This window comes from Meriones unguiculatus (genome assembly GCF_030254825.1).
Source record: "Meriones unguiculatus strain TT.TT164.6M chromosome 13 unlocalized genomic scaffold, Bangor_MerUng_6.1 Chr13_unordered_Scaffold_28, whole genome shotgun sequence".
Taxonomy (NCBI): domain Eukaryota; kingdom Metazoa; phylum Chordata; class Mammalia; order Rodentia; family Muridae; genus Meriones; species Meriones unguiculatus.
In genome coordinates, this window is record NW_026843644.1 from 10,284,759 (window position 1) to 10,573,116 (window position 288,358).

At 38.6% G+C, this 288,358-nt stretch overlaps 2 protein-coding genes across 2 annotated transcripts; both read right to left on the minus strand.

Moving 5' to 3' along the window:
* Positions 1–10,916: 10,916 nt before the first annotated feature.
* LOC132650600 (zinc finger protein 431-like) lies at positions 10,917–192,956 on the minus strand. The gene is made up of 5 exons (XM_060375949.1): positions 192,948–192,956; positions 191,757–191,883; positions 191,491–191,548; positions 188,179–189,117; positions 10,917–12,014 (listed from the first exon to the last, which is right to left on the minus strand). The coding sequence occupies exons 1-5, from the start codon at positions 192,954–192,956 to the stop codon at positions 10,937–10,939; spliced, it is 2,211 nt and encodes a 736-aa protein (XP_060231932.1). The 3' UTR covers positions 10,917–10,936.
* A 38,987-nt stretch (positions 192,957–231,943) lies between these two features.
* On the minus strand, positions 231,944–235,222 carry LOC132650692 (zinc finger protein 431-like; the record flags this gene model as incomplete). The annotated part of the gene is made up of 3 exons (XM_060376032.1): positions 231,944–233,582; positions 234,857–234,917; positions 235,108–235,222. Coding segments are annotated over 3 exons (1,815 nt in total), but the record flags the coding sequence as incomplete, so codon positions are not given.
* Between the last annotated feature and the right edge of the window lie 53,136 nt (positions 235,223–288,358).

Consider the following 288,358-nt stretch of genomic DNA (forward strand, 5'->3'; position numbering starts at 1 on the left):
TTTTAAAAACATTTTATCTTCCTCTCTCAGTTTATTTTATTTTCACTTTTTATATTTTAAATTTTTGAAATAGGGTTTCTCTGTGTAGTCTTGGTTTTCCCATAACTCAGATCTGCTGGCTTCTGCCTCCCAAATTCTGGAACTAGAGGTGTTGGCCATCACCATCAGGATTAAATCTGTTTCTTAATGATATTTTACATACTAGTTAAAAGTTAGTTTTCCAGCATAGGGGCTGCTATAACAAAGTATCACAAATGTGGAGGCTTAAGACAACAGGTGGTTATTCTTGCATAATTTTGGGGGGTTTCTCTGAAATTTACTTGTCAGGAGGTAACTGCCTTTGAGGGCTTCTAGGGAAGAATATTCATCTCTTCTAGTTTCTGGTGGTCCCCATTGTTCTACCATTTATGGCACCATAATTCTAATTTTGTCCTCTCTTCATGTGGTTTTCTTTGTTTAAATATTTTTCATTTTTTTATAAAAACAATTTCTTTGTTCAGCCTGGTGGTACATGTCTATAATCCCAGCTATTTGGGGGACAGATGCTGGAAGATACCAAGTCCAAGGCTTTTGTGAGTTACAGAATGAGTTCAAGGCCTGAATGGGAAACTTAATCTCAAACAAAAAATAAAATGTAGAAAAATGTCTGTGGTCAAAGCTCAGTATAGTGAAGCAGCTGCCTAGTGAGGCCCCAGGTTCAATTCTCAATCCTGGGTGTTGGGGAGTATTAGGAGGCCTTGGTTTGCCTTGTTATTTACTTTTCTTTCTTCTTTTCCTCCCTTCTTCCCTTCTTTTTTCCCTGTACTAGGGACTGTACCTTGAAAACGCAATTTTTTCTCTCTTTCCGCTCCTTCTCTTGCTCCCTCTCTTTCCTTCCCCCCTCTTACTTCCCTACCAGACTGAGCTACATGCCCAGCCTTGTTTTTTTTTTTTCTATAGCCAAAGACTGTTATAATGGCTAACTCGAACTGTCGGGTTGACTCACGTGAGAGGAAAGAACCTTAAATAAAATTTGGCTTCCATCAGATTGCCATGGGGGCAATTGCTAATTGATGTAGGAGGGCACAGTCCATTGTGGAAGTACCACCTGCAGGTGGATGGTACCATTCCTGCAGGTGGGCCTGGGCTGTATAAAAAAGGTAATTGAGCAAGCCAATGAGTATTGTTCCTTCATGGTTTCTGCCTCAGTCCCTGCTTTGAGTTTTTGCCATGTCTTCCCTCGATGGATTATAAACCAGATAAACCCTTTCCAAAGTTGCTCTGATCAGTGTTTATCACAGCAACAGAGAAACAAACCAGGACAATGGTTAAACCATAGAAAAACAGGGAATAAAGTTCCATAAGTAAAGCAGGTTTTAGTTTCATGAGGTTTACATTCTACCTTAGGGAAGGAAAGCACAGAACTTAATCTAATATTCAGTATTTCCAAAAAATGGAATAATTTTTCTCTGTATTCTGTAAGTAAAATTAGTAGAAATAGGTATCATGTCCGCCAGAATTAGCTTTCAGAAAGCTGTAAACACTGTGTTTTAGTGTTGAAGTCTAGGGAATCACTGCTAAAGACTTTCAAATCCTTGTCATTCCTTTTCAGCTACATGTACTAATCAGGTAACACCTTGGGAAAATGCGGCTTTACTGGAAAAAAAAGTTAATTGCAGACTGGTGGCCTAGTCTCCTCTCTTTCTTTCTTAGCAAGTTGTATGACCTGTTCACTGTTTACTTGTGATAATGAGCTTTGAAGCTTTTGAAGGCATTGTTAAAGGACTCAAAGGCATTGTATGAGTAGTTAATAATGGTTGAGAAGTAAGCCTCACCTGGGGCATTTCTGTCCTTCTAAGCAGTCAAGATTACACACTCTGGTTTTTCTAGAATTCTTGCCTTGTTGTTCTTTTATTTTCACATGGACCTTTAACAGTTTAAAAGAATTAGGAATTCATAATCTTTGGAGATGAATATAAATTTCACTATGCTTTTTTTACATTATTGTTTATTATCATGTATTACAATTTATTCAAATTGTACTGTGTCTGTGTCCCCATCCCTCATATCTATCCGATCACACCCTCCTTCCCTCTTCTGCCCCTAAGCCCCTCCCCTAGTCTTCTGATAGGCAATATCCTACTCCCCTTCTATTTGACCCTAGCCTTTCACGATGTTTTATACAAGTATTCCTCCTATTGTTGCACACATATTTTTACAGTAAGCTATCCTTCTCTCTAACATCTATCATCCATTTATCATCTATATCATATATCTATTATACACACACACACAAGGTTGTGAAAATGTTATTTCTTCCATAAATATGTTTCAAAAATTGATCCAAAAGAGTGATTTAAAGTCAAAAGTTTGAAGGAAATGAAATGCATGTGTCACTTTGTCTGTTATGGCCTAAGCCTTGGAATGTTGACATCACTGTGGTTTCTCCCTCTGACTACTACAGAATGTTTACACTTCAGTGGTTTGTATACAGACTGCTGTAGCCATTTTTGGTTAGCACCAGCAAAGAAAAAAATAATTTCATGCTCAATGAGAGTTTCTCTATTCCAGGCTCCACTGTGAAGGTATTTTTAAATGACTGTTATTATTCTCTTGATAGACTAGTGGTTTCGAGAAGTGTTCAGTCTTGATTTCTCTAGAACATGTGAACTAATTCTTAACAGTTCCTTCATGACAACTACTCCTGTTAGAAATAGTCAATACCATTACCCCAAAGAAACACAGTTATCATGTCAAAGAGGTATGCTCTGAGATATACAAGAGAATGATATCTATGTATCTTCAATACTATCTGCCTAAGTTATGAGAGATTATATTCTGTTTCATCTAGTTGTTTTACCCACTATGTCAACAAAGATTTGTTGGAAACTGGTCAGATTTCAGCCCAAAGTCCAACAACATTCTGGGTTTAAACATTTATTTGTCACTATTTTAACACTGATTCAGCTAGATAGGAATGACTTTCTGGACATAAGCATTTAATTTCAAGTTCATCATAAAACTGAGTTGACAATATTTTATAAAATACCTTTACATTATTGCCTGGTGTGTTTGATGACAACCATTGCCAATGCTTCTCTTTGACTCTTCTATTCACAGGTATCTTTAATCCTCCCCAAGTAAAAACTGTGGCTTCTCAGTACCTATTCCTTGAATGGTGTAACATGATTTAGGCATAGTAATATTCACTTAACAAAATATGTACTTTAAATATTCAAACTGTATGTGCAGGGACAGCAAAGAGACCAGCAAAATAGTAGCCACTCCATTATTACAGGGAATGATTTTATTATTGGGTCAGAGAGGAAAAATGTTCAGAGGCACCTGGAAGAGTTCAGAGCAGAGAGTAAAAGAAGCAGACTTGATATGACCGAGGCTGTCTAGAAGAGAATAGAGATTATTAGGAGAAAAGTAGAGATAGCTTACACCGAGACAAACTGTGATTTCATAAATGCATAGGCTGAACCTAGGTCCCTATACACATATGTAGCAGATGTGCAGGATACTCAACATGTGGGTCCCCTAACAATTAGACTGAGAGCTTTCTTTGACTCTGTTTCTTGCCCTTAGTTTCTTTTCCCCAAGCGGTGATGTCTTGCCTGTCATTAGTGAGACAAGATGCTCTTAGTACTGCCTGATGTGATGTGTCAGCATGGGTTGGTACATTTAGGGTGTCTCTCAGAAGAGAAAAAAAAAGGGAGAGGGAAGAATGATTTGGGGACTGTGAGGAAAGAAGGGAGGGGTGTATGGTGAAGATATAAATTTAGTAAGTTAATTAGTGGAAAAAGACAGGGTATTTCTAGAATATTTAGAAGATTTGGATAGTGCAAGGAGAGATTAGGATGTTTGGGAAGGGACAGGAATCTAAATGTGTGTTTTGAGATGTGTAACAAGAACATTTACTTCCCCTTCAGGTAACCTGGAGGCCACCATGGGTGTTGGTATTCTGATAGGAGCCACAGGGCAATAGAGATCCTCAGGTCCCTTTTGTTGGAACAAGGAGAATGATTACTTTGATGAACAAAAAGTATTTCACAAATTTTTGCTGAATGCTGTTTTTTATGTTTTTTTTTCTTATTTGGTTCTAATAACCCAAATTCCTTTGATAATGCATGTTGAGCAGGTCTAAACTGGCATTTTTGAATATTTGCACTCCCTGGGACTGAACTAATTTCAACTGTTAGGAAGGCCTGATTACTTTCATCACATCTATTCATGTCCTTTTAAATAGTAATGGGTTTAGTTATGACATGCCATTATATAGATATCCTTCTGATGTGTTTTTGTTTCCAATATTCAAATGTCATTTTTTTATAATTTTTATTTTTTATATTAATTACATGTTGTTTATTTGTATCCCAGCTGTAGTCCCCTTCCTCATTCCCTCTCAATCCCTCCCTCCCTCATCTTCTCCCTGCCCCTCTCCAAGTTGACCAATTGGGGAGGTCTTTCTCCCCTTCCCTCTGACCATAGCTTATCAGTTATCACCAGGACTAACTGAAAGTATTCCTCTGTGGCCTAGCAAGGCTGCTCCTCCCTCGGGTTTTGGGGGTAGGTCAAAGAGTTTGCCACTGAGTTCATGTCAGAGACAGTCCCTGTTCCTCTTACTAGGGTACCCACTGGTATGCTGAGCTGCCATAGTCTATGTCTGAGCAGGGGTTCTAGGTTATATCCATGCATGGTCCTTGGTTGGAAAATCAGTTTCAGAAAAGACCCCTGTGGCCAGATATATTTGGTACTTGTGGAGCTCCCATCCTCTCCTAGTCTTACTAACTCCCCCTTCTTTCATATGATTCCCAATACTCTGCCCAAAGTTTGGTTATGGATTCTGATGTCCCTCAAAGGATGAATCGATACAGAAACTGTGTTACATTTACACAATGGAATACTACAGCAATTAAAAACAAGGCAATCATGAAATTTGCAGGCAAATGGTGAAATATAGAAAAGATCTTCCTGAGTGAGGTGTCCCAGCAGCAGAAAGACACACACGGTATATACTCACTTATACATAGGTACTAGACCTATAAAATGGGATAAACATACTAAAATCTGTACACATAAAGAAGCTAAACAAGAAGAGGTTCTGGAGTAAGATGAGTCCTCACTTTGCAAGACAAATGGGATGGACATTGGAAGTAGGAGAAAACAAGAAACAGGACAGGAGCCTACCAGAGAGGACCTTGGAAAGACTACCTAGCAGCATATCACAGCAGATGCTGAGACTCATAACTAAATGTCATAATTTTAATATCACTATTATTCAGTAAAATATCTTAATGAGGAACTTTACAGTCTGGTGGAATTTTGTTATCTTAATTAGAACTGTATAATGACATGTGTTAATGAAATAAAACACTTTGCAAGAGCTAAAAATTTTTAATGTTACCAAAACACAATCATTTTAAAGACAGGCATTCTTATTTTGAATAATTTGTCCATGGTTATTATATGTTCAATGTATACTACATATTTTATTATAAAATTGACAGAATATCTCTTCAGTCAAAATTCTTTGTGTCTCCAGGATTAACATATAAAATTTACTATATATTAATAAGCATGTGTAGTCCTCTCCACTCTTCAAAACTTTCTGACTTCTTTGTGCTTGAAACTTTCTGACTATATCTCAGTACAGTGCAGTCATCTTTAAAATCGGCTGTGATTTTTACATGTGTTTTACTCTAAGGTTCACAGACTTAATGATTTTGAATGCTGCTTTTTTCACATGGACCTTTAACAGTTTAAAAGAATTAGGAATTCATAATCTTTGGAGATGAATATAAATTTCACAATGCTTTTTTACATTACTGTTTATTATTATCATTTATTATAATTTATTCAAATTGTACTGTGGCTGTGTCCCCCTCCCTCATCTCCATCTGCTCACATCCTCCTTCCCTCTTCTGCGCCTAAGCCCCTCCCCTAGTCCACTGATAGGCAAGGTCCTACTCCCCTTCTATTTGACCGTAGCCTATCACAATGTTTTATACAAGCATGCCTCCTATTGTTGCACACATATTATTACAGTTATCTAGCCATCCATCTCACATCTATCATCTGTCTATCTATCATCTTTGTCATATATCTATTACACACACATACACACATATTGTTGTGAAAATCTGTTATTTCTTTCAAAGAAACGTGGTTCAAAAATTGTTCAAAAACAATGTTTTAAATCAAAACTAATCCAATCAAAAATGGGGACAGAGCTAAACATAGAATTTTCTGTAGAGGAATATCTCAGAGAAACACTTAAAAATGCTCAATGCCCTTAGTTATCAGAGAGATGCAAATCAAAATGACCCTGAGATTTCACCTTACACCCATCAGAATGGCTAAGATCAAAAGCTCAAAAGACTATTCAGGATTGTGGTACCCTCAGCTACAGACCAAGATAAGGGCATATGAGACCACATCTCAAGAAAGAGAAAAAAAGAGTGAACTAGTGGGCAGTGATGAACAGAGAAAGTAGCAGAAGATTTGATGGACTCGACATAGGGTTAGCAGGAGCTGCAGCAGGTTGATGGGTGCAGCAGCTTGACAGGCACAGTGAGAGGTCTTAGGCACATTAGTAGTCTCCAGTGCAGGGCGAGCTCATGCTGTGTCCACCCATCCATATCTCTCTGTCTGTCATTCTCAATTTTTAAGTAGATTTAATTTATCTGTGTGCATGTGGGTATACATGCCTGTCAAAGGCCAGAAGAGGGTAAGAGATGCCCAAGAGCTAGAGGTGGTTGTGAGCCACCTGATACAGGTTCTGGGAAGCCTAAAACAGTCGTCTGCAAGAGCAGTATGTGTCTTAATTACTGAGCCATATCTTCAGTCCAGTTCTCTGGGTTTTGATGGGACAAGCAGTTGGAAACATGAAGCCCAAGTTTGTCTGGAACTCATCATCCTCCCTCAGCTTCTTGTCCTCCAATTACAAGTCTGCACCTTCATGCCTGCCAGTCTTTTTCTTGAATGGTTTCAGGTACTCATTTTGTGTTCCAGGCCACAGACTGCAGATAACAGTGAAACTGACTTTAGCTCTGTGTCCCTGAGGGCATACAGAGTGTTTCCTCTGTTGTTAGAGCGAAGCTAGGGTAGAACTGCCACCCTGCTAGGGATTTAAGAATCATGCTGGGACTGTTTTGTCTAGTGTTGATCTGTGGATCCCAGGTTTCTATAGATCTGAGGTTGGAGCTCTGTGCCTCAGTACCCAAGTGGTAATCAGCAGCAGGTGAGTGCAGCAGTCATGCATGCAGCAGGACGCTAGATCCTGGAGCCTGTGGGAACCCAGAAACTTTTCCTAAACTGCTGTCCTGAGTTTGGAACTGATGTTTCCCCCACCCTATGGTTACCTCCCAACAGGGTGACCCAGTCTGTCCTGTTTTCGGGTCCACAGTTCAGTCTAGGATGTTGAGTAGAACACACAGGAGCAGGTAAGTGGCTCTATGCTGCTGACTGGGCATCTGAAGGAACCCAAAAACTTTTCATGAGAAGTTGTTGGGGGAGTGTGGGGGAATTCCACTGGATGCCCTGAGGTTGGACTTGATGTTTCTTTCACCATGGGGTTTCCTCCCAACAGGAAACCTGGTCCCTGGTGCTTTGGTGCCCACAGTTCTGTGTGGGAGAGTGATTTGGGCAGACAAGCAGCTCTCTGGCCTGAGCACCTTCTAGAGCCCAGACCTTTTTCAGGGATTTTCTGGGTGACCTGAGGTCTGGCCTGATTGCTTCCTACTCCATGGGGTTTTTTCTAGCCTGGAAATCCCAATCTCTGGTGTTGTGGGGCCCACAGTACATTCTGGGATGGTGACCAGAGCACACAGTCATGTGGCTCTGGGCTGGTGACCTATTGCCTGCAGGGACCCAGGAACTCTTCCATGGTTTATCTGGGTGGCCTGAGAAAAGAAGCGATTACTTTCCACTCCATGGGGTTTGTTCTTAACTTGGAAACACAATTGCTGTTGTTTTAGGGCTCAGAGTTTGGTCTGTTGCTTGCTGTGTAGTCACTGCTCTACTGCTCTGCAGAAACTGTCCTCTTGGTACCACCATCTTTGATTCTCCTTTCTTTTATTAAACATTTTTTTTATTTTTTCTTTTCTTTTTTATTTTAATAATTACAGTTTATTCACTCTGTATCCCAGATGTAGCCCCTCCACCATCCCCTCTCAATCTCACCCTCCCTCCCTCTTCTTCTCCTATGTATCTCACCCAGTCCAGTGATAGGGGAGGACTTCCTCCCCTTCCATCTGACTATAGTCAATCAGGTCTCATCAGGACTGGCTTCTTTGTCTTTCTCTGTGGACTGGAAGGATAGTTCCCCACTCAGGTGGAGCTGATCCAAGAACTAGCCCACAAGTTCATGTCAGAGATGGTCCCTAGTACTATTATTGGGAACCCTCTTGGATACAGAGACACATTGGACTATTTCTGTGTAGGGGTTCTAATTTTTCTCCATGCATGGTCCTTGTTTAGCGTATCAGTCTCAAAAAGACTCCTGTGCCCAGACCTTTTGATTCTGTTGTTCTCTTTGTGGAGCTCCTGTTCCATCCAGATATTTCTATCTCCCCCTTCTTTCATAACATTCCCTGCACTCTGAAAATGTTTAGCTCTGAATCTCAGCATATGTTTCGATACCCTGCTGGGTAGAGTCTTTCAGAGGACCTCTGTGATAGGTTCCTGTTATTTCTCAGACAATTAGGAATAGTCATACCTCAAGATCCAGCCATACCACGCCTAGGCATATATCCAAAAAATGCTCAAGTATACAACTAGGATATTTGCTCAACCATGTTCATGGCAGCTTTACTTGTAATAGCCAGAAGCTGGAAACAAGCCAGTTGTCCCTCAGTTGAGGAATGGATAAAGAAATTGTGGTACATTTACACAATGGAATACTACTCAGCAGTTAAAAACAAAGAAATCATGAAATTTGCTGGCAAATGGTGAGATCTAGAAATTATCATCCTTAGTAAGGTATCTCAGAAGCAAAAAGACACACATGGTACATACTCACATATAAGTGGATATTAGACATATAATATAGGATGCTCATACTAAAATCTGTAGACCTAGGGAAGGTAATCAAGAAGGAAGACCATGGTAAGATGCTTACTCTTTTCTTTCTTTATATCTTTTTTTTTTTTTTGAGCAAGGGCATTTACCCAGACTGAACTCAAATTTTTGCTCTCTGGTTTTGTTTTTCTAATTCTTTTTTCTTTTATTAATTATTTTTAATTTTTTCACAGTTTATTCATTATATATCCTGACTGAAGGCCCCTCCCTCAACTCCTACTGGTCACATCCTTTCTCTTCCCTCTATCCCACTCAAAAGATGAGTTTCCCTCCTCTGCCATCCACCCATGTCTTATCACAGTACTACTCAGCTATTAAAACAAGGAAGTAATATTTCTGTTTTTATTACTTCTCCATAGGCCACTCTGCTCAGGTCAGAAGACTCCATATCCTGAAGCTTGCCTGCAACTTTACTGTGAAATTAACACTAAGCATAACTCATTTTACAGAGTCCCACTCACAAGACAATGTTTAATTGACCATCTCACATCCAGAAACATGTGAAATATGAAATGCTATGAAGTCTGAAACATTTGATCACAAGCACTTCAAAGAACTTGGTTCTCCTTCTGTCTAGAGGAACCACCTCAGGAAATAAGTTCAAATTGAATTCCAGAAAACAGAGGCTATATACCCCTTGGGAAATGATTGGGATGCTCCATGGAGAGGTGTATATAATCATTCAAAACTAGGTACTTCAAGAATGCTTGATTTGCATTAGATAGCACATTCCTATCATATGAACAAGAGCATAGATCCTAATCATCCTATATTTAAAAGGAGGAGAGAGTTAGCAGGGATCAGTGTCAAAAGCCATCTATTAAATTTGTCTAGTAGCATCTATGTCTAAAGACACTCCCCAGTTGAAGTCAGACAGAAAACTCACCCTTACATTGTTACACAACTAGGCCAGCAGCAGGGTCATACATGGAAGAGAAAGCCTCCTCGTTCACATCTCAAAATTCAGTCTGGGTTGTGATGGTTTTCAATAGAACCCCTGGAACAATATATACGTATACACAAAGAAACTTCTACAGGCTACCACTGTTATATTACTCTCAGAGAACTTCCTGGCTGGTGTTAGTTCACCATTCCCTACATATTCATCCACTGGACTGAACTTTTCTTGTCTAAAGTGAGGCAATTGAAAACAGTAAATGTTGAGAATCAGATTTATCAATAAGTCTTCCCTAAACACATTTTATAATACTTTTGCATGTAATTGATATTCACCATTCATTGTATTCTTTTTAAAAATAATTTTATTTGCTTTAAATTCCAATTGTAGTCCCACTCCCTTCTCTCCCCCATTACTACCCTCCATTCCTATTGCCCCCATTCCCTTTCCCCGTCCCCTTCACAAAAGGGAAGTCATTTCCATTGAGCTAGTTTTTCAGTTCTGTTGGATCTCAGTAGACCAAAGAACACAAAGGCCTTTCTATATTGCTTATAGTCAAAGAATTCCTCTCCAGTAAGGATACTTTTATGATGATGATGACTCTAGATTTGTGCAAGGCTTCACCATTTTAACACATTCAAAAGTTCTCTCCAGTATGAATCCTTTCATGATGATGAAGATTATAAAAATACGGAATGGTTTCACCATGTTAAAAGCACTGTCCATTAGGATTTCTTTCATGAGTGTGAGGATGATTCTGAAGTGCAAAAGTTTTTTCACATTGGTTAAAGTCAGATAGCTTTTTTCCAGTATGTTTTCTTTTATGTATTAGGCGATGTTATGTGCAAAGGCTTTGCCACACAGTTAATTTATATGGTTTCCCTCCAGAATGTGTTGTTGTCTTAGGAGATGACTGTTATATGCAAAGGTTTTATCACACTATCCTCACCAGGCTTCTCTCCACTGTGCGTTTTTTCATGTTTCCGGAGACAGCTGTGCAAAGGCTTTATCATATTGGGTATATTCATAAGGTTTCTTTCCAGTATGTGTTCTTTTATGGCTTATGAGATTATTGTTGCGTGCAAAGGCTTTACCACACTCATTAAATTCATAAGGTTTCTCTCCATTGTGTGTTCTTGTATGGCTTATGAGATGACTGTTTTGTGCAAAGGCTTTACAACACTGGTTACATGTATAAGGTTTCTCTCCAGTGTGTGTTCTTTTATGCCGTATGAGAGTACTGTTATGTGCGAAGGCTTTACCACACTGATTACATTCATGAGGTTTCTCTCCAGTGTGTGTTCTTTTATGACTTAAGAGATGATTGTTTTGTGCAAAGGCTTTACCACACTGGTTACATTCATAAGGTTTCTCTCCAGTGTGTGTTCTTTTATGCCGTATGAGAGTACTGTTTTCTGCAAAGGCTTTACCACAGTGGTTACATTCATAAGGTTTCTCTCCAGTGTGTGTTCTTTTATGGCTTATGAGATGACTGTTTTCTGCAAAGGCTTTACCACACTGGTTACATTCATAAGGTTTCTCTCCAGTGTGTGTTCTTTTATGGCTTAAGAGATGACTGTTTTCTGCAAAGGCTTTACCACACAGGTTACATTCATAAGGTTTCTCTCCAGTGTGTGTTCTTTCATGGCTTATGAGATGACTGTTTTTTGCAAAAGCTTTACCACACTGGTTACACTCATAAGGTTTCTCTCCAGTGTGTGTTCTTTTATGGCTTATGAGATTACTGTTTTGTGAAAAGGCTTTGCCACACTCATTACATTCATATGGTTTCTCTCCAGTGTGTGTTCTTTTGTGGCTTATGAGATTACTGTTTTGTGAAAAGGCTTTGCCACACTCATTACATTCATATGGTTTCTCTCCAGTGTGTGTTCTTTTATGCCGTATGAGCTGACTGTTTTTTGTAAAGGCTTTACCACATTGATTACATTTGTAAGGCTTCTCTCCAGTGTGTGTTCTTTCATGGCTTTTGAGACCAGTGGTATGGTGGAAGGATTTACCACATAGAGTGCATTTAAAAGGTTTCTCTCCAGTACGACTGCTTTCATGCCTGCAAAGATAATTGGCACATGTGAAATATTGACCACAGTCATTTCATTACACTAATAAATATATTTATCTATATGAATCAATTTTATAATTTGGTCTAATGATAAAGAAGAATCAAATCTTAAAGTTTTATCATTTTATTTACATTCATGGCATTCCCCTTCATTATGGGTATTTTTGAAGATCTCTGTGATGGTAAGAGCATTTATTATGTGGTTCACTTTTATAGCATCATTTTTCTATAGGAGGTTTTCTCGTGTATATGAAGAGTATTATAAGGATTCAGAGTTTTACCAAAGCAATCCCATTCACAAATTTTTGTACGGTATGAATGACACTTCATTTACAAAGTGAGCCAGGACAAGCAGAAGAAGTTCCAAATTTCTAGTATTCATAGGTATTTTCAGCAGTATGATTTTGCTGATGAATTCTCAGTGAAGTTGCAAAACCAATTAACTGTTACCTTTTATCACATTCAGAAAATCTACTCAAAGTGAGGACTTCTACAAAATTAATTATTCTTGGAGAAACACAGGTACACTGCTTCTTTCAATATCTCTATGCTCATGTGTCTTATAAACATTGTGACATATGATATACCAATTTAAATTACAAGAATAATAAAAGATTCCCACATTGAATTAACACGTTTTTTTTTGTTCATCATAGACATGTCATATAGGGATTAAGGTTTCTCCACAATTATATTCTTGACTCTCATAAGCTGCTCCTTTCACTAAACTTTACAGTGTTACTACATGAATATGTGTAACACTGGTTGTACTATGAAATATCTGCTCATTAGAAGGTTTTGAAACATAGTGATCACCTATTCAATGTGTATACCTCTTACAATATCTGAGTAGATAGAATGAGACTAAACAGATTGGCAGTTTAACTCAGTAGCTGTAATGTCTATATGATTTCAATGGTATTTTCTGTTACAACATTATTTTGTTTTCTTCTATCTTAGGGGAGTGCCTTGCAAATACAAATCAGATACCTGACATTGAGGTACGTGGAATTGTGAGATTTTAATGATCATCAGTACACTTAAAACAGTGCTCTTTTTACACTGTTGCTTTTCTTTAAAACCTCCAGGACACAGCCAGGTGTGCTGGTATATTCCTTTAATCCCAGCTTTTGTGGAGGCAGAAGCAGGCAGATCTGTGTGATTTTGAGATCACATTGTTCTAACAAGCAAGTCTAAGTCAAGCCACAGTACACAGAAAAAAAAAACTATTTCAAAAACAGAAAATAAAAAGCAGCCAACAAACAAACAAACAAACAAAAAACAAACTTCCAGGACACATTAAAATTTCTTAAGATTCATATCTATATCAGTGTGCAAATAAAGTTACCTTTTATTACTTGTAGAACTTTGAAAATGTTCTTCAATGGTATGGTCTTCCCAATTGTAGCCTAAAATAGAGTACCAGAAAATATATATGACTGGAAATATCATATTATTATTAAAGCAAAACTTAAATCACTATCTTCTATGACCCTTAGAACCATGCCTGATTTATTCACCTCATTCCTCCTCATTCTCAATTGGAATCATAGAACAGGATCAATAACAAAGTAAGACTTGTCTCCTTATTTTAAAAGTGAAAGAAAATTTGCTGTCTTACCTATCGCAGTGAGGTTTTTACAGGTCTCTAACATCACATCATTGTAGAGTTGTTTCTGTGATGGTTCCAGCAAAGCCCACTCTTCTTGGCTGAATTTCACATGCACATCATTGAAGGTCACTGAATTCTAAAATATGCCATGCATTTGTACAACAGAAAGGGTAGCAACAATATAAATTTATACTTCATTGGCAATAGAATCATATAATTCTAGTGCTGCTTCCATTTATTTTCTGACACAGAAGTGCTAGTGTTAGATAGTTGGGTGCTGTGCATCAGGTGAACAAGGGGAGAAGAAAAAGCTTAAAGTTTAGATTGTAAGGAAAACCAAAGGCATGCTTTGGAAACCTTTCTAAAGGCGTTTCATTAGTTTGTAAAGCATGAATATGAATTAGACATTAGTTGGGTTCTTGAGTGATGTATGAATCATCTTTAGTTACTTGGGCAAGTAGGTCAGGACCCTGTCATGAGACAGGTGGAAGGAAAAAACACAGTCATCATATCTTATCTAGCAACAAATGAGATGTGGCTATCAGGTGACAGTGAACAGATGGGTGGTGTCAGTCAAAAGACAACATGGCACTGGATATCATGTTTTGACCAGGGATCAGAGATTTGGCATACCAGTATATGAAAATGGGGGCTCATATATTTGTGGAAGGGAAATTGTACTACAGTGAATAGATGGATAAAAATAATGTGAGTGGCAAGCAACAATAATCATAGCTGATAACATCATATTTCTGAGTTCCCAGACAAAAGAAAAGGCATAGAACACATGATTATTCTTTGATCATTGTTTTGTATATTTTCCTTTCTAAATCATGTATAGTCTATAGTTTAAAATGAAGATTAAAACTTTTCTATTAAAAAATAAGTGTGAATGTTATCACTAAGTCATTTTAGAGGAAAACAGAATAACAAAGTTTAACTGTGTCATATCTGAATAGAATAGAGGTTTGTAATAGTCATGGCAATTAATGTGGACAAAGACAAACAGAGAGAAGAGAGCAAAATAGAAAGAGAGAGACAGAGACACACAGAGAGAAATTAACAGATGAACAGTACTAAGTACACACCAGAGAAATTTATGAACAGTGTCTAACTACAAAAAAAATTATGGACAAGCTGGTATAGTCTGTCATGCCTTTAATTCCATCACTCAGGAGGCAGACACAGGTATATCTTATTGAATTGGATGCCAGCATGATCTATACAAAGAGTTCTAGGACAGCCAGAACTATATAGTAAGACAGAGTCTCCCTTTAATTCAATAAAACAAACATAAAAGATGGAAAGAACTGAGAGGTGTTTACTGAAGCTTCTACAAGAAATTATACATTCACTCCAGTTGTATATTCAATTTCCAGAAATCTACAATGCCCTAGCTTAAACTGTAACTTTAATAAGATCTACTAAAAGGAATGCATGTTTAAATAGCTAAAAATACAAAGATGACAATATTAGCAATGTAAATGATGATATATGTAAGCAACATAAGGCAGGAGAGATGGCTCAGCAGTGAGGAGCTCTTGCTGCTCTTGCAAATAATTGGTCTGAAATGTCAGTGTTTAACTGGGACCCACTATTATCAATTGCTATAAGTTCATGAGTTCTGAACACATCTTTGGACTATTGTGACGATCAGGCACACAAGAGGTTCATATTCATGACTACAATCAAAATACTCATATTCATTTAAAATTAAAAACAGATTCCAGATTGCAGGGCTGATTGCATACTGATCAGCGGGGTAACAGAGACTGCACAGTGACAAATAGTTGGAACAGTTGGTCCCTAAACAATATTGACTGTGTTTACCAGGTGATAAGAAAGCCAATGATGAGAAAAACAATTGGGTTCAACCTCAGAGCACCCAGCTAATCCCTGGAAAATTTCCTGGGCTGTTTTGGCAGGAATAAGGTTTTCAAGGAAATAGACCCAAGAAGTGTGTCCTGATCACCTTCCCAGTCTGAACTGTGTGCCCCAGAGCACCAGAGACTGGGAGTCCCACTCTCAAGAAAAACCCACAGGGAAGGAAGCAAGTGGGACTGACTGAATGCCATCCAGTATATCCATGGAAAAGGTCCTGTAGACTTGCAGGTGCACAGCAGCCAGCCCTGAGTGGGACTTCAGCCGCCAGACCCACGTAACCAACTCTCCATCACAGACAGAACTGTGTACCCCAGGGCACTAAAGGATGGGTTTCCCTGTAGAAAGAAAACCCCACAGGGAGGTAAACAGCAGGTCCCAGCTTAGAGCACTCAGCTGACCCGCCCACCACCACTACCAACACCACCACCATGACCACATATGGGAATATTATCAGAAAATTTTTCCAGGTTTCTGTCCAGTCACCTGCTTGGAGCCACCATTCGCAAGCACCTATGCACTCTACACCCCCCCAACACTACAGACTGGGTCTTCCTGTTGGGAGAAAGCCCAAAGGTGGGGGAAATATCTGGCCCTACCTCAGGACACCTAGCTCCAGAAAAGTTTCAGTTATCCACAGGCTCCAGACTCTAGCCTCCTGCTGCACACATGAGAGTGGTGCACACCTGCCACTGATTACCACTTGGGTACTGGGGCACAGAGCTCCAAACTCAGACCTACAGAATCCTGGGTTCCCTGAGATCAACTGCTCCAAGGGACAACCAGTCATCCCTAACTAAACTGACCAAACCATGGGGCACTCAGGTTACAGTAGCAGCTCACTAAATTTACAGAAAGAAACCCAGCAGCAGGGCAGCTGTCTCCAGAATTTCTCTGGGTGAGAGGATAGCCCCCTTTACTAACAAAGGCCAAAATTATTGCTCAGGTCTGTATGTCTGAGGTGAGCTGTGGAAATTATTAAAAAACACCTGCCATTCAGTGACCATACCCAAAAAGCTGAGGAGACCTCCTTTGGAAAAAATCATCTTCCTGCCAAGGGGATTCGACCCACCACAGGATTCCAGGAAGTACCAGAAACAAACACCCAACACCTAAGATAGCCCAATGGGTAGAGGCCAGCGTAAAAGCTCAACCATCAAAATATAGAACAATATGGCATATCCAGAACCCAGTTATTCAGGAACAAGCAACCTTGGATACCCCAGCATAAAGACAATTTCAGGCCAATCTCCCTTATGAACATTGATGCAAAAATACTCAACAAAATACTTTGCAAACCCAATACAAGAACACATCAAAGATATCATCCACTACAACCAAGTAGGCTTCATGCCAGCTATACAGGGGTGGCTCAATATATGGAAATCCATTGATATGATCCACCACATTAACAAATTGAAAGAAAAATAAACACATGATAATCTCCTTAGTTGCTGAAAAAGCATTTGAAAAAATCCAGCATCAATTCATGTTTAAAGTATTGGAGAGATCAGGGATACAGGGCACATACCCAAACATAGTAAAGGCAATATACAGCAAGCCTATAGCCAACATCAAGCTAAACGGAAAGAAACTTAAAGCAATCCCACTGAATTCAGGGACAAGGCAAGGCTGCCCACTCTCTCCATATCATTTCAACATAGTTCTCGAAGTCCTTGCTAGAGCAGTAAGACAATTAAAGAAGATCAAGGGGATACAAATGGGAAAGGAAGAAGTCAAAATATCCCTATTTGCAGATGATATGATAGTATACCTGAGTGACCCCAAAAATTCTGCCATGGAGCTCCTAAAGCTGACAAACACTTTCAGCAAAGTGGCTGGATACAAAATCAACTCAAAAAATAAGTAGTCCACCTATATACAAAAGACAAAAATGCAGAGAAAGAAATAAGGTAAACAACACAATTCACAATAGTAAAAAAGAACATAAAGTACCTTGGTGTGACCCTAACCAAGCAAGTCAAAGACTTGTATGAAAAAATTTCAAGTCTCTGAAGAAAGAAATAGAAGAAGATATCAGAAGATGGAAAGATTTCTCATGCTCATGGCTTGGCATGATTAACATAGTGAAAATGGTCCTCGTACAAAACGCAATCTACAGATTTAATGCAATTCCCATCAAATTACCAACACAATTCTTTACAGAACTTAAAAGAAAAATTCCAAACTTCATATGGCATAACAAGAAACCCAGAATTGCTAAAACAATCTTCCATAATAAAAGATCTTCTGGAGGTATATCCATCCCTGATTTCAAACTGTACTATAGAGCAACAGTAATAAAAACTGCATGGTACTTGCATAGACACCAACTAGTGGATCAATGGAATCGGATAGAAGTCCCAGAAATACACCCACACACTATGGACTCTTGATTTTTGACAAAGATGCCAAAACCATACAATGGAAAAAAGATAGCATCTTCAACAAATGGTGCTGGTCTAACTAGATGTCTACATGTAGGAAAATGCAAATAGATCCATATTTATCACTCTGCACAAAACTAAAGTTCAGGTGGATCAAAGACTTCAGTATAAAACCAGACATACTAACCCTGTTAGAAGAAAAAGTGGGGAAGAGCCTTGAACTCATTGGAACAGGAGACAACTTCCTGAACAGAACTTCAACAGTACAGGCTCTAAGAGCAACAATAAATAAATGGGACCTCATGAAACTGAAAAACTTCTATAAGTCAAAGAAAACTATTGTCAAAACAAAATGACTGCCTGCAGATTGGGAAAGGATCTTCACCAACCCTATATCTGACAGAGGGTTAATATCCAGTATTTATAAAGATTTCAAGAAGTTAAACACCAACAAATCAAGTAACCCAAGTTAAAAAATGGGGAACAGAGCTAAACAGAGAATTCTCAATAGAGGAATTTAGAATGGCAGAGAAACACTTAAAGAAATGTTCAACATTCTTAGTCATCAGGGAAATGCAAATCAAAACCACCCTGAGATTTCACTTTACACCCATCAAAATGACTAAGACAAATAACTCAAGTGACAACTCATGCTGGATAGGATTTGGAGAAAGGGGAACCCTCCTTCATTGCTGGTGGGAATGTAAACTTATACAACCACTTTACAAATCAACCTGGCACTTTCTCAGACAATTAGGAATAGCGCCTCCTCAAGATCCAGCTATACCACTCCTAAGCATATATCCAAAATGCACTCAAGAATACACCAAGGACATCTGCTCAACTATGTTTGTAATACCCTTATTTGTAATAGCCAGAAGCTGGAAACAGCACAGATGGCCCTCAGTTGAGGAATGGATACAGAAATTGTGGTATATCTATACGATGGAAGATTACTCAATGAAAAAATGAAAGCAATGAAAAACAAGGAAAACATGACATTTGCAGGTAAATAGTGGGAAATGGAAAAGATCATTCTGAGTGAGCTATCCCAGAAGCAGAAAGTCTCACAGGGTATATACTCACTCATAACTGGATATAGGATATAAAATATAGGATAAAAATACTAAAATCTGTACAACTAAGGAAGTTAATCAGGAAGGAGTATGCTGGCTAAGATGCTCAAACCCCATGCAGAAAGGCAAAGAGAGTGGACATCAGATGAGGGAAATACAGGGACAGGACAGGAGCCTACCACAGAGGGCCTTTGAAAGGCTCTACCATGCAGGGTGTCAAGGCATATGCTGAGACTCATAGCCAAACATTGAGCAGAGTACAGAGAATCTTATGGAAGAACTGGGAGATAGTAAACCTGGGGAGGACAGGAGCTCCACAAGGACAGTAACAATTCCAAAAATTCTGGGCACAGGGGTCTCTTTTGAAACTGATACTCCAGCGAAGAACCACTCATGGAGATGGCCTGAAACCCCTGCACAAAAGGTAGCCTATGGAAGTTCAGTATCCAAGTGGGCTTCATAGTAATGGGGACAGGGACTGTCTCTGACAGGACCTCATTGCCCTGCTCTTTGATCACCTCCCATTGAGAGGGGATCAGCCTTACCAGGCCACAGAAGAAGACAATGCAGCCACTCTTAATGAGACCTGATAGACTAGGATCAGAATGAAGGGGAGGAGGACCTCCTTTATCAGTGGACTGGAAAAGGGATAGGGGTGGGAAAGATGGAGGGTGGGATTGGGAGGGGAGGAAGGAAGAGGTACAGGGGGGATATGAAGTGAATAAACCATTATTAATAAAAAATTTAAAAAGAACACAATAAAATGTTGAAAGATTTTTTTAAAAACTATGCTGTTACGCATACTTTCAAACTTTGAAAATATTGCCTGATATCAGTTATTGCTCCTAAATAAAAATAAATAAATAAATAAATAAATAAATAAATAAATAGAAATGAGGAAGGGTACTTCATACTCATCAATGGAAAATTCCACCAAGATGGCATCTGTTTTCTGAGCAACAATGTCTTCAATACAAGGACACCCACATTTGTAAAAGAAATGTTAATAAAGCTTAAAGAATATATCAATCACCATTCATTAATAGTGGGAGATGTCAACATGTCACTATCATCAAGGGACAGAGCAATGGAACAGAACTTAAACTGAGAGATAATGACACTAATGGATTTCATGAATCAAATGGACCTAACAGATATCTAGAGAATTTTTTAACCCAAACAGAAAAGAATATATCTTCTTTCAGCACCTCACAGACCCTTCTCCAATACTGACCATACAATAGGTCACAAACCAGGCCTCAAAAGATACAACAAGATTGAAATAATGTCTTGTATTCTATCAGACCATGAAGGACTAAAGATGGACCTCAACAATAACAGAAATAATAAAAAGACTACACACACGTGGGAACTGAACAACTCCCTACTCAATGAAATCTAGGTCAGGGGAGAAATAAAGAAGGAACTTCTTACATTTCAATGAAAATGAATGCACATCATACCCAAACTCATGGGATGCAATGAGAGCAGTCCTAAGAGGACTTTTAATAGCACTAAAGGCCTTCATAAGCTATTGGAGGCATCCCATACAAGCAACTTAATGGCACACCTGAAAGCCCTAAAAAAAAAAAAAGAAGAAGAAGCAAACACACCGAACAGGAGTAGACCACTATGAATAACCAAACTCAGGGCTGAAATCAATAAATTAGAAACAAAGAGAATAATTCAAAGAATCAGCAAAACCAAGAGAAAATCAAATACATAGACAAACTCTTAGCCAAACTAAGTAAATGGCAGAAAGACACTATCCAAATCAACAAAGTCTGAAAGGAAGAGAGAGAGATAACAGATACTGAGAAAATCCAAAGAACTATAAGCTCTTATGTCAAAAGCCTATATGCCACAAAATTTGAAAAATCTAAATGAAATATAAAATTCTTTTGTTAGATTCCACTTACCAAAGTTGAATCAAAATCAGGTAAAGATATTAAATAGTCTTATACTGCCTAAAAAAATAGAAGCAGCCATCAATATCCTTCCAACCAAAAAAAAAAAGCCAAGTGCGAGATGATTTCAGAGCAGAATTCTACAAGAGCTTCAATGAAGAGTGAAAACTGATATTCTTCAAATTATTCCACAAAATATTGTGTCCATTTCTATTTTGTGGAATAATTTGAAGAAAGACCACAGTCACCTTGATAAATCCTCAAAGACCCCCAAAAAGAAAGAGATCTTCAGACCAATCTCTTTTATGAACAATGATGCAAAAATACTCAATAAATTAACTGTAAACCAAATCCAAGAACATACCAAAAATATCATCCAACATGACCAAGTAGGCTTCATCCCAGGCATGCAGGGATGGTTCAATATATGGAATCTTAATCCATCATATAAACAAATTGGAAAAAAAAAGCACCAGATGATTTCCTTAGAAACCAAAAAAGCATTTGACAATGTCCAACAGTTATTCTTGTTTAAAGTCTTGGAGAGACTGGGGACAAAGGCACAGATCTAAAAATAGTAAAGACAATATACAGCAATCCTATAGCTAACATCAAACTAAATGGAAAGAAAGTTAAATCAATTCCACTGAACTCAGGGACAAGACAAGGCCACACACTCTCTCCAAATCTCTTCAGTACAGTACTCAAAGTCCTATCTAGGGCAATAAGACAACTAAAGGAGATCAAGGGGATACAAATTGATAAGGAAGAAGTCAAAGTATTGCTATTCACATATATGACAGTATATAAAAGTGACCCCAAATATTTTACTGTAGGGAACTCCTACAGTTGAGTAACACTTTATCAAAGTGGTTGGATATAAAGTTAACTAAAAAAAATTCAGTAGCACTCCTGTATGCAAAAGACAAATGGACTGAGAAAGAATTAGGAGAACAACAACCTTCACAATAGGCAGGAAAAAAAAACCCATAATGTATCTTGGACTTCTCCTCAACAAGCAAGTGAAAAACCTGCATGAAAAAAAAAAAAACTTTAAGCCTCTGAAGAAAGAAATTGAAAATGATACCAGAAAATAGAAATATCTCTCATGCTCATGGATCAGTAAGGTCAACATAGTAAAAATTGCCATCGTACCAAAAACAATCTACAGATTCAATGATATTCCTATCAAAATATCAAAACAATTCAATAAGGAACTTGAAAGAACAATTCTCAGCTTCATATGAAAAAATAAAAAAGCCAGAATAGCTAAAACAATCCTGTACAATAGGAGATCTTCAGTAGGTATCACCATTCTTCATCTCAAGCACTATTATAAATCAATAGTAATAAAAATTGCATGGTACTCTAATAAAAACAATCAGTGGATCAATGGAATTGAAGTGAAGACCCATAAATAAACCCACACACCTATGGCCACTTGATTTTTGAAAAAGAACCCAAAACCATGCAATGGAAAAAGGACAGCATCTTCAACAAATGGTGCTGGTCAAACCTGAAGTTTACATGTGGAAAAATGAAAATAGATCCATATTTATCACCCTGCACTAAACTGCAGTCCAAGTTGTTCAAAGACCTCAACATAAAACCAGATACACTAAATCTGTTATGAAAAAAAGTGGGAAAGATCCTCAACCTCATTGGCATAGAAGGTAACTTCCTCAACAGAACACCAAGAACACTTGCTCTAAGATCAAGAATTAATGAATAGGATCTCATGAAACAAAAAGCTTCTATGAAGCAAAGAAGTCTTTCAATAGAACAAAATGACAGCCTACAGCCTGACAAAAGATCTTCACCAACCCTTCATACAACAGAGAGGGCTAATAAACAAGATATATAAAGAGTTCAAGAAATTAAACTCTAAAAATTCAAATAATCCACTTTAAAACTGGGGTACAGAACTAAACAGAGAGTTCTCCACAGAGGAATATCAAATGGTGGACATTAAATGCTCAATATTTGTAGTCATAATGGAAATGCAAATGACATTCCATCTTAAACCCATCATGACTAAGGTCAAAACCTGAAGTGACAGCAAGCTAGTGAGAATGTGGAGAACGAGGAATACTCCTCCATTGCTGGTGGGAGTGCAAATTTATACAACCACTTTAGAAATCAATCTGATGCTTTCTCAGACAATTGGAAATAGTGTTACTTCAAGACCCAGCTCTACCATTCCTGGGCATATATCAAAAAGATGCTCCACCATTCAACAAAGATATTTGCTCAACTATGTTCATAGCATCTATGTTCATAATAGTCAGAATAGTGAACTGGCTACATGTCTCTCCAATGAACCATTGTTTTACAGAAATTGTGGTACATTTACACAGTGGAATGCTACTCGGGTATTTAAAAAAGAAAAAAGGAAACCATCATTTCAGAAATGATTATCCTAAGTGAGTTATTCCAAAATCAGAAAGACATGTACGGTACATACTCATTTGTAAGTGGATAATGGCCATAATATAGGATAAACATACTACAATCTGCAGACCTAAAGGAGGTAAATAAAAAGGAGGACCCTATGGAGGATGGTCAATTCTTATTAAAAAGGGCAAATAGAATCGACACCAGAAGTGACAGAGGAGAGGGAATAGCATGAGATGAGAGCCTAACATATATATATTCTCTGAAAGACTCTACTCAGCAGGGGTTCAAAGCAGATGCTAAGACTCACAGCCAAACTTTGGGTAGAGCACAGGAAATCATAGGAAAGAGTGGGGAGATAGAATGTAGAAAGACCCAGAGCTGGCAGGACCTCCATAAGAAGAACCAACAAGGACAACAAATCTGGGCCCATGGGACTTGGAGAGACTGATGTACCCACCAAAGACCATTCATGAAGAGGACCCAGACTGCTGCTCAAATGATGCTGATAGGGAGCTCGGTCTCCATGTAGGTTCCATAATAAGGGGAGAAGGTGCTGGCTCTGACATGGACTTTGTTGTCTGCTATTGGATCACTTCCCCTTGGTGGTGGGTGCATTGCTATGCCACAGAGGAAGAGGATGCAAGCAGTCCTAGTGAGACTTGGTAGGTTGGGTTCAGATGGTAGGCGAGGAGGGCTCCCTGTATCTGAGATATAGGAAATGGGATAAGGGGGAAAGAAGAATGTAGGGTGAGACTAGGAAGAGACAAGGGAGAGGATTACAATTGGGATGTTAAGTGGATAAATTATTTTTAATTTATTTTATTTATTTATTACAACGTGTTCACTTTGTATCCTTACCATAGCCCCCTCCCTCATCTCCTCCCAGTCCTACCCACACTTCTTCTCATGCTATGTCCTTTATCTAGTCTCCTAATTGGGGAGGAACTCCTTCCCTTCTAGCTTATCAGGTCTCATCAAGGATGGCTGCATCATCTTCCTCTGTGGCCTTGAAAGGTTGTACCACCCAGAAGGAGGTTATCAAAGACTCAAGTTCATGTCAGAGAATAAATTATAAAAAATTTTAAATTAAAAATAAATTAAATGTGAATAAAGCAAACATATAAACTTTAAAAACAAATACAAAAGATAAGAAGAGTGTCACACACCTACAATTCAATGACTCAGAAAGCTCAGATAGTGTTAGTGTCATGAAAAAATGCCATCCTAAGAAATTGAATATACTCGCTGCCAAATTTCAAATGCAATATGTGGATGAAGATCAGCACAAAAACCTATGCTTACATATTCAAAACAAAATACCTAAAACCCTATATTCCAGGCTCATCAGCCAATGATGGTGATGTTGATGCCAGGCATGTTGGCCTAAATTTAAGCCCAACACTCGACTGGAGTTAGAGTTGTAAGTTTAAAACCATCCTGGTGTACATACAAGCTTTCAGGACAGGCAGGGCTACACAGAAACGTTTTCTTCAATGTCAAAAACAGAAACATCATTGTCTCTGGGAGCCTTCTGATTCAATCAAATAATTCTGACCAAATTTACTAAAGGATTATCGTCATCTGATGATGAAAATATAGTCTAATTTCAATGATCCTAAAATTCTGAAATAGCTCATACACTGTTCAAATGTCTAAAGTCTCCTTTAACACACAAGAAAATCTCTTGGCTGCTACATCTTGAAACATCAGAAACAACTTACATCATTCCAAAATATGCACAGAATACCCCTTCCCATTCCAATATAGAGCAATGTGTACATAGTTGGGGAAGACTGGACCAAGGAAAGAAGATTAGCAAGGAAAATAACAAATCCTGTTGCTGTTTCAAAAGGTTTAGACGGTCCTATCCCGGCAATGTCTCATACATCTCCAAGTTTGGTTACTCCGACTCCCTACAGGCAGGACTCTATAGTAAGTGTCTCATAACTTAGGTATCTCGACATATTGTAGTGTCAAGATGCAACTCAGACTTCACCCTCCCTGCTTCATGCAAATGAACCTTTACAGTATCTTCATTGGGGATCTGACTCTCCAAAACACACTTGACTGGCACAATGCTGAACTGAAACCACAAAGAAAGACTCTATTACTGTAAATTTTGCATCTTTATTGTTTCCAGAACCAGCAGAACATGGGTGAGCCAGTCAAGTTGGATTCTAAATCTGGATGGACAAATTGGGATGGACTGTGCCACAGTTGGACCACATTTGGAACAGCTTTTATATGAAATTCCTTCCTGGCACTAGGAATCACTTTGCTTACTCCTTCCATTAATAGAAGAATTAGCCAGAGGGAGTATTACTCTATGGACACCATCATAGGCTTCAAATCAAGAGCTAGAACCATCTCTTGGATAATCTCCCTGAAAATTCCTGCCTCTCTTTCAGCACGTGACTGCCACCTGAAACTACCTACTTCTGCTTTTCTCTACAAACCAAAGAATTTACATTTATTTCTGCTCTACTTGTCTCTTTCTTTGACTGTGGTCCTGAACATCTCACTAATAACCATTCAACAGATTCAATATTCCATCTAAGACATCCAGCCCACTATTTTTAACTTCTGCCTTACTCAATTCCAAGGCATGGGCAGAATAAGTATGATTTGCAACTAAAATATCACACAAATGACCTCTAGTTTAATTTTTCATGAGGTCTATTTTTCACTGAAATCCTTTGACATGGACTTCTGCTGTCTGCAATAATCTCATCATTCTATCTTCTAGGTCCTACCAGAAAATCTAATGAAGCTTTGTATAAAACTTTCTAATGCTTTTACCATCTTAAATCTTGATGTTTTGCACTTTCCTTAAAAAGAAAACATTCCAAGGTTCTGTCCAGCAACAAAATCATACTGTGCATATAATTTTTGTTCTAATTTGCTACTTTGTTGCTGTGACTAAATCCCCTAACCAAAAGCCACTCAGGTCAATAATGGGATTTCTTGTTTAGTTTGGTACTGTCAGATCATAGTCCACTGTTTTGGGAGCTCAGCATAGAAAATTAAGCTTGAAGAAAATTAAGACAAAAGCCATGGGTAAATGTTTCCTAGGTTGGTTTCTTGCTTCATCACTGTCTCATGCTCAGGTAGTTGTCTTATGCAGCTCAGGCTCACTTGCTTAGGGATATTGCATCTCTCAGTGGAAGAGCCTTCCCACATCAATCATCTATCATCACAATCTCTCACAGATATAGCAAACAACTTCAATGATGAGGGCATGCCATTTATTGAGGCTCCCTCAGATAACTGCAGGCTTTGAAATGTTGACAACTGAAGTTAATAAGGACAAAGAAACAACAATATAGGAGAAAGTTTTAAAAACCCCAAAACAGTGTGTTAATTTTATCAGTCACTTAAGTCTCACAACAGTGTGATGCAGCCATGATCATTCAGGCCTTTACAGCCATTGAAGCAGGACATTCTCCCCAAGCATGGTTGGATACCATAAAAAGCTAAAATGATACGCTCAGGATGCGAGGCTAAGCACTGCACTCAGGGTCAGCCGCTTTGGACCCAGAGAAGAGCATGTCTGATTGCATGCGGGTTGATGCCCCAGGTCCCGCCTCTGAGAAAAAGGTATCGGACGGTCTGATGCTCTTTGGGTGGATGACACCTAAATGAACATCTGTACAAAGTCCCAATTTATTTCTAATATCAGAGATCAGACCTCTACTCTTGCCTGATGCGTCTAAAACAAAAAGGGGGAACTGTAGAGAGCTGCGGAATGCTATGCCTTAAAGATGGAGCTGGTTTCCGCCTTCCACCTTCCCGATGGTGAGTGCTCTCTGTCACGAACAACTCCACATTTGGCTAAGGCCGAGGATCTGGCTTGCTTCTATGTATGTGGACCTATCTGCATTGCCCCCGTGGCACGCCTGGGTTGGCTACCCAGAGGCTATTTAAGCTGTGGGCTGGCTTTCCCCGGGGTCCGAGGATTGTTCAATGTTCCTGAATAAACTGCATTGAAAAAAAAAAAAAAAAAGAAGCAAAAACCAAGACATTGATGATTGCAACAACTTGAAAACACAGATATACCAAGAAATGAGAAGAGGCAAGCCTTTAAGATCAAGAAGAGAAAAGTAAAACTGTTTCTCTAAATCAAGTCTCCAAATCAACAAAAACTAAGGAATTATAGCTAATATAATAAATTTTCAGAAGGCAAAAATATGTAAAGGTATATGACTTTCAAGAGAAACAACATAGTTAGATTATAACTGATTAAATCACACAATATACCTAGCATCCTTGCCAAAAGCAAACACAAAGATAGGCCTATAAATATAACATAGTCCTATAAGCAAATACAATAGGATTATATTCAAAATCAAAATAAAAGAAATCGCTGGACATTACTCAACTTGTGCAATCTGGTTATTTCCTTTGGCAACAATAAAATATGTATTGGAGGTGGAGGGCTATTCCAATTGAAGAGCTTCCATTAAAGCATACAAATATTTCAATATTAGATAAATGATTTTGCCTACTAAAATTATCTCATATTCTTATGATAAATCAAAAGATATCTGTTAGAATCACTTGGAATCCATATTATTTTCTATGACTGGATATATGTCTGCATCAGTGTAAGAAAATGGACACTTCTCAAGCCAAGTGGAAGGAAGCAGAATTTTAAAGAAACTGTGTTTGTTTTATATGCTTAAACATCTTTTTTGCACTAATTGCTTTAACAATCAATATCATGTTCATGTAGTTTGTTTTAATATCTTTTTCTTGTTCTCTCAGCTATGTGTGTATATTCAATATGTGCTGTGGTATGTGGTATGAATAAATTCCATATAGAAATCCAGGCAAAACATAATCAAAAAATTGGAGGAAACCAATAATTTCCTTAAATAAAGCCATGAAACAACAAACATTTGAGGGATATGAGGCTTTGCAGGATTAGGGTGAAGTCTGACATCTCTGGATAGCCACTTATTTACATTCAGTCTGTGATGGTGAACTCTGTTTTCTCAGTGAAGGGCCTAAAAATCTGCCTCCTGATCTATATGACCCTGGGTCATATAAAGAGCCTAACATAGCCCTCAGGGTAGATTATTAGGCAAACCCTTTCCTGTGAAGACAACTGCTTGAACAAGCATCTGGGAATTCCTAGAAATGGATTACCCTGCTAAGGATCTTTGTCTTCAGCAGTGACTTTCAACTATACTCAGAGATTTTTTTCCCCACATATAGGATAATTGAGTACTGTGTTCTCCTTCTTGTGATAGAACTATTCTACTGCATGGAAAATGAGGCATGGTAGCACTATATGTAAGTCAAGTATCCTTAAACCCTAGACCCCAGCAAATCAGACATTTATCCTCAAAATCCTTCCCTCTGCACAAGGTTTATAAGTCCCTGACTTCAAATAAACAAGTTGTGGGTGCATGCATGCTGGCTGGTTGTATGCTACCTGATACAAGCAGACTTCCATCATTGTCCCTGAGATTCATCATTCATCTCTCTCTGGGCCTGCTCAGTGACCCACTGGGCCTAGGCCTCACTGGATCTGGATCTCACCAGTCAACCAAGTCAACCAAGCATGGACTTTCACCTGCACATCTGAGGTGAAAGTCTTCAGAGCAAGGCACAGCAGCCTAACTGAGAATAGTAAGACTTTGCTATTATCATAGGCTCTGGAACACCAGAATTTCCACTACCACTGGTGATTTCATTGTAACAGTCAATAGAAAATTCTTTCCTCACTCCAGCCTAGTGAACATGGGTGTTGCCCTAAAGTGGTCTAGCTGCCCTTGAGAGAAATGGAACCACCATTCTCCATCTAGAATCTGATCTCCAGGCCTGTCCCGAATGGAGAATGACAGAATGAAACACGTTCTGGAAATATGGAAATAAAAGTAATAAAGAAAGCACAAACAAGCTGGCCATGGTGGTGCACACCATTGATCCCAGAACTTGTGTAGGCAGAGGCAGATAGATCTCTGTGACATTGAGGCGGGCCTGGTCTAAAAACAAAGTCCAAGAGAGCCAATGCTACACAGAGAATTCCAGCCTCAAAAAACCAAAAGAAAATTATTTAAAAAAATAACCAAACAAACAACAACAAAAAAAGAAAGTTAGGGAATCCTGGAAATGAAAAATTTAAAGACTATAACAAGGAACTACAGAGGCAAGGTTCACACTCAAAACAGAGATCAAGAGAAATATATATGCAGTGAAAACAAATAGAAGAAATGGAAGACAGGTGTGTGTATACACTCCTTTAATACCAGAACTCAGGGAGGCAGAAACCAATGGACTGTTGGGAGTTCAAGGCCAGCCTGGTCTACAAAGTGACAGCAAAGGCTATAAAAAGCAAAGCTGTCTGAAAATAAAATAAAACAACAGTAAAAAGAACAGAAAAAAGACTAAATAGATACATGTGTCAAAGAAAATGTTAAATCTAAAAGTTCTCTATCACAAAACATCCAGGAACTCTGGGATATTATGAAAAGACAAAACATGCTAATGATCTGATTAGCAGAAGAAGGATAAGATCAAAGGTCCAGAAGATATTTTCAGCAAAATCATACAAAAAAAATTGATAAAACAGGGTCAAATGAAAGGGGAGGAGGTCCTTCCCTATCAGTGGACTTGGAAAGGGGCAGGAAGGAGACCAGGGAGGGAGTGTGGGGTTGGGGAGGGAATGAGGGAGCGGGATACAATGGGGACACAGAGTTAACAAAATGTAACTAAAAAGAAAAAAAAAGAAAATGCCTATCAAGGCACAAAGAGCATACAAAACACCAAAGAGACAAGAAAAGAAAGTCCTCTTACCAGAATAATCAAAACTTTAAACATACAGCACAAGGAAAGAATATGAAAAGATGCAACAGAAAAAATAAAAAATAAAACAGACCACACTAACCAAACAATCAAACTACAAAACAGAACAAAACAAAAAACAAAAAACAAACAAACAAAACCAAAAAACAACCAAGAATTAAATAAAGGCAGATCTTTGAAATTAATTTTGTGTTCTCAGTAAAGATGCTGGAAGTTGAAGGGCTTAGACAGTGTGCTTCTGACTCTTAAAATAGTACAGAAGTGAAGACAAATTACTAACCATGCCCAGAAACTTTCAATCAGCAAATGGAGAAAATAAGATGTTTCATGATAAAGTCAAATTTAAACAATATGTATGTATAAATATAGCCCAACACAGGGTGCTAAAACCACCACCACCACCACCACCAAAATACCAGGATTTACCATCACTGTTTGTTGATATCTCTTAACACCATTGACCCAAATTCACCAATAAAAAGACACGGGCTCACAAAATGGATGAAAAAAACAGAATCCAACCTTCTTCTAAACACATCAAACACAGCTTCACATCAAGATAGATATTATCTCATGGTAAAGTGTTGGAAAAGATATTCCAAATAAATAGACTAGAGTATCAAGCTCATATAGCAATTTTAATATCTAACAAACAGACTTCAAAAACAACTAAACAAAAATATGGCAAAGGACATGATATATTAAAATAAAACATCCAGCAATATAACATATCAATACTTAACATCTATGTCCCAAACACAAGAGTACCCAACTTATAAAAGAAACCCTTCTGTTGCTTGCTGATAGGGGAAGGCTTCAATATATGACTCTCACCAAAATGAACAGAGAAATGCTCCAGTTAACTAACATCAAAAAACTAAATATACCCAAATGATGTTTACAGAACATCCACACAAGCAGAAAAGATTATTCCCTCTTCTCATCAACTCATATACTATTCTCCAAAATTGATATACTTGAACAGTGGAAGTCTCAAAATATATAAGAAACTTGCAATAAGTTTTTGAAATGAATACATAACATATCAAAACTCATAGTCCACAATCGAAGTGTTGACCAGAAGACAATTCATAGCACTTACATTCAGAAAAAAATCAGAAAGATCTCTTAGTAGCAACTTAACAGCACACATAAATACTGTAGAACAAAAAGAAGTAAACATAACTAAAAGGAGTAGATAGTGAGAAACTGTTGAACTGTGTCTTCACTGGTTAAACTGAATGTTTCCACAGGAAAAGAATGGTGGATCCTATCAAAATTGATAATGATTAAATTTGAATAGTAGAGACCTCCTGAATAAGCAGTGGTAACTGTTTCTCAGGCAGCTTGGTCATTGAGTCCACACAAACTTATAAAGACTAGTGTTTTCTTTTTAAATAAAAAGGATACTTTTTTTTGTTTCATATTAAAAACAGTTAAGACGTTTAAAAGTTTTAAGTAAATTCAAAGGTATAAACTTGTTTGAGTTGGAATAATTTGGAGTGAATATAAAATTTTTGAGCAGTGTGGTGATAGACAGTGCCTTTAATCCCAGCAGAGACAAGCAGTTATCTATTAATTAGTTGTTTTCTAAATTCAGGTGTTAAAATGACAGGGTGTTGGTGGTTCATAGCCTTAATCCCAGCATTTGGGAGGTACATGCCTTTTACATACCACCTGGGAGGCAGAGGCAGGCACATAGGATTTACGTTGATTCCACTTAAAAGCTACTTGTAAAAGACAGGCTGAAAATCAAAGTAAATGTCCTTTGTTATCTAGAAATAAATACAGTTGAAGGTATATTTGTAAACTTTCAAAGATTTTTTTAAACTTATATGGAGAGATTATACTTTTTCTATTTCCAAAAACCATTTTGTCCTATAAAAGATATAACTGCCTGAAAAGGAACTATCCTCACCCCAGAATTAGGTATGGGGCAGGGTTTTGATGTAATTTTTTCAGGAGAATAAAAACATCCAAATAAAGAATATAGAGTCCACTGGAAACATGGAACTTCTAAAGAAAAAGGACAAATCACCAAAAGATTATGCCCAAAGAAAAGGAGTAAACTGGCCAAGTGGTATCACCCACCTTCATGTTGTCTCCTCTGCCTTCTACAGACATAAGTGCAAATTGTTGTTATATGCTTGTTAAAGGACAACACGAAATCTCTATCTCATATCAGAAAAGCCACCTGGTAAGAAACAGAGGAAAACAGAAAAATAAGTGACAATTCTATTGCCACTAATCTCATAATCTTCTGGCATGATGTGACTTCTATACTTAGCACAAACTTCAACAGTCAAGAATGCACAGTATTTGTGAAAGAATGAGGGGATAAGAGAAAAAGCCAAAAGCATAAGCCTAAAATATAACCAAGTTTACATGAAAAGGCCTAAAGAAACTCTAACATGAAAAAATGTGCACTGGATCAGAGATACCTTTGATTTTTTTTAATTTAATACAAATTAAATAAACACAGATTTCACAACTCCTACAAGACAAACTCAAAGTGACACCTAAACTGCTATATTTATGACCCTCCTTCTACTACTAATCTCCTTTCCAGAGAGTCCTTTTTCTCTGGAAGTCTCTTGGAAAATGGAGACGATAATAAAGATGGGTTATGGCTTGCAGTCCCTCATGTTCCCTTGTGGGTTCAAGCATAGCCCTGCCCTCACCAACACTCACACACAAAACAATGTTGGAGAATAATTTAATATCTGTTTCTTGCTGCTCGGATTATGTCACAAGATGTGGAATCTTCCCTTCCCACTTACCTAAATCCAGGCACACCTGAAACTGACAAAATTTTGCATCTCAGAAAATCCATTTGAACCCAGGAATTGAATTTCCTTGAATCACACCATTGTGCCCGGTGGTAGTTGAAAGGTAAAAAATATTTTTTTTTAAGAGTAAGCAAGTATTGCTTAATGATGACCACCACCACTTTTTTTTTTTTACTAGTTTCAAAACTATTTGTAAAATTTGTTACACAAAACCATGTGTGGAATATAACATGAGGTATTGAGATTTTCAGTTTTCCAATCTATCTATCTAATGCACAGCAAAAGCAATGCCTGGGTGTGCACACTAGATAGAGATACTATAAGCACCACAACATTCTACTGTCTATCCACAGGGTCCCCTCCTCCTTGGACAGTCAACACTCAAGAAGGGTCAGAGGACAAGGATCTCTGCTGAAGTCACCACATGGAGAACAACAGAAACAGAATTTGAACCACAGCCCATCTTGGTCAAAGCAGATCAGGCTGTCATAGCTCAAAAGACCTGCTCTGCCTGGCCTGGGAACAATGACCCCTCACTCACCATGGCATGGGCTCTGGTCTCATTCACAGCTCCCTACAGCTACATCAGAGGACAATCCCAGAACAAACTCATAAGCTACCTCCCACTGTTGTTCCTGACTGCTAGGCCCATGCAGACTCCCTCATTAGCTTGGACAATACAGCTGAGTCTCAGGAGAGTAATAACTCTTCTACCAGTGGATCAAAGATTAAATAATGCAGATATCAGAGGCATTCTAGCTTTGCCCCAACCCCTATGGGCACACAGAACCCTAGTGTTGTTATAAATTAAGAATGAAAAATGCCAATTGTTCAATTTTACCAAAACAAACCCAGGAGCCATATACTTGGGTGAAAACTTGCTAGTTCAGAAAGGCAGAGAAAGCACCCAGCTGACCATCCTACTCACCTCACTGCTAAGAGGGAAGAGCCCCAAAAGCTCACCAGTTCAGATGACAGTTCAGGGGGGATAGGCCAAAACAAACAAAAAACAAACAAAAACACCCAAGGCCAAAGGCTTTCTAGCTCAAATCTCAAAAAGCCCAAAAGCTACCAAGCTAAAACTCCTTCTACTTTTACACTCTGTCATAAATACATTTCAGCTGAAAGTTCCTCTTACTCTTTAATCCATGTCAGCTGGTTTCTTGCTTTGCTTCTTGACCTAGGGTTAACATTATTAAATCCTGTGCACAGAGAGCTTTTGAATTAAAGGTATATTCTAGGGCTGACAGAACTACACCATAATCACCTGTTTTTGATAAACAGAAAGTTCTTGGAATTAAGGTTTGTGTTAGGGCTCAACCACACCAAACAAAGCACAGGCTTTTACAGTTCACAGTCTAAGGGATCACACTGGGATCAAATATCCTGCAACACTCTCATCTTGGAAATGTTTTAAAATACAATCTTCCATTCTCCCAGGGCACCTGTTCATCTTCCAAGATACAGGTCATTTATGTTGCACATCCCATTACAAAATCAGTGTCCAGTGCAGTCATCTCTACCTCATAGTTGGGAAGTCCTTCAGCCAAACTTCAGTCAAAGCCAAACAGTAACAACCATTAAAGAAACAAATGGCCATGAATTTGAAAACAAGGAGTAGTTAATGGGAGCTAAATGAAAATGATAAATAAAACAAAAAGGATGTGGCAGTTCCTAAGTATGTTGGAGTAGAAAGTTTATTATAGATAGATGAGAGAACATACTCAGACACAGGAACATCTGGGACAGTCTAGAGTTGACATGACCATGTGAGATGAGAGGAGAGAGGAAAGTGGAGAGCCAGAACAAAAGGCCAGGAGGGTAAATGATAAATGAAAAAGACCAGGTAACCAAAATGGTTGGAATACAGGAGGAAGGACAGCTGGGAGAAGGGCGGCTCAACTCCTGGGCTAGAGATCTGTGTTTGACACTCATACCTTGTAACAGGTAAGGACTGAGGGATGCTGAGAGAACTTGACAACCACGTCTGCTTTGATTGTTAAGTAGCCACCTATACCATAAAAAGCTAAAATGATACGCTCAGGATGCGAGGCTAAGCACTGCACTCAGGGTCAGCCGCTTTGGACCCAGAGAAGAGCATGTCTGATTGCATGCGGGTTGATGCCCCAGGTCCCGCCTCTGAGAAAAAGGTCTGATGCTCTTTGGGTGGATGACACCTAAATGAACATCTGTACAAAGTCCCAATTTATTTCTAATATCAGAGATCAGACCTCTACTCTTGCCTGATGCGTCTAAAACAAAAAGGGGGAACTGTAGAGAGCTGCGGAATGCTATGCCTTAAAGATGGAGCTGGTTTCCGCCTTCCACCTTCCCGATGGTGAGTGCTCTCTGTCACGAACAACTCCACATTTGGCTAAGGCCGAGGATCTGGCTTGCTTCCATGTATGTGGACCTATCTGCATTGCCCCCGTGGCACGCCTGGGTTGGCTACCCAGAGGCTATTTAAGCTGTGGGCTGGCTTTCCCCAGGGTCCGAGGATTGTACAATGTTCCTGAATAAACTGCATTGAAAAAAAATAAATAAATAAAGTTAGATTCCAAGTAAAGAAAAAAAAAAAAAAAAAAGAATTCATCCCAGCATTTGAGACATAAGAGTAAAGAGGAATGAGGAGGTTGAAATGATTTCATTAAAATCTCAAAAATTATTTTTAAAGGTTGAAAATGACTTTATAGTCCAATATTCTTCAGGGAATTCTAATATGTATTAGAGCACACCAAGTATTACTCACAACTTTTCTCTCAGGTTGTGCATTTTCAGATGGGGGGGAGGAAACATGCCTGTTAGTCACTACCACAGCAGTTTATCCAGAACTTCTGTGTTGTTTGAACTCGTGCAACTATAGAATTTTGCTTTCCAGAAACAAATTCAGCAACTAATCTATATTCTTGATTCCCTTTGTGTATTACTCCCCCAAATGTACAGTTTTCACTTTTATTGACCATCTAAAATTGATTACCTGACTCATTGCCATCTTCCCTCCTCCCCCACCCTTTCTGTGTTGTGACTACACACTCTTCAAAGTAGGTCAGTGAACTCAATTCTTACACAGTTCCCTCTTTATTTGTAATTGCTCACCTCCAAAAATTCAGGGTGTTCAGTGGACACTCATTCACTGGTCTCTTTTACTTCACACTCACAAGTCAGGGCCCACCTAAAAAAACTGCAGGACTATGTTCTAGGCAGTGGGCAGTAGGGGCAGCATTCCATGTTCAAAGACAGTCTCAGTTACATAACATGTGAAAGGTAGATCTACAGGAGACATTACTTTAAACATAAATATCAAAGCACTAAAGAAAAAGGAATGAAATTCTTAATGACTAGGGATTATCAGAGAATATTAACTAATAAGAGACTAGAGCAGTGATGCATCAACAAAATAAAATTTAATCATACCAACAACTGACTTTTTAAAGATTTATTTATTTAGTATGTATACAGTGTTCTGCATGCATGTACACTTGCACACCAGAAGAGAGCACCAGATCTCATTATAGATGGTTGTGAGCCACCATGTGGTTGTTGGGATTTGAACTTGTGACCTCTGAAATTCCAGCCAGTGCTCTTAATCTCTTAGTTGAAAAATACACATAGGTATACTGACTTTGAAAAACACAGGCCATTCTCTTGTACAGGGAAAGCCATTAATAAGATACTGTTTAAGGATGTCCCTGTGTACCATATTAGCTGATGAGACCTGTAATCTGACAGACACAGCTTTAACCAATAGCCTGTGTCTCAAAGTTGAACTGACAGAACTGTGTTAATGAGGATTGTACATATGGGCATAGGACAGTCCCTTAAATCAAAATTCAATATTCACTGGATCAAGCTACCTGACCCAAACTGTACACCCACCAATCTGGTCTGTTTTCATTCTCATTCATGAATTAATAAATACACATTGGAAAACTACAAATTAAAAAACCTCATCCTGCCACATTCCTAGATAATCCTGGTGAGCAAACATGTATCCCCAGATCCTAATCTCTAACAGGCCTGGTTAGCATACTACTTATCTGTGGAGTGTTTTACAGGCAGGCTTCCCTCAGCTAAATTCTAATTGGTGCCACTAGTTTCTCAGCAATAGGAAATCTTTTATATCATCAGTTCTACTCTTCTATATCACAGTTTAATATTGGAGTGCTCTCTGACACATGACATACAATTGACAACCCCCACAAAATCCAAATGGATTTTTTGAACTGAAAGAACCAGACCTGACACCCCTCAAGGTCACCAGGAACTAGGCCTAAAAATCATCACCCAAATGTCACCAGACTACTGACTCTACCGCAAGGTCACCAGGAGAGATGATGAATGTGCCCCTATCTGGAAAGGGTGGGAGAGAACCCAGTTTTCTGTGATCTCTGAATCTTTGGATAAGGACAAGACAGGTAGCTCCTGCAGCACTGATTCACTGATGTCCTACTTCCAGTTTTTCTGCTGCATGAGTAGTGTTATTTGTTGTCTGGCCCTCTGTTTTCTGCTGTGCAAGCAGTGGGTTGTGGCTGTTTGTGTCTTTTTGTTTGACTGTATTGTCTGTTGCTGCCAGCTGCCTTTTTTTATTAATTGGGACTGACTGAGTATATGTAACAGAATCCTTCCTCTACCCCCCTTGACTTGATTCTTTCCCATTTCAGGAGGCTTGAGCCATGCTCCACAGGCTTCAGTGACAGTGGCAAGAAGGCACCAAGGGATGGATAAGGTATACGGAGCCCCAGTTTTGGCACCTCTGCAAATGTCCTCTGGTCTCTGGTCTGTCAGAACTTAGCCTCTGCTCTGGCCTCTGGTCTGGAAAAGGTTGGCTGCTGCTATGGTCTCTGGTTTGGTAGAGATTGGCTGCTGCTTTGGCCTCTGATCTGGTAGAGATCAAAAGATATGTTGCTGCTCTATTCTATGGTCTGTCTGAATGCGGTCACCATTCCAAACTCTGGTGTACTTGGGTGGAGCCTGATTTGGTGGTAGACCACCACTAATGGAACAGGATAGATGGTCGGTAGAGTGACAGGCCACTGTTCTGAGTTTTGGTATTTTCTTCTTCCATTCTCTTTGTGCACATTGTACCTGGTACATTCTTTTCTTGTGTTGTTCTTTTGTGGTTTTGTTTGTTTTTGATGGTCTCAGTAGGCCAGTGACCAAACAGCTGTGTTTCTTTGTGACTTTGCCTGCCCCATGTTTCCAGCACTACAAGTAGGGGCACCTCTGGTCACTAGTAGGAGCACACATTTCTACATGGTTGGCTGGGAAGGCTCAGTTGCAGAGGGGTCTGTGTGCAGAAAATCTTGCTGGGCTGGACCTCTTTGCCTCCTTGCTTCCTCTCTGAGGAAAGTTGGTGACCTGAGGTTAGCTCTGGCTTGGAATAATGATTTGCCAAATATGCTCACAGCCAAAATGTATTGTGGTTATTACTATTATTATTTGGTTAGGGTTCCCTGTAGCCCAGCCTGGCCTGAAATTAAACAGCTATAAGATGACCTTGAATTTATGATCCTTCTTCTCCACCTCTTAACAACTGAGCTACCCCCCAATTCCTCAAGCTTCTTGTATTGAACCACAGGTGGCTTCCACAAGGAAATGGACCAAACCCAAAAGGAGAAGGCTTGGTTTCATTGAGCTCTTGGGTCTGTGCCAGTGTACTGGAACTGTGCCAAGAATGCCCACCTGCACACCTTGGTACAAGGTTTATTGGCCTGACTGCACTTATGAAATTGTCACCTCAGAACTAAGCCAATTCTTTTCCTTTTTATTTTTAGATTTATTTTTTTAAACAGTGTGCTGCCTGCATGTGTAATAGCAGGCCAGAAGAGGGCACCAGATTTCATTATAGATGGTCATGAGCCACCATGTGGTTGCTGGGAATTGAACTCAAGACCTTTGGAAAAGCAGTCATTGCTTTTTAACCTCTGAGCTATCTCTCCAACCCAGCCAATTCTTTTTTAGGTGAGGTCTCAGACTGGCAACTACAAGAATTTTGTTAGAAAATCTTAGAAAGCACATGTATGATTGTGGTTTCCTTAGGTGGGGATGTAATACCAGGAACACAAAACCCTCAGAGACCACCAGGAGATGAATTGATGCAAGAGCAAGAGAGCTTTATTACAAGAGTGACTGAACTTGGGGCCCAAGTCTCACTGACACAGCAGTAGAGAACTAGGACCTTGAGCCCTGAGTGAGCAGGGTTTTTAAAGGGAAAGACTCTAAGCAGGTGGGTTTCCATAACAGCAAGCAGGAGGATACATGTTTCCATGAGAGAAATCAGGAAGGTTCATGCCTTGATGTCACAGAATTGGGTAGAAGCCATAAGGGAGAGGTGACCATTTACATGATCACAATTCCCCGGGAGATTGTCTCAATTTTTTACTAAACATTTATTCTGTCATATTTCCTGGAGGCCGTTGCTTGGAGAGCTAACTTTGTATTCTGTCAGGTGCACATTCTGTGATATTTCCTGGTACCTGAGTTCAGCTCCTGGTCAAGATGGCGCCTTATTTCAAAATGGAGTCACACATGCTAACTTAAACTCCTCAGGGAACTTCTGTCAATGTGCTCTTCAAAGAGCAAAAGGACTTAAGTGGAGGGTGCAGTAGAGGGTGGGGAGATGGATAGATGAGGAATTCACCATGTCTGGGTATCTACCCCTCCCCCCAGAAAATAAGTTAATTTACTTAATCACTAGTGCAAGAAAAAAATAGCTAGAATGTATTAGTTCAAGGTCTAAAAGTAAGGCTGGAGGGGTCCTTTTGGCAATGCTTTTGCAGAATTGCATTCATTCACTTGCAATATTTGTAAATTCACACTGAGCAATGAAGGAAAGGAATGGGAGGAAAGTGAAGGGGAGGAGAGAGTAGGGGAATGGAGGGAGCGGGAAGGAACATGTTCAAAATCTTCCTGGCAAGAAAACGAAAAGGAAAAAAAATCCTGCTTAATGAATTTCCACCTTTTGTGTGTCCAGGAATTCTTAAGTTGTGTTTATGTGTACATCCTTTCATCATATTTACATATATGATGAAAAAGCTTGCTGAATAATGGTGTTTCAATGTCTTCCTTACATTTCAACTGAACTATTTTTGGGCCCTAAATCTAGACCCAATTCTTCTCAATATTTGGAGGTTTTGCTTGTTTTGAATGTGTTGTTTTATTTTCCTAGTTAATAGTGTGTCCACAGTCCATTACACCAGGGTCATCATACTTGGGTCTCTAGAAAAGTAATGAAAAACAATAAACAGTACTTATAATGTTAGTGACTAAAATGAAAGTAACTGAATGCATTGTACAATGATCTCAGATGATCTTTTCACACAGGTCATTTTATGATGAAATCTTCTCATGAGGAACAAAATGCCTGTTAAGCTTAGGGTTTGTTTACAGCATGCTCTTAAAAACAAAGTTCAAGATGCATCCTGAAGTCATAACATCTAATGATGTACAGAGAGGACACGATCAGCTTTGTGGATATGGTCTCCTAGGGATAAGTATGGCAGGATGCAAAGCCCAGGACATTTTCTGAGGACCTGACCTCTCATAAAACCTAATGAAAACATAGACTCTTTGCAGAAAATGAACATGTACATAAAACCAATTATGTATAAAACATGTATACAGCGAATGTCAGGAGAAGGACCAGGATAAAACTAACAGAAAATAAGTAGCACTGTTGTTGTACCTGTAATTTCTACTTATCTGAAAGGCAGAGACAGGAAGACTGTTAATCCCTGTATTTAAGGCAGAGCATCTGCATAAAGAAAAGCAATGCTTTGCTTCTTCTGTTCCTTTTTTTCCTCTTCCTCTTCCTCTTCTTTCTTTACCTCATATATGTGAAGGAAATGTTCTACCCCCAAGCTGTATTTCTAGCTTCTGTACAAAACAGACAGATAGACATAGTCTTTGCATATGATAAAGCCAGATGCTAAAACTCACTAAAGCTTAAAGAAAGTAACTTGTTATGGGGTAAATGAAAGAGAACACAGAGAAGGCAACAGACATAGAGGCTGTCCTACTAACAGCAGAAACAGAGGAAAGATAAAAAATATTTTAGGAGAAGTTTATTACAGATGGCATAATGGCTGGCATTAAGAAATAAAGTGCTCTGTGCTCCCATCCTCTAGGTGGGAATTCTGTACTACTATCAGATTATGAAAACTTTGTTAATAACATTTACTGTTTAAAATGTTATTTGTCCTTCTGCAGATAGTTACTGTTTGTGAATTAGGTATTCAGTACTGTGCTAAGTCCTGAACACACGAAAATGAATCATACAAACACCATTTTTTCTCTATAAGCTTACAGTCTTGTGGGGGAATCCACCATAAACAAACCTATAGACCATGCATAGAAATGCGTACATCACTATAAATTGCACTGTGAAACCTAAAGAAAAGCAATAGGTACCTAACACCCCAAAAGGGATAAAGAATATACATATTCAAAGGCCTCGAGGTGAGAAAGTTTTAGTTCAGTAGGGGAAATCAAAGAAGGTGAATTTGTTTGAAATATACTAGGGAAGAAGAAAGGAACAATAATAATGATGATAATTAAAGAGGAAGCCAGAGGGACTGAAGAGATGGCCTAGTGATGAAAAATACTTTCTGTGGGGCTGTAGAGATGGTTCAGAGGTTAAGAGCTCTGGATGCTCCTCCAGAGGTCATGAGTTCAACTCCCAGCAACCACATGGTGGCTTGCAACCATCTATAATAAAATATAGTGCCCTCTTTCGGCATGCAGGTGTACATGCAAACACAACATTGTATACATAATAAATAAAAATCTTAAAACTAAACCAAACAAAACATTCTCTGCTTTTTTTTTTTTTTTGCCAAGTTCCTAGCATGTCCATGGTGGCTGTCAATCTTCTATAATTCCTGTTTTAGGGAATTTGATGACATATGACTTCCTGAGATATAAGACACACATGTGGTACACTTATATTCATACAAGTAAAATACTCTTAACACTGATCTATGCAAAATTTAAAAATACCCCCCCTTCAAAAAAGAAGATCAGCAGGCATAGTGGCACCCACCAGATCTGTGTGTTTGAGGCCATCCTTGTCTACAGAGTGAGTCCAGACCAGCCAAAGCTAAACAGGAAACCCTGTCTTGAAAAGCAAAACAACAACAAAATAAAGCAAAACAATACAAAAATAAACAAGATCATAAAGCAAGTGTGTTGACACATGCCTGTAAATGGAGCATTAGGAAGTTCAGGAATGAAGGTCAACCTGGACTATATGAAACTCTGTCTAATAACAAAACAGCAGCAACAACAAAACAGCACAAGAATCTGAGTGCCTGGGATGCTTTGGGACATTCAAATATTTTATCTTAATTCCTGGCTACATAGGAAGCTATTGAGGAGTGTAGTTGTTTGAATGATATGTTTGAAAATCTGGTCCCCATTTGGAGGAACTGTTTTGTAAAAATTAGGAAGTGTGATTTTGTTGAAGAGGTGTGTCACTGTGGTTGGGCTTTGAGGTTTTAAAATCCCACACGATTCTCAGTTAGCTCTTTGCCTCATACTTGTAGATCAGGATGTAGGCTCACAGCCACTGTTCTCTCTGGTGCTCTGCCTGCCATTCCTGTCTGCTACCATGGTCCCTGCCATGATATTCATGGACTTAACATCTGAAACTCTAAGTACCCAAACAACTGTTTCTTCTATTAGCTGCTTTGGTCATGATATCTTAGCATAGTGATAGAAAAGTAATTAAGACAAGTGGTTTGAAAATAGGATAGAATTGATTTGGTGTACACTTATCTCAAAGATCTTTTTGTCCTGTAAAATTAATAGTAAGATTTCAAAAATTTAAGCATACACACACTTTTATGCACTACCTGGGGATGGGTCCATATGGTCTTGTTCTTGATTCCCAGAATAATTTAAAGGGGAAACTTACACAATGTTCTGAGCCCTTGATGTCCTGCAGATGAAGTAGGAGGATATCCTCAAATGCCTTGCCACAGGAACCCAGTTATGTGGCACCAACCTTGACTTTCAGATGGAGCAATGCATCTACAAAAGAAAGAGTGATGGTATCTACATCATAAATCTGAAGAGGACCTGTTGCTTGCAGCTCAGGCTATTGTTGCCATTGAGAACCTTGCTGATGTCAGTGTCATCTCCTCCAGGGACCCTGGTGAGCAAGCTATGCTGAAGTTTGCCACTACTCCAATTGCTGCCCCTTTCACACCTGGAACATTCACTAACTAGATGCAAGCAGCTTTCAGGGAGCCATGGCTTCTAGTGGTAACTGATCCCAGGGCTGAAACCAGCCCCTCACAGAGGCTGCTTAGGTCAACCTGCCCACCATTGCTCAGTGCAACACAGATTCTCTTCTGCTCTATGTGGACATTGCCATCCATGCAACAACAAGGGAGTTCACTCAGTGGGCCAGATGTGGTGGATGTTGGCCCAGGAAGTACTGCTCATACATGGCACTATCTCCCATGAGCAGTCATGGGAGGTTATGCTTGATCTTTACTTCTACATAGACTCAGAGGAGACTGAGAAAGAGTAGCAGGCTGCTGCTGAGAAGGCCATGAGCAAGGAGGAATTCCAAGGTGAATGGACTGTGCCAGTTCCTGAGTTCACTGTCGCTCATCCCAAGGTGGCAGACTGGTCTGAGGGTAAGCAGGTGCCCTCTGTACCCACCCAGCAGTTACCTACTGAAGACTGGAGTACCCAGCCAGCCACTCATGACTGGTCAGTTCTCCCACAGCACAGGGTACTGAGTGGGTTGGAGCCACCACTGAATGGTCCTGAGCAACTCTGCAGACACCTGAGCAAAGGGAAAATAGGTGGAAGGAAAATCAAGTTCCTAAAAGCTAAACACACACACACACACATTTTACAAACAATAATTTTGAATATTGGGTGTAATGATGCACTTTCAGGAGGTTGGGGCATAAGGATTTTAGCTTGGGGTATATAGTGAGATTATCTCAACAATGATGACAACACAACAGCAACCAGAGATCGTTTTGAAGCTGGGGTGTGTAGCTCAGTGGTAAATCATGTACTAAGCATGCACAAGGTAGTTCTAGGCCCCATTGTCAGCTCCAAAATACCAACAACAAAAGCAGAGTATCAGGGCTCAGAGGTTAAAACGTCTGGCTGGTCTTCTAGTGGTCCTGAGTTCAATTCCTAGCAACCACATGGTGGTTCACAACCACATATACTGGGTTATGATGCCCTCTTCTGGCATGCAGGTGTATATGCAGGTAGAGCACTCATAAAAGAAAAACAATAACAACAACAACAAAAAAAACAACCCAGGCTGGAGAGATGTCTCCGAGGTTAAGAATACAAGCCAGTCTTTTAGAGGTCCTGTGTTCAATTCACAGCAACCATATGATGGCTCCCAACCATCTATAATGAGACCTGGTGCTCTCTTCTGCGGTGTATGTAGAATAAACAAATAAATCTAAGAAAAACCCAAATTTTGAAATCCTTAACTTTTGAACAAGGGGTCTTTCACTTTCGTTTTGCACTGTTGCCAAGGCCTCTTTACCAAACATGCAAATAAGTAAGAGCAACCTGCTAAGCTACACAGTACCTATTTATACTGTAGCCACTAGAGTCATGGGTACTTCAGAAAAATATGTCAAGACTAAAAGGCCTAGGACACAGTCCATCAACCATCTCTGAATTTCTCTTTCCTGCATCCAAAACATAGTTTAACCTGAAAATGGTGTGCTTTGTACACAAACATTTTTTTTTCTCAAGACAGGACTTTTCTGTGTAGCCTTGTCTGTCTTGGCTTTGTAGACCAGGCTGGCCTTTGTAGACCTACCTGCTTCTGCCACTCTGAGTGCTGGACTCGCAGGTATGCGCCACTGCACCTGGCTTGCAGATTTAATTTTAAGACAGGCTCAATAGACTGCTTTTTGTCTTTAGGTTTTCTATGTAAGGGCTTGGAATGTAGCTCAGTTGGTAAAGTCTTGCGTTGCATCCACAAAACCTTGCATTTGTTACACAGCTGTAATCCCAATAAGAAGGTGCAATCAGGAGGATCAGAAGTTCAACGTCATCTTTGTGTACTTGGCAAGTTTGAGACTAGCCTGATATACGTAAAACCTGATCTTAAAAAATAAGTTTTACATATATAAAACCATCTTTTACATACATGGAAGACACAAACAAGGAAACAGGTGAGGAAGCTATTATAAAGTATCAAGATTAGAGATGACAATGATATGAGGGTGATGTGGACATGTTGGAAGTAGGACCAACAGGACTGAATGACGAATATGGGGCTGAGAGAAAGGCCAGTATCAAGGGTAGCAGTCATTAAGATTCTTTCTTAGGCAACTGAATGGTCTGAGATGTGGTGATGTATAAGGGAAATTTCCAACACATCTCTCAGTCTCCTTTGTTATGGGTTGGAGAAGCAATCTGAAGGGACCCTGGTTGTGTCTGCTGGATATATAGTCAAATCCAACTCTCAGACTGCCTGCCTGAACTGTAGTGGCTAACCACAAGAATCACTTGCAATGACTGTACAATGAAACCACTTGCCCCTCTGTAGCCCACTGGGGGAGGACCAGGGTGAGAAATCCTCCCACTAGCAATCAGCTCCATTTTGTCTTCTAAGATAAAAAAGGCTCTAGTCTCTCCTGTGTAGCTTCATCGCTATGCTGTATAGCCTTCCTCCCTTGTGGCTCCCAGCCTTCAGAAAAACAAATCTGAACTTGCTTTGTTCTTGCCCTTGTTAGTGAAAGGTGATGGTATCTATCTTAGGAGGTGGGATGGCCTTCAGCCAACCTCAGCAATCAGGCTCCCCTGTCCAGGCTTATCAGTTTCAGCAGCCTGGCAGTTTTGGGGTGAGAAATCAAAGTAGAGTTTTAGTGGATGCTAATGTGTTCATGTGTAGATAGGAACACACAGTACTTTTAGGCCTTTACCTTAGGTCATGGGAAAACTTTATTTACAAAACAGCAATTTACATATCCACTAGTCTATTTAAGACCTTAATAGAATAAGTATACTCAGGAAGGTAATGCTCAATTCTTGGTTTGAAAAACAACTTTGATAAAGAAAAAGAAAGTAATCAAAATAAACTTGCAGGTTGGGGTGTAGTTTAGTATTAGTAGGAAGAACAATGATTACCTTGGGTTAATGTCAAAATTTGCAAATATAATTTAAATAATATGCATTTAAAGAGTAAATGGGGGCTGGGAAGATGGCTTAGTGTTTAAGAGAACTTGATTCTCATCCAAAGAACTAAGTTCAGTTCCTAGCGTCCATGCTGGGTAGATCACAATTGCCTCTAACTCCAGCTCTGGGGACTCTGACACCCTCTTTTGGTCATCACAAGCAGACCCATACATATGTACACACACACAGTTACACACACACACACACACACACACACACACACAGAAAATAAACATAGATCTTAAAGAAAAGGTAAAATGAAAATCCTACCATTACAAAGTCAATCCAAAATGGATCAAAGGCCCAAATATAAGAGCTATAATTATGCGTAGCTTACATAGAAGTGGATCTTCATGATGTTAAATTCAATATTAATTCTTAGATATAAAAATAATATAAAACCAATAAAAGTTTGGACTTCATCAAAGTAAAATATTTTTGTCAACCAAAGGGCAATATCAAGAAGATAACATGACAGTCTACAGGAAGAACAACTGCAGAGTTTATATTTGATAGAAATCTTGTTTTTAGAGTAAACAAACACACACAAAACACAAACATGGCTGGGTTAGGGGTATGGCTCAATACAACAGAGCCTACCTAGCATGGGAGAAACCAAGGTTTAGAGCCTCAGCAGAGTAGGGTAAGGGTGTGGTTAAGCAAAAGACCTGACTAGACATTTCTCCAAGGAAGATTTAGAAATGGCAGACATACACCGGAAAAAAAATGGTGAACACTGTGAGTCATTAAAGAAATATAAATCAGAAGGACAGTAAGACATCTCCTCAGCTAGACCTGGTGGTCAATTCCATGTTGTTAACCTCAGTATTGGGGGTGAAAGTTAGGCAGGAGGATCCAGAGTTTAAGAGCAAACTAGGAAAAAAAGAGTAAACTAGGTTACAGATTAGTTAGGTCTCTAGTGAGACTCTGTCTTAAAAGCATCAGCAAAGGTTAATAATTCATACTTATTTGGCCAGGCAGTTGTGGGGCACTCCATTAATTCCAGCACTCACTCAGGAGTATGAGGTAGACAAATCTCTGGGTTTGAGGCCAGCCTGGTCTACAGAGTGAGTGACAGGGCACTCCATTAATCCCAGCACTCACTCAGGAGTATGAGGCAGATAGATCTCTGGGTTTGAGGCCAGCCTGGTCTACAGAGTGAGTGCCAGGGCTACACAGAGAAACCCTGTCTTAAAAAGCAAGCAAACAAAAACTAAACCAAAATAACAAAAACCCAAACAAACAAAAAGTAATCCATACCTCTTAAAATACTTATAATATTAAAAAAAAAAAAACAAGAAAGCAAGTGTTGACAAAGATATAAAGTTTGAAATAAAGTTAGAATCTTTGTTCAGTGCTGGTATGTAAAATCATTACCATATGTAATTCACCACTGTCCAGCAGTGCTACTCGAAAGGATATACCAAGAGAATTCCAAATTGGTACTCAGAGACATTATTTTTCTTTTAAGATTTATTTTCCATATGTGAGTGCTCTATCTGCATGTACACCTGCATGCCAGAAGAGGGCATCAGATTCTAGTATAGATGGTTATGATCTACCATGTGGGTGCTGAGAATTGAACTCAGGACCTCTGGAAGAGCAACCTGTGCTCTTAACCACTGAGACATCTCTTTAGCTCACATATTTTCTATACATGGTCATGGTGATAGACAGAAAGAATACCCCAAACTATCAGTGGATAAGCAAAGCGTTGTTGTGTACATACAGTAGAGGGTTATGCAGTAGTAAGGGAAAATGCAGTACTGATGCTCTGATGTAGTACAAGGCAATACTAATGATACAGCAGGGATAAAACTAGGAAACAAGCCAGGTGCTGCTGTGATGGCTCATGCCTTTAATCCAAGCAATCAGGAGGCAGAGGCAGGCAGATCTCTGTGAGTTCAAGGTTGGTCTTGTCTACAAAGACAGTTCCAGGACATCCAAGGCTACACAGAGAAACCCTCTCTCAAAATATCAACTAACCAACTTGAAAAGCAAAAACCGAAATCCTAGGAAACAATATTCCAGACAAGATTAATTCAAGTTATAGGACACAGGCACACCCATAGAATCAGAAAATGAGTGGTTATTGCCAGGGCCTAGAGAGAGAAATGGTAGTGTATATTTAATGGATTTAGGGTGTGTGGAGAAAATGGTTTGAAACAAGACAGCTGTATTCATTGTCCAATGGTGAGATATATTAAATGCCACTGGAGTGTATATTTACTTTTATGATATATAAATTTATTCCAAGTATAAAAAGATTGTTTATTTTATGTGTATTGATTTTGCATGTTCATGTGCCACATGCATGCCTTTTTCTGGAGGAGATCAGGGGAGGATACCATGTACCTGGTGTTATGGTTTTGAATTGTCAAGCAAATGCTTGGAGTAGAATCTAGTCTTCTGGATGTGGTCTTCTGGATGAGCAAAATAGTGCTCTGAACTGCATAGTCATCACTTCAGTCCCTTACCCCAAATTTCAAAAAAAAAAAAAAATAGGTAAAACTGAAAGAAAAAAAAACCCGACAATAATAATTTTAAAAAATCAGACACAGTCATGTGGTGTCCCTCCCCTTCTGGTAGCTTCAGAGAACACAAGTGCAGTTACAGGGGGCCAATCCTGACTTCATAAGGAAGCTCTTTCTAACTTGGCTGTTAAGCCTTGGAACAGGCTGTCTCTGGAGGAAGTGAGATTCTCTTTACTGAAAAGGTGGAGGAAGAGCTCCCAAGGACATGATTTGGGAAAATGTCTATATGAGGTGTGGTTGGCTGTTTTGTTTGCTTTAATTATTTTGAAAAACAACCTACTCTTTTTTTTTAACAACCTACTCTTCATCACTTCAGTTATGGTGACTCCTCTGTCTGACTAGCAGCCATTTACAAAGGAGGCCCTGAGTTAAAGTACCCCTCAGTTTCAATTCTTACAGCATGGCCCAGCCCAACCCACTCAGACCCCTGCTGGAAAAGTCTGCCCTGTCACTGGGAATATAGCTTAACGGTAGAAGGCTTTCCTACACTGTATGAGACCATAAGTTCAATTACCAGCATGGAATCGGGAAGGGAAACGCTGGCCCATAAAAGAGAACTAGTCAATCAGAGCAACTGAGGTGATGACCCTTTGGACTCTTTGAGTTCACAGCTCTAGTCACTAGCTTCCTGCTAGTCATTGGCAGAAGGTGTATGTGTTGCACTAAGCTCATTGGCATCTACTACATACAATATATTAAGGATCAAACCCCTCAATGAATGATATCCTCACAAAGATAATTTCAAAACCACAGGTTCTAAAAGCTTCAGTCTTAATTTGGGTACATATTCTACTACTAAAACTTCATGATCATTAAGAAAAAGTGACAAAGTAAACTCATCCAACTGTTGTGCCAGCCAAATTTGAAAACATAACTAGTGGATATTTTGGGAACAGAGACTATCTCTGACATGAACTGATTGGCCCGCTCTTTGATCACCTCCCCTTGAGCGGGGAGCAGCCTTACCAGGCCACAGAGGAAGAAAATGCAGCCAGTCCTTATGAGACCTGATAGACTAGGATCAGAAGGAAGGGGAGGAAAACCAGCCCTATCAGTGGACTGTCGGAGGGGCATGGGCGGAGAAGGGGGAGGGTGGATGGGATTGGGAGAGGAGGAAGGAGGGAGCTACAGGAGGGATACAAAGTGGATAAATTTTAACTAATGAAAATTAAAAAAAAAAAAGAAATAAAAAATAAACTCAATCGACTAGGATGATCTCTAGACTGGACAAAGAGCCCCATGAATTTATCTGATTGCACGTTTGCAATAAAGCAACTTGGAAGTTAATACCTGCTTCAGCTACCAGAACTTTGAGACAAAAAGCAGTGATATTCAGGTGGGCAGGGCTCCCGGAGGAAAGACAGGACCATTTCAGGAGGATCCCTGGGATGCCCTGATGCCCTGCTCCTAGGAGGAACCCAACTCTCTTGGGCACTCAGAGGAAAGCCCAAGGTGAGCGCCCCCAACCCAGGAATCCCAGAAACCATAGGCGCCTCTAAAGATTACACAAGTCTTTTCCTCCCCCCGCCAGCTCGGTGGCATGTTTCTAAAATTCCCATCAGCATAACATAAACAGGGAACGGGCAGCTAAACGCCTCAGCGGTGCAAATTCCAAGCTTCCAGCCGAGGGCGGGGGAATCTCCTCCGTGCTGCCAGTGGCAAGCAGGCAGCAGAGAAGAGCAAACTTTCCAACTGATCCCGCGCCCCTCCACGCCTTTCTCCCCACACTGCAAAAGGGAGAGAGGAGGAAGGAAAGACCCAGCTCCAGGAGAATAAAGAATGGGGGGTGGGGGTTGAAGCAGAGGCCTGGCCTCTAAGGGCTCGGCCTCCGTGGCAAGAATGCGTCGGGCCGCCCACTTCCCAAACAGCGTGTCCAAGCGTCCTCGGAGGAACCCAAAGGCTGAGCCCTCTCGGGTGGGGCGGGGGAGGAGCTTTCGCGAGGCGCAGCGCAGGCACAGTGCGCGCCTCCATTGTCTATCGTGACAGCAGCGCCATTGCTATGGCTACAGCCGCCAAAGGGAAACCGCTGAGGTGGGCAGCGGCGGCCTCGAGGGCGGCGACGGGAATCCGCTTCCCGGGCGCAGTGGCAGCGGTCTTGGCTTGGTTAGCGGACTACTTCATCGTGGAAGGCAGAGACCGGGAGAAGCCAGGTAAGGGTGTGGGGCGGGCGCAGCCTGGGCTCTGCCTCCGCCAACCCGGGCTCCGCCTCCGACCCAACCCTGGCTCCACCCCAGCCCCCGGGCTCCTCTCTCCGCCTGCGGACTCTGCCCCCAGTAGGCTCCGCCTCTGCTACCAGGGCTCCGCCTCTCTCTGTCCCCGGGCTCCCTCCCCCCGGCTCCGCCCCCACCCGCGGGCTCCTCCCCCGCCTCCACCTTTGGGCTCCGCCTTCGCCCCCAGCAGCCATCCAGTGTCCTAGGCAGTGCTGGGCCTGGCATCGCGGCTGGGAGTCGTGGAGGAAAGAGGGTTGGGCCCCAAGGTGGAGGAGCGGTGGGTCCACGGTTGTTGGCCATCGCGGAGCAGCCGAGCCTGGCTGGCTGTGGGCGTGTGTGAGGGACCCGCTAGACCCGCGGTCTAGGGACCCGCGGTCGCGAGGCAAGGCCGGGACTGTGCACTTGGGGGCTGGCGGGCTGGGCGGGTCAGGAGAGCCTGCCCAGGTTCTGCCAAGAGCTTCTGTGGAGGCTGTTGGTACCCGGGACCACGCACTTGGGCCGCAGGGGTTGGGAAGGCAGGAGCACACTTTGAGGATTTCCTAGGGATACACTTGTGCCCTGCATCCTGAAGAAGAGTGATGCTGTGGCCAGGCCTCCTGGAAAGGAAGTGCAGAGTCCTGTGCTACCTCCTGCTTGCCTTGGGGGAGGCTGTGTGGGGGAGCTTGGACATTCCGGTCGAACTAAGGCGGGGTAATTGGAAAGGCCACAGGATACGTGCAGATTCCTAGGAACATTTTTTTCAGGGCCTATGTGCAGGCATTCCAGAATGAAATGACTCTTCCTAAGACAGCCAGCCAACCACTGCAGGTGCTCTTTCTCACTTAGCTTTCACGTGATTTGATTGTTATCTTTATTTGTCAAAGAATTGTTCAGAAGGAACAGTTTGGCAGTTAAATTGCTGTTTATACTTTGATGGATTTGCACAATCAGGAGTATACAGGGTTCAGGCAGGCTTATTTTGCTATTTTTAATCTCTTTGTGTTGTTATGTATAGATAAACAGGATGTAATTACAAGTTTACTGTAGAGCCTGGAAAGCTTTTATGCCAGGGTAATTCTAGTTTCACACTTGCAAGGAATTTTAGCTACCAGCCCTGCAGCCCTTTGTCTCAGGAGGTGCTTAGGTTGTGTTTGGATGATTGTTATTCATTTGTAGCATTAGAGTACTGCTGTTCTACTCATCTCTTTATTGTTTATTTATTCCTACGAATTTGTTTAAGAGAAGGAATCGTTCACATTTTTTCTCACTACTGCCTAATTGAGGTCACTTAAGAGAATCGCTTGCAAGTCGGTGAGATGGCTCAGCAGATAAAGGCTCTTGCTGGGCAAGCCTGGAGACCTGAGTTCGATCCCTGAATTTATGAAAAGGTGGAAGGCAAGAAGTGATTGCACAGAATTGTCTTCTAACCTTCCTATGTGTTCCCTAGTATGCATGCTTCACCGGCATCATGAACACACATACACACACACACACACATACACACACACTAAAAAAAGAAGACATTGTGCTGTATTTAGAGAATATTTTTGCTGCTTCAAAATGTCTTTGTCAGTCTCTTAAAGACTTAGTCTTACCCAGACTGCTAGTGTGGAGAATCAGTTTTGTTTTTAATTTTGTTCAGTATTCAGTTACATTGTTCTTCCCCCTACAACAATTTTATTTAGGTTTTTTTTGAGACAAACTCTCTCTACAGAACCCTGGCTGTCCTGGGTTTGCCTATGTAGAACAGCCTGGCCTTGAACCTACAGAGATCTGCCTTCCTCTGCCTCCCTAGTGCTGGAGTTAAAGACCACGCACAACTTCCCCACAACAATTTTGAAACAATAACAAACTTGAAAAAAGTTCCAAGTATGGCACACAGTTAATTGCTGTTTTACTTTGGACATTTTGAGAGGAAGCTGCTGACTTTATGCCCTGTCACTCTGAGTGGTTTAGTGTCAATTTTATGCAAACAAGAATGTGGTCCTACATAATGACAGTACAGTTATCAAAATAGGAAATTCACGCTGGCATAGTATTCCATTTAATGTGGGTTTTATTGACTATGTTATTACTCACATAAATGTCAAAAGAAGCTGGTACATTTAAGTGTTGCATTGTTCTTTATCTCTTTAGTCTCTTTCAATATGGAACAGTTCCCTCATCTTTTCATGATCTTGTCACTTTGATGACTATGGGTCAGTTATATTTTTTCTTCATTAATTTATTTATTTGTTCATTTTACAGCCCACTTACAACCCTACTCCCTCATCTCTTGCCAGTCCCAACCTCCCAAACACTTTCCCTGTCCCTCCCTCAACCAGCCCACCCAGGCACATCAAGTTACATCAGGATTAATTGCCTCCTCTTTCACTTCGGCAAGACAAGGCAGCCCTACTAGGAAAATGGGATCCAAAGGGAGGCAACAGAGTCCAAGTCAGAGACAGCTCCTGCTCTAGTTGCTAGGGAACTGACTTAAGGACAAGCAGCCCATCAGTTTTATATGTGAAAGAGGCCTAGGGCTAGTCCAGGCATGTTCTTTTGTTGGTGGTCCAGTTTCTATGAGACCCCATGGTCCCAGGTGAGCTGGCTATGTAGGTCTTCTTGTGGTGTCCTACCTCTCCAGCTCCCTCAATCCTTCCTCTAACTCTTCCACAAGATTCCCAGAGTTCTGCCTAATGTTTGTTTGACTGTGGGTCTGTGCAACTGTTTCCATTATTTCCTGGATGAAGCTTCTCAGATGACAGTTATGCTGGTCTCCTCTCTACAAGCATAGCAAAGATATGAATAAATGACGAAGGCCCAGGCTTTGGGGTACACCATTACTTAGGGGATGAAAGAAGAGGAGCAGCAAATGAATTTTGTGAACTTGGAAGAGATATTCAGCTCTCCCTAATACATATTATTTTTCTTGTAGGTGATATGAGCCATAATTTTTGTCTAGTTACATGGTTGTACAGAAGAGATTGTTTTCAAATTAAAACAAAGTTGTTAGATTTCTTTTTTCCTTCTTTTTTTGTGGGGGAGGGAAGGAGTCATCAAGACATGGTATCTCTGGGTGTGTAGTCCAGGCTGTTCTGGAACTCTTCCTCAGACTCACAGAGATCCACCTGCCTTTGCCTCCCAAGCCCTGTGATTAAAGTCTTGCACCACTTTGTTAGCAGTCAGTACTCTTAATCACTGAGTCATCTCCAGCACTCTTTAAATTTTTAACAGATTAAAAATTTAATGTGACTAAATTAATTAATTAATCATGTGACTATGTCTATATTAGTTGAATATAAATAGAATGATGAATGTTTCAAAAGGGTTGTAAGGAGGTAATGGTGTGTATTCCCAGCCTTTCTTTAGCTGAGACTGGAGATTGGCTGGGAGGTGGTGTCTCACCTTTAATCCCAGAATTTGGGAGGTAAGGCAGAGGCATTTGGATCTCTGCATTAAAGGCCAGCCTGGTCTATAGATCTAGTTCCAGAAAAGCCATGAAACATACCCAGAGAAACCCAATCCAAACAAGCAAGCAAGCAAGCAAGCAAAGGACTGGAGATGTAGCAGCCATCTTGGGTAGGAGTAACAGAGAAAAGAGCTGGAAGGATCCTAGATGACTAATGACTGACAGTAGGGTTGCCATAGCAGATCTAGATAGCTGCTCTGTGTTTTGTTTTTCTTTATTTTTATTCTTCATTTTCTTTATTTTAACATATAATAACATTATATGTTTAAAGCACTGTAAATCTGAGTTTTCAGTTTCATGCTGTCAAAACAGGTACAAGGTGACAGGATGGGTTATCAGAATCCAGGGACACAGATAGTGAAGGAATGTTTTTCAGTGTCATGTGTAACCAATTGAGGGCATCATTGAGAGAAGCAGTTATTGAAGAACTTTGTGGTTGAATGTACAGATGATCTACTTATATGCAATGTATAGATAAGGAGGAGACTTTAAAGTCTTCCTCCTTCCTGTGGCCTCCCATTTTTTGCGTATTTATTTTTATTTTTATTTTATTTTTTTTACACTTTATTCACTTTCTATCCCCCGATAAGCCCCTCCTTCCTCCCCTCCCGATCCCACTCTCCCTCCTCTTTCTTCACACATGCCCTTCCCCAAGTCTACTGAAAAGGGAGGTCCTCTTCTCCTTCCTTTTGATCTTAGTCTGTCAGATCACATTAGGAGGGGCTGCATTGCCATTTTCTGTGATCTGGTAAGGCTGATCTTCCCTCAGCAGGAGGTGATTAAAGAGCAGGCAAATCAGTTCGTGTCAGAGGCAGTCCCTCTTCCCATTACTATGTAACCCACTTGGACACTGAACTGCCAAGGGCCACATCTTTGCAGGGGTTCTAGGTTATCTCCATGAATAGTCCTTGGTTGGAGTATGAGTCTCTGGAGAGACCACTGTGTTTAAATTTTCTGGTTCTGTTGCTCTTTTTGTGGGGATCCTGTCCTCCAGATCTTAGTATTTCCCACTTCTTACATAAGATTCCATGCACTCTGCCCAACAGTTGGCCATAAGTCTCAGCGTCTGCTTTGGTAGTCTGCAGGGCAGAGCCTTTCAGAGGCCCTCTGTGGCAGGTTTCTAGGTTGTTTCCTGTTTTCTTCTTCTTCTTATGTACAGCCTCTTTGTCTTTTGTGATGGGGATTGAGCATTTTAGTCAGGGTCATCTCTTAATTAGTATCTTTAGATGTACCGATTTTAGTGGGTTTACCCTATGTTGTATGTATATATGAGTGAGTATATACCGTGTATGTCTTTCTGCCTCTGGGACAGCTCACTCAGGATGATCCTTTCCAATTCCTACCATTTACCTGCAAATTTCATGATTTCCTTATTTTTCATTGTAGAGTAATACTCCATTGTATAGATGTACCACAATTTCTGCATCCATTCTTCAGTTGAGGGGCATCTGGGCTGTTTCCAGCTTCTGGCTATTACAAATAAAGCTGCTACAAACATGGTTGAGTAAATGTCCTTATTGTGTACTTGAGCCTCTTTTGGATATATCTCTAGGGGTAGTATGGCTGGATCTTGAGGAAGCGCTATTCCTAGTTGTCTGAGAAAGCGCCAGCTGGATTTGCAGAGTGGTTGTACAAGTTTACATTCCCACCAGCAGTGGAGGAGGGTTCCTCTTTCTCCACAATCTCTCCAGCATGTGTTGTCACTTGAGTTTTTCATCTTTGCCATTCTGATGGGTGTAAGGTGAAATCTCAGCGTGGTTTTGATTTGCATTTCCCTAATGGCTAATGACGTTGAACATTTCTTTAAGTGTTTCTCTGCCATTCGATATTCCTCTACAGAGAATTCTCTGTTTAACTCTGTTCCCCATTTTTTAATTGGATTACTTGGTTTGCTGTTTTTCAGCTTCTTTATTTCTTTATATATACTGGATATTAGCCCTCTGTTAGAAAAAGGGTTGGTGAAGATTCTTTCCCAAATTGTCTCCTAACATGACCTTGCCTCCCCACTCAACTCTCACTTTTCCTTATAGCTGAACCAACTGCATTGATTGTTGCTGGTACTTGAGGATAGTATGGGATGTTCTGATTGGGCTTTCAGTCATTTACAGGCTGTTACAATGGAAAATGAAGTTATATCTGCCCCTTTTAGTCTTGTCTCTGTTGTTTTATTCCCAGGATTCTGCATGGGCTCTGTTGCCATTCACTCCAGTTCCTCATTGTTCCTGATTCCCATATTTATGTAAATACTGGCAAGCAGGACTAGTTATTTGCAAGACCAGCAAAACCTCTTTACTATTGAGCCAACTCTCACACCCTATGTTGCCTATTTTTGATAAACATTTACTTTGCTGATGCTCTCATCTGTTTTGTTTTGTTTTGTTTTTTTGTAACTGTTTAAACATAGACTTCATTTTAGGAAGATCATATCAATCTTACAATTTAAAGTGAGGCACTTCAAGTTTCTAGAAGATATGTACATAACTAGAGGGAATGAATAGCTCGTGTAGAAACTTGAGCAAAGGGCTGTCAGTTCTTTCTATCTATTGTTTGTTTGATTAATTTTGGCAGAGTATTCTGTGCCCCTGAGTATTCTGGAACTCATTGCATAGACCAGGCTACCATCCAGCTCTATGAGATATACCTGCCTCTGCCTCCTGAGGGTTGTTGGAATTAAAGACATGATAAAATACACCCAGCTTGCCCATTGATTTTATACTTAGAAACTGTTCATACAATTTCTATGAGGTGGGCTAAGCACAGTTGCTCTGTTTACTTGTCTCCCCCTCTTTATATCTGTTAATTAGCATTCATCTTACAAGGCTACATGTTTTTTTAAATTTACTTTTATTAATTACAGTTTATTCACTTTGTATCCCCCTTGTAGCTCCCTCTCACTTCCCCTCCCAATTCCACCCTCCCTCTTCCCCTACCAGTACCCCTCCCCCAATCCACTGATAAAGGAGGTCCCTCTCCCCTTCCCTTTGATCCTAGTCTATAAGGATTCATCAGGATTGGCTACATTGTCTTCCTCTGTGGCCTGATAAAGCTAGGTGTGGGGAATACACCTGTAGGATAAGCACTCAGGAGGCAGAAGCAGGAGGATCATGTTTCCAAAACTTTTTAAGGAATTATTTATTATTTATACAACATTCTGCCTGCACATTAGATCTCAGTATAGATGGTTGTGAGCTACCATGTGGTTGCTGGAAATTGAACTCATGACCTTTGGAAGGATAGCAAGTAGTGCCCTTAAACTCTGAGCCACCTCTTCAGCCTCATCCAAGAACATTAAGGAGGAACTTAAGGTATTAATTTGTTTGTGGTCCTTTCTTTCTTCCGATTTGTTGGTTTATTTATTTATTTATTTATTTTACATTGTTCTGCTGCATGTACCACTGCAAGCCATACGAGGGCATGAGATCTCACTATAGATGGTTGTGAGCCACCATGTGGTTGCTGGGAATTGAACTCAGGACCAAGAGCAGCCAATGCTATTAACATCTGAGCAACCTCTCTAGGCCTGGTCCCACTCTTCTTCATGTTGCTTAAATTTTCTAAAACATAAATGAATGTGTTATGAACATCTGTAGAAAGAGGCATTGTTTTCCAAGGAAGAAAATGAAAAGATGATTAACAAATGTCTTAATGATTCTTTCCTATGGTCACACATAAGTTTGAATGAATACTGTCAAGTTCATCTCAAATGTCACCATATGGTGAATTAAATTTATCATTGTGTTTTCAGGATGATGTTTCTTACTCATGACCACTGGGAGGCTGTATGCTGCCTTAGCTGAGCTAACTGGATGGATGAGTAAATTGCACCTTTTCATGGGGAGGTGGGGAGGCCAGCCTTGAACTTGTGATCCTCCTGTGTCAGCCTTCTGAATGCTGGGGTTCAAAGCTTGGGCCGCTAAGGTGAGAATACTGAAACAGATGGTACATTTATCTGTTTGCAAGGATTATCACCTTTTAAGGTTTCCAAACTTGATATGGTTAATGTATCTCACACATTTAATAATTATTAAAATGTATCCCTCTGCCATATCATGCAACCCCTAACCAACTGTAATTCCAACTTCAGGGGATCCACTGTCCTCTTCTATCCTCCATGGAAACACACACACACACTCTCACACACATGAATATATGTGTTTTAAAAAGTAAGTGTGCAATCGGCATCACAACCAGAAAGCATATTTTGAAGAAATGCAGCTGAGAAGCACCGTGATAATGTTGCCTTGACTGGAAGAATATTTCCTCAAGTGATTCACGCCATTCTTCTTCAGTAGAAGGTGTTCATATGTTCCCTATACAAAACAAAAATAGAATGCTGTGTCTCCCTACAATTCCATGGGACTTCTGTAGTTTCTCCTGCCTTCTTTGACTTCTTTTGTTTTCAACACATTAAGAATTTCCTGTAATGGAGATTTAAAAATTGAAATAAATGAAGATTTAAATCTTTCTTCCAGCCGCCATTTTTTCTGTAAACTCTACTGTGTGCCTTCCTTGTGAAAGGAACCTGGGTAAGTGCCAGCAGGCATGGCTCTGATGTTTGGATTATAATTATCATCATCATCATCATCATCATCATCATCATCATCATCATCATCATTTTGTATTATTTGAGACAGGATTTCTCTGTGTAGCCCTGGCTGTCTTGGACTTGCTTTGTATGCCAGGCAGTCCTCAAACTCACATTAGATCTTCCAGCCTCTAACTCTCCAGTGCTGGGATTAAATGTTTGTACCACCATGCTTGGAAGGACTTTCTTATAGCCCAGTTGAGGTCATACTATGTGACTTACAACATGTCTAGACTTGTGAGTGTGAATTGCTGGGAGGGGGTGTAAGCTCTTGTTTATGGAGACAGGGTTTTTCTGTGTGGCCTTGCATGTTCTGGACTCAGTTTGTAAACCCAGATGACCCAGAACTCACACCTGCCTCTGCTTGTGCCACTGAGGGTCACAGGCGTGACACCACACCTGGCTTTTTTTATAGTTCTTAAAAATGATTATAATCTCTGTCTACCTTCATGATACCAGGCCTGTTTTGACTGGGAAAGTCGGAACTCACTAAAAGAAAGGGGACCAGGAACCCCAGGATTCCTTTTCCAGTGAGCAGGAACTGGTTGGGCTAAGCAGGAGAATTTAAATGGGACACATTTAAAGTGGTATTACATAAATTTAAGCTGGGGCTTTGTGTGCAATAAACTAGCTTTACTTACTAATGGAGTATTTACTTACTAATTGTGTATTTTTTCCTCTCCTAAGAAAAGTAAATCCCATCTATTTGTTTGTTTTTATTTGTATCAGTGTTTTGCCTGAGTGTGTAGATGTGCCTGTGTATCAGATGAATGCCTGGTGCCTGAAGAGGCCAGAAGAGGGAGCTGAATCCCCTGGAACTGGAGTTACAGATAGGGTGAACTATCAGGTGTGAAACAGATCTGGTCCTTTGCAAGAACAAGCACCTTTAACACCCAAGCCATTTCTGCAGGCCCTGAACTATGAAAGGCGTCAATGCTATTGTCCTCAGTGTTGTGGCGTATTGGTAGAAATCCTCTCACGATATTGTCTAGAAGGCGGTCACTGAAATTTCTGGGTTCCTGTGATGCTCTACAGCTAGCGTGACCTTGCCCTTGATGCTATAGGGGTCAGTCTGGAAATTGGCCAAGACACTGCAGAACACCAGCATGCTTGGTGTGAGGAGCCTGGCTTCTCCAAATCAGTCACAAAAGCTCTATCCAAGAAAGTCATAGTGGACACTCTTCAGGGACAGGACCACTGGATGTCCCAGGAAACTGTGGAAAATAGTAGTAGTGTCCTTGTTGAATATGATGATTGCTGAGGCCTGTAAACATAGATTCAGGTCACTCCAAATTCAATGTTCCAGTGTGGAGGCAGTTGCATGAAGGATTTATACTATCAGAACAACCAGAAATGCTTTTCAGTTAGACCTCAGCTATAGGCTTCCAATGCCATCAGGTAAAATTCTTAACTCAGGCCTGGTAGAAGCCTGTGTTACAGTTAGATTCTACAGTTATTCATCAGTCTTAGGACACTAGGTCCAACAAGGAGGCTTGCAAGGAATGGCTAATAGTGACTAAAGATGGCCCAAGATAAATTGTTATTAGGCTCTCGACATACCAACATCTCCACATCACTCTACCTCTGATGGGTCAGTCAGACGCTGTACACACAGTTCCCCTCTGGGAATTCTCATTCCCATGATGAGGTGGGCAGTCACATTCAGGGTGTGCAACTCTGTCAATGGTGGGAGAGACATTCCCACCAAACTCCACACACAAGTCCAATCCAAGAGAAGATGAAGAGTACAGACAGGCGACTGATACCAGCAACCACCTCAGTGGTCCTGCATTAAAGTAATACACACACACACACACAGAGAGAGAGAGAGAGAGAGAGAGAGAGAGAGAGAGAGAGCGAGCAATATTCTTTCTTTCTATCTCCCTTTCTATGCCTCTTTCTCTCTCAAACAGACACACACCCTAAATGAATTATGAACAAAGCCTCAGAGTAACTTACTGGGCGATGCAGACAACTGTGCTGTGGTGGCCAATGAAGACTAAATAGCAGAGGAAGCAGCAGCAGGAGACAATAAAGAGATGGCTTAAAATTCTGGGATTGCCCTTAACAATGGGGCAAGGCTTAGTATTTCAGAAAATGACCTGAAACCACAGTAGTGATAATGGAGATGCACAGAGGTGTGCCAAAGCCATGACCAGAGGAACCAAAAATGAGGGGCAGATCATTTGTTGGGGGAAGTGGGTTCATCTCAATACATACACTTTCATATTTCATAAAGAAATTGTTCAGCTCCAGTTTTCCAGAAATGGGTAGTGTCATCACTAAAATGATCGACTTGTCTATTGTTATCAATAAAAGAGTGAATAATAAACCAGACATACCTGTGGGTGCACAGAGAGAGATACACATGTTCATTCATAGAGAAATACCATAGAAGCATGAACCCAGAAGCCATTATGCATATGTGTGTGTGTGTGTGTATACACATAAAAGCCTTGACAACCCACAATATGTCCTTGAGTTTTTCTGTTGTCATCTGTTGCTGCTCATGGGACCCACAAGTTAGTCTGGTTTGTTGCCTCAACGACACTCCCTTGAAGAAAACTAAGTTTTTCATTTATTATTATTATTATTATTATTATTATTAAAAGACGTAGTGAGTGTTCTTTTTGGAGGAAGGAGACCTTTATTTATGATCCATGGTATAGTTCTTTTATTATTTTGAAGATTTCTTTATTATTTGTACAGTTTTCTGCCTGCACAAAAGAAGAGAACACCAGATTTTACTATAGGTGGTTGTGAGCCGCTGTTTGGGTACTGGGAATTGAATTCAGGACCTTTGGAGGAGCAGCCGGTGCTCCTAAGCTCTGACCCATCTCTCCAGGCCCCGTATTTATTATTTTTTATTGTTATTTATTTATTTTACATCTCTGTCATAGACCCTCACCTCCTCTCCTCTAGGTCCTACCCTCCCTGTTTCCCCTATAACCTCTCACCTGGCTCCTCAGAGAATGAGATCCCTCTCCCCCATACCCACCCACCCACACCAGCATATCATGGTCACATCTGGACTGAGCGCATCCTCTTCCCCTGTGGCCTGTCGAGGTAGCCCAACAGGGTAAAATGATAGAAAAGCTAGCTTGTGGGTCAGGGTGTGTTCATATGTTTGTTGGTCCTGCTGTGTTTACAAGGCCTTGTTTACCTCCTGTCCTTTATCCCCTCTGGCGCTTACACTCAGCACAAAGAATTCCTTGAGCCCTGTGGGGAGGGATTTGCTTGAGATATCTCACTTAGAATGGAATGGTCCAAGGCCTCTCACTGTCTGCGTATCGACTGGACATGGCTCTCTGGATTTGTTACCATCTGCTGTAGGAGGAAGTTTCTGATTATGGATGAGCAAGGCACTGATCTGTGAGTATGGCTGTGCTCCTTTAGCACAACTGTAGCATTTAGATTTCTCTTTAAATCCCTGGCCTGTGAAGACTCAGGCTCCTGGCCACTCAAGCAGTGTTGGATCAAGGTTCCTTCTTATGGTGTGGGCGTCCTGAAACCCAAGCAGATATTAGTTGGTCACTTCCATGACATTTGTGCCACAAGCCCACCAGCAAAAATTTAGGCAGGTTACCATTGGAGAGTGAAGGGTGTATGGCTGGGTTGGTGTGTACTTTTCTCTTCCGGTGGCACGCAGCAATGTTCCAGTATCATGAACAGTAGTCCATAGGGGGTAAGGTTCTAGGTAGGCGCCTGCTGGGATTCTCTGTGTCTAATGACTTGCAGAGGTGTTGTCCTCAGCAACATACTATTACTATCAGGTTGAGGAGAGCATGAGAGGATGGACACAGGTTGGGTGGCCTCAGGCCCTGCTTTGATCTAGCACAGAGTCCTCCCGCGTCTTGACCCCACAGGACTCTGGAGGAGGCCAGCTCTCAAGACACTCCTTTGTGTGTTCTTATTAAATTGAAATATATACATAGTATTAAATCAAGCACATCATTTCTATAAATCTAGTTAGTAAGTGACACATGCATGCCACCAGAGGGCACAGGATCCCTTGAGAGATGGGTCGAGCGCCATCGTGTGGTCACTGGGGATTGAACCCGGCACCCTGGGATATGCATTCTGTGTCACAGAGCCCTGGCAGTTTGGATGACAGGCGTGAGCCACTGAGTCCAGCTTTTCCTTTTTCTTTTGATCGATCCATCCATCCATCCATCCATCCATCCATCCATCCATCCATCTCTTCTACAGCATTCTGCCTGTTCACCAAGAAGAGGGCAGCAGATCTTAATATAGATAGTCTTGAGCCACAACGGGTTGCTGGGAATTGAACTCAGGACCTTTAGAAGAGCAGCCAGTGCTATTAACCTCTGAGACATCTCTCCAGCCTCCAGCTTTTTAAAAAAATCTTTTAAAAATCATTTATTTTCTGTGTGAGCGCGTTTCTTCTTTCCTAGAACAGCCCTGCTTTGACTGGGAGAATCGAAATGACTAAGAAAAGTGGGTAGGTACCCCAGGATTCCTTCTCCAAGGACCAGGGACCGGCTAGACTGTGTCTAATCAGGAGAATTCTAACTGCACATTTTCACTGCACACAAGCAGCTTCTAGCAGCCCAGCACGTTTACTTCTGATACTGGGGGCGTGGCGATGACGTCACGAATCGGCACCAAAGACTTGTGATACTGAAGATGGCGAGGAGCGCAGGGCAGGGACATTTACAGATCCTCGGGAACCAGGGAAAATGCTGTGTGCGCTGTGGCGACGGGAAAGGGCTTTGGGGAATACTTCTGGGTCCTGGCAAAGCAAGGATACAGAGGGTGGCGTGGGAGCAGTGCGCACAGCATTCTGCAAATTGTATTTCCGCGTCTGCGACTCGGTAAACCAGAAGACAGGATGAGACCTGCATATGTGACTACAAACAATCCCAGAAGGCCTTGCCCCGAGGCCCGCCATGTTTGTAGTTCTCACAGAGGCTTGCAGCCTGCACAATGCACTCTGAGATTGTTTGTTGTTCCCTGGCTAAGGAGTGCTCTGCTATAGGAATTCTGCAGGTCCACCGTTCACCTCCATGTCTGGGACATTTCATCAGTAGTTCAGTGCTCTGTCATAAGGATGTTCACTGTCGTACAAGATAAAACAGATAATTTTTCTCTAAGTGACACCTATAATACAACGTGAGTGGCTAGATGTGGGGCTGAAATGCAGAAGATAGATTCAGGACCTGGAAAGCTACTAAGACAGGGGAGATTAGACCAGGACTGTGGAGAATGTTAAGTGGAACGCGAGGACCCACAAGCATACATGCCATGTTTTCAATGTCGTATGTAATGTTGAAAAAGCAGGCACATGAGGAAAACTTTAAGGTTATAATATTCCAAGAACCTGACAGTCAGTGGGAATTCAAAGTTCAAGAGGTAGCAGGGCACCTCTTCGATTTCCTAGTTCTGGAATCATTCTGTATCCTGTTATTTTCAGGTATTTCAGACCGAACAGAAAGCATCTTTTTGGGCTAGAAATGGACTGTAGTTTTCACATCAGATAGGCAATAGCATATAATTTTTGAGGATTCTCTTAGAAATCCCTTACCTAAAACTCAAAAGTTGACTTCTCATGCCTGGTGTTGGAGTTCTTGTTAGATGGAAGGACCATTGTCATCACAGGGACAACGTTTCATTTAAACTAAATTTTCGTTTTATACAACTTATATGGATTATACATATCTTAGGTAGATAGTTACTAGTATGATTCCGTGTTACTTTTTCAGGCATCCTTACTGTTATTTTTACCTTTCTCCCTTTTGTATTTCTCTCATTCTCACCTCCTGATTATTATAACCCCCTCATGTTTTCCCCCTTTCCTCTTTCAAATCACTTAAAATCTTCTACTTTTTGCTGCTCCCACAACAACTCCATTCTCATCTGGGAAATGCTCTTTTTGTCATTCCTTGTTATTTCAATTACTGCCAGATATGGTCTCACATCTGAGTACATACATACTCAGATTAAAGCTAGGAACCTTAGAGGAGAGAATATGTGAAGTTTGTCTGTCTGTGTTCACATTACCTCATATAACATGATTTTTTTTTCTAGTTCCATATCTTTACCTGCAAAATTTTTATACTACTCAATAGCAATTCATTTTAAAATCATGAGCTGAAGAGGTAATATTTAGTTCGTTTTTCAGGCTATAATATAATTATATAATTTTGTGCCTTCTCTTTTCTTCCCTCCAAACTTTCCCATATACCTCTCCTGTTTCTCTCTTAAATTCATGTTTTTTTTTTCGTTAATTGGTATTATACTCTTAACATTAGTTGCTCAGTTTAATAATGTGGCTTCCATGGATGTTTTCAGGGCTGATTGTTTGGTGTTGGATAACTGATTATACGCTCTTTCCTGGGAAGAATATTTATCCCACTCTCAGCCTTTATCAGTTCCCTGTAGATTTTTGCATATGATTGAGGCCAGTGGTTTCTTTCTGGAGCACATTCACATGTCTTATATTTTTCAACTTTCAGGCCATGTTTATGCAGGTATATTGGTAAGTGTTTTTTTTTTTTTTTCTTTATTTGTTATATTGGTAAGTCTTATGGCTGTGGCTTCTGGTGTTATTAGGAGACACAGTACCAGAACCTACTCTGATTTTCTTTTTATAAACTTTTTTCATCAGCTGTGCTGCATGATTTCTGAGGCTTAGATCTGGGAATTGTTTTGTAGATATGTGTGAGTGTTCTCCAGGATTCTGCCTTATGATTGGTTGTGCTTTTCAGTTATGATTGTTGGTGTAAAGAAAAGCTTCTTTCGTCAGTTATGAATTGATGAAACTTTACTTATTTGTGAACTTTACTTATCTGTGTGCATTATTAAAAATATTTAAGTTATGATGTTTATATTCATGAATGGACTTACATGTATTATAGGGATTTTATGTAGATAATTCAGAGAATGGTTGCTTAAAACTCTTTCACAAATATTTACTATTATTTCACCGACTTCCTTCTTTTATATATTTATCCATCTATATATTTAGAGTTCCTCCCACACATTATCCCAGTAAGATCAATTATACCCTGCCATTGTATGTTTTCTTGTTTCTACAGTTATTCCGTGATGAATACTCACATCAGAACATTTGGAGCTAGATCCCCCAGAGTATAGAATGGGAGATATTTGTCTTCTGAATACGGGTTACCTTAATTATAATTTTTCTCTTACATATATTTATGTGTGATATTTTTCTTATTGATTTATCGTGTTAAAGATATTTATGAGTTTCCATTTCTTACCTATTGTGAATAGAATAATAATGAACATGACTGAGCAAGTATTTCTAAGTGGGATATCTAGTCATTTTTACATTTGTAAAGGAAAAGAGAACAGGGTCATGCAGTAGATTTATTTTTATGTTTTACAAAATTCTCTATACTGATATCTGGAATGGCTCAACCTGTTCAAAAGTCCATTCCCTTTGCAGAGATCGACTTTTTTGCCTGTTATGTAGAGAATCTCAATGCCACCCAATTCCCTGTTATACTTCCCAAAATAAAAAAGAGAAGTATTTAGTTCTTGTACTATTTATCTTAGTTACTGTCATGTAATTACATTTGAATATTTATATTGTCTATGAATTGAATTCATAAGTAACATGCATAACATACTAAAATTTTAGCAGCAGCTTCTCTTCTGAAATAAAGTGTCTGTGGTTGTGAGACAAAGTTAGGGGCTCTTATTTTTGTTTAAATATATATTTCAGAAAAAAAGTTTCTGAAAAGTAGGTAAATACTTTATTTTTAGTATACTAATGAGTTTTATTAGAGAAACCAATACATCAAAATGATCAGTTTTTGTATGCTATATTTTTGTTTTTCAAACATCTCAATGAGTTCTTATCAAGTTTTAAGACAATAATGTAGCACTTTGGGAAAACGATGCACCCCAGCAGCCCTTCACTGGAGGCCAAGATGGAAAAGACCTCCACAGACACCATGGCTTTGCCCTTGGTGCTCAGGTAGACTGGGATGAAGGTGACCCAGACAGTGCAAGACACCAGCATGCTAAATGTCAGGAACTTGGCCTCATTGAATGTGTCAGGCAGGTTCCTCACCAGAAGAGCCACAGTGAAGCTGCCTAGGGCCAGGGTCCCTAAATAGGCCAGCACACAGTAGAAAGCAGTAACTGAGCCCTTGTTGCATAAAATGATGATATGATCATATTCAGAGTGTACATCTCTGTCAGTATATGGAGGTGAGGTTCCCAGCCAGACTCCAGAGAGAATGAGTTGGATCAAGACACAGATAGGGATGACAGCATTATAGACACCTGAGACAAACAACCTTCTCATTGTTCTTCCTGGTTTCGTGACCCTAAAGGCCAGAATTATGGTTATAGTTTTTGCCAAAACAGTGGAAATAGCCAAGGTGAACACAAGTGCAAATGTTATTTGTTGCAGTATGCAGGAGGCTGTGTTTGGGTGGCCAATGAAGAAAAAGGAGCAGAGGAAGCAGAGGAGGATGGAGATGAGCAGGATGTAGCTGAGAGTCCGGTTATTGGCCTTAACAATGGCTGAATCTCAGTGTTTGAGAAAGATCCCCAGAACTGCAATTGTGCTGACAGAGAAGCAAAGAGCTGTGCAGGCCAGAGCTATGCCCAGAGGATCCTCAAAAGAAAGGAAGGTCACTGCCTTGGGCAGGCACTGGTTTCTCTCAGGGTTTGGGTACTCTTGACTTGGGCAAGGGATTCACTCCTGTTGATCTGTGTGGAGTAATTAGGTCAACATTTCACCTTATATAAGTATCTATTCATTGCACATTTAATTCATTAAAGTGCTTTCCAATGAGGTGTGTTAACTTGGTGTATTCTGCTTCCTGTTACTGCCAAGGACATGAACTTTTTATAATTTGCATTTCTACAGTTTATCTTGTTTAATTAAAAAATAAGCTTTCTGCTCAATAGCTTATCACTGTTTCTCTAGGATAGCGAGACTCATATTCAGATAAAAGAATACTGTCAAATAAGCCTTCAAATGCTTTTATTATACTTTGAGTTTCTAAGTATGTTTACCTTGTATTTTGATGACATCAATGTATAAAAATGTTTCCATAGTCATGGGTTCTTCTCACTTTTCTTCTTACTCACTGTTTCAGTAGAAATTTGTTAACCCTACTCCTATAATAATTTTTCTAAAGTAACATGGGGATATGTTAGGTCCAATCTCCATGAACTATGGAACAGTTCTGATTTGGTGGTAAATATACAACACTTGCATCAACAAACACCAGCTATAAGCTCAGACCAATTATTACCTATATCAACTGTGGAAGTTGCAAATAAATTTCTATAGTTTCTGACATCCTTTGACTCAGGACAGGACTCTTTCTCTTTCATTATTAATTCCAGAATAATCCTGGGAATTGTTCTAATTTACACTCTCATTCTTCCAGTAATATTCTGAAGATTAAAAAATGACGTACATGTCATAAATACCATGAATCTATAAAAATGTTAAATCAGAAAGGGAGAATGACACAGCCATTTTTCACTGTGCAGATTGTGACAATCATTGTTCTTCTATCTCTAACCTCTGGGTTTTTGTGTGTGTGTGTGTGTGTGAGTGTGTGTGTGTGTGTGTGTGTGTGTGTGTTGCATTACTGGGCACTTTCTGCACTATGATTTAATTTCTGTTTTTTATACAGAAAACTTATGAGTGAGTCTTTTTAAAAATTAGGCATTTTTAAATTAATTATAGTTTACTCACTTTGTATCTTTCCTGTAGCCCCCTTGCTCATTCCCTGCACACCTTCCCACCCTCATCTCTTCCCATGCCCCTCTCCAAGTGTGCTGATAGGAATGTCCTCCTCCCCTTCCCTCTGACTGTAGCCTATCAGATCTCATCAGGACTGGCTGCATTATAAGGGGAACAGGGACTGTCTCTGACATAAACTCAGTGGCTGGCTCTTTGTTCAACTCCCCTGAACAGGGAGCAGCATTACCAAGTCAGAGAGGAAGACACTGCAACCAGTCCTGATGGTACCTGAGTCTTATGAAAATATTAAACTTAACTTTATCTGTCCACTGTTTGCAAATCTTCTTTATGCCCTGGAGATTATTAAGCAGAGGTAACCACATAGAGAAATGAAGCTATTATTTCAGGAGTTTTCTTGGGGTATGTGCCCCTAAACAGTATATTGGTGCAGGATAAACAAAGACAATATGTGAACCCTGAGAGGCCTAGAGATTTAGGTATATATTTAAGATGCTTTTCTTGTAGGCTTAGAGGTCCTGGAAAATGTAGCTTAAAGATAGAAGGTCAAAGAGGGTACAAGCCATATGGAATGAAACTTTGTGAATGAGATAGATTGACTTAAATAAACTTTTTCTACTTTGTAGCATACATGATGATACATATAGTAAAGGAGCTATTTATTTGTATTTGCTATGCATAAAATGATCAGTTAAAGTATTTTCTGTTTCTCTGGACAGTATGAGCATGCTGTAAACAATTCCAACCTAAAAGCATGCTCTCACATATTAAATGTGGTTTTTTTTTTTTTGAAGGAGACATTCTTTAGATTTCTTAAAGTAGAGTTACAGGGCTAATAATGATAATCAAATATGTTCTTTATGTATTTTTAAAGTTGTAACTGAGCTTTTATTCCTGTATAATGAAAATAAAATCAAACACCCATTCTGTACCACTTGTATAATCATTAATCAGTGTTTGTACTGTAAAACTTGCATAAACAAGAAGAGCCTTGTCAACAACTCAGAGCCAAAGAAAGGTCTGAGTTTTAGAAGTCAGCTGCTAGATTTCCCTGAACACTTCAGCTGACTAACTCCCTCTCGTCGCTGAACCTTCATCTGCTCTCTGGAGCACGCTGTAGGCAAAGACCTCTCCTTTCCATGAGCAGGATGGCCCCACAGAAAGGCTCCTGGCACAAGCTCACAGAGAATGAACTGCCAACAATAGAGCATGCATGCAACAGATCTAGGATCTCTGCACATATATAACAGTTGTGCAGCTTGGTCTTTATGGGGACACCTAACAGCAAGACCAAAGCTGTCTCTGACTCTTTGGTCTCCTAATTTGACTGTCTTGTGTAGCCTCAATAACAGAAGTTGTGCTTAATCTTATTGCAACTTTATATGCCAAGGCTTGTTGATATCCATTATTGAGAGTTCTCTTTTTTTGGAAAGAAAGGAAGCAGGGGCACATTTGGTTGGGAGTTGATGTGAGAGGGAGGGCCTGAGAGGAGAGGTGTTAGCAGATGCTGTGATAGTATACAAATTATTTAATAACATAATAAAAAGAAATTATAACATTGTAATTGAAATGAGTGAAAAAGAAACAAACAAAACAATACATATAATTAACCAAAGGAAGAGCTGGTTCTTTCAGAAGATAAAGAAAATTGACAGTGAATTAAGGAAAAAGTAGAGTATTCAAATTAACAGAATCAGAAATTACAGATAAACATTACTACAGAATTCAATGAAATTCACAATATTCTAAGGAAACATTTTTAAAACATACTATATTCTAGTCAGCTGAAAAATAGTCATGATATGGATAAGTTTTAGATTTGCCCAAGCAACTATTATTCAAAGATGAATTCAACAAAAATTCAACAACCTAAATAGACCTAAACAGACCCATCAGGAAATTCAAAAGGCTACAAAAGGCTCCCACCAAAAAAGAAAAGAAGGATAAAAGATCAAGAAATGGAGAATCCAATATGGTGGATACCAGTGTGCCCCATATATGGGGGGCAGAGATTCATATAATCTGAGACCAGTGTATGGACAGGTGATTAGATCCAGAGCATCAACTTTGCTGCTTCTTGTTCTGGACAGGTCATCCAGGCAATGGAGTTAATCTGATCTTGGCCCCCTGGAGTCATCTCATGGATCCAGGAGTAGTAAATTTTGGACCACCTGCCACTTCACATACTCCAGGGAGTTTGGATCCCCATATCCAGGGACTCTGTGCTCTAACAGCCAGACTTCGGATCCCTCCTGCTCCCTGTGGGCCAGCTTCAGGATTACTGGGAGAGCATCCCAGCCACCAAGCCACTGTTCTTCTGGTCATCTCTTGGACACCAGGTGAACAATAGAATTTCAGAGATCCCAGATCCAAGAAGGCAGAGCTCAGATGAATCTAAGTACAGGGAGCACAGTTTGGGGCAGGCCTGAAAGTGGCAGCCCAGCTTTATTCTGAGGAATCCCAGGGATGCCACCTAGGGTACCTTCACCTTGATAATGATGAGCACCAGTACCTGCAACTCAAAATTCAGGGTTCCAGTGCATGCACACTCCTCTCCTTCAATTCACCAGCCCCTACATGTTTACATGTCCATACACTGCCCTGTGCCTTCCCCTTCAAGTTGCTGTCATTCTTTGTATCTCATTCTTTTTATCTTAAAATGCACCCATTCTTGAGCCACTGCACATTTGACAACTTCCTGATAACTACTCTAAACTCCAAAAACAGGAGGATCCAGTCTTTGGTGAAGTTTCCAGGAAGAAACAGGAAAGGCTACAGACTACCAGGTGGCTGAAGGCCAACATAGAAACACAGTCAACAAAAACTGGGACATCCTGGCTCCACCAGAACCCACCCCTGAGAGCAATGGATATTCTAATACAGCTGAATCACAGAAAAAGGACATTAAATCTATGTTTATGCAATTATTATGGACGTATAAAAAGGGAAAGAACACATGTCTCAAAGAAATACAGGGAAATACAAGGCAAACAAAGAAAGGCCATCATAGACAAGAACCACAATTAAATAGGTGAAGTGAATTTTTAAAATTATTCAATTCTTGAAAATGGAATTTGAATCAATAAGGAAACACACACAAAAAATACTGGAGATGGACTACTTAGAGAAGAGAACAAGTACCACATGGATAAGCATCACCCACCAAATATAAGAAATGGAGGAGAGAATCTCAGGCATTGAAGATACAATTGAAGAACCTGGTCTATCTCTCAAAGAAAATGTACAACCAGAACAGTTCAAAGATTCCATGAAAATGTGAAACCCAAGAACAACATGAATAGACTAAATAGATGATTCCAGGCTCCAAGTTGCACAATATATGTTTAATAAAATCATAAAAGAAAATATCTCCAACCTTAAAAAAGAGATAAACTTAAACATACCAGAGGCTTACAGTACCCCAAATAGACTACACCAGAAAAGACTATACTCTTGCCGTAAAATAATCAAAACAATAAATCTACATAATGAATTAAAATATCAAAAGCATCAAAGGAAAAAGATCAAGTGACATATAAAAGCAGATGTATCAGAATCACACCAGACTTTCCAACAGAGGCTATAAAACCCAGAAGGACCTGGGGGATGTCATGCAGATGCAAAGAGACCACAGATGCCAAAGCAGACTACTGTACTACCCAAAACTTACAATCAACACAGATGGAGGAAACAAGATATTCCATGACAAAACTAAATTAAAACAATGCCTATACACTATCCCTGACTTTGAGAAGCTACTAGAAGGAAAACTCCAACACAAAGAGAACAACTACACCCAGGAAACGCACGATATAAAGAACATCAGAACAAAAATCAAAAGAACTTCCTGAACAGAACACCAACAGCACAGGCTCTAAGAGCAACAATCAATAAATGGGACCTCATGAAACTGAAAAGTTTCTGTAAAGCAAAGGACACCATCATCAAAACAAAATGACTGCCTACAGATTGGGAAATAATCTTCACTAACCCTTTATCTGACAGAGAACTAATATCCAGTATATACAAAGAACTAAAGAAGCCGAAAAGCAGCAAACCAAGTAATCCAATTAAAAAATGGGGAACAGAGCTAAACAGAGAATTCTCGACAGAGGAATATCGAATGGCAGAGAAACACTTAAAGAAATGCTCATCCTCATTAGCCATTAGGGAAATGCAAATCAAAACGACCCTGAGATATCACCTTACACACATCAGAATGGCCAAGATGAAAAACTCAAGCGACAACACATGCTGGAGAGGTTGTGGAGAAAGGGGAACCCTCTTCCACTGCTGGTGGGAATGTAAACTGGTACAACCACTCTGGAAAGCTATCTGGCGCTTTCTAAGACAATTAGGAATAGTGCTTCCTCAAGACCCAGCCATACCACTGCTAGGTATATACCCAAAGTTCGTTCAAGTACACAAAAGGGATACTTGCTCAACCATGTTTATAGCAGCTTTATTTGTAATAGCCCGAACCTGGAAACAACACAGATGTCCATCAACGGAGGAATGGGTACAGAAATTGTGGTATTTTTACACAATGGAATACTACTCAGCAATCAAAAAGGAGGAAATCATGAAATTTGCAGGCAAATGGTGGGATCTAGAAAAGATCATTCTGAGTGAAATATCCCAGAAGGAGAAAGACAAACATGGGATATACTCACTTATATAGACATACAAGATATGATAAACATAATGAAATCTATACACCTAAAAAAGATAATCAATTGAGCGGACATGGGGTAAGAGGATCAATCCTCGTTTAGAAAGACAGATGGGATGTGCATTGAACGTATGACAGGAGTCTACTGTGCACATCTGAAAGACTCTAACTAGCAGTGTTTTCAAAGCAAAGACTCATGACCAAACCTTTGGCAGAGTACAGGGAATCATAAGAAAGAAGGGGAGTTAGTCTGATGGGGAAAGGATAGGAGCTCCACAAGGACCAAATATATCTCGACACAGGGTCTTTCCTGAGACTGACATTCAACCAAAGACTATGTATGAATATAACCTAGAACCTCCACTCAGATGTAGCCTGTGGTAGCTCAGTAACCAATTGGTTTCCCAAAGTGAGGGGAACAAGGACTATTTCTAACAGGAACTCAATGACTGGCTCTTTGGCCTCCCCACTCCCGAAGGGAGGAGCAGTCCTGTTAGACCACAGAGGAGGGATTTGCAGCCAGTCCTGAAGATACCTGATAAAACAGGATCAGATGAATGGGGAGGAGGTCCCCACTATCAGTGGACTTGGAAAGGGGCATGGTGGAGATGAGGGAGGGAGGGACTGGGAGGGAATGAGGGATCAGGACACGGCTGGGATACAAAGTTAATAAAATGTAACTGATAAAAAAATAATAATGAAAAGAAAACAAAACCAAAGAAAACAATCCCACAACACACTATCTGCAATAACACCACAATAAAAGGAACTGAAATTCATTGGTGACTAATGTCTATCAACATCAATGGAATCAGCAATCCAATAAAAATAAACATGCTAACAGAATAGTTATGGAAACAAGATCCAACATTCTGCTGCATACAATAAACACACTTCAGCCCCAAATTCACTACCTTGGAGTAAAGTGCTAGAAAAAGGTTTTTCAATTAAATGGAATTGAGAAGCAAGTGGCAGTACCATCTTAATAACTAATAAAATAGTCTTCCAACCAAAATTATTCAAAAGAGAAGTGAAGGATACTTCATCCTCAGCATAGAAAAATCCACCATGAGGACACTATCTTGAACAACTATGCCCCAAATAGAAGGGCACCTGCATTTATAAAAGAAACATTATTAAAACTTCAATCACACATCAGGCCCAACACAGTAATAATGGTAAACTTCATCACCTCACTCTCACCAAGTGGCAGATCATTATCACACAAGTGAAACAATGAAATAATGAAGATTATATAGGTCATGAATCACATACGTAATAGAAGTCCTCAAAAAATTTCACCAAAACACAAATATGCGATCTTCTCTGCAAATCAAGCAACTTTCTCCAAAACTGAACATATATTCAGGCAAAAAACAAGTCTTCACACATACAATAATACTGAAATAATCCCTTGGATCCAATTACGCAACCATGTTTGAAATCTGGACGTCAACAATGACAGAAATAGCAAAATGCCTAGACATACGCATGGAACCTGAACAACTCAATGACAGGTGTTATGGAAGAAATAAAGTAATTAAAGATTTCCTAGAATTCAATGAAAATTAAGGCACAACATACCCAAACTTATGGGACACAACGAAAGCAGTGCTAAGAGGAAAAGTGCCTTCATATAGGAATTTGAGACATCTCTTACAAGCAATCTAATAACAAAACTGAAAGACCTAGAATAAAACAACAAGACATAGACAGGGCCAAGAGGAGTAGAGGGCTGGAAATAATCAAATTCAGTGCTGAAATCAACATACTAGAAATGAAATGATTCAAAGAATCAAAAAATAAAACAAGAGCTGGTTCTTTGAAAATATCAACCAGAGAGAAAAACTCTTAGCCAAAGTAACTAAAAGGCAGAAAGACACTATCCAAATGAACAAAATAAAAAAAGAAAAGGGTGATAGAAGTACAGAAATTGAGGAAATCAAATGAATCATTAGGTTTTACCTCAAAATTCTATACATCAGAAACATTTAATAGCTATATAAAATGGACAATTTTCATGAGAGATTCCACTTACCAAAGTTAAATCAAGATCAGGTAAATAAAATGTCCTGTTTTCCCTAAGGAAATAGAGGAAGTCATCAAAACTCCCCATCCAAAAAAAGCCAAGGGCCAGATGGTTTCAGCTCAGAATTAGACCAGACCTTCAAAGAAGAGTAAATAGAAATACTCTTCAAACTATCCCACAAAATAGAAACAGAGGAACCTTAACAAATTAATTCTATGAAGCCGCAGTCACGTCACAGTCAAGAACCAAGAAATATATGAACTTCAGACCAATTTCCCTCATGAACACTAACACAAAAATACTCAGTAAAATACTCGCAAACTAAATACAAGAACACATAAAAGATATCATCCACCACTATCATATAGGCTTTATCCCAGGCATGCAGGAGTGGTTCAGTTTATAGAATTCCATCAATTTCATCTACCACATAAACAAAGAGAAGGAAAAGAATCACATGATCATTTCCATAGAAGCCAAAAATCCAAAGCCTGTTCATGTATAAAATTTTGGAGAGGTCAGGGACACAAAGCACATACCTTAACATAGTAAAGTCAATATACAGCAACCCTATAGCCAACATTAACCTAAACAGAGAGAAACTGAAATCAATCCCAACTGAGGACTTCTATTAGGTTTTTGATTCATGACTTATGTGAGCTTCATCATTTCACTGAAATCAGGGATAAGGCAAGGCTGCCTGCTCTCTCCATATCTTTTTAACATAGGAATTAAAGTCATGTGTCACTCTGCAAGGAATTTAACCTGTGATAGCATTAGATCTTAGATTATAAAGAATATTTCATTTTCAACATTTCATCATTTGCAATAATACATAAAAATTCTGTTTGTATTATGATTGTCTAAGGATTGGCCTTTTTAATATAATAAATAGTAGATTCTCTTCATTATATTAATGTATTTTCCTTCTGACTATTTATGTTTTTGTAAAAAATTTCATTCTAAAAATAATATAACTGCCTCACTATGCCTCTTCTTTTCATTTCTCTAAACCTTCTCCCGTACCCACCTTATATTTATTCACTCTCAAATACATAGGCTCTTTTCTCATTACATGTGTTTGTGTCTTTGTGTGTGTGTTTGTATATAAAAATGCAACCTTCTCATTCCATATGATGTTATTTATATATGTTATCACACAGATGACCACAACCCTAAACAAGCAGTCATGTTTTCATTTACAAAGACTTGCTTACTTGCTTGTTTTATTGTTGATACTGAAAATGACAACTGTGTTGTAAATGCAGTTCAGTTTCTTGTGCATTCAGAAACCATCAGACATGCAGTTTTCCTGGAGTTACTTTGGGGCAAGAATCATTAGGTTTGTTAATCACTGAAATAAAACTTGATCCTGGACAACTGGAGATCTCATATTTAATAAGGAACACTGCATGAACTGGTACACTGCAAGAGCTGAGATGTCCATTCCATGCACCAAAATGCAGGTTTTAAAAGTAGGGTGCATGAGAATTGCCAATCTAAACTTCACACATTGTGTGGCTTCAGCAATGATTAATAACGGATTAAGGGATGAATGTTAGAGACATAGGGAACACAGTCACTTCTTAACTTTCCCCATCTCAATTCCAAAGCATTTTGAGTAACAGTATTATTTTTCTACCTGTCTGGTTGGAAATGCGCTGCTCTGGACAAAATGCACAAGAAAAACAGCAGACTGGTCTGTTTTTTTGTAGAACTTTCAAGAATCCTGGCACATAGTTCTGTGTACATACAGATTGAGGAGTCTGAAGGCAACACAGAAAAACTGGTCATGATATTAAACATCAGTTTAAAAGAGTTTAGGCTAAATACACATAACCTATGAAAATTGTATTTGTTTATGAGGAACTCTGAGGTTTTAATGTGAGAATGTAGAATGGAGATTTAAACTTACTATGCTTTTCAATACTAAATGTTCAACATCCCTTAATGGTGACCAAATCATGACTCACTACTGCCTATCCTGTGTGAAATGTGTAGGACATCAACATATTCTCTTCTGTGAGGCAGTGAGCCAGAACTCATTTTATTGCATGAATTTTGGAACAGTTGGATTTTAAAACAAGAATCTAATCATTCTTGCCTCCAAGCACACTTGTTTCAGCCTTTATATTTCCAATCTTTTAGTAACGCACATGCCCTCTGATTCAGCTGCAAAAGGAAGTTCAATTTTCTCATGAAAATGGTTTGGCCATTGGTGAATTATAATCTGTAACTGTAAATTTTACTCTTGTCTCCCTATGTTAGGGATTGTTCTATGCCTTTCATTTCAAACGTTGGTGACATCATCAATTGGGACTTTCACCAGTTGTATTCTTCATCACATTTCTAATAAAATTCTAATGCAATTTTAGTTTTTTAGAAATTTTGTAGGACAGGAAATATTTCTATCTTAGACCACTTTTCTGCCTTGGTTTGGATTCAGTTTCTGTCTAATGAATATGTACATATGAACAGGAATATGTTTCTGAACAACTGGATCAGCTGTTAAGAATGCATACAGCTCTTGCACTGAAATATGAGTTCAGTTCCTGACACATATATTAGGCAGCTCATACACATTGTTTACAGAAATGTCTTGTGTCCAAATCCATAATTTATTAATTATATATGCTAGCTCACAACCTTGTAAAATTATTGATATGCTTGAGTATGAATTGTGTGAATGGAAGAATGCTTGATCATGAGCTAGCCTGTATAATTACTATATGTGAAAATTTACATAAGTTTGTGTGCATGTGTGTTTACATATACAAACACACATACATGCCTCTATATGAGCATGAGCTGTCAATCATTCATTCACTGCATTATGAACAAACACAAACATTCAGATTCAATTCATCTAATTCTAGCTAAGGAATTAGCTGATATTATGTGTGCATTTGTATGTATATTACTATGTGTATGTATATATACATATATGTAATTCTGAGATATTGGTTCATTTCTGATTTAAAGTAATCAAACAGAACTAAAGAGATGTTTTAGTAGTTAACATGCTTGCCACAATAAAAAGGAAAATGTGAATTTGATCATGATGAAAGGATGGAAGAAAAGTTGAAAACAGAAAAATAGGAATGTAATCCAAACTTTGGATCATGAAGACAGAGACAGAACCTAGGTACTGCTGTCCACTGAGTTCAGCAAAATCAGAAAGTAAGGGTTTCGTAGAGATAAAAATAAACTTGACAGCAACTGAAGAAGATTACCACAGTTGACTGTGGACTTAAAAAGCACATGTGCTCGTGTGCATGAACACCCACACACAAGCTCACAGTCGCAATAGAGCTAAGAAATTAAAATTTCACAGTTATTTTAAAAGTTCAAAGAATTATTACACAATTATTTTTTTTTATAATTCTTTACAAATAATTCCCTTCATATAAAATACTGAAAACTTTCCAGACCTGTTTGAAGTTGCTCGGCCATTGAATCAGAACTTCATTGATGAAAAAGCTTTGATCTTGTGTGCTCTTGAAGACAAACTCTCCCACTTTAAGTAGTAATGCATTTCGAAAACTATATGCAATAAAGTTTTGTATATTATACAATTCCATAATATTCTTATTCTTGTCGAAGCTTATTTCATCTCCAGCAGCATTTATAAATTTAATTTTCCTCAGAAATGGATGCAGCTGAAGAGAGACATCATATGATATGAGTGGCCCACATAGATTACTGACTGACTTTAAAGAGAAGTTCATTTTCCCTCTCTCTAACATGGCTTTCTTTTTGAAGGTGCTTGGTTTGTTTATTTGTCTTCCCAGTTGTTTAGTGAGATTAAAATTCTTCCCCATAGAAATAATGCAAGAGCTACTGAACACAAGTAGAAATATTGTCTATGAGAGGGAAGATAGTATAGTGTGTAGCATGTCTTTAGTTGGAAAAAGTACTGTGTCTTTCTCCAGCACTAGGAAATAATATTTCCATTTAGAAGATGCAGATTTGAAGAAGATCCAAAGTGATGGCACCAAGTGCACATGGTTAATAAGGCTTCGACTGTAGTGACTTCACAGCAAGTGGGAGGTCATGCTGTGGACTTGAAAATGCCAGTGTCTATGCTTCACAACTGTACAAAAGTTACTAGAAGGAAAACCCCAAACAAAGGAAGTAAACAACACCCAAAGAAACACAGAAAATAAATAATACCACTGTTGCAAAAACAAGAGAAGACAAACACACAAACTCACTGCAATCATGAAAATCAAAATAACAAGCATGAGCAATCATTAATCATTAAATATCACTCAACATCAATGGACTCAATTCCTCAATAAAAAAGACACAGACTAAGAGAATGGATGCTTAAACAGGGCTCATCAATATGATGCATACAAAAAACACATCTTAAAAACAAAGGAGGACATTACCTCAGAGTGAAGGGCTGGAAATAGGTTTTTCAAGGAAACTGGCCCAAGAAGTAAATTGAAAGAAGCCATCCTAATATCTAATAAAATAATCTTTTAACTGAATTTCTTCAAAAGAGATGAGAAAGGACACATATCATAGCAGAATGATACATAAGATAGAAAAATCCACCAAGATGATGTCTCAATTTTGAATATTTTGCTCCAAATACAAGGGCATCTACATTTGTAAAAGTAACATTACTAAAGCTTAAATTATATACTAATACTGCCACAATAATAGAAGGAGACTTCAAAACCCTACACTCACCAAAGGACAGGACACGAAGACAGAAAATAGAGAAACAATTAAACTAACAGATGCAAGATCAAATGGATTTAATGGACATCTACAGAATTTTCACCCAGACAAAAAGAATATACCTTCTTTTCAGCACTTCACATAAGCTTCTCCAAAATTGCCCAATGACTTGGGCAGAAAACAAGCCTCAACAGGTACAAGACAGTTAAAATAAACCTTTTATCTTATCAGACGACCATGGATTAAATCTAGATTTCAATAACAATGGAAACAAGACAGAACCTAAAAAACAAACAAACAAACAAATAAAAACAATGACAACAACAACAACAAACTGAACAAAGTGACCACTGGGTCAGGGAAGAAATCAATTAAAGATTTTCTAGAATTCAATGAAAATGAAGGGACAACATGCCTAAACTTCTGGGACACAATGAAAGCAGTGCTAAGGAGAAGTTTCAATGCATTAAGTGCCTTCTTAAAAAGAATTAACAAATTTTCATAGTAGCAATTTAAAAACACATGTAAAAGCTCTAGAACAGACAGAAGTAAACACACCCAAGAGGAGCTGACAACAGGAAATAAACTCATGAATGAAATCAGTATTATAGAAAAAAATGGAAACAATACAAAGAATCAGTGAAACCAAGAGCTGTTTTTTTTTGAGAACATCAACAAGATAGACATACGTCTAAACAAACTAACAATAAGTCAGAGAGACTGTATCCAAATAAACAAAATCAGAAATGAAAAGGAGGAATAACTCCAAAGAATCATTTGATATTATTTCAAAAGACTGTATTCCACAAGTTTCAAAAATCTAAAGGACATGGAAGATTTTCCTGATAGATTTACCTAACCAAGGTTAAATCAAGATCAGATAAGCAGGTTAAAGAGTGCTATAGCCCATAGGAAAATAGAAACAGTCATCAAAAGTCTCCCAACCAAAAAAAAAAAAAAAATCCCAGAACCAGATGGCATTAGCATGGAATTCTACCAGACTTTCAAAGAGGAGCTCATACCAATACTTCAGAAATTATTGAAAAAATGAAACAGAAGGAACATTGCCAAACTCATGCTATGAATCCACAGTCACACTGGTACCTAATCCACACAAGGATCCAACAAAGAAAGAAAAGTTCAAATCCGTTTTCCTTATGGACTGATGCAAAAATACTCAGTAGGATATTGGTAAAACCAGTCCAAGACCACATCAAATACATCATCCACTATGATCAAAAAGGTATCATCCCAGGAATGCCGGGATGGTTCAACATATTTAAATCCATCACTGTAATTCACTGAAAGAAAAAAAAAATAAACATGTTCATCTCATTAGATGCAAAAAAAAAAAAAAGCCTTTGATGAATTCGTGCACCACTTCATAATAAAAGCCCTGAAAAGATCAGGGATACAAGGCCTGATAATATTACCATAATAGTACCATAATAAAGGTAATATACAACAAGCCGATAGCCAAAATCAAATTAAATGGGGAGAAACTCAAAGCAATTACACTAAAGTCAGGGACAATACAAGGCTGTTCACACTCTTAAATCTTTTCAGCATAGTACTTTAAGTTCTAGATAGAGCAATAAGACAACTAAAAAAGATCAAGGGGCCCAAATTGGAAAGGAAGAAGTCAAAATATCCCTATTCACAGATGATACAGTAGTATACATAAGTGACCCACAAAATTTTTCCAGAGATCTTCTAAAGGTCATAAACCCCTTCAGTAAACTGGCTGCTATAAAATTAACTCATAAAATCAGTATTCTGCTTAACTATAAATGATAAATTGGTTGAAAACAAAATTAGGGACACAACATCCTTCACAATAGCCAGAAATAATATAACATATCTTGGCATAACTGCCCAAGCAACAGAAAGACCTTTATGACAAGAAGTTTACACCTCTGAAAAAAAAACCTGAAAAAGATATCAGAAGATGGAGAGATTGCATGCTCAGGAACCGGTCAAAGATAACAGTAAAAATGGCCATCCTAGTAAAAGCAATCTACAGATTCAATGCAATTACTATCAAAATACCAACCCAATTCTTCACAGACCTTAAAAGAACAATTCTTTCTCCTTCTGGGATATTTCACTCAGAATGATCTTTTCTAGATCCCACCATTTGCCTGCAAATTTCATGATTTCCTCCTTTTTGATTGCTGAGTAGTATTCCATTGTATAAAAATACCACAATTTCTGTACCCATTCCACCGTTGATGGACATCTGGGTTGTTTCCAGGTTCTGGCTATTACAAATAAGCTGCTATAAACATGGTTGAGCAAGTGTCCTTTTTGTGTACTTGAACAAACTTTGGGTATATACCTAGCTGTGGTATAGCTGGGTCTGGAGGAAGCACTATTCCTATTTGTCTTAGAAAGCGCCAGATAGCTTTCCAGAAGGAGAAAGACAAACATGGGATATACTCACTTATATAGACCTATAAGATATGATAAACATAATGATATCTATACACCTAAAAAAGATAATCAATTGAGCGGACATGGGGTAAGATGATCAATCCTCGTTTAGAAAGACAGATGGGATGTGCATTGAACGTATGACAGGAGTCTACTGAGCACATCTGAAAGACTCTAACTAGTGTTTTCAAAGCAAAGACTCATGACCAAACCTTTGGCAGAGTACAGGGAATCATAAGAAAGAAGGGGAGTTAGTCTGATGGGGAAAGGATAGGAGCTCCACAAGGACCAAATATATCTGGGCACAGGGTCTTTTTCTGAGACTGACATTCAACCAAGGACCATGTATGGAAATAACCTAGAACCTCCACTCAGATGTAGCCTGTGGTAGCTCAGTAACCAATTGGTTTCCCAAAGTGAGGGGAACAGGGACTATTTCTAACAGGAACTCAATGACTGGCTCTTTGGTCTCCCCACCCCCGAAGGGAGGAGCAGTCCTGTTAGGCCACAGAGGAGGGTTTGCAGCCAGTCCTGAAGATACCTGATAAAACAGGATCAGATGAATGGGGAGGAGGTCCCCCCATCAGTGGACTTGGAAAGGGGCACGGTGGAGATGAGGGAGGGAGGGAAGGACTGGGAGGGAATGGGGGATCAGGACACGGCTGGGATACAGAATTAATAAAATGTAACTGATAAAAAAATAAAAAATTAAAAAAAAGCACAATTCTCAGTTTCATATCGAACACCAAAACAAAAACAAAGAAACAACAATAACAACAAAAAGAGAATAACTAAAACTTTTTTTGTATAATAAAAGAACTTTTGGAGATATCTCCATCCCTGACTTCAAATTGTACTACAGAGCAATAGTAATAAAATCTTATGGGACAAAATGAAAGCAGTGCTAAGAGGAAATTCATAGCACAAAGTGCTGCCAGAAAGAAGGTTGAGATATCTCATACAAACAACTTAATGAGACACCTAAAATCAATAGGGGAAAGAAAAAGAAGTAGACATACCCAAGAGGAGTAGATGACTAGAAATAATCAAACTCAGAGCTGTAATCAATGAATTAGAAACAGAGAAAACAATTCAAAGAATCAATGAAACCCAGAGCTAGTTCTTTGGGAAAATCAACAAGATAGATAAACCCTTAGGCAAACTAACTAAAAGGCAGAGAGAAAATGTCCAAATCAGCAAAATCAGAAATGATAAAGGGGACATAATGACAGGTACTGATGAAATCCAAACAATCATTAGGTCTACTACAAAAGCTTATATGCCAAAATATTTGGAAATGTAAATGAAATGGAGAATTTTCTTGATAGATTCCATTTACCAAAATTAAATGAAGATTGTGTAAATAGAATAAATAATCCTATATACCCCAAGGAAATATAAGCAGTCTCAAAAGTATCCCTTACAAAAAAGCTCAAGGCCAGAGTGTTTCAGTAAAGAATTTTACAGACATTAAAAGGAGCTAAATCTAGTTTTGTGCAGGGTGATAAGTATGGATCTATTTTCATTTTTATACCTGTAGACATCCAGTTAGGCCAGCACCATTTGTTGAAGAGGCTATCTTTTTTCAATTGTATGGTTTTGGCATCTTTGTCAAAGATCAGGTGTCCATAAGTGTGTGGGTTTATTTGTGGGTCTTCTATTTGGTACCCTTGATCAGCCATTCTGTTTATATGCAAGTACCATGCAGTTTTTATTACTGTTGCTCTATAGTACAGCTTGAAATCAGAGATGGAGATACCTCCAGAAGATCTTTTATTGTAGAGGATTGTTTTAGCAATTCTGTGTTTCTTGTTATTCCATATGAAGTTGAGAATTTTTCTTTCACAAAACTAGAGCCCAAGTGGATCAAAGACCTCAATATAAAACCAGACACACTAAACTTGTTAGAAGAAGAAGTGGGGAAGAGCCTTGAACTCATTGGCACAGGAGACAACTTCCTGAACAGAACAACAACAGCACAGGCTCTAAGACCAACAATGAATAAATGGGACCTCATGAAACTGAACAGCTTCTGTAAAGCAAAGGACACTGTGATCAGAACAAAATGACAACCTACAGATTGGGAAAGGATCTTCACCAACTCTATATCCAACAGAGGGCTAATATCCAGTATATATAAAAAACTAAAGAAGTTAAAATGAAACAAATTAAGTAATCCAATTAAAAAATGGGAAACAGAACTAAACAGAGGATTATCAATAGAGGAATATTGAATGGCAGAGAAACACTTAAAGAAATGTTCAACGTCATTAGCTCTCAGGCAAATGCAAATCAAAACAACCCTGAGATTTTACCTTGCACCCATCAGAATGGCAAAGATCAAAAACTCAAATGACAGCACATTCTGGAGAGGTTGTGGAGAAAGGGGAACCCTCTTACACTGCTGTTGGGAATGTAAACTTTACAACTTCTCTGGACATCAATCTGGTGCTTTCTCATACAATTAGGTATAGCGCTTCCTCAAGATCCAGCTATACCACTTCTAGGCACATATCCAAAAAAGGCTCAAGTACACAATAAGGATATTTACTCAACCACATTTGTAGTTTTATTTGTAATAGCCAGAAGCTGGAAACAACCCAGATGCCCCTGAACTGAAGAATGGATACAGAAATTGTGGTACATCTACACAATGGAATACTACTCAGCAATAAAAAACAAGGAAATCGTGAAATTTGCAGGTAAATGGGGGAACTAGAAAAGATCATCCTGAGTGGGCTATCCCAGAAGCAGAAAGACACACACGGTATATACTGACTCATATAGACATATAATATAGGATAAACCTACTAAAATCTGTACACTTAAAGAAACAAAACAAGAGGGAAAACTCTGGCTAAAATGCTCAATCCCCATTCAGAACGGCAAAGAGAATGGACATCAGAAGAAGGAGAAAACAGGAAACAAGTTAGGAGCCTGCCACAGAGGGCCTCTGAAAGGCTCTGCCCTGCAAACTATCAAAGCAGATGCTGAGACAAATGGCCAACCTTTGAAGAGATTGCAGGAAATTTTATGAAAGAAGTGGGAATTAGTAAGACCTGGAAGGGACAGGAGCTCCACAAGGAGAACAGCAGATCCAAAAAATCTGGGCACATGGGTCTTCCCTGAGACTGATAGTCAAAACAAGTAACATGCAGGGAAATAACCTAGAACCCCTGCACAGATGTAGCCCATGACAGTTCAGTCTCCTTGTGGGTTCCATAGTATTGGGAACAGGGACTGTCCCTGACCCGAACTGATTGGCCTGCTCTTTGATCATCTCCCCCTGAGGGAGGAGCAGCTTTACCAGGCCACAGAAGAAGACAATTCAGCCACTCGTGATGAGACCTAACAGACTAGGATCAGAAGGAAGGAAAAGAAGTCCTCCCCTATCAGTGGACATGGGGAGGGGCCTGCATGGTAAAGGAAGAGGAAGGGAGAGATTGGGAGGGGAGAGGGTGGGAACTACAGGGGGATACAAAGTGAAAAAAGTGTAATTAATAAAAAAAAATGTAGAAAAAGAGCTAACTCCAATTCTCTTCAAACTATTCCACAAAATAGAAGCAGAATGAACATTACCAAACTCATTCTATGAAGGCATGAATGCACAGTCACCTTGATAACTAAACCTCATAAAGACCCAACAAAAAGAGAACTTCAGACCTATCTCTCTTATGAATATTTATGCAGAAATACTCAATATAATACTTGCAAACTGAAACCCAGAACACATAAGAGATATCATAAACCATGACCAAGTAGGCTTCATCCCATGCATGCAGGTTCAATAGACAGAAATCCATTATTGTAATCAATCATATAAACAAACTGAAGGAGAAAAACCACATGATCATCTTCTTAAATGCCAAAAAAGCATTTGACAAAATCCAATACCCATTAATGTTTAACTAAGTCTTAGAGTGGTCAAGAATACAAGGCACATCCCTAAACATAGTAAAGACAAAATACAGCAAGCCTATAGCCAACATCAAACTAAATGGAGAGAAACTTAAACCCTTTTCCATTTTAACTTATACCTTTAATTATAAGATGAAAATGTTTCATTGGCTTGAACACAGTAAGTACTTACTAATAATGTAAGATTCTAAGATTCTGCTGCTTATGAGTGAGGCTTACCTGCCATGGTAGAAGCCAGTCTGTGTTTCTGCCTTCATTAGATCCTATTTCAGGTTTGTTCAATAGCATTTTATGTAGGGCATGGGCCAGTGCATACACTGCACTCCAGATGGAATAGCTGGGCTCAGAAATAGTCATCATGTCATTTATTTTATCCTTAGTCTTTAGGGAAATATTCACTGGACAGGGTTTATGATTTTCACATCGTGAAGCAGGAGGTGAACAATTAAAATTGTCAATCCAGAATTTAGAGAAGTAAACATCTCCTGGGTAATGGGAGGGTATAAGGGCCTCAAGAAAGTGCTTGAAGCCAGGGATAGTTCTCTTCTTTAAAAATGAGAAGCTTCCACTGAATACATGTATCATAACATGTTTGTCATTTATCATAGACTCCAAGTATGTCGAGTGTGGCTTTGCCAAGATCCATACCTTCTTTACGGTTAAAAAGATATGAAAGTCTACACAGAAGAACAGCAAGTCATCTATATCTCCATAGAATAAATTCACATTTACTCGAGTATGTTGTTTCAAGTTCAGCAAACCATAATCAAATTTTATGCTATACTTCCAAATATCTGGGAGTTTTTCTGTAAAAGCCACACAGATTTCTTCGGTTACCATCTTTACTTTCAGGTCAGAGAGAAACTCCCTTCCTCTCTGATGATCAGATAAAATGAGCCCAACCCACTTCCAGCCAAAGTGGAGCAATAAAGAAATCAACCCTTGGGCTAGACCTCTGTCTTTAGTAGACAACTGATAAAGGGATGGGAATGTATCTTTGTCACTAAGCATGGAATCAAATGGTGCATACGAGACCTGAAGAAGCAAAGAAAAAAAGTGGTTCTGAGTTTCAAGTATTTGGAATCATCACCCTGAGTAAGGAAGTGACTTCATTATTCAAATTTAGGGTTAAAGGACTAAATGTTGTTAAGGAGAATGTCTTCTGTGAGATTAGCTTGTCTCTTAATCATTTGGTAGAATACAGTCTTTTAAAATACCATAGTCTCCAAAATTACTAATATGTCTGATGAAGCCAATAAGTAAACAATAAGCTGTTCATTGTCTTTGAAAGGCTTGATAGAGCTCTCTTGTTGCAATGCCAATGCAACAAAGTATCTGATGTAGATAAAGGCTGCAGAAAGCATTAACAGGTACTTTCTAGTCACATAACACCATATTTCCGAGAACCTTCACCATCAGGAAAGCAAATACGGAAAGAGACTAACAAAGTTTTTAGAGACCAGTTTCCTAAGTTAAAATGATGCAGGTTGTGAAGATCTGGGGCCACATTGCCAGGGGTTATTATATCAACCCTGTCGATAGATTTGATAGAGACAAAACTCTGATAGATGTAAATTATTGTCTTTTATTTTTTGTTACATTAGGTTAAAATACATTAACGAATTCTTTAACTGAGGGATAACAATAAGAGTTACTATGTGGGTTTTCTAAATCTTGATTATTGCTGACACTTGTGCTCACCAAGTATTTTCTCTGTTTGTAGTAATGACTGCTGACAGATGCATTTCTTCAGTGTAGCCTGGAAAGAGCCAATTGTGACCATACAGCTAAATGGTTGGTCTCTGTGGGTGCTATTCTGAGATCTACTTTCCTGAATGAGATCATTAATTCCTTGAAATATTTTCATTGGTGATGGCATTAAAGATTTTTCCAAATTTAGTTACATGTCGTGGACTTTTCTTTTCCATATGTCAGATACAACTGTATGAACTTTGAAATGTGTATATGCTAGATTGGATAGTTAGGTATCTTTGCTGTAGAATTTGACTTATGATCAAATGTAAACTGAGTATCCACAGTACATCACCCATTGTTTGGAGATAGAATCATGGATACTTCTAAGTGATCTACTTAGAAATTCTCAGAATTTGCTGTCCGTGCCTTTTACCACACTCTGTCATCTGTTAACTATTGCTTTATCAAAATAATTCGTTCACTGCAATTTGAAATCTGCCTACACTAAATATAATCAACTTCTCTGTTTTCTTTTGTTATTGTTTGTTTGTTTGTTTGTTTGTTTTGACCATGTCTAAGATATGATTGTGCTTAAAAATATGTTTCTAACTTACTTGTGGGACATTGTAGAGCTCTGAAAGTGTTGCAATTGCAGCAGAATATTCTGGCTTGTTTCCTGAAATGATTCCTAGAGCTTTGTGTTGAGTGTTGCACCTGTAGTTAGGGATATACACACTCCTTCCAGAAAGCCACATCAGAGGGCCCTTCAAGGTTTTTTTGTTAGAATTAAAGGCATTGTAGATGTGGAAACCCAAGGTCATATTGGAAAGCAGGTTTGAGTCCTTATTGATCTCTTCAATGGCAAAGTATAAGGTCAACAAATATTGATAGTTTCTCCATTTCAATCTAATCCAGAGGAACAGAATGATGGGTATTGTCAGTACATTTTTTTCCAAAAGTCTTTATCAAGTACAGGAACCTAGAGATCATAGCACTTGACTTTTCCTGTGACATGCAAATCTTGTGTGAGTAAGCCCATGACAACTCAGGAACATCATCAAATGGCTCCCAAACTCTCAGAAGTTTAACTTTTTCTAATATATTTTGGTGTACAGTGTACAGTGTATGCATAACATGTCACTTGTTTGTATCCTATTAGTACTGAATATGTAGGTGCTTATTATGTTTCAGTTCATGGAAACACTGGGTTATGGAAGAGATATTAAGGTGCTCACTAGGAAGCTCACTAGTAAGAGCTTCATATTCTTTTCTTTTGTAAAGACTTAATTTCTTACTCACTTATGAAAATTCTAACAAGTTTATAGGCACTTCTAGTGTTAAAGTGTCTCTCTGTGGTATACACAGATGCCCGGGCATCTCTCTATAGATAGGACCCTTTGAATAAAATATAGCATCAGTTATCAGTTCCCACGGGGTAGCCTTGGAACATGTGTAGCTCTAGTTCATAAGATCCCTTCTGGCATCTTTGGACACCCGGCTCACCTGTGATATTCACAGATATATAAGAAGGTAAGCTCTCAAGTACATGAAATAAAAATAAATAAGCATGTGAAAAATACTTTCATTAGGTCTTGAAAAATGACTGATACATTATGACTAGTTGCTGCTCTTGTGGAGGACCCTGATTCAAGTCACAGTAGCCAGTTTCAGGTTGCAATGATGTGTAACATGATTTCTAGGGTTTCTATGTCCTCCACTGGCCTCTGAAGGGATCATACACACAGTGGCACACACGCAAACATGTAGGCAAAATACTCATAAACATAATGTAAAAATTAATAAGTCCTTACAAAAATTCACAAAGTAGTGAAAAAGTAGTAAAGGAAAGCTTGCAGATTAAATGAATGAGTAGAGTTTCCTGGGTAAGGTAGAGAGAAAAGTAAGTTAAAGTAGCATATAAAAGAGAGGAAAACCCCAAGTACATTAAGAAAGTACAAAAGTGCTCACAATGGGAGAAAGTGGAACTTTGTTGCAGGTAGATGGGTTGAACTGTGTTACACATAGCCTTCAGTGATTGGGCATGGTTTCTCAGAAGCTTGTTTCAAAACCTGTGGTAGATAAAATCTGAGTGACTCATATCCAATCATTAACAGAAATCATTAGCCTGAGGTCCACAGGGTTCTACTGAAAGAAGGATTCTGCCTTCTGACCTGCCATCATCAGGAAGAAATTCCATTTGGTTGTACTACATTAATCTGGGATCTGTGGCTGGATGTTCTGTTAAGAGAGAATCTTTTGGGCAAAAGCAGGCAATTAGCAACAACTGAGAGAAAGAGAATTAGTCTTCCCCAAGGATTATCCCATACTAAATATTGAACTGAATGAATGTATACATATATCAATGAGAACCCCCGGAAAGAGCTTTGTCTGCAAAGACTGGCTATAAAAACTTCATTGATATGGAAAGATTGCAATGTTGCAGTTTGAGAGGCTAATCACCATAGTGTGGGCTACCTACAGCACCCTGATTACCCATTTCTTAGACACCTTTGTGGTTGAGATGATAGTTACATGGATATCTGTATCTGTATTTATATCTGTATCTATATCTATATATCTCCTATAGCTGATGAATAAAATCATTTTAGAATGTAGTAACTCAGCACATTACTGGCTTTTGCCAATCTAAAAGACAAGAAGAGAATCACATAGCCATCTTGGTCCTGTATGATAACTTGCACCTTTTTGATGTCACCGTCTTCTCTGAGGTTTCTAGTGATGTATTGGATTTACAGTTTTCTTTATTTATTGTTACTATGAAAAATGCATGAAGCTGCTTCCGCATTGTATCATGGAATTTCAGATAACCTAAAGAGTGTTCACAGGCTCTCAAATTTATTCAAGAAGAAATTCTCACTCTTTTTTTCATTTGAGCTGATGGCTTATATTTTTCCAATCACATAAAAGCAATACTAAAGAATAAATTATCCATTCAGTTGGTTACATATGTATACTTATTCATTTATATTCGTGTGACATGGACTCCACAAGAAGATCATCAGGGCCAATCAACCAAGGCCCAGAGGGTCCTGTGGATTCTGAAGTACCCACCAATATCAATTCATGGTCTCAACCTAGGTCCTCTACATATAAGTAGCTGATGTGCTTATTAGGCTTCATGTGTGCCCACTAGTTAGTGGAGTGGACATGGACTATATTTTCTACTTGTTGATCACTTTCCCCTGATCAGGCCCTAACAGACCACAGGGGAGTAACACAAACTCAGTAATCATAAGACTATAGGGGCTGGGATGTGTAGGTAGGGGGCAGAAGAGTGAAGGTGAATATAGAAGAGAGAGTAGGAATGGAAGAAGAAGAGGGTGGGACCTATGACCAAGATGTAAATTGAATTAATTAATAAAAATATTCAAGTGAAAAATATGGTACTAAGTTAGATGTTCTCCCTCAAAGCTCTTAGAGAGTTCTGTTGAGTATGGATTTAAGGAATGTAATGAAAACCATTTCTCAGCTCTAGTCAGTAGCTAAGATAGGCAGAAATGGTATTTCCTTTGATCATATTTCAAATGTGGTAACGCTGACAACTGAACCATGAATTGCCACATGCTTCACCCAACAATAAATCCCTGCCCAACCTATGGACATTGTTGAGTTAAAGGCTCTACTCTGCCTGGCCAAGGTAGGTGATGTTTCCAAGTTCCTTCTCCCTAAAAATATATCTCAGGCCTCACAAGTCTGATGTTTGGTGGGTCATGATGCCTTGTGTGGCAGCTGAAGACAAGGTTGTTTTGTGTGGCATCCAAAGACTGTCAACATCTGCTCCCTACAAAGTCTTTAAGAATCCCATGGAGGACCCCAGATTGGGTACCCAGGTATCCAGTAAGTCTCTGTCATTTTGAGTTATATATAAGCCATTTAGATTATACTTACTGCTCAAATTGACCCATCTCAGATCTCTTGTCATGTTCACAGCAGGTTGTCAATATAGAAGTTTATCAGAATTTATGAAATTTTAGGCAGCTCCTCTGAACAATGCTGCAGCTGCATGGTCAGTCCATATCATACATGAAAGTGAGACCTTGTTCTTTCTACAGATACTAGATTTCCTGCTGAAGAAGGCATTACCTTGCTGGCTTCATGCTGAAAATTATAATCTCACAAAATTAGATTTAAATGAAATTCAAACTGATACCTACTAATACCTAACAGTTTAAATTTTATTGTTCTTTCATTTAAAAAAAAAAACTTGCTTGTCAATCATTTCTCCCAGTTATCAAACAAATCTGTCTCCTGGTAAATGCATGGATATGGGAAACAAACACTTTAAAGTTGATGGAAATTTTGAATGTCTAAGAAATGGATTTAAGGTTTATAAATACAAGTTGTAAATGTCTCAGAATGTGGTTTAAAGTGTGTGAAAATGAGACTTAAAGAGTTTAAAATTTCAGAGTTTTAAAATATTAATCAGTGGAGTTTGATATGTTATAAAAACCACCAGGTGAAATCACTGGCTACTCTTCTCATTGTCACAGGATCAAACTTTTTGATGTCCTTTCATTCCTGCTAAAGATATACTTCAATGCTTATCATTGTGCTGAAAGCTTATCTGTCATTACATATTAAGAGAGAGGAAAGGCTGTTGGGTTTTTATCCCACTACCGTCCTTTTTTGGTCACCCAGTGTATCTGTAAAGCATCAGTCTACTCCCAACTGTTTACAGACACTAATTATCTGCTTTTCCTACAGTGAGAATTTCAGTGTAGATTATCGATTGTGGTCATATTAATATATTTAAAACTTTTATATCATTGTGCAAACTTTAAAAACTATGATTTAAACTTCAAGAAATTGAGACTTGATCTACCTATTAAAGATCAAACAGAATCTAGATTAAGACTTCTATCAATTAACAATTCAGTCTTTTCTGTCTTTTGTCTGTCTCTGAGGATGGGCTATTTTCCTGTATGTTGGGATTCCTTCTCTCTCTGGCTGCAGTGGGCTACTGAACTATTGTTTCTCTATGTTGTGAAAGCATTCCTAAGAGTTCTTTACTTTCAGAATAAATTAGACATCCTGGTTTTTGTTTATTTTTTATTCAAGTACTCCATAACAATACAACTACCAGGACCTAAGGTTAGTATGTTTGTTTCCTGCTCAGAGAAGAAATATGTACTGAGGTTTCAAGAAGGTACTTTTCAGCAAAGGACCACCTTAATCCCAAAACTGATGTTCAAATGAACATATGTACCAATTATAGCATCAACTGAAAAACAGGAATATGAAAAATCCTAATGAGTCCTCCACAGTATCATAAATAAACAACAACCTAACTCACAGTTTCTCAGAGAGATAAAATGGCAGATGAATACTTTAGAAAGTAAAGAGATGAACAACAGAAAAGAAGACAGAACCAAGCAATGAATTCAACTGGGCATTGAGAAAAGAATCAGCAGTCTCCACCAGAACTTGTATGAGGGATATAATGAACAGCTGTACACTGGAAAGACTGAGTACCAAAAGAGACAAATCATAAGACAAAACTACGATTGTGGGGAAGGAGAAAGATATATAGAAAGGCTGCAAATGAAAAAAATCATAAAACCCCCAATCTAATCACAGAGCACTGGGTTTCCAGCAGAGCTAACTAAGCAGAAGACAGAATATGGGCACGGATGACATGAATTTCAGAACACCACATTACAGTATCAGTGATAAATAAATAAGTTATAAGTATGACCACAGTGTCTAAACTCTGAGATACTTTAAAGATACTAAAGCCAGAACACATGAATCTGAAAATTCTAAGATTTGTACTGAGGACATAGGGATATTCAAGTTCACTTTAGCAGAAGCTCTCCAAGTCTTTGGAAGGAAACAGATATTCAAACAAAAGGCATTTAGATGGCCAAATAGGCTTGAAAGGGATTGAAACTTATCTTGACATATTAGCATCAATGTGGTGAAAATTCATAAGTCTGACCATGGAATCACACCATGGACCAGATACAAAAGTTGGTGGTTTCTTTCCCGATTTCTTTCTGACTGGAAATATAACAAAGAGAAATGGAAATGTTTGTAGATGCACAATGAAGCTGGAAAATGTGAAACTGTTTTTCATATTGTTCTGTAGCTAGTTCATAATTCCCAACGGAATTACACATGTTTAGCAAGTCATGTGCTATATTGTAGCCAGAACAATCATAGCACATTCAAACATGTACTCACAGAAAGGCGTTTTCTAAAGGAGTTGGTCCTCTGTCAGAAACGTTCTGGACATCTTGGGGTACAACAAGTGGGATGTGAATGGGGATAAATGTACCGAGGATAATGACTGCCTCCATGTAGGTGCTGGGCGTCCAGTAATGATCACAATTGAGCAGAGACATCTCCATTGATGTATATGCAGGTTGCAGGAGGAGGCTGAAGCAGAGCAAAGGAAGGGACATGTCAGGCTCTTCACTAAACAGAGAGAGTCCTCTGCATCCAGGTTGATCCAAGGAGATTATTGGTTGAGGTCCTAGAACAGGCTCAGACCTCAACATGTGAGTGAAGATTTTGAATGCTACAGCTGCTTCCTACTGTTGCTTCAGGTTCTCAGTATGTGCACACTCAATGGTTCTCATGACAGGCCAGTGCACACATTGCAGCAAAGTCCAGACAACTGGGGGCCACAGTACTGAGATATTTCTGTCACTGTAGCCAGACTTGCTCTGAATTTACTGTCTTTTCATTGTTCATTTCTCTCTCATCCATGTACTCTGGGGATTCCATAGTCCTGGAGCTCTGTACCTGGTTCCTCTATGTGGGTGAAAAACATGTTTGGTTCTTTCTTTTGTCCCAAACCTGTATGATTTCATTATGGTCCATAGTGACTTTGGAGTCTGAGACAGAATTATAGGTCATCAAAAAACAACTTGTTTGGTTAGGATTGCTATTGTGAAAGGTAGTTTGAACATCTCATTTCTCCTATTAAGGGATTTTGGGCAGTCACTGGCATGAACTTGGTTGTGTATCTCTTGATCACTTCGCCCAGTTAAGGTGGATTTACGAGGCCACAAAAAAAGAGGGTCCAGACAGTCCTGATGAGACCTAATAAGCTAGAGTCAAGTTGTAGGGAAGAGAACCTCCCCTATCAGTGGACTAAGAGAGGGACAGGGGGGAAGAAAGAAAGAAGGTGGGACAGAGAGATGAGGAAGGGGGATACAGCTGGGTTACAAAGTGAATAAAATGTAATTAATAACAATGATGATGATGCTGATGAAACAAGTCATCAAAACAGAATAGGTGATTTTAACAAAAGCCATAGCTGTATTTCACAAAGCACACACTTAAAATATTCAATTCAGTGCTTTTTTTTTTTAAGAAGAGGAACTGGTAGTATCGGTTTCTATTGTCTGCCATTCAGAAGCACTCCCTTGCAGCTATAATAATAAAGTTGTTAAATAAAGTAAGTATATTACAGCCAAGTACAGATGATGATTTTCTACCTCACCCTTTTACAGTATTATGATTCTTAAGCCTTCGTCTCACAATTTGTGTTCTGCTATTAGTATACTCTTGCACCAGCCATTCCACATTCTCAATAATACACAATGTTGGGGTCTGAAACACCAAAACAATCCAAGAAGTTGCAAAAGTCCATCAAAGCAAGAACTTTATTTGAACTAGGGGGCAAAAACTGACCAGTCAGGGGCAGTAACACAGATTTGGGCACTGACTAATTCTCTAAATATTTATCTTAGTAAATGCTTATGCAATGACAAAATCTTATTGTACTCAGGCTGCTAGGGATTGGACAGATCCTCAGAACAAACTTGAGAGCTGAACTATGACCTTAAAGTGAAATTGTACAACATTTTTATAGGATGGAACCACAAGTCAAGGGGAAGCAGAGCAGGTTGTAGCATTTTCCAATCATATTTTGACACAAGGTTTTGACCAAGAAAATAAACACTGGTGACTCAGACTTATCCAGGAAACCTGGACTTAAGGTTCTCAACTCAGCTTTTGCATTAATATCTCCTTCTGGACACCTGGAACCAAAGTTAAAATTATACAGGAACAAAAGAGGGGGAAAGCTGATCAGAGTGAATTTAAATTATGACAGGAAACATATTCACAACTTCTGTGCTTTAGCTTAGATGATCAGCAACTTCATTCTTTGCATTTTTTCCTGATTAACAGCAAACATGAAACACATGAAAAATCAGGATAGGAGAAGGTTCTGGGGACTGTGAGTATGAAATTAGTTTTGAACATGGCAACAGAAGTCCTGAGATGGCTGGACTCAGGCAAATGTCTCCTAACAACAACAACAAAATAATACTTCATCTATATGGTTTTCTCCTCTCCTGCAATACTATTTTTTATTAGTACAATATATATATATATATAACTGATATAATTATGGTATTATTATATATTATTGTTATTATAATACAGTATATACAGTATAATGCAAATTAAATTTTGATAACTTGCTTTTGAAAAATCCATTCATGAAAACATGGCCATGAATTTCCAAAACAGCAAAATGTTCAAGAGGCTTTGAAGGGAGGAATGTGAAAAAAAAAAAAAAGATGTAATGATTGTGTAATATATAAACAAACAAATGAAATAAAAAATTGACATCTTCTATGTAAAATCTTGCAAAATTTTGGTTAATGGAGTTTTTAAAATATATACAGATTACACACAAAAACATATCTATCTCTCTATTTATCTATCTATCTCTATATATACATATATGTATATATATAATTTCAAACATATATATGTATATATAATTTATATATTATAAATATCATGTAATATATATTTTTATGAATTATTTTTATATAAATTATTATTTTATAGATTATTATTACATTTTTATAAATTACATTATATATATATATATATATATATATATATATATATACACACACACACTGAAATTTCTATGTAGGCACCAGCTCGATTTCTCTATGTTCAGTGTGTTGTATAAGTGTTGTATTCAGCAATAAGGCCTTGCAGTCAATTTGTAGAGAGCAACCTAAAATCTTGACAAAACCTGCATTGTTTGGGCATTGTAATAATACTCCTTTAGCCAAAAACTCAAGTAGATATAATCCATTCCCAGTATTGGAATCTTCATTTGATTACAAGCGAAATCCTGTTGGGACTGTCATATTATTTCATCAAATGATTTTCAGAAATGTATATATTTTAGGAAGCTTCTACTGTATTTTTACTACAGTAACATTCAAATGACATTTAATTTTACCTGTGTTTCCTTATATTACATTCCACATTCCCCTCCCCACTTCCAACTGATTCTTCTTTTCGAGCCCAGCTTCCATCTATAAATATATATTTTATTGCCCTATCCTAGGGAGAGCCATTTGCTTCTTTTTCTTGGATCCTAGTCCCTCATTCTGTTTGAATACTACATGATTTTATGTACTGTAGCATGCTTATTATTCACTTTATAAGTAATGGTAATATGTAAGTAGATACAAACTATATTTGTATTTCTGAACTTGTGTTATTATACTCAGACTGTTTTTTTTCTAGTTTACCTGTAAATACACATTTACTTTGAAATTACATGATTTACTTTTTAAAATTACTGAGTAATATTTTATTGGGTAAAAGTACCACATTTTCTTTATCTAGTCTTCTGTTGATGGGTGTCTGCATTATATCCAATTTCTGGTTATGTTGATTAAAGCAGATATAAAGATGTTGAACAAATGTCTCTGTGGTAGTATGAAGCATCATTTGTCTATATGCCCCAGAGTGGTATAGCTAGTTCTTCATGCAGAACAAATCCCATCCTGGTGAGGAACAAACCCAAGCATATCCTTAGTGGCTAAATGTATTTGTACTCCTATTAGCAGTGTAAGACTATTCTTAGCCATTGTGACTCTTTCTAGACTATATCTCAAACTACTTTTGATTTCAATTTTCTTGATATTTAAGGATAATGAACATATCCTTATGTTCAATGGATGGATAATCAAGACAGAAACTAAATGTGGAAATAAAGAAACTAAGATAAGTCATGAATCAAATGAACCTACAAGATAGCTACAGAACATTTCTCAGAAGCTCATGGATCCTTCTCCAAAATTGAACATATATTCATTCACAAAGCAAGCCTCAGCGGATATAAGAAGATTGAAATAAACTCTGAATCTTATCAGACCTCCGTGGATTAAAGCTGGACTTCAACAACAAGAGAAAAAATAGAAAGCTTACAAAATCTTGGAAATTGAACAACCCTACTGGTTCAGGGAAGAAACAAAGAAAGAAAATAGAGACTTTTTAGTGTTCAATGAAAACGAAGACACAACATACCCAAACTTATGAGACACAATGTCTGCAGTAATAAGAGAAAAGCTTATAGCATTTAGTGCCTTCATAATAAAATTGGAGAGATCCCCTACAAGTAATGTAGCAGCACAGTTGAAAGCTCTCGAACATATGAAAGCGAACTCACCAAGGAAGAGAGGTGGACAGAAAATATTCAAACTCAAGGTTGCAATCAATAAATTGGAAACAAAGAGATTGATACAAAGAATTAATAAAACCAACAACTGGTTCTTTGAGAAAATCAACAGGACAGACAAATTCTTAGCCAAACTAAGTGAAAGGCAAAGGGAGAGTATCCAAATTAACAAAATCAGAAACAAAAAGGGTGACATAACAAAGTATGAGGCAATAAAAAAATCATTAGGTCCTACTTCAAAAGCCTGTATTCCACAAATTTGGATAAGGAAACATGATTTTTTTTTATAGATTTCACATACCAAAACTACATCAAGATCAAAAAACATCTTAAAATGTCCTATAACTGCCATGGAAATAGAAGGTGTTATCAAAATCTCCCACCCCCCCCCAAAAAAAAAACCCCTCAGGTCCAGACAGTTTTAGACAGAATTCTACCAGGCATTCAAAGAAGAGCTAAAGTTGGCAAGATGGCTCAGGGGTTAAGAGCAATGGCTGATCTTCCAGAGGACCTGGGTTCAATTCCCAGCAACCACACGGTGGCTCACACCATCTATAATGGGATCCGATGCCCTCTTCTGGCCTCCACAGGCATAACACTCATATACATAAAAAAAAAAAAAAAAACAAAGAAGAGCTAATATCAACACTCTTCAAAGTATTCTGCAAGATAGAAAGAGACTCAAAATTGCCAAATTCATTCTAAGAAGCCACAGTCACCCTGTTACCTAAGCCACACAGACTCAATAAAGAATGAAAATTTCAGACCAATTTTATGCATGAACATCGATGCAAAAATACTCATTAAAATACTCACAAACTGAACCCAAGAACACATCATATATGTCATCCAACATGAACCAAGTAAGTATCCGAGGGATGCAGGGATGGTTCAATATACAAAACTTCAACATGTAATCCACCATGTAAACAAACTCAAAGAAAAAAAATCACATTAATATCTCATTAGATGCATAAAGAGCCTTTAATAAAAATCCAACATCCCTTCATAATGAAAGTTTTAGAGAGATCAGGGACACAAGGTCTGTATTTAAACTTAATAAAGGCTATATACAGCAAGCTGATTGCAAGCATCAAACTAAATGCAGAAAAACTCAAAAGTGATTTCAGTAAGATCAGGGACAAGAGTAGGATATCTACTCTCTCCATGCCTCTTCAAGATAGTAGTTGAAGTTCTATCTAGAGCAACAAGACAACTAAGGGAGGACAAGGGCATAGAAATAAGCAAGGAAGAAGTCAAAATATTCCTATTTGCAGATGAGATGGTGATGTATGTCAGTGACCTCAAACATGCCACCAGAGAATTTCTACAGCTGATAAACTGCTTCAGCAAAGTTCAGGATACAGGATTAGTTCAAAAACTTCAGTAGTCCTCCTGTACACAAGCGAGAAATGAGCTAAGTATGAAATTAGGGAAACCACAGCATTCACAAGAGAAACAAATACTATAAAGTATCTTGGTATGTCTGCAACCAAACAAGTGAAAGCCTTCTTTGAAAAGGACTTCAAGATATCATAAAATAGAAAGATCTCCCATGCTCTTGGATCCAGAGGATTAACACAGTAAAAATGCCCATCTTACCAAAGGCAATCTACAGATTCAATGCAATCACCATCAAAATGCCAACACAGATCTTTACAGACCTTGAAAGAGCAATTCTAAATTTCATACGGAAGAAAAAATACTCAGAATAGCTTCAACAATCCTATAAAACAATAGAACCTCCGGAGTTATCTCCATCCCTGACTTCAAGCTATACTACAAAGCAATAGAAATAAAAACTGCGTAGTACTGGCATAGAGATAGACTGATTGATCAATGGAATTGAATCAAAGACCCAGAAATAAACATACATACCTTTGGTCAATTGATTTTTGACAGAAGCCAAAACCACACAGTTAAAAGAAAAGACAACATCTTCAACAAATGGTGCTGGTCTGTTTCTCTGCATGTAGAAAAATGAAATACTTCACATTTTTCTCCCTGCAAACAAACCTGAAACCCAAGTAAATCAAAGATCTCACTCTAACAGCAGATCCACTAAATATGTTGGAAGAGAAACTGGGGAAGAGCCTTGAATTCATTGGCACAGGAGACAACTTCCTTAACAGAATATCAACTGCTCAGGCTCTAAGATCAACAATTAATAAATTAATAAATGGGTCAACTAAAGGAGGTCAACTAAAGGAGATCAAGAGCATACAAATCATCAATGGAGAAGTCAAATATTGCTACTTGGGTATTTATAAAGAGTTCATGATTTTGACACTAGCATAAAGCTACACTTATCATTGGAAAGCACTCTGATGAATTAAATGTTCAATTAGTAAATAATAGTGCAAGTTGAAATTTTGATTGTCTTCCTCCCCAGATATCAGCAGGAGTGCATCAACCCTAATCCTAACCTTAACCCTAACCTTAACCCTAACCCTAACCCTGGCCCAAGTCAAGATTACCCAAACCCTGAGAGAAACCACTGCCTGCCCCTGTCAGTGACTCAGTGACTTTCCTGTCATTTGAGGATCCCCTGGGCATGGCTCTTTTATTTGTTTATATAGTAATTCTATATTAAAATTATAAATAAATCATTTTTTCTTTCACTCTCATCCCTTCAAAGCCTCCAGCAAACACTTTTTGTTCTTTTAAAAATTCCTGGCCAATTTTTCATAAATTGTTTTTACATAAGTAACATTTCAAAATTTTGTATTATACTATATATATATTATATTATAGTAACAGTAATGTATAATATTACAATGAAATTATATCAAGCATATTTTATGATAAACTGTATCAAAGAACAGCAGAAAAAGTATAGAAGTAAAGTATTATTCTTTTTAGTTGTTAGGAGATGGTTGCCATCTCAGGGACATCTTCCTTCTTACTGGCAGGGTGAAAATTGAGTTCATGTTTCTAGGCTGCAGAACTCCTAACCTTCTTCTTCAGGTGTTTCATTTTTGTCTGTTAAAAGGTAAAGAATGTAAAGAGGGAATTTGCTGATCATCTAAACTGAGGCACAGAAGTTTTAAATGTTTTGCCTGTCAGGACTTAAATTGATTATGAGCAGCTTTTCCAATCATTTGTTCCTGTAAGGCCAGGAGGGGATGTGACTGCAAAAGCTGAGTCAAGAACTCAGAAACCATGTGTCCTGGATAGGGCTCAGTCACCAATGTTTACTTATTTGATCAAAGTTCTCTGTCAAGGTATGATTGGAAAATGCCACAGCCTTCCCTGCTCCCATTGATTTGTGTTTCCATCCTATAAAAATGCTGTACAATTTCACTTTCATGTCACAGTTCAGCTCCAAAGTCTGTTCTGAGTCCCTAATTGTTCAGTAGTGGCCTGAATGCAGTAAGATTTTTTTCATCTGCTTAAATATTTACTGTGAGGACTATTCAGCGAATCAGTCAATACCCAAATCTGTGACTTTGTCCAGGACTGGTCAGTTTTTGCTGAATAATTCAAATAAATATCATGCTTTCCTGGACTTTGTGATTTTTTGGATCATTTTGGTGTTTCAAAACACAATATTGGATTTATTAAAAAATGTAATTGTGGAGTGGCTGGTACACGAGTGTGCTATTAGCAGAACACAGATTGTGAGATTAATGCTTGTATATCTTAATACTATGAATGGGTGACATAGGAAATGATAATGTGTACTTGACTGTAATATTGTTACTCTTTTAAAAAAACTTTATTGGTGAAAAGAGAAGACAACAGATCAGGGAGTCAAGATAGATACAAGGCTATAGTGCTTTGAATGGCAGACACAAGATACTGACACCACCAGTTGCCAACCTTGAAATATTTTAAGTGCAGTTTTGTGGAATACATTTAATTTTTAAAACTCACCTGTTCAAACTACCTTCACAACAGCAATCCAAAACAAACAAGCTAGTTTTAGATGACCTACAGTTCTGTTTCAGACTATGGGACTCTCCAAAGTCACTGTGGACCATGATGAAATCATACAGGTTGGGGAAGAAAGAAAGAACAAAACATGTTTTTCACTCACATCAAGGATTCAGGTGCATAGCCTCAGGGTTATGGGATCCCCAGAACACAGGTAGGAGAAGAAACTACAACAATGAAAAGCCAGGGAATTTAGAGTGACTCTGCTTAGAGTTAGAGAAATAGCTCAGCACCATGACCCACACTCTAGTGTCTGGACTTTGCTTCAGTTTGTGAGTGGGTTTGTCATGAGAACCATTGGTTTTGCACAGACTAAGAACCTGAAGTAACAGTCGGAAGCAGCTGTAGCATACAAAGACTTCTTGGACAAGGTTGAGGTCTGAGCCTGCTGCATGACATAAGCCAACAATCTTCTTGAATCATCACAGAAGCAGGGCATTGTCTCTCTGTTGTGAAGACACTGACATGTCCTTTCCTTTGCTTTGTCTCTTCGTACTCTTGCATTCTTCATTTACATCAATGGAGGTGATGCACCACAGCTGTTTTGAGTGCTGGCAGCAGCCCAACACCTACATGAAGGCAGACATAATCCTAGGTGCATTTATCCCCATTTACATAACACTAGAAGCACCCTTCACGAATATTTTTTACAGTGACCCAAGGCCACTATGGGAACTCTTTCTGTGAGTACTTGTGTGAATGTGGTATGCGTGTTCTGGCTACAAGATAGTACCTGCTCTTCTGTGCACATGTAATTTATTTGAGAATATTGAAGTAGATACAGAGAAATGTAAAAGTTTCAACCTGCACTCCTTCATTACACATCTACAAACATTTCCACTTCTCTTCCTTATATGTCCAATGGGGAAGAAATCAGAGAGAGAAACCACCAATTTTTGTGTCTAGTGCATTGTGGAATTCCATGCTCAGGTTTATATATTTTTGACACATTGCCTCTAATCTTTCCAGAAAATATTCCACTCTGCTCACCTTTATTTGGGAATCTAAATGTCTTTTGTTTGAACGTTTCCCCAGATTTGGAGATTTTCAACTAAAATGAACTTGAGTATCCCCATGTCCTTAGCACAAATCTGAGCCTCTCCTGTTCTACATGATTTAGTCTCCTTAAAGTGTCTCAGAATTTGGACACTGTGGTCACAGTTATGGCTTATTTATTTCTCACTGATACTTTAATGAAGTGCTATGAAAATCATGTCCTTCATGCCTGATATTCTGATGTCTACTTACAAAACTAAGTGCTGTGACTTGTGGTGTGTTTGGAGTCTTAGTGGTTTTCATTTCCAATGTTAGCATTTGTCCTTCTCCTCCTCTAGAATCTGAATTTTGTCTTAGGAATTATCTTTTTTTGGTACTGAGTGTTTTATTTGTATTCCTTTTTTTTTTGATCCTACTTCCAAGTTCTCCTGTGTACTGTTTATTCTTGTCTCAATTCCAAGTCAAGTTCCATGTTTGATCCCATCGTCCTTTGGGTTATTCACCTCTTTACTTTCTGAAGTATTCACTGGCCACTTTATCGCTTTGAGTATATTTATGTTCATTTGTTGGTTGTGTATGATATTGTAGAGGAGTCATTCAGCTTTTCCATATTTTCTGTTTTCCATTCATGCATTATTTGGCATATTTGTTCACTTGACTAACAATTCTGGCTTAAGATGATACTTTACTGGGAAGTATCTTTGGAAAGGCTCAGTCTATGCACCTCTTTGTGAGCAGGAAAGAAACCTATAAGCCTGTGGTCCTCGAAGCTGTATTGTTATGGAATATGGGAAGAGAAAAATCCCAGGATGCCTGATTTATTTTGCAAGTCAAGTACTCTTAGAAAAGCTTTCACAAGAGGGAGAAACTATAGTTCATTAGCTCCATACAGCAGGAGGTAGAAAGTGTACCAAAACCAGAGAAAGAAAAGAACCCCTCCTCAGAGATAGGCAAAAGACAGAAAGAATGAATTATTAATTGTCAGAAGTCTTAATCTAGAATCTGTTTGACTTGTGTTAGGGGGATAAAGTCTCAATTCCTTGGAGCTTATAATATATTTTTAAAACTTTACTAAAGAAGATGAACACTTCAAATATTTTAATATGAACATGATACAGAATACACACTGTAATCCTCATTGTAAGAAAAGCAAATGTCTGTAAACAGCTGGGTTAGATTCATGCTTTACAGCTATACCTAAATCTTGGAGATCAAAAAAGGATGGTAATGGGCTAAAGTCACAAAAAATGAACAGACATAGCTCTGTCTATATATATAATGACAGATAAGATTTCTGCACAATAAGAAGCACTGTATCTTTAGAACAATGATAGGACATTAAAAAACTAGATTCTATAACTATGAGAACAGGAACCACATCTTTCATCAGGTGGTTTCCATAAGATATCAGAACTCCACTGATTGATATTTTAAAACTCTGACATTTTGAAATCATTAAGTCTCATTTTCTCATATCATAAACCACTGTCTCAGATATTTACAACTTGCATTTAGATATCATAATTCACTGTCTTAAACAGTCGAAATTTATATCAAGTTTAAAGCCTCTGTTTCCCCCTCCAGCCATTTACCAGGAGAATCTGTTAATTAAGCAGTGCTTGAAAAGCAAGTTGTTTTAATTAAAAATTCTAACAAGTAAGTTGATAGATATTAATAACATTATAGCTTTAGTTTGAATTTCATATGTATCTATTTTTGTGTGATTATGTTGTTCAGTGTGATGCCTGTCAGCAAGGCAAACCTGTCTGGCATAATACCTCCTTCAGCAGGTGACCTACTAGCTATAGAAAGAACAAGGCTTGATTGTCACATATAATATGGACTGACCACACATTTGCAGGCTCGTTTTGAAGATCTGCCTAGAGTTTCCTGGTTGCTGTTCAACTTCTGTAGTGACAATTTGCTGTCAACGCCACCAGAAATCTGAGAGGGTTAAATTGAATAAGTAGTATAAACCAAATGGCCTCTGTATCAGTCAAAAAGACTGATACCTGTGCACCCAGTCTAGGTTCCTCCATGGTGTTCAAATACTTTGTGGTGAGAAGATGTTCTTTGAATGTCACCCAAACAACATTAAGACTTCAGCTATCAACAGCTTTCAAGCACCAGATCTGTAAGGTCTCAGAGATGTTTTATGGAAGAAGAACTTGGGAAAACTAACCTATCTTGGGCAGGCACATTAGGGTATTCAACTCAACAGTGTCCAGTCAGGGATATAATGATGAGTGAAGCATATGTCAATTCTTTGTTCAATTGTCAGCATTACTACAGTTCAAATATGATCAAGGCAAAGGCTATTTCTGCCCATAGTATTTGTGAATTGCCTTAGCTTCTGACTGGAAGTGTATATTTTTGTTTACCAGAGGGAGACTTTCTCTTTAGGTTTCTTAAATCTATATTTAGAAGAACTCTCTGAAGGGTTTGGGGAACGACATCTAATTTATTAACCATATTTTATATTAAATAAACTTCACTGATATTTAGTTACTTGTGTAAGGTTTGTCCTTGATTAGACACACAGACACTTTTCTCTCTGTGAGGGCATTATGTTTGTACTGTGCATGATGAAAGGTCTACCCCTGAACATGTTAAAGTATTTGGTCATTTGTAAGGTGTCTGACCATTATCCCGAATATTAATTCTCTTTTACAGTTTTCAACAAGTTCACAGCTTTTAAGATTAGACTTTTGCACTTTTACCCATGGTAAGTTTGAGCCTTAACATTTTGATTTGAAGATTTAGGTGAAGATCTTTTACAACAAAAAAAGAATCTTAAAACATAAATAGAGTTCACAGAAAGAGTAGGAATGTCATTTTCCAGATCCATTTGTAGTGTATCTTACAGAATATTAGTTTCTTATATGACTCAGTTTATCCAAATAGTTAAACATTAACATATTAAGCAAAGACAGAGAGGTTATATTTACATCTTCATGTAAAATTCTGGTATCCTCGATAGACCTTAGGAATTTATAGACCTTTGTTGCAGAAAATTTAAAAAAATGATTGTTGGGCTCTATACTATTTATTATTATTTGCCAGAACACTACCACTGTGATATTATTTAACCCCTTATCACAAATAAGACACATATACCGGTTAGATTTTATAATTGTCTTATTTATCTTGGGCCAGATAGATATTTCACATATGCTGGCTCAATAACCTCACCATTCATCCCCCAGCCCCCATCCAATGCCTTCCAATTTAATCCTCCTCATCTGGTCCACCTTCCATCTATAATCCCATGGTACATACTAGCATTCTACATATTTGCCTTTTCATGTCATAATTAGAGTCATTTCTCAGCCCACATGGTATTTTCTCCACAATAACCCATCATGGCATCCTTCTTCCTCCTCGTTTCCCAACCATCTCTCTCATGATTCTCCTTTCCCAGAAGCCCCAGAATCTTTGTCAGGCCTAACCCATTCTGCCATGCCCAGAATAGGACATTTAATCGAACAATCATGTATGACTTAGGCAGGTTTTCAAAACTAAAATAGGTATAACAGATCTAGAGTTCCAGTAACACACATCAGAACAACCTCCAATAGACCTGATTCATAAAACATAACTTAGTTATTTAACATCCGTTGTTCCTTACCTAGGCATTTCAACAAGCCTCATTTTGAACACATTTAGCAGAGACATCTGTGTGTTTTTAGACACTTATAAACTTAAACATACATCTCTAAGTTAGTCTCTTTTAACCTGAATAGATATTTATGACCTTAGGAATTTATAAATTGCTGTCAAACATTTGATGGTAGTAAGTTCTATTTTCTAGAAACAGAAATTGTATTCCCATAACATATACACTATGTTCTGACACATATGCTGGCTCAATATTTTTCTAAATATGAACTGAATGCACGTCATTCAGCATACACAAGCATGCTGTAGTTTTTTAGCTATTAATCTTTTTTCTTACAATTTTTAACCTGACATTTTGTTGATAATTTTACAGAGTTTTAAACCAAACCCAAGAATTTACAAATCCTGAGTTATAGAATGTATACAAAATATTCTTAGAAATCTTGAAATAAATTTTATATGTAAGCTACAAGGTTTTGTCCATTAATTTATATATTTATTAATTTTATATTCTGATAGAAGCCCTCCCATTATCCTCAAGTACCTCCTTTCACACACTCTTTCCCCCATTTTCCCTTCTCCTCTTCACAGCAGGGGAAGGTTCCACATGGGTATCAACTAGCCCTGGCACGTTAAGTCTCTACAAGACCAGGATCATCTTCTCCCACTGAGGGCAGACAAAGCATCTCAGCTAAGGGACTAGGATCCAAAGTCACATCTCAGGTAGCCAAAGGTTAAAATCATCAATGAAGTTTTTATAGCCAGTCTTTGCAAACATAGCTCTTTCCAGGAGTTATCATTCATACATGTACACATTCGCACAGTTGAATATTTGGTATTGAGTAATTCCTGGGAAAGACTAATCCTCCCTCTGTCAATGGTTGCTAATTTCATGGTTTAGAACAATAGATTCTCTTTACAGCATCTAGCCATAGACCTCAATTTAATATATTGCAACCACATGGAATTTCTACTTGGTGATGGCTGGAATGAAGGCAGAATCTTTCCTTCAGTAGAAACCAGTGGACTTCATGCTAATGATTTCTGTTACTCTGCCTCTATTAGTGCCAGGCAGCCTCTCACCTACCTGGAGTTTGGAAAGAAGGATCTGAAGACCCATCCCCAAACATGGAAGTCTATGAGTGAGACAGTTCAGCCCAACTACCTGCACCAAAATTACATTTCCTCCTATAATGAGTAATTTTTTACTGCCTGATAGGACTTGTGTTTTCCTCCTTTTTTTATGCTAGTTTAACTTCTTTTCCTTCACTGCCTTACCTTACCCAGGAAACTCAAATTAACTATTTAGTCTGAAAACTTATAGAAGCACTTTTCTATAAGTTATTACTTTTTACATTTTTATAAAAAATTTTTGTATTTTTATTTTGTGTTTATGAGTGTTTTGCCTACTTGTTTTTTTTGTGTACCACAGGTATGCTTGGTGTGTGCAGAGGGGAGAGGAGGACCCCTAGAACTGGTGTTAAATGGTATGGTAATCCAAAAAGTGGCTACTATGACTGAATCAGAGTCCTCCACAAGTGTATCAAGTACTCATAACATCTCAGTCATTTCTGAAGTCATTCCCCAAACACTATTTTACACAGGTGTATTTATTTTTATTTCATGTACTTGAGTGCTTGCCTTCTTGTGTGAATACAACATGTGTGCCTGGTGGTCTTAAATTCCAAAAGGGATCTCATGTTCTAGAGCTACAGATGGTTCCAGGACATCCTGTGGGCACTGAGACTGATGCTCTTCTTTGTACAAAAGGGGTCAGTGTGCCTAGATGCCTGGACGTCTATCCATCCTTCAGTGCAACACTTTAACACTATGAGTGCATACAAAGTTGTTACAATTTTTGTGAGTGAGTACGAAAATGAATAATTGCAAAACAAAAGAATATGAAGCTCTTATTCACATTCCTAGTGAACACCTTAGTGACTCTTCCGTATCCCAATGCTTCCATAAAGGAAAACAACATAAGCACCTATATAGTCAGCAGTCACAGGACATAAAAATTGACACTTTATCCACAAAATCTACAGCAAGGAAACCATTATTAGTTATAGTTCAATTTCTGAGAGTTTAGGAGCCATTCCATGGTGTTCCTGATTCATCAGGGGCTTATTCACAAAAGCTGTACATGTCACAGTAAAAGTCAAGGTTTAACACTTCTAGGTTCCTGAATTTGATAAAGAGTTTCTGAAAAAAAATGGACTGACTACACTCATCATTCTGTTCTTCTGTTTAGACCAAAATGGAGAAACTATCTATATTTGCTGACCTTATACTTTGCCATTGGTCAGATCAATAAGGACACACAACTGCTTCCCAATGTGACCTTGGGTTTTCATGTCTACAATGCCTTTAATTCTAACAAAAGAACCTTAGAGGGCCTTTTGATGTTGATGTCTGGAATAAGAGAGTATGTTCCTAACTACAAATGCAAAACACAACACAAAGCTCTAGAAATCATTTCAGGAACCAAGTCAGAATTTTCTGCTGCAATTGGAACACTTTCAGAGCTCTACAAAGTCCCACAAGTAAGTTAGGGAAGTATTTTTTTGTGCACAATCACAGGTCAAACCTGACAAAACAACACAAACAAAAGAAAACAGAGAAGTGTTTTATGTTTAGGATAGGCAGATTTAAAAGAGAAGTGAATATATTACTTTCATATGGCAATGGTTAACAGTAGAAAGAGTGTGGTAAAAATCATGCTCAGTACATTCTGAAAATTTCTAAGCAGATCACTTAGTGGAAACCATGACTCTATTGTCAAACACTGGAAGATGTACTGTGGATACTCAGGCTGCATTTTGTGATAAGTCAAATTGTACAACAAAGATACCTAAGTACCAAAGAAAGCATATAACCATCTCAGAATTCCTGCAGTTGTCAATACTGATGTATGAAAAAAAGAAAGTCTGGGACATGTAACTAAATTTAGAACAATCTTCGAGGTCATCACTGATGAAAATCTGATGTTAAATCAAGGAATTAATGATCTCATGCAGGAAAGTAGATCTCAGAATAGCACCCACAGAGACCAAACACTTAAATAGATTGCCACAATTGACTCTTTCCAGGATACACTGAATAAAGGCATCCATCAGCAGGCATTACTACATGCAAAGAAAATACTCTGTGAGCACAAGGGTCAGGAATAATCAAGATTATAAAACCCATAGTGTAACTCTGATTGTTATCACTCAGTTAAATAATTTGTAAATGTATTTTATCCTAATGTTAAAAAAAAATGAAACACACAATAGTTTACATCTGTTTCAGAGTTTTGTCTCAGTCAAATCTATCATTAGACAGGGATGATGCAATAACCCCTGGCAATGTGATTTCAGATCTTCACAACCTGCACCATTTTAACTTAGGTAAATGAATCTCTAAAAACTTTGTTAGTCTCTTTCTGTATTTGCTTTCCTAAAGCTGATGGTTCTGAGAAATATGGTGTTATGTGACCAGAAAGTACATGGTAATGTTTTCTGCAGTCTTTCACTACATCAGATACTCTGTTTCATTGTATTGCAACAAGGGAGATCTATCAGGTCTTTCAAAGACAGTGAACAGAATATTGTTTACTTCAGATATCTGAGTAATGTTGGAGATCATAGTATTAGGAAAAAAAGACATATTCCATCATGTGATCAGATAGACAAGCTAATCTCAGAGAAGACATCCTCTTCACCAATAAGCAGTTCTTTGATTCTCATATGCAAAGTACGAACTCACTTCCTCCCTCCAGGTGATGATGATTCCAAATACATAAAACTTATAATCACCTTTTTTTTCCCTTTGCTTCTTCAGGTCACATATGGTCCCTTTGATTCCATGCTAAGTGACAAAGATACATTCCCAACCCTTTATCAGATGTCTCCTAAAGACAGAGCTCTAACCCAGGGGTTGATCTCTTTATTGCTCCACTTTGGCTGGAAGTGGCTGGGGGTCATTGTGTCTGATGATGGGAGAGGAAGGGAGTTTCTCTCAGACCTGACAGTAAAGATTGGATCAGAAGATATCTGTGTGGCTTTTACAGAAAAACTGTCTGATAACTCAAAATATAGAATAATATATGATTATGGATTGCTGAACTTGTACCAACATATACAAGTAAATGTGATTTTATTCTATGGTAATATGGATGACTTGGTGATCTCTCTCCCATACATTAAAAAATTTTTAAGAAGAAAGGTGTGGATCATGGCAAAGCAACACCTGACATATTTAGAATCTACATTCAATGACAGGAATTTTTGGATATATGCTTTCAGAGGAAGCTTCTCGTTTTCAAAGAGGAGAAGTATCCCTGGCTTCAAGCACTTTCTTGAGGCACTTACACCCTCCCAGTACCCAGGAGATTCTTACTTCTCTAAATTCTGGGTTAACAATTTTGATTGTTCACCTCTTGGTTTTCTATGTGAAAAATTTAAACCCTGTCCAGCAAATATTTCCCTAAAGACTGTGGATGAAATAAATGATGTGATGACTACTTCTGAGCCCAGCTATTCTATATGGAATGCAGTATATGCAGTGGCCCATGCCCTCCATAAAATGCTGTTGACCAAAACTGAAATGGGACCTATGGATGACAGAAACAAGGGTGAGATTCTACCATGGCAGGTAAGCCTCATTCATAAGCAAGGGAATCACCAGGATCACATATTATTGGTAAGCAATTTATTGTGGTTAACCAAGAAAGCATTTTCTTCTTATAATTAAAAGAATATTTTAAAATGCAAAAGGGTTTGTCATAGTATATCTATATATGTCTACAATTATCTGACATGATTTTGGAACTGAAAGCACAGATTTGAAGACATTAAATTAGAATGTGTTTAAACAAATGTTTCCTAACCTAACATGAAATTCTGAATATAAATATGTGATTAATGTCAAAATATAGCAAGTTCAATAATCAAAATTTATATTTTCTTGGAATATACCCATTGAAATAAGCTTTAGATATAATGACCATATCCAAAGCTGCTATTTCACGTAAAATTCAATCTATATTTAATGACAGAAGACCATAAAATTAATAGCCTGTGCAAGTGACATAAGTAACTGAAAAGTAATGGCTTTTATAATTTCTTCATTCTTAATTACTTAAAATGAAGGAAAAACCAAGACTGTGTTTCTATTATTAAATGTTAGAACACAGTGCTCATAAGCTTAGGCACTATCTCTGTGTATTAGTGGTAGATGGATGTGTTTGGGTTTTAAACCGACAAGATATAAACATGGGATTCATTTATATACATGAGCCTTGATGGTCACATTCAAATAGGGTGCCATGAAGAAGTTTGTTGGACAAGTCAATTGGACTTTAAATCCATTCAAAAATAAATAAAATGAATTCTGAACATAGAGTGCACTGTTTAATTTAGAGTATCATGTAAAACAATAATATTTGGCATAAACACTGACACAGTTTGTGAATATAACTTTCTAGAGATGTGATATTATCTAAGTTAGTATGTCCTGTGTACAAATAACTTAGCACCTAAGCAACCTTTATAACACACATTGTTAATTAGGTAACACAATATCATGTCTCAGTAGCTGAACTGTTTACCCATTGTATTAAGTTAGATATGTAATTGAATCATACTGGAGGATGACTCAGTGTTACATGTACTTGCTGCACATGCAGAGGACCCAAGTGTCGTTGTTAGCACATACATGGCTACTCACAACTTACTAAGGTACAACTGCTCAACTTACTAAGGGACCCACATGAAGATCCAACATCCCATCATTTACATATATGTATTGCACCTAGTTTCATTCCAAGTATAAAGCCCCGGTGGATGTAGGTCACTTTACTCTGTATTCTTGCAGCATTCTAGTCCACTTGGGTTCCTTCTATCCTTCCCAACCACTCTTACATGAGACTCTTCAAGCTCTGTGAGATGCTGGACTGTGAGTCTCAGCATGTGATTCGATTAACTGCTAAGGGTGAGGAGGCTCTTAGAGAAATGTTAAGTTAGGCTCCTGTCCCTAAACATAGCACATATCATTAATGTTGTCAAGGATTGGCTATCTCCCATGGGGTGGGTGTCACATTGGGGCAGGTATTAATTTTTCATTCCATCAGACCTACTGTATCTTTGTCTTTGTCCATCGTGGAGTTAAGATAAATTTTGTTTGGGAGGTTTTCAGGTAAATTGGTATTTCCTTCCCACCACTATAGGTCCTTCCTGGCTAGAAGGGGGCTTTCTACACTCTCAACTCCCACACTGATGGCAGGCTCAGCTAGAGACATCCCCATATCCTCCCTGTAGCCTGTAGCCTGACCCATCTCAACAGTTTGTCTCAATGATTTCCCCAACCTTCTTTCACCCTTTGTCTCCAGGCCCTTAAACCTTGCCTCCCAATTCTCCTCATATCTGCTTTCCCTCATCTCACTCCACACAACCTCTCCTGTCCAATTCCCTCTATATTTCCTCTTTCACTGTCCATTTAATTTCCCCATCTGAGTGAGATTTAAGAAGGTCCTACCTTGAGCCCTTCTTGTTACTTAGTTTCTTTAGGTCCATGATTAGTAGTGTGGTTATTATACGGCTAATATCCACTTATAAGGGAATACATAGCATATGTGTCTTTCTGGCCATGGGTTACCTCACTCAGGATGATCATTCCTATTTCCACCCAATTGCCTACAAATTTCCTGATTTGTTTGATTTTAATAGCTGAGTAGTGTAAATGTACCATATTTTCTTTACCCATTCTTTGGTAGAGGAACACCTATTTGTTCTCAGATTCTTTCTATTACAAATAAAGCTTAATGTATACAGTTGAGCAAATGTCCATTTATGGTGAAGTATCTTTGTTATATGTCCAGGAAGATTATAGATGGTTCTTGAGGTAGAACTGTTCCCAATTTTCTGAGAAAGCACCAGATTGATTTGCAAAATAGTGGTCCAAATTTGTACTCCCATGAAAAATAGAGGAGGGTTATTTTTCTCCACGTCCTTGTCAGCATGTGTTGTCACAGCACCACACTCCCTCCCTCATCTCCTCTTATGTCCCTCCTCAAGCCCACTGATGGGGGGTCATTTTTCCCTTCCCTTTGTCCCTAGCATATCAGGTCTCATCGAGACTGACTGCATTGTCTTCCTCTGTGGCCTGAAGTTCTTTTATTGCACAGAAATGCTGGGTTATTATTATTATTTTTTTATTTTCAATATAATATTGTGAATTGTTCTTTCAAGGTCTGTGATGAATTGTGTTGTTTTTTGGAAAGGAATTATATTAAATATATAGATTGCTTTTGCTAATATGGTCATTTTTGCTATGTTAATTTTACCGAGCCATGAGCATGGGAGCTCTTTCCATCTTTTGATATCTTTTCAGTTTCTTTTTTCAGAGACTTGAAGTTCCTGTAACAGAAGTCTTTCTCTTGCTTGGGGAGAGTTCCACCAAGATATTATTTCTGGCTGTTCTGAAGGATGCTATTTCCCCAATTTTCTTATCAGCCAATTTCTCATTTGTATTCAGGCCACTACTGATCTTTTGAGTTAATTTTAAAGCAACCACTTTTCTGAAGTGGTTTATCAGCTGTATAAGTTTTCTGGTAGAACTTTTGGGGTCACTTATATATAATAGTACATCATCTGTAAATAGGGATGTTTTTACTTCTTCCTTTCCAATTTGGACCCCCTGATCTCTTTTAGTTATATTACTGTTGTAGCTATAACTTCAAGTACTACATTGAAGATACATAGAGAAAGTGGGCAGCCTTGTCTTGTCCCTGATTTTAGTATAATTGCTTTGAATTTTTCCCCATTTAATTTGATTTTGGCTATCTGCTTGCTGTATATTACCTTTATTATGTCTATGTATGGGCCTTGTAACCCTGATCTTTACAGAACTTTTTTCATGAAGTGGTGCTTGATTTTATCAAAGGCATTTTTTTGCATCTAATGAGATAAACATGTTTATTTTTTTCTTCTAGTGAATTACAGAGATGGATTTAAATATGTTGAATCATCCCCACATTCCTGCGATGATGTTTACTTGATCATGGTGGATGATGTATTTGATGTGATCCTGGTTTGGTTTTCTAGTATTTTATTGAGTACTTTTCCATATAAGTCTGTAAGGGAAATGGCTCTGAAATTTTCTTTTTTGTTGGGTCTTTGTGTGGTTTAAGGTATTAGAGTGACTGTAGCCTCATAGAATGAATTTGGCAATATTCCTTCTGTTATATTTTGTGGAATAGTTTCAGGAGTGTTGGAATGAGGTCCTCTTTGGAAGTCTGGTAGAATTCCATGCTACAACCATCTGGCTCTGGGATTTTTTTGTTGGGAGACCTCTGATGACAGCTTTTATTTTCTTAGAGGTTATAGGACTGTTTAAACTGCTTACCTTATCTTAATTTAATGTTGGCAAGTGACATATATCAGGAAAATCTTCCATTTCCTTTTGATTTTCCAAACTTGTAGAATACAGTCTTTTGAAATAAGACCTAATGATTCTTTGGAGTTACACTCCCTTTTCATACTGATTTTGTTTATTGGGATACTATCTCTCTCCCTTTTTGTTAGCTTCTCTAGAGCTTTGTCTATCTTGTTGATGTTCAAAAAAACAGCTCTTGGTTTCACTGATTCTTTGTATTGTTCCCATTTTTTTACTTTGACACTAACTTCAGCTATGAGTTTGATTATTTCCTCCTGTCTACTCCTCTTAGATGTTTACTTCAGTCTGTTCTAGAGCTTTTACATGTACTTTTAAATTGCTGCTATGAGAATTCCGTAATTCTTTTTAGAAAGGCACTTAATGCTATGAACCTTCCTTCTCCTTAGCACTGCTTTCATTGTGTCCCAGAAGTTTAAGTATGTTGTCTCTTCATTTTCACTGAATTCTAGAAGATCTATATTTTCTTTCTTTATTTCTTCCCTGACCCAATGATTACTGAGTCATTCAGTTTCCATTAGTTTTATAGGTTTTCTATTGTTTCCATTGTTATTGAACTCTAGCTTTAATCCATGGTGGTCTGATAAAATACAAGGTGTTATTACAAATTTCTTATACTTGTTGAGGCTTGCTTTCTGACCAAGTTAATGGGCAATCTTGAAGAAGTTTCTGTGATGTGCTGAGAAGATGGTATATCCTTTTTTGTCTGGGTGAAAATTCTGTAGATATCTGTTGAATCCATTTGATTTGATCATTAGTTAGTTTGATTGTTTCTCTATCTAGTTTCTGTTTTCATGATTTGTCCTTTGGTTAGTGTGGTGTTTTGGAGTCTCCCACTATTACTGTGGACATATAAGTGTATTATTTAAGCTTTAGTAATGCTTCTTCTACAAATGTAGGTGACCTTGTATTTGAAGCAAAATATTCAGAATTGAAACATCATCTTGGTGGATTTTTGATATGATATGTATCCTTTTACTATGATATGCATCCTTTCCCATATCTTTTGAGTAAATTCAGTTAAAAGTTTATTTTTATTAGATATCAGGATGGCTTCTTTCAATTTGCTTCTTGGGTCTATTTCCTTGAAAAAGCTATTTCCAGCCCTTCACTCTGAGGTAATGTCCTTTTTTTTTTTTGTTAAGATGTGTTTCTTGTTTGCAGCAGTCCTACTTATGCATCTATTCTGTTAGTCTGTGTTTTTTTTTTTTTTGAGGAATTGAATCCATTAATGTTGAGTGATATTAATAACTAATGTTTGCTAGTGCTGGTAATTTTGATTTTTATGGTTGTAGTGAGTTTCTGTGTTTCTCTCCTTTTGGTTTTGCAAAAATGGTGTTTTTTTATATCTTATTTGTTTTCTTGGGTGTGGTTAACTTTATTTGCTTGGAGTTTTCCTTCTAGTGTACGTTAAAGCTGAGAAGCATAGACATTGGTGTTTTGGGGTCCACAGCACAGCCTCTTACTTGCTGTGGAGTCACTAGAGTCCTAGCACTCAGAAACCATGTGGACTAGGCACCACCATTTTGAATCCTCTTCAAATATCCATCTTTTAAATGGAAATATTTTTTTTCTGGTGCTGGAAAAAGACACAGGACCTTTTTCCAACTAAGGACACATTACACACTATACTATCTTCTCTCTCATAAATGATATTTCTACTTGTGTTTAGTAACTCTAGCATTACTTCAAAGGGGAATAATTTTAATCTTGCTATATAACTGGGGAGACTCCTAAACAAACTAAGCACCTTTAAAAAGAAACCCATATCAGAGAGAGGGAAAATGAATTTCTCTTAAAGGTCAACCAGTAATCTGTGTGGGCCACTCATATAAAATTTTGTCTCTCTTCAGCTGCATCCATTTTTGAGGAAAATTAAAGTGACAAATGCTGCTGGAGATGAAATAAGCTTTGATGAGAACAAGAATGTCATGGAAACATATGATATACAAAACTATATTGCATATAGTAAGCAAAATTCATTAATACTTAAAGTGGGAGAATTTGTCTTCAAGAGTCCACAAGACCAAGGCTTTTTCATCAATGAAGTTCTGATTCAATGGCCAAGCAATTTTAATCAGGTTGGAAAAATTTTCAGCATTTAATATAAAGGGAATTATTTGTAAAGAATTATAAACTTGACTGTGTAATATATATTGTGAAATTTCTTTTTTTATTATTATTATTTTTTATCAGTTACATTTTATTAACTCTGTATCTCAGACGTGTCCCAATCCCTCATTCCCTCCCAGTCCCTCCCTCCCTCCCTCATCTCCACCGTGCCCCTTTCCAAGTCCACTGATGGGGGGACCTCCTCCCCATTCATCTGATCCTGTTTTATCAGGTATCTTCAGGACTGGCTGCAAAGCCCTCCTCTGTGGCCTAACAGGACTGCTCCTCCCTTCGGGGGTGGGGAGACCAAAGAGCCAGTCATTGAGTTCCTGTTGTGAAATTTCAAGCTCTTAGCTCTGTTGTGACTGTGAGTTTGTTTGTGGGTATTCATGCATATGAACACATGTGCTGGTTAAGGCCACAGTTAACTGTGATTATCTTCCTCAGTTGCTGTCCACTTTCTTTTTAAATAGGATATCTTTCTGAAACCCTTACTTTCTGATTTTGCTCTGCTCAGTGGACAGTATTACCTATGTACTCTCTCTGTCTTCATGATCATAAAGCTTGGATTACAGGCATATTTTTTGCACCCAAACTTTCTTTTCCTCCCTTCATCATGATTAAATTCAGACTTTCATGCTTATGTGGCAAGAGCATTATATACTTAGTAATCTCTTTATTTCTGTATGATGACTTTAAATCTGAAATAAACCAGTATTTCAAATATATATAATGTCTACATACACAAATAAGTACACCTACAGACGCACACATAATGTCAGCTAATTCCTTAGCTAGAATTAGATGAATTGAACCTGAATGCTTGTGTTCATTGATGATGCAATGAATGAATGAATGAGTGTTCATGGTTATATATAGGCATGTTTGTGGGTGTTACCACATGTAAACATACACACATGATAACACACACATGGATACAAACTTATCTATATAGTCACATATGTTAATTATACAGGCAAGCTGAAGCTCAATGCATCCTTCCATTCACACAACTCCAACACAAGCATATCAATAGTTTTACAAGATTTTGAGGTAGCATAAACAAGAAATAATTATGGATTTTGATAAAAGACATTTCTGGAACCAATGTATATGAGCTGCCCAATACGTATGTTTGGAACTGAACTCATATTTCTATGCAAGAGCGATGTGCACTCTTAACTGCTGAGCCAGTTATCTACAAGCATAATACTGTTAATATAGACATATTTATGAGACAGAAACTGAATCCAAATCAAGGCAGATGAGATGTCTAAGGAAAGATAGAAATATTTCCTGTCCTACACAATTTCTAAAATATAATGAACTAAAACTGTATTGGTTTAATAGTTATTGTGATTAACTAAGAATGCAATTGGTAAAAATCCTATGTGATGATGTCTCTAACGTTTGAAAGGAAAGGTACAGTATAATTCCTACCACTGGGAGTCATGGGTAAACATCACAGAAATATATTATAATTCACCAATGGCCAAACAATCTTTCATGAGAAAATTGAGCTTCCTTTTTCAGCTGAATCAGAGTGTGTGGGTTTTAATACATGACTGGAAATGTAAAGGTAGAAACAGATGAGGCGAGAGTGTTGGGTTTTCTGTCTGACAATCCAACCCTTCCATAATTCATACAATAAATGAGTTCTGAGTTGCTGCCTCAGAGGCGAGAATATGTGGATGCCTTATACATTTCACATAGGTAAGGCAGAAGTGAGTCACAGTTTGATCACCATAAATGGTTGTTGAACACTTAATAATAGGAAGTGAGCTAACTTCAAATCTCCATTCTACACTCACATATGATAACCTCGGAGTTCCCCTTAAATACATATAATTTACTTTGTATCACAGTCATAAACCCTCCCTCATTCCCTCTCAATCCCACTGTCCCTCCTTCATCTCCTCTTTGCCCCTTTCCAAGTCCACTGATAGGAGAAGTCCTCTTCCACTTCCATCTGACCTTAGCTTTTCAGGTATCTTCAGGACTGGCTGCAATGTCCTCATCTGTCACCTACCAAGGCTGCTCCTCCCTCAGAGGGAAGGGGGAGGTCAAAAAGCCAGTCATTGAGTTCATGTCAGAGATAGTCACTGTTCCCTTTGCTAGGGTAACCCACTTGAATACTTAGCTTGTGATTAATATAAAAAAATAAAAAATTATAAAAAACTTAAACACACACAAAAAATACATACACTTTACATAGAGTATGTACATTTAAGTTGTTTAGCCTAAAGTATTTTAAATTAATGTTCAATATTATGACCAGTTTTTCTGTGTTGCCTTCAGACTCCTCAATCTGTATGTACACAGAGCTGTGGTCCAGGATTCTGGAAAGTTCTACAAGAAGAAAGACCCATTTGCTGTTTTTCTTGTGTATTTTGTCCGGAGTGGCACATTTCCAACCAGACAGGTAGAAAAATAACACCTATCCTCAACTGCTTGGGAATGTAGAAGGGGAAAGTTACAAACTGACTATGGTGTCATAATGCAATGCTGTTCTCCATGTCTCTTTCCCTCATCCCTGAATCCATTAGTAATCACTGCTGATGCCACAAAATGTGTGAAGATTTGAGTGGCAATTCTCTTGCTATTGTGTCATATGAAAACTACTAAAAAAAAAAAACCCTGCCTTTTGGTGCATGACATGGCTATCTCCATGGTATAGGTTCCCCATTAATTGCGAGATCTCCACTGGTCCAGAATTGATTTTTATTTCTGCAATAAACAAACCTAATGATTTTTGCCTGAAGATAACTCCAGGAAAAGTACATGTGTGATTGTTTCTTGAATGCATGAGAAATTGAACTGCATTTACAACACTTACATTTGTCATCTTCAGTATCAACAATAGTAGAAAAAGAAAGTTGATGTAAATAAAAATATGGTTGCCTGTTTAGGGTTATGGTCAAATGTGTGTTAACATAGACAAGTAACTTCATATGGCATGTGCATGTTTTATTTTTAATACAAACAAACACACACACAACTAAACATATAATAAACAAGAGGCCATGAATTTGAGAGAGAATAGATATAAAGTGGCTCAAGAAGATGTTCTTGGCAAAGAACAAGAAGAGGTATACTGAGATAATTATGTTCTTTTTAAAATGAAAATTTTCATAAGAAAGTAAAAAGTCAAAATGAAAATACATTAATATAACGATGAGAATCTACTATTTTTTTATCATATTCATAAAGGCCAACCGTTAGACAACTGGATAGCAAACAAAACATTTTATGATTTATTGAAAACACTAAAATGTTGAAAGATTAAATATTCGTTATATTCTGAGATCTAGTGCTACCATAGGTTAAATTCCTTGCAGTGTGATATATGACTTCACATACTATGTTGAAGAGATATCAAGAGAGCAGGCAGTCGTGCCTCGTGCCTGATATCCCTCCTGGGATAGATTTAAGTTCCTCTCTGTTTAGTTTGATGTTGGCTATAGGCTTGCTGCATATTGTTTTTACTATGTTTAGGTATGTGCCTTCTATTCTTGATCTCTCCTAAATTTTTAACATTAATGGGTGTTGGATTTTGTCAGATGCTTTTTTGGCATGTAGGGAAATGATCATGTCTTTTTTTTTTCTCTTCAGTTTGTTTATGTGGTGGATTACATTGATAGATTTCTGTAGACTGAACCACCCCAGCATGTCTGGGATGAAGCCTATTTGGTTATGGTGGATAATATTTTTGTTGTATTCTTGGATTCAGTTTTCAAGTATTTTACTGAGTAGTTTTGCACCAATGATCATAAGCAATATTGGTCTGAGGTTCATTTCTTTGTAGGATCTTTGTGTGGTTTAGGTATCAATGTGACTGTGGCCTCATACAATGAGGTTGGTGATGTTCCTTCTGTTTCTATTTTGTGGAATAGTTTGAAGAATATTGGTATTTCCTCTTCTTTGAATGTCTGGTAGAATTCTTTGCCGAAACCATCTGGACCTGGGCTTTTTTGATGGGGATTTTTTTATTACAGCGTCTATTATCTTAGGAGAGATAGGACTATTTAATTTATTTACCTGATCTTGATTTAACTTTGGCAAGTGGACTCTATTAAGAAAATTGTGTATTCCATATAGATTTAAAATTTTTGTGACATATAGACTTTTGAGGTAAGACTTTTCTTTTAATTTTCTTGGTATGTGTCCTTACATACATGTTTCATTTTTTATGTTGTTCATTTCGATAGTGTCTTTCTACCTTTTAGTTACTTTAGCTAAGAGGTTGTCTATTTTGTTGATTTTCTCTAAGAACCAGCTCATGGTTTTGTTGATTCTTTGAATCATTTTGTTTTTAGTATATTGATTTCAGCACTGAGGTTGATTATTTAAAGCCATCTACTCCTCTTGGGTGTGTCTGTATCTTTTGTATTTTTTCTGGATCTTTCAGGTGTGTCATTAAATTGCATGTATGAGATGTCTCAAGTTCCTTTATGAAGAACTATGAACTTTCCTCTTAGCACAGCATTCATTTTGTCATAGGAGTTTCGGTATGTTGCACCTTCATTTTCAATTAATTCTTGAACATCTTTAATTTCTTTCTTTATTTCTTCCACGACACACCTGTCATTGAGTAGAGAGTTGGTCACGTTTGATATATGTGCAGGTGTTTTGCTCTTTTTGTCATAGCTGAGGTCCAGCTCTAGAACATGGTAGTGTGATTGGATTCAAGGGTATGTCAGTCTTCTTGTATCTTTTGAGATTTGCTTTGTTCCTGACTTTGTGGTCAGTTTTGGAGAAGGATCCGTGATGTGCAGAGAAAAAAGCATATTTGTTTGTGTCTAGGTGAAAATTTCTGTAGAAATCTCTTAGATCCATTTGATTCATGACCTCTGTAATCTTCACTATCACTATTTAGCTTCTGTTTCAATGATATGTCAATTGGTGAGAGTGTGGTGGTGAAGACTCCCACTATTACTAAGTTGGGACTGATGTGTGATTTCAGCTTGAATGTTTCTTTTACAGTGCAGGTGCCCTTGTATATGGGGCATAGTTTTTCAAGATATTGATGTCCTAATGGTGGATTTTTCTTCGATGAATTTGAAGTATCCTTCCCAATCTTTTTTAATTAATATTTTTTAAAAATCTATTTGATTAGATATTAGGATGCTACTGCCACTTGCTCCTTCAGCCTATTTGATTGGAAAATCTTTTTCTAGCACTTTACTTCAAGTTAGTGTCTATCTTTATGGCTGAAGTGTTTCATGTTTGCAGCAGAATGTTGAATCCTGTTTCTGTAACCATTCTGTTAGAATATGTCTTTTTCTTGTAGTGTTTAGTCTATTGATGTTGGTAGATATTAAAATCCAATGAATGTTAGTTCTTGTTATTGTGGAATTGGTGCTGATGATATGTTTGTGTACTTGTGTTTTCTTGATTTTTTTTGTTGTGATGTCATCTATATCCTGTGCTTCTTGGGTTTAGATTATATCATTGGTTGGTGTTTTCTTTCTAGTAGCTTCTCTAGGTCTGGATGCTGCAAAGATATTGTTTAAATTTAGTTTTGTCATGGAACATCTTGTTTACTCCATTTGTGTTGACTGTAACTTTTGCTGGGTCACTTTTGCTGGCATCTGTGGTCTCCTAGTGTCTGCATGACATCCACTGAGGCCCTTCTGGCTTTCATAGTCTCTTTTGGGAAGTCTGGTGTGATTCTGATCGGTCTGCCTTTATATCTTATTTGGCCTTTTTCCTTGCTGCTTTTATTTTTTTTCATTGGGTAGATTTAGTGTTTTGATTATTATGTTGCACAAGTATTTTCTTGTCTGGTCTAGAATATGTGGTGTTCTGTAAGCTGCTCTTATGTTTAAAGCTATCTCTTTCTTAAGGTTGGTGAAACTTCTATGATTTTATTGAAAATAGCTTCTGCACCTTGGAGCCTGGAATCATCTGTTTATTTTATTGCTATTATTCTTAGGTTTCATCTTTTCACGGTGTCCTGGATGTCTTGAATGTTTTGCATCAGAAACTATACTTTTTCTTTCCTTTGAGAGATTTACCAGTTACTTCAACTACATCTTCAACGCCTGAGATTCTTTCCCCAATTTCTTGTATTCTGTTGGTGATGCTTATCTCTATGGTACTCGATCACTTTTCTAAGTGTTCCATCCCCAGTTTTCTTTGTTTGTGGTTTCTTAATTAATTCTAATTTTCTAAGGTCATGGATAATTGTATTTCCTTCACCTGTTTGATTGTGGTTTCCTGTCTATGATGGCCTCTCTTTTGTTGTATTTGCCTGTATTTCTGGGAGATTAGTTGTTTTCCTCTTCATATGCCACAAATATTTGAATAAGCATAGATTTAAGGTCATTTTCTTGTGTTACAGCTACATTAGTATATACATTGTTTTTTTTTGGGGGGGTTGGTGGAGCCATGGTGTCCTGATTTTTGTTGACTGTTATTTTATGCTAGACTTTTGCCATGTGGTTTTCTGTAGCCTTAGCTGTTTGTTCCTGGAACCTGCACCAAAGACTGGACCAGCCTGTCTTTGGAGTCTAGTATAGTGTTCAGGAAGATGAGGAATGTGCAGTGGCTCAAGAATGGGTGCTGGCAATTCAGATGCCAGTGTCTTCAAGGGCAGTGAACAGGCCATGTAATGAGCAAAAAAAAAAAAAAACAGATGGGGGCATGTGAATTGAAGGTCAGGGAGTGTGCATGCATGGGAGCCCTGATGTTTGGGGTGCAGGTACTGCTACTGGTCATGAACACTGAGCATATGCAGATGCCCCAAAGGGCTCCAGGCCAAGGTGACAACAGTGGGGGCTAATCAGAAGAAAGCTGGGCTGCAGCTTATAGGCCTGCCTAAAACTGTGTTCCTTGTATGCAGATTCCTCTCTGCTCTGCCATATTGGATCTGGGATCCCTGTGTTTCTCTTGTTTCCCTGAGGTCCACAGGTTGACCAAAGGAACTGTGGCTTGGTGGATGGGATGCTGTTCCAGTAATCCTGATGTTGACCTCAGGGGAGCAGGAGGAATCTGAGGTCTGGTTGCTACAGCTGAGAGACCCTGGGGGTCCAAACTCACTGGAGTATGTAGAAGGGCCGACTGCACCATAGTTTGCTACCCCTGGACCTGCTCGATGGTCTTTGAGACTCCGATCCTCTACCCTTCAGTTATGGTGCTTTCTGGTCTCCAACATATTGGAGTCTCCTTTTGTAATCTTTCAGCCTTCCTTAATTTCTTTTTTGGTAAGATGCTTTTGTGAGCGTTGAATTTCCTCATGAGTCTGTTTAGGTCTATTTAGGCTGTTGAATAAAAGTTGAATTCATGTTTGAATCATGGTTGCTTGGGCATAAAACTTACCCATTTCATGTGCATTTTAAGCATTCTGATATATATATATATATATATATATCAGAATATATATATAAATTATAAATATATATAAATATATAAATATATATAAATATAAATATAAATATATATAAATATATATATATTTAAATGTTCCCGTAGAATATTCTGAATTTCTTTGGATTCTATAGCAATGTTTTTCCGTCACTTCTGATTCTACTAATTTGAGTCCTCTATTTCTTTCTTTGATTTACTTGAGACAAGGGTCTGTCACTTTTGTTTATCTTCAGAATGAACCAACTCTTCCTTTAGTTAACACTTGCATTTTCTTTGTTTCTGTTTCATTCATTTCTATTACAATCTTACTATTTCTTTTTAATGGATTATTAATTAATTTGTTTATGTACTACTGCAGCATCTAATCACACTTTTCCTCCTAGTCCCTCTCTGTCACCTCACCTGCCAACCCATGTGCCCTTCCTCTCTTTCTTTTCAGAAAAAAAGAAGCCTCCCTTGGATATAAAACCAGCCTTGCCATATAAATTTGCAATAAGACTATGCACAACTTCTGCTATTGAGACTAAACAAGGCAGTCTAATTATGGAAAAAGAATCCAATGGCAGGCAAAAGAGTCAGAGACAGCTTTGATCTTGCTGATAGGTACCCCCATGAAGACCAATCTGCACAATGGTTACACATGTGCTCTTAGAAGTCCCACATGAGGACCAAGTTGCACAACTACTACATATGTGCAGAGAGCACATATCTGTCCCATGACTACTTTCTTGTAGGCAGTTCATTCTCTGTGAGCCTGTACCAGGAACCTTTCTGTGAGGCCATCCTCAGCATGGAAAAGAGAATTGGAGTATGTTTGCAAGCAGGGTGTTCCACAGAGTATATACTATATGAGGGGTCAGTAAGTGAAGGGAGTGAGTCAGGTGCAGTGGTCAGGGGAATCTCTCAGTTGACATTTAAAATTCAGACATTTCTGTAGCTCTGATTTACTATCAACAAGGTCCTTCTGTATACAAGTTTCACAGTTCAAACGCAGACTAATGATTATACAAGTGGTACAGAGTGGGTGTTTGATTTTTTTTCATTACTTATCCAGGGTTACAAGTTCAGAAACAATTAAAAAAATACAAACAGAAAAGATAGTATTATAAGCCCATGACTCTACTTTAAGAAATCAAAAAAAAAAAATCTCCTGCAAAGAAAACATATTTAATGTATGACAGTTTGCTTTTATACTGGCAGTGTTTGTAGTTTGAGTGCAGTCCAGAAAAACAGAAAATACTTTAACAGGTCTTTGTATGAATAGCAAATACTAATAAATAACTCCTTTTACTATATGCATCATCATCATGCTATAAAGTAGAAAAAGTTTATTTTAGTCAATCTGTCCTATTTACTGAGTTTTATTCCATCAGGAGTGTATCCTCTATGACCTCCTATCTTTAAACTACATTTTCAGAGAGCTCTTAACTTATAATGAAAGGACGTCTTAAATCTATAACTGAATCTCCTGGCCTCTCAGGGTTTGCACAATGCCTTGTTTACTCTGCACCAAAATACTGTTTAGGGGAAGATACCCCAAGAAAACTTCTGAAATAATGGCCTCATATCTAATATGTTTATCTGTGCTTAATGATGTCCCAGACAGAAAGAAGATTTATAAACAGTTTTGGATTTTCATAAAAAGACTCAGACATAAATTTTTGTAGAAAAAAACAAATGGAATCATAGCGCAGAAATCCACTAGTAAGGAAACACACAGAAAAAATATCCAAAAAGTTAGAAGAACAGTGATTTTAACAATCTGCTCAGCTTTGCTGGCATTACACCAAGCAAAGTAAATGACTTTCACCAACTCCAGTGAATATTACTGTGCCATTTTCCCCTTTCTGATGTAATGATTTAAATATTTATAGACCTCTTGTGTGACATATATGGCTTTTTCTAGTCTTCAGAAGATGACCAGAAAAACAAGTGTTGAAATTAGAATAATTCCTAGGATTACGCTGGAATTATAATGAAAAGACAGAGTCCTGTACTGAGTCAAAGAATGCCAAAGAATGTAGAAATGTATTTGCAACTTCTACAGCTGAGATAGGTACTGGTTGATCTGAGCTTAGAGCTGCAATTTCTTGATGCAAGTGTTGTATGCTTACCACCAAATCAGAATTGTTTCATAGGCCATGGATGTGGGCTCTAATTTCTTCACATGGTACCTTGGAAAAATATGTAAAAGCAGGGTAATAAATATCTACTGAAACTGTGACTAACAAGAAAAATGAGAAGAACCCACAATGGTGTAATCAGGAAAGTGCATTTGGATACACTGATGTGATCAAAATACTATACTTAGTAATTTAAATCACTTAATTTAAAAAGCAACTGAAGGGTTGCTTGACAGTTTTACTTTTTCTGAATATGAGTAATATAGATTTCACTTTAATTGCCTTAGACAAACAGTAATAAATTCTTTAAACAAAACTTATTATTAAGTATCAAGGAAAACAAAAGATTGGGATTCATAAAGCGTTCATGATTTTGGCACTATCATGAAGCCGAATATGCCAGGCTATACAAATCATTGAAAAGAACTCTTACCAATTAAATGTGCAATGTGTAAATACATGTGTAAACTGAAATGTTGATTCACTTACTCCGCACAGATCAGCAAGAGTGTAGTGCTTGCCTAAGTCAAGACTACCCAAACCCTGAGAGAAACCAGTGTTTACCCAAGGCAGTGACATTCCTATCCTTTGAGGATCCTCTGGGCATGGCTCTGGCCTGCATAGCTCTGTTCTTCTCTGTAAGCACAGTTATAGTTTTGGGGATCTTCCTTAAACACCGAGAATCAGCCATTGTTAAGGCCAATAACAAGACTCTCAGCTATATCCTGCTCATCTCCATCCTCTTCTGCTTCCTCTGCTCCTTTTTCTTCATTGGACGCCCAAACACTGTCTCCTGCATACTGCAACAAATAACATTTGCACTTGTATTCACGTTGGCTATTTCCACTGTTTTGGCAAAAACTATAACTGTAATTCTGGCCTTTAGGATCGTGAAACCTGGGAGAACAATGAGAAGGTTGTTTGTCTCAGGCATCTATAATGCTGTCATCCCCATCTGTGTCCTGATTCAACTTATTCTCTCTGGAGTCTGGCTGGGAACCTCTCCTCCCTATATTGACACAGATATACACTCTGAACATGCTCATGTCATCATTTTATGCAACAAGGGCTCAGCTACTGCTTTCTACTGTGTGCTGGCATACTTAGGAACCCTGGCCCTAGGGAGCTTCACTGTGGCTTTCCTAGTGAGGAACCTGCCTGACACATTCAATGAGGCCAAGTTCCTGACATTCAGCATGCTGGTGTTCCTTAGTGTCTGGGTCACCTTCATCCCTGTCTACCAGAGCACCAAGGGCAAGGCCATGGTGGCTGTGGAGGTCTTCTCCATCCTGGCCTCCAGTGCAGGGCTGTTGGTGTGCATCTTTTTCCCAAAGTGCTACATTATTTTCCTAAGACCTAATAAAAACTCTTTGAGACATTTGAAAAACAAAAACTAGCAAATAAAAATTGATCATTTTGATGTATTAGTTCTCTAATGAAGCCCATTAGCATACTAAAATTAAATCATTTACCTACTTTAAAGTAACTTTTTCTGAAATGTGTATTGAAAGAAAAATAAGAGCCCCTCACTTTGTCTCTCAATCACAGACATTTATTTCAGAATAGAAGCTGCTGTTAAAAACATATTTTAGTAAGTTATGCATGTTACTTATTAATGTGTGGACAGTATACATATTCAAAATGTAATTATATGATAGTAATTGATATAAATAGTACATGAACTAAATACTTGTTCTCTTTGTTATTTTTGGGAGTTTAAGAAGATTTGGGTTGTATATGAGATTCTTCTACAGAACAGGCATGAAAATCAATCTCTATAAAGGGGTGGGATGTCTATTAAACAGCTTGAACCATCCCAGAAATCAGAGTAGAGAATTTTCTAAACAGAAAAATGAATCTGATGCCTGACCCTGCTCTCTTTTCCTTGACATACATAAAAATGACTTGACATCCCACTCTACAAATACTTGCTCAGTTGCCTTCATTGTGGAAGACCTCCACAGCCACCATGGCCTTGCCCTTGGTGCTCTGCTATTCTGTTCACAATAGGTAGGATATGGAAACTCATAAGTATTTTTAACATGATAAATATCATACATATAAATAGATGTAAGTAAAAAAATATAATTTAGGTAACCCATATCCAGAAGACAAATATCTTTCATTCTCTACTCTGTGGCATCTAGCTCCAAATGTTGGTTTGTGAGTATTCATCATGGAATAACTGTAGAAACAAGAAAGCATGGTAGGGAAGCAATACAATGGCAGGTACAATTGATCCTATTGAAATAAATCAGGGGAGGTACTCTAATTATGAAGGAGGATAAACATAAAAAAGGAAGTGGGTTAAATAACAGTAAATTTTTGAAAGAGTTTTAAGCAATCATACTGTGAATTATCTACATAAAATCACTATAATACATGTAAGTCCATTCATGAATATAAACATGTTACAATCTAGATATTTTTAATAATGCACACAGATGAGTATAGTTCATCACTGACCAAATTTTATGCTACTGGTATATCTAACCTGAATACTACAGTCCATTTCCAGCCTGAAAAGATGCTTTTTGTTCAGTCTGAAATACCTGAAAATAACAGGATACAGAATGAGGAACTAGAAAAATGAAGAGGTGCCTTGCTAACTCCTGAAAGTTGAATTTCCACCAAGTGTCAGGTTCTTGGAACATAACTTTATAGTTGTTCTCAAGTGCTTGCTTGTCAACAATACATAAGACATTGAAGACATGGCATGCATGCTTGTGGATGCTCGTGTTCCACTTAACATTCACCAAAGTCCACCTAAAGAGTAAAGTACACACCAACCCAGCCATACACCCTTCACTATTCAATGGTAACCTGCCTATAAGATTTGCTGGTGTGCTTGTGGCACAAATTTCATGGAAGTGACCAATTAACATCTGGTTGAGTTTCAGGAGGCCCACTCCATGATAAGGAACCTTGATCCAACATGGCTTGGGTGGCCAGGAGCCTGAACCTACACAGACCATGGACATCAGAGAAATGTAAATGCTACAGTTGTGCTAAAGGAGCACAGCCATACTCACAGATCAGTGCCTTGCTTGGCCATCATAGAAAACTTCCTCCTGCAGCAGATGGGAACAAATACAGAGATCCACATCCAGTAGATTCTCAGACAGTGAGGGGCCTTGGACCATTCCACCCTAAATGAAATGTCTCCAGCAATTCCCTACCCCAAGGGCTCAAGAAACTCTGTGTGCAGAGTGTAAGCAACAGAGGGGATGAAGGACACGAGGGTAACAAGGTCTTGTAAACACATCAGGACCAACACACATATGAATTCACCCTGACCCACAAGCTAGCTTTTCTATCACACTCCCTTGTTGGGGCTACCTTGCCATGCCACAGGGGAAGAGGATGCACTGAGTCCTGATGTGACTTGATATGGTGGTGTGGGTGAGTGGGCACAGGGGAGGGGATGATACCCTTCTCTGAGGGGCCAGTTGAGGGGTAATAGGGGAATCAGGGAGAGTAGGACCAGGAGGAGAGGAAGGAGGGGTCTATGACCGGGATGTAAAATGAATCAATAAAAAATAAAATAATAATAAATGGTGGGGCTGGAGAGACGTCACAGAGTTTAAGAGCACAGGCTTCTTGTCCAAAGGTCCTGATTTCGATTTCCAGCACCCACGTGGTGGCTCACAACCATCTATAGCAAGATCTGGAGCCTTTTTCTGGTATGCAGGCAGAATACTCTATAAATAATAAATTTTCAAAGAAAAAGTTCCCCTCCCTCCAAAAAGAACACTCACTACCTCTTTAAATAATAATAATAAAATTTAAAGTTAGTTTTCTCCAAGGGGCCACAAACCAGACTAACCGGTTAGCCCCATGAGCAGCAACACATGGCAACAGAAAAAACTCAAGGGCATATTTGTGAGTTGTCAAGGCTACAATATATATTCAGTTCTTTTGTATGCATATGGCTTCTGGTTTCATGCTTTCATGGTATTTCTGTGTGAGGGAATATCTGTATCTCTGCACCCATGTTTCCCTCATGTTTTTTCTCTCCTCTTTTTATTAATAACATTAGACACCTCAACCGTTTTATTGATTTCTGGAAGATTGGAGCCTGACAATTTCCTCTTTATGAAATCCCAAAGTGTGTGCTTGTGACATAAATCCACCTCCCCAAACTAATGATCTGGCCTACCATTTAGGGTTTTCTGGTTATGGGTTTGGTGCAACTCTGTGCTTCTTTGCTATCACTGCTGTGGTTTTGGGTCAATTCTTGAAGTACTAAGCCTTTCCTGGCCATTGTCAAGAGCAATCCCAGAATTATAAGCCATCTCTTGATTATCTGCTGCTACTGCTTCCTCTATTTATTCTCCATTGGCCACCACAGCACAGTCATCTGCATCACCCAGCAAACCACTCTGAGGCTCTGTTCATGAGTCATTTGGGGTGTATATGTTTGAGAGAGAGAAAAAGAGAGGCAGAGAGATAGTGACAGACAGAAAGACAAAGACAGAGAGAGAATATTGCTATGTGTGTGTGTATTGCTATAATTCAGGAACACTGGGGCGGTTGCTGGTATCAGTCGCCTGTCTGTCTTCTTTATTTGCTCTTGGATTCGACTCTTGTCTGTGGTGTTTAGTGGGAATATCTCCCCTGTGTTGACAGAGTTGCACACCCTGAACCTGACCACCCACCTCATCATAGGAATGAGAATTCCCACAGAAGAAACATGTGGACAGATCTGACTGACCAATCAGAACTGGAGTGAGGTGGAGATGGTGTGTTCAGAGCCTAATAACAATTTGTCTTGGCCATCTTTAGCCCCTATTAGCCATTCTTTGTCAGCTTCTTTGTTGGACCTAGTATCCTAGGACTGATGAATACCTGTAGGGTGGTGCTAACTAGAACACAAGCGTCTGGCAGGCCCAATGTTAAGAATTTCACCTGATGGCATTGGAGTCCATAGCTGAGTTTTCTATGCTTTGCCATAACCTGCTTTTTCTAAGGTCTAACTGAAGAGCATGTATGCCTGTTCTGATAGTATAAATACTTCATGGGACTGCCTCCACATTGGAACCTGGAATTTGGGATGACCCGAATCTATGTTGCTGGTCCATGACAATAGTCATATTTAACAAAGACACAACTTCTGCTTTCTACTATGTCCTGGGATACCCAGCCGTTCCGTCACTGAGGAGTGTTCACTGTGACTTTTTTGGCTAGAGCTTTCCTGACTGATCTACGGAAGCCAGGCTCCTGACACCCAGCATGCTAGTGTTTTGCAGTGTCTTAGCCACTTTCCTGACTGACCCCCCCTAGCAACAGGGGCAAGGTCAAGGTAGCTGCAGTTTTCATGGGAACCCAGAAATGTCGGTGACCGCCTTCTAGACTTACAGTCAATATTGTGAGAGGATTTCTACCAATATGACACAACACTGAGGACAAGATCATGGATGCCTTTCAGAGTTCTGGGGCTACAAAATGGCTCGGGAGTTAAAAGCACTTGTCCTTGCAAAGTACCAGATGTGTTTCCCACCTGGTAGCTCACCCCATCTGTAACTCCAGTTCCAGGGGATTCAGCTCCATCTTCTGGCCTCTTCAGGCACCAGGCATCCACCTGGTACAAACAGGTACACCTGTTCACCTTGGCAAAGCACTCATATATGTAAAAATAAACAAACAAATGGGATTTACAGTTCTTAGGAGAGGACAAAAAAGCAGAAGTGTCCATTAGTAAGTACAGCTAGTTTATTGGCCACACAGCCACAATGTAAATTTATATAATCCCAGTTTAAATGTGTCCAGTTTAAATTCTCCTGCTCAGCCAGGGCCCAGCAAGTCCCTGCTTCCTAAAAAAGAAATCCTGGGATCCCTGCCACACTTTCTTTTAGTGAGTGCCGACTGAGTAAAAAACAGGGCTGCTCTCAGGAAGGCCGACAGAGACTATAAATCATTTTTTAAGATAATAACAAAAAGCCAAGTGTGGTGTCAGACACCTGTGACAATCAGTGGGGCAAGCAGAGGTAGGCAGGTATGTGTGAGTTCCAAGTCATCTGGGTTTGTAAACCATTTCAGAACATGCAAGGCCACACAGAGAAACCCTGTCTTTCAAAAACAGGGGCATGTACCTGCTGTCAGCTCCTCACACTCACATGTCTGGACAACCAGGCTATAAGAAAGTCCTTCCAAGCATTGTGGTGCAGATATTTAATCCCAGCACTGGAGAGGCAGAGGCAGGAAGATCTCTGTGAGTTTGAGGTCAGCCTGGCTACAGAGCAAGTCCGAGACAGGCAGAGCTACACAGAGAAACCCCATCTCAAAAAATCCAAAATGATGATGATGATGATGATGATAATAATAATAATAATAACAATAATAATAATAAACCAAACATCAGAGCCATGTCTGCTGGCATTTTGCCAGGTTCCTTTCACAAGGAAAGCACACAGTAGAGTTTACAGAAAAAAATGGTGGATGAAAGAAAGATTTAAATCTTTATTTATTTAATTTTTAAATTTCTGTTACAAGAAATTCTTAATGTGTTGAAAACAAAAGAAGTCAAAGAAGGCAGGAGAAACTACAGAAGTCCCATGGGGTTGTAGGAAGACACAGCGTTCTATTTTTGTTTTGTATAGGGAACATATGAACACCTTCTACTGAATAAGAATGCTGTGAAACACTTGAGGAAATATTCTGTGAGTCAAGGCCACATTATCACGGTACTTCTCAGCTGCATTTCTTCAAAATATGCTTTTCTGGTTCTGATGCCGATTGCTTACTTACTTTTTAAAAGACACACATGTTCATGTGTGTGTGAGTGTGTGTGTGCTTCCGCGGAGGATAGAAGAGGACAGTGGTTCCCCTGAAGTTGGAATTACAGTTGGTTAGGGGTTGCATGACATGGAAGAGGGATACATTTTAATAATTATTAAATGTGTGAGATACATTAACCATATCAAGTTTGGAAATCTTAAAAGATGATAATCTTTGCAAACAGATAAATGTACCATCTGCTTCAGTATTCTCACTTAAGTGGCCAAAGCTTTGAACTTCAGCATTCAGAAGGCTGACACAGGAGGATCACAAGTTCAAGGCTGGCCTCTCCACCTCCCCATGAAAAGGTGCAATTTACTCATCCATCCAGTTAGCTCAGCTAAGGCAGCATACAGCCTCCCAGTGGACATGAGTAAGAAACATCATCCTGAAAGCACAATGATAAATTTAATTCACCATATGGTGACATTTGAGATGAACTTGACAGTATTCATTCAAACTTATGTGTGCCCATAGTAAAGAATCATTAAGACATTTGTTAATAATCTTCTCATTTTCTTCCTTGAAAAACAATGCTTCCTTCTACAGATGTTCATAACACATTCATTTATATTTTAGAAAATTTATGTAACATGAAGTAAAGAAAAGTGGGACCAGGGCTAGAGAGGTAGCTCAGATGTTAAGAGCATTGGCTGTTCTTGTAAAAGTCCTAAGTTTAATTCCCAGTAACCACATGGTGGTTCACAACCATCTATAGTAAGATCTCATGCCCTCGTATGACTTGCAGTGGTACATGCAGGCAGACCACTGTAAAATAAATAAATAAATAAACCAATAAATCAATAAATTAGAAGAAAGAAAGAAGGAAAGAAAAGATCACGAACAAATTAATACCTTAAATTCCTTCTTAATGTTCTTGGATGAGGCTGAAGTGGTGGCTCCGAGGTTAAGGGCACTACTCGCTATCTTTCCAAAGGTCATGAGTTCAATTTCCAGCAACCGCATGGTGGCTCACCACCATCTATACTGAGATCCAATGTGCAGGCAGAATGTTGTATAAATAATAAATAATTCTTTGAAAAGTTTTGGAAACATGATCCTCCTGCCTCTGCCTCCTGAGTGCTTACCTGCAGGTGTGTTCCCCACACCTAGCCTTTTCAGGCCACAGAGGAAGACAATACAGCCAATCCTGATGAGTCCTTATAGACTAGGATCAAAGGGAATGGGAGGAGGACCTCCTTTATCAGTGGACTTGGGGAAGGTTACTGGTAGGGAAAGAGGGAGGGAGGGTGGGATTGGGAAGGAAGGTAGGAGGGAGCTACAAGGGGGATACAAAGTCAGTAAACTGAAATTAATAAAAATAAAAAATTAAAAAAAAAACCATGTACTGTTGGTGTTCTGTTCAGGAAGTTTTCTCCTGTACCAATGAGTTCTAGGGTAGAAAAAGGTATCGGATGGGTCTGATGCTCTTTGGGTGGATGACACCTAAATGAACATCGGTACAAAGTCCCAATTTATTTCTAATATCAGAGATCAGACCTCTACTCTTGCCTGATGCGTCTAAAACAAAAAGGAGGAACTGTAGAGAGCTGTGTAATGCCGCGCCTTTAAGATGGAGCTGGTTTCCACCTTCCACCTTCCCAATGGTGAGTGCTCTCTATCACGAACAACTCCACATTTGGCTAAGGCCGAGGATCTGGCTTGTTTCCATGTATGTGGACCTATCTGCATTGCCCACGTGGCATGCTGGGGTTGGCTACCCAGAGGCTACTAAATCTGTGGGCTGGCTTTCCCCAGGGTCAGATGATTTTTCAAGGTTCCTGAATAAACTGCATTGAAAAAAAAAGCCACAAATAAATAAATAATAAAGTTCTTAAATTAAAAACAAACAAACAAACAAAAAAACATGTAGCCTTGTAAGATAAATGCTACTTAACAGACATAAAGAGGGGGAGACAAGTAGACAGATCAACTGTGCTTATCCCACCTCAGAGAAATTGTATGAACAGTTCATAAATATAAAAATAATGGGCAAGCTGGGTGTATTTTATCATGCCTTTAATTCCAACAACACTCAGGAGGCAGAGGCTCCACGTAAGGAGACTGGGGGTTAATACTGAAATAAAACTACTTTTGACTTCCTCATCAAGATGCTCAAACTAAGTTTAGGTATACAGAAAGATACAAATATCAGTCTCTGACCCTGAATTCATGTGCCACAGTCTTTTCACCCTCAGTATTCACTTCTGGATAGTAAAATTTATCAATCATTTTGAGTCTATAGTTTCATCACAAAATTTCTTCCTTCCTTTTTTCTCCCTCCAGGCCTTCCCACATACCCCCCCACACACACACACATACTCACCTTCAAATCAAAAGCTTCTTTCTTCATCATTACTTCATGTGTGATATATACATGGATTTTGAAATATAAACTGCTTATTTCTTACAATGCTAACTATATGTATGTTTTCAAGGATGAACAACATTTCTTTATATAAGAAAACTAAATGTTCTAAGTGATTGTATTTAATTTATAGTTAAATATAGAAATGAAAGTAACCAATGATAATCAATTTTTAAAAACTAAGGAAACACCAAAATGAACAAAATAATGGGAATTTATAAACATCTTTCAGTAAAACCTCAGTATTAAGAAACCCAATCCCACAACAAAGTGACAAAGATTGTTAGACAAAACATTTAGACAAAACAATTAGAATTTTTGCTGCATGGTCCTTGGTTGAATGTCAGTCTCAGAAAAGACCCTGTGCCCAGATATATTTGGTCCTTGTGGAGCTCCTCATAACCTAGAACCTCCACTCAGATGTAGCCTGTGGTAGCTCAGTAACCAATTGGTTTCCCAAAGTGAGGGGAACAGGGACTATTTCTAACAGGAACTCGATGACTGGCTCTTTGGTCTCCCCACCCCCGAAGGGAGGAGCAGTCCTGTTAGGCCACAGAGGAGGGCTTTGCAGCCAGTCCTGAAGATACCTGATAAAACAGGATCAGATGAATGGGGAGGAGGTCCCCCCCATCAGTGGACTTGGAAAGGGGCACGGTGGAGATGAGGGAGGGAGGGAGGGAGGGACTGGGAGGGAATGAGGGATCGGGACACGGCTGGGATACAGAGTTAATAAAATGTAACTGATAAAAAAAAATAAAATAAAATAAAAAAAAGAATTTTTGCTGCATTCAAAAAAGTTTAATACATCAATGACAGTGATTTTATTTGTTGTTTTTATTATTTCTTTATTTTTTCAATTATAATGTTATTTCAAGCATAACGTAATTTCATCATTACCCCCCTCATTCCTCCTTTGAAATACTCTCATACACTCCTCATTGCTCTTTTGCAAAATTGTGGTGTCTTTTTTCATTGTCATTACACACACACACATACACACACACACCATTTTTGAACATAGCATTACAAACAATAACAAAGAACTAATATCAGGCTGAAAAAATGCTTGCTTAAAAACTACCCTACGCTCAAGAATAACTGCCAGCACTCACAATTCCTGAATGAAAACTCAGAGGCAGAACTAAGTCCAGAAATTTATACATTGAAATCCCACAATATGTCCTCCAGCATATCAAGCCACTTAAAATCTCCAGCCCCTAGTACTATAGCACAGAATCTCCACTTCCCCCCTCAAAAGACTAGCACATCAGTGTTCTGACTGAGAGAAAAATCCTGCTTCTGGAAATGCCTGTCTTCTCTCTATTAATTCCATGTCAACTGCATCATTTCTGATCTAATTCTAATTCCCCAGCATGCATTGAGGAAAGCAAAGAATAATGAGTTCATATTTTAACTCTTCATTCAACTAAACATTCAAATATAAAATATAAATTGGTAGACTTCTCCATGTATAAGATCTAAAAAGATTAAATCAAGATGAAGTAAATTATTTAAGCAGACACATAACAACCAAGACAGAAAAAAGTAATTTAAATCTTTCAATTAAAAGAAAAAAATAAAAGAAAGCAAGCATAGGTTTAGATTCAGCATGAATTCTACAGAAGTCTCAAAGAACTCACTGCAATACTCCTTAAAGTATTCCACAGAAGGGAAAAGGAAGAAACACTTCTAGATTTTGTTAAGACAACAATATTATCTTGACAACAAAAAAAAATCAACTCCTGAAAAGTAATAACTCAACCTAATACTGTGATAACTAATTAATAACTCATGTTTTTAAGAACTTCTGTATAGGTATACAGTTATCTGAACAAGAGACATACTAACTTACCTAACATATTATGACCAGAAGCCATGATTATAGACTATGTCAATATCTATGTCAAATATTACTTATTCCCATAACACTAACTTACATAGTACACTAAACATTCAGAGTTTATCTTGTATTTTCCAATCATTGACTGAATGAAGAGATCAATTGACTTGCTCAACAATATTCTTGATGCTACCCTATTTGAAGGTGATCTCCAAGGCTTATAAGTGTAAATGAGTCCTAAGTTTATATCGTTTGTTTAAAACCCTCACATTGCATGTATCACCAATACATTGAGATATGTTCCAGGCTAAGTGCACTGTCTGTGTTCTAAAATTTCATAATGGAAGCAGTTTTGGTTTCACCTTCATCTTACTTTATTAATACTAAATAATACTAAATTAAAAATTGAAAGCAAATTACTTTTCAGCTACTGTTGACTCTAGGACAGGGTATTTATTGTCCACAAAGGGATCTTCTTATGGTCTTGTGTCATAAATATAGATTGTAATTTTGGTGAAATGGCTACTTTGGATATGATCCCCTTGTCTATATCTTATGGTGTTGGACATATTCCATGAATTATAAAAATAAATTGTTACTGAACTTGCTATATTTTTGCACTGATTAAACTTAAAACTTACAGAATTTTACCTCACATTAGGAAAACATTTGTTGAAATATATTAAAATTTAATGTCTTCAAATCGGTGCTTTCAGTCCCAAAATCATGTAATTATAGACGTATATGCATATGTTGTAATAGTTCCCTTTTCCATTTTAACTTATACTTTTTATTATAAGATGAAAATGTTTTATTGGCTTGACCACAGTAAATTACTTACCAATAATGTTAGATCCTGGTGCTTCTCTTGCTTATAAGTGAGGCTTACCGGCCATGCTAGAAGTACACCCTTGTTTTTGTCTTGTTTAGATCCCTTTTCAGTTTTCCTCAACAGCATTTTATGGACGGTATAGGCCACTGCATACTCTGCATTTGAGATAGAATAATTGGTCATTACAGCAATTCCTTCTGGGTTAATCTTCATAGAAGTATATGCTAGGTATGGCTTAAAATTTCTACATAGCAAAGCAGGATGCCAGCAATCGGACACACATGGTATATACTCACTCATATAGACAAAAGACAAACCCACCAAAATCTATGCATCTAAAGAAACCAAGCAAGAGAGAGGACCCTAACTAAAATGTTCAATCCCCACCTGAAAGGTAAAGAGGATGGACATAAGAAGAAGAAGAAAATAGGAAACAAACTAGGAACATACCACAGAGGGCCTCTGAAAGCCTCTGCCCTGCAGACTATCAAAGCAGATGCTGAGCCTGGTGGCCAACTGTCGGACAGAGTGAATGGAATTTTATGTAAGAAGTGGGAAATAGTAAGAGCAGGAGAGGACAGGAACTCCACAAGGAGAGCAACAGAACAAGAAAATTTGAACACAGGGAATTACCCAGAGACTCATACTCCAACCAAGGACTATTCATGGAGATAACCTAGAACCCCTGCACAGATGTAGCCCATGGCAGGACAGTGTCCAAGTGGGTTACCTAGTAATGGGAAGAGGGACTGCCTCTGACATAATCTGATTGGCCTGCTCTTTGATCACCTCCCCGAGGGGGAGCAGCCTTACCAGGCCACAGAAAAGGACAATGCAGCCACTTTTGACGAGAACTGATAGACTAAGATCAGAAAGGAGAGGAGAACCTCCTCTATCAGTGGACTTGGGTAGGGGCATACATGCAGAAACGGGAGGGAGGGTGGGATCGGGAGGGGAGGAGGGAGGAGCTTATGGGGGGATACAAAATTAATAAAGTGTAATTAATAAAAAAATAAAAAAGATAAAAAAAAATGTCAACCCAGGATTTATGGAAGTAAGAATCTCCTGGGTACAGGGTGAATCTAGGTGCCTTGAGAAAATGCTTTAAGCAAGGGATGGTTCTTGACTTTGAATAGAGAAGCTTCCTCCAAAAAAGTTCATCAAATCATTCTAATTTGATACAGACTCTAAATATAATGTGCTGCTTTGCCATGTGTCACACTTCCTTCTAGTTGAAAATATGTTATTTGCCAAGTGGAAAAACATAAATTATTAATATCACTATAGAATACCTGTACATTTTCCTGTGTATGTTGGTTGAAGTTCAGCAAATCAACACCAAATAGTACCCACATTTTAATTAACTGAGAGTTTTTCTGTAAAACCCACACAGACATTTGTCTTTCTTTCCTTCCTTTCCTCTTCTTCCTTCTCCTCCACTTCTTACTTTTTCTCTTTGCACAAATGTGTATGGTTCAGCCCAGCAAATGTGGCCAGATCCTTGTGTACTTAGTCCCCAGCACTCTAGCCACTAAGCACAGAGCACCTTAACTACTCAGCCCCCAGCACCCTAAACATTATGTATAGTGTCCTGCCTGCTCGTGCAACTGCAAGACAGCAGAGGGCGCCAGAACACCCTTTACAAGGTCGTGTACAACCTCAGCCCTGGCAGGGGTAAACCCATCTCCCCAGGATGCGCGCAGGCTGAGTGGGCGAGGAGGCTTGTGCCTCTCTCTTCCCGCCATCCCCCTGCCTGCGGGCGGGCGGGCGGTGGACAGGCAACCCCCGCAGCCTCCCAGCGGATGATCAATAATGAGGAGTTCTGGCGAAGAGCTTGAATAGGAAGGATGCTGACCTGGGAAAACCCACAAAGGTACTGGCGCAACTATTGCGGAAGTCCCGCCCCTTCCAGCTTTGATTCCTAATTTGCCCTGCAGGGAGCAGAGACTTCGGGGCTTGGAGGCTCTCAGCCCTCTCCCCCACCTGCCTTTCCACTTCCCGCCATCTCCCAGGCCTCGGACACGGGTACGTAAATACAAAGCTTCTAGTCACAGACCGACCATTATCATTGGTTTCCCACTTGGGAGCGCTCGCTGGTCAGTGAAGTACCAACAGTCCCGAGATGCATGTGGCAAAGGCTCACCAGCCTGAGAACTACAAACATGGCTTCGGAGCAGGGTCTTCTGGGATTGTATCTGAGAACTACAAAAATGGCGTCCGGTACGCGCGATGCCTACCGGGATTGCTTGCAGTCAAGCATCAGCCTCTCTCCCCTTCTCCCCATACACCGTTGCCAGGGTACCGCCTACAAATCCCAGAATACCCCAAGTGCTATACCCACCATCACATGTTGGCGTTTCTAGGCTTAACTCACGGGTGGTTAGGCGAGTAGCCTGGCAGTAGGTCTAGTAAGCCTTTTCACCATGCTGGTGGCCGCTGTGGCATAAAGTCATCCTCAGAGCCCACACAGCCTTTCCCCTGGTCGGGATGTATGTAAATCTCCCTGCCAAACCATACTGACCTTGGCATCACAATTGGTCAGAAACTTTGTGATGTCTTCGCCCCGCCCCCTGTCCCAGAAGTTAACACACACTTAGCTGCTGTTTCTGCTGCTCCTGCTACTACAGTAAAAAAGGCCCAGGCTCTGGTAGCTGGAGAAGGAGTCCTTGGGTCTCCTTTAATTACGTCATTGGGAGTCAGACACAGATAATAATTCTCTTTCAAATATTAAAAAAAATAACTAAATAAAAGATGTATGAGGCGTCACACGCCTCTCGTCCCAGCATTCTTAACAGGCAGTGGGAGGAGCGTCTCTTTGAGTTTTCTCCCCCTCCCCCCACAAATTTCACTATCTGATGAATTGTACCATTTTGTTTGATAGTGATTAATACTATAGTTTTAAAATTACGTAATGAACAGTGGATAAAGCAGTGTCTACTCTTCAAGATGGACCTAGATTCAATCCCTAACACCTACCACTATCTGTGAATCCAGATCCAAGGTATATCACACCCTCACACACACAGGAAGGCTAAGAGATATTTTTCTAAAAATATAAAATAAAATTTCTTAGTCATGAGAATAAAAGCTCTGCTCTGAGAAGGACTGTGAGAAAGGCAGCAATGACTGATTTAACATCTATGCACCCACAGACACACACACTGATAATAATAATCAGAGGTCCCCTCATTCACACACTCAGAAACCTTATAAAAAAGATTAGGATATATGAATCCCTCCCTTAAACAAATCCTTAAATGTCTAAGGTCCTGCCTGGTATGCTTGCACAAGCCTTTAATACAGGCACATAAGAGGCAAACACAGACCAATCTCTGTGACTTGAATGTATGTCTGGTTGACAAAGAGAATCCAGGATAGACAGGCCTACACAATGAATCTCGGTCTTAAAAAACAAAGCAAAAATAAAATTAAAACAAAAAATCTGAGCCAGGCATGTTGGCACATGTCTCTAATCCCATCTCTCCAGGAAACACAAGCATGCTGCTATGTGAGTTCAATGTCACTGGGGTCCACAAAACAAGGCCAGGACATCACGGCTACCAAGAAAATCCTTGTCTAAAAAACAGGTTCCTTTGCACCCCCACGACTAGATATGTCTGAAATCACATAGTGTGCGTAGGCTATGAGAAAGTCTTGCCATGCATGGTGGCACACATCCTTAGTCCCAGCACATTGGTGGCAGATGAAGGTGGGTCTCTGTGAGTTCAAGGTCAGCCTGGTTTAAAAAGAGAGTCCTGGACTGGCAGCAATGCACTGAGACACTATGCCTCAAAATTAAATCACATTAAATTAAATATTAAATTAAAAGAAAAAAATCAAAGCCTGGACTGTTGGCAGATGCCTCTAATACCAGCATTATGACTGGCAGAGGGAGATGGATCTGTGTTAGTTCAAAGCCTGCCTGGTCTAGAAAGCAGGACAGGTCAGTCAAGGCCATACAGAGAATCTCTTTCTCAAAAAACAACATCCTGGGATATAAACAAAAACCTTCTAATAACGGAAAATCATTTCCTTTTTTTACTTTTTAAATTTTTATTTATATTTTTATAAATTACAGTTTATTCACATTGTATCACTGTAGCCCCATCCTTCATCCTCTCCTTTACCCTCCCTCCAAACTTCCTCCCATTCCCACTCCCAAGTCCATTGATAGGGCAGGTCCTCCTCCACTTCCATCTGACCCTAGCCTATCAGGTCTTATCCGAATTGGATGCATTGTCCTGCTCTGTGGCCTGCTCCCCCCTCAGGGGGGAGGTGATCAAAGAGCCAACCACTGAATTCATGTCAAAGACAGTTCCTGTTCACATTACTAGGGAACTCACTGGGCACGGGTTGTAGGGGTTCTAGATTATTTCCATGCATTGTCCTCGGTTGGAGTATCAGTCTCAGAAAAGAGCACTGTACCCAGTATTTTTTCATCTGTTGCTCTCCTTATGGAACTCCTGTCCACTCAAAAGTATTCCTTAATCGTCAGGGAAATGCAAATCAAAATGAACCCGAGATTTTACATTACACCCATTAGAATGGATAAGATCAAAAACTCAAGTGACAACACATGCTGGAGAAGATGTGCAGAAAGGGGAACACTTCTCACTGCTGGTGGGAATGTAAACTTGTACAACCACTTTGAAAATCAATTTGAACTTTCTCAGAAAATTAGGAATAGTGTTACCTCAAAATCCACTATACCACTCCTAGGCATATACTCAAAAGAGGCTCAAGTACACAATGAGGACATTTACTCAACCATGTTTGTAGCTGCTTTATTTGTAATAGCCAGAAGCTTGAAACAACCCAGGTGCCCCTCCATTGAGGAATGGATACAGGAATTGTGGTACATTTACACAATGGAATACTACTCAGCATTTAAAAAGGAAATCATGAAACTGGCAGGCAAATGGTGGGATCTAGAAAAGATCATTCTGAGTGAGGTATCCCAGAAGCAGAAAGACACATAAGTGGGTACTAGACATAATACAGGATAAAATATACTAATATCTGTATACCCTAAGAATCTAATCACAAAATAAACATTTTAATCTGTTTTTCATCATAACCTTGGAGGAAGTAAATTATTTACCATGTTCACTTATAATGTAATGGTCACCAATTGTGGTTGTGTTCTATATTTTGAAACATTGGAGTAGGTATTGAAGTTTGCTGTATGTGTATCTAATCCAATCACAGAAGTTTATTAGGTCATTCTGTTATTTTTTCTATGGCTTCTGTTGATCTAATGCATTTCCCCTTGGTGATAGGTATTTTTCTGCTGCAAAATATAGAATGGGATCTCCATCATCTATGTGATCCATTGCTTATTTATATCAGGTAGGGTGTGATCATGCTTTTCAATGAAGGGTCTCTGAGAAAGCACGTTGCTTTTGTTTTTCATTTTCACAAATACCTTTAAGATGTTTGTTTTCAAGCCTGATTTGGATGTCAGTAGTTAGGCGAAGCTACATTTGAAGTCTTGATTATCATATGTCAGCCTTCTCAGTACAAGTCCACGGGTGGAAGATGTTCCCCCAATGTGTTCTATTTTTACCAACATTATTGTTAAAATGCTTAATAGTGTGTATGTAGGTCTGTATGACTGTATGTATCTATATCTATATCTATATCTATATGTATGTATGTATTGTTTGATGTTCCATTCTTCATGGTTCCATTATGTACTACATGACACATAATGCTGAAGTACTGCCTTCTGAGAGAATTATCTAGAGGTGCTGAATACTGTAACAGCAATGATATTTATTTCAAAAAAGCATGTTGTGTGTGTGTAATGTTACTATGTGTTCTTAGGCCATGACAGATGTGTGAAGACTTGGTGATAGCTTTGTGGGGTTTATTTTGGTAATTTTTATATGATGTTCAATGTCATGTTGCCAGTTTTGCTTACCACAGACATTCACCACTGAGTTCATTGATACTCAAATAAACTTTATTGAAATATTACATCAGTAAAATATTGTCTTCTATCCAGATTATAAACCTATTGTCCTATAAGGATGGAAGAACATGAAATAATTTGAATAATACATACTATTTCCAAATTAAAATGATATAGTGCTGTCGATTTTTTTTGAATGTGTTAGTTCATTATTAGGAGTAAAGACTTGTTCATAACACTGTCTCAGATCTAAAAGTGAATGTCACAGAATTGTCTCAGTGAGCATAGTTGGTATTTTAAGCCTGATGATTTGAGTTCAATTTCTGGGTAGCACATATTACTCCTATAGATTTTTCTAATATTTCTATACTTGGGCTATTGTATATACAAATTCACACACCAGCACATACAAAAACATATTTAAACCTACATAAGGGCCAGTTTGTTCACTGGTCAAAAGACTCTTTAGGTTTCATGTTGAGAACTCATATATGGATATAAACAGATAGTAAACAGCAATAAGTTGTCCTCTCACTGGCACGTACATACTCAAAAATTTTTCAATGTATAAAATTAAAGCAAAGGAGAAAGCTCACTTATTGACAACATCAGAAATGATTTGCAATTGCCAATAAATGTAGATATTGAAGACTTATTACTGTTTCTTAAAAGAAAAATGGTACCTTTGTACATCTTATTTTATCCTTTCATTCCTTGATTCAAGAATAGGTCATTAAAATACCTTAGCTTGGCTCAACGGTGCATCCCTGTCATCCTAGACCTGGGAGTCCATGGTAAGCCACTCTTTCTGAGACTGTGGTCAGCTTGGTCAACAAAGTGAGTTCTCTTTTGTGTTTGTTCGTTCATTCATTCATTTGTTTGTTTTTTAGACAAAATGTCCTTGTGTAGCCTTGGCTGTCCTAGACTCACTTTGTAGACCTGGCTGGACTCAAATTCAGGCCTCTTCCTCCCTAAGTGCTGGGATTACAGGTGTGTGCCACCATGCCCAGCTCCAAAGATTGAGCTCTAAAACAGGTGTGCTATGTAGAAATATCATGTATTTAAATGATCCCCCAAAATGTACTCTATATCTCAAATTATAGGTTCCCCCCAGGGATAGTGTCCACAGAGCTGGATCCTGGTACTGTTCCTGGTGCTTGACCTCAGAGCCTAGCCCTAGGCTCAGCTGTGGCCCCAAAAGTCTGCTGTCAAATGCTGACTCTGTTGGACTTTCTCTCTGGGACTCAATGTATCCCAGTAGACCCCCTGGGCACCAACTACAACCTGGCAGCATCTTCTATAGAAGGATGCACATGTCCAACTCGCAGGAAACTCTTGACAAAAACAGGCTCCATACCTCTTAGCTCAGTCAGGAACACAGCCCAGGAGTGGCTCCACCCACTGTGGGCGGATGGGGAGGCCCCATCTCCAAATACATCACTTAAGATGAGTAAGCAATACCTTTTTTAAGCAATACCTTTTTTAAGCAATACCTTTTTAAGAATAATATGAAACCAATAACAATAATGCAACAGTGAAAAACAGCAATTTAAAAATACACAAAATGAATGGAATCTTTTCTTTAAGGGGAGCAGGCACTGGGTGCAGCTCAGCTGGCAATTGTACCAACTGTATGTCTACCTCTGGCAGCGAGGACATGGGATTGGGTGCCCCCAAGTACACCACAGTGAAGAGAAATAGTAGCTCATCTGCCAAGTCTACAAGGGCCTGTGTGTCCTCTGATACTAAAGCCAGAGGTTGCACTGGTCCAACTTCTGGCAAGACTGGATATCCCGCAGCTATGAGATTCAGGAGCTCAGCATCCTCTTGGGGCTTAGCATCTGACCCCGAAGCCAGGCTCTGTTTCTCCTGTGCCACCAAGGCGTCTTGCATGGGCAGCTCTTCAGTTGAGGCCCCAAGTGGCTCAGAATCTGAGCAAAGAAAGGGATGAGCCATCATCCGGGATAAAGGAGCAGCCTGAAGGCACAAAGAATGGGGTGAGGTAAATTAAGATGGCCTCTCCATGCCAGGGAATGCACAGTCCCCTCTCCTACCTGCAGGACAGTCGAGTTGACAGACGTCCTCCTCTGCTTCATTGGCCAGAGCTTCAGGAAACTTTCCCTGTGGGACACTGGGCTGGAATCAGCTGCTGCCTCACCAGGTGCCTCCCCCGAGTCTTCTTCCTCCTCCTAATCCTTCTTCTCCTTCTCGGGCTTCAGCTTATCCCAGGCTTATCCATTGCCCGGAGGATCTCCCCAGATTGGCAGTCCAACTCTGCAGTGGGCACATGGATCCTGGCATAGTCTAGCAGCCACCTCATGATGGCCAGGTCCGGGGCCCCACAGAAAAACTGGGGGAATTTCTGCAGCCACTGGGACAAGAATGATAACCTGGCCCTGTGGGTAAGAGCAGGGCAGAGGGACATGGGGTCGGGAGCCTGGCCTCACTTCAGGGCTGCGGGGCAGGGCATGGGTGTCCCCCAAGGCCCTACCTCTCCTGTCCCTCCCTCTGCTGCTCAAAACCCAGGATCCCTGTGGGAAACCTCTGTCCTCTACCAGCAGGCAAGGTCGCGGGGACAGTCCCTAGGGAGAGAACCCCAAAGGCGAGGCTCCTGGCCATTATTGGTCCTCAACCCTGGCCGCCCCAAACAACGCTCCCCTCTCACCTTTCCCTCCACCTCAAGCCCACTCATGTTTTCGTCTGCTAATCCTCCTCACAGTTGGGCCTGAAGGATCTACCTGTGACAGTCCACGGGGATGTCACCCCTAAGGCCCCGTGTCCCCAACCCACCCAGACATCTAGAAGGAACTATTAGAATCTTCCCAGGGAGGGGTTTGGGGGTGCTGGGGGCTCCATCCATAACAAACACTGCAGATGGGGTCCAGAACCTTTTACACAAACAGGGAAAGGACGCTCAGGGAGTGAGAAAGGGTAGTGTGTGACACTCCCTAGGGAAGGGGAATGGCACATGTTAGAGTCCCACCCCTGCCCCAATCGCCATGTCACTTTAAGGGGCCAGGCCTTAAAGTCTGAGTCCGGGACTCAGATGTCCAGTTCTGTGAGGACACAGGGCACGGGCCCTGGGAAACAGCAGGAGAAGATCTGAGGGCTGGCTAGATCCCTGGCTGGTCTGTCCAGGCTGCTGTTGCTCTCCTACCTTTTCAGGATCAGGTCCAAAACCATCCAGATAATGGTAAACTTTGGATAAAGGGCCAAAAAGAAGCAGAGGGATACCCTGTTGTCCCTCTGCACAGCCGCGGGCAAACAGGGAATCATCTGCTCCACATAGTCCAAGCCATCATTGCTGAGCATGGGGATGCCATGCAGGAAGGCTCACTCCTTTTCGCTATGAGGTAGGACCAGGGCAGGAGGGAGGCTTTAAGTGTGCAAACCCCCAGGGGCACCAACGACCCCTTTCCCTACACCGAAGCGGGAAGCGGACATGATAAGCACCCCTCAGTGTCCCAACAGGAACACTCTCCCAGGCTGCGACCATGGTAGACGGGGTTGGGGTGGACCAGAAAGCTTCCCTGCTGCAGGGCGGCCCTGGTTACCTTGGTCTCCCAGGGAGGAACAGGCCAGAAATGTGTCAGGGTGAGCACCACGTGTCTCCAGCAGCTGCACAGGCGACCACCGCTGTCTTCTCTGAGACCTGAGCCCCTGGAGGTCTGGAAGCAGAACAGACTCATCTCTCCAGCTCCTCTGGACCGGCTGGTCTGTCCAGACTGCTGTTGCTGCTGCTGGCCTCCCGTTACCTGGCAACCGGGGTTCCGAGTTCCATCGGGAACCGGGCTGAGGAAGCATGGTCACTTCCTGGAGTCACCCTGACAGAGCCTCCCCATCCTGGGCTCTCCCTGGGGGCCACCAGCCCTGCAAGCTCTGCTGATCAACAGTTCCAGAGAGAAATGATGGATAAGTTGCCTCTCATGACCACTAGAGGGCATAGAGGCACATGAGAGGGTGCAAGGATGAAAAGAACAGCAGCAGCAGAGAGGGATGGCTACCATCCCTCTTTAATCTTTTATTATTATTATTATTATTATTATTATTATTATTATTATCATCATCATCATCATCATCATCATCATCATCATTCCTTTCTTCTTCCCTAGTATACTGCAAACAAATTCACCTTCTTTCATTTACCATACTGAACTAAAATGTTCTCATCTCTCAGCCTTTGAATATGTAAGTTCTTTATCTTTTCTGGGGTGTTAGGTACCTCTTGCTTTCCGCTAGGTTTCATAGTAGAATTTATAATGATGTATACATTTCTTTGCATGGTCTATAGGTTTGTTTATGGTGGATTACCCCATAAGGCTGTAAGCTTATAGAGAAAGAATGGTGTTTTCATGAATCATTTTCTGTGTGTTCAGGATTTAGCACAGTATTGGGTATCTAATTCACAGATACCTAACTATCTGTGGAAGGACAAATAACCTTTTAAACAGTAAATTCCTTTAATAAAGTCTTCATAATCTGATAGTAATAAAGAATTCCCACCTAAAGGATGGAAGCACATAGCATTTTATTTGTTAATGCCAGCCATTGTGATTTCTGTAAAAAAAAAAAAAAAAAAAAAAAAAAAAAAAAACTTTTCCTGAAGTCTTTTTATCTTGTTCTGTTACTGCTGTTACTAGGACAGCCTCATCTATGCCTGTTGCCTTCTCTGTGTTCTCTTTCATTTATCCCATAGCAAGATGCTTCCTTCAAGATTTAGTGAGCTTTAGCATCTGGCTTTATTATATCTAAAGACTATCTGTTTCTGCCTGTTTCGTACAAAAGCCAGGAATATAGCTCAGAGGTAGAACATTTGCTTCACATATAGGAGGTAAGGAAGGAGGAGGAAGGGGAGGAGAAAAAAAGCAACAGGAGAAGCAAAGCATTGCTTTTCTTTATGCAGATGCACTGCCTTAAATACAGGGGTTAACAGTCTTCCTGTCTCTGCCTTCCAAACAAGATAGAAATTTCAGATACAGCAACAGTGCCACTTATTTGGTGTTAGTTTTTAACCTGGTCACTCTCCTGACATTCACTCTGTAAGTGCTTTATATGTAGTTGGTTTTATGTACATATTCATTTCCTTGGAAGAATATATTTTATTAGGTTTTATGAGAGGTCATATCCTCAGAAAATGTCCTAGGCTTTGAATCCTACCATACTTATCCCTAGGAGACCATATCTGGAAAGCTGATTATGTCCTCTTTGTACATCATTTGATGTTATGACTTCAGGATGCATCTTGAACCTTGTTTTCAACAAAATGTTGTAAACATGCCTTAAGCTTAACAGGCATTTTGTGCCTCATGAAAAAAAATCATCATAAAATGTCCTGTCTGAAAAGAGCATCTGAGATCACTGTACAATGCATTCAGTAACTTTCATTTTAGTCACTAACATTATTAGTACTCTTTGTTGTTTTTCTTTACTTTTCTATAGATCCAAGCATGATGACCCTGGTGTAAGGGACTGTGCACACACTGTTAACTCAGAAAATAAAACCACACATTCAAAGCAATCAAAACCCCTAAATATTAATAAGAATTAAGTTTAGATTTAGGGCCCAAACATAATTCAGTTGAAATGTGAGGAAGACTATGAAAAACCATCATTCAGCAAGCTTTTAGAGTATATACTTATGTGTGTGTGTGTGTGTGTATAAATATGATGAAAAGATGCACACATAAACACAATTTAAGAATTCTTGGGCACACAGACAAAAGGTAGAACATCATTAAGCAGGATTTTTTTCCTTTCTGTTTTCTTGCCAGGGAGATTTTGAACATGTTCCTTCCCTTCCTCTCTTCCCCTTCCTTTCACTTTCTTCCTTGCTCAGTGTGAATTTACAAACATTGCACTTGAATGGATGCAATTCTGTGAAAGTATTGCCCAAAGGCCCTCTGTTGCCTCACTTCTAGACCTTGAACACAAAATGCATTCTAGCTATTTTTTTTCTTGAACTGGTGATTTTTCTTGGGGGGGGAGGGGTAGACACCCAGTCATGGTGAATTCCTCATCTATCCCTCCCTCCTACCCCAGCTTATGTCCTTTAGCACTTTTGGAAGCACACTGACAGAGGTTACCCACCCATGAAAACCACAATCATACATGTGCTTTCTAAGATTTTCTAACAAAATTCTAGTTGCCAGACTGAGACCTCATTTAAAAATAATTGGCTTGGTTCTCAAGCAACAATCTCAAGTGCAGCCAGGCAATTAAGTCATGTGCCAAGGTGCTCAGATGGGTATTCTTGGCACAGTGCCAGTATACTGACACAGACCAGGAGATCAGTGGAGCCAAGACTCCTTTTGGGTTCAGTCCACTTCCTAGTTGAAGCCACCTATGGCTCAAAAAGAAGTTTGAGGTATAAGGATGTAGCTCAGTTGATTAGCGCTAGAGCAGAAGTATTAGAAACTCAGGGTCATCTTATAGCTATTTAGTTTCTGGCCAGGCTGGGCTACAGGGGACTATAAACAAATAATAATAATAGTAATAACTACAATACATTTCGGCTAGGAGCATATTTGATAATCATTGTTCCAATCTAGAGCTAACCTCATGTAATCAACTTTCCTCAAAGAGGAATCAAGGAGGCAACAAGGTCCAGCCCAGCAGGATTTTCTGCACACAGACCGCTCTCCAACTGAGAAATTCCAGCAAACAATGTGGAAATGTGTTCTCCTACTGGCAACCAGAGGTGCCCCAGCTTGTAGCACTGGGAGCATGGGGCAGGCAAAGTCACCATGGAGCACAGCTGTTTGGTTACTGGCCCACTGAGACTAATACAAGCAAACAAAATCACAAAAAAAACAACACAATAAAAAATGCACTGGGTACAATTTGCACAAAGAGCATGGAAGAAGAAGGAACACCAAAACTTAGAAAAGTGGCCTGTCTCTCTATGGGCCCTCTATCCTGTTCCATTAGTGGTGGGCTACCCCCAAATCAGGCTCCAACCAACTACACCAGAGTTTGGAATGGCAACCTGCATTCAGCCATACCAGAGAATGGAGCAGCAACATATCTGTTGATCTCTTCAGACAAGAGGCCAAAGCACCAGCCAAACTCTGCCAGACCAGAGACCACAGCAGCAGCAAACTCTGCCAGATCAGAGTCCAGAACAGTGGACAAGCTCTGCCAGACCCAAGGCCAGAGTAGTGGATAAGCTCTGCCTAACCAGAGACCAGAGTACATTGGCAGAGGTGCCAAGCCTGGAACTACACATATTGTATCCATCCCTTGGCACCTCCTCAGCACTCTCACTGGAGCCTGTGGAGCATGGCTCAAGCTTCCCTGAAATGGGAAAGAATCAAGTCTAGGGAGATAGAAGGATTCTGTCCCATGTCCTCAGTCAGTCCCAGAGACAAATACTAGCAGTGACAGACAAAGCAGTTAAACAAGACACAAACAGCTAGATCCCATTGCTTGTGCAGCAAAAAAATACATAGAGCCAGACAACAGATCCCACCACTCCTGCAGTGTTTGCAGTGGAAAAAATGTAAGTAGGATATCAGTGAATCTCTGATGCAGGAACTACCTGCATTGTCCTTGTCCAAAGATCCAGAGATCACAGGAAACTGGGTACTCCACCACCCTTTACAGATAGGGGCACATTCATCCTCTCTGAGGTCCAGATATCACAGAAAACTCGGTGCTCAACTCTTTACAGACGTGCCCCTTCGAGGGGGGTCTGGAAAGTGTTCCAGGCCCCCTCTGGCCCACAGCTGTCCAAAGCATCAGCTCTAACCTTTCTGACCACATAGATTGCAAATTTTGCCCCAAGGCCCTAAAAAGGAAACTAGAGAAACACAGAGACAGACACAGACAGAGTGCTCCCTTACTGGCTATTGTTCAGCCCCATGTGCCAGGGGTGCTTGGGAGACTTGGGAATTTAATATGAGAACCCGTATGTTATGACCAGATTTTAGGGTCACCAAAGATCACCAGGAGGTGGACCACATATGCAAGAGCAAAGAGTTTTGTTTGGGCTTAAGCTGAGTCTCTCCAACATCACCAACACAGTGGATCAGAGAGGAGAACCCTGAGCAGTTGCACGGCAGGGTTTTGATTATGGTTTTAGGAAGGACCATGAAGTTCCAGTTTAACTGTTACAGGATTGGGTGGCATTGAGCAAGGGCAAGGTTTTTAGAAAATGATTGGCTAGCTAACATAACTAACATTGAAAGAGCTATCTCTAGGAATGTTAGGTATTTTCTGTGTCATTCAATGTTCTACTACAAGGTTGGTAGGCTGCTCAGCACAAATGCTCCACTTTGAGATGAGATATCTTCCCATCCTTGTGGTTATCCTCAGGCTGTTCCTTTGGTAGCGAATCTTACGACATGGCCCAATTCCTGGTGACCTTATGGTAGAATCAGTAATCTGGTGACCTTTAGGTGACCTTTTTAAGCTTAGTTCCTGGTGACCTTTGGGGGTGTCAGGTAAGTTCTCTCAGTATTAAAAGATCCATTTGGATTTTGTGGGAGTTGTAAATGGTATGTCTTGTGTCAGAGAGCACTCCAATATTAAGCTGTGATATAGATGAGTAGAACTGATGATATAAAAAGAATTTACTATGGCTGAGAAAGTAGTGGTCCCAGTTAGAATTTAGCTGAAGGAAGACTGTCTGTAAAATACTCCACAGATAAGTAGTATGCTAACCAGGCCTGTTAGAATTTAGGATCCTGGATTATCTAGAAATGTGGCAAGGTGAGGTTTTTTAATTTGTAATTTCCTAACATGTGTTTCTTAATTCACGAATGCCAATGAAAACAGACCAGATTTTTGGGTGTACAATTTGGGTCAGGTAGCTTGATCCAGTGAATATTGAATTTCAAATTAAGGGACTGTCCTATGCCTGTATGTACAATCCTCATTGACACAGTTCTGTCAGTTCAAATTTGAACACAGGCTATTGGCTAAAGCTGTGTCTGTCAGGTTACAGTTCTCAGCAGCTAATGTTGAACACAGGGGCAACATCAAAGAGTATCTTATTAATGTCTTTCCCTCTACCACAGAATGGCCTGTGTTTATCAAAGTCAGTATGCCTATGTGTTTTTTTCAAATAAGAGTTTAAGAGCACTGGCTGCTTTTCCGGAGGTCATGAGTTTAATTCCCAGCAACCACATGGTGGCTTACAACATCTATAATGAGATCTTCTGGTGTGCAAGTGTATATGCATGCAGAAAATTGTATATATACTAAATAAATAAATCTTCAAAAAAGTCAGTTCTTGGTATTATTACATTTTATTTTGTTGATGCATCATTGCTCTAGTCTCCTATTAGTTAATATTCTCTGATAATCTCCAGTCATTAAGAATTTCATTCCTTTTTCCCTAGTGATTATATATTTGTTTTTGTTTAAAGCAATGTCTCCTGTAGATCAGGCTTTCACATGTTAGGTAGTTTATACTTTATTTGAGCATTGAATGTTGCCCCTACTTCCCAGTTCCTATAACATAGTCCTGCAGATTTTTTTAGTTGGGCCCTGACTGGTGAATGCCAAGTGAGAGAGACCAGTGAATGAATGTCCACTGAACACCCTGATTTTTTGGGGGAGGTGGGCAATTACAAATAAAGAGGGACCTGTGTAAGAATAGAGTTCACTGACCTACTTTGAATCTGGTGTATTCACAACACAGAAAGGGAGGGGGAGGAGGGAAGATGGCAATGAGTCAGGTAATCAATTTTAGATGGTCAATAAAAGTGAAAACTGTACATTTGGGGAAGACATACACAAAGGGAATCTCTTGTGGATTAGTTGCTGAACTTGTTTCTGGAAACAGCAAATTCTGGATAAACTGCTGTGGTAGTGACTAACAGGCATGGTTCCTTCCCCAACACCCCAATTGAAAATGTACAACCTGAGAGAAGAGGTGTGAGTAATAGTTTGTGTGTTCTAATATATACTTGAAGTACCTGAAGAATATTAGACCATGAAGCCATTTTCAACTTTTAAAAATAATTTTTGAGATTATAATGAAATTGTTTCAGCCTTCTCATTCCTCTCTACTCTTATGTCTCAAATGCTGGGCTGAACCATTAAGGTGGCTGCTTAACAATCAGAGCAGACGTGGCTGTCAGGTTCTCCCAGTATCCCTCAGCCCTTAACTGTTACAAGGTATGGGTGTCAAACACAGTTCTCTAGCCTCGGAGTTGAGCTGCCCTTCACCCAGCTGTCCTTCCTTATGTATTCTAACCTTTTTGGTTACCTGGTCTTTTTCATTTATCATTTATCCTCCTGGCTCTTTGTTCTGGCTCTCCACTTCCCTCTCTCCTCTTGTTTCACATTTCTCACAGTCATGCCAACTGTAGACTATTCCAGATTTCCCTGTGTCTGACTATGTTCTCTCGTCTATCTATAATAAACTTTCTACTCCAACATTCTGAGGTACAGCCATATCTTTTTGTTTTATTTCTCATTTTCATTGAGCTCTCATTAACTACTCCTTGCTTTCAAATTCATGGCCATTTGTTTCTTTAATGGTTGTTACTGTTTGGCTTTGACTGAACTTTGTCTGAAGGACTTCCCAACTATGAGGTAGAGGTGACTGCACTGGACACTGATCATGTAATGGAATGTGCAACATAAATGGCTTGTATCTGGGAAAATGAGCAGGTGCCCTGGTACAGTGGAAGACTGTATTTTAAAACATTTCCAAGATGAGGATGTTACAGGATATTTGATCCCAGTGTGATCCCTCAGATTGTGAACTGTAAACACCATTGCTCTGTTTGGTGTGGTTGAGCACTAACACAAACCTTAATTCCAAGAACTTTCTGTTTATTGTAAACAGGTGATTATGGTATGGTTCCCTCATCCCTAGAACACACCTTTAATTCAAAAGTTCTCTGTGCATAGGATTTAATAATGTTAACCCTAGGTCAAGAGGCAAAGCAAGAAACCACCTGACATGGATTAAGGAGTAAGAGGAACTTTCAGCTGAAATGTATTTAAGAGAGAGTTTAAAAGTGGAAGGAGGTTTAGCTTGGTAGCTTTTTGAGCTTTGATCTAGAAAGCCTTTGGCCTTGGGTTCCTTTGGTCTATCCCCCCTGAGCTGTCATCTGAGCTGGTGAGCTTTTGGGGCTTTTTCCTCTTGGTGAGTAACAGGGTCAGATGGGTGCTTTCTCTGCCTCTCTACGATAGCAGGTTTTAAAATCAAATAATTGGGATTTTCATTCTTTTATAAAAACACTAGTGTTCTGTGTGCCCATAGGGGTTAGGGCAAAGCTAGAATGCCTCTGCTATCTGCACTATTTGATATCTGATCCACTGGTAGAGTAACTGCTACTATCCTGAGACTCAGCTCCATTGTTCAAGCTAATGAGGGAGTCTGGGCAGGCCCAGCAGTCAGGAGCAACAGTGGGAAGTAGTTTATGGGTTTGTTCTGGGATTTTCCTCTGATGTAGCTCTAAAGAACTGTGAGAGAGACCAGAGGTCATGTCATGCTGAGTGTGGGGACATTGTCCCCAGGCCAAGAAGAGCAGGCTGCTGAGATAGCTCAGCCTGAATTGCTTTGAATGAGACTGACTGTAGTTCAGGCTGTGGTTCTGTGGTGATCTTGGCAGACCCTTGGCCTCTGATCCTTCCTGAATTTTGATTGTCCGGAGAAGTGAAGACTTTGCGGCCTGGGCAGTAGAAAGTCGTGGTGCTTATAATATCACTATAATATCACACAGGCATTGGTTTTGCAGTGGACAGATTGGAAAACTGAAGGTCTCATTTCTAGAAATGATGAATGTTGTGTTCCACACACGGTTATTTGTAACAAATTTTACAAATAGTTTTGAAACTGGCAGAAAAGAGTTGGCGGTGATCATCCTTCAGCAATAATTGATTATTTGTTTTTGATTTTTTTTTTTTTTGTACTTTGCGTCTACCACTAGGCACAATAGCATGCTTTAGAAAAATTCAATTCCAGGGTACAAAATGAATTTCTGAGATGAAGAATTTTGTCAGGTGAGCCTGGTTTTAGGTAAGTGGATAGGGCAGATTTCGCATCTTGTGACATAATCCATGCATCAGGAAACATATTAAACTATTCTCCAACATTGTTTTGTTTGTGAGTGTTGGCAAGTGCTGGGATGTGCCTGAACCCACAAGGGGCATGAGGGACTGCAAGCCATAGCTTATCATTATGATCACCTCCATTTTCCACTTCCATAGCAAAAGGGCTCTCTGGAAAGGAGGTTAATAGTAGATGGAGGGTCAGAAATATAACAGTTTAGGTGTCACTTTGTGTTTGTCTTGTAGCAGTTGTGAAATCTGTGTTTATTTAATTTGTATTAATTAGAAAATCAAAGGTATCTCTGGTCCAGTGCATATTTTTCATGCTAAAGTTTCCTTACAACTTTTCATGTAAACTTGACGATATTTTAGGCTTTTTTTTTGGCACATTATTGATTATTGAAGTTTGTGTTAAGTACAGAAGTCACATCATGCCAGAAAATTATGAGATTCATGACAATAGAATCATCCCTTATTTTTCTGTTTTCCTCTGTTTCTTACAAGGTGGCTTTTCTGATATGATATAGAGATTCTGGATTGTTCTTTAACAATCACATAAAGACAATTTGCACTTATGTCTGTAGAAGGCAGAAGAGACAACATGAAGGTGAGTGATACCAGTTGGCCAGTTTACTCCTTCTCTTTTGACATTTTCTTTTGGTAATCTGTCATTTTCTTCAGAATTTTCATGTGTCCAGTGGTCTCCATATTCTTTAGTTGGATGATTTTATTTTCCTGAAATTATTAAATCAAAACCCTGCCCCATCCCTAATTCTGGGATGAGGGTTGTACCTTTTTAGGAATGTTATATCTTTTATCGGGTAAAATGTTTTTTTGGAAATAGGAAAAGTATAATATCTCAAAGTTAAAAAATCTTTGAAAGTTTACAAATATACCTTAAAGTGTATTTGTTTCTAGATAATAAAGGGCATTCACTTTGATTTTCAGCCTGCCTTTTACAAGCAGCTTTTAAATAAAATCACTGTAAATCCTATGTGCCTGCCTCTGCCTCCCAGGTGGTATATAAAAGGCATGTGCCTCCCAAATGCTGGGATTAAGGCTATGAACCACTAACACCCTGTCATTGTAACTCCTGAATTTAGAAAACAACTAAGTAATATAGAACTGCTTGTCTCTGCTGGGATTACATGCATGGTCTAACACCACGCTGCTCAAATATGTTATATTCACTCAAAATTATTCCAACTAAAACAAGTTTATACTATTGAATTTACTTAAAACATTTTAAACCTCTTTAACTATTTTTAATATGAAATAACAAAAGTATCCTTTTTTACTTAAGAAGAAAACTTTAGTCTTTATTAAGTTAGTTTGGACTGAATGACCAAGCTGTGTGATGAACAGTTACCTTGCTTATTCAGGAGATCTCTACTATTCAAATCTAATCATTATCAATTTTGATAGGATCCACCATTTTTTTTCCTGTGGAAACATTTGGTTTTACCAGTGAAGACACCGTTCAATAGTTTTTCAGTGTCTACTCCTTCTGGTTATGCTTACTTTCTTTGTTCTAGAGTATTTATGTGTGGTGTTAAGTTGCTAGTAAGAGATCTCTCTGATTTTTTTTTCAGAATGTAAAAAATAGTGCTATGGCCTGTCTTCTGGTCAACACTTCCATTGTGTACTGTGAGTTTTGATATGTTGTGTATTCATTTCATTGACTTCTAGAAAGTCTTTAATTTCTTTATATCAGTCTTGATCTATTTTTTTATTCAGTAGAGAGTTGTTCAATTCCCATGAGTTTGTAAGCTTTCTAGTGTTTTTATTATCGATGATGTGCTGCTTTAAAACATAGTGGTCTGATAGGATGCAGGAGGTTATTTCTAGTTTCTTATGTCTTTTGATACTTCCACTGTTCAAGTATTTCATCAATTTTGGAGAACAGTATATGAGTTTTCTGAGAAGAGGGAATAATCTTTTTGTTTGGGTGGAATGTTCTGTAAACATTATTTGGGTATATTTAGTTTTTGATGTTAGTTAGCTGGAATATTTCTCTGTTCAGTTTGGGCTGGAGAACCTGTCTTTGGTGTGAGTGGTGTACTAAAGTCTTCCCCTATCCGTTATCAGGGCCAGGATGTGATGCAAGCTGCAGAAGTTTTTCTTTTATAAATTGGGTGCTCTTATGTTTGGGGCATAGATGTTAAGTATTGAAATGTTATCTTGCTGGATATCTTTGAATATGTATTGTACTTTGCCATCTTTTGATTAGTTTTTGTTTGAAGTCTGTTTTGTTAGATATTAAAATTGTTATACCAGCTTGATACTTCAGTCCATTAATTTGGAATATCTTTTTCCAACCCTTTACCTTGAGATACTGTCTATGATTGATGTGAAGCTGTTTTGGTTGTATTTAGCAGAAGGATGAATTCTGTTTTATTATCCATTTTGTGAACCTGTGTCTTCTTATTGGTGAATTTTGGTTAAAGGTATTAAGAGATATCAACAAACAGTGATTGTAAATCCCGGTATTTTGGTAGTGGTGTTAGTTGATTTAGCACCCTGTGTTGGGCTACATTTATAGATACATATGTTTAAATTTGACCTAATCATGAAGCATCTTATTTTCTCCATTTGCTGATTGAAAGTCTCTGGGCATGCTTAATAATTTGTGTTGGCTTCTGTAGTTTATTAAGAGTCAGAAGCACACTGTCTAAGCCCTTCAACTTCCAGCATCTTTACTGAGAATACAAGATTAATTTCAAAGGTCTGCCTTTATTTATTTCTTGGTTGTTTTTTGTTTGTCTATTTGATTGGTTGGTTAGTGTGGTCTGTTTTATTTTATTTTATTTTTTTTCTGTTGAAACTTTTCCAATCCTTTCCTTGTGCTATATGTATAGAGTTTTGATTAATCTCTGGTAAGAGTAATTTCTTTTCTGGTCCAGTCTCTTTGGTGTTTAGTATGCTTCTTTTGCCTTGATAGACATTTAGGTTAAGAAATTTTTCTTGTATGATTTTGTTGAAAATATCATGTGGACCTTTGATCTCATCCTTCTTCTGCTAATCTGATCATTAGCATGTTTTGTCTTTTCATAATGTCCCAGAGTTCCTGGATGTTTTGTGGTAGGGAACTTTTAGATTTAACATTTTCTTTGACACATGTAGCTATTTCATTTTTCTTTCTGTTTTTTATTTTCTATTATTTTATTTTCTTTTCAGACAGGTTTGCTTTTTATAGGCTTTGCCTATGCTAAGCTCCCAAAATGATAGACTGTGATCTGACAGTACCAAACTAAATGAATAAACCCATTCATGAGCTGACATGCTTTTGGTTAGGGGATTTAGTCACAGCAACAAAGTGGCAAATTGGAACAAAAAATTACATGCAAAGACTAATTTCACTGCTGGACAGAACCTTGGAATGTTCTCTTTTTATGGAAAACATCATGATTTAAGATATCAAAAGCATTAGAAAACTGTATACAGAGCTTCATCAGCTGTTCTTGTAAGACCTAGAAAATCAGAGTGTTGAGAATAATGCAGACAGAGGAAGTCCATATCATAGGACAACAGACTCCATGGAAAATTAAGCTAGAGGTCATTTGTGTGATATTTAAACTGCAAATCATACTTACTCTATGTATGCCTTGAGAAATTGAGTAAGGCAGAATTAAAAAATAATAGGTTGGATTTCTTACTTGGAATACTAAATCTGTTGAATGGTTATTTTTAGTGAGACATTCAGGACCACGGTGAAAGAAAAAGACAAGTGGAGCAGAAATAAATGTAAAGTTTTTGGTTTGTTGAGAAAAGCATCACTAGGTAGGTTCAGATGGCAGTCACATGCTGAAAAAGAGACAGTAATTTTCAAGGAGATTATCAACATCAAAGAAAAGGTCATAGGTCTGGATTTGAAATATGGTGTCCATACAGTAATACTCCTCACTGTTAATTCTTCTGTTAATGGAAAGAGTAGGCAGAGTGATTCCTAGTGTCAGGAAGGAACTTCATATAAAACCTGCTCCAAAAGTGGTCCAAGTGTGGTATGGTCCATCCCAATTTGTCCAACCCAATGTAGAATCCAACTTGACAGGCTCACCCATGTTGTGCTGGTTCTAAAAACAAAAAAAAAATGCAAAATCTAAAGTAATAGATTCTTTCTTTGTAGCTTCAATTGAGCACAGTGCCAGCCATCTGCGTTTGGCAGAGTCAGATCCCCAGTGAAGATAATATAAAGGTTCATTGCATGAAGTGGTGAGGGTGAAGCCTGAGTTGCATCTTGACACTACAAGTTGTTGAGATACCTAAGTTAGGAGACACCTCCCATAGAGTGCTGCCTATAGGTAGTGGAAGTAACCAAACTGAGAGATGTATGAGATGTTGCAGGGATAGGACCATCTAAGCCTTTTGAAACAGCAACAGGATTTGTTGTTTTCCTTGCTGAACTTCTTTTCTTGGTCCAGTCTTCCCTCACTATATATGCATTCTCAATACTAGAATGGGAAGGGGTATTCTGTGCATCTATGTTGGAATGATGTAACTTACTTCTGATGTTACAAGATGTGGCACCCAAGAGATTCTCTTGTATATCAGAAGAGACTGTGAACATTTGAACAGTATATGAGCTATGGCAGAATTTTAGGATCATTGAAGTTAGACTACATTTTCATATGGAATGACAATAAGCCTATAGTGAATTTGGTCAGAACTTATTTGATTGAATCAAAAAAGCTCCCAGAGAAGATAATGTTTCTGTTTTTGACACTGAAGAAAAAGTTTCTTTGTAGCCTTGGCTGTCCTGAAAGTTGGTATGTAGACCAAAAAGGTTTTCAACTTACAGATGTAACTCCAGTCTAGTGTTGGGCTTAAATTTAGTCCAACACACCTGGCATCAACATCAATATCAACATTGGCTGCTGAGCCTTGTTTTATTTAATTTTAATTTTTTTTTTAATTTTGTTTTTTTTTTAATTTTAATTTTAATTTTTTTTTTAATTTTGGTTTTTTAAATTTTGTTTTGTTTTGTATATGCAAGAATATGTTGTGCTGATCTTCATCCACATCTTACACTTGAAATTTGGCAGAGAGTATATTTAATTTCTTAGAATGGCATGTACTCATGACACTAACAGTGTTTGAGCTTTCTGAATTATTGAATTGCAGGTGTGTGACATTCTTTCTACCTGTTGTGTTTGGTTTTTTTTACTTTATTTATTTATTTATTTATTTTATTCACACTTAACTTGTTTTAATTTAAATTTGTTTTTCTATAACTTATTTTCTGACATGAACTCAGCTCTTTGAACACCTCCTCCTGGGGGGTGCACCCTTTTGAGGCCACAGAGGAATATGGTGTAGCCATTCTTGATGAGACCTAATAAGCCAGGTTCAGATAGAAGGAAACGAGTTCCTCCCCTATCAGGAGAATATGGAAAAGGCATAGGGGGAAAAGAAGGAGAGTGGGTGAGACTGGGAGGAGATTATGGAGGGGGCTACAGTGGGTATACAAAGTGAATAAATTGTAATAAATAAATAAATAAAATTTAAAAATAATTTATCCACTTAAGATCCCAATTTTAGCCCCCTCCCTTGTCTCTTCCTGGTTTCACTCCTCTGTTCCTCTTTCACCCTTAGCCCATTTCCAATTCTCAGATAGGGGGAGCCCTCCTCTCCTACCATCTGACTCCAGCCTATCAAGGCTCACTAGGACTGCGTGCATTCTCTTCCTTTGTGGTGTGGCAATGCCCCCTCTACCAGGGGGAACTGATCAAAGATCAGGCAACAGAGTCCATGTCAGAGCCAGCCCCTACTCTTCTTAATATGGATCCCACATGAGACTGAGATGCCTATCAGTTACATCTGAGCAGGGGTCTGGTTCCTCTTCATGAATGGTCTTTGGTGGGGGCATCAATCTCTGCAAGTCCCCATGGGCCCATATTTGTTGTCCTTGTTGGTCTTCTTATGGAGGTCCTGCCAGGTCTGGGTCTTTCTACTTTCTATCCCTCTACTCTTTCCTATGATTGTGCTCTACCCAAAGTTTGGCTATGAGTCTTAGCATCTGCTTTGAACCCCCGCTGGATAGAGTCTTTTGGAGGATATGTATGTTAGGCTCTCATCCTGTTCCCTCTCCTCAGTCACTTCTGGTGTCAATTCTATTTGCCCCTTTGAATAAGAATTGACCATTCTCCATAGGGTCCTCCTTTTTATTTAGCTCCTTTAGGTCTGTGGATTGTAGTATGTTTATCCTATATTATGGCCATTATCCACTTATTAATGAACCATGCATGCCTTTCTGGTTTTGGAATAACTCACTTAGGATGATCATTTCAAGTTCCATCCACTTGTCTGAAAATTTCATGGTTTCCTTTTTTTTTTTTTTAAATACCATAGTAGCATTCCATTGTGTAAATGTACCACAATTTCTGTAAAACAATGGTTTGGTTGAGAGACGTGTAGTTTGTTTCCCTATTCTGGCTATTATGAATATAGATGCTATGAACATAGTTGACTGAATATCTTTGTTGAATGGTGGAGCATCTTTTTGATATATATCCAGGAATGGTAGAGCTGTGTCTTTAAGTAACACTATTTTCAATTGTCTGAGAAAGCATCAGATTAATTTCTAAAATGGTTGTATAAGTTTGCACTCCCACAGCAATGGAGGAGTGTTCCTCTTTCTTCACATTCTCACTAGCTTGCTGTCACTTCAGGTTTTGATCTTAGCCATGATGGGTTTAAGATGGAATGTCATTTGCATTTCCATGATAACTACAGATATTGAGCATTTAATGTCCACCATTTGATATTCCTCTGTGGAGAAATCTCTGTTTAGTTCTGTACCCCAGTTTTAAATTGGATTATTTGGATTGTTGGAGTTTAATTTCTTGAGCTCTTTATATATATTGTTTATTAGCTCTTTCAGTTGTATGAAGGGTTGGTGAAGATCTTTTGTCAGTCGGTAGGCAGTCATTTTGTTCTATTGACAGAGTTCTTTGCTTCATAGAAGCTTTTTGTTTCATGAGATCCTATTCATTAATTCTTGATCTTAGAGCCAATGTTCTTGGTGTTCTGTTGAGGAAGTTACCTTTTATGCCAATGAGATCAAGACTCTTTCCCACTTTTTCTGGTTTTATGTATCTGGTTTTATGTTGAGGTCTTTGAACAACTTGGACTGTAGTTTGATGCAGGGTGATAAATATGGATCTATTTTCATTTTTCTACATGTAGACTTCCAGTTAGACCAGCAACATTTGTTGAAGGTGCTGTCCTTTTTCCATTGCGTGGTTTTGGCTTCTTTGTCAAAAATCAAGTGTCCATAGGTGTGTGGGTTTATTTATGGGTCTTCACTTCAATTTCGTTCATCCACCATTCTGTTTTTATTTCAGTACTGTGCAGTTTTTTATTACTATTGATTTATATTAGAGCTTGAGATCAGGGATGGTGATACCTACTGAAGATCTGCTATAGTACAGGACTGTTTTAGCTATTCTGGCTTTTTTACTTTTCCATATGAAGCTGAGAATTTTTTTTCAAATTCCTTAAGGAATTGTGTTGATATTTTGATGGCAATATCATTTAATCTATAGATTGTTTTTGGTATGATAACATTTTTTACTATGTTGATCCTTCTGACCCATCAGCATGAGAGATATTTCTATCTTCTTGTATCTTTTTCAATTTCTTTCTTCATAGGCTTAAAGTTTTTTTTTTTTCATGCAGGTTTTTCACTTGCTTGTTGAGGATAACTCCAAGGTACATTACGTTTTTTTTTCCTGCCTATTGTGAAGGGTGTTGTTCTCCTAATTCTTTTTCAGTCCATTCGTCTTTTGCATACAGGAGTGCTACTGATTTTTTTTTTCAGTTAACTTTATGTCCAACCACTTTGATAAAGTATTTTCAACTGTAGGAGTTCCCTAAAGTAGAATATTTGGGGTCACTTTTATATACTGTCAGATATGTGAATAGCAATACTTTGACTTCTTCCTTATCAATTTGTATCCCCTTGATCTCCTTTAGCTGTCTTATTGCCCTAGATAGGACTTTGAGTACTGTACTGAAGAGATTTGGAGAGAGTGTGTGGCCTTGTCTTGTCCTTGAGTTCAGTGGAATTGATTTAACTATCTTTCCATTTAGTTTGATGTTAGCTATAGGATTGTTGTATATTGTCTTTACTATTTTTAGATCTGTGCCTCTGTCCCCAGTCTCTCCAAGACTTTAAACAAGAATAACTGTTGGATATTGTCAAATGTTTTTTCAGCATCTAAGGAAATGATCCTGTTTTTTTTTTTTCAATTTGTTTATATGACAGATTAAGATTCCCTATATTGAACTATCCCTGCATGCCTGGGATTAAGCCTACTTGGTAATGGTGGATGATATCTTTGATATGTTCTTGGATTTGGTTTGCAATTATTTTATTGAGTATTTTTGCATCATTGTTCTTAAAAGAGATTGATCTGAAGTTCTCTTTCTTTTTGGGGGTCTTTGAGGATTTACCAAGGTGACTGTGGTCTTACAAAGGAGTTTGGTCATGTTGCGTCCATTTCTATTTTGTGGAATAATTTGAAGAATATCGATATTGACTCTTCATTGACTGTCTTGTAGAATTCTGCTCTGAAATCATCTCACTCTTGGCTTTTTTGGTTGCAAGTATTTAGATGGCTCCTTCTATTCCCTTAGGCAGTAAAAGACTATTTAATATCTTTACCTGATTTTGATTCAACTTTGGTAAGTGGAATCTAACAAGAGAATTGTATATTTCATTTAGATTTTTAAATTATGTGGCATATAGGTTTTTGACATAAGATCTAATGGTTCTTTGGATTTTCTCAGTGTCTGTTATCTCTCTCTCTCTCTTCCTTTCAGACTGTTGATTTGGATAGTGTCTTTCTGCCATTTACTTAGTTTGACTAAGAGTTTGTCTATGTATTTGATTTTCTCAAAGAACTAGCTCTTGGTTTTGTTGATTCTTTGAATTATTCTCTTTGTTTCTAATTTATTGATTTCAACCCTGAGTTTGGTTAGTCCTAGTAGTCTACTCCTGTTGAGAGTATTTGCTTCTTTTTTCTCGGGCTTTCATGTGTTCCATTCAGTTGCTTGTATGGGATGCCTCCAATAGCTTATGAAGGCCTTTAGTGCTATTAAAACTCCTCTTAGGACTGCTTTCATTGCATCCCATGACTTTGGGTATGATGTACCTTCATTTTCATTGAATTGTAGGAAGTTCTTTCTTTATTTCTTCCCTGACCTAGATTTCATTGTGTAGAGAGTTGTTCAGTTTCCACATGTGTGTAGGCTTTTGTTATTTCTGTTATTGTTGAGGTCCATCGTTAGCCCATCATGGTCTGATAGGATACAAGATATTATTTCAATCTTGTTGTATCTGTTGAGGCCTGGTTTGTGACCTACTGTATGTTCAGTTTTAGAGAAGGGTCCGTGAGGTGCTGAAAGAAGATAGATTCTTTTCTGTTTGGGTTAAAAAATTCTCTAGATATCACTTAGGTTCATTTGATTCATGACATCAATTTGTGTCATTATCTCTCAGTTTAAGTCCTTTTCCATTGCTCTGTCCATTGATGATAGTGACATGTTTACCTCTCCCACTATTAATGTATGGTGATTGATATGTTTTTTAAGTTTTATTAATGTTTCTCTTACAAATGTTGGTGTCCTTGTATTTGGTGCATTGTTGCTCAGAATGCAGATGCCATCTTGGTGGAATTTTCCTTTGATGAGTATGAAGTATTCTTCCTCATATTTATTTATTTATTTATTTATTTATTTATTTATTATTTAGGAGCAATAACTGGTATCAGGCAATATTTTCATAGTTTGAAACTATATGTAACAGCATAGTTTTAAAAAATCTTTCAACATTTTATTGTGTTCTTTTTAAAATTTTATTAATAAGAGTTTATTCACTTTGAATCCCCCCTATACCTCCCTCCTTCCTCCCCTCCCGATCCCACCTTCCATCTTTCCCACCCCTGTCCCTTTCCCAGTCCACTGATAAGGGAGGTCCTCCTCCCCTTCACTCTGATCCTAGTCTATCAGGTCTCATTAGGAGTGGCTGCATTGTCTTCTTCTGTGGCCTGGCAAGGCTGATCCCCCCTCAATGCGAGGTAATCAAAGAGCAGGCCAATGAGTTCCTGTCAGAGACAGTCCCTGTTCCCATTACTATAAAACCCACTTGAATACTGAACTGCCATAGGCTACCTATTGTGCAGGGGTTTCAGGCCATCTCCATGAGTGGTCCTTGGCTGGCGTATCAGTTTCACAAAAGACCCCTGTGCCCAGAATTTTTGGAACTGTTGCTGTCCTTGTGGAGCTCCTGTCATCTCAAGGTTTACTATCTCCCAGTTCTTCCATAAGATTCCCTGCACTCTGCCCAAATTTTGGCTATGAGTCTCAGCATCTGTCTTGACAACCTACAGGCTAGAGCCTTTCAAAGGCCCTCTGTGGTAGGCTCCTGTCCTGTCCCTTTGTTCTCCCTCATCTGATGTCCATCCTCTTTGCCTTTCTGCATGGGTTTTGGGCATCTTAGCCAGCATACTCCTTCCTGATTAACTTCCTTAGGTGTACAGGTTTTAGTATTTTTATCCTATATTTTATATCCTATATGCACTTATGAGTGAGTATATACCCTGTGAGTCTTTCTGCTTCTGGGATACCTCACTCAGGATGATCTTTTCCACTTCCCACCATTTACCTGCAAATTTTATTTTATTTTTTTTGCTGGGTAATATTCCATCGTATAGATATACCACAGTTTCTGTATCCATTCCTCAACTGAAGGGCATCTGTGTGGTTTCCAGCTTCTGGCTATTACAAATAAAGTTATTACAAACATAGTTGAGCAGATGTCCTTGTTGAATACTTGAGCACCTTTTGGATATATGCTTAGGAATGGTATAGCTGGATCTTGAGGAGGTGCTATTCCTAATTGTCTGAGAAAGTGTCAGGTTGATTTGTAAAGTGGTTGTATAAGTTTACATTCCCACCAGCAATGAAGGAGGGTTCCCCTTTCTCCAAATCCTATCCAGCATGAGTTGTCACTTGAGTTATTTGTCTCAGTCATTTTGATGGGTGTAAGGTGAAATCTCAGGGTGGTTTTGATTTGCATTTCCCTGATGACTAAGAATGTTGAACATTTCTTTAAGTGTTTCTCTGCCATTCTATATTACTCTATTGAGAATTCTCTGTTTAGCTCTGTACCCCATTTTTTAATTTGGGTTACTTGATTTGTTGGTGTTTGATTTGTTGAAATCTTTATAAATACTGGATATTAACCTTCTGTCAGATATAGGGTTGGTGAAGATCCTTTCCCAATCTGCAGGCAGTGGTTTTGTTTTGACAACAGTTTCCTTTGACTTATAGAGGTTTTTCAGGTTCATGAGGTCCCATTTATTGCTTGTTGCTCTTAGAGCCTGTACCGTTGAAGTTCTGTTCAGGAAGTTGTCTCCTGTTCCAATGAGTTCAAGGCTCTTCCTCACTTTTTCTTCTAACAGAGTTATTATGTCTGGTTTTATACTGAGGTCTTTGATCCATCTGAACTTTAGTTTTGTGCATAGTGATAAATATGGATCTTTTTGCATTTTCCTACATGTAGACTTCCAGTTAGACCAGCACCATTTGTTGTAGATGCTATCTTATTTCCATCGTATGGTTTTGGCATCTTTGTCAAAAATCAGGAGTCCATAGTGTGTGGGTGTATTTCTGGGACTTCTATCCGATTCCATTGATCCACTAGTTTGGTGTCTATGCCAGTACCATGCAGTTTTTATTACTGTTGCTCTATAGTACAGCTTGAGATCAGGGATGGAAATACCCCCAGAAGATCTTCTATTATGGAAGATTGTTTTAGCAATTCTGGGTTTCTTGTTATTCCATATGAAGTTGGGAATTTTTATTTCAAGGTCTGTAAAGAATAGTGTTGGTAATTTGATGGGAATTACATTAAATCTGTAGATTGTGTTTGGTAAGAGGACCATTTTTACTATGTTAATCCTGCTAAGCCATGAGCATGAGAGATCTTTCCATCTTCTGATATCTTCTATTTATTTCTTTAGAGACTTGAAATTTTTTCATACAAGTCTTTGACTTGCTTGGTTAGGGTTACACCAATGTACTTTATGTCCTTTCTGACTATTGTGAGGGGTGTTGTTTACCTAATTTCTTTCTCAGCACTTTTGTCTTTTGTATATAGGAGGGCTACTTATTTTTTGAGTTGATTTTGTATCCAGCCACATTGCTGAAAGTGTTTGTCAGCTTTAGGGGTTCCCTGGTAGAATTTTGGGGGTCACTCATGTATACTATCATACCATCTGAAAATAGTGATAATTTGACTTCTTCCTTTCCCATTTGTATCCCCTTAATCTTCTTTAATTGTGTTACTGAGCTAGCAAAAACTTGAGAACTATGTTGAAGAGATATGGAGAGAGTGGGCAGCCTTGCCTTGTCCCTGAATTCAGTGGGATTGCTTTAAGTTTCTCTCCATTTATCTTGATCTTGGCTATAGGCTTGCTGCATATTGCCTTTACTATGTTTGGGTATGCGCCATGTATCCCTGATCTCTCCAATACTTTAAACATGAATGTATGCTGGATTTTTTCAAATGCTTTTTCAGCATCTAAGGAGATTATTATGTGTTTATTTTTCTTTAAATTTGTTAATATGGTGGATCATATTGATGGATTTCCATATACTGAACCACCCCTGCATACCTGGCATGAAGCCTACTTGGTTGTATTGGATGATGTCTTTGATGTGTTCGTGTTCTTGTATTGGGTTTGCAAAGTATTTTGTTGAGTATTTTTGCATCAATGTTCATAAGGGAGATTGGCCTGAAATTGTTTTTATGCTGGGGTATCCAGTGCTGCTTGCTCCTGAATGACTAGGTTCTGGATATGCCATATTGTTCTGTCTTTTGTTGGTTGAGCTTTTACGCTGGCCTCTATCCATTGGGCTACCTTGGGTGTTGGGTGTTAGTTTCTGGTACTTCCTAGAATCCTATGGTGGGTCGAATCCCCTTGGCAGGAAGATTATTTTTCCCAAAGGAGGCCTCCTCATCTTTTTGGGTATGGTCACTGAATGGCAGGTGTTTTTTAATAATTGCCACAGCTCACCTCAGATGTACAGACCTGAGAAATAATTTTGGCCTTTGTTAGTAAAGGGGGCTATTCTCTCACCCAGAGAAGTTCTGGAGACAGCTGCCCTGCTGCTGGGTTTCTTGCTGTAAATTTAGTGAGCTGCTGCTGTAACCTGAATGCCCCGGGGTTTGGTCAGTTTAGTTAGGGATAACTGGTTGTCCCTTGGGGCAGTATCTGGGGGTTGATCTCAGGGAACCCAGGCTTCTGGAGGTCTGAGTTTGGAGCTCTCTTCCCCTGTACCCAAGTTGTAATCAGTGGCACATGAGCATTACTCTCATGTGTGCAGCAAGAGGCTAGAGTCTAGAGCCTGTGGATAATCAGAAACTTTTCTGGAGCGAGGTGTCCTGAGGTAGGGCCAGATATTTCCCCCATCTTTGGGTTTTCTCCCAACAGGGAGACCCAGTCTGTACTGTTGGGGGGGGGGCGTGTAGAGTGCATAGGCACTTGCTTTCGAATGGTGGCTCCAAGCTGGTGACTGGACAGGAACCTTGGAACTTTTTCCAAGAATATTCCCATATGTGGTGGTGGTAGTGGTGGTGGTAGTGGTGGTGGTGGGGTCAGCTGAGTGCTCTAAGCTGGGACCTGCTGTTTCCCTCCCTGTGGGGTTTTCTCCCAATAGGGAAACCCAGCCTCTAGTGCCCTGGGGCACACAGTTCTGTCTGTGATGGAGAGTCGTGTGTGTGGGGCTCATGGCTGGAGCCCCACCCAGTGCTGCCTGCCGTGCTCCCACATGTCTGCAGGACCTTTTTCAGGGATAGACTGGGTGATATTCGGTCAGTCCCACTTGTTTCCTTCCCTGTGGGGGTTTTATTGAGACTGGGACTCCCAGTCTCTGGTGCCCTGGGGAGCAAAGTTCAGCCTGGGAAGGTGATCAGGACATGATTCTTGGGTATGTTTGCTTGAAAAACTTACTCCTGCCACAACAGCCCAGGAAATTTTCCAGGGATTAGTTGGGTGCTCTGAGGTTGAAACCAATTGTTTTTCTCATCATTGGGTTTCTTATCACCTGGTAAACTCAGTCAATGGTGATTGGAGGCCAACAGTTCCAACTATTTGTCACTGTGCAGTCTCTGTTACCCTGCTGATCAGTCACAGTGTGTGATCAGCCCTGCCATTTGGGATCTGTTTTTAAATTTTACTGAATATGAGTATTTTGATTGTATGCATGAATATGAACCTCTTGTGTGCCTGATCCTCACAGTAGTATGATGATGTGTTCAGAACTCATGAACTTATAGCAATTGATAGTAGTGGGTCCCAGTTAAACACTGACAATTGAGCCAAATTATTTCCAAGAGCAGCAAGAGCTCCTCATTGCTGAGCCATCTCTCCTGTCTTATGTTGCTTATTTATGATCATCATTTACATTGCTAATATTTTCATCTTTCTATTTTTAGCTGTTTAAACATGCATTCTCTTTTAGTAAGATCTTATAAAAGTTACAATTTAAGCTAGGGCAGTGCAGATTTCTGGAAAATTAATACACAACTGGAGTGAATGTATAATTCCTTCTAGAAGTTTCAGTAAAGACCTCTGAGTTCTTTCAATCTTTTGTGTTTGTTTGATTGACTTTTAGGGGAGGCTCTGTCTTACTATATAAGTCTGGCTGTCCTATAACTGTTTGCATAGATCATGCTGGCATCCAATTCAATAAGATACACCTGCCTCTACCTCCTGAGTGATGAAATTAAAGGCATGACAGAATACACCCAGCTTGTCCATCATATTTTTTTTTCGTTAGTAACTGTTCATAAATTTCTCTGATGTGTTACTTAATACTGTTCATCTCTTAATTTCTCTCTCTGTGTCTCTCTGTCTTTCTCTTTCTATTTCACTCTCCTCTCTGTTTGTCTTTGTCCACATTAATTGCCATAACTATTTCAAAGCTATATCCTATCCAAAAGTTCAGATTTGACAAATTAAACTTTGTTATTCAGTTTTCTAAAATGACTTAGTGATAACATTAACACTTCTTTTTTAATAGAAAAGTTTTAATCTTTATTTTTAATCTATATACTACATTATTTAGTAAGGAGGATGTACAAAACAATGATCAAAGAATAATCATGTGTTCTATTCCTTTTCTTTTGTCTGGTCACTCAGAAATATGGTGCTATTGGCTATGATTGTTGTTGCTTGCCACTCACATTATTTTTATCCATGTATTCACTGTAGTCCACTTTCCCTTCCACAAATATATGAGCCCCCCTCTTCACATACTGATATGCCACATCCCTGAGCCCTGGTAAAAACACAATATTCAGTACCATGTTGTCTTTGGACTGATGTTACCCATCTGTTCAGTGTCCCCTGATCAACACATCTCATTTGTTGCTATATAAAATATCATGACTGTGTTTTGTCCTTCCATCTTTCTCATGACAGGGTCCTGACCTACTCACCCAAGTAACTGAAAATGATTCATAGATTGCTCAAGTACCCAACTAATGGCTACTTTATATTCATGTCTCACAAACTGATGAAACACAGGTTTTTGAAGCATGCCTTTGTTTTTTTTGTTGTTTGTTTGTTTTTGGTTTTCTTTGTCAATCTAACCTTTAGGCTTTTTCATCTCCCCTACTTCACATCACGCACAGCACCCAACTGTATAACATTCGCACTTCTGTGTCAGAAAATAAATGGAAGAAGCAGTAGAATTATATGATTATATTGACAATGACATATAAATTATATTGTTTCCACTGTTTCTGTTGTACAAATGTATGGCATATTTTAGAATTCAGTGACCTTCAATGATGTGCATGTGAAATTCAGCCAAGAAGAGTGGGCCTTGCTGGAACCTTCCCAGAAGCAACTCTACAAAGATGTGATGCTAGAGACCTGTGAAAACCTCACTGCTATAGGTAAGACTGCAATTTTTCTTTCACTTTTAAAATAAAGAGACAACTCTTACTTTGTTATTGATCCTCTTCTGTAATTCCAATTGAGAATGAGGAGGAATGTGGTAAATAAATCCGGCATGTTTCTAAGGGTCACAGAAGATAATGATTTAAGTTTTGCCTTAATAATAACATGTTATTTCCAATAATATATATTTTCTCATACTATATTTTAGGCTACAATTGGGATGACCATAATATTGAAGAACATTTTCAAAGTTCTACAAGTAATAAAAGGTAACTTTATGTGCACACTGATACAGATATGAATCTTAAATTTTAATGTGTCCTGGAAGTTTGGTGTTTTTTGTTTGTTTGTTTATTGGCTGCTTTTTATTTTCTGTTTTTGAAATAGATTTTTTTCTGGGTATCTGTGACTTTCTTAGACTTGCTTGTTAGACCTGCCTGACCTCAAAATAACAAGCAAGATATGCCTGCTTCTGCCTCCACAAGTGCTGGGATTGAAGGCATGTACCAGCACACATGGCTGTGTCCTGGAAGTTTTAAAGAAAAGCAACATTGTAAAAACAGCACTGCTTTACGTGTACTGATGATCATTAAAATCTCATAATTCTATGTACTTCAATGTCAGGTATCTGATTTGTGTTTACAAGGCACTCCCCTAAGATAGAAGAAAATAAAATAATATTGTAACAAAAATACCATTTGAATCATATGGACATTACAGCTACTGACTTGAACTGCCAATCTGTTTAGTCTCATTCTATCTACTCAGATATTGTAAGAGGTATACACACTGAATTGGTGATCAGTATGTGTCCAAAACCTTCTAATAAGCAAAAATTTCATAGTAGAACCAGTGTTACTCATTTTCGTGCAGTAACTTTGTAAAGTTTAGTGTAAGAAGCAGCTTATGAGAATCAAGAATATTGTTGTGGAGAAACCTTAATCCCTATATGACATGTCTATGATGAACAAAAAACAAACTGTGTTAATTCAATGTGGGAATCTTTATTATTTTTGTAAATTAAACTGGTATATCATATGTCAAAATGATTCTAAGACACATGAGCATAGGGATATTGAAAGAAGCAGTGTCCCTGTCTTTCTCCAAGAACAATTGATTTGGTAGTAGTCCCCACTGTGAGTAAATTTTCTGAATGTGATAAATGGTTACTGTTAATTGGTTTTGCAACTTCACTGAGAATTTATCAGCAAACTCATATTGCTGAAAATACCTATGAATACAAGGATTTTGGAACTTCTTCTGCTTGTACTAGCTCACTTTGTAAATGAAGTGTCATTCATACAGTACAAAACTTTATTGAATGGGATTGCTGGGGTAAAACTCTGAATCCTTGCAATACACTTTATATATAGGAGAAAACTTCTTATAGAAAAATGATGCTATAAAAGTGAATCACATAACAAATGCTCTTATCATCACAGGGATCTTCAAAAATACCCATAATGAAGGGGAATATCATGAATATAAATAAAGTGATAAAAGTTAAAAATTTGATTCTTCTTTACCATTAGGCCAAATTATAAAATTAATTCATATAGAAAAACATATTTATTAGTGTAATGAAATGACTGTGGTAAATCTTTCACATGTACTAATTATCTTTGCAGGCATGAAAGCAGTCATACTGGAGAGAAACCCTTTAAATGCACTCTATGTGGTAAAGCCTTCCCCTATACCACTGATCTCATAGGGCATAAAAGAACACACGCAGGAGAGAAGCCTTACAAATGTAATCAATGTGGTAAAGCCTTTGCAAAAAACAGTCACCTCATAAGCCATAGAAGAAAACATACTGGAGAGAAACCTTATGAATGTCACCAGTGTGGTAAAGCCTTTGCACGAAACAGTCATCTCATAAGGCATAAAAGAACACACACTGGAGAGAAACCTTACGAATGTAATGAGTGTGGCAAAGCCTTTGCAGAAAACAGTCATCTCATAAGCCATAAAAGAACACACACTGGAGAGAAATCTTATGAATGTGACGAGTGTGGTAAAGCCTTTGCAGAAAACAGTAATCTCTTAAGCCATAAAAGAATACATACTGGAGAGAAACCTTATGAATGTAACCAGTGTGGTAAAGCCTTTGCACAAAACAGTCATCTCATAATCCATAAAAGAACACACACTGGAGAGAAACCTTATGAATGTAACCAGTGTGGTAAAGCCTTTGCACAAAACAGTGCTCTCATAAGCCATAAAAGAATACATACTGGAGAAAAACCTTATGAATGTAACCAGTGTGGTAAAGCCTTTGCACAAAACAGTCATCTCATAAGCCATAAAAGAACACACACTGGAGAGAAACCTTATGAATGTAACCAGTGTGGTAAAGCCTTTGCACAAAGCAGTGTTCTCATAAGACATAAAAGAACACATACTGGAATGAAACCTTATGAATGTACCCAATATGATAAAGCCTTTTCACAGCAGAGTAGTCTCCGAAAACAGGAAAAGACACACAGTGGAGAGAAGCTTGGTGAGGGTAATTAGTGTGATAAAGCCTTTGCATGTAACAATCATCTCCTAAGACAACAACACATTCTGGAGGGAAACGATATGAATATAACTATGTGGCAAAGCCTTTGTACATAACATCTCCTAATACATAAAATAACACATACTGGAAAGATGTCTGACTGTAACCAATGTGAAAAAACTTTTGGACTTCAGAATCATCTTCACACTCATGAAAGAAATCCTAGTGGATAGAAAGCCTGTGAGTGTTTTTAACATGGTGAAACCATTCCACATTTGTATAATCTTCATCATCTTGAAAGGATTCATAATGGAGGAAAAACTCATGAATGTGTTAAAATGGTGAGGCCTTGCACAAATATAGAGTCATCGTCATCATAAAAGTATCCTTACTGGAGAGGGATTCTGTGAGTATAAGCAATGTGGAAAGGTCTTTGTGTTCTTTGGTCCACTGAGATCTAACAGAACTGGAAAACTAACTCAATTGAAATGACCTCCCTTTTCTGAAGGGGAAAGGGAATAGGGGCAATAGGAATGGAGGGTAGTACAGGGGGAAGAGAAGGGAGGGGGACTAAAATTGGAATGTAAAGTAAATAAACTTATTTTTATATACAATGAATGGTAAATATCAATTACATGCAAAATTATTATATAATAAAGTGTTTTGGAAAGGCTTACTGATAATACTGGTTCTCAACATTTACTGTTTTCAGTTACTTCACTTTACACAAGAAACTTTTAGTCTAGTCGAAGAATATATAGGGAATGGTGAACTAACACCAGCCAGGAAGTTCTCTGAGAGTATCACAACAGTGGTAGCCTGTAGAAGTTTCTTTGTTTACACATACCTTTTGTTCCAAGGGGTTCTACTGAAAACCATCACAACCCAGACTGAATTTTGAGATGTGAGAGAGGAGGCTTTTTCTTCCATGTATGACCATGCTGTTGGCCTAGCTGTATAATCATGGCAAGGGTGAGTTTTCCCTGCCTGACTTAATCTGGAGAATGCCTTTAGACATAGATGCCACCAACCAAATTTGATAGATGGCCTTTGACACAGATCCCTAATAACTCTTCCCTCCCTTCAAATATAGGATAATTAAGTTCCATGTTCTTGTTCATATGATAGGAATGTACTGTTTACTGCAAATCAAGCATCCTTGAAGTGCTCAGTTTTAAACAATTATCTACACCTATCCTTACAGCATCCCAGTCACTCCCTAAGGGGTATATACCCTCGGTTTTCTGGAATTAAATTTGAACTTACTTCCTGAGGTGGTTCCCAGAGTGTTCTGATCACTGTTATTCTTGTGGGTGTCTTCCAAGCTTTATACCTCATCTTCTGGCCCTCCTTCCTTCCTGGGCTTGTGGGAAACGGCCTCCAGGCAGCAAGAGAACCCCGTTCTCTGAAATGCTTGTGAAAAAATGTTTCACACTTCATAGCATTTAAAATGTCACATGTTTCTGGATGTGAGATGGTAAATCAAACACTGTCTTGGGAGTGGGACTCTTTAAAATGAGTTATACTTAGTGTTTATTTCACAGTAAGCTTGCAGGCAAGCTTCATAGTATGAAATCTTCTGAGGTGAGCACAGTGGCCTATGCAGAAGTAATAAGAGCAGAAATTTTATTTCCCTGTTTTTAATAGCTGAGTAGTGTTCTGATAATATGTGGATGGATGGCAGAGGAGGGGAACTCCTCTTTTGAGTGGACTATGGAAAAGGGTTTGGGGGAAGAGGGAAGGAGGGTGGGACCAGTAGGAGTTGAGAGAGTGGCCTTATATAGGGGTATACAATGAATAAATTGTGAAAAAATAAAAATAATTAATAAAATAAAAATGAATTAGAAAAACAAAACTTGACAGCAAAAATTTGAGTCCAGTCTGGGTACCCGCCCTCCTTCAAAGCAAAGAAAGAAGATATAAAGAAAGGAAAGAAAATTAGAATCTTTGTCTTTGCCATCTTTCTTCCTGGTGAGCTCATTTTTTAATCATTACCTAATGGAGACCATCCTGCTCTCTCTGAAGTTTATATTTCCATAGATGTAGGATTCATACCTGGAACAAATGGCAGAGGTTCGTATTTAATGTATCAAAACAGACCTAGCTGCCAATTTTCTCCCAACAATCCTTCAGTTCTTCCATGTTATATGGTCCTCAAGGCTTGCATAGCCCACCGAATACCATGAATTCTCCTTCCCAGGGCCTGAGGTAACCTCATTCCTTCCTCCCCCATATATAGGCAAAGTATTTTGGCTACCTGGTCCTGTTGAGAGCCATTCAGGAGCAATAGCAAAACATCTGTAGCACTCATTGAATTTGGCTCCCCTGTTAGCATGGTCATGATGATGAGTTTGTCTTGGAAAAGCATAAACCGAAGAGCTGTTTATACTGAGGACTTTGTGCTGTTTTGGAACATAACTCTGTTTGATGCCATTATGATGTCCATATCCCTCATAACACGAGTTGTATGAAAACTCTAAGAATGCTCCTAGCCCCCTCACTGGGCAGTATCCCTGGCATTTAAAGTTTTAACAATGCTTGATCTCTTTTCTCTTGATCTCTTTTCCCAGATCAAGCTGGAGCAGATCAAGCTGGAGCAGATTAATGAATTAACCACTGCCCTTGAAAAAAACCATAGATGTAGGTTGTATCAATGACCATTATACTTAGAAAGAATTTTTTAAAAGATTGTTTAACAATGTTGGAGAAGATGTTTTTGCTAATGTCTGTGATGTACAAAATCTTGGAGAATAATTTAAGGTTAAGAAAAGTACACTCTTAATAGTAAAGCCAGGGATGTTAAGGTTGATAAGCAGAAACAATAGCCAAGGTAGCATTGGCTGACTGCATACTTTCAAGCTGGGCCTGAAACTGAGACCACATTTGATTCCACTATATTTATTTTGTCCTCAACTTCTTAATATGATTTAATAAAAATTACTAATTGTCCTGACCCGCAGAAGTTCATCGGGGTCCTAAGGAGGGGGGTGAAAAGAATGGTGAGACAGAGAGACCTGAAGGAGGCCAAGTCTTCTTGTCTGATCAAAGCCTCATTTATTAGAAATTTTTACCCAACTTATATAGGGAGAAGGCAGGAAAGGGGGAAGGCTTAATTACTGTTGCAGGAGACAGCAAGAGTGCTTCCATGGCTTGAATATTGCACCTGCAAGATACCATAAGGATGTTTTCTTAAGATTTCTCATGGATGCTCTAAAACTGACAGACGGATGTCCTCACAAATCTATCACCCATGACTTAGGATCCTAAATAACTCTTTCACTAAATAGCTTTAGGTTGCCACTAAATGACCTTTGCTCATTATTTGGCTTAGGCTTCAGTAAATAGCTTTGGCTCCAGCAACTAATAAGTAAATGCACACCCCTTAAAGATTTAAAGTACTGGTGCCATTACCATGCCATTTTTATTACTATTGCTCTAAAGTACAGCTTTGAGATCTGGGATGAGGATAACCTCTAGAAAATCTTTTCCTGTACAGGCTTGTTTTGTCAATTCTGCATTTATTGTTTTCCCATATGATATTGAGAATTGCCAAGTTTGCAGAGCCATCTCCCTCCGGGCTCCTTATAACATTTTCCCAATTATCTGTTAACTGATTAAACTTGCTGTTAACTTAATGGTGATGCCTAAATTGTAAACTAGACCACAAACGACTCACTTTTCACCAGACCAAGGATCCAATTCTTCATGCTTTATCACCTTGAGCTCTGGACCAAATGTCTAGGGATATAAATTAAGGACCTTAGATTCCAGACCGAATATCTTGGAAAATTATTTAAGGCCTTGAGGTGAAATATGCTGGATCAGACCAAGCCTCCAACAGAAACTCCCTTGCTAATCCAAAAATATTAAATATCAAAAATAGCTTACTCTTGGGGGAACTAGATGATCCTGAACTAGACAACTCCCTGAGCTCAGAAAATAAGGCTTTGAATTTTAATCTTTTATTCCTGAAGTGAGATTTATTGGTTTCCACCCAGAACCCAATACAGTGAAAATATTCAAATGCCCCTGCTATGGTCATGGCTAGGGCAAGTGATCCCTCCTGTAACTTCATGTAGGTTCCTAACCAGACTCTGGAAGTACCCAATAAAGCAGGTCCTGCTCTTCAGCCTCCTGCTCTATAGGTTGGGGTCAATATCCACACACTCACCATATTGCGACTTTGGAACTCGCCTGAAATATCCTCACACAGCAGCCTCAAATGGACCACAGGACACCAGCTTTTAAAAGCTGCTCACCTACAAAGCGTTTGTGCAATATGGCACCAGGAAGAATCCACCCCTTCCTCTGAAGGCATGACCTCACAGTCCTGATTGGCCAGTGAGTATTGAGTGACATGAGCACCTTCTTTATGGTTAGAGTTTACTGAAGGGACAAGGCTTTGTGATTCCTGGCTCATGCTTCCATTTTAGGACCAGACCTTTTCCAGATCTCAGAGATTTTTATTTCAGAATCATTTGTACCTGTCCTCCCCTAGTCTACCTTCTGTCTTCTAGCACTCAGTAGGCACATTCCCTCTTCCTACTGGAATCAAGGTGGATAGATGCACAGCACATTATTCAACCTCCTGTCCCTAAGTGGATGGGTCCCAAGAATATTACAAATTAAACAGAGATTTCAGAAAATGCAATGATATTTTTGTTCTGTGATTTAACGCTACCATCAAATATACTGCAGCTACTTTCCCCCTGGAAGGTCTGAGGCAACCCAGGGGAAAAAAACAGGAAACACATGATATTTTTGAGCACCACGTTAGCAAGCACTTGTATCCCAATGGGAAAGTGGGGAAAAAAACAAAGCTGTATTAGAAAAAGCTCTCTACATGAAAAGATCTGATAGGATATATTTCTCTGTTTATGTAGGAAGTTAATTTATAAGAATTGCTCAAAGACTATGAAGAGTTAAAGAATCCAGTGGCTGTTGAGACCGTTTGGCTGGATAATTAAGCTTCGTGATCATCAAAATACACCAGAATTCCAAAGACGTAAACTCTAATGGAAGTGAAAAAATGAACTTGCTAGCCAGAGCTAAGGCACATAGAACAAGAGAAAGATTAACCATCTTCAGTTTCCATTATATATTTAGGCTACCATGAGATATGTGGCTTAAGTTAAGGAGGGGGCTCATCACCTCAATAGGTCTAGAGCAAAGAAAAGATAAATTAAATATCTTTAATTTATCTTATTAAATATTTTTAATTTATCTTACTCCAAAAGATAAATTAAAATTTTCATTTATAATACCCAACTATTTGGCTTTTATTTACTTATTTATTTGATTTCATTTTTAAATCATTTTTGTTTTATTTTTGTTTTTTGTTATTCTAGACAAGAGTTTCTCTGTGTAGCCTTAGTTGTACCTCTGCCTCCCTGAGTGCTGGGATTACCTGTGTAAACCATGTCAGCACAGGGAATAATGACATTACCCCACTCTTCCAAATTTGACCTCTATTATTATTCTACAATTGTCTTCTATTATCGACTCTAAAGCCAGAACTACTTGGCTGAATCTGCTGCTTGCTGGGGCTGGAACTTGGGACCAATGTTCAATGAAATCTACATAAGCTTCCCTTATTCCAATGTTTTCTTCACTGATTAAGCTTGGATCTGCTGGAACTTGCTCCATATATGACTTTGGGCTCAGAAACCTATATTCTGCTCTCTCCTGAGTGCTGATGTTGAGGGTATATACCACCATGCATGGCTCTAAGCTTTACTTTTATATGATGGAAGCTTTGCCAACGGGAGTATTCCCCGGAGGTCACTACTCCTTTTTTTCCACTTCTCCAAATATTTTCCTAATCCAAACTTACAAAAATCCACATTCTTCCAAAGAAACGCATGGAAAGGACTATTGCAGCTATACCCCAGCTCCTGCTAGCAACTTCATTCATAGTTACAGTTTCCATTGCTTTGAAGAGACACCATGACCACAGCATCTCTTATAAAATAAAACATTAATTTTGGCTGTCTTTTTTCTGAGGTTTACTGCTTTATTGTCATGGTGGGAAACCCGACAAAGTAAAGGCAGGTATAGTTCTGGAGAAGCTACGAGGTTTACATCTTGATCTGAAGCAAAAAAGAGACTGTGAACATGGACTTATTTGAGCATAGAAGACTTCAAAATCTGCCTCCACAGTGACACACTGCTTCAAATTAAAATTCCACAGATCCAGAGTGTTAGGTAAACAAGATGGTAGAAATTGGAGCTCTCTGGGAAGGAGAGAAAGAATAGATGCTGTGGGTATACTGGAGCAGAAAACATCAGGTAATGAAGGGAGAGAAAGGCTACAGGAAAACACAGCTGGAATCAGGATATTTTTGCTGCTTAGAGTGGAAAAAAAAAGTTTTGTGGCAACTTCATGGAGTCTATAATTGCATCCCTAGTAAAAAGTCCTAGTAACAAAGGATACAGAGTCTGAACTGACCATCTTTTATTGTCAGACAGGGTTTTCAGTGCTGGAATTGTGTTACAATCAATTGATGTCTTGGTTCATTGGCCCTGTAGATATCCCTAAACAAACCAAGCTGATGGTAGTAAAAAAGGTCTCTCTTTCTAAAAACTGAGAAAGGCCCCCATTGCTGAGGCCACTTCCACAGAGCTTTGCTGAATATACAGAAGATGAGCATGTACAGGCTTGGAGTCTTCAACCCTATATTCCAGCCACTTGGGGGAAAGAAAATTCTCTACACACAGTGGGAAGAGAAACCTCACCACCAACTGAGCCAGAAAAGTTGTCCTGCGACTTGATGGTACAGAATATTTGGGAGTGCCAAGAGAATATCTGCTTTAAATTGAAGCTAAGGGGATGGGGGGAACCCATGTATTATACTGCCTAGATTTTCAGGAATATCACAGAGACATAATTATCAAACATGGGGTGAAGGAGTCTGGTAATTGGAATTCTGCCTCCTGGCCTTGGCAGATGCAGATCTTAACTAAGTTCCATTTTTCAGAGACAGTCTTGGTAGTCTTTGCAAGCAGGGTGTTCAGAGCATGAGAAGTAGATAGCAAGCTCCCTACAACCCTGAGAACCAGACAGCAAACTTTGTGCAACCCTGAGTGAATTTCTTGGATGCCTTGCCAGGTGGTGCAGATGTGTGGCTACTGTGAAAAAAAAATTGCTTGTACCCTTTGCTTTATAAGTGTTGTTTGCACATTCAGTAAACTAAGACCTTGTTCAAAAAGCCTGTCTTGGTCACCATTCTTCGCCTCTCTGTCCCCACATTTCTACTCCCTCTTTCAGGTAGACCCTGTTTGACTAACCTGTCAAATGGGATGGGTCAATGGGGCTTTTCTAAGTCTGTGCCATGTCTTCTGTGGCTGTATTATGAATATAACTGCAATGAGCATGAGAACTGTGACACTTCACAATACCAATTTCATGTGCATGGAAAATCTAATGAATCCACAGCAATTCTGTCTTTTTATGAGAACTCTACATAATGTAGTCACTATGTGACCATGTTAATGTATGCTGTGTCACTGAACTCAACAGTAAAGTCACTTTGTATCACTTTGTACCTTATATCAAATAATCTTCAGTGGCATGTACTTGTGGTTTATGTGAAATTAATGATTATATAATAATATATTTTACCCTTTCAAACAAGTATAAACACCACCATTAAACATATTTTTTTTTCAGAAGAAAAAGATTTAAAAAATTAACTTTCAATTTGAAGATTGAATTAAAAGCAATCCAAAGAAAATTCCTAATGATTTATTACAGGAAATCTGATTCCAAAACCATGTACTATGTGAAAAACTCAGAATTCTCAATAGGATTATGAGGAAATTTTAGACACACACTTGTACAATGTCACTTCTGTACTTACCTGAAACTACAATAATTAAAAGGTATACAATATTAATGAAAGAATAACTGGATGTAGACAAAACCACAAAATCATAATCCCCTAAATATATTCAAGTTTTCATCAAATGACTTAAGGAAACAGATAGAATGTGAATTTGACCACTGTTACTTATGCATGTAGAAATTAAACAAACTCAGATTTCACAACTCACAAAAAAATAAATTCAGCATGACAGCCTAAACTGTTATATTATTGGCTTTCCAGCTACCATTATTTATTTTTCTTCCAAAAAGGAGAGGCCCCATGTTCTATACTTCTCTCTGTAAATTGAAGTGGTCAGAAAGTTGGGCTATTTCTCTGTGGCTCCTCAAGTCTTTTTCTGATTCCAAGAAACTCAGCCACAGAGATGTCCACATACAAAACAATGTTGAAGTATACTTTCATGTCAGCTTCCTGACATATAGGTGATAGCACAAGATGTGAAATCTGCTCTATCTATCTGCATAATGCATGCACACTTGAGAAACCTCTGCTGCTCAGCAGTTTCTTTTGTACCTGGAATTGAATTTTCCTGAATCACACAACTGTGGATGGTAGTAGTGGAAAAGTAAAGAGAATCTAATTAAATATTGCCAAAAGGTTGCTTCTGTCTCCTCTGTTCTACCAGTTTCTAAACAAAATGTAAAAATTATCACAGAAAGCTGTAGTTCGGAGGTAATTTTCAGGCTTTTATAAAACTTTCATTTTTTTTCAAACTGTCCTGTTACTGCATATCAAATGCAATGTCAGGGCATGCACACTTAACAAGGATATCATGAGCACCATCACCTCCTATTGCCAGGGTTGCAGCGCCCCCCCACCTCTCAAAGGGATCCTCATTAACATCACCCTGTGTACCAACAGAGCTGTAGTGTGGCTCATTGTATACTATTCCAGTATCAGCAGATCAGACTGAAAGCTCAGCCAACCTGCTTTGGCTGATATGGAGAATAGACCAACTCTCATCATGGTATGGCTTGAGATCTCCTTCACAGTTACCACAGCTGCATCAGAGAAAGATCCAGAAAAGAAGTCTCAGGCTGCCACTTAATGGTGTTCCTGGTTACTAGGACTTCCTACAGTCCATCATTAGCTAAACCACCGAGTTCTGCCTCAGGTCAAGCAACAGCTCCTCTCCTGGGTAAACAGAGATCAAATGACTCAAAAGGCACAGGCCTATCACACCTGCCCTTCCACTCCAAGGTTAGAAAGGGAGATAGTCTAGTAAATTTGGACTTTGGAGAAATTCTTGCAGTCTATGAGAACACTTATTTCTCTTCCAGGGCATAAGGCCAATTGTGTGCATATTTCATTACACACCAAATGTCCTTGAAATAATTTTCTTTTTCAAAATATAATTTATTTATTACAATTTATTCACTTTGTTTCCCAGCTGAGCCCCCACCCTCATCCCCACAATCCCACCTTCCCTCAGTCCCTCATCTCCTCCCATGCCCCTTCCCCAGTCCACTGATAGGGGAGGATCTCCTACCCTTCAATCTGACAGTAGCCTATCAGGTCTCATCAGGACTGTCTTTCCTAGTCTTCCTCTGTGGCCTGGTAAGACCGCCCCACCTCATTGGGAGGTGATCAAAGAGCCAGCCACTGAGTTCATGTTAAAGACAGCCCCTGTTCCCCTTACTATGAGGCCCATTTGGAGACTGAGCTGCCATGGGTTCCATCTGTACAGGGTTTTTAGGTTATCTCCATGCATGGATCTTGGTTGGAGAATCAGTTTCAGAAAAGTCCCCTGAGCGCAGATATTTTTGCTTCTGTTGTTCTCTTTGTAGAGCTCCAGACCTTTCTAGGTCTTTCAATCTCCCCTTCTTTCACCAGATTCCCTGCAATCTGCCCAAAGTGGCTATGAGCCTCAGCATCTGCATTAATATCCTTCTGGGTAGAGTCTTTTAGAGGCCCTCTGTGATAGACTCCTGTCTTGTTCCTTGTTTTCACCTCCTTTCTTTGTCTATCCCATTTGCCTTTCTGAATGAGTATTGATCATTTTTCCCTGGGTCCTCTTCCTTGCCTACCTTCTTTAGGTGTACAGATTTTAGTATGTTTATCCTATATTACATGCCTAATAACCACTTAAAAGTGAGTATATACCATGTGTATCTTTCTGCTTCTGGGATACCTCATAATTTCCTTGTTTTTAATTGCTGAGTAGTATTCCTTGTGTAAAAGTAACACTTTAACATCTAAAGCTCCCTCCTTAATAATTCCTCCACTTTCCACAGGTCTTTATAAACACCTGATTTTTCCAGCCTTATAGTTTGACCCTCAGGTTCCTCTGACCACAACCTCTACAACTTATAGAGTCTCCATCTTGGGCTCCTAACTGAATGTTTTGCAGGCATCAGGGAAGCAGAATGCAATCTGCTTCAGAAAAGTTAGTCTTCATGTCTTCAAGTTGATTTTATTTCTTTACAGTAGTCACAATCTCAAGCAGGGGTATGTGTCTTGACATGCGTCCTTGTGGGCTCCCATTGCTGCCTATTTAACACATGCAAGATAAACTCAGTCTTGTGGCTTTGGTCAAGTGGTCAGGCACTTTTTAATCATTTGGTATTATCAGTTCTGTCCTGATCATTTTCGGATACTTCCATATTTTTATGGAGATTTTGGCTTAGAAACTTCTTTAAAAACCAATCCTAAATTCCTTAAGCTATCAATCTTCTTCTTCTGGGTCATCTGGGCTGAGTTAAAGATGAACTGAAGATCAACCTTTCCTACCTTACTGCTATTAATGACATGTTTATGGAGCTGAATAGATGGCTCAGTCCCTAGGCACACTGGCTGCTCTTCCACATGACCTAGATTTGATGTCAGGCATCCAAGCCACAGCTCACAATTGCCAGTAACTCTAATCACATGGAGGAGACACGATCTTCTGCTTCAGCTCATACATTGCATGCACTTGGGATACACAGCAATAAAATTTATGTACCTAAATTACATGAATTTTAATAAAAATAACATATACATTAAGAAAACCTCTTTTACAATGTGGAGTCAAATATGCATGTGGGTTTTCACCATTTTCATAGCTGGTGCCCTAGGTGGCCAGAGGAATTCATAAGATACCCTAGACCTGGAAATATACATTATTCTCAGCTATCTGATGTGGGTTCTAGGAACCAAATTTGGGCATGCAAGAGGAGCAGAACTACTAACATTCTATCTCCCAAACATGTCATTACAATAGAGAGGATGAAGATGTTCCATTACTACTTTGGTCTCCTATCACTTGAAGGTTATGTATCCATGCTAGATGGCTGCTGAAGGGCTCAATGGATTTCTTTCCCTCTGTGACTGGACTTTGGACAGTTTCCTATTTTCATTATTATCACAGGTCTCTTAATGTGAGTAAATGTAACAAGAATATTTATTAAAACCAATGTTCAGGAAGATTATATCAGAAACATTTCCATGCTTTGAGATATACTCTTTCATTTTAGGATCTTTTTGAGAGAGGATATCTCTACATAGCCATGGCTGTCTGAAATTCACTATGTAGACCACACTGGTATAAAACTCAGATTGGGTTGCCAATGTCTCTCAGGTGCTGGGATTACAGGCATGCACCAGTAAGCTAAATTGAGACATATTTTTTAAATGACCTGTCTTTGAACTGCAAAATGAATGAAAAAAAAATCCACTCATTTTCCAAATCAAAACCAGGACATTAATTAAAAAAGGAACCATCATTGTTTCAATGAACAGAAATACATCTTGAAATCCAATAGCAATAATTTAGTCTGTCAAATCTTTTCATATGTTCTCTTGTGTTATTTTTCTTAGCTTTGTGAATTTCATCCTTTAAAATGTTTGCACTCTGTTAGCATGTAAGTACCTGTGTATGTGGCAGTGAGAGGACAGTGTATTGCAGACTATCATCTACATCTCCAATGTGGGTCCTAGAGATGAAACTCAGGCAATTATTTGATTCAGGTGACCTCAATGGTCCTGACTTAGATTTACAAAGAATTTCTGTATACACTGGTGTGAGAGTGTGCATATGCCATAGCTTAAATGTAGAAATAAGTGAAAAATTTGGAATAATATGAATCTCCCAGAGATTGATGTCATGTTATCAGGCTTAGCAGCAACCAACTTTACCCACTGAGACAATTCTTTGACACTCACTTGTAGTTCTCATATATGTTATGAACAAGTGTTTACTCCTAGGAATAAATCAATACATTCCAAAATATAGAGCTCCAGATCATTTTCATTTACAAATAAAATTAATTCAAATCACCCTGATTTCCTCAATTATTACATGAAAATGTTTACAATGTGAAAAGACATTTTATTTATGTAATATCTCAACTAATCCTATTTGAGCATCATGAAAACAGTTCTGTAGGGAACATTTGTGGTGTCCAAACCTGGCAACTTGACCTCAGTCATCATATAAAGATAGACAAAGGAGACTGCACAAAGTTGTCTCCCAATTTCTACATATCTGTCATGACATAAAAACCCATAATTATGTTCCACACACACATCAGAAGTGGTTTTGAAATTAATATTCTTGCTGTAACATTATCTAGAATCTTCATATATTTCCTATAGAATGCAGTACTTTAGATGAAATCATAAATGGATAATTAAGAGGAACATGCAGAATCATGGAACATAAAATTATATATTCATATCACAGCAAGCTATGTAGTGAGATATACAATTGATTGCTGATTATATCACTTCATTACATCTCTATGGTAGATGAAAATGCAAAACTTTCATTTACCATATTAAATACATTCATAGGGTGTCTCTTCAATATGATTCATTCACAATAATAAAACCTATAGAAATGTACAAAGGTTTCATCATACTAAATATATTCATAAGGTTTTCTCTCAAGTATGATTTATTTATGGTTTGAGGGTCAATGCACCATGCAAAGGCTTTAATACACTGTTTATAGTCTTAGGGTTTCTCTCCAATATGAAAACTTACATGCCTTCGGAGATCACAGCAACGTGCAAAGGCTTTATCACATGGATTACATTATAGGCTTTCTCTCCAGTGTGTTCTTTTATGCTTTTGGAGACTATTGGGATGTGAAAAGGCTTTATCACATTGATTACATTTGTAGGGTTTTTCTCCAGTATGAATTATTTCATGCCTTTGGAGGTTACTGCAATGTGCAAATGCTTTGCCACATTGATTACATTCATAGGGTTTCTCTGCACTATGAATTCTTTTATGCCGCTGGAGATCACAACATCGTGCAAAGGCTTTACCACATTGATTACATATGTAGGCTTTCTCTCCAGTATGAATTCTTTCATGCCTTCGAAGGTCACTGGAATGTGCAATGACTTTACCACATTGACTACATTCATAGGATTTCTTAGCAGCATGAATTCTTTCATGCCTCTTGAGATCACAGCAACGTGCAAAGGCTTTATCACATTGATTACATTCATAGGGCTGCTTTCCAGTATGTGTGCTTTTATGCCTTTGGAGACTACTGGGATGTGAAAAGGCTTTGCCACATTGATTACATTCATAGGGCTTCTCTCCAGTATGAATTCTTTCATGTCTCTGGAGATCACAGCAATGAGAAAATGCTTTATCACACTGATTACATCCATAGGGTTTCTCTCCAGTATGTGTTCTTTTATGCTTTTGGAGACTACTGAGTTGGGAAAAGGCTTTACCACATTGATGACATTCATAGGGTTTCTCTCCACTATGAATTCTTTTATGGCTCTGGCAGTTACTGCGATCTGCAAAGGCTTTACCACATTGATTACATTCAAAGGGTTTCTCTCCAGTATGTGTCCTTTTATGATTTTGGAGACTACTATGTCTTGAAAAGGCTTTTTCACATTGATTACATTTGTAGAGTTTCTTTCCATTCTGAATTCTTTCCTGTCTTTGAAGAGATCTATGACATGCAAAGGCTTTACCACACTGATTACATTCATAGGGGATCTCACTAGTATGTGGTTTTTCATGGCTGCAAAGATAATTGGTATATGTGTAAGCTTTTTCACATTCATTACAGTGATTCATTACAGTGAATTAAGTTTACAATTTGATCTAAATGTAAAAAGGACTTACATCTTACTGTTTTATCACTTTGTTTACATTTATAATTTCCCCCTTGATTGTGGAAATTTTGCATTTTGAAGATACCTTTGAGGTAAGAAACATATTACATGGATTGCTTATACATCCTTTTTCTTTCTTTCCTCTTTTAAAGAGCATATTTTTATTAATTACAGTTTATTCACCTTGTATCCCAACTGTAGCTCCCTAATAATCTCATCCCCCCTCCCTCTTCTCCAACCATGCTCCTCCACCAGTCCACTGGTAGGGGGGTACTTTTTCTATAAGTGTTTTTTCACATATTTGAAAAGAACTAGAACTCATCTATACAATAGTGACTGCATTCATAAATTTTCCTATAGTGGGAGTCACACTACATTTGGAAACTGAACTAGGGTAAACACAACAATTTCCACAGGGCTAGTAATCTCTAATGTGATTTCTGTGGCTATATTCCCAATTAGTCTCAAAAACTAATTAAGCATAGTAGTTTAATTTATTAATTGTCCCCTGCTTTCATTAGAGTTTCTGTCATTAATAATGAATTAATACATGAATAATTATAAATTTAGTGTTGTCACTTTCATGGTTTCTGTTGTACATATGTATAGAATAGTTTAGAATGCAATAACCTATGATGGTGTGCATGTTAACTTCACTCAGGAAAAGTGGGCTTCGTTGGATCCATCCCAAAAGAATCTCTTCAAAGAAGTGATGCTGGAGACCTAAAGGAATCTCACTGCTATTGGGTAGATGGGGAATTTTCTTTAACTGTTTAAATAATAATCTGATTATTATTTATGATTATTATTTAATTATTATTAGTGATTATTAATAAATTAAATGTAAACTTGCATCACATTCACGAAGTCTATTCCAACTAAGGAATACTACATATTTTCTCCTTGTTCTGAGAGGTAAGTATGATTTTTCTTTTCATATCCTTATGGTCAAATGACTTGAGTAACAAATGGAAGATCCTCATATTCACAGTTTGTATTTTGTCTTCAAAGACATGTGCTATGGGAATCATTTTTCCTCCACAACAATTTTCTTGACTTTCATCCTTTCCATCTAACTAAACTTAGCAAGTTTACTTCAAGTATTTGAGTCACATCAGCTTTTCTATGGAATATTTGCTCTTGAGTAGGTTTTGTACATAAAATTATCACCTATTTAATGAGCTTGCTTTTTCCAATATCTGAATTGTATAAGACTTAAGAGATTAGAATTTCTACGGAGCATCTGTAATGTGGATATGAGTAATGATTTTTATAGAGGAATTTGATTTAGAGACTTGTTGCTCTGGCAAAAGATCACATCCGAAGACCCTCTATGTCTATGTGATCTGGCTGGAATATAACAATACATTAATCCAGTAGACAGAGGCAAGAAGATCTGCCTTCAGTGCCAGCCTGGTATAGAGCAATGTCCAGTAAAGAAAAGCTTAGTTTCAGGCATGGTGATACATGTGTTTAATCTCAAACAATGGGTGTAAAAATAGTTGGGAGAAGGAAGCACACATGTTTGAAAGCAATATCTAAGTGAGTGGCAGAAAAGGGGACAAATTCAGAAAAATAATTGACAGAATAGGATACATTCATCTCTCATGAAATAGAGAGGAAATGAAGCTCCTTAAGGGACACAGCATGGAGAGAGGAGGCAGTTTTTCTGGGACAGTAAAAGAAAGACAGGTTGGAGAGAACTAAGGTGAAGATCAAATGATCAGGAAAATAAGAGCCTGAAGATTAGAAAAGACTGCTGGAGTTAGTTTGAGGCCAAACAAAGCAATTCAGAGGATGGGAGAAAAGCCAGATTTAATAAGTTAGCTAGGAAAGGAGTTTGAGCCAGAACAGCTGAACTGAATCAGCCATCTATGTGCTCAGAAAGAAAGGGTGTGCATATTAAGCAGTAATTCACAGAGGCTGAAAATCTTCTATGCTTAAGATAGATTGTATGGAACCTAGAAGCTGCCCTGCCCAGGTCTAGGGCAGCAGACAGGGGCAGTAGTCTTCAGATACAGCAATGACTACATGTGAATTAAAGTCCTTTTCACAGCAATATCTGTTAAGCAAGTGTTTCATCATCTTCTTTCTTAGAGAAATGCCTTGAAAACATAAATCAGACACCTGACTGTGAGGAAAATGGGTTTGGGAGAATTTAATATTCCTTAATATACTTAAACTAGTGCTTTTTCTCTATTGTTTTTATTTAAAACTTCTGGGACACATTAAAATTTTTTTCACAGGAATATTTATACCAGTTTCCACAAGAAAATTACCTTCCATGTCTTCTAAAATGTTGACAATGTTCTTCAGTATGGTCTTCCCAATTGTAGCCTAAAATATATACCAGAAAGTGTATGGCATATTATTCAAAATTAGGCAAAATTTAAGTTACTATTTTCAGTGAATCTTAGAAACATGTGTGATTTATTCTTCCTCATTCCAATTGAAATTTCATAAGAGCATCAATAAGAAAAAACAAAAAACAATAACAACAGATGTCCTCTTTTTCTTAATAGTGAAAGAAAATTCACTGTCTTACCTATAGCTGTAAGGTGTTTGTAGGTATCCAGCATGACATCTTTGTAGAGACTCTTCTGGGAAGGATCTAGCAAAGCCCACTCTTCTGGAGTGAAATTAACATCCACTTCTTCATAGGTTATTGATTTCTAAAATATCCCATATGTGAGTATCACAGAAAGCATGGCAATGCATGTTGTATATGTATACTTAATAGACAATGTATTCCTATAATTCCAGTGCTTCTCTTACTTATCTCCTCACATAGACGTTGATGTAATGAATTGATGTAATTGACAAGTCATTTTAGAAGGAAACTAAATGATGAGGTTCACCTTGTCATCTCTGGACCCTTTGAATAAAATATAGCTTTTCAAAGGAAATGCCAATTAAAAGACATAATGAGAAACAAGAAAATAGATGATCAGTACAGATGGCACATCACAGAAATGCTATGCTCAATTACTAACTACAAAAAATATGGGCAAGCAGGACGTATTGGCTCATGCCTTTAATGCTAGCACTCAGTCTGTGTATCTCATTAAGATGGATGCCGGCCTTCTTTTCAAACAAGTTTCATGACTTCCAGAGGTACATTTAAGATCTGAATCCACTGCAAAGATCATTCAAAAAGAAAGATACAAAGAACTCAATGGTTTATATATTCACTACAGTTTTATATCTAACTTCCAGAAACCTGAAGTGTCCCAGGTTAAACTGTAACAGTAATAAAAACTTATTAAAAGGGAATGCGTGTTCAAACAGGTACAAATGGACAGATGAAATAAGCAACATAAGGCAGTTGAAGTGGCTCAGCAATGAAAAGCTCTTGTTGGTCCTGCAAATAATTGGGCTCAATTGCCAGTGTTTAAATGGAAGCTCACATCTATCCATTACTCCAAATTCAGGAGTTCTGAGACCATCTGCTGACTATTGGGAAGACCTGGTACAAAAGAGGTGCATATTCATACATACAGGCAAAATACTACCCTTATTCGCCCGTTAAAACAAAACAAAACAAAACAAACACAGGAGGCAAGAAGAATGTCACACACCTACAATCCAATGACTCAGAAATACAGGCAGTGTTAATGTGATGAATACATGACAACCTGAGAAACAGAATATACACTCCGACAAATATCAAAATTCAAGTGTGGATGTGAAGACCAGCAAAATAGAATATGCTTGACATGTACTAGACCCTACATACCAGGCCCATCAGCCTATATATCAAAAATGTGCATATTGGACTACATTTGATCCCAGCCCTCTGCAGCCAGAGGGAGGTAGACCTCTAAGTGTGAAGCCTGGCTGAATTTCATACCTACATTCAGGACAGCCAACGCTACACAAAGAAACTTGGTCTCCAAAAACAACAAAATTAAACATGTAAAAACCTCAGGATACCAAAATAGCCTAGCACTGAATAGCAATTGCTTTGAGTCTTTCCTATATAATTTTGGGATAGAGTTGATAAAGGTGAAAGCATGAGAACATAACAAGGGGTCAGAATGATCAATTTCAATCACAACACAGTAGACACAAACACCAGGAACTGGGTTGAGATCATAGACACTCAAATCCAATCCCCAATCTAGACAGGTTCCTCCTCCAAAAGCTTTCCTAAGTTCCCCCAAAGAAACACACAAAGAAGAAACAAATGTTCAGTGATATTCTCCTACTTGTTTCTGTGGAGCTTTTCCCACTCTCTGTTACAGAAGACCCAATTCTCATGGTTGCCCCTAGCACTACAAAGAACACCAGTGGCAGCTTCCCCTTTCTTGTGTCCTGTAGATTACACACTCCCAATCTCTGTTCTGCTTCTGTAATCTCACCCCCAACTCCTCTGCTCAACCATAGGCCATACTTGCATGGAGACCAAGGTGGAATACCAGAAATCTTCCTCACTATCTTTGTTACCACAAACCCAATTCCAGGATCTTCCCTACTGTTCCAACTGAACACATGTTGCACCTCTCCCCCCATACCATCCCAGCAAACATAACACCGTGAATACATGCCAAGCAGGTCATTACAATATCAACACTCAGCCAACACACTTTCTGGAACTTCAGAGTGCTAGCAGAACCTCAAGCACAAAACTCCCACCCAAAAAACCAGCACTTAGACCTATAATCACCCCAAATCCAGATCTTTAGACACCAGCATAGGAATAGATTCAAGAACAGTCAGGCAATATGTCACCACCTTAGCTCAGCTATATTACCACAGCAGGACCTAAATCTATCTGAGAATTACAAAACATTCTACAGAAACACAAAAGAATATACCTTCTCGTCATTTCATGACACATCCTCTAAAACTGACTACATATTCACACACAATGTAAATCTTAATAGAAAATTAAAATAACATCTTATATCCTGTCAGACCACCATGGTTTAAAGCTGGATAAAAATAGCATCAGAAAGAATCATAAAAACATTACAAACTCATGGTAAGTGAATAATCTTCTACTGAATGAAAAATGGGTTAAAACAAATGAAAAAAATAAAGACTATAGAATCCAATAAAAATAAATACATACTGTATGCAAACTCATGGAATACAATGAGGAATGAAAGTGGTGCTAAGAGAAAACTTCATAGCACAAAGTGCCTACATAAAGATATTGGAGAGATCTCATACTATCAACTTAACACACCTGAAAAGTCTAGAACAAAAATATGTAAGCACACAAAAAAGGAGTAGACATCAAGAAACTATCAAATTGAGGGCAGAAATCAATAAAATAGAAAGAGAAGATAAAGAACCAATGAAACAAAAAGTTGGTTCTTTGAGAAAAATCAACAAGACAGACAAACCCTTATCTAAATTAAATAAGTACTTATCTAATCTAAGTAAAAGACAGAGAGAAAATAACCAAAGTAATAGAATCAGAAATTGTGTTACAAATGTATGTTCCTTTAAAATCCCACTCATGTTATGTGAATGTGTTTTTCTTTTAACCCCAGGTGTGGAGCACGAGGCTGCTTCAGTTTGTCCACAGCTGTTAATTCTGATTGTCTCGTGCTCTAGCAGGCATGTGTTTTTGCCAACTGCACATAGTTTAATTCTGAGTCTTCTGGAGAGGGTATACATGCGAGAGCCATAAGAGGGCCTGGGGTATTTGAAGAAGAAAGAATGCTGCTCTTCATGATGCTTTTCACCCACACTGCTACTGTGTTTGTCATTGCTGGTTTGTTGGACTGCTGAATATCCTCATGATTAAGAGGTATTGCCCCAAAGAACTTGACCACAATAAACCATAGGAGGCAGCTTTATTAAAGAGACCTATATCTCTTTTCCCTCTAGCCTTCTTTCTCTTTTACCTAGTGTTGGGGTGTTTGAAGGAATAATGGTTGTAAGGGAAGTAGAGGCATAATAACCCAAATAAAATATATTATAAAAAATCGTGCCAAGCTGTTTGCTGTTTGAGTAGACTTCTGGAATCCAGATGGCTGAGACTGGTATTGCCCTAAAGAAGCCAACAACCCTAACCAGCATTAAGTAGCTGGAGAGGTCTGAGTTCCTTGTCTGTACAAACCAGTTTTCTCTCCTAACTAGGGGTAGTGGGTGGAAGGGGGATAGAGGTATTTAAGAATCCTAAATTTATTAGGTTTTTCAAAAAGCAAAGCCTATAATTTTGCTCTCAGCAATGTGAAATATATATCCTCGAGGAAACATATTTAGGTCATCTTTTGTCTTATCTTTCACTTGCTTGGATTGTGGCATTACAGAGGTTCATGCTCATTTCTTTCCAAAACAATACTTTTGCTTCGCAAAAAAAAAGAGAGAAGAAAATAAACAAAAAGCTAAAATGGTACTCATGCCCTTTACCATTCAAAGAAATCCTTTCCAGTGCCTCACCCTTCAGGGCACTGTGCTTGTGCCCTTCCTTCAAAATACATATTCCTGCTTGGCTCCATCTGAAAATCCAGCACCCACTCGTGTTTCCCTGGACATCTCTTGTCATAAGGAAGAGTACTCAGACTCCAGAGATGAACTTCTGGAAGTATCTACATACCTGACTTCAAGATATATTACATACCCAAACTTATGGGACACAATAGCAGCAGTGCTAAGAGGAAAGTCCACAGCACTAAGTGCCTTCAAGAAGAAATTTAAAACATCTCATAAAAGCAACTTAACAGTTCACCTGAAATCCTGTAAAAGTAAAAGTAGACACTTCCAAGAGGAATAGAAGGCTAGAAATAATCAAAATCAGGGCTAAAATTAATAAATTAGAAACAAAACAATTGAAAGAATCAATTAAATCAAGAGCTGTGTTTTTTTTTTTGAGAAAATCAACAAGATAGACAAACCCTTCACCAGGCTAAGTAAAAGAGAGAGTCACTACCCAAATCAACAAAATAGGAAATGAAAAGGGGGACATAACTGACTTTGAGGAAATCCAAACAATTAGTAGGTCTTACTTCAAAACCTATATGCCACAAAATTTGAAAATAGAAATAAAATGTACAATTTTCTTTATCAATTCCACTTACCAAAGCTGAATCAAGACCAGGTAAATAAATTAAGTAGTCCTATGTCACCTAAGCTGTTATCAAAAGTCTCTCACCCAAAAAATTCCCAGGAACAAATGGTTTCAGTACAGAATTCTACCAGACCTTCAAAGAAGAGCTAACTCTAATTCTCTTCAAACTATTCCACACAATAGAAACAGAGGGAACATTTACAAACTCATTCTATGAAGCCACAGTCACCTTGATAACTAAAACACACGAAGACCCCACAAAGAAAGAGAATTTCTGGCCACTATTAGGAACATTGATGCAAAAATACTCAACAAAATGCTTGCATACCAAATCCAAGAGCACATCAAAGATATCATCCACTATGACCAAGTAGGTTTCATCCCAGGAATGCAGAGGTGGTTCAAGATACAGGACTCTATCAATGTAATCCACCATATAAACAAACTGAAAGAAAAAAAAAACAACACATGATACTCTCCTTAGATCCTGAAAAAGTATTTGAGGAAATTCAACATACATTTATGTTTAAGGTCCTGGAGTGATCAGGGATACAATGCACATATCTAAACATATAAAGTCAATGTACAGCAAGGCTATAGGCAACATTAAACTAAACACAGAGAAACCTAAATCAACCTCACTGAAATCAGGGACAAGACAAGGCTGCCCACTCTATCCATATCTCATCAACATACTTTTTGAAGTCCATGCTAGAGCAATATGACAATTAAAGGAGATCAAGGGGATTTGGTTTGGAAAGGAAGAAGTCAAAGCATCACTATTTGCAGATGTTATGATAGTGTAGATGAGTGACCACAAAAATTCTACAAGGGAAATCGTACAACTAATAAACACATTCAGCAAAGTGGCTGTATACAAAATAACTCAAATAAAAAATCAGTAGCTGTCTGTACACAAAAGACAAATGGGCTGAGAAAGAAATTAGGGAAACAACACCCTTCACAACAGCCACAAAGGACATAAAGTACCTTTGGTGTAACTCTAACTAAGCAAGTCAAAGACTTGTATGAAAAAAAAAACTTAAAGTCTCTAAAGAAAGAAATAGATGAAGATATCAGAAGATGGAAAGATCTCCCATGTTTATGGCTTGACAGAATTAGCATAGTAAAAATGGCCATCTGACCAAAAGCAATCTACAGATTCAATGCAATTCCCAACAGAAACCTTGAAAGAAACATTCTCAATTTCATATTGAATAACAAGAAACCCATAATCAGTAAAACAATCCCCTACAATAAAAGATATTCTATGGGTATCTCCATCCCTGATATCAAGCTGTATTATAGAGCAACAGTAATAAAAACTGCACAGTGGCATAGAAATAGAATTGTAGATCAATGGAATCAAATAGAAGACCCAGAAATAAACCCACACAATTATGGATACCTGATTTCTGACAAAGGAGCCAAAACCATACAATGGAAAAAAAAAGACAGCATCTTTAACCTATGGTGCTGATCTAACTGTATATCTACATGTAAAAAAATGCAAATAAATCCATACTTATCACCTTACACAAAATTAAAGTCCAAGTAGATCAAAGACCTCAATATAAAACCAAACACACTAAATTTACCAGAAGAAAAAGTGGGGAAGAGCCTTGAACTCATTGGCACATGAAACAATTTCCTGAACAGAAAAACAGCACAGCCTCTAAGATCAACAATCAATAAATGGGACTTCATGAAACTGAAAAACTTCTGTAAAGCAAAGGCCAATATCATCAGAACAAAATACAGCTTATAGAATGGGAAAGTATCTTCACCAACCCTATATCTGATAGATAGCTAATATCCAGTATATATAAAGAACTCAAGAAGTTAAACAGCAATAAGCCAAGTAATCCAATTATAAAATGGGGTACAGAGACAAAGAGAGAATTCTCAATAGAGAATAAAACAAGAAATAAAATAAATATAAGATCAAAAAATCAAGTGACAACACATGCTGGAGAGGATGTGGAGAAAAAGGAACCCTCTTCTATTGCTGGTGGGAATATAAACTTCTACAACCACTTTGGAAATCAATCCAGCTCTTTCTCAGACAATTAGGAATATTGCTACATCAAGATTCAGCTATTCCAATAATAGGCATATATCCAAAATACCCTCAAGTACACAACAAGGACATTTGTTCAACCATGTTTTTAGCAGATTTATCCATAATATCCACAATCTGAAAACAACCCAGATGTCCCTCAGTTGAGGAATGGATACAGAAATTGTGGTGCATTTACACAATGAGCTAGTACTCAGCAATTAAAAACAAGGAATCATGAAATTTGTAGGCAAATGGTAGAAACTAGAAAGATGATCCTGAGTGAGGAATCCTAGAAGCAGAAAGAAACAAATAGTATATACTCACTTAAAACTGTATATTAGTCATATAATATAGAATAATCATACTAAAATATGTACACCTAAAGAAGCTAAGCAGGAAGGAGGACCTTTGGTAACATGCTCAATCCTCATTCAGACAAGCAAATGGGATGGACATTGGAAGAGGGTGAACACAAGGAACAAGATAGGAGCCTACCACAGAGGGCCTCTGAAAAACTCTACCCAGCAGGGTATTAAAGCAGACACTGACAATCATAGCCAAACTTTGGGTAGAGGGCAGTGAATCTTATGAAAGAAGGGGGAGATAGAAAGACCTAGAGGGGAGCTCCAGAAGAAGAGCAACAGAACCAAAAAGTCGGGGCACAAGGGTCTTTTCTGAAATTAAAACTCCAACCAAGGTCCATGTATGGAGATAACCTAGAACTCCTCCACAGAGGGAGCTCAGTCTCCAAGTGGGATCACTAGTAAGGGGAACAGGGACTGTCTCTGTCATGAACTCAGTGGCTGACTCTTTGATCATCTCCCCCGGAGGGCGAAGCAGCTTTGCCAGTCCACAGAGGAAGACAATGCAGACAGTCCAAATGAGAACTGATAGGCTAGGGTCAGATGGAAGGAAAGGAGGACAGGCCCCATCAGTGTACTGGGGAATAGGCATGGGAGGAGAAGAAGGAGGGAGGGCATATTGGGTGTGAATGAGGAAGGGGTTACCACTGGGATACAAAGTGAATAAATTGCAATAAATACAAAAAGAAGGAAAGATATATTATAGATAAATATTAATAAAATCTGGCATAGAAATAGGGTTATTGATCAATGGAATAAAATCAGAGACCCAGAAATAAACCCACATTCCTACACAATTGCTTTTTAACAAAGGAGCCAAAACCATACAATGGAAAATTATAGCAACTTAAACAAATGTTGCTATGTGAAATGGATGTCCACATGTAGAAAAATGCAAATAGATCCATATTTACTACCCTGCATAAAACTAAAGTCCAAGTGGGTCAAAGACCTCAACATAAACGCAGACACACTAAATCTCTTAGACAAAAAATTATGGAAGAGCCTTGAACTCATTGGCACAGGAAAGAACTGCCTGGAAAGGACACCAACAGCACAGGCTCTAAGAGCAACAATCAATAAATGGGACCTCATAAAACTGAAACGCTTCTGTAAAGCAAAGGACAGTGTCATCAGAACAAAATGACAGCCTACAGATTGGGAAAGGATCTTCACCAAACGTACACCTGACCGATGGATAACATCCAGAGTATATAAAGAACTCAAGAAGTTAAACACCCCAAAACCACATAATCAATTTTAACAATTGGGTACAGAGCTAAACAGAAAATAGTCAACAAAGGAATACTGAATGGCAGAGAAGCACTTAAAGAAATGCTCAACATCCTTAGTCATCAGGGAAATACAAATCAAAATTGACCTGAGTTTTTACCTTACACCCATCAGAATGGCTAAGTTCAAAAACTCTAGTGACAACACATGCTAGAGAGGTTGTTGAGAAAGGGGAACTCTACTCCATTGTTGGAGGGATGTCAACTTGTAAACCACTTTGAAAATCATTCTGGTGCTTTCCCAGAAAATTAGCAATAGTGCTACCTCAACATCCAGCTAGACCACTCCTGGGAATATATCTGAAAGGATGCTCAACCATACAACAAGGACATTTGCTCACCTATGATCATAGCCGCTTTATTCCAGAACCTGGAAAAAACCTAGTTGTCTGTCATCTGAGGAATGGATATGGAAACTGTGTTACATTTACACAATGGAATACTACTGAGCCATTAAAAACAAGGAAATCATAAAATTTGCAGGCAACTGGATGGCACTAGATAAGATGATCCTGAGTGAGGTAACCCAGAAGCAGAAAGCCTCACATGGTATATAATCATTTATAAGTGGATATTAGCCATATAATATAGTATAAACATACTAAAAGTCATAGTCCTAAAAAAGGTAAACAACAAGGAGAACCCTAGGGAAGAGGCTTAATCCTCATTCAGAAGGGCAAACAGGATAGATATCAGAAGTGGGAGAGGACAGTAGCCTTACTTACCTGTGCATACATTTCTTGCCTTCTATCCAAATATGCTATTACCCCAAGGATCAAATAGCCTCTTTTTTTCACTGTTCCAACCCTTAAACTCCACTATCTTGCAACTATGAGAAATACTGTTTTTCTTTACCAATGAGTGTATTCTTTTTAATTTTATTTTTATTTAATTCATTTATTCACCTTTTATCCCAGCTGTAGCCCCCTCCTCCATCCATTCCCAATCCCACTCTCCCTCCCTTTTCTCATATGCCCTTCCTCAAGTCCACTGATAGGGGAGATCCTCCTCTCCTTCTGTCTGAAACTAGGTATTGGGTCTTGTCAGGACTGGTTGCATTGTCTTCCTCTGTAGCCTGGCAAGGTGATCAAAGAGCCAGCCACCAAGTTCATGTCAGAGACAGTCCCTGCTCCCTTACTAGGGAATCTGCTTGGAGACTGAGTTGCCATCAGCTACATCTGAGCAGAGGTTCTAGGTTATCTCCATGTATGGTCCTTGGTTGGCCTACCAGTCTCAGAAAAGACCCCTGTGACCAGATGTTTTTGGTACTGTTGCTCTTCTTCTGGATCTCCTGTCCCCTCCAGGTCTTACTATCTCCCCCTTCCTTCATAAGATTCTCTGCACTCTGTCCAAAGTATGGTTATGAGTCTCAGCATCTGCTTTGATACCCTGCTGGGCAGAGACTTTCAGAGGCCCTCTGTGTCTCTCTTTCAGAGGCTCCTGTCCAGTTCGCTGTTTTCTCCTTCTTCCAAGGTCGGTCTCCCATTTGCCTTTGTGAGTGAGGACTAATCATCTTACCCAGGGTGAAAATGTTACTTTTGCAGAAAGGTTCTATGCACAATACTGGATGAGAAAAGTAATATTCAGTCTTACCGAGATGTGAACTATGTAAGCTACAATAATGACCAGGCTGAAAGTTATGCCCACTGGTGAAATTGTGGCACAAATATTATGGAAGTATCCAACCACTTTTTAAATTGAATTTTATGTCCTTTCCATAAGATGGAACCCACGCCTGATACTGTCATTAAGGCCAAGAACCAGAGAGCAGATAAATCATGAGCCCTAGAAGAAAACCTACTAATATTAACCTATTAAATTGATATAGAGATAAAATGATTCCTAATGACACACAGTTGTATCAACTGTATCAACCCTCATCTGAGCAGCTTCTTCCCACAGTAGATAGTAATTAACAAGGAAATCTATGACTTGTCCAGGAAGAGTATCAGATACTTTGGAATTCTCAGCTCTCACTTTGGATGTCTATGTCACTAACTGAGGTGGCATCCTCAGAGGCCTGTTCCTGCACAGGTGTTAATTTCAAGTCAAAGGGCCCTTTATAACAACCCCTTGCAGTTTCGATTAGAAGCTGCTTTTTACATTTTCAGTCAGAGAAAAACATGTGTTTAGTTTTAGTTTTCCTCCTTAGCAGTAGTATATATAGCCAGTCCCTAATCCTGGAGAAAAAAACCTGGGCTCCCTCCCTATTTCTTTTCCTTTCAACCATCCTTCCTGGTCACTTGCCTGGCAACCCAAGAGATAAAGAAAACAGGGATTCTGCATCTGTCCCAGATCCAACATTGCACACAGGAACCCTGCCATAGCAGAAAGAGAGAGAGAGAGATTGACATGTGGATTTTAATAATGTATTATAGCTAAACCATTAGAAACAGAAAATTTTAAAAAATGGTATTAAAATTTGCATTGAGAAAGATCAAGTTACTAGCAAATGTGGCAAGCCCAATAGAATAATACAAAACTGTTTGACATAAACTTTAACCTCAGAAGCAAATCAGAAATATACTCTAACTCCTGAAACATTGTAATTTTTAGCCCAGATGATACAGTCAGCAAAGGAATGTATTAAAACTGCAGGAGGAATAAGCTTTTCTAGTAAAAAAAAAAATTAAAAGAGCTTATATGTAGAAAAATAGCACTACAGAGAAAATTAAGAGAAATGCATCAGTCTGAAGAGAATAAACACATGCAAGATTTCACAATATGTTAAAAAACATTGCCCTTACAATGTTTATTTATCAAATAGATGCAAGAAAACAGCATGAAATCAAGAAAATGAGAAGAATCAATACACATCTTTAAAAAATAACTATGTTACTGGGCTCAATTTCTCAATAAAAACAGTCTATCAGACTGAATAAGAAACAGAATTCATCTGGTTGCTGCCTCTAAAATCCTCCCATCAACACTAAATGTAGACACTTATTTGTGGTAATAGGTTCAATAGGATTCTGAGGAAATGGAGCCAGAAAACTACCATGTATTCAGATATTCCATTGCCTGAGAAAACATACTAAAAGCCAAATGTAGTCAATATATTTAAGGGAGGAACACTTCATACTCATTAAAGAAAAACTGAGCAAAAGATATTACAATAAGCTGGAGGGTGGTTGCAGTGCATGCCTTTACATAATCCCAGCACACATGGAGTCAGAGGGAGGTTGATTGCTGTGAGTTCAAGACAATCCTGGTCTAAAAAGCAAGTCCAGGAAAGGATATATATATATGAAACAAGTGCACTCAATTTCATAAAAGAAACAAAATTAGATGTGAAACAACAGACAACAGATTTACCCCAAAAGGGTAATAATCAAAAATTCTTTCTGCCAATAAACTGGTTATCTGGAAATAAACTAATCTAAGGAACTGTGGAATTAAAAGACAACATAAGTCAAATGCAACTAACAAATACAAGTCAAACATTAAGTCACTAGAAAAGAAACCAGAAGATGGAAAGACTGCACACGCTTAGGGTTTTATAGGAATAACCTTGTGAAAATGTCCACTGTACCAAAAGCTATTTATATAGTCAATGCAATCTTGACACCAGTTTCAAACACAATGTAAATTTTTTCAGAAAAAAAATTGAATTTAGAAAGCAGTGTTAAAAACTACTAGAAATTTGACCTTCTACTAGAAATTAGACAGATTTTTTTCTACTAGAAAACTACTAGAAATTAGACAGATTTTTCCAATCTGTCTTCCCCATGCACACAAAAATTGAGCTCATTACCTGACTCAAATGATTAATTTTTAAAAGTCTGTGGTGGAACAGCCTTTAACTTAAGAATTTAGGAATTTTATCAAGGAGAAAAGCAAGGTCATTGTTCTGGGGAGCAACAGACTGGGATCAATATGAACTGATCCAACATAAATTCTCTCAGAAATATTTTCCCAAAAGGCTGAAGATACAGCTGTTCTAGAACTAATATGCATCCCCAGGGAGAATGTACTCCAAACACAATTAAATGGTTAAGTTAGGAAAAAAAATCTCTTTAAGAGTAGCATGTATCCAGCTCTAGATCATGCTAAAAGAGAAGACAGCTTAGAACAGATTTTTATTTCCCTACATGTAGTCATCCTTATGTCTCTTTTCAATTTAAGGCCCAGGTATATATTAAACAATTTCAATATGGACTAGAGATTTCAAGTCTAGCCACTAAGGCAGATGGAAGATTTGCACAGCAAAGATATTCCTAGAACTATATATGTCCTCTGCTACTATAATACATCTGGTTATTTTTCAGTGCCAGGGCCATAAGTGGAAGGTCTCTGAGGTTTCAAATGAACGGAAAAGTATAAGGTATAAAAGTTGGAGTGGGAAGGTCTTGTACATGCTGTCTTATCATAACTAAGCTTTTTAAGAAAACTAGCATCTTGTACATTACTTCCAGGGAAGAAATGGAAGGAAACAGGAGACATCTATGAATTAATCTCTCATAGAAAGGGATAAAATCATGAGGAGTCTATTAAAAACAATATTGCACAATGGGAACATATTTACCAAGGCCATATTGACCTTTGAACTAAGAAATTCTGCTCCATATTTAGGAAGAGTTGAGTTCTCAGAATCTGAAGCAAATCCTCCTCAAATGCCCTGCCCCACATCTAACCCAGATATATATCTGCCTTTAGGAAAGGAGGGCAATTTTATTATACCTGACAATCATGGAGAAATCACCCAAGGCCTAGTCCCTAGGTCATACTGACACTGCCAATCATATCTGAGGAGTGTGAGAAGCTGTTATGCCATTTTCTATACATAAGGACCTCAGGGAAAGCCCTGTTTGGTCAGGCCAGCCCTCAAACAATAGTGATTACCCTGTTCAAATTGGTGTCAGTAGATATCTTGCCCAAGTGGCAGAACTGATTTTTCTCAAGAAGAAAACTGCAATGTAAAGGCACACCAGGCTTTAATGTTGGCTGACATTCTGCAATACCCCTACTGAGAAGGTTGTTAGATGCCTCTTCTTGAACATGGAGATGGTCCAGTAGTTGCTATGAATCAGGGCTGTCCCCTTGATTATGGTTAAAGAAAAAAATTGTATACAAACCTCGGGAACAAACGTATTCCCTAGCATCCTAATCTCTAACAGGCTTGGCTGGCATGCTACTTATCTCAGGGATATTTTAAAACAAACTCTTACCTGATTTATATTTGTAGTGACTTCCTATCTCCTAAACCTTGGTAAATCCTTCACATCAAGAATTCTACTCCTTTATATCACAGCTTTATGATGAAGTGCTACTCAACAAATATGTTATTTCCAAACTACACAAAATTAACTCCAAATGAATTTTATACCTAAATGTTAAATGCCAAGATCAGAACTTGGAGAAGGCACTAGAGGCCTCTCTGAGTTTGCATCCTACCAAGGACATTTCTACGTTCAAGCCCCTGCTGCAAATACTTTGCGAACATGCATCCCCATAATAGGTAAGGAGGTGGCCTCCAGAGTCCAGTCTTCTCCAAGCAACTTTTAAGTTTTGCTCTTACATTTTCTTAGCAAAGTTTAAATAACTTCACGTTCCCAAGCTTGCAGCACTATCTCCCACCAGACCCCCAGAAATATTTTCCTAATTATCTGTTAACTGCTTAAATTTACTGGTACCGGAAAAGAGGTGCCTAAATTGTAAAAATATATCACCTACAAAGCCCTCACTATGAACAGAAGTCTCATTTCTTTGGTCCCTTATCACATTGAACTCCGGACCAAACCTCTAGCGGGATAAATTCAGACCTTGGATTCCAGATCTAATGTTTTGGAAAATAGTTAAAGGCCTTGAGCCCGGTTGTCCTGGATCAGCACATCCTCCGACAAACTCCCTTGCTTAACTCACAATTTTAAATTTTGATTGGATGACCCCCACACTCACCAAGGGAGCCTAGCTTTGTGGATATTACCTTTTAAAAATACAATAAAGCTCACCCCCTTGGGGACCTTTCAGATCCAGAACTGGCCGCCTCCTTGAGCTCATAAAATAAAGCTTTCCTTTTAACTTTCTGTTCCTGAAGTGAGATTTCTCGGCTTCCACCCCTAACCCAATATAGTGAAGATGTTCAGATGCCCTCAGTGCATTCAAGATTAGGACAAGGGATCACTCCCCTGGCTTCTTAGGGATGTAGGTTCCCACCCAGCCCCAGAAAGGACCCTACATGCAGGGCCTGGTTTAGACCCTGCTCCACCATGTTGTGGGCAGCGGACACACACTCACCATGTTGCGACTTTGGAACTCGCCTGAAATCCCCTCACAGCACACAGCAACCACGCTCAGACCACAGCACAAAAACTATTCAACTCTGCTCAGCAACACTGCAAACAAGGAGCATGGCGCCAGGAAGAACCTGTCTCTTCCGCTGACTAGAGGGATGTCCTCAGGGTCCTGATTGGCCAGTGAGTCTTGAGTGACATGAGCACCTCCCTTAGGGTTACAGTTTCCCGGAGCAAAAATGAAAAATGTACAGTGATTCCTGGCGCAGCTTCCCTTTCAGGAGCAGACTTTTTCCAGACCTGCAGATATTTGTATTTTATCATCATTTGTGCCTGTCCTCCCCTAGCCTGCCTTATGTCTTACAGCACTCAGTAGGCAATTTCCCTCTTCCTTCTGGAATCAAGGTGGATATATGCCACACAATCCATTATTCAACCTGCCGCAGAGTGAACAGTCTGTCCTTCAGGTGGCAGGGTGACAAGAATATTAAGAATTAGAGAGAAGTTTTATAAAATGCAATGAGATTTTTGTTCTGTGATTTCACGCTAGAGTCAGGTAAACCGCAGCTACTTTTCTTTGGGAAGGTATGAGACAATCCAGGGGCAAAAAGCAGGGAACACGTGACACTTTGGAGTACTAGTGTCAGCTAGCACTTCTTCCTCAATGGGAAGGTCTGGAAAAAACAAATCTGTATTAGTAAAGGCTCTGTAGACGAACAGAACTGATAGAAAGAATTTCTCTGTGTATGTAGAAAACTATTTTATAAGAATGGCTCAAAGGCTGTGGAGAGTTGAATCCAGTAGCTCTTCAGAATGTTTGGCTGGATAACTAAGCTTCCTGATTATCAGAATATTCCAGAATTCCAAAGAAGTAGACCCTAATGTCAGTGAAAACAAAAAGTTACTAGCCAGAGCTTAGGCATGCAGGACAAGAGACAGATTGACCATCTTCAATGTCCATTATATATGCAGGCTGCCACCAGATATGTGGGTTAGCCTAAAGAGGGAATTTATCACCTCAAATAGTCCAGATTAAAGAAAGGTTTACTTATGTCAAAAGATATAAATAAAATAAATCTTTCACAGTACCTAACTATTTGGGTTTTTACTTACTTGAACTACACTATTGTGCTTTCATGGTAAGTTTGGGGTTTTTATTTGTTTGTTTCTTTTCTTTTGTTTTTTGTTTTGTTTTGTTTGTTTTTGTTTTTCTACAAAGGGTTTCTCTGTGTAGCCTTAGCTGTCGGGACTTGCTTTTGTAGACCAGGCTAGCCTTGAACTCACAGAGATCCACCTGCCTCTGCCTCCCTGAGTGCTGGAATTTCCTGGAATTTCCTGTGTGAGCCATCTTACATTGTGGAATATAATATAACCACATCTTCTATTCTCCAATCTAAAGCAAGAACCACTTGGCTGAGGCTTCTGAGTTCTGCTGCTTGCTGGGGCTGGAACATGGAATCATTGTTCAATGAATTCTGAACAAACTTCCTTTTTTCAATGCTTTTCTTCAATGATTAAGGTTGGCTCTGCTGGTACTTGCTCCGTAGACTGACACTGAACTCAGAGATGAACATGTTTCTATCTCATGAATACTAGTGTTGAAGGTGCATAGCACCATGCATGGCCTAAGTAGTACTTTCACAAAATGGAAGCTTGGCTGCATGGGGTCTTACACTGAGGTCACTATTCCCTTATTTCCATTTCTCTAGCTCTTTTCCTAGTCCACAGTTACCAAACTCACATTCCTCCAAGGAAAGCATGATAAGGTCTATTACAGCAATACTCCAGCTCCTGGTAACAACTTTAGTCTTAGTTACAGTTTCCATTGCTGTGAAGAGACACCAGGACCATGGCATCTCAACAAAAGAAAACATTTAATTTGGGATAGCCTATACTATACTTTCAGAGGTTTATGTCATGGTGTGGGACATGACAAAGGAAAGGCAGGCATAATTCTGGAGAAGGAGCTACAAGTGTTCCATCTTTTTTAATTAATTAATTTTTAAAAATAATTACAATTCATTCATTTTGTATCACAGCTGTAGCAAGTCATGATCAGCTTATGCTTTCAAACCACAGCAGCAGGATTAATTTGTTGTGTACATAGCAGAATGAATGGACAAAGCAATAAAGGAGAAAGAAGAGCAAAATAGTAATGACAGGAAAACCTTGGTTTTGACAAACAGAATTCTTGTTCTTTTTGTGTAGTGGCTGAACATCATATGGGAATTCATGACAAGTTCTGTCTCAGGCATATCTACATCTGTGAATTGAGAAGCATTGCTCTCAGTCAAGTGAAACAAAGAAAAAAATTGAGGGGCTGGAGTGATGGCTCAGAGGTTAAGAATACTTGCTGTTATTACAAAGTTTCTGAGTTCAATTCCCAGCAACCACATGGTGGCTCATAACCATGTATGGTAAGATCTGGTGTACAGGCAGTATGTTGTATAAATAATAAATAACTACTTAAAAAAAGAAAAGAAAACAAACTCAGGTCATTTTTTGGTGTTGGCTTTCACTAGTTTTTATTTAGGAATTACAGCAGTTCCTGCACATTTCATTCCAGAAGAATACTCTTCTTTCCTTCTAAAAAAAAAATAAGTGTTTGAATTCAAATAGAAATAAATATGAAATACAATCCAGTACAGCTATTTTTATTATATAATATGTTAAAAATAAAGAAAAGTGTGTATAAAAATGTTAAATGTTTAAACACATTATCGAAAGCAAAAGTGAAAATCTTTCCATCTATAGTGATTATTTAATCAGAAAAAAAGCGTCATTTTTCTGAGAAATCATATTTTTGTTCAACTGTAATTTATTGTCATTGTTTACATTCAACCATGTCAGTCTATTTCTTAAACTCATTTGTAGTTTTGCATGCAGTGTTATTTATTGGCAGAAATCTCTCATACCATCCAAGTTAAGCAACTTTCTGGATTTTTTTTTATAATCTACTGTAACAGCACATTTGCTTCTCCTTTTTATAACAACTCTTGCTACAAAAATCTTGATATTTAATTTTTCTTATCCACATACCATCTAAAAGAACATTAGAAAAACCTTTTGAAGGTGATTGTGTGAACTAGACTCTGTGCTTTTAGCCTGTCATTTACTATTGGCATCTGAAGTGTAGACAAAATTGTTGGATCTCTCCTATCCATCTGAAAAAAAAAAAAACAAAAAACATGTGCACTAATAATTAAAATCAGGAGGGAGAAAAAGTGGGTTGATACTGCCTTTGCTGCTATTACATGGTGTCTCATGACTAATACAGCACTGACTGTGAGAGTCAGTTATAAGTGTATAATCCTTTAATGGTTGCTATTGTCTTCACTCTTTTATTATGATGTCCTCTTGAGGTACAAGATTATCCTGGGTAAACAAGCATAGGAGGAATTTTAATATTTAGGCAATGATGAGTATAACTGCAATGAAAATTAGAACTGTGATACTTGTCAATACCAGTTACATGTGACTAGAAAATCTAATGAGAAGATTGCTTTAACCCATAGCAATTATATCTTTTTATAAGAACTCTGCTCATTGTGGTTGTTATGTGACCATACTATATGAATATATTAGGTGTCACTGAACTTTGTCCAAAAGGACACTTTCTATAGCTTGAACATCATTTGACAAAAGTTTAAATGTCACACACTTACTGTTTTTTGCCAAATTAATGAATATAATAAAATTCACCCATTTCAAACACTTTACCTATGTTTTCAAAAGAAAAAGATAAAAGACTGAACTTTCAATTTGCAGCATGAATTAAAAACAATCCAAAGAGAATTCCTAACAATTTATTACAGAAAAGCTGATTCAAAAGCCATGTGCCATGTAAAAAACTCAGAATTCTCATTATGACTATGAAGACATTGTACACACACTGGTACAACATGACTTCTGTACTTCCTTAAAACTAAAATAATCAAAAGTTTATACAGTATAAGTGAAAGAATAAGTAGATGAAGACAAAAATACAGAAAACATAAGTCCCAAATTATATTCAAGTTTTCATTAAACAACCTAAGGAAACAGGAAGAATGTGAACCTGAACAATGTTACAATTGTATGTGCACAGAAATCAAGCAAACACAAATTTCACAACTCACACAAAATAATTTCTGACTCTCCAGCTACTACTTATTTCTCTTCCAGAGAGGTCCCATGTTCTATACATATCTCTGTATAGGGAAATGATCAGAAAGGTCAGTTATGGATCTGCAGCTCCTCAAGCCTATTTGTAAGTTCAGCAAACCCAGCCACAGTGATGCCCACACAAAAATAATTTTGAACTATAATTTCATGTCAGCTTCCTGGACATATGGATAATGGCACAAGATGTGAAATCTGCTGTATCTACCTGCATAACACATGCACACTTGAGAAACCTCTTCAGCTCAGAAATTTCTTTTGTACCTGGAGTTGAATTTTCCTTAATCACACCACTGTGGCTGCTGGTAGTGGAATGGTAAGGAAATTCCAATTAAATGTTGCCTAACTGACACTGAAAAAGATCAGGCGGTTCCTTTGCAAAGGGAACTAGATTAATAAAATACTGTGTGAACTTAATCCTGAGTGCAATGTTACTTGTTTAGATCTGTGACCTGACACACACAGCTATAGTGAATGGCCTGTGTCTCAAGCCTCAGAGCTGACTTAAATGTGTCTGTGGACTGGACATATCTGCAAAGGACAGTTCCATGGTTGAATATTCAATATTCAATGGATCATGCTATAAGGGGAGTGTCAACATGAAACTATTGGAGGCCCAAAATGGAATGGCAAGTGATGTCAGTGACTCCTATGGATCCTCAAAAGATCCATGTATCTACTGCATACAGTGTTCATCTCCTAGGGACTCATAGCTCACTATTAAACTCTCAAAATAGATCTGAAACTAGGGTTGGGACGGCTTCCACCTTTTTTACAGAAGTTTCCTAAGGTGACCTTGCCACCACACACTTTTCCTTATAGTTGCACCAAACTTTGTTGGTGCTTGAGACCATAGGGTGGTCTCATTGGCTTTTCAGTCATTCAAAGACTTTTGCACTGGACAATAAAGTTAGACCTGCACCTTCAGTCTGATTTCCCAGGATTCTGGGTGGGATCTTTCACCACTCCCACACCTCCTTCACCTGAATCTTGATCCCCACAATGCTGTCCTCCCCAATTGTACACCCACCAATCTGGTCTGTCTTCATTCATCTGACATTAATTATTACTTTTTGGGAAATTACAAAAGCACCCACCCTGCCACAACAAGTTCATTTTCACAATAGTGAAATCAGCAGCTCTTTGAGTACCCTATTTTTCTTTGGGATCTACAAAAGTAACTAGTCCTTTTACTGTAGTCTAAAAGCAGATGCTGAGCATGACATGCAAGTCTTTTTCCTCTTACTGTAATTGAGAGTTGACTGTATGATTCAAGTGGGTAAATAAAACTGAGTGATGGTGCCACCCTTTAATTGAAGAAGTTATTTAAATTAATAAAAAGATGACAAGCTCATTTCCCTGGAGAGCAATAGAATGGTATCCTGGTGATAAAATTCAACATGGGAGCAACTCTTACTTCAGAGTAAGGCAGCTTTTGCCTCTGAGAAGGCAGGCTCAGAGAAAGAGATACAGCTGCTTCTATGCAGGACCAGAAGTTTATTTCAACCACCCTGGCTGCAGTCTATCTCAGGGCTATGACATCATCACAGGAAATTTTATTTCATAAGATTTATTTATATTTTATGTATGTATATATGGAAGTTTTTTTCCATGTATCTGTGTACAGTACAGGTAGAGGCCAGAAGCAGGCATCAGATTCATTGGGAATGAAGTTAAGGAGCTGTTTAGCTAAGAACTTCTTTCTGAATTGGAACCTATGTCTTTTGTGACACCACACAGTGATCTTCACTGCTATGGTATCTTTTTAGGCACTTTTCATTTCAAATTTATTTTTGTACATGTTAATTAAAATACATACATCATTTCCTCCTTTACATGGCCTTTCTCCATCCCTTCCCATATTCTTCATTTCAATTTTTCCTATTAAATATGTAAGTGTTTTATAAATATATATACAATACTTGCTGAGTTTTTCTGTTGGGTGTATTTATTGTTGTACATTAATTAAAATATATTACATCAATTTCCCCTTTCCATATCCTTTCTTCATCCCTTCCCAAATTCATCCATTCCAAATTTTCCTTATAAGTATGTGAGCAATTATGTTTAAATATATCAATTAAACCTGAATCCATTTCTGTTGGTTCTGTTTATATGGTTTCAGGCCTGAAGACTTTCCATTGGATATGTAATGAGGGAGTTAATCCCTGTCTGAGGCTGATTTCTCCACCTGCAGGAGAATTCCATTCATTAATGACTAACAGGAGTCTGATCCTGAAGTGACCTAAGCTGCCTTGAAAAAGAAACATTAGAATAGAAAAGAGAAAGCAGTAAATATCTCAACAAACAATTGCTAGTGCCATGGCTCTGAATATCTGCAGCTGCAGGAAAGACTATGGACTTTGGCCTGGGCTACTAACTGCCTCTCTTTATTCTGACGGTCTCCCACTATACCACCGATCATTCACTCCTTGGGTGACCTTGAAACCCTGAAATTCCTGCCTATTCTTTCTAAGTACCTTATGTCACCATACCTGGCTGAGGTGGCTTCAACTTTATTTAGTGACATAATAGAATGATGTAATGAGTAAGATTAGCAGTTACACTTAACTATATTACAAAACCACATATTTCTTTGAGCCTCAGTTTGACTCTCTGTAGAATGAAAATAGAACTCTGTCCTACTCTTAGATGAGTTATAATACACTCGATGATAAAGGAAAGCAATATTGTTCAGAAATGGACTTTAACCAGGAGTGCTGCGTTAGATGGGAGCTTTCTTCTGTTACTGGAGTTAGGAACATAGCCCATGTTCTAATTATCATATAGTCAGGTTCAGCCACTCATCCTCAATAAGCCAATTAAAAAAAACCTGATTTGCCAAGCTGTGACATGTCTCCTATAATGCAGGCACTCTGGAGGGAAAGTGGGTATATCTAGGATATAGTGAGTTCCGGGGTAACCAGAGATACATACTGGGATTATCTTTTTAAAAAAAAAAGAGAGAAAACAATGACAGAAGGAAATTATTAATAAAAACTGAAAACATATTAACATATTTATTCAGTAGTTTTGACCAGAGATGAGGTTATAAGGAAACTATTACATCCTCTAGGTCCTAACAGTTTTAGATGGAAGGCAAAATACACACAACCAAGTATCTAACCAAGCCATATAATTATTTTTTTCTATCCTTAAATCTGTCTATCATTCTCAGCTCCTTTATCTCTCACAAAGTATTTAGACATTGAGTTAATGATTGTGTAGGAGAGAATTTCTCATGTGGAGGAATCAGCCTTTTCACAAAAAGAGATTCGAGGGGTAAATTAGAATTTCATGGAGCCCATGGTTTTACTAGATGTTCACCTTAGGGAGAGATATAAATGTCTTTAGAATATCCTCATTCCTATGAGGCAGACAGGTCAAAGGGATGAAATAGTGGGGAATGAGGAGCTTTAAGATCCAATAAGATTTTTTTTTCATACAGGTCTTTCACTTATTTGTTTAGAGTACACCAAGTTACTTTTTGTTATTTGTGGTTATTGTAAAGGGTGTTGTTTCTTTCTCAGCCCTTTTGTATTTTGTATACAAGTGGACTACTGATGTTTTTGAGTAACTTTTTTATCCAGCCACTTTGCTGAAGGTGTTTGTCAGCTGAAGGAGATTTCTAACAGGCAAATCATGGAAACTAGAAAAGATCATCTTGAGTGAGGTAACCCAGAAGCACAAAGACACACATGGTATATACTCACTCAGATGTGTTTATTAGACATAGAGGATAAACATACTGAGATCTATACTGCTGCAGTAGCTGGACAACAGGGAAGACCCTAGGGAAGATGATCAATCCTCATTCAGAAGGGAAAATGCGGTAGATATCCAAAGCAATAGAAGACAGGGAATAGGACAGGAGCTTACCACAGGTGGACTCTGAAAGAATCCACTGATTGAGGTATCAAAGCAGAGGCTGAGACCCATAGTCAAACTTTAGGCAGACTACATGAAATTTTATGAAAGAAGGGGGAGATAGAAAGACCTGGAGGGGAAAGGAGATGTAAAAAGGGACCAATAGAACCCCAAAATAGTGGGCCTTGGGGCCCTTGTAGAGACGGATACCTCAACCAAGGACAATGCATCGAGAAGACCTGAAAACCCTGCTCAGATGTAGCCAATAGGTTCTCTCTCTCTCTCTCTCTCTCTCTCTCTCTCTCTCACACACACACACACACACACACACATGCACACCACACTTATTCTTGAAGGTTAAGTAAGACAGACTCCAGCAGGTAGGTTCCAAAAAGCTTCTTTTTATTTAAGCCTCTCTTCATTTAGCTTCTCTTACAGGCTATTTTTTTTTCTTTACACAATCACATACATACATATATACATACATACATACGTACATTCATGCCTGCATACATACATACATACATATATACACATTCACATACTGGGTAGATAGAGCAAACTCCAGAGAGCGAGTTTCAATCCATCTTACATATATACAACTTGGTGGATGGAATAAACTCCAAAGAGCCAGTATCAAACCACCTTACCTACATATACATACATCATGATGGATAGAACAAGCACAAAAGAGCAAGTTCCATCCCAACCTTACATACATACATATACATACATATTTGTGGATGAAACAAACTCCAAAATGTAAGGTTCAAACCACTATATACAAATACACATCGGTGGATGGAAAAAGACCCAGAATGCTAGTTCATATCACACTTTCCTCTTTTTCCACAGCTTATCTATCCCAGCAAGATCTTTCAAGCAGTACTAAACACAGAATGTGGTTACACCCTATTTTCTTTAAGTGAATGATTACAAAGAATATACCTCCAAAAAAAAAAAAAAAAAAAAAAACCACACCACATATTCCGTAATACCTTCACATGACCAACTGTTTTATGTATTATGGGTAAAAAACAAATATGAAAAACAAGTTATTGCCAAGACCCCATATACACTTGTAATTAATGAACTTGTGATCAATTAACAAGATGAGCAAGCAACATAACTTCTCAGCCACCTTTTTTTTTACTGGTAAGCTGAAATTTGTGGTAATTAAGAAACCATTATATTAAAAAGTAATCTTACAACATTCTTAAAAGGATTTCAAATCTAAACTTTTATACATATAAGACAATCAGCCGCCTCTACATTAAATCTTAAAGGGATGTATATCTGCTCATTAACTTGTATTAAGTCATATCAAGAAGCTGAGGGCAAAACAAGTATAAGGAATCCAATTGCTGTCTCAGTTACAGGCACAGCTGGAGAGTGTCCAGTCAGCTAGTGCTACCTTGGGTTTTTGTTTCTGCTCACGAAACTTAAAGAGTCCCCAGCTTTACTGTTAAGAGTGTACTTTTCTTAACTCCACATGGTTCTCTAAGATTTTTTTTACATCAGACTCATTAGCAAAAACATCTTACCTAACCTTGTTAAACAATCTGCAAGTTGATATGGAGAAGGGAGGTTAGCCCAGAAAATGGGTTGATATGGGCAGGAAAAATCAGGGTAGGGAGTGCAGTTTTCCAGCCAAGAGAACCATACTAAGCTTTGGAAGGACTGAAAGATTTCTGAAAAAAAAATTGGCAGCTAGGTCTGTTTTAATATTTTTAAATAGATACCTCTGCCATTTATCCCAGGCTTAAAACCTACATCTATGGAAATATAAACTTTAGAGAGCACCATGATCTGCACAAGATAATGATTGTCAAATGAGCCCACATGGAAGAAAGGTAACAAAGAATATTATACTTTTTTTCTTTCTTAATATCTTCTTTCTTTTTAATGAAGGTTAGTTACCCAGGCTGGACTAAAATTTCTGCTCTTAATTTCTTCTCTGTCAGCCACTGTGCTTGGCTCAGGAGATTCCATACTCTGAATCTTGCCAGCAACATTCCTGTGAAATAAACATTAGGTATAACTCCTTTTACAGAGCCCCACCCCCAAGGCACTGGTTGATTGGGTATCTCACATCCAGAAACATCTAAAATATAAAATGCTATGATACCTGAAACTTTTGATCTGAAGCATTCCAGAGATAAGGTGGTTCTCTTCCTGCCTTGGGGGCTTTTTCTCACCAACCCAGGAAAGCAGGAGCAGGAGAAGATTGAGTGTAAAGCTTGGAAGACCAGCAAGCATGACAGAGATTTGCCATTCTGGGAAGCCCCACAAAGAGCAAGTTAAACTTTAATTTATAAAACAATGCTATATACTCCTTGGGATACTTCAAGGATAGGTGTGCATAATTGTTTAAAATTAGGCACATCTAAGATGCTTGATTTGCATTAAACAGCACACTCCTATCATATGAACAAGAACACAGTACCTAATTATCCTATAGGTGAAGGGAGGGGAGAGTTAGCTAGGAGTTGTGTCCAAGGCTATCCATCAAATGTGGTTGGTGGCATCTATATCTAAAGACATTCCTTATGAAGTCAGGCAGAGATCAGTAGGCTCTGGTGGGGAGAGGGACTCCTGCACCTTAATGTCCAGCTCAGAATGGCTATCCAGAATGGGAGGGCTGCAACCAGAAACAGCAGGGTACTTCCAACCAGAGAAGAGACATTCAGCCTTCAATTAGGGTGTAATTGAACAACTAAAAGTGGACATCTTTTGTTGGCAGAGCTCTTAGGCTTTTCATATTCAAACTCAGGGCCTCAAGAGCAACAAGTGTTCTGAACCAATCAATAAGCCTTTGGTCTAAAGTAAACAAGTTCATTTCCTACTATGCACATCAGTCAGGTCACAATCTCCTTTTACTTCACCTTCAGGGAGTCTGAAAATATCTTCTGGTCCCCAGAGACACCTGCACTCATGTGCACATACTCGCACACATACCCCTACAAACATACTTAATTAAAAATAAAATAAGCCTAAAAATAAATCTTTAAATATCAACATTCAGCCCTACAGAAGATACTACAAGGAAAACTGCAGCCCAAGGAGGAGAACTACACCCAGGAAAACACAGGAAATATATAACCCCACATTAGCAAAACCAAAGGAAAGGAAACACACGCAAAAAAAAACACACACATAACCACCACCAACATCAAAATAACAGGAAGTAACAAAAACTGGAAATTAGTATCTCTCAACATCAATGGCAGCAACTCCCTTGTGAAAAGACACAGGTTAAAAGGATGGACATAAAAAAAAATTCCTCTCTTTCTGCTTCATAAAAGAAACACACCTCAGCACTAAAAATAGATATTACTTTTATTATTAATGATATGTTCCTAGCACTGAATAGAGGGCTTAGCACCTATGAGCGATGGATTGCTCAGCAACATGGCCTACCCAGGAGATAGCTTACAACTGTCTGTAACTCCAATCATGGGAGAACAGACATTCTCTTCTGGCCTCCACTGATATCGTGCATGTACTTAGTATACACACTGTCAAAACTTATGCACCTAAATTACAATCAATTTTAACTTTTCAAGAAATGAGTACATATCTGGGAAGAACATGTGTTTTACATTAGGGAATCACATGTGCATGCGTCTTTTCACCATTTTCATTGTCTTGTCCTCTTTGAGGCCAGAAGAATACACCCGATACCCTTGGCTTAGAAACACAGGTAGTTCTGGCCATTTGATGAGAGTGCTAGGAATTAAACTGCGTTTACAAAGGGCTCCATAGTTTACAACTATATACCGTTTGTAGTTCCCACTATCTGCTTCAGACTTCAGGTTGAGGATGTGAGCTCCAAGCTTCCTAATTCAGCTACCATGTGTGACACTTGTGATGACCATTTCACAATGATCCCAAAGCCCTCTACAACCATAAAGCAAATTAAACACATTTGGAAGTGCCTTAAGAGATTGTGTTTTGTCACTGAAAAGGAAGTAATACACACCCATAAATTTTACAACTGGATTATTTATTTATTGCTGAGACTCATAGACAAAATTTGGGCAGAGTGCAGGGAATCTTATGAACATACCTATCCAAGGGGAAGGGACAGAACTGCGGACCTCTGGACCTGCAGCCTATACTCTTATCCTCTGAACAAATCCTATACTCATATCCTCTGCAACAAATCCTCTTAACCTCTGTGCCACCCCTGCCTTAGGATTTTCTCTTTGCTGTTGCTCTTCTTTTAGGGCACATTCTCCTGTGTCTCCGCGCCCTCTAGTGGTGACGGGAGGCAACTTCTTCACTGCTTCTCTCCAGGACTGTCCCAGGTTTTATTGGCAGCATTTCCTGGCGCCATGGCAGGAGCACCCTCTTCTCCGGCAGAGTACCGCTGCGAGAGAGAAGCCAGAGGCTCGGCTACTGCCGGGCCAAGGGGCACAGGGCCTCAGGCACTCCATGGGGGAAAGAGAAGGGGCTAGAGAATTGCATGGCTGTTTTTTGTTGTTGTTGTTGTTGTTGTTTGCTTGTTTTGTTTTTTGTTTTTAATTTTTATTTTCGGAAATGTGGCCATAGACCTTTGCCTTTAGCTCACGAAAAGGGATCTGACCCCAGGCAGTTAAGCAAACCTTCTGCCGTCCTCTCTCCATCACAGTGATGAAACTCCACCAGCAAAGCGACTCGGAGAGCAGAGGGTCTCTTTCCCCTATGTTTATGCCCTGTCCGGTGGTGTCCAGGGAACCATGAAGGAGCGGGGCAGACAGGGATGGTGGCCCTCAGGGAGAGCAGAGAGCCGGTGAGGGGGAGGCGTGGGCTGGGTAACTCCAGGAAGTGACCTCACTTCCTCAGATAGAACTTGGAACCCTGGTTACCAGGTAACCAGAGGCAAGCAGCAGCAGAGGCCTGGAGAGACCAAACCATCCGGAGGACATTGAGAGTTAAGCCCTTTCTCCTGCGTCCAGACCTCCAGAGGCTCAGGCCTCTGAGAAGACAGCCACGGTGGTCGCCTGGGCCGCTGCTGGACACCTCAGGAGCACTCCCTGACAAGCTCCTGGCCTGTTCCTTGCTGGAAGAGCAAGGTGAATGGCGCCTGCCTGCTGCAGGGGAGCTTTCTGCCTGCCCCCCCTCCCCCAGACCATATGATCAACAGTAATACCGGCTTGGGTGAGTGTTTCCCTGAAGACACCCAGGAACACTCTTCATGTCCCCTTCCAGCTTCGGTGTATGGAAAGGGGTCCTTGATGCCTCTCGGGGTTTGCACACTTCAAGCCTCCCTTCAGGCCTGATCCTTCCTCACAGTGAGAGGGAGCCCCTCCATGCCCTTCTCCCCCGCACTGCAAAAGGGAGAGAGAAGGCAGAAGGAAAGACCCCGCTCCAGGAAAATAAAGAATAGGGGAGGGGGGCGTTGAGGCAGAGGCCCGGCCTCTAAGAGCTCGGCCTCCGTGGTGAGGCTGTGCCTGGCAGCCCATTTCCCGAGCCGTGGGTCCGACCGGCCTGGGAGGAACGCGAAGGCCAAGCCCTCTGTGGGTGGGGCGGGGGAGGGGCAGGCGCAGAGCGCTCCTCCATTGTCAAGCGCCATCGCTATGGATACAGACGCTGAAGGGAAAACGCTGAGCTCGCCTGGTCCTGGTGGGCGGTGGCGGTGAGGGCGGTGATGGGAATCTGCTTCCTGGGCGCGGTGGCGGCGGTTGTGGCTCGGCTAGCGGACTACTTCATCGTGGTACGCTGAGACCGGAAGAAGCCAGGTAAGGGTGTGGGCGCCCCCTGAGCTCCGCTTCTGCCCCTGGGCTCCCCCTCCGCCCCCTCGGGCTCTGCCTCTACCCCAGAACTCTGCCTCCTTCGCCCCGAGCTCGGGCTCCGCCTCCGCCTCAGGCTCCGCCTCCGCCCCAAGCTCCGCCTCCTACACCGGGCTCCGCCTCCCTCCTTTCCCGGGCTCCACCCCCCGACCCGGGATCCTCCTTCCATCCCAGGGCTCCATCCACGCCCCGTCCCGGGCTCTGCCTCTGCCGCAGGCTCCGCCCCCAGGTTCAGCCTCTGCCTCCCGAGGCGCCGCCTCCATCCCCCGGGCTCCGCCTCTGCCCTACCAGGCTCTGCTTCTGCCCACCGGGCTCCGCGTACACACTGGTCTCCTCTCTCCGCACCGGGCTCCTCTCCCCGCCCAGCTCCAGTTTCTGCCTCCATCTCCCGGGCTCCGCCTCCGCCCCCACTAGGCTCCGCCTCTGCTTCCTCGGGCTCCTCTCCCGTCCCCGCCCCGGGCTCCTCCTTCATCCCCGGGCTCCGCCTCTCTACGCCCCGGGCTATGTCTCCCACCGCCCTCGGGCTCCGCCTCCGTTCCCTGGGCTCCTCTGCCGCCGCCTCCTCTGAGCTTCGCCTCAGCCCCCAGCAGCCATCCAGTGGGCTAGGTGGTGCTAGGCCTAGCATCGCAGCTGGGAGGCGGGAAGGAGAGAGGGTTGGGTCCCGAGGTATAGGAGCGGCGGGTCCACAAGTATCAGCCATCCCAATGCAGCCAAGCTTGGCTGGCTGTGGGCTTGTGTGAGGCACCCGCTGGATGGCGGTCGCAGGGCAAGGTCTGGGCGGTGCAGCTGGGGGCTGGCGGGCTGGGCGGGTCGGGAGAGCCTGCCTGAGTTCTGCCAAGAGCTTCTGTGGAGGCTGCTGGTACCCGGGACCGTGCCCTCGGGCCGCTGGGGTTGGGAGGGCTGGAGCACAGTGTGTGGACTTCCTAGGATTACGCTTGTGCCCGGCATCCTGAGGAAGAGAGATGCTGGGGCCAGTCCTCCCGGAAAGAAAGTACAGAGTCGGGTGCTGCCTCCCGCCTGCCCTTGGGAGGGAGGGGTGGGGGAGTTTGGACATCCCAGTTGAACAAAAGCCAGGTACTTGGAAAGGCCACAGGATCCGTGCACATTTCTAGGAACATTGTTTCAGGATGTATGTGCCAGCATTCCAGAATAAAATGGCTCTTCTTAAGACAGCCATCCAACCACTGCAGGTGGTCTCTCTCACTTAGCTTTCAAGTGATTTGATTGTTCTCTTTATTCATCAGATACTTCTTCATAAGGAACAGTTTGGGAGATACACTGCTGTTTATACTTTGATGGACTTGCATAACCAAGAGTATACAGGGTTCACACAGACTTATTTTCTTATTTTTATATCTTTGTGTTGTTATATATAGATAAACGAGATGTAATAACAAGGTTACTGTAGAGCTGGGGAAACCTCATTCATTTCAGGTTAATTCTACCAGCCCTGCAGCCCCTTGTCTCCAGAGGTGCTTGGGCTGTGTTTTGCTGATTGTTAGTCATTTGTAGCACTAGGGTACTAATGTTCTTCTCATCACTTATTATTATTTATTCATCCCTAAGAATTTGTTTAAGAGAAGGGATCCTTCACATTTTTTCTCCCTACTACCTATTTGAGGTCACTTAAGAGAACTGCCTGCAGGTTGGTGAGATGGCTCAGCAGAAAAACACTCTTGCTGGCAATCCTGGAGACCTGAGTTTGATCCCTGAATTCATGAAAAGGTGGAAGGCAAGAATTGTCTTCTGACCTTCCTATGTGTTCCCTAGTATGCATGTTTCACCTTCATCATGAACACACAAACATACACACACACGGACTAAAAAGAAGACATTGAGCTGTATTTAGAGAATCTTCATGCTGCTCCATAATACCACGTCATTTCACTTTTTAGTTTCTTACAGACATAGTCTTACCCAGACTGCCAGTGTAGAGAATCAGTTTTGTTTTTAATCTTGTTTAGTTTTCAGTTACATTGTTTTTTTTCCCCTAAAACAACATTATTTAGGTTATTTTTTTTGACAGATTATCTCAACAAAGCCATGGCTATCCTGGGCTTCCCTAAGTAGATCAGATCAGGCTGGCCTTGAACCTACAGAGATCTGACTTCCTCTGCCTCCCAAGTACTGGTGTTAAAGAACATGCCCAGCTTCCCCCACAACAATTTTGAAACAATAACAAACTTGAAGATAGTTCCAAGTATGTACAGTTAATTGCTCTTTTACTTTGGACATTTTGAGAGGAAGCTGCTGACCTTATGCCCTGTCACTCGGAATGGTTTAGTGTTGATTTTATACAAACAGGAACTTTGTCTTACATAATGACAGTGCAGTTATCAAAACTGGTAATTCACACTGACACATTATTGCATTTAATTTGAGCTATGTTGACTATGTTATTACTCACATAATTGTTGAGGAAGTTGGTACATTTAAGTGTTGCATTGTTTCTTTATCTCTTTAATTTCTTTTAATATGGAACACTTCCCTCATCTTTTTCATGATCTTGTCACTTTTGATGACTACAGATCAGTTACATTTTTCTTCATTAAATTATTTGTTCATTTTACTCCGATTCACAACCTCACTCCTTCCTATCGTCCCAGTTCCACCCTACCAACCACTTTCCCTATAACCCCCACAACCCACCCACCCTGGGATATCAAGTTACATCAGTATTAAGTACCTCTTCTTTCACTGACGCAAGACAAGGCAGCCCTGCTAGGAAAATGTGATCCAGAGGGAGGCAACAGAGATAGGAGCCGAAATCAGAGACAGCCCCTGCTCTACTTGTTAGGGGACCTACTTCCAGACAAACAGCCCATCAGTTTCATATGTGGAGGGGTCCTAGGACTATTCCAGGCATGTACTTTTGTTGGTGGATCAGGCTCTATGAGGCCCCATGTTACCAAGTGAGCTGCCTATGTTGGTCTTCTTGTAGTGTCCTACCCCTCTAGATCCATTAATCCTTCCTCAAACTCTTCCACAAGAATCCCTGAGTTCTGCCTAATTGTTTGGCTGTGGATCTCTGCATCTGCTTTCATTATCTGCCAGATGAAGCCTCTCAGATGGCAGTTATGTTAGTCTTCTGTCTACAAGCATACCAGAGTATTATAGTGCCAGAATTTGGGTCTCTCCCATGGGTTGGGTCTCAAGTTGTGCCAGTCTTTGGTTGGCCATTTCCTCAATCTCTCTTCTGTCTTTTATTCCTGCATATCTTGTAGTTGACAAATTTGTGTCAAGGGTTTTGCCAGTTGGTTGGTGTCTCCCTCCCTCCACTGGCTACAAGATGTGTCCACTTCAGTCTCAATATCTCTGCTGCTAGGCATCTCAGCCAGGCTCACACCCCCATATTTTCCTAGGTACCTCCAGAATTCCAGGTCTTCATTTTATTTCAGAGATGCTGCAACACCAATTTCCCTTCTCTCCTAGCCCTCTCACCCCATCCACACTTTTCCAACATATGATCCCCCATCATGTTCCTCTTTTCACCCCCTCTCCCACCCACTTCCTCTCTCCCTCCACTTCCCATGTCAGTCCCCTTCTTAGGGGGATTCAAGTATCCTCTCTTCTACCCTCCATGTTATTTAGTTTATTTAGGATTATACCGTGGTTATCCTGTAAGATATGGCTAATATCCCAGGTTTGTTATTTTTGTTGACTCTCTCTAAGCTCTCTGTGTTCTCATGGATCAATGCATAAACTGGGACCAAGGTATCACAAAAGTGTAACACACTGTGTCCTGTCAGGTGGTACATACTTTCACTTTCATTACTTGTAATCAGTGTTTTCCAGGCTTTTCTACTACAGTGTTAATACCTGTACCCCCATGAGTACCTTAACACTCTGTGTCTTGGTCCTCATCAGAATGTTAATGCATTTGACATACACTTACATCAATATGGATTCATGATTTATGTGCCTTCTGCAGCTGACTAGACTGTTATTGTTTGTTTTAGACTGCTGGGGCTAAGTGACAAATGATTAATAACAAAGGCTTTAGTTTTCACAATTGTAAACTCTGGAAAGTCTAAAGTTAAATTATAAGGTGTACTTGGGGGCATGCTTGTCTACAGTCATGTTCTCACTTTAAACTCAGTGTTCTAAAGGGCCACATGATTTCATAGGATCTCTTCAATAAGGTTCTGAACCTATTTATAAGGGCTTCACCACCCATACCTGAGTACCTCCCAAATATCTCCTGCAGTTCTGTTACTTTGAGTTTCAAGACTTCTACATAGGAATTTTGGGAGGACATAGATATGCAGATCATTTTGATGTTCAAATTGTTTTGTCATTTGACCAATGAGAGCTTATATATCCAGCTTCTGTGTCTTTTTTTTCTTTCCATTTTTTATATTATTTTTTATTAATTACACTTTATTAACTTTGAATCCCTCTGTGCCCCCTCCTTCCTCCTCTCCCAATCCCATCCTCCCTCATTCTTCTCCACACATGCACCTCCCCAAGTCCACTGATAGGGGAGGTCCTCCTCTCCCTCCCTCTGATCATTGTCTACAGGGCTCATCACGAATAGCTTCATTGTCTTCCTCTGTGGTCTGGTAAAGTTGCTTTCCCCTCAGGGGGAGGTGATCAAAGAGCAGGCCAATCAGCACATGTCAGAGACAGTCCCTGTTCCCATTACGATGGAACCCACTTGGACACTGAACTGCCATGGGCAACATCTGTGCTGGGTTCTAGTTTATCTCCATCAATGGTCCTTGGTTGGAGTATTAGTCTGAGAAAAGTCCCCTGTGCCCAGATTTTTTGGTTCTCTTGCTCTCCTTGTGGAGCAGCTGTCCTCTCCAGGTTTTATTATTTCCTACTTCTTTCATGAAGTGCTCTGCACTCAGCCCAAAATTTGGCTACAAGTCTCAGCATCTTCTCTGATACCCTGCAGGGTAGAGCCTTTCAGATTCCCTCTGTGGTAGGTTCCTGTCCTGTTCCCTGTTTTATCCCTCTTCTGATGTCCATCCTCTTTGCCTTTCTGAATGAGGATTCAGCATCTTAGCCAGAGTCCTCCTCCTTCGTAAGTTTCTCTGGTTGTACAGATTTTAGTATGTTTATCCTATATTATATATTTAATATCCACTTATGATTGAGTATATTCCCTGTGTGTCTTTCTGCTTCTGGGATACCTCACTCAGGATGATCTTTTCCAGTCCCCACCATTTGCCTGCAATTGTCATGATTTCCTTATTTTTTTATTGCTGAATAATATTCCATTATGTAGATTTACCAAAAATTTTGTATCCATTTTTCAGTTGAGGGGCATCTGGGTTGTTTGCAACTTCTGACTATTACAAATAAAGCTGTTACAAACATGGTTGGACAAATAAATGTCTTTGTTGTATTCCTGAGCAACTTTTGGATATATGCTTAAGAGTGGTATAGCTGAATCTTGAGAAAGCACTATTCCTAATTGTCTGAGAAAGTGACAGATTGATTTCCATAGTGATTGTACAAGTTTACATTCCCAACAGGAGTGGAGCAGGGTTCCTCTTTCTCAACATCCTCTTCAGCATGTATTGTTATTTGAGCTTTAGATCTTAGCTATTCTGATGGCTGTAAGGTGAAATCTCGTGATTGTTTTCATTTGCATTTCCCTGATGACTAAGGGCATTGAGCATTTTTTTAAGTGTTTCTCTGTCATTCGTCTATTGAGAATTCTCTGTTTAGCTCTGTGTCCCTTTTTTATTGGATTACTTGATTTGTTGCTGTTTAACTTCTTGATATATTCTAGATATTAGCCTTTTTGTCAGATATAAGGTTAGTGAACTTTATATTCTTTCCCATTCTGTAGACAGTGTCCTTTGCTTTACAGAAGCTTTTCAGCTTCGTGGGGTCCCATTTATTGATTGTTGCTTAGAGCCTGTGTTGTTGGTGTTTTGTTACACCAGCCAAGACACAAGACCTGAGAAAGATATTTTCCTGGCAAGAAGAACATAAGAGTCCTTTCCAAAGCAATGATTTTCTTCAACATAGCAAGCACTGGGATTTAACTTAGGGCATATGGATATGTTCATATATGGGTTCTCTATTCAGAACCATGCTAAATTAAGTCCTATTCTGAATGTGATCAAAATGTAAAATCTGAGCTCAAAAGGCACTCTTTGCTCAAAGCCAGGTGGAAATATGTGTAAAATTTTTAAAATGGACAGAAATTCCCCTGAGATTATGACCACAAGTTCTTAACTGAAAATGAAGTAAATGAGGCCATGAAACTAGATTGCTCAGGAGGCAATGCCATCTGGTAATCATGATGTCTGATCAATGAGGGGATAATTCAATGCTATATTTCTCACTTACACAAATGACAGAGAACACAAATTCAGAAAATTTCTAGCATCCCTGTGTACACTATACCTCAGGAAAAAAAACATCTATAACTTGAAATATAGTTTACATTTTGAAATCATTTTGATACATGACATTTCTACATAACCATGGCTGTTTTAGAACTGTCTGTGGAGCTGGGCATGGTGGCACACACTTGTAATCCCAGCATTCAACCAGGAAGAGGCAGACAGATTTATGTGATTATGAGGATGGCTGGGTCTACAAAGTGAGTCCAGAACAGCCAAAGCAACACAAGAAAATTGTGTCTCAAAAACAAACAAACACAGAACACACTCTGTGTAACAGTCTGGCCTCAGTCTCAGAGAGATCACCCTGCCATTGAAACCTAGGTTTAGGATGACAGACATGCACTTATGAGCCAACCTATGATTTTTAAGTGGTCTATACTTGAATCAAGGAATTAAAGGATAAAATAAGATGTACAAAGGAACCATTTTCCTTTTAATGAACAGTAATAAGACTTCAAATTCTACAAATAATTTCAGTCATCTATTAGTGGCTGCATTCCTTTGTTAATTTCATCATTTTTAACTGGATATTAGGCATATAATATAGAATAATCATCCTAAAATCTGCACAGCTAAAGAAGCAAATCAAGGAGGACCCTGGGTAAGATGTTCAATCTTCATTCAGAAAGGCAAAGGGGATGTATATCAGAAGATGTAGAAAACAGGGAACTGGACAGGAACCTACCACATAGGGCCTCTGAAAGACTCTATACAGCAGAATATCAAAACATATGCTGAGACTCATAACCAACCTTTGGGCAGAGTACAGGTAATCTAATGAAACAAGGGGGAAGATAGAAAGACCTGGAGGGGACAGGAGCTCCACAAGGAGAGAAATAGAATGAAAAAATCTGGGCACAGAGATTTTTGGAGACTCATAATCCAAATAAGGACCACAAATGGAGATAATGTAGTACCCGACAGATATAACCCATTGCAGCTTAGTGTCCAAGAGGGTACCCTAGTAATGGGAACAAGGACTGTCTCTGACATGAACTCAGTGCCTGGCTCTTTGATCACCTCTGCCTGCAGGGGGAACAGCCTTACCAGTCCACAGAGGAAGACAATGACAGTCCCCATGAAACCTGATAGACTAGGTTCAGATGGAAGGAGAGAAGTACCTCCTCTATCAGTGGACTGGGGGAGAAGCATAAGAGAAGAGGGAGATTTGGAGGGGAGAAAAAGGGGTCTATAGCATGGATACAAAGTGAATAAACTGTAATCAATAAAAATGAAATAAAAAAATTAAAAAATGCTGGAGTGTGTTTGTGTGCACATACATATGTTATGGTGTATACGTGCTAGTGAGAGTACAACTTATTGCTTTTATGTACATCTTATATGTAAGTTCTTGACATGGAACACAAAGAATCTTTTGGCCAGTGACCATACTTGCATTTATTTAGTCTGAAAATATATTTACGTATCTGCTAGTGTGTGAATCTGCATATACAGCAAGACAACTATAGAAACATTAGAAAAATCTGTAGCAGTGATATGGACTACTCAGGGATTGATCTCAAATCATCAGGCTAAACTAAATTTACCCACTGAGACAATTCTCTGACATTCACTTGCAGTTTTGAGAAAGTCTTAAGAACAAGTCTTTACTCCTAAGAAATAACTAACATTCCAAAACAAAACAGGAGTGTATAATTTTCATTTGCAAGTAGCATTTATTATTCAAATAATTTCATTTTCTTCCATCCTCAGATGACAATATATTCATAATCAGAATAGAAGACAATATTGTACTGATGTAATTTTTCAAGTACGTTTTATGAGTCTCAATGAGCTTAGTGGGGAGTGCTTGTGGTATGCAAGAGACAACATAAACTTGAAAAATATATAACCATGACCAAAAGAGATCCCATAGAGTATCACACATTCTTCATATAGCTGTCATAGCCTAAGAATGAATAGTCCATTACACACACAAGATGCCCTTTTGAAATAAATCTTGTTGCTGTTACATTAACTATCACTTCTAGATAAATCTCTAAGAAGGCAAAACTTCAAGATGAAGTACCATATAGTAAATATGGGAAACATGCAGAAGCATGAAACTTCAAACAATATATACATACATATGTACACACATACTATTAAGCATCAATTAATTATTTATATTCAAGCAAGGCTTAAAAACCAACATCTTAAATGAACTTGTGAAAACATTTTAAAAAATTACAAGTTCTCATAGACACTTCCTTGAAAACTATGATCTCACACTGCCTGATATAAATAAGCAATGGACCACATAGAGGATGGGGATTCCATTCTATGCATTGCAGCAGTAAAATTCCTATAACCAAGTGGAAATGCATTAGAACATGAACAGCCACCACAGAATGAATATCAGAACCTAATAAAACTTCTGTGAATGGATTTGCTATACACATAGCAAATTCAATACCTACTCCAATGTTTCAAAATTTAGACCACAACCACAATTGGTGATCTCCTCCATTACAATGAAGTGAACATGGTAAATAATTATTTTCTTGGAAATAAATACATTTATTATGTCCAAAGTAATAAACGCTTTTGCATAAATAAGATTGCTCTCTTCTATGAATTATTTTCTACTTCCTGACATCAAGATGATATACTAAGATTTAAGATATTTACAGTACTATATACATGGCTTTGCAGTTAAGACAAATTCATTCCCAGGACCTACATCAGCTTTTTTACAACTTTCTATAATTCCTGGTATGAGAAAAATTAGTGTGTCTAGTCTACATGGAAACTAGAATGGACAGGCACATGTATAGACAAAGACACATTATTTCTTAGGAATAAAGACTTGTTCTTAAGACTTTCCCAAACCTGCAAGTGAATGTCAGAGAATTGTCTCAGTGGGTAAATTTAGTTTAGCCTGATGATTTGAGATCAATCCCTGAGTAGTCCATATCACTGCTACAGATTTTTCTAATGTTTCTATAGTTGTACTGCTGTATATACAGATTCACACACTAGCAGATACGTAAATATATTTTCAGGCTAAATAAGGGCCAGTATGAGATTCTTTGTGTTCCATGTTAAGAACTTACATATGAGATGTTGTACATAATAGCAATAAGTTGTACTCTCACTAGCACGTATACACCATAACATATCACATAAGGGAAATTAAAACAAATTCTTGAATATATGTTTACTCATGAATGTTTTACTTATATAAGCATTCATTACTGAACTCAGGTGTTGCGGCAACTACAGGCTTATCTACAAATGTTTTCTTCATCATGAATTCTTTCATGTAACAGAAATCAAACACGTAGGTTTGAAGTCAGAGAAATGAATCCTTCTCAGTTGGTGGTATCATTTGGGAATGTTTAAGAAATGTATCCCTGCTGGAGAAAGTATGTTATTTGGGGTGGGCTTGATAGTTTTCAGCTGCATACCTTCTGTAGTTCCCACTCTCTGCTTCATGCTGTAGGTGGAGGTTGTGAGCTCCAAGCTTCCTACTTTAGCTGCCATGTATGACACTTGTTGCCCAATTTAAAGTGATCACATATCCTCTACCATATCATAAGGCAAAGTCAACACATTTGGAAGTTGCCTTAGACATTGTGTTTGGTCACAGAAAATGCACTAATACGCACACATAAATGTTACAACTGGATGATTTATTTCATGTAATTGAAGTGAATTGTGAAATAAAAACATATTATCTTATTTTTTCAATTCATATGCCTTTGGTCCATGAGATTTCAATTGGAAACAAAATAAGGATGGATGTCATAAATGCATGCATACACTGTTGACACTTGTTAAAATTTTTCTCGAAAATAATCTAGTGTAATTGAATGCAACCTGGTGGGTCAAAGATCTTAACAAAATTTTTATTCTAATAGATGTTCATCCGAATGAGTTCTTTTAGGTTCTCAAAGACTACTGCGATATGCAAAGGCTTTAAGATGTAGCCCACACAGTAAGGCTTTTACTCTTATATAATGGTAGCATGAAGCAGAAAACCTTACCATACTGACTACATTCAGGGGGTTTCTCTGCAGCATGTCTTTTTCTAATGATTTCAAAGAAAACCCTATGAAAAGGATGTACCACATTGCTTATTGAGAGGGTTTCACTGCAGTGTGTGTTCTTTTATGTATTTGGGGATAACTGTATTAAGAAAAGGCTTTATCACATGAAGGCATGTGAAAGGTTTCTCTCTACTATCTGACCATTTGTATACTTGAACATGACTTTGATATGTACTACATGTAAAAGCAAATTGTATGTGGGAACATGAAAAAGCAATCTGTCCTAAGTATTTCCTTTTAGTTACCAGCCTTCATTGATTTATAAGGTGAAAATAAGTTTAAGTTCATAGTCCCTAAGAAACCTGTAGACTTCCCAATAGCTGACCGACTTTAATTCCTAAACTTTTGTTGCCCAAAACATGACTGTTCCATACCATGATTTTTGGTCCCCTAACTAAAATGACTGACCCAAACCACAGATTCTCTATCCTAAAACATAATAACTTTTTCTAACCACAAAAGAACAAATGGATATGAATGTTTTGACTGTTAAACCTACATTTTGCATCAGGTGACTTCCTCAAAGACATAAACAAATCCCATAGGCCTAAACCATGACTGATGGAAATAATTAAGTTGTAAAACGCTAAAGATGTTTATGATTTTCAAGCTCAGAACCTCTGTAACTTTCTGGCTCATTGGATGGGTAGGCATCACAGTTCAACATTATGTGTCCTTCATCAAACTGGATGACAATATTTTTTTTATCTGTATTGACCTGTTTGAGTTGTATTGGATTCAGTGAACAGAAGAACACAAAAGCCTTACCATATTGATTATATTCTCAGATTTTTCTCTCCATTTTGAAACTTTTATGAGGATGTAGAATATAGATATGTGTAAAGGTCTCCCATTTTAACACATTCATAAATTTTCTCTCTGTATGAATTCTTTCATGATGACAAAGATTATACAAATGTGGAGTAGCTTCACCATGTAAATACACTCATAGTCTTTCGTTCCAGTATGAATCCTTTCATGATGTTGAAGATGATTGAAAACAGCACGTTTTCATTAGATGACATTTATGTGAAAAGGCTTTACCACATAGGTTACATTAATAAGGTTTCTCTCAAGTGTGAGCTCCTTTATGTATTAGGAGATGACTGTTACATACAAAGGCTTTCACACATTGATTACATCCATAAGAGTTCTCTCCAGTGTTAGTTCTTTTTTGTATTAGGAGACTACTGTTACACGCAATGACTTCACCACCTTAGTTACATTCATAAGGTTTCTCTCTAGTATGTGTTCTTTATGTCATAGGAGATTACTATTACATCAAAATGCTTTATCACATTGATTTCATTCAAAAAGTTTCTATCCAGTGTGCTTCTTATATGTACATGGAGATTATTATGGCATGCAAACTTTTTCACACATTGGTCATATTCATAGGGTTTCACTTCAATAAGTGTTCTTGTTCAAGTTAAGTCTTACATGAAAAGACTTCATGACATTAGTTATATTCATAAGGATTTCTGGAACATGGATTTTTATGTCTTCGGAGAACACTGTTATCTATGAAGGTTTTACCACATTGGTTATATTCATAAGGTTTCTCTCCAGTGTGAGTTCTTTTATGTATTAGGAATTGACTGTTCTGTGAAAAGGTTTTACCACATTGGTTACATTCATGAGGTTTTTCTCCAGTGTGAGTTCTTTTATGTACCAGGAGATTACTGTTCTGTGCAAAGGCTTTACCACATTGGTTACATTCATAAGGTTTCTCTCCGGTGTGAATTCTTTTATGTTTTTGGAGATCACTGTTCCATGCAAAGGCTTTCCCACATTGATTACATTCATAAGGTTTTTCCCCAGTGTGAGTTCGTTTATGTACTAAAAGCTTACTGTTATATGCAAAGTCTTTACCACATTGATTACATTCATAAGGTTTTTCTCCAGTGTGAGTTCCTTTATGTCTTAGGAGATCACTGTTAGATGCATAGGCTTTACCACATCGGTTACATTCATGACGTTTTTCTCCAGTGTGTGTTCTTTTATGTACTAGGAGATTACTGTTCTGTGCAAAGGTTTTACCACATTGGTTACATTCATAAGGTTTCTTTCCAGTGTGAATTATTTTATGTACTCGTAGATTACTGTTAGATGCAAAGGCTTTACCACATTGGTTACATTCATAAGGTTTCTCTCCAGTGTGAGTTCTTTTATGTCTTTGGAGACTACTGTTATCTGCAAAGGCTTTAGCACATTGGTTACATTCATAAGGTTTCTCTCCAGTGTGAGTTCTTTTATGTTTTTGGAGATCACTGTTCCATGAAAAGGATTTACCACATTGATTACATTCATAAGGTTTTTCTCCAGTGTGAGTTTCTTTATGTCTTAGGAGATCACTGTTAGATGCATAGGCTTTACGACATCGGTTACATTCATGAGGTTTTTCTCCAGTGTGAGTTCTTTTATGTACTAGGAGATGACTGTTACGTACAAAGGCTTTACCACATTGGTTACATTCATAAGGTTTCTCTCCGGTGTGAATTCTTTTATGTACTTGTAGATTACTGTTAGATGCAAAGGCTTTACCACATTGGTTACATTCATGAGGTTTTTCTCCAGTGTGAGTTCTTTTATGTCTTTGGAGACTACTGTTATCAGCAAAGGCTTTACCACATTGGTTACATTCATAAGGTTTCTCTCCAGTGTGAGTTCTTTTATGTTTTTGGAGATCACTGTTCCATGCAAAGGCTTTCCCACATTGATTACATTCATAAGGTTTTTCTCCAGTGTGAGTTCGTTTATGTACTAAAAGTCTACTGTTATATGCAAAGGCTTTACCACATTGGATACATTCATAAGGTTTCTCTCCAGTGTGAGTTCTTTTATGTATTAGATGTCTGTTACATACAAAGGCTTTACCACATTGATTACATTCATAAGGTTTTTCTCCAGTGTGAGTTCCTTTATGTCTTAGGAGATCACTGTTAGATGCATAGGCTTTACCACATCGGTTACATTCATGAGGTTTCTCTCCTATATGTATCCTTTTATGTCTTAGGATATGACTTTTATTTGCAAAGGCATTACTATATAGGCTACATTCATAGTGGTCCGCACCAGTATGCATACTTTTACATGTGTGGGGACTACTGTGATGTGCAAAGACTTCATATTGAGTATCTTCAGGGAGTTTATCTGCACATTGATTGTTTTCATACCTGCAAAGTTAATTGGCACATATGACAGCTTTTCCACATTCATTACACTAATGGACGTTTTTGCCACATGACTTAATTTTGCAGTTTGAATTAAAAGTAAAGAATAATTACATTTTGAGTTTTCATCATTATTTTTACATTCACAGTGTTCTCCTCTACTGGTTGTTTTGCTGAGCCAGCAATCAGCTAAGTACTGATGAAATCATAGTGTTGTTAGTTCTATGGCTGATCACCTGTCATATATTTTGTAAACCTTTGCCCTTCCTTACTTATCTATTGGAAATAATAACGAGCTAACAAGTGATAGCAGGGCGCAAAATGCAGGACAGAACTTCTGAGTGAGAAAGTGTTGCTGGGAAGAAGAAAGCAAATGACACATCATTCACCAGCATGACAGTGAGGTTAACAGATGGACATGACCATGAACAAAGAAGTAGAGCTGGCCATACATTTGGACACTGTGCTAGGTTTGTGTTAGGGAAAAAAAGGTTCAGAATCTGCCCAGTAAATTGCCTAAGCTTTAAAATATTAAAAAGCCTCTGCATCATTATTTGTACTGCAGGAAGCTCTAAATAGCCCATATAAAGCATAATAGGTATCAATTTTTAAACATCTACTCAAAATGGGGACTTCTATACCTTTTAGTTGTTCTGGTTGGTACATGGTTTCTTTCAATATACACATATTAAAATGACTTGTACTCATTGTGATATATGATATAATTATTAAAAGAATAATAATAAATGACATGATTCCATGATGCATTCACACATTTGATTTTTGTTCATCACAGACATGTGATATAGGGATTATGGTTTTTCCACAACAACATTCCTGACTCTAAAAAAACTGCCCTTCTCACAAAACTTAGCAACATTACTACAAGTATATGAGTAACCCCATTTTACTATGGATGAGTTGATTAGTATAATCTTTTGGATATACTTTCATCACCTATTTACTGTGAATACATTTAGCAATATCTGAGTTGTAGGATACTAAACAAATTGCAGTTTTACCTCAGCGCTAATGAGTAAACAATTTAATCATTGATCTTGTGTGAGTATTATTCCTTGCATTCTTTCTTAGAGGAGTGCCTTGCAAACACACATCAAATACCTAACGTGGACGTACATAGTTTAGTAACAAGTTAGTCATCATCAATAAATACACTTAAAACTGATCATTTACACTGTCCCTTCTCTTTCAAACTTCCAGAAAATAATAAAATTTTTTTCAGAACCATATTCATATCAGCTTACAATGAAAATTACCTTGTATGTCTTCTAGAATTTTGACAGTGCTCTTCTATATTATGACTTTCCCAATTGTAGCCTAAAATACAGTAACAGAAAATGTATGCTTTATTATTGGAAATAATACAAAGTTTAAGTCGTGATCTATTTGTCAATCAAAGATCGATTCATCTAATTCTTCCTCATCCTCAAGAGAAATTACAGAAGCACATCAATAATGAATAGTGTTTCCCCATATTTTAAGAAGTAAAGAAAATTCATTGCCCTACCTATTGCAGTGAGGTTCCTGTAGGTCTCTAGCATCACATCTTTGTAGAGATTCCTTTGGGAAGGATCCAGCAAAGCCCACTCTTCTTGAGTGAAGTTCACATGCACATCATTGTAGGTCAATGCAGTCTAAAATATCCACACACATGTACAACAGAAAGTATGATACTTAGAATACTGGAAATGTATCCTTCTTTTACAATATTTTCAATGTATTCTGGTGGCTCTTCTACTTAGTTTCTGACACACAAGTTGTAATGTGATCACCAACTCTTTTTCGGAGTAAACTCAACAGTGAGGTTCACCTCTCTAATTTCTGCATCCTTTTAGTAGGATATAGGCTTACAAGAGAAATGTCAATTAACAGATAAAGAGAGAGAGAGAGTAAAGAGAAAAACAGTACAGAGCCCACATGAGAAAAATAGTATAAATGATTCCTGACTCTTATAAGAATGGGCAGGCTGGGTGTATTATCTGATGACTTTAATTCCAAAATCACTCAGGAAACAGAGGCTGGTGTATTTCACAGAGGTGGATGGTAGACGGCTCTTTGCAATAAATTCCAGGACACTAAGGGGTACATAATAAGATCCTGAACAATATGCAAAAATTAATCAAACAAACAAGATAAAAAACCTTAAAGATCTTTCTCAACTTTTTATAAAGAGTTACACATTCACTCCAGTTCTGCATACATGTCTAGAAACCTGAAGTACCTCATTTTAAACTGTAATATTAATATGATCTTCTTAAAAATGAAATGTATGTTTGAACAATTACAAAAGGAGAGATGAAAATATTAGCAATGTAAATGTTGATCATAAATAAGCAACATGGGGATGGAGGTATGGCTCAGTAGTTAAGAACACTGTCTGTTCTTCCAGAGGACATGGGTTAAATTCCCAGCACACATATGACAGCTAATAGCTGTCTGTAACACAAATATATTCAATAAAATACTCGTAAAACATATGCAAGAACACATCAAAGATATACATGATGAAAAAATTGGCTTAATCTCAGAAATACAGGGATAGTTCAGTATATGAAAATCCATCCGTAATCCACCATATAAACTGACTGAAAGACCAAGATCACATGATCATCTCATTAGATGAAAAAAAAAAGGCTTTGACAAAATTCAACAACCCTTCATGTTAAAAGACTTGGAGAAATCAAGCATACAAGGATTCAGGCACACACTTAACATAATAAAGGTAGTAAAAAGCGAACTGAGGGCCAACATCAAATTATTTGGAGAGAAACTTAAAGAAATTCCACTCATATGAGGTACATATCTCCATATCTCTTCAATATACTCCTTAAGTCCTAGCCAAAACAATAAGACAACTGAAGGTTATAAAGGAGATACAAATTGGAAAGGAAGAATTCAAAGTATCACTATTCGTAGATGATTTCTTAGTATACCTAGGTGACCCAAGAAATCCTACCAGGGAATTCCTACAGTTGAAATACACTTGTGTATTTGAAATACACAAAAGTGGCTGGGAGCACAACTAAAATTTTCATTATTCCTTCTGTATACAAATAAAAAATGGGCTGAGAATAAAATTTGGAAAACAACACCCTGAACAGTAGCCACAAACAAGATGAAGTGAAAGACCTCTATGACTAGAATTTGAAGTCTTTAAAGAAAGAAACTGAAGAAAATATCAAAAGATGGAAAGATCTCCCAAACTCATGGATATATAGGATTAACATAGAAAAACAGCATTCTTTTTTAAATATTTTATTAATTACAGTTTATTCACTTTGCATCCGTCCTCCTTCTCCCCTCCCAAATGCTCCCTTTATTCCCTTTCTCTAAAGCAGCATTCTTAAAAATGGAGTCTATAGATTCAATCCATTTCCCAACAACATTCCAACACAGTTCTTTACAGACCTTGAAAGAGCAAACATTAAATTTAAGTGGAAAAATAAAATACCCTTGATAACAGTACAATCCTATAAAATTGGAATAATGACACAGAAATAAACCCACACCCCTATTGGAACTTTACTTTCAACAAAGAAGCCAAAATTATACAATGGAAAAAAGACAGCATCTGAAACAAATTGTGGTAGATGTCTGCACATAGAAAAATGAAAATAGACCCTTTGTATGACCCTGCAGAAACTGAAGTCCAAGGGAATCAAAGACCGTCACATAAACCCAGAGACTCTAAATCATATAGAAGACAAGGTGGAGAAAATTCTGGAACTAATTAACACAGGAGAACAACATCAGCACAGGCTCTGAGATCAACAATAAATGGCATCTCAAACTGAAAAGCTTCTGTAAGTCAAAGGACACTATCAATAGAACAAAACAGCAGTCAACAGATTGGGAAAATATCTACACCAACCCTACATCAGACAGAAAAGTAATATCCAAAATATACAAAGAACTTAAGAAATTAAACACCAACAAATCAAAAAAAAACAATTTAAAAATGGGTTTCAGAGCTAAACTGAGAAGTCATAAGAGAGAAAAGTGAAATGGCTGAGAAACACTTAAAGAAAAGATCAAAGTCCTTAGCCATTAGACAAATGGAAATCAAAATGACTCTAAGATTCCATCGTACACCAATAAAGTTGCTAAGATAAAAAAACTCAAGTGACAACACATTCTGGTGAGGATGTAGAGAAAAGGGAACTTTCCTCCAGGTCTGATGGGAGTGCAAACTTGTACTACTTCTCTGGTAATCAAACTAGTGCATTCTCAGAAAATTGGGCATATTTCTACCTCAATACCCATCTATACCACTCCAGGGAATATATCCCAAAGATGTTTCATTATAGAACAAGGACATTTGTTCTACTATGTTCATAGCTGTTTTATTCATAACATCCAGAAAGTGAAGAATGGATAAAGAACTACTAATACATTTACACAATGGAATACACCTCAGTTATTAAAAATAAATCATGGAAATTGCAGGCAAATGGATCAAACTAGAAAAGATCATCCTGAGAGAGGTAACCCAGACACAGAAAGAAACACATTGCTTATAAGCAGATATTAGACCTATAGTACAGCATACACATTCTACAATCCACACACCCAAAGAAGCTAAGTAAGAAGGGTCCATGGGAGGTTGGCAGAATATCACTCAGAATAAAAAAAAAAAGAGAACAGACAGCAGAAGTAGATGAATAGAGGGAACTGTGCAGAAGTTAGAATGGGGAGGGAAACAAATGTGGGTAGCAGATGTGGGGAGAATTGTAGTAGGACGTGAGAGGCATGAGAACAAGAAGGGTAACTGAGGGGGCTTCTCCTTGGAGTCATTTGACAGGGAAGTTTCATGAGAGGACCTGGGTGTGACTGGGCGTGACTCTAGCTGAGAATCCTAATGGAGGGGCAGGAGAAGAGAGACATGGAAAATTAAGTATGAAGTGACCACCTCTTAGCCAGTCAGGACTAGTGGAGAGAGGGAACAACAACTGGACAACAAAACCCACTATCCAAAAATTACCCTGACTGCAATAAGTTTAGGGATAATGATGGAACAAAGATTGAGGGAATGTCCAACCAATAATTGGGCCAACCTGAGACCCACACTACACTAGAGAGCCAGCCAATGAAACTGTAAATGTTGCATTGCTGAGCTTGTAGAAAAGAGCCTAATTATGCCTGTTACCTCAGAGGCTCCACCCAATAGCCAATGGAGAGAGATGCTGGAACTTGCAACTAAGCATGGGGAGGATCTCTGGGCGTCTTATGGAAGTACTGGGGGAAACATGGAAGAACCCGAAAGGGATAGAAAGCCACAAGAAGACCAACAGAGAAAAGTAACCCAGACCTGGGGGGGGGGTTAAGAAAATGAGACATCAGCTAAGGAGCATGCATGTTCTAGACCTAGGCTTCTTGAACTTATCTGTACTAAGGGTGGTTGGGTCCATGTGGGTTGAGTGGTAAGTTGAGGGGACTGTTTCTAAAAGGAACTCTACTGCCCGCTTTTAGAAAATCTCCCCCTGTCAAGTGTGCCTTGAATGGCCTTAGTAGATGAGAATATGCTCAGTCCTGATGTGACTTGATGTGCTGCAATGGGGTGATACAGGAAGACTAAGGCTCTATTTTTGTGAGAGGGGAGGAAAAGGGTGAGGGTGGACTGAGAGTAGAGGAAGGAAGGATCACTCTTTGGATGTAAAGTCAAAAAACAAACTAATCTCTCTAAAAATTTTAATACACTCAGAGAGAGAGACAATGGAATTGAAAGGTGATAACGGAGGGGGCTGTAGGTGGGACATGAAATAAACATAATAAATAAAAATGAAAAAGAATAATATTAATACATTCTCTGAAATATCCAGAGGGAAAACTGGCAACATGACCTTGCCCATCAAATTAGAATTCGTCCAAATAAACCTCCAAAACTGTCATCAAATCTTCATATATCTGTCATAGTCTAAGAACACAGTCATATTATACATCTATAACATGCTTTTTTGAAATTAATTTAATTATTGTGTCATTATATAGAATCTGTAGGAAATTCTCTTACAAGGCAGAACTTCAGCACGATGTGACATAAAGAAGTATGTAACTTCAAACAATACATATATACATACATACATACATTTTATTAAACATTTTAATGTTAATGTCCAGGAGAAAAGTCACTTTTAGCATACTTTTTTTTCTTCTAACCTGCTACTGTGCTGCTGTGATTGAATCCCCTAACCACCAACATCTCAGGTCATGAATGGGTTTACTTTTTTGGCCCATCATTTTGAAAACCTAGGATAGAAACTCAAATTTCAAGAAAACTAAGGAAAAAAATCAGGGCAAATATTGTTTCCTGTCTTGCTTTCATTTCTTCATTGTCTCAGGCTCAGCTAGCTTTTTTATGCAGCCCAGGGCCACTTAATTAGGGATACTGCCATCCTCAATTGAAGAACCTTCTATAGAAATCATCAGTCAATGCAATCTCTCGTTTACATAGAAACCAGCCATTTTCTCATTAGTTTACTTACTTTTTCACCTTATAGCCTGCTCAAAGCTTTGTACCTCCTCTCCTGCTGTTATCATCCCCACCATCATCCTTCACTCCTCCTCCCCTTCTTCTCAGGAAAGGGGAGACTCCCCATAACAAATCTCAGCACATCAAGTTGCATACAGACTAAGTGCATCTTCTTCCACTGAGGCCAGAGAAGGCTTCCAAGCTAGGGCAAAATGATTCATAAGCAGTCAACTGTGTCCATGTCACAGACAGCCCCCATTTCAGATTCTAGGTGACCAACATGAAGACAAAGCTGACCATCAACTAGACATGTGTAAGTGCCTAGGTCCATTCCATGCATGTTCTTTGAATGGTGGCAACCAGCAATTTTAGGCTGGCATGCTGTGAACTGAATTTATCATGTAAAAAACCCACAGTATTATGAAACGCAGGATTATGAAGATATATTACGGACACAAAAATATGACTTCTGTACTTACTGTTCAGCAAAAGTAATGACGATTGTATACAATATGTGTGAAGGAATATAGCAAAAATTCCAAAACATAAGCCCAACAATATACTCAAGTTTTCATCAAGACACCTAAGGAAACTCAACCAAGAAAAAAAGGTAGACCAATGTTTCCTATGATTATATACATATAGAAATTAAATAAACACAAACATCACAACTCCCACAAAAATAACTCAAAGTAACTCCTACACTGTTCAAATTATGCTCTAGGTACTACTGACCTTATTTTCAAACAGAGTCCCCATGACCTGTCTCTCTAAATGGAGGTCACCAAAATGACAGACTATGGCACTGTAGCCCTGCATGGCCCCCTAGTGACTGCAGGCAAATCCAGTCCCACTGATGCCCCTAAACAAAACAATGTTAAATAATAATTTTATAACTGTTTCCTGCCACATCTATTATGTCACAAGCTGTGAAATCTGCCCTAGTTAACTATATAACACAATGTGCATCTGTGACACCACTGCAGCTCAGAAACTCCTTTTAACCCTGGAATTGAGTTTCTTAAGTCCCAGAAATTTGACCTTCATTTTTTTCAAGTTGTCTTCCCACTTCGCACACATAAATAGGCAGCTCATTACATGACTCAAATGAGTAATTTTTAGAACTCAGCTGTGGTACAGGCTTTACCTTAAAATTTTGGGAATTTTAACCAAGAGGAAAGCAAAGTCATGCTGCTGGGAAGCAATAGACTGGGATCTAAGAGACCTGTACCAATAAAGCTTGCCTTAGAAATATTTTTCCAAAAGGCTGAAGATGCAGCTGTTCTAGAATTAATATCCACCCCCACAGTGAAAGTACACCATACATAATTAAATGGTTAACTAAAAAATAATCTCTTTAATAGTAGCACGTATCTAGCTCTACTTAATGCTATAAGTGAAGTCATCCTAAAACTGATTTTGTATTCCATACACACAGTCTTTCTTAAGTCTCTTAATTTTAGGCTTCAGTTTATACATTAAACAATTTTAATATGGACCGGAGATTTCAAGTCTAGCCACTGAAACAAATGGGAGATTTACACAGCAGAGATATTCCTTGAATGATTTAAGTACTCCACTTCCATAATACAGCAGGTCATTATTCAGTGTCAAGGTAGAAGAGAGAGGACTCAGTGGTTTCAAATGTTAAGAAAAGTAGAAGGTAGAAAAAGTGCCAAAACCATACAATGAAAAAAAAAAGACATCTTAACAAATGGTGTTGGACTAACTGGATGTGTACACGTACAAAAATGCAAACAGACAAATACTTATCACCCTGCACAAAACTAAAATACATATGGATCAAAGACCTCAATATAAAAACGGACACACTAAACCTGTTAGAAGAAAAAGTGGGGAAGATCCTAGAACACATTGGCACAGGAGACAACTTCCTGAACAGAACACCAACAGCACAGGCTCTAAAATCAACAATCAATAAATGGGACCTCATGAAACTGAAAGGCTTCTGTAAAACAAAGGACACTGTCATCAGAACAAAACAGTTTACAGACGATCTACAGGTTGGGAAAGGATCTTCACCAACTCTATATCTGACAGAGGGCTGATATCTAGAATATATAAAGAAATTAAGAAGCAACAAATCAAGTAATCCAATTTAAAAAATGGGATACAGAGCTAAACAGAATTCTCAATAAAGGAACATCAAATCACAAAGAAACACGTAAAGAAAGGCCCAACATCTTTAGTCTCATGGAAATGCAAACCAACACGACCCTGAGATTTCACCTTACACCCATAAGAATGGCTAACATCAAAAACTCAAGTGACAACACATGCTGGAGATTATGTGAAGCGGAACCCTTCTCCATTGCTGGTGGAAAAGTAAACTTGTGCAACCACCTTGGAAATCAATCTGGTCCTTTCTTAGACACTTAGGAATAGTGCTAACTCAAGATCCAGCTATACCACTCCTAGGCATATATCCAAAAGTTACTCAAGTATACAACAAGGACATTTGCTCAACCATGTTCATAGAAGCTATATTTGTAATAGTCAGAAGCTGGAAACAACCCAGATGTCCCTCATCGGAGAAATGGATACAGAAATTATGGTACATTTACACAATGGAATACTACTCAGCAAAGAAAGCATGAAATCAGCAAGCAAAAGGTGGGATCTAGAAATGATCATCCTGAGTGAGGTATCCCAGAAGCAGAAAGAGGCACATGGTATATACTCACTTATAAGTGGATATTAGACATATAATATAGGATAATCATACTAAAATCTGTACACCTAAGGAAGCTGATCAAGAGGGAGGACCCTGGTACGATACTCAATCTTCATTGAGAAAGGCAAACAAGACAGACATCGGAAGAGGGAGAAAACAGAAAACAGGACAGGAGCCTATCACAGAGAGCTTCTGAAAGACTTTACTCAGCAGGATATCAAAAAAATATGCTGAGACTCATAGCCCACCTTTTTGCAGAGTGCAGGGAATTTGGGGGAGGAAGGGGGAGATAGAGGGACCTGGAAGGAAAAAAAGCCCCACAAGAGCAACAGAACCAAGAACTCTGGGCACAGGGGTCATTTCTGAGACTGATACTCCAAGGAAGGATCATGCATGGAGATAACTTGGAACTCCTGCATAGAAGTGCCCCATGGCAGTTCAGTGTCCAAGGGGGTTCCCTGGTAGAGGGAACAGGGACTGTCTCTGACATGAACTCAATGACTGGCTCTTTGATCACCTCCACCTGAGGGGGGAACAGCCTTGTCAGTCCACAGAGGAAGACAGAGAAGCTGGTCCTGATGAAACCTGATGGACTAGGATTAGATGGAAGTGGGAAGGACCTACCCTGTTATTGGAATGGGGGAGGGGCATGGGAGAGAAGGAGAAAGGGAATGTGGGATTAGGAGAGGAAACGGGAAGGGGATGCAGCTGGGATGGAAAGTGAATAAACTAATAAAATAAAAATTAATAAAAATAAAATTAAAAAAATACAACAACAACAAAAAGCTAGGGTGGGAAGGTCTTGCACAAGCTACATCTTATCCTAACTAAGCTTCTTGAGAAGAATAGCATCTTGTACACTACTTCCTTGAAAGAAATGGAAGGAAACAGGAAACGTCTATGAATTGATCAGAAATTCTCATACAATGGGATAAAATCATGAGGAGTCTAAAAAAACAATACTGCATGAGGGAAACACAAGATGTCAATAACATTATTTACCAACACCACAGTGACTTTGGAACTGATGAGGGTATCTCCATGTGTTTGAAAGAGGTGGGTTCTCAAAATGAGAAGCAAGCACTCCTCAAATGTCCTTACCCTGCTGCTCACCCTATTTCTGGTTTTAGAAAAGGAACAGTGCTTTATTTTAAATAACTCAGAATCTTGGGGAAATCTCCCAAGGCCTAGGCCACAGGATATACTGGCTCTGCAAAGCATATTTGAGGAGTGTGAGAAGTTAGATTATTCTCCATCATGAGGACCTCAAGGAAGGTTTTGTTTGGTCAGGGCAGCCCTCAACACAACAGTGTTTTCTCTGTTCAACTGTTTTCATCAGATGTCTTGCCCGTGTGGCTGAACTATGCTTTTCTTAAGAAGAAAACTGCAACTTTATGGCACATCAGGCTTTAATGTTGGCTCTGATTCTGTAATGGCCCACTAAGCAGCTTGTTAGATGTCTCTTTTTTGACATGGAGATGGGCCAATGGTTGGTATGAATCAGGGGCTTTCTCCTTGGTTATGGCTGGAGACAAATTTGTTGACTATCCTCTTGAGAAAATGGGTTTCCTAGCATCCCAATGTCTAACAGGCTGGGTTGGCATGCTACTTATCTGTTTTAAAACAGCCCTTAGCTATTCTACTTGGTGTGATGTCCTGTCACCTAAGCACTGAAAATTTCTGTACATCAACTGTTCTATGAATTTACATCACAGCTTTACACTGAAGTGCTACTCAATACATATGTTACCTACAACTTCCACTAAACATGCATACACATAGTGTGTAAGAGGTGGCCTCCGGAGCCCAACCTTCCTCAAACAGCTCTTCCATTTTACTAGCAAGATAAATCTAACTTTAAAGTCCCAATGTTGCAGCGCCATTTTCCACTGAACACATTGAAACATTTTCCTAATTATCAGTTAACTGGTTAAACTTGCTGTTACTTTAACCAGGTGCCTTAAATTGTATAAGTAAGCCCTCACTTACTAACAGTCAGAGGACACACTTCTCTGTTGCCTTATCACCTTGAGCTCTGGAACAAATGTCAAGTGATAAAAATTAGAGGCCTTAGGTTCCAGGCCGAATGTCTTAGAAAACATTTAAAAGTGTTGAGCCCAGGTGTACTGGATCAGCATAGCCTCCAACATAAACTCCCTTGCTTAACCCACATTTGATTGGATGACCCCGACTCTCTCCAAGGGGCCCTCACCTTGTGAATTTAAACCTTTAAATATACAATAAAGCATACCCTTGGGCACCATTCAGATCTGAACTGGCCACTTCTCTGAGCTCAGAAAATAAAGCATTCATTCTAACCTCCTGTTCCAGAAGTGAGTTCTCTCTGTTCGGGACCAAAAGTCAATATACTCAAGATATTCAGATGCCCGGCTATGTTCAGGGCTAGGAAAGGGGGCCTCTCTGGTGGCTGTTTCTGGTTGCCAGCTCCCACCCAGCCTCAGGAAGGACCCTAAACAGCTTCTACTGCTGTTCAGCCTCCTGCTCCACCAGGCTGGGGGCAGTGGACACACACCATGTTGCAACTTCGGAACTTGGCTGAAATCCCCTCACAGTACACAGCAGCAGCGCTTATACCAGAGCAGACCAACCATTCAACCCTGCTCAGCTAAAGAGCGAACTTGCAGCAAGGCGCCAGGAAGAACCCGCCTCTCCCTCTGACTGCAGGAATGAAAGCATCTGATTGGCCAATGAGTCTTAAGTGACATGAGCACCTCCCTTAGGATTACAGTGTACTGAAGGGACAAGGCTTAGTGATTCCTGGTCCAGGCTTCTCTTTTAGGACCAAACTTTCTTCAGATCTGCACATGTTTGCATTTCATCATCATTTGTGCCTGTTCTCCCATAGCCTACCCTGTGTCTTTCAGCACTCAGGATACAATTACCCTCTTCCTCCTCGAATCAGCTTGCATAGCTGCACAAACATTATTCAACCTGTAGCAGAGTGAACACTCTGTCCAACAGGTGGAAGAAGGCCAAGAATTTTAAGAATTAAAGAGAGATTTAAGAAAATGCAAAGAGTTTTTTGTTCTGTGACTTCAGGTAAACTGGAGCCACTTTTCTCCTGGAAGAGACCCAGGAGAAAAAAAAAGCAGGGAAAACATGACACTTTGGAGTACTATCATCAGGTAAAACTTCTTCCTCAATAGGAAGATGAAGAACACAGAAACCTGCACTAGTGAAGGCTCTCTGCATGAAATGACCTGACAGAATAAATTTTTCTGTGTATGTATACAGCTAATACATATATATTTATGTATACACACACACACACACACACACACGATTTGGTATTTTGAGACAGGGCCTCTTCTTTTAGCCCTGGTTGTCTTGGACTAGATCTGTAGACCAGGCTGACCTTGGACTCGCTGAGACTGGCCTGCTTCTTCCTGCCAGAAGGCTTGGATTCAAGCCCTGTGCCACTAAATCCATCTTAGATTTTCTGTTTTATTTTATTTTATTTAAGACCGGGTTTCATCATGTAGGCCCGTTTGTGCTGGACTCTTTGTCAACGAGGCCAACACTGAACTCACAGAGCACAGCCTGTGTCTGCCTTTCAGGTGCCTGGATTAAAGGCTTGTGCAAGCATGGCTGGCAAGACCTTAGACTTTTAAGGATATGTTTAAAGGAGGGTTTCTTATCTAACTAATTTTTTTTAAGATTTTTGGGTAGGTGGATGAGGAGACCTCTGACTATTATTATCTGTATGTGTCTGTGTGTGCATTAAATCAGACATTGTTGCCATGCTCACAGACCTTCTTAGATCAGAGCTTTTACTCTTATGCCTAAGAAATTTTTATTTTATTTTATTTTATTTTATTTTATTTTATTTTATTTTATTTTATTAGAAAAACATCTCCCCAGGCAGTGAGTTCTGTGCTGAGCATCACTTGCACTGTGGGTCTGATCCTCTGAGGGCAAGGAATCATATGAAAGAAGAGAGACTTAGTATCATCTGGAGAGGACAGGAGCTCTACAAGGACCAAATATATCTGGGCACAGGGGTCTTTTATGAGACTGTATCTCCAATCAAGGACCATGCATGGATATAACCTAGAACCCCTGCTCGGATGGAACCCATGGTAGCTTAGTAGCCAAGTGTGTTCTATAGTAATGGGAACAGGGACTGTTTATGACATGAATTCAATGGCTGGCTCTTTGATCTACCCCCCACCTCCAGGGAGGAGCAGCCTTCCTAGAACACAAAGGTGGATATTGCAGTCAGTCCTGAAGATACCTGATAAGCTAAGGTGAGGTGGACCTCTCTTATCAGTGGCCTTGGAAAGGGGCATGGAGGAAATGAGGGAGAGAGGGTGGGATTGGAAGGGAGTGAGGGAGTGGGCTACAGCTGGAATAAAAAGTTAATAAACTGTAACTAATATTAAAAAAATAAAATAAATAAAATAAAAAACAGAGAACAGATCTCAATGTAGAATTCTCAACAGGAGAATCTCAGATGGCTGAGAAACACTGTTCAGGTTCAGCATCCTTAGCCTTTAAGGTAATGCAAATGGAAACTACTTTGAGCTTTAATTTTACACATGTTAGATGGTGAAGTTTAACAGGACAAGTGACAGCACACTCACACTGACAAAGGTGTTGGGGAAGGGGGACACTCCTCCATTGCTGGTTGGAGGTCAAACAAATACAGCCAACATTGTATTTTCTCACACAACTGAGTTGTTGTCCCAGGAGGTTGTATGAGGATGCCCAAAAGCCCAGGCTGATGTTACGAGAGAGCATTGCTCTCTGAAAAACAACAGCAGGGCCACACTCTGGAGGAAAGCTTATACACAGTGCACTGAAAGTGGAGAGGTGGACGAAGTGCAGGTTAAAAGATTTCACCCCTATGTTCTAGTCTCTTTGGGGTAAGACAGTACTGTACAGGCTATCAAAAGAGAAACCCGGACATAAACCCAGAATAAAAACCACTCCACCTAAAATCTGTACTGCTTACAAGATGTAAAGGGGGCATGATTATACCAAACTTGCTTGAGTGGTGAGCTAATGTTTGGTTTACCTTGCAGCACAATCCATTAGATGGAACCCACTCCCTTGATGGCCAAGAATGTCTCCAAGACATAAACAGCAAGGACTGTGTTTGTATGTGTCCGCTCCAGGTCCACTGCAGAGATGTCATGGCTGTTAGTTCTATATTTTTGTGAGACTCCTAACATTAAGAACAGGTATAACTTTGACTCTCTCACCTGCTCTTGAGACTCTTTTTCCCCTATTTAGGGTTCCTTGTCCATCCTCACTGTGAGGTCTGTTGGCCTTATCTTTTTTGTATTTTGTTTGGCAGTCCTATCTTAGAGGCCTGTTCTTTTCTGAAATGGATACAGAGGAAGGAAGTAGATATGGGGAAAGAAGGGAGGTATGCTGGATGTGAGAGAAGTGGAGGGAGGGAAAACAGTGGTCAGAATATATTGTATGAGGGAAGAATCCTTTTCAATTAAAAAGCATTAATTTAATTTTCCTACCTAAAAATGCAAAGAAGAGAAGCAATCAAAGAGAAGTGAAATAGTGAAGAGAAGGAAAAAAAATCATGATGTACAGTTATTATTCGGTGTGCAAAGAGGGGAAACATCACTCAGGAGTTTAACAAGCTTATTCTTTAGTCTTATCTAGATCTATGAAATCAGATGTTTTGCTCTCACCAATATGAAATATATATCACACAGGTAAAATGAGGTAATTTTCTGCTATTGTGTGGAATTACAGGGGTCCCTGCTCACTTAATTCCAAAAGAGTACTCTTTCTTCTCTATAATAAAAACTAAAGTTTGGAGCTAGAGAGGTGGCTCAGCAGATAAGAACACCCTCTGTTCCTTCAGATGTCCTGAGTTCAATTCTCAGAAACCACATGGTGGCTCACAATCATCTATACTGAGATATGTTGCCCTCTTCTGGCATGCAGGTACAAATGCTGATAGAACATTAATTAAATATATAGTCTTTAAAAAACAAAAAAATAATTTGAATAATATTCACAATAATGGAAATAAGCATGTAATGTTATACACTATTTATGCATTAACTATATAATACATTAAGTATATACAAACTGATATTTTAAAATGCTAAGTGTTTAAACATGTTTTCCCAGTAAAAATAAACATGTCATCATCTAAGGTGGGTTAGCTGATCAAAACAAAACTAAGTGTTACTTGTCTAAGACTATTACATTTTTATTCAACTGTAATTTGTCATTATTTCAATACAAACAAAACAAGTCAGTCTGTTTCTTAACTCATTTTCACTTCATGCAGCATGACTCATTGGCAGAAAACTCTTACGCCATCAAAATAAACCAATATTCTGCATTTTTATAGTATATTATATTGTAAAAGTACATTTGCTTTTTATTTCTATAACAACATTTGCTCTAAAAAGCCTGACATTTGATTTTCCTTCTCCACATACCAAATAAAAATATATTAAAAAAATTCTTTGAAAGTGATTGCTTCTGCTAGGTTGTGTTGTTTCTGCCCTTCATTTTCTATTGTGAACTATAAGGTAGACAAGTTGACTAAAGTTCTCCTACCCAATGGACAAATGGGAATGTAGCAAGATTGGAATCAGAGAGAGAGAGAGAAGTTTGTTGATTTGACACTGCTTATGCTGTAATTATACACTGTTTCATGACCAATAAAGCAATGACTGTGAAAGTCTTTTATAAGTGTGTAATCTCTTTACCATTGCTATTGTTGTCATTCATTTATCATACTGTCCTTCTGAGTCACAAACCATGACCTCAACAAATAAGGAATTAGGTTACTTTAAAAGTTATCCACCACAAACATAAACACAATAAACATGAGAATTCAGATACATTTTATAACTAATCAAAAGTACATGAAACTTTACTGAGAAGACTGCTGGGATCAATAGCCATTTTGTCATTTTATGAGAGCTACGTGCAATGTAGGCACACGTAAACATGGATACAATGAGAATGTGTGAAAAACATGGTTTATTGTAGGTTTTTTGTTTTGGTAATGAGGAGGTGTGGGTGTAGGTAACACCAACAAATGCATCAGATTACAAATAATAAATCCTTGCAGTTTTGCATGAACTATAAGAACACAACCTGATGTTCCTTAATTTTAGTACGAATCTGTGGGAATTCCTAAATTCTGCTATCAAGAGATTATTTTGTATGCTAATACATGATCCCATACCACATTCAAATTTATTGTTCAATTGAGAACCATGTTTTATTTTCACTTTTTTTCTTCTTAAATTATACATGGGGGATAGCTTTTGTGACCATAGCAGTGTATTTTGTGTCAGTAAACTCTATACTGAAGTCTTCTTTCTATGGCTGTGTAAATTATTTCATTACTTTCAATTTTATATACTAACTATAGTTTGCTAAACAAATGATTATGTAGGATATCATTTACACTTTTATACTAGAGTAAACAAAACCAATGGAATGATGTATTTTTAAAAAAGATGTTGGCTATTTTCTATTTCAATATGAATTCACCAGAATCCAAAGAAAATTTCTATGAATTTCTAAGAGGAAAGCTGATTCCAAAGCTATGTCCCATGAAAAACGACACAGAATTCCAAATAGGATAATGAAGTAAGAGTACACACATATGCAGCTGTGACCTCAGAACGTGTCTCAGAGCTACAACTATCAAGAATGTGTACAACAGTTGCGACCAAATTAGGAGACAAAGAGAAAAAGCCAAAATCATAAGCCTAAAAATATATTCAAGTTTTCCTCAAAAGGCCCAAGGAAACTCTGCCAGGAAAATGTGACTTGTCCAAGGTTACTTATGTTTATATGTGTATAGAAATTAAATAAGCACAGACTGCAAAACTCTTACAAAAGCAACTCAAGCTGACCCCTAAAGTATATTTCTGACAAACCAGCTACTGTAGATCGCTCTTCTAAAAGGAGAGACCACATGCTCAATGGTCTGGAGCTCACTGTGGAAAAAAAGTGATCAAAAAAGAGGGCTACGATTCTAAAGCCCCTCATGCCTTCTTGTGGTTTCAGGCAAATCCAGCACCACTAAAAGCAATACACAAACCAATGTGGTGAGTGTTTTCATGTTTGCTTACTCCCACATGGATTGTGCCATAAGATATGGAATCTGCCTTATCCACCTCCCCAACACTAGCACATCTTAAAAACCTCTGCATCTCAGAAATTCCTATTGTGTCCTGAAATTAAATTTTCCTGAATCACACCACTATGGCTGAAAGAAAGAAAAAGATAAAAAGATTCCAAACAAAAATTGATAGAGGATTCACATCACCCACTTTTTCCAGCTTCAAAACTATTTATAAAATTTGCCACACAAACCTGAATGTGGAATGCAAAGTTAAGAACTTCTAGAGAGCAGACCATCAGTTTTCCAATTTCTCTTCTTACCACACACCAAAAACAACGTGTGTGTGTGTGCATACTGGACAGTGATATTTTAACTATCACAGCTTTAAGCTGCCAGGGATGCAGAGGAATTCTCTCAGCCCCCACCCACTGCCCCCAAGGAATCTACACTCAAGGAAGAGTCAGAGACCAGGGACCAATCCCCAAGTCACCACATAGATCAACAGAATGACAGTTAACCCACAGTCTCAGCATCACAATATCAGACTCTGAGAGCTTAGCAGACCTTTTCCTCCTGGTTTTGGTACAGTGGCCCACACACTCACCATTGCATACTTTGAAGTCCCCCTCACAGTTCTCTTCAGCTGCATCAGAAAAGAATCCTGGAAAGAAAATATGAGCTACCTCCCATTGGTGCTGCTGACTGATAGGTCTGCCTAGAGTCCCTCATTTCCTTTGACCACCCAGCTGGGCTTAAGGACACTAACAGCTACTCTACTGGGGGATGAGATCAAATAGCTCAGAGAGCTGAGACCTTCCCAACTGGGTCCACACCTTAGGCACACACAGAGCCCTACTCTAAGAAATTTGTATTTTAGTATGACTTTCCCATCTCCAAGACACAAGGAGATAGTTCCTCTTCTACTTCACAGGGTCCTTTGTGTGCACATTCCAACACACAATAATTGTTCAGTGTCACTATCTCTACATTATAGCTGAGAAATCCTGAAGCCAAACAAGTCAAAGTCAAACAGTAACAATTAAAACAAAAATTGATGAAGAATATGAAAGGAGTGGTAAATGGGAAATGAATGAAAAAAAGAAATAAAAAGGAAAGGTCATAAATGATTCTAGGTATGGTGGGGTAGAAAGTTTATTATAGAGAAAAGGGACAGAATAGCCAGATGCAGGGACATCTGGGAGAGTCCAGAGGAAACATGACTGAGCATTATGAGGAAAAGTAGGAGGGGAGAAGGGAAAGCTAGACCAAGAGGCCTGGATAGTAAATGATAGATGAAAAAGCCCAGGTAACCAAAATGGTTGGATTACATAAGGAAGACCACCCAGGGGAAGGGGAACTCAGACCCTGGGCTAGAAGGCTGGGGATGCCAACCATTACCCTATCACAGGTAGAAACAGAGGGATTCTAGGAGAACCAGAAGCTGGGCCTCCTTTGATTTGTTAAATAGGTACCTCAGATATTTGTCCCAACATTTGAGACTTAACAGTAGGGAAGAATGAGGGGGTTGAAATTATTTAACTATAATCTCAAAAATTGTAAAAAGTTAAAACACGCTTCATGCTCCAATAGTTTTTTTGGGACTAGACATGCGTAGCAGAGCACACCAAGAATTATAAACTCCTTTTCTCTAGGGGTGCACCATTGTTAGAATAATAACATTCCATTTATGCTTGGCCACACCAGATTATCCAGTTCTTCTTTGTTTGTTGAACCAGTGTAACTACAGATATTTGGTTTCTAGAAATAAGTTTAGTTGCTTTTCCAGAATCTTGATTGCCTTGGTCTGTGAACTCCAAGTATTGCCAGTTTGGACATTTCCTAATCATCTAAAATTGAATAACTGACACTTCTGTCCAAGCAGGAAAGCTCTCACCATCCTTCTTCTCCATTCCTTTCTGTGCTATGATGACACCAGCTTCAAATTTAGTCACTTAACTCAATTCATACACTGGTGTTTCTTTATTTGTAATTACCCACCCTATGAAAGCCAGAGATGTTTGAGGAACCTCATTCACTGGTCCCTTTTCCATTTCACTGAGCAGGTTAAGGTCCAGCCTGAAATGAGTTGCAAGACACTGGGCCACAAAGGCAGGATTAGGTGGTTCAAAGCAAGTCTTAACTATATAGCATGAAGGCTGAGTTTTGGAAGACATTGCTCTAAACAAAAACTAATGAAAAATCCATTTTTAATTAGGAATGAAATTCTTTTTAAAAGATATTTAATTTTATTTTCTGTGCATTAGTGTGTAGGTGTCAGATTGTTTGGAATTGGCATTACAGACAGTTGTGAGCTGTTACATGGGTGCTAGGAATTGAATCTGGGTCCTTTAGAAGAGGAGGCAGTGCTCTTAACCACTGAGCCATCTCTCCAGTCCCAGGAATGAAATCCTTAATGACTGATAAATGTTGGAGAAGAGAAAGAAATAAGAGATTAGAGCAGTGATGCATAAAGAAAATAAAACTTACTAATTAATACCAACAATTGACTTTTTTAGAAAGATAAATATAATTGAAAAACTACATAGGTATATTTACTGAGTTTGAACAAAAGCAGCCCCTTCTCTGGTAGAGCTAATAGCATTAATCAGATACTGATTTACCTTGATTCTACCTGCAGTGTTAGCTGCTGAGATTGGTAACCTAACATACAAAGCTACCGCAAATAGCTGAGTCTCAAATTTCTGAGCAGACTTAGCCCTATCTATGAAGACAGCACATAAATGCATAGGATAGACCTACTTGCAAATTCAATATTCACTGGTTCAACCTAACCTGCCCAAATTGAATACCCACCAATCTGGTCTGTTTTCACTCACATGCAAGAGTTAATGTGTGCTAGATATTGAAAAATCACTAACTCTGTGGGGATCATATCCTTCTTTGTAGCCTGATCCCTGCAGCTGACTGCCTTAAAGTTTAGTTTTTGATCTAGCTATTGCCTACCCTGTTTCACCTAGCAATTGTACAAAAAGAATTGTTCTTACTGTTCTGAACAGAAGGCAGAAACCATGCTCCACATGCAAATCCTTTCACTGTAACTACAATGGACAGTATTACACTCCCAAACATGTTCCTGGCTTTTGAGAGGGAACTCCATTTTATTCTCAATGCATGGAGAACTTAGTGAAAGCTCTCAAGGCCTAGGCCCCAGTCTGTTACTGGCTATGATAAGAATGATAATGGGTTTGAGAAACAACTATGCCATTTCCCTCATATGAAGGCCTCACGGAATGCCTTCATTGATCAGGTCAGCCAAGAACACAAACAAGTTTTGTTTTGTTTTGTTTGTTTTTTTCCCCTTTTCAAAGAGATATCAACCAGTATAGACTTGCCCCTGTGGAAAAATTATTCTTTTCTCAAAAAGAAAACTGGATCTTTAGGTAAATGAATTTTAATTCAGAACATGTCTGTTCTGGCAAGAGATCACATCCAAAGGCTATAAGATCTAGTTGGAATTCAGGCACACCTTTAATACCAGAAGAAAGAGATAAGCAGATCTTTGTGGTCAAGGCCAGGCAGGTATAGAGCAAGCTTCAGGTATGGAAAAGTTTAGGTCTGGGTGTGGTGGTGCAAACCTTTAATCCTAGCCCTAAGGAAACAGAGAGATGCAGATGTTTGAGTTCTAGCCATTTCTGCTCAGGCTGTTCAGCTGAGTCAGTGAGTTGAGAGGCAATGCTGTCAAGTTGAGTTTTCAGAATTCAGAAAAAGTTTTACTGGGAGACTTTTACAGACACAAGTTGAAGACAGAAACTAGACACAGGTGAAGACAGACAGATCCAGAAAATGAGAACCATCCAGAAGATTATAACATATTGCCAAAGTTAGTATGAGGCCAAGCAGAGCAATTCAGTCATAAACTAGGAAAAGCCAGATTGATTCTGTCACCTTGGAGGGGAGTCTGATCCAGAAAAGCTGAGTTGAACAGGCCAGCAAGAGTTCAGAAAGAACTAGAAAGGGTGAGCTTATTTAGCACTAAGTCTCAAAGGATGAAAACATTCTAGATTACATTGTACGGAGGCTAGAATCTTGCAGGACTAGGCCTAGGTTAGCAGATGAAGGCACTAAGCTCCTGGAGGACAATTACATCAGGGGAATAAATGTTACTTTAATACCTTTATGTCATCACAGGCTGTAATGATGGTAGTGACCCTGTAGGATCGCCTTGAGCAGCTTAGTTCTTTGATATGAGGATCTGCCCAGTAGCTGGTTGTAAATCAGTTTTCTCTCTCCTTTGCTAGGATTGGATCCAAATGTCTAGACAAGCCCAGTCAACATGTGTATGCTAGCATGCTAATCTCTAACAGGCCTGGTTAGCATACTATTTACCTGTGGGGTGATTTAGAGGCAGTCCTCCCTCAGCTAAATTCTGTTTAGTGTCACCTACTATTTCCCAAGCATTGGAAATCCTTTACATCATCAATTCTACTCTTCTTCATCACAGCTTAATATTGGAGTGCTACTCAACACACGAGATGCCGTTTACAACCCCCACAAAACTACCTCCGAATGGATCTCACACCTAAAGGTTAAATGCTAAGAGCAGAACTTGTAGAAGACACGAAAGAAACTGGAACACTGAAGAAAAACTGAAGTACTCCGAGTTTGGGGTCCAGCCACGAGGATGATTCTGCACAAGAACCCCTGCTGCAAACGCTCTGTGCGGATGCGATCCCCTCAGTGAAGTGACTCAGATGCCACCACTGGTTCCAGCGAGAGCCCAGGACCACAAGGCCCCTCCCCAGTGGCCGCCGCTGACTAGCCAGTCCCGGAAGAGACCCCGCACACCAGCTCCCGACGCTCAGCCGCCTTCTCCTTCCCGCACTCACCATGTTGCGACTTCGGAGCTTGCCTCAGTTTCCCTCTGAGCACCCAAGCAGCGGCAGCAGCACTCAGAGCTCTTTACCCGGAACCACGTGAGCATGCTCAGCAGCAGGAGCTGAACGTGCAGCTAGGCACCCGGAAAGACACGCCCACTCTCTTGACTGGCGGGCCCTGGCGGGGCCCTGATTGGCTGTAGAGTCTTGAATGACAGGAGCCCCACCCTTAGGGTTAGAATGTGTGGAAGGGACACAGCCCCTTAGTCCCTGACCCTGGTTTCCAGTAAAGGACTACGCCTTCTCCAGATCTATGGAGATTCGCATTTCAGCAGCACTAATGCCTGTCTTCTGATAGCCTATGCCTGTCTGCACACCCATCCTTGGGACTGCCCAGCCCTCCCACCCTGGCCGCTCAGCCACTTGCTGAACTCCCCTGTGGGAAGGGACCCTAGGCTCCCCAACTCAATATCTCAGGGCATGTCTGAGCTCCCCCACAGCACTCAGTAGGCAGTTCTGCTTCTTCCTCCTGGTGGATCAGGCTTCCATAGACGATTACTCAACTGCAGCAGAGTTGTTTAAATGCTTTAGTAGTAATATATATATTTTATATAAAACTAAGGAATCATATACTCCAAGAACCCCATTCCTGTGAGATGATTAACATGTCTAGAGAACATATTCAGTACAATCAAACAATGCTGACAAAATGATTGCAGGATTCTTAAGTTATGCTAAGTCATATTCATCTCTGGTGGAATGTCGAATTTATAGTGACTTACAAGTACTACAAAGGAGTTTATTAGATTTTATAAATGACTCTCACAGGAGTTATATAGTCTTCTCAGAGAACAATATGCATTGTGTTTTGTAATAAATGCAAAATGCACTCTTGGCAAAAAGTATAAAAGCTGCTAACAGAATTTTGGTTGTGACTGTGAATTCCTTATACATTTCATTTCTAAATATTATGAATTTTTATTTTTTATAATAATCAAAGTTTATTCACTCTGTATCTCAGCTATTAGCCTCCTTTCTCAGTCTTTCCAAATCTCACCCTGAACTCCTCATTTCCATCCATGTTTCACTCCGACTTTTCTAAAAATGATTCTCCAACCAAGGACCATACATGGAGATAACCTAGAACTCCTGCTCAGATGTAGCCCATGGCAGCTCAGTATTCATGTTGAAACACTAGTAAGGGGAGTTTATAATATTTATTTTTAATATATTTTATATAAATATATTAGTATATTTATATGGATATACATTATATGTTATATATTATATGTATTTATATAACATATATATTTATATATAATTATATATTTTATGTATTTATGGATTGGTATTTATATAAATACATTAATATATTTATAATGATATATTTCACATATATTTTATATTATATAATATGTATATTTATATATAATTTTATACATTATATATTTCATATATTTATGGATTTTTATATGAATATGTTGTTTTTATAAATATATATTTTATATATTATAATATATATTTTATATATAATATATTTTATAAATATATTTTTATAAATATATATTTTTATAAATATATTTATATAGAGATATTTTATATGTTTACGGATTGGTTTGTTCTCACAGTACCCTAATAGTGAAGGACACTAGACTTATATTACTAAAAAAAAAGCCTTTAATCGTCAGATGAGAGTGCCTATAGAGTTGACACAGCCTTACACTCGTGTATGAACATCTTGAAAAAGTGGCAAAATCACAACTCTCTTCTTTATACATTCCAAAGAACCACTGGATAATGTAATCCATGGTTATGGTTTCTCGTTGCTGGTGGGAAGACTACAGAGAGGAGTAGGTTGTTGGCCCATGACCTCATTCTAATGAGCTCATCATTGAAGGGCAGAGACATGATTCATTGGGGTGCAGGTAGCAGGGAGGGAAAACAAGGGAAGAGAAATAATGGAACCTTTTGATGCCACATCAGATCAGAATTGAAACCCAAGCCAGGGATGAATCCAAGGCTGCTTGTCTCATGGCCGAATCATTTCTCTGGCCTCTGATGCAACTGTTTTGTAGTGAGTCCTATCTACAAAGAGGTTCAGTCGCTGCCCTTTCCAGCCTGTCCTTATATGATTCAACTGTGAAATTGTTGCGGAAGAAATAGAAGGGAAATAGTACTCACTAGGACCTCAGCAGTTATTCCTCTCAGTAGGAGGCACTGGGGAACAGAGAGAAAAGTGGGTATGGGTGTGAAGGTTGAGTTAAGGCCATGACAAGATAGAAGCTGGGATTATTTCCTAAATTTTATGTAGTAAAATACACACAATTTCAACTCCCCATAGCAGCTGTGTGTGTTTGTCTGTTTCGATTTGTTTTGGATAGTTGGATTTTGATTGTTTGCTTGTTTTTGTTTTTCTAGGCTGCTCAGGACTCAGTAGATCAGGCTGGCCTTGAACTCACAGGCCAGGCTTCAGTCAGATCTTCCAGAAGAAAGGAAAAAGAGGCTCTATGTCAACAGTCTTTCACTACAGTGGCAGTTTCCCAAACTTGGATTTTGTGAAAGAAATATGATTCCCATTGTCATATTCTAATGTTCTCTGTGTTCTTTTGTGTCAGTTATTCTTCAAATACAAGAATAGGAAACCAAGGGACTTAAACAGAACTTGAGAAAGACACATGAAGGAGCCACAGCATCTCAGCCCATGTGGAGGTTAGGCAGTGCTTTCAAATTTTTCTCAAGAAATTGTCACAGTGAATTCAGGTGGCACTAACCATTCTGGTGACTGCAGGGAATTTGAAACTCCTCCGGAACTCCTCTCATCCAGGAAGGGTATGGATGAATTCCTCTGCGAAGGTCCCTAGGTGTGTCTGAGCTTGGAGAGAATCCCTGAAGAGGAAGAGGGGACCCCTCACACTGAGTGTCTCTCATCATCTACCTGTGCAGGCCTGACCCAGGTGCATTTGCCATTTATATAACCATGAGGGTGTGCATTTCTGGCCTGTGGTCTCCTTAAATACCATAATCACTATGACAATATTCTATCCTATTCTAATCTGATAACTATAATCCTAGAGAAACTTGTCCCCCCCCCAAGGTCCCTACCCAAATGTGAAGTTGTTATCATATGCAGCTGATATAGGGGGAGGGAATGGGGTGGAGTGGGTAAGGTGTGTCTGTGCATGCTCAATGCAAGATTTCTTTGCCTGATAAGAAACAGAGAATTCAAAAAAAATCTCACTGCTGGCTGGGGAAAGCAGTGGAAGTTGATTGCTTTGTTTTTAATGGCTGAATATTATCTTTTGTATAAATGTGCCACGGTTTCTTTATCTATTCTTCAGTTGTGGGACATCTAGGTGGTTTCCAGATTCTGGCTACTACAAATAAAACTGCTATAAATCTCGTAGTTGATTAGGTGTCCTTTTGTAGAGCCTCTTTTGGGTATATAGTGGTGGTATAGCTAGGTCTTCCCAATTTTCTGAGAAAGTGCCAGATCATTTTCCAAAGTGCTTGTAAAAGTTTACACTCACACCAGTAATGAAAGTGTGTCCCCCTTTGTCCTCATCCTCACCAGGATGTGCTACAATTTGAGATTTTTGATCTTAATCATTCAGACTGGTATGAGATGGAATCTCAGAGTCATTTTGATTTTCATTTCTCTGATGATGAGGGAAAGTGAGCATTTCTTTAACTGCTTCTAAGCCATTCAAGATTTCATTGTTGAATATTCTTTGTTTAGTTCTGTGCTAATTATTTAATTGGGTCATTTTTTATTGGAGTTTGATTTCTTGAGTCCATTGTATAGCTTGGATATTAGCACTTTGTTAAAAATACGATTGATGTGTTCTTTTCCTAATGTGTAGACTGACATTTACTTCCATTGACAGTGTTTATTCCTTATAGATCTGTTGGTGTTCTGTTCGGGAAGTTGTCTCCTGTACCAATGAGTTCAAGACTCTTTCCAACTTTCCCTTCTAACAGATTTAGTGTATCTGTGGTTATATTGAGGTCTCTGACCCACTTGGATTTGAGGTTTTTGTTTTGTTTTGCAGGGAGATAAATATGTATCTATTTGCACTTTTTTTTACATGCAGAGATACAGTTAGACCAGCACCATTTATTGAAGATGCTCTCATTTTCCCATTGTATGGTTTTGGCTTCTTTGTCAAAAATCAATTGACTAAAGACATGTGTGTTTATTTGTGGGTCTTTGATTCAATTTCATTGATCAACCAACCAGTCTATCTCTATTCCAGTACCATGCAGTTTTTAATTACTATTGCTGTGTGGTATAGCTTGAAGTCAGGGGTAGAGATAACTCCAGAAGTTCTTTTATTGTATAGGATTGTTTAAGCTCTTCTCGGTTTTTTGTTCTTCCATATGAAGTTTAGAATTGTTCTTTCAAATTCTGAAAAGAACTGTTGGTATTTTGATGGTGATTGCATTGAATCTGTTGATTATCTTTGGTTAGATGGCCATTTTCACTGTTAATTCTTTGAATTCAGGAGATTGGGAGATATTTCCATTTTCTGACATCTTCTTCAGTTTCTTCAGACACTTGAAGTTCTTTTCATACAAGCCTTTCACTTATTTGGATAGAGCCACATCAAGCTTCATTATAGTATTTATGGCTATTATGAATGGTATAGTTTCCCTAATTTCTTTCTCAGCACATATGTCCCTTACGTACAGGAGGGCTACTGATTTTTAAAATTAATCCTATATCCAGCTACTTTCCTGAAGCTGTTTATGAGCTGTAGGAGTTCCCTGGTCGAATGCTTGGGGTCGCTTACATACACTACCACCTCATCTGCAAATAGCAATATTTTGACTTCTTCCCTGCTGATATGTATGCCCTTGATCTCCCATAGTTGTCTTATTGCTCTAGCTAGAATTTAAATACTATATTGAAGGGATATGGAGAGACTGGGCATTCTACAACTGTCCCTGATTTTGTTGGAATTGCTTTGAGTTTTTCTACATTTAGTTTGATGCTTGCAATCAGCTTGCTGTATATCGCCCTTATTATGTTTAAATATCGACCTTGTATCCTTGATTTATCTAAGACTTTCATCATGATGGGATGTTGAAATAGGTCAAAGATATTTTCTGCATCTAATGCGATGAACATGTTTTTCTTTGCGTTTGTTAATATGGTGGATTACATTGATGATGTTTTCTATGTTGAACCATCCCTGCATCCCTGGGATGATGTGTATGACATGTTCTTAGATTCAGTTTGTATTTTATTGAGTTTTTTATATCAAAGTTCATGGATGAAATTGGTCTGGAATTCTCTTTCTTTGTTGGTTCTTTTTGTGGTTTAGGTGTGAGGATGATGTGGCCTCATAGAATGAATTTGGCAATGTTCCTTCTGTTTCTATTTTATGGAACAGCTTGAAGAGTATCTATATTAGCTCTTCGTTGAATTTGTGGCAAAATTCTGAGTTAAAACAATCTGGAACTGGGCAGGTATTTTTGTTGTTTGTTTGTTTGTCTGTTTTTTGGTTGGGAGATTTTTTTAATGATTCTGTCTATTTTCTTAGTGGTTATTGGACTGTTTAAAATTTTTCCTGATCTTGATTTTTCTTCGGTAGGTGAAATCTATTCAGAAAATCATTTGTTTAATTTAGATTTTTTTTTTAATTTTGTGGAATACAGGCTTTTGATGTAAGAACTCATTGTCTGTAGTTATGTCCCCCTTTTTGTTTCTTTTGTTGATCTGGATAATTTCCCTCTGCCTTTCAGTTATTTTGCCTAAGGTTTGTTTATCTTGTTAATTTTTTCAAAGAACCAGGTTTTGGTTTATTGATTCTTTATATCTATCTCTGTTTCCAGTCCCAAGTTTAAATAATACTTGTCATCTGCTCCATGTTGGTGTGTTTGCTTCCCTCTGTTAGAGAGCTTTCAAGTGTCCTGCTAAATTATTAGAATAGGATCTCTCTAATTTATTTATGAAGGTACTTCTGTTTTCAAAGTGCTGTGAGCTTTTCTCTTAGCACTGCATTCATTGTATCTCATATGTTTGGGTTTGTGATACCTTCATTTTCAGTGAAAACTAGTTTGTCTTTAGTTTCTTTGTTTCTTCCATGGACCAGTGGTGTTTCTATTGTTGTTGAAGTTCAGCTTTAATCCATGTTTGTCTGATAAGAGTCACTGAGTTATTTCAGTATTCTTATATCTGCTGAGGGTTGCTTTGTGACTGAGTAGATGGTCAGTTTTGAGGATGGATCCATGAGTTGCAAAGAAATGTTCTGTAGATATCTGTTATACCCATTTGATTCAAGATCTCCGTTAGTTTCTTCATTTTCTTATTTAGTCTCTGTCTTGATGATCTCTCTATTGGAGAAAGTGGGTGATGAATTCTCCTACTATTCATGTGTGGGATTCAATGTGTGATTTAAGCTATAGTAATATTTATTTTATGAATGAAGCTGCCCTTGCATTTGGGTCATCGATGTTCATAATTGAGTGGTTTTTAGGGTGGATTTTTCCTTTGATGAGTATGAAGTGTTCTTTTTCTCATCTCTTTTGATTAATTTTGGTTGAAAGGCTATTTTATGAGATAGATAATGGCCACTCCATCTTGTTTCTTGGGTCTGTTTGATTGGAAACTTTTTCCAGCCCTTTACTATGAAGTAAATTTTATCTTTATTCATCATTATTTTTAGTGTAATCACCAACACCTAAAAACAGTCTTTGTCTAGTGTCTCTAGTGACCTATCAAGACATACAATCAGAAATACTCTGTATAAGACAATACACAGCCAACACATTTTCCTAAGATCCAGAGAGGGGAACAGAAGTGAAGAAATTCAACATCACAAACCTAAAATAGACAAGTCCAGATAGCAAAAGCTAGAATCCCAATCATTCCAAACCCAGATACCTAGACACCAGTAAGAAACCAAAATCATTAACATTCAAGACACCAAATCACAACAACCCTCCTAGAGGAGACCCTGAGAAATTCAGTATAGCCTCAGCACAACACAATGACCTCAAAGCATAAATAAATCCAGGATATTACACAGGATATGGATAAAATCTCAATGATGTCTATGAAAACAAACAAAAAGCGAAATAAAACACTGAAGATAGTTGAAGACATTGTATTACAAAAGGAGTCAATGAAATTAAAAACTGAGATGAATCTAGAAATAAAAAACTGAAGAGGTCAAACAAAAACTCAAGTGATAAGCCTCACCAACACAGTCCAAAACATGAAAAAGACATTCTCAAGACTAGAGCAAATGTTACTGTGTTTAACAAGTCTTTTGTTTTTCAGTGTGTGAGTTCAAAGTTATTCCTTACTTTCTCATTCATTAGATTCGTTGTTTCTTGATTTTACTGAGTTCTTCAATACTATATTTTGGGAGTTTTGTGCAGAGTGAAAAATAGGGATCTATTTGAATTCTTTTATGTGCATACTTCTAGTTTGACCACAACTATGTGCTGAAAATGCTGTCTTTTTTCCCCAGTGTTTATTTCAAGTTTTCTTATTTAAAAATATCAAGTGTCCATAGGTATTTGTCCATAGGTATTTGCATACTTCTAGTTTGACCACAACTGTGTGCTGAAAATGCTGTCTTTTTTCCCCAGTGTTTATTTCAAGTTTTCTTATTTAAAAATATCAAGTGTCCATAGGTATTTGGATTTCTGCCTGGATCTTCAATTTCATCATTGACCAAAGTGTTTGTTACTCTGCCAATACCATGCTGTTACTTACTACTATAGTTTTTAGTTCAATTTAATCTTTGGATGGGTGATCCCTCTAGCAGTTCTTATGTAGGATTGTTTTAGCTGATATGGTTTGTTTGTGCTTCTATTTGAAGCTGAAAATTGTCCTTTCAACATCTGGTAAGTTGTCTGGAATTTTGATGATGATTGCACTGAATGTTGATGTTGATTGTTTTTCTTTGGATGGATAGTTTTACTCTGTTAATCTTACTTACCAATGTGCAGGGAGATCTTCCTAACCCTTGCCCAGGCATAAAGATAAACAATCTACAAAAATACAGCAGAAAACTGAAAATCTTCTGCATAACAAAGGACCACCATCATTTTGAAAATGTAACAGTGTAGAGAAAGCTAAAATACTTTCACCAACTACACAGCCAAATAAAGGCTAATATTCAAACTCATAAAGAAGTCAAATGAAAAAAATTAGATATCAAGAAAATATACAATCAAAATAAAACACACATACAATTCTAAATTAAGAATTATTTTTTCTTTTTATTAATTACAGTTTATTCACATTGTATCCCAGCTGTAGCCCCCTCCCTCTCTCCCATCCCCTCCAAATCCCACCCTATCTCTCTCTTCTACTGTGCACCTCCCCAAGTTGAATGATAGGGTAAGACCTCCTCCCCTTCCATCTGACCCTAGTCTATCAGGTGTCATCATGACTGTCTTCTTTGTCTTCCTCTGTGGACTGGTAGGCTGCTACCCCCTTAGGTGGATGTGATCAAAGAGCCAGCCCATGACTTCATATCATGTCACTATTTGCACATGATATGATAGTATTCATGAGTGACCCCAAAAATTTAACCAGGTAACTCCTACAGCTGATAAACCCTTTCAGCCAAGTGGCTAGATATGAAATCAATTAAAAATCAATAGCCCTCCTGTATACAAAAGACAAAAAAGGCTGAGAAAGAAATTAGGGAAAACAACACCGTTCACAATAGCCACAAAGGACATAAAATACCTTGGTGTAACTCTAAACAAGCAAGTCAAAGACTTGTATAAAAAAAACTTTCAATCTCTGAAGAAAGAAATGGAAGAAGATATCACAAGAGAATTCTTTTTTTTTATTTTACCCTTTATTTGTTTTTAAATTAGTATATAAAATAATGAGTTTCATTATGGGATTTACATACAGATTTTGATTTTTTTTAAATTTTTCATCAATTACACTTTATTCATTCTGCATCCCCTCATAAGCCCCTCCCTCCTCCCCTCTCAATCCCACCCTCCCTCCTCCCTCTGTGCAGGGGTTCTGGGTTATCTCCATGAATAGTCCTTGGTTGGAGTATGAGTCTCTGGGAAGTTCCCTGTGTTCAAATTTTCTTGTTCTGTTGCTCTCCTTGTGGAGACCCTGTCCTCTCCAGCTCTTACTATTTCCCAGTTCTTACCTAAAATTCCATTCACCTGCCCAACAGTTGCCCATCTGGCTCAGCATCTGCTTTGATAGTCTGAAGGGCAGAGGCTTTCAGAGGCCCTCTGTGGTAGGTTCCTAGGTTGTTTCTTGTTTTCTTCTTCTTCTGATGTCCATCCTCTTTGCCTTTCCGGATGGGGATTGGACATTTTAGTTAGGGTCCTATCTCTTGCTTAGTTTCTTTAGATGCACAGGTTTTAGTGGGTTTGTCCTATGTTGTATGTCTATATGAGTGAGTATATACCATGTGTGTCTTTTTGCTTCTGGGACAACTCACTCAGGATGATCCTTTCCAGATCCCACCATTTACCTGCAAATTTCATGATTTCCTTATTTTTCATTGCTGAGTAATATTCCATTGTGTAGATGTACCACAATCTCTGCATCCATTCTTCAGTTGAGGGGCATCTGGCTTGTTTCCAGCTTCTGTCTATTACAAATAAAGCTGCTACAAACATGGTTGAGCAAATGTCCTTTTTGTGTACTTGAGCCTCTTTTGGATATATTCCCAGTAGTGGTATGGCTGGATCTTGAGGAAGCGCTATTCCTAGTTGTCTGAGAAAGCGCCAGATTGATTTCCAGAGTGGTTGTACCAGTTTACATTCCCACCAGCAGTGGAGAAGGGTTCCCCTTTCTCCACAACCTCTCCAGCATGTGTTGTCACTTGAGTTTTTGATCTTGGCCATTCTCATGGGTGTAAGGTGAAATCTCAGGGTTGTTTTGATTTGCATTTCCCTAATGGCTAGTGAGGTTGAGCATTTCTTTAAGTGCTTCTCTGCCATTCGGTATTCCTCTACAGAGAATTCTCTGTTTAGCTCTGTTCCCCATTTTTTAAGTGGATTACTTGGTTTGCTGCTTTTCAGCTTCTTTAGTACAAGAGAATTCTTAAAGAAATAATTCAAATGGCTGAGAAACATTTAAAGATATGTGCAAGATCCATAGTCACTGTGGAAATGGAAACCAAAAGTAGTTGGAGGTATGGTCTAAAGACAGTCAGAATGGCTAAGAATATTCAGACATTGCTAGTAGGAGTACAAATATGTTTAGCCACTAAGGACACACTTGTGGCTTTTCCACAGCAAGGTGGGAATTGTTCTGCCTCTAGAACCAGCTATACTACTCTTGGGCATATATCCAAAGCATGTTTCATCCTTTCATGGAGACATTTGTGAAAACATGTTTATGATTGCTCTAATCAACACTTCCAGAAATCAGATATAACCCAGATGTTCATTAACAGAAGAATAGATAAACAAAATGTGGACATTTACACAACAAGATATTACTCAGTCATTTTACAAAGTAAATCATGAAATTTGAAAGTAAATGCATATCTGCAGGTAAACTAGAAAAAAATCAGTCTGAGTATATAGTAACACAAGTTCAAATATACAAATATGACATGTATCTTCTTACATGTTAATATTACTTTTAAAGTGAATGATAAGAAACCTACAGTAAATAAAACCATGTAGGATACACACAGAACAAGGGACTAGTGTTCAAGAACAAGTAACTAGATCTCTCTAGGATAGGTCAGTAAAATAGTTATTTATAGATGGAGAATGGGCTCATAAAGAAGAATGGGTTGGAAGTGGGGAAGAAAGAGGACATTAAAGAAAGTAATATGAAGAGAGACAGCAAAGATGAAATGTCAATTGAATGTTACTGTAGTAGCCTAATAGAGCATGAGCTTCCTAAAATATATACATATCTGAAGGTGATCCAAATGAAATAATATGAGAAAGTCACAACAGGATGTTACTTGTCATTAAATGAAGAATGGGTTATATCTACTTGAGGTGGTGGCCAAATGAGTCTTATTGGAATGCCCAAAGAATGCAAACTTTGATCATATTATAATTTGCTCTCCATAAATTCACTGCAAGTCTCTATCGCTGAATACATCACTTACACAACTCACTGAACATAGAGAAATTAAGCTGGTGCCTACATAGAAATTTCACTGTATAGTTATATTTATCTATATCTGGATTGAGATAGATAGATAGATAGATTTATTTTTGTGTGTAATCGCTGTATTTTTTTTAAGTTCCAGTAACCAAATTTTGTAAGATTATACATAGGTGACAACAATTGATTATTTTGTTTGTTTATATATAAGAATTAACATTACATCATTTTTTTTTTACTTTCCTACCTTCAAAGCCTCTTGCAGATTTCACTCTTTTGAAATTTCATGGCTGGGTTTTTATGAATAAATTTACCTATGTTAGACATCAAAATTTGATTTGCATTATATTATATATATCATATTATAACAATAATCTATAATAATACCATGAAATTATATCAGTAGTAATTATGATAAATGGTATTACAGTAAAGTAGAAAAAGTATAGAGATAAAGTATTTTTCTTTTTGGTTTTTGTTATGAGACAGTTGACTGAATCTCAAGACTTCTGCTGCCAGGTTCAAAACTGAGTTCATATTCACAGTCCCTAAAGCCTACTCCTATCCTGATTCTTCAGGTGATTCATGTTTGTCTTTTAATCAGGAAAGAATGTAAAGAGGAAAGTGGCTGATAATATAAACTAAGAACACAAGTTGTAAATGTGTTGCCTGTCATGACTTAAATTGACTATGAGCAGCTTGCCCCCTCTTTTTTTCCTGTATAGTTATGAATTTGGTGCCAGACATCCAGGAGGAAGTCTGAATGCAAAAGCTGAGTTGAGAACCATGAATCCAGGTGTTCTGCATAAGGCTGAGTCACTAGTGTTTACTTTCTTGGTCAAAACCCCATGTCAAAGTATGATTGTAATCTGCCTCTCTAGCCCCTCATGTCCCTCCTCTAGTCCACTGATAAGGGACGTCATTCTCCCTTACTATCTTACTGTAGCCTATCAGGTCTCATTAAAACTGTCTGGATCTACTTTCCCTGTTGCTTAGTTTAGCCACCTTGACTGGTGGAAGTGATCAAAGAGCTAGCAAAGTCATAAAAACATTACTGTCCCTGCTCCCCTTCCTAGGAGAAATCAAATGTTCAAACTATATTTGCAACAGCAATCCAAAACAAACAAGCTGTTTTTGGATGACCTACAATTTTGTCTCTGACTCTGGTGTTCCCCAAAGTCACTGTGGACCATGATGAAGTCATACAAGTTGTTGAAGAAAGAAAGAACAAAATATGATTTTAACGCACATGGAGGAACCAGGTGCAGAGCCCCAGGGCTAAGCAATTCCAAGAGTACATGGATGAGAGGGAAATAGAATAAAAAGACAGCAAATTCAGAGCAAGCCTGGCCACAGTAACAGAAATATCTCAGCACTGTGACCCTCAGTTGTCTGGACTTTGCTGCAGTGTGTGCACTGGTCTATCATGAGAACCTTTGGGTATGCACAGACTGAGAGCCTGAAGCAACAGTAGGAATCAGCTGTAGCATACAAAGTCTTCTCTGACATTGTTGAGGTCTGAACCTGTTGCAGGACCTAAGCCAATAATCTCCTTGTATCAGCCTTGATGCAGGGGACTGTCTCTGGTTAGTGAAGAGCCTGACATGTCCCTTCCTTTGCTTTGCCTCAGCCTCTTCCTGCAACCTGTATATACATCATTGGATATATCTCTGTTCAGCTGTGACAATTACTGGGAGACAAACACCTACAAGGAGGCAGATGTTAACATCGCTACATTTATCCCCATTTCCATCCCACTTGATCTATCCCAAACTGACGAGAACTTTTTTGACAGAGAACCAAGTCTACTATGGAATTTCGACTTGTGAGTACTTGCTTGAATGTGCTATGATTGTTCTGGTTAAAAGTTAGTACATGAGCTGCTAAACACATGTGATTCCATTGAGAATAATGAACTAGATACAGAACAATGTGAAAAGCAGTTTCACATTTTTTCTGCTTCATTGTGCCTCTGCAAACATTTTCACTTTTCTTTGTTATGCTTCTAGTCAGAAAGAAATCAGGGATAGAAAAATGAACAACTTTTGTGTCTCTCCATGGTGTGATTCCATGGCGAGACTTACATATTTTTAACACACTGACTCTAATATGTCAAGATAAGTTTCCATTCTTCTCAGGTCTATTTGGCCATCTAAATGTCTTATGCTTGAATATCTGTTTCTTTCCAGAGACTTGGAAAGTTTCTGCTAAAGTGAACTTGAGTATCCCTATGTGCTCAGTACAAATCTTAGAATCTCCAGTTTCATGTGTTCTGTCTTTAGTATCTTTAAAGTATCTCAGAGTTTAGACACTGTGGTCATACTTATAACTTATTTATTTATCACTGATGTTGTAATGTAGTGTTCTGAAATTCATATCATTTATTCCCATATTCTGTTCTCGGCTTAGTTAACTCTGCTGGAAACCCAATGTTCTCTGATTTAATTGGAGGTTTTATTATTTTAATTTGCAACATTTATATCTGTCTTTCTCCTCCCTCACAATCTCAGTTTTGTCTTATGATCTGTCTATTATGCTACTCTGTCTTTCCTGTGTACAGCTGTTTATTCTTTCCTTCTTCCCAGTTCTCATGGAGACTCCTGATCCTTGTCTCGATGCCCAGTTGAATTCATTGCTTGGTTCTGTCTTCTTTTCTGTTGTTCATCCATTTACTTTCTGAAATATTCATCTGCCACTTTATCTCTCTGAGAAACTGTATGGTAGGTTATTGGTTATTTATGATAACATTGAGGAATCATTAAGATTTTTAATATTCCTGTTTTTTTCAGTTCATGCTATAATTGGTACATATGTTCATTTGAACATCAGTGTTAGGAATAGGATGGTCCTTTGCTGAAAAGTACCTTCTTGAAACTTCAATACATATTTCCTCTCTGAGTAGGAGACAAACATACCAGCCTAAGGTCCTGGTACTTGTATTGTTATGGAGTACTTGAATAGAAAAAAAAATAGCCAAAGATTGTCTAATTTATTCTGGAAGTAAAGAACTCTTATGAATGCTTTCAGAAGATAGAGTTTAACTATGCTTTCATAGTTCAGTAGCCCACTGCAGCCAGAGAGAGAAGGAATCCCAACACAGGAGGAAGAAAAGAGCCCATCCTCAGAGATAGATAAAAGACAGAAAAGACCAAATTGTTAATTGACCAGTCTTAATCTAGATTCTGTTTGACCTGTGATAGGTGGATCAAGTCTCAAGTCCTTGAAGTTTAAATCAGAGTTGTTTAAAGTTTACACACAGATATACAAGTTTTAAATATATTAACATGACCACAATCTATAATCTACACTGAAATTCTCACTGTAGGAAAAGCAGGTACCAAGTGTCTGTAAACAGTTGGAGTAGACTGATGCATTACAGATAAGCTTGGGTACCAAAAAAGGATGGTTCTGGGCTAAAAAAATCAAACAGCCTTTCCTCTCTCTGAATATTTAATGACAGATAAGATTTCAGCACAATGAGAAGCATTGAAGTATATCTTCAGCAGGAATGAAAGGACATTAAAAAGTTTGATCCTGTAACTATGAGAAGACTAGCCAGTACTTTCACCTGGTGGTTTTCATAGCATATCAGAACTCTACTGATTAATATTTTAAAACTCTGAAGTTTTAAACCCATTAAGTCTCATTTTCACATACTTCAAACCACTTTCTCAGGCATTTACAACTTGCATTTACATACCTTAAATACTTTTCTTAGACATTCAAAATTTCCATCAACTTTAAAGTATGTTTTCCCCATCCATGCATTTATCAAGAGACATATTGACAAGCAAGTTCTTTTAAATGAAAGAACCATAAAATGTAAACTGTTAGGCATTAGTACTTCAGTTTGAATCTCATTTAAATCTAATTTTGTGAGATTAGATTTTTTAATGTGAAGCCAGCAAGGTAATGCCTTCTTCACCAGTAATCTAGATATCTGTAGAAAAGAACAAGGCCTGGCTTTCATTCATGATACAGACAGACCATGCAGCTGCAGCCTTGTTCACAGGTGCTGCCTAATGTTGCATAACCTCTGCTAATCTTCTAGAGTGACAACCTGCTGTGAACAGGACAAGAGATCTTAGAGGGGTCAATTTGAGCAGGAAGTATAAACCAAATGGCCTCAATATCGGTCAAAATGACAGAGACGAAATGGATACCTGGGCATCCAGTCTGGGGTTCCCTGTGGCATTCTCAAAGACTTTGTAGAGAGCAAGGGTTGACAGCCTTTGGATGCCACACAAAGCAACATTGTCTTCAGCTGCCACGCAAGGCATCATAACCCACCAAACATCAGACCTAAGATTTTTTTTTTTATGGAGCAGGAACTTGGGAAAAGAAAGCTACCTTGGCCAGGCAGAGTACAACATTTAACTCAACAATGTCCATAGGTTGGGCAGAGATTTATTGTTGGGTGAAGAATGTGGCAATTCATGGTTCAGTTGTCATCATCATCACAGTTGAAATATGATCAAAGGAAAGGCCATTTCTGCTTATCTTAGCTACCGACTCCAGATGTCTGGCAGAGACATCATTTTCATAACATCTTAAATCCATACTCAGCAGAACTCTCTGAGGACTTTGAGGGAGAGCATCTAACTTATTGCCATATTTTTTCAGTTGAATACTTTTTATTAATTGATTCCATTTACATCTTGGTCATAGGCCCCACCCTCTTCTCCTCCCAATCCTACTCTCTCTCCCACATCCTCCTCCAGTATTCTGTCCCCTAACTACATGCCCCAGCCCCTGTAGTCTTATGATGACTTAGTTCATTTTCCTCCCCTAAGACTCCTTAGGACCCTCTGGCCCTGGTTGATTGTCCCTGATGATCTTCTGGTGGCATTCCTGTCACACAAATATAAATGAATAAGTATTCATACGTAACCACCTGAATCAATTCTTTAGTCTTTAGTAACAATTTTATGTGATTGGAAAAACATAAGCCCTCAGCTCAAATGAAAAAAGAGAATTTCTTTTTGAATAAATTTGAGAGTCTATAAACACAATTTAGGTTATCCCAAATTCCATGATACAATGTGGAAGCAGCTTCATGAATGTTCATAGTAACAGAATAAGTGAAGAAAATTATGGATCCAATACAGGACTGGAAACCTCAAAGAGGACGTTGACAGCAAAATGGTGCAAGTTATCATACAGGCCCAAGATGGCTATGTGATGTCGTTCTTGTCTTTTAGATTGACAAAAGCCAGGAGGGTGCTGGGTTACTACATTCTAAAATGATTTTATTCATCAGATATGAGATAGATAGTTAGATAGATAGATAGAGATAGAGAGATAGAGAGATAGAGATATAGATATAGCTATCATCTTAACCACAGAGGTGTCCAAGAAATAGTTACTCACGGTGCTGAAGGTAGCCCATGCTACAGTAATGAGCCTCTCCAACTACAACATTATAATCTCTCCACATCAATGAAGTTTTCAAAGCCAGTCTTTGCAGACACGGCTCTGCCAAGGAGTTCTCATTGATACATGCATACATTCCTGCAGTTCAAGATTTACTATGGGATAATCCTTGGGGAAAACTAATTCCCTTTCTCTTGGTTGTTTCTCACTGCCTGCTTTTGCCCAATAGATTCTCTCTTAAAAGAACATCTAGCCACAGATCCCAGATTCCTGTAGTACAACCAAGTGGAATATCTTCCTGCTGATGGTAGGTCAGAAGGCAGAATCCTTCCTTTAGTACAACCCAGTTGGACTTCAGGCCCGTGATTTCTGTTAAGCTCCCTCTGTTAGGGTCACCCAGCACTTATCTACCACAGGTTTTGAAACAAGCTTCTGAGGACCCATCCCCAAGCACTGAAAGCTATGTGTGACACAGTTCAACTCACCTACCTGCAACAAAGTTCCACTTTCTACAATTGTGAGCACTTTTGTACTGTCTTCATGTACTTGGGGTTTTCCTCTCTTTAATATACTACTTTAACTTACTTTTCCCCCTGCCTTATCCAGGAAACTCTACTCATTCATTTAATCTGCAAGCTTAGAGAAACACCTTTCCTTTACTACTTTTTACTCCTTTTTTAAATTTTTGTAAAGATTTATTTATTTTTACATTATGTTTATGTGTGTTTTGCCTACATGTTTGTGTGCAGGTTCCCATCAGAGGCCAGTGGAAGACATGGCTCCCCTAGAACTGGTGATACATACTAATGGAACCTAAAACTGGCTACTGTGACTTGAATCAGGGTCCTCCACAAGAGCAACAACTAGTCATAACATAACAATCATTTTCAAACCCAGGAACACTATTTTGCACATGCTTATTTATTTCTATTTCATGAACTTGAGAGCTCACCTTCTTATATATGTGTGAACACCACAGATGTGCCTGGTGCCCAAAGATGCCAGAAGGGATCTTATGAACTGGAGCTAAACATGTTTCCAAGGCCACCCTGTGGGCACTGAGCACTGATGCTAGCTTTTATTCAAAGTGGTCTATCTATAGATAGATGCCTGGACATCTGTCTGTACCACAAAGAGACACTTTAACACTAGGAGTGCACATAAACTTGTTAAAATTTTCATAAGTAAGTATGAAATTGAATCAGTACAAAAGAAAAGGTTATGAAGCTCTTACTTATATTCCTAGTAAACACCTTAGTGACTCTTCCATAACCCAATGCTTCCATGAGCCAAAACATCATAAGCACCTATGTATTCAGCACATAAGATAACAAAGAAGTGACATTTTATGCACACAATGTACACCAAAAAATATTAGAAACAGTTAAACATCTGAGAGTTCAGGAGCCGTTTGTTCCTGGGTTGTCATAGGCTTATTCAGACAAGATTAACATGTCATAGGAAAAGTCAAAGGCTAAGACCTCTAGGTTTCTGTATTTGATAAAGACTTTCTGAGAAAAATGTACTGACAATACCCATCATTCTGTTCCTCTGGTTTAGACTGAGATGGAGAAACTATCAATATTTGCTGACTTTATACTTTTCAATTGAAGAGATCAATAAGGACTCAAACCTGCTTCCCAATATGACCTTGAGTTCCAACATCTATAATGCCGTTAATTCTAACAAAATGACCTTGGAGGGCCATCTGATGTGGCTGTCTGGAAGGAGTGATTATATCCCTAACTACAAGTGCAACACTCAACACAAAGCTCTAGGAATAATTTCAGGAAACATGCCAGAATTTTCTGCTGCAATTGCAACCGTTTCAGAGCTCTACAATGTCCCACAAGTAAGTTAGAAACATATTTTTTAGCACAATCACATCTTAGACCTGACTGAAACAAACAAACCAACAAAAGAACAATAACAGAACAAACAAAAGAAAACAGAGAAGTGGATTATATTTAGTGTAGGCAGATTTCAAATAGCAGTGAATGAATTATTTTGATATAGCAATAGTTAACAGATGACAGAGTGTGGTGAAAAGCATGGACAGCAAATTCTTGAAATTTCTAAGCAAATCATTTAGTAGTATCCATGATCTCCAAAAAATGGATGATGTACTGTAGATACTCAGTCTGCATTTGATAATAAGTCAAATTCTACAGCAAAGATTCCTAACTACCCAATCTAGCATATAAACATCTCAAAACTCCTACAATTGTCAATATCTGACATGTGGAAAAAGAAAGTCCAGGACATGTAACTAAGTTTGGAACAATGTTTAATGCCATCACTGATGAAAATCTTTCAAGGAATTAATGATCTCATTCAGGAAAGTAGATCTCAGAATAGCACCCACAGAAACCAACCACTTAGCTGTATCATTGCAATTGACACTTGCCAGGCTACACTGCAAGTGTAGAAATGCATTGCATCTGTCAGCAGTCATTACTACAAACAGAAAATACTTGGTGAGCACAAGAGTCAGCAATAATCAAGATTAAAAAAACCCACAAAGTAACTCTCAGTGTTATCACTCAGTTAAAGAATTTATAAATGTGTTTTAAGCTAATGTAATGAAAAATAAAAGACAATAATTTACATCTGTCTGAGTTTTTTCTCTATCAAATCTATCTAGAGGGATGATACAATAAACCCTGGCAATGAGGCCCCAGGTAATCACAAGTTACACCATTTTAACTTAGGAAACTGAGTGTCTAAAAACTTTGTTGGTCTCTCTGTATTTGCTTTCCTAAAGGTGAAGTTCTCAGAAAAATGGTGTTGTCTGACTAGAAAGTAACTGTTAATGCTTTCTGCAGTTTTCTCTACATCAGATACTCTTTTGCATTGTTACTGCAACAAGAGAGATCTATCTTGCCTTTCAAAGCCAGTAAACAGCTTATTGTTCACTTCTTGGCTGCTTCAGACACCTTAGTAACTTTAGAGCCTATGGTACTTGTAAAAGACTGTATTCCACCATATAATTTAGGGACAAGCTAATCTCACAGAAGACATCCTCCTTAACAGTATTCAGTCCTTTAACCCTCATATTTGAATAATGAAGTCACTTCCTCACTCAGGGTGATGATTCTAAATACCTGAAACTCAGAATCACTTTTTTTCTTTGCTTCTTCAGGTCACATATGGACCATTTGATTCCGTGCTTAGTGACAAAGATACATTCCCAGCCCTTTATCAGATGTCTACTAAAGACAGAGGTCTAGCCCAAGGGCTGATCTCTTTATTACTCCACTTTGGCTGGAAGTGGGTGGGGCTCATTTTGTCTGATGCTCAGAGAGGTAGGGAGTTTCTCTCTGACCTGAAAGTAAAGATGGTATCAGAAGATATCTGTGTGGCTTTTACAGAAAAACTCCCAGATAATTTTCATGAAAATGTAAAATATGCTTATGGTTTGCTGAACTTGAAACAACATACACGAGTAAATGTGAATTTATTCTATGGTGATATAGATAACTTGCTGTTCTTCTGTGTAAACATTCGTATCTTTTTAATCAGAAAGAAGGTGTGGATCTTTGCAAAGCCACACTCGACATACTTAGAGTCTATAATAAATGAAAAGCATGTTTTGATAAACCTATTCAGTGGAAGCTTCTCATTTTTAAAGAAGAGAACTATCCCTGGCTTCAAGCAGTTTCTTGAGGCCCTTACACCCTCCCATTACCCAGGAGATGTTTACTTCTCTAAATTCTGGACTGACAATTTTAGTTGTTCACCTCCTGCTTTGCAATGTGGAAATCATAAACTTTGTCCAGTGAATATTTCCCTAAAGACTAAGGATAAAATAAATGATATGATGACTATTTCTGAGCCAAGCTATTCCATATGGAATGCAGTGTATGCATTGGCCCATGCCCTACATAAAATGCTATTGAGCAAAACTGAAATGGCATCTAAAGAAGACAGAAACACAGACTGGCTTCTACCATGGCAGGTAAGCATCACTCATAATCAGGGGAAGCTTAGAACCTCATATTATTAGTTAGTAATTTGCTGTGGTCAGGCCAATAAAACATTTTCATCTTACAATTAAAAGTATAATGGAAAAGGGTTTAAATTTCTCTCCATTTAGTTTGATGTTGGCTATAGGTTTGCTGTATTTTGTCTTGTGCCTTGTATCCCTGATCTCTCTAAGACTTAGTTAAACATGAATAGGTATTGGATATTGTCAAAAGCTTTTTTGGCATTTAAGAAAATGATCATGTGGTTTTTCTCCTTCAGTTTGTTTGTATGATTGATTACAATGATGGATTTCTGTCTATTGAACAGAAATCCACCATGACCAAGTAGGCTTCAGGTCTACTTGGTCATGGTGGATGATATCTCTTAAGTGTTCTGGGTTTCGGTTTGCAAGTATTTTATTGAGTATTTTTGCATCAATGTTCATAAGAGAGATAGGTCTGAAGTTCTGTATTTGTTGGGTCTTCGTGAGGTTTAGGTATCAGGGTGACTGTGGCTTCATGAAATGAATTTGGTAATGTTCATTCTGCTTCTATTTCGTGGAATAGTTTGAAGAGAATTGGAGTTACCTTTTTTAAGGTCTGTAAATTTCTTCACTGAAACCCTCTGCCCCTAGGCTTTTTTGTAAGGGATACTTCTGAGGCTGCTTATATTTCCTTGGGACATATAGGACTATTTAATCTATTTACAAAATCTCCATTTAAGTTTGGTAATTGGAAACTATCAAGAAAATTGTCCCTTTCATTTAGGTTTTCAAATTTTGTGGCATATAAGCTTTTATAGTAGACCTAATGATGTTTGGATTTCCTCAGTATCTGTCATTATGTCCCCTTTATCATTTCTGATTTTGCTGATTTGGACAGTTTCTCTCTGCCTTTTAGTTAGTTTGCCTAAGGATTTGTCTATGTTGTTGATTTTCTCAAAGAACCAGCTCTGGGTCTGACTGATTCTTTGAATTGTTTTCTTTGTTTCTAATTCATAGATTACAGCTCTGAGTTTGATTATTTCTAATTGTCTACTCCTCTTTTGTGTATCTGCTTGTTTTTCCCCCCTATGGATTTTAGGTGTGTCATTAAGTTGCTTGTATGAGATGTCTCAAACTTCTTTCTGGCAGCACTTTGTGCTATGAACTTCCTCTTAGCACTGCTTTCCTTTTGTCCCATAAGATCTTATTACTATTGCTTTTTAGTACAACTTGAAATCAGGGATGGAAATACCTCCAGAAGTTCTTTTGTTATACAAAAATGTTTTAGCTATTCTTTAGCTATTTTTTTTTTGTTTTGGTGTTCCATATGAAATTGAGAATTGTTCTTTCAAGGCCTGTGAAAAATTGGGTTGGTATTTTGATAGTAATTGCATTGAATCTGTAGATTGCTTTTAGTAGAATGGCTGTTTTTACTATGTTAATCCTACCGATCCATGAGCATGGGTGATCTTTCCATCTTCTCATATCTTTTTCAGTTTCTTTTTCAGGGATGTGAAGTTCTTGTCACAGAGGTCTTTCTCTTGCTTGGGTAGTTACACCAAGATATATTATTTCTGGTTACTGTGAAGTATGTTGTTTTCCTAATTTTTTACAAGCCAATTTATCATTTACAGTCATGTGGACTATTGATTTTATAAGTTAATTTTATAGCAGCCAGTTTACTGAAGGGGTTTGTCTACTGTAGAACATCTCTGGTAAAATTTTGTGGGTCACTTATATATATTAGTGTATCATCTGTGAATAGGGATATTTTGACTTCCTCCTTTCCGATTTGGACCCCTTGATCTTTTATATTTGTATTATTGCTCTAGCTAGAACATACAGTACTACACAGAAAAGATATGAAGAAAGTGGACAGCCTTCTATTGTCCCTGATTTTAGTGTAATTGCTTTGATTTTGTCCCTATTTAATTTGATTTTGGCTATCGGCTCGTTGTTATATTACCTTTATTATGTTTATGTTTGGGCCTTGTATCCCTGAGATCTACAGGGCTTTTATCATGAAGTCGTGCTCGATTTCCTCAAAGGCTTTTTTTTTTGCATCTAATGAGATGAACATGTTTATTTACTATTTCTTTCATTGAATTACAGTGATGGATTTAATTATGTTGAACCATACCTGCATCCCTGGGATGATACTTACTTGATCATAGTGGATGATGTATTTGATGTGGTCTTAGACTGGTTTTACAAGTATCTTACTGAGTATTTTTGCACCAAAGTCCATAAAGGAAATGGTTTTGATCTTTTTTTTTACTGGGCCCTTGTGTGGTTTAGGTACCAGTGTGACTGTGGATTTATAGGATGAGTTCCTTCTGTTTGGTTTTGTACAATAGTTTCTGAAGTATTGGTGTGAGCTCCTCTTTGAAATTCTGGTAAAATTCTATGCTAAAGCCATCTGGTTCTGAGATTTTGTTTTGGTTGGGAGACTTCTGATGACGGTTTCTATTTTCTTAGGTGTTATAGGAGTCTTTAACCTGCTTACCTGATCTTGATTTGATTTTGGTAAGTGAAATCTATCAGGAAAATCTTCCATTTAGATTTTTGAAACTTGTGGAATAGTCTTTTGAAATAATATATAATGATTCTTAGGAGTTATTCCTTTTCATTTCTGATTTTTTTTTATTTGGATACAGTCTCTCTGACTTTTTGTTAGTTTGTTTAGAGGTATGTCTATCTTGTTGATGTTCTCAAAAAACAGCTCTTGGTTTCACTGATTCTTTGTATTGTTTCCAATTTTCTGATACTGATTTCATTCATGAGTTTGACTACTTCCTGATGCCAGTTCCTCTTGGTTGTTTTTGCTTCTGTTTGTTCTAGGGCTTTTACATGTGTTTTTAAATTTCTACTATGAGAATTTGTTAATTCTTTTTAGGAAGGCACTTAATGCATTGAAGCTTTTCCTTAGCACTGTTTTATTATGTCACAGAAGTTTAGGTACGTTGTCCCTTCCTTTTCATTGAATTCTAGAAAATCTTTAATTTATTTCTTCCCTGACCCAGTGGTCACTGAGTTGTTCAGTTTCCATGAAAAACCTCTTGTTTCCATTGTTATTGAAATCTACCTTTAATCCATGGTGGTTTGATAAAATACAAAGAGTTATTTCAACTTCCTTGTACCTATTGAGTCTTGCTTTCTGACCAAGTAAATGCGCACTTTTGGAAAAGCTTCTGTGAGGTGATGAAAAGAAGGTATATTCTTCTTTGTCTGGTGGAAAAATTCTGTAGATGTCCATTAAATCAATTTGATTTGTGTTTCTGTTAGTTTAATTGTTTCTCTGTTTAGTTTATGTCTTCATGATATGTCCTTTGGTGAGTGTGGGGTTTTGAAGTCTCCCTCAATGACTGTAGAGGTATTAGTGTATAATTTAAGCTTTAATAATGTTACTTTTACAAATGTAGGTGCCCTTATATTTGGACTAACATATTCAGAATTGAGACATCATCTTGGTGGATTTTTGCTATCATTTGTACCATTTTGCTATGATATGTGTCCTCTCATATCTGTTTTGAATAAATTCAGTTAAAATATTACTTTATTAGATATTAGGATGGCTTCTTTCAACTTGCTTCTTGGGTCAGTTTCCTTGAAAAACATATTTCCAGCCCTTCACTCTGAAGTAATGTCCCCCTTTGTTTTTAAGATGTTTTTTTTTTCTTTTGTATGCAACAGATTAATGAGTCCCATTTCAGCATCCATTCTGTTAGTCTTTGTTTTTTTATTGAGGAATTGAGTCCACTGATGTTGACTGATATTAATGATTAATGATTGCTAGTGCCTGTTATTTTGATTTTTATGATTGCAGCAAGTTTTTGTGTTATTTTTTTCATTTGTTATTGCAGCAGCAGTGTTATTTATTTTCTGTTATTCTCTGGGTGTTGTTTACTTACTTTGGTGGGGGTTTTCATTCTAGTATCTTCTGTACAGTTGTGAAGCATAGACACATACAACATAACATTTTCAATTCCACAGCACGGCCCCACTTGCTGTGAAGTCACTACAATTGAAGCCTTAGTAACCCGGTCCACCGGGTGCTGCCATTTTGGTCCTCTTCAACTCTACATCTTCTAAATGGAAATATTTTTTTTTTCTGGTGCTGGAAAGGCACAGGACTTTTTTCCAACTAAGGACATGCTACATACTATACTATCTTCCATCTCATAGACAATATTTCTACTTGTGTTCACTGGCTCTTGTATTATTTCTATGGGGAATAGTTTTAATCTCACTAAACAACTGGGAAGACAAATAAACAAACTAAGCACTTTCAAAAAGAAAGCCATGGTAGAGAGAGGGAAAATGAGCTTCTCTTTAAAGTCAGCCTGTGTCGGCCACTCATATCATATGATGTCTCTCTTCAGCTGCATCCATTTCTGAGGAAAATTAAATTTATAAATGCTGCTGGAAATAAAATAAGCTTTGATGAGAACAAGAATATTAGGGAAACATATAATATACAAAATTTTATTGCATATAATTTTCAAAATGCATTACTACTTAAAGTGGGAGAGTTTGTCTTCAAGAGTGCACAAGATCAAGGCTTTTTCATCAATGAAGTTCTGATTCAATGGCCAAGCAAATTAAAACAGGTCTGGAAATTTTTCAGAATTTAATTTGAAGGGAATTAATTGTAAAGAATTATAAAAATTGATTGTGTAATGATTCTTTGAACTTTTAAAATGATTGTGAAATTTTAATTTCTTAGCTCTATTGTGACTATTAGCTTGTGTGTGGGTGTTCATGCACCTGAGCACATGTGCTTCTTAAATCCCAGTCAACCGTGGTTATCTTCTTCAGTTGCTGTCAACTTTATTTTTATCTGTGAAACCCTTACTTTCTGATTTTGCTGAACTCAGTGGACAGAATTACCTAGGTTCTCTCTTTGTCTTCATGATCATAAAGTTTTGATTACAGGCCTATTTTTCTGTACCCAACTTTTCTTCCATCTTTTCATCATGATCAAATTCATATTTTCCTGCTTATGTGGCATGCATGTTAAATACTAAAACATCTCTTTAGTTCTGTTTGATGACATTAAATCAGAAATGAACTAATATTTCAGAATTACATATATGTATATACATACACATATAAATATACATACAAATGCACACATAATGTCAGCTAATTCCTTAGCTACAATTAGATGAATTGAATTTGAATGTTTGTGTTCATTCATAATGCAGTGAATGAATGATTGAGTGCTCATGGTTATATAAAGGCATGTATGTGTGTTTCTATATGTAAACACACATGCACACAAAGTTCTGTAAATTTTCACATCTTAATTATAAAGGCTAGCTGATGCTCAAGCATCCTTCCATTCACATAACTCATATTCAAGCATATCAATAATTTTACAAGGATGTGAGCTAGCATAAATAATTAATAAATTATGGATTTGGACACAAGACATTTCTCGAAGCAATGTATATGAGCTGCCCAATATGTGTGTCAGGAACTGAACTTATATTTCATTTCAAGAGCTATGTGCACTCTTAACAGCTGATCCAGTTATCCAGAAACACATTCCTGTTAATATGTACATATTCATTAGACAGAAACTGCCAAACCAGGGCAGAAAAGAGATCTAAGATAAAAATATTTCCTGTCCTACAAAATTTCTAACGTATAACAAACTAAAATTGCACTAGGATTTTATTAGTTATGTTATAAAGAATGCAACTGGTGAAAGTCCCATTTGATGACATCACTAATGTTTGAAAAGAAAGGCATAAAACAACCCCTACCATTGGGAGTCAAGGGTAAGAGTCACAGTAACAGATTATAATTCACCAATGGCCGAAACATTTTCATGAGAAAATTGAACTTCCTTTTGCAGCTGAATCAGAGTGCATGGGTGTTACTATAAGATTGGAAATATAAAGGTAGAAACAAGTGTGCTTGGAGGCAAGTTTTATGATCGGATACTTGTCTTAAAATCCAACTGTCCCAAAATTCATACAATAAAATAAGTTCTGGCTTTCTGCCTCACAGAAGAGGATATCTTGATGTCCAACACATTTCACACAGGATAGGCAGTAGTGAGTCATAGTTTGGTCACCATAAAGGGATGTTGAACATTTAGTATTAGAAAGTGTGGTAAGTTGAAATCTCCATTCTACATTCCCACATTAAAACCTCAGAGTTCCTCATAAACAAATGCAATTTCCATAGGTTACATGTATTTAGCCTAAACTATTTTAAAGTGATGTTCGATACCGTGACCAGTTTTTCTGTGTTGTTTTCAGACTCCTCAATCTGTATGTACACAGAGCTGTGGTCCAGGATTCTGGAAAGTTCTACAAAAAGAAAGGCCGGTCTGCTGTTTTTCTTGTGCATTTTGTTCAGAGCAGCATATTTCTAACCAGACAGGTAGAAAAATAATACTTTTACTCAAACTGCTTGGGAATGCAGAGGGGGAAAGTTAAGAAGTGACCTTGGTGTCATAATGTAGTGCTGTTCCATATGTCTCTAACACTCATCCTTAAATCCATTAATCATTGCTGAAACCACACAATGTGTGAATTTAGAGTGGCAATTCTCATGCTATTGTTTCATATGCACCCTACTTTCAAAAACCAACCTTTGAGTGCACGGAATGGCCATCTCAGCTCTTGCAGTGTTCCGTGTTATGAGCTCTCCATTAATTGTGAGTTCTCCAGTTGTCCAGGATAGATTTGTATTTCTGTGATTAACAAACCTAATGATTCTTTCTTCAAAGTAACTCCAGGAAAACTACATATCTGATTGTTTCTGAATGCACAAGAAACTGAACTGCATTTACAACAGAGTTGTTATTTTCAGTATCAACAATAGAAAAAAGCAAGTCTTTGTAAATGAAAACATGGCTGCCTTTTTAGGGTTGTGGTCAACTGTGTGATAGTGATAACATATATAAGTAAAATCATATGCAATGAGCAGGTTGCATTTTTATATACAAACACACACACCAAGACAGAAACGCATTTAATGAGAAAAGAAAGAGCCTATGTATTTGAGAGTGAATAAATATAAGGTGGGTCTGGGAGATGACTTAGAGAAATGAAAAAGAAGAGGCATAGTGAGGTAATTATATTATTTTTAAATGAAAATTTTTACAGAAAAATAAAAAGTCAGAAAGAAAATACATTAACATAATGATGAGAATCTACTATTTATTCTATTATAAAGGCCAATCCTTAGACAACCATAATACAAGCAGAATTTTTTATGTATTATTGGAAATGATCAAATGTTGAAAATTAAATATTCTTTATATTCTAAGATCTAATGCTATCATAGGTTAAATTCCTTGCAGAGTGACAGATGACTTCAATTCCTATGTTAAAAATATATGGAGAGAGCAGAGAGCCTTGCCTTGTCCCTGATTTCAGTGAAGCTTACAAATGAAGCTTACAAAGCTTACAAATGAAGCTTACAATGAAGCTTACAAATGAAGCTTACAGTGAAGCTTACAAATGAAGCTTACAGTGAAGCTTACAAATGAAGCTTACAGTGAAGCTTACAAATGAAGCTTACAAAGGTCATGAATCAAATACCTAATAGAAGTCCTCAATTGGGATTGATTTGTGTTTCTCTCTGTTTAGGTTAATGTTGGCTATAGGGTTGCTGTATATTGACTTTACTATGTTTAGGTATGTGCTTTGTGACCCTGATCTCTCCAAAATTTTATACATAAACAGGCATTGGATTTTTGGAATCTATGGAAATGATCATGGAATTCTTTTCCTTCTGTGTGTTTATGTGGTGGATTAAATTGATGGATTTCTATAGACTGAACCACTCCTGCATGCCTGGGATGAAGCTTATTTGACAGTGGTGGATGATATCTTTTATGTGTTCTTGTATTTGTTTTGCGAGTATTTTACTGAGTTTTTTGTGTCATTGTTCATGATGGAAATTGGTCTGAAGTTTATGTCTTTCTTGGGTCTTGACTGTGATGTGACTGCGTCTTCATCGAATTAATTTGTTAATGTTCCTTCTGTTTCTATTTTGTGGGATTGTTTGAAGAATATTTGTATTTACTCTTCTTTGAAGTCTGGTTGAATTCTGAGCTGAAACCATCTGGCTCTGGGCTTTTTTGGATAGAGACTTTTGAAGACTTCCGCTATTTCCTTGGGGAAGATAGGATGTTTTATTTACCTGATCTTGATTTAACTTTGCTAAGTGGAATCTACCATGAAAATTGTCCGTTTTATATAGATATTAAGTTTTTGTGATGTATAGAATTTTGAAGTAAGACCTAATGATTCCTTCGATTTCCATCTTTCTATCACCCTTTTCCTTTTTTATTTTGTTCATTTGGATAGTGTCTTTCTGACTTTTAGTTATTTTGGCTAAGAGTTTGTCTCTCTGGTTGATATTCTCAAAGAATCAGGTCTTGGTTTCGATGATTCTTTGAATCATTTCATTTCTACTATATTGATTTCAGCACTGAATTTGATTATTTCCAGCCCTCTACTCCTCTTGGCCCTGTCTACATCTTGTTGTATTATTCATGGTCTTTCAGTTGTGTTATTAGATTGCTTGTATGAGATGTCTCAAATTCCTATATGAAGGCACTTAGTCTATCAATTTTCCTCTTAGCACTGCTGGCATTGTGTCCCATAAGTTTGGGCATGTTGTGCCTTAATTTTTATTGAATTCTAGGACATCTTTAATTACTTTTTTATTTCTTCCATGACACCTGTTATTGAGTAGAATTGTTCAGGTTCCATGTGTATGTGTAGGCATTTCGCTCTTTCTGTCATTGTTGAGGTCCAGATTTAGAACATGGTCGTGTAATTGGATCCAAGGGATTATTTCAGTCTTATTGTATGTGTTAAGACTTGCTTTTTGGGAGGGGCAAGATGGCGGCGCCGGGAGGACTCTCATTCTGAGCAGCAGCACAGCAGGATCAGCAGAGTGAACAGCAATCAGAACTCTCGGCCATAAAACACAGTCATCGTGTTTCCCAGGTGAGAGGATACCCCACGGTGGGGGATTCAGTCAGCTTTTAACTCACCTGGCTAAACCGCGGAAGAGATCCCGGTTCCGCCAGATGCTTGGCTGCCAGCCGCCAGCCCGAGCCCCAGCCCAGAGCCACAAGCCAGTGTCTCTGGTCACGGTCCCAGACTGAACCTTGGGCACCACACTATCAGAGACTGGAATTTTCAGTCGAGAGATAACCCCAGGGTACAGGAAACGATTGGGACTGGCCTTAGGTCACCCAGACATCCCCTGGAAAAGACTCGGGCGGGTTCCACGGGCACCCCAGGAGCCAGCCCGGAGCCAGAGCCGGGGACCCAGGTTCCGGCATAGAGCCCTGCCTGCCTGCGTGCCTGATTCGCCGCCGGAGATAGAAACGGCGGGTCTGATCTCAGAGCACTCAGCTCACCCCCAACCTGAAAAGGTCCCCGGAAAATTGCCCACCTTAGGGAGCCACTCAGACTCCCAAAAGCCACAAAGGCAGACACAGGCAGTTTCTGCACACCAGACAGCTGGCAGAGACTGAGCCGCCATCACACAGCTGTACTCCAGGCACAGGCAAATTTCTGTGGCCAGCCAGCTGGCGGACACTGAGCAGTATGCACCAGGGCAAAAAAAGACACTAGGAGTCCGTGTCTCCAGAGAATCCACGGGGAAGGAAGGAAACTGTACTGATCTAAATCACCCAATCCTTCCCTAGAAAAAGTCTAGCAGTCTAGTGGGGCCGAGGTGCCAGCACTCAGCTGTGCTCCAGACACAAGCACAAACAGATGAGGCACGCCTGGTGTCCAACTGGGTCACAGCAGCTGATCATTAAATTTGCAACAAGAAACCCAGAAACAGGGCAGCTGCCCTCAGGACTTCCCTGGGTGAGAGGAGAACCCTCTCGACTAACAAAGACCACAGTTACCACTCAGGTCTATATCCCTGAGGTGAGTAACTCCTGAAAAAACACCAGCCATCCAGGGACTATACCCAAAAAGCTGAGAAGACATCCTTCAGGAAAATCCAGCTTTCTGCAAAGGGGATTCTCTCCCCCACAGGATCCCCAGGAACCACCAGAAAATAACCCCAAACTCCTAAGATAACACAATGGGTAGAGGCCAGCGTAAAAGCTCAAGCAACAAAAGACAGAGCAATATGGCATCTCCAGAACCCAGTTACCCAGGGGCAAGTAGCCCTGGACACCCCACCATATCTGAAATCCAAGAAGATGACCTAACAAGTATGCTCATGAAGATGATAACAGAGGAAACAAATAAGATTCGTAAAGACACAGAGGAAGATAAACTCAAACAGAATATTGCCATCCGTAAAGAAATAAAGGAAGCTGCAGCCAAACAGTTTATGGCCTTTAGAAAGGAAATGCTTAAAACACTGAATGAAATGAAAGAAACAGAGTTGAAGGAACTAAAAGAAAAACAGGAAAGTACAATCAGACAGGTGAAGGAAGTAAACAAAACAACTCAAGACCTGAAGATAGAATTGGAAAAATTAAAGAAAACACAAATGGAAGAAATAATGGAAAGGAAGAATCTAGGAAAGAAAACAGGAACTACAGAGGTAAGCATAACCAACAGACTACAAGAGATGGAAGAAAGAATCTCAGGTGTAGAAGATACAATGGAAGAAATCGATGTATCTGTCAAAGAAAATGTTAAATCTGAAAAATTCCTGACACAGACCATCCAAGAAATGCAAGACAATATGAAAAGACAAAACCTAAGAATAATAGGTATAGAGGAAAAAGAAGACTCCCTTCTCCAAGGCCCAGAAAATATTTTCAACAAAATCATTGAAGAAAATTTCCCCAAGCTAAAGGAGAGGCCAATTAGAATACATGAGGCCTACAGAACACCCAGCAAATTTGACCAGAAAAGAAAATCCTCCCGCCACATAATAATCAAAACAGTAAGTATACAGAACAAAGAAAAAATACTAAAAGCTGCAAGGGAAAAAGGCCAAGTAACATATAATGGAAAACCCATTAGAATCACACCTGACTTTTCAACAGAGACTATGAAAGCCAGAAGGGCCTGGACAGATATCATGCAGACCCTAAGAGAACACAGATGTCAGCCCAGGCTACTATACCCAGCAAAACTCTCAGTCCTCATAGATGGAGAAAACAAGATATTCAATGACAAAAACAAATTTCAACAATACCTACAAACAAATCCAGCATTACAGAAGACACTGGAAGGGAAAATACAACCCAAGAAAGCTAGCTACATTCAAGAAAACACAGGAAATAAATAACCTCACTTCAGTAAAACAAAAAGCAACCAAACGCACAACCTGATGACCACAGCCAACATCAAAATCAAGAGATCTAACAGCCACTGGTCATTAATCTCTCTCAACATCAATGGACTCAACTCTCCAATAAAAAGACACAGATTAACAGAATGGATACGTAAACAAAACCCAGCAATCTGTTGCATACAAGAAACACACCTAAGACACAAAGATAGACATTACCTGAGGGTAAAGGGTTGGAAGACGACTTTCCAAGCAAACGGACCCAAGAAGCAAGCAGGAGTAGCCATTCTAATACCTGATAAAATAGACTTTCAACCAAAATTAATCAAAAGAGATGGGGAAGGACACTTCATACTCATCAAGGGAAAATTCCACCAGGAAGACATCACAGTCCTGAACATCTATGCCCCAAATACAAGGGCACCCACATTTGTGAAAGAAACATTGATAAAATTTAAAGCACATATAGATCCACACACATTAATAGTGGGAGACTTCAACACCCCACTCTCAACAAAGGACAGGTCAACCAAACAGAAATTAAACAAAGAAACAATGTCTCTGACAGAGGTCATGAATCAAATGGACCTAACAGACATTTACAGAACTTTACACCCAAACAAAAAAGAATTTACCTTCTTCTCAGCACCTCATGGAACCTTCTCCAAAATAGACCACATAGTGGGTCACAAAGCAAGCCTCAACAAATACAAGAAGATTGAAATAATCTCATGTATCTTGTCTGATCACCATGGAATAAAGCTGGACCTCAACAATAACAGAAATAACAAAAAGCCTACACACACATGGAAACTGAACAACTTTTTACTAAATGACAGCTGGGTCAGGGAAGAAATAAAGAAAGAAATTAAAGTCTTTCTAGAAATCAATGAAAATGAAGACACAACATACCCGAACTAATGGGACACAATGAAAGCAGTGCTAAGAGGAAAGTTCATAGCACTAAGTGCCTTCAAAAAGAAATTCGAGACAGCTCATTCAAGCACCCTAATGGCTCACT

Excerpts from the sequence above, each read along its gene's own strand:
- LOC132650600 (XM_060375949.1), bottom strand. Across the intron at positions 189,118-191,490 it reads CATTTTAGAAGACATGGAAG|CCATGAAAAACCACATACTA; the intron begins GTAATTTTCTTG and ends TTATCTTTGCAG. Across the intron at positions 12,015-188,178 it reads CAAAAGCATAAAAGAACACA|TACTGGAGAGAAACCTTTTA; the intron begins CTGGAGAGAAAG and ends TGAAAGCAGTCG.